This window comes from Lithobates pipiens, unplaced genomic scaffold, assembly GCF_037356315.1.
Source record: "Lithobates pipiens isolate NorthernLeopardFrog02 unplaced genomic scaffold, aLitPip1_a1.2 Scaffold_8, whole genome shotgun sequence".
Lineage (NCBI taxonomy): Eukaryota > Metazoa > Chordata > Amphibia > Anura > Ranidae > Lithobates > Lithobates pipiens.
Window position 1 is genome coordinate 319,787,956 of NW_027507903.1, and position 274,504 is coordinate 320,062,459.

General features: G+C 45.4%; 1 protein-coding gene across 1 annotated transcript; it reads left to right on the top strand.

Moving 5' to 3' along the window:
• Positions 1-128,397: 128,397 nt before the first annotated feature.
• On the top strand, positions 128,398-240,285 carry LOC143961386 (uncharacterized). The gene is made up of 8 exons (XM_077470652.1): positions 128,398-128,677; positions 145,593-145,636; positions 183,314-183,413; positions 202,003-202,082; positions 204,882-204,978; positions 210,260-210,336; positions 220,360-220,462; positions 239,854-240,285. Coding segments are annotated over exons 1-8 (720 nt in total). The 5' UTR covers positions 128,398-128,460; the 3' UTR covers positions 239,856-240,285.
• Positions 240,286-274,504: the final 34,219 nt, after the last annotated feature.

The window sequence follows — 274,504 nt, forward strand, 5'->3', positions numbered from 1 at the left end:
TCAGCTCTACCAAGCCTTAGTCCATAGTCTGACTAGTCCTTTTATAGTAAATGTCCTTCCAAACGCAAACACTGTATCCACAGTTAGGGAGTAATCAGCCAGGTTCCTAGCTGCCTCCTCACACGGAGACACACACTCTCTCTCGGAGAGCTAGGACCAGCTGCCTTAATCAAAACCTGAAAGGAAAACATAAAACTGCGGTCACCGGACTTGGGAGTCTGTCCCACCCAGAGCTCTATCAGACTCCCAATAAAACCAGCCCCGGAACAGATTTTAACAACACAGGGTAAAGAACTATCCTTCTTTACCCTGAAGTCTTTGCTGCTATTATCTTGGTTTGTAAATCTAATGCCGCGTACACACGATCAAACAATCCGGTGGAAAAGTCCGGCAAACTCAAGTCCGCCGAACAATCCGGCACGTGTGTAGCCTCCGGCGGCCTTTTTTTACCCAAAAGTACGGCGGACTTAGAAAGTAGTTTTGCACTCCAATCTTACCGCCGGACTCGCATTTTGGCGGACAATCCGGCCTTGTGTGTGCCAGTCCGCTGTACTTTTGAAATTAACAGACTTTTCCCGCCGGAGAAAAGTCAGCTCATTTTGAGCGTGTCTCCAGGTAGCCACCTGGTATGGACTTAAAGGGGAATCCCTAAGCCGAAAAATCTGCCTGGCACCCCCCCCCCCGAGCCGTGCCAGGCAGCGTGCCCTCAACATGGGGGGTGCCTTGGGGAAGGGGGGCCTCGCACCCCCCCAACCCAAAGCACCTTGTCCCCATGTTGATGAGGACAAGGGCCTCTTCCCAACAACCCTGGCCATTGGTTGTCTGGGTCTGCGGGCGGGGGGCTTATCAGAATCCGGGAGCCCCCTTTAATAAGCCACCCACCCTATGTATCAACATGGGGACAAGGTGCTTTGGGTTGGGGGGGCCGCGTGGCCCCCCTTCCCCAAGGCACCCCCCCATGTTGAGGGCATGCGACCTGGTACGGCTCAGGAGGCGGGGGCGCTCGCTCGTCCCCCCTTTCCTGGCCGGCCAGGTAGCGTGCTCGGACAAGGGTCTGATGTGGACCTGGAGGGGACCCCCACGGCAATTTTTTCAGCGTTGGGGTTCCCCTTTAAGACCATACCAGGTGATGGGGCCAGTGACGCCTTCTTCGCTGGCCCCGGCTACCTGGAGACACGCTCAAAATGAGCGGACTTTCCTCCGCGTGTGTGGGTGAGTCCTTTTATTTCAAAAGTACGGCGGATAGTCCGGCGGACTTAGTATGCCGTATTAGTCCACTGAAAAAGTGCCGTGTGTGGGCAAGTAGCTCGTTCGGAAAGTCCGGCGGACAGTCCGGCGGGAAGTCCGCCAGACTAAGTCTGCCAGATAGTCCACTACGTGTGTACGTGGTATAAGAATCCGTGGAGGAACATATATCCATCAATTACTTTCCTGTCATTTTACCTTGTTTCACAGGCACCTCGTTACATATCTCCTCCCTCTGCTCAAACTTGGGGGTTTGAGCACCTTGGACAAACAGACTGTACTTCTGGAGAGGGCATCAGCGTTAGCTTGTTGACTACCCGGTCTATGTTCTACTAAAAATTTTAAATTCTGTAGAGCCAAGAACCATCTGGCAACTCTTGCATTTTTCTCCTTATTTTGGGCCATCCATTTGAGTGGGGCATGGTCAGTTAGGAGCCTAAACTGTCACCCTAAGAGATAAAATTTTAAACTTTCAAGTGCCCACTTGATGGCTAGACATTCCCCTTCTACAATGGCGTACCTTTTTTCAGCAGGGGTCAATTTTCTGCTTAAGAATTCTATGGGGCATTTACCACTTGGGACAACACTGCACCTAATCCCACTGCTGAAGCATCCGCCTGGACTATAAATTCCTGTGTGAAATCTGGGGTGCTTAAGACAAGGCTATTACACAGAGAAGTCTTTAGGTTCTGGAAAGCTTTCTCAACTTCTGGGGACCAAGTTACTCCTGTGGACTTCCCCCCTTTTCTAAGATCTGTAAGGGAAGCGGCAAATGTAGCAAAATTGGGGACAAACCTTCTATAATAAAAAAGCCCTGACCTGTTTTTTATTCAGGGATCTTGGCCAACTTTGGATTGCTTGGATTTTTGTGACTTGATGTTTTACTATCCCCCTACCAATAATGTACCCTAGATACCGGGCCTCCTCTAATATCACAGCATACTTCTTGGGATTAGCTGTCAGATCCTCACCCTGTAGGGCATTAATAACAGCCTGCACTTTGGGTAAGTGGCTCTCCCAGTCTGCACTAAAAATGACCACGTCATCTAAATATGCAGATGCATAGGCCTGGTGGGGTTTAAGGATGCAATCCATCATCCTCTGAAAAGTGGCTGGGGCCCCATGTAGGCCAAATGGCATCCTCTTGTACTGCCAGTGGCCCTCGGGAGTGGAAAAGGCTGTCTTCTCTTTTGCACGTTCTGTAAGTGGTATTTGCCAATACCCCTTCATAAGGTCCAGGGTGGTGATATATCGAGCATGTCCTAGACGCTCAATAATTCCTCTACACTGGGCATTGGATAAGCGTCAAATTTTGACACCTCAATTAACCTTCGCAAATCATTACAAAATGTGATGCTTCCATCCAGCTTGGGAATAAGTACGATTGGACTACACCACTCACTATGGGGCTCTATTACCTCAAGATCCAACATCCTCCTTATTTCTTCTGAGACTACTTGGCATCGAGCTTCTGGGATGCAATAAGGTTTTAAGTTAACTTTCACCCCTGGCTTGGTCACAATATCATGCTTTATTTCTGAAGTTACCCCTAGAAGATCAGAGAAGAACTCCCTATTTCTTAGCAGAAATTCCTTGGTTTCTTGATTTTGGCTTACGGACAAGGCTTCAGCGATCTCTACCCCAAGTACGGTAGAAGGACCTGTGGTAGTCATCGCCAAGGGTGTTTGGACCATAAGAGATTCTCTGTCTTTAAATAGATTGACATGGTAGATCTGGTAGGGTTTCCTTTTACCAGGCTGATGTACTCTATAGTTAACTTCCCCCACCTGTTCTACGACCTTGTATGGCCCTTGCCATTTTGCCAGAAATTTGCTCTCCACCGTAGGTACTAGAACAAGAACTCTGTCACCGGGGTTAAAGGTTCGGATCCTGGCGGAACGGTTATATACTCTAGCCTGAGCCTGCTGAGCCTGTTGCAAGTGGGACTTAGCAATGGGCATGACTTTTCCAATCCGGTCTTGCATTTGAGCAATGTGTTCCACTACGCTTTTGAGTGGGGTTGCCTCTTGTTCCCAGGTCTCTTTTCCTATATTTAATAGGCCCCTCCCTTCGGGTGTCTGCCATACAGCAACTCGAAAGGGGAAAAGCCAGTGGAAGCTTGGGGTACCTCCCGTATAGTAAACATAAGATAGGGCAACAGGCAGTCCAAGTCCCTACCATCTGTTTCAAAATTCCTTTCAGCGTTTTGTTGAACCATTCCACTAGACCATCCATTTGTGGGTGGTACACAGAAGTGCGTGATTAATTTTAAACAATTTACATAACTCTTTAGTAACCCCCGACATGAAGGGCGTGCTTTGGTCAGTTAGCAGCTCCCGAGGAATACCCACACGTGAAAATATCAGAGACAGCAATACTCTTAGCTGAGGGGTTCCTTAAGGAGATTGCCTCTGTGTACCGGGTGGCATAGTCCAAGACAACCAGGATATACTGGTGTCCCCTAGCAGACTTAACCAAGGGACCTACAATATCCATGGCAATCCTGTAACCTCAATTATGGGTAAAGGTATCAAGGGACTCTGGAAATGTGAGACCGGAGCAGTGAGCTGACAATCTGGACAAGATTCACAGTACACATTTACCTCTTTCTGTAAGCCTAGCCAATAAAACCATTGCAATATTATTTCCTTAGTTTTAGCCACCCCCAGATGCCCCCCAAGAACATGAGAATGTACCAGGTCCAGTACCATGCGTCTATGAGGTTGAGGTACTAGCAATTGTTCAAGTCTCTCTCCTCGAATTTCATTGACTCTGTATACCAGGTCATTTTCCATAGCAAAATGTAGGAATATGGCCTCTTCCCCTGGTTCTTGGGGTACCCCATTTATCACTTTTACCTGTACCCTTGCCCTAGCTAAAGTGGGGTCCCTAAGCTGGGCCATGCCAAAGGTTTCCCGGGTCATGGGCAGGTCCAGCAGGTCTAACTCTAGATGGGGGTTCTCTGTGTCACCTGCAAGGATCTCCAAGGGAAAATGGGCAGACTCTTTCTCTTCGTTCTGCTCCTCCAATGGTTATGGGCAGTAGGAATCCGATCCCACTGAGGGCCTTTGGCGTTATCCCATAAAAAAAAGGAAAGTCTCGTCCAAGGACAGTGTTATACATGAGATTTGGGACTACTCCAACTTCATGGTCCATAGTTTTTATTAAATATATATTTATACTGCCCCTCTGTTCCCATTTCTACACAGAATCCATTGCTTCACTCTAAGGGAGCTGCCTCCAGGTGCTAATCATACAAGATCTCGGATCATTTATGGACATTATGTTTTAAGCAAATGTTTTAATATTATGTGTGCTTATTCACACACACATTTTATGTATACCTATATTCCAGTTGCTATATAATTTTATGTTATCACCATATCTAGCTCCACTGTTAACCCCTGTTTTTCATGGTCCATAGCGCCACAGGGAGATTCGATAGATACAATGGCCGTGGGGTAGCACTTGGTATCCCCATGAATACAAACCACACCCATTAGCTGTCGCTGCAACTTTTGGGGGTTCACGAGACTGGCATGCACTAGAGTTACTACACTGCCAGAATCCAGCAAGGCAGTCATCTGGCAACCATCCTCTTTAATGACGCAAATTTGTTTCTCAGTGCCGCCTGGCTGTTGTGGGGTGTCTCCTGGTATAGCAACAAAGAGCTTTTCTGGGTCATACTGTAATCCATAGATTCCTGGTTTAGCGGACAACTGGCACCCAGATGCCCCAGTTCTTCGCATCGCCAGCACACTATAGGACCCTGGTCCTGGCGGGTCTCCCTTTGGTGATTGAGCCTCTTCACTCCTTGTGCCTCAGGAACCTCCATCGCATTTACTTCCCGTTTCCCCCACTTTAGGTCGGGATTGCTTTTTCCCGGGTACATCTGGGACCTTGCAGGTTGGTCCACCTTAAATTGCCAAGCATGGACACTCTGAGCTCTCACAGCCATTGTTACGCCAAGGTGGGCCAGAATCTGTTTTTAGAGTTTCATATTGCTGGGCCTCAGCAGCATTTAAATCAAAATAGGCCTTCTGTGGGTTCCCAGTCAAAAAGGGGGCAAGGACCTCAGCCCATTGGTCCGGGAGTAGCCCTTCATGCTCTGCAACCCTCTCAAAAGCATTGAGGTAAGCCTCCATATCATCCTCGCCCGTCATTTTCTGTACTTGCTTGCGTAAATCTGCAACATTGTCCACATGTAGGACTTTGTCAGTCAGGGACTGTACCTGACACTGTGTGAGCATATTGAACTCCTTCTGTTCCTGCATGGCTGCTTGGGTAGCAGTTATTAACAAGCAGTTTCTTGTTGATCTATGAGTGCTTGTACCAGCTGTTTGATAGTTCCTCCATTCCCTTATCAGTTTACTGGTACCAGTGAACTAATAAAAAAAATATTTTCTTAAGCCGCGTACACAGGGGCGGACTGTCTGGCCAACTTAGTCCGTCGAAACACATTTCAGCGGACAGTCCGCTCGTGTGTGGGCTTCAGCGGACTTTTTCAGCGTGCAGTCTGGCGGACTAAGTATTTCGGAATTTCCGTAATATTGTCCATCAGACTTTGGTTTCAGCGGACAATCCGCTCGTGAGTAGGCTAGTTCGACGGACTAAGTATGGCGCATGCTCAGAAAGGATTTACACGGCGAAAGGTTGCATTGCTGTGTATTGGACTTCCTATTTCTAGTCCCGTCGTACGTGCTGTACACGTCATCGCGCAAACTTTCGACGGACTGTTTGTGCATCCGTGTGTGGTCAAGTCCGTTCATTCGAAAGTAGGACGGACTGTCCGTCGGATTGTCTGACGGACTAAGTTGGCCATACAGTCCGCCCGTGTGTACGCAGCTTTAGTGTACTAGTACTAATCAAGACCTGAAAGGAAAACATAAAACTACGATCCACGGACTTGCGAGTCTGCCCCACCCAGAGCTCTATCAGACTCCCAATAAAACCAGCCCCGGAACAGACTTTAACAACACAGGGTAAAGAACTATCCTTCTTTACCCTGAATTTTTGCTGGTATTACCTTAGTTTATAAATCTAAGAATCCGTGGAGGAACATATATCCCATCAATTACTTTTCCTGTAATTTTACCTTGTTTCACAGACACCCCGCTACAATATATATATATATATATATATATATATATATATATATATCTCAAATATACTGCCTGTACTGACTGATTATATCAAATACACTGCCTGTACTGACTGAATATACTAGTCTGACTGTATATATATATATATATATATAATACACTGCCACTAACTAACTAACCTGCTTGCCTAATCTAGCTCAATCTCTCTATCTCCATCCACTATAACATACTATACGGGCGCTATGTAAGAAGCCTTATATAGTAAGGAGCGGGCTGTGATTGGCCAAAGCATGCAGGTCAGGTGTATGCTTTGGCCAATAATCATACAGCAATGCACTGTTGTCTATGGGGCGCTCAAATTTGCCGCAAACGCCCCATAAAATTTGCTGTTTGGCGAACGGGCGAACACCCAATGTTCAAATCGAACTTACGTTTGACTCAAACTCAAAGCTCATCCCTAGATGCTATAGTACTTTTGATATACATTTAAGTACTGGCAGAAATGTCTTAAATATCAGTGGGATTTTCAGGTACATATTTTCAGGCAGCACAATCTCATGATGGATGTGACCTACAATGTGGGACATCAATTTAGATTTTTTTTTGTTGTATTTTTGTATTTTGGCTATGCGTTTTTCCATTGTACCCCTCCTGCGACAGCATTAGAAGGGGTCCTCTTCACAAACCACCACATCTCTTTTGGTGGACAGGGTGTGGCGAGGGGTCTCCTCAGCACGGTGAAAAGGTGCCATATGCGGTAAAGGCCTTATATGACCCCCTGCCTAGGTAACCTTTAATGTTGACAGCAAAGGTCAATGCTCCATTTTCCTGACCACCCTGCATATATGCTTGTACAAGTGTGTCATTTAAAATAAAGTAGCAACACAAAAATGTGTTTTTTTTGTCACTTTTGTCAGAGTACATTGTACTACTTGATAAGCGCGTGTGCATTTATAAGGTCTGTTTGACATGGGATTCAGCTTGTAAAAGAGCAGTGTGAACAGTAAGCTTTGACAAAGCATTTTCAGAGCTTTCAAAAAGTGTTGCTGAAGCTCCTCCCCGCCAATCAGGAAGTGGGTCATGAGACCCGTCACCCGATTGACAGGTGATCCTATTTGACGCCTAGGGGGAGGAGGGAGGAGATGCACGGCAGAAGCCACCAAGATGCAGAGAGGAGACGCAATAGAAGCCACTGCCCATAGCCCGCAGCCCATCGCCCGCAGGAGAGCTGCCCTCCAGCAACCAGATGGAGTAACTGTGGGGTGGGATGACTGACCTATATTGATCTGTTATTTCACAGCAGGGCCCATTCCTGTGCCCAACAAGAGTATCTGTGTGGGGTTACAGTGTTGTGGTACCACCCACCACCTAAGGCCAATTTTTTTCTGCCCCTGTTTAACAGGGGCCTGTAAATACAATTCTTGATATAATATTTCACAGCAGAGCCCATTCCTGCGCCAAACTAGAGTAACTGTGGGGGCTTACAGTGTTTTTGTAGCACCAACACCTAAGGCCCAATTTTCTGTAGAGTATATAGGGCAGGCCGTATAGTATATATACTGCTGTTCAAAGTATATAGTGCCTGGGCCCCCCCCCCACGCCATTGTTTTAAAAATTTGGGGTGCGGGGCTCCCCTTAATATCCATGCCAGACCTGAACGGCCTGGTATGGATTTTGGGGGGGGACAGCCACGCCATTTTTTTTGTTGGTATTTTTGGTATTTTTTTCTATATTGCCAGGATCCGACAATAGCCACAAGCAATTTAGAATTAAAATTTTTCCTTTGGGGTGTACGGCTCATCCCTAGCTGACATGACACAAGTTGACAGTTTTTTTTATCCTAATGCATAGAATGCATACAGATAAAAAGTGCTAGAATGAGGATTTTTGGTTAGGATTAGGGGAATTTATGTTTGTTTTTATTTGGTCTAGGCTGGGAGTTGCTCAGAGTACCAGCTAGTGACTAACAGGCAGCATCGCTGAGGCATTTGAGGAAGCTCCTTGGTCCCTCCTCCTGGTTGAGCTCATCCTGTCTATAAAAAAGGGACATCGTTTTAGTTTTTGCTTCATCAATCACACACAATTTTCAGCTCATGACTTGCAAATTGAATGTTAATAAATAGAAAAGACTATCATTCTGACCCTAGCATTTTTCATTCTTGTCCCAAACATTTTTGGCCACTACTGTCAATTGATATGTATCAAAGTGAACAAATATCTGGCTAAACCAAAAAAAACACACACAGCGGCCAGCACAGTTTGCTGATTCATCAAACAATAGTATAAAGTCCAAAAATGCAGCGTTACACAAAAGTTTCAGGCTGACATTAGTGTTTTTGTCTTGTGTATTGTCTTACAGCAAATATGAATCACTTTAAGGACCCAGAATTTATGGCCAGTTTCATTGACAAGTACAGGGAGATGAGTAATTTGTGGGAGGTAGAACACAGCTTATATTATAATAAGCAAGCTAGGAGGTCAACGCTGGAGAAACTTCCAGAATTTGTGAAGACTCGGGTCCCCGATGCAACTATCGTGTTCTTCGAAAAGAAAATTAGGATTATGAGGAACACATATAAGAAGGAGCATAATAAGATACAGAAATCACTCCGATCAGGAGCATCAGCAGCTCATGTGAATGGCTGTGATACTTCAACAAACTGCGGTTTCTGGATAACCAGACTGACTGCAGGGAATCACATTCCACCCTTCCCTGCAGCCTTCCCTCCACCCCAGCAGAGGCTGACGAGGAACAACCTGGGCCTTCCATCCTGGAAGAAGTGGATGTGCCCAGCTGGAGCCAGGTATATTATTTTTAGACATATTTATTGTAATAATATTAATTATGTTAACTAAATGTTATAATTGATAACAAATTAATGATTAAAAAAAAAGTGATGCATACATATCAATTAAAGTCCAAAAGTTCAGTGCTACACAAAAGTTTCAAATGTGATTGATTGTCCATAAAAAACAGATGTGAACTAAAGAAGTTTTAAATGTGATTGTCCATAAAACCAAATGTGAACAAACAAAAAAAAACGTAAACATGATTGTCCATAGACAGGTGACGTAAATCTTCCACCAAAATTCAATGTGCATATATGAAGCACACCACACCCACATGCTCTCAATCTGCTTACCAGAATAAAAAGAAAACAGGCATGTAATCATACGATGCAGATGGTAGATAATAAACCTGGATGGCACACTCCAAACTTGATAGATCATAGGGTTAACCAGGTACATCAGTATCAGATGGAACATCAGAACTCACACCAGGGTATGGAGTTAAACAATCATCGCCAAAACAGAAGAAAAGGAGCAACAATAGTGAAGCCCGTAAAGGGTAAAACACTTTAAAAATGTATTGTAGTCTACTTACAGAGCAACAGCAACATCAGAACATATAAAAATCTGCGGTACATAACATGCTTGCATCAGCCAGCCTGACATGTTTCATCCTATGTGGATATCATCAGAGGCGTGGCCAATGACACAAGCACACCAAATATATAGCAAAATATCTTAAAATGCTGCCCAATGCTGGAGCAGCATGACAAACAAAAGCAGCTGAAAAGGATCATAATGTATACATATTGTGGCCACATTTGCGCAATGCGGACACGTGCATAGATATATACTTATTGCGGCCGCATATGTGCAGGGCGGGCGCGCGATTCAAGCAAGGCAGGAAATGAAACCAAAGCCAGACGTGTTTACTTCTAGTTGGCGGAAAAAACGTCATCGCTGACCGGAAGTATCATAACTAGAACGACTCATGCACACAACATCCTGTGGCTCAAACCAAAGGCATCAGACACTCTCGGTGGGCAGAATGCCAACCACACAAACCAAGGGTGTCAGAGGCAAGACTGATCATCAGTGCGCAATGTCTAGTACTGAAACAACGTATAAAAGGAACAAAGCTGTATTGAAAACAATGTAACAACATTAATATGCATAAAATCGGACTTGGAAATAACCCAAAAATTTAAAATATATATATTAATAAGCAGTATATAGGGGAGGAAAAGGAAGCTCACCCCCCTACAACCAAAACAATGTTAATACAAAATACAAATAAATATATATATATAAAATCAATTTCCCAAAATACAATTCTAATATTGGAATCTTATATATATATATTCCCATGAATTATGTATCAAAATGTATTAACATTTTGCATAAGGAATAAAAAAACTATGAACACTGCCCACTAGTGTCCAGAGAAGAAAATACATGCAAATTTTTTATTTAAAATAAAGAATAAAAAAGAACGCTATTATTAATAAAACAATTTACAACCCATTCAATGTTCATGCCAAAGGGGGTGCAACACTTGAAGTCATATATCCAGCGAGTTTCAAGTTTAGAAATTTCTCGCTTGGGTACACTGCCACGCCAATGAGGATTAAAACGGTCAATAACCACAAAAGTGGTTCCATTGGGATTTTTATTATGGTGCTCCAAATAATGTCGTGAGATAGTGTGTTTTGGAAAGCCCCTCTTTATGTTACATATATGCTTGTTAACCCTCACATGCATGTCACATGTTGTGCGGCCCACGTATTCTAGGCCGCATGGACAAATGAACAAGTATACCACATTAAGGGATGTACAAGTAATGAAAGTGTTAATGTCAAAACTTCGCCAAGTAGCATGAGATTTGAACTGGCAAATTCTCCTACTTTTATCCTTATTGATAACACAAACGTTACAATAACGACATGGATAGTAACCTTTAGATTTTTGAAAAAATGAAACACTATTAGGAGCATCCAAAATGTTTAGTTAAGATTTCCTTAATATCAAAATATTGTTGTGAATAGGTGGTAATCATTGAAAAATTGTGATCCATTTCATTGTTGGGGACCTTCTTTTTATCTTGAAGAATGAGGGCAGGATCCATATTTTCAACCTCACTAATCACTACATTTAAGTCGTCAGAGGTATAACTTTTATCAATGAATCTTTTTTTAAATGTGGCAGCCTGTACCCGAATGTCTTCTTTGAGAGTACGGTTTCACCGTAGCTGAAGAAATTGACTCTTGGGCACAGATTTTAGCCAAGAGGGATGGTGGAAACTCCCTTGCCCAATATACCCGTTCCTGTCAGTACTTTTGAAAAAGGTAGACAGATTGAATACACCATCCTTCACTTGTATATTCAGATATAAAAAGTTGATTTTATTAGTACTACTCTCAAATTGTAATGCAATGCCTAATGAATTATCATTAAGTTTTTACATAAAGCTAGTAAGTGACACCATGTCACCATCCCATAGGAGGAGGATGTCATCTATATACCTACCCCAGAAGATCAATTCCAATCTTCTGTTGGAATAGACGACATCCTCCTCCCATTTGGCCATAAATAAATTGGCCATACTTGGCGCAAATTTCGCGCCCATAGCAACCCCTCTGTTTTGGAGGTAATGAGTCCCTCCAAACCAGAAGTAGTTATGGGTCATCGCGTACCTCAATAGATCAAGAATGAATTCCCGCTGAGAGGGAATCAACTCTACATCCCTCCTCAAAAACATCTCAACAGCTTCCAATCCATCTGAATGAGAAATAATAATGTAGAGGGAGGCCACATCGGCAGTGACCATGATATAGCCCTCCCTCCACTCTAAACCTTCAAACGTGCATATTACTTGGGATCCTTACTTGAATCCTTAATGAAGGATGGGGTACTCGATACAAGGGGTTGCAAGAAATCATCAATATATTTGCCGACTCTGGATGTGATTGAGTCCAACCCACTAATAATGGGTCTCCCCGGCGGGTTAACTAAACTTTTATGCACTTTAGGCAAAAAGTAGATAATGGGTTTTCTCGGGGCTACCTGAATTAGAAAGGCTTTTTCTTTCTTATTAAGTAAATGGTTGCAAAATCCAGCTTTAACAAGTTCTGTAAGAGTTTTTTTATATTTGAAGATAGGATCATGGCTTAGCGGCACATAAGTGTCTGTATCGGACAGAATCCTGTTAATTTCTGTAACATAGGTGTTTTTTATCCATCACCACTATACCGCCCCCTTTATCAGCGGGGCGTATAATGATGTCATTCCTCTTTTTCAAGGACTCAAGGCCTTCTCGGAATCGCAAATCATTATAATTCTTCCTTATTTTTAACTTGTCTATATCTTTTAAGACCAGTTCATAATGTTCATAATTGTTTATAATGATTATATACAGGAACCTCCTCCATACATTTATATGAGGTTTGGTTTACTGTGCATAGTCACCATTACCATAATTGTTAAAATAGGTACCTTTTCTGTAAGGACGTTTGTAAGGGAGTGGCTTTTTATTATTTGCCACTCTCCCCCAGCTCCCTTTAGGTGTATTGGTATTTTTAATCTCTCTATTGGCATTCTGAGTTGCCTGAGCAACAGGGGCTATGGCCAAACTGTACTCTCAAAGAAGACTTTCGGGTACAGGCTGCCATGTTGAAAGAAAGATTTATTGATAAAGGTTATACATACCTCTGACGAATTAAATGTAGTGATTAGTGAGGTTGAAAATATGGATCGTGCCCTCATCCTTCAAGATAAAAAGAAGGTCCCCAACAATTAAATGGATCACAATTTTTCAATGATTACCACGTACTCACGACAATATTTTGATATTAAGAAAATCTTAACTAAACATTGGAGCGTTTTAAGAAATGATAAAGTTCTGGGTCCTGTGTTTCCAGAACGGCCTCAGGTTATTTTCAGAGGAGTTTCTCCACTGAAACTTCAGATAGTACCAAACATTTTGGATGCTCCTAATAGAGTGTACATCCCTTAATGTGGTATGCTTATTAATTTGTCCATGCGGCCTACAATACGTGGGCCGCACAACATGTGCCATGCAAGTGAGGGTTAGCGAGCATATATGTAACATAAAGAGGGGCTTTCCAAAACACACTGTCTCACGGCATTATTTTGTGCACTATAAAAAAAATCCCAATGGAACCACTCTTGTGGCTATTGACCCCTTTAATCCTCATTAGCGTGGCAGTGTATCCAAGCGAAAAAAATTTAAACTTGAAACTCTCTGGATATATGACTTGAAGTATTACACCCCCTTTGGCATGAACGTCGAATGGGATGTAAATAGTTTATTAATAATAGTTAGCATTCTTTTTTATTCTTTATTTTAAATTTAATTTTTGCATGTATTTTCTTCTCTGGACACTAGTGAGCAGTGTTCATAGTTTGTTATTCCTTATACAAAATGTTAATACATTTTGATACATAATTCATGGGAATATATATAAGATTCCAAAATTAGAATTGTATTTTGGGAATTGATTATATATATATTTATATTTATTTTTATATATTGATTTTATATTAATATTGTTTTGGTTGTAGGGGGGTAAGCCTCCTTATCCTCCCCTATATACTGTTTATTAATATCATTTAAAAAAAATGTTGGGTTATTTCCAAGTCCGATTTTATGCATATTAATGTTGTTACATTATATTCAATAAAGCTTTGTTCCTTTTATACGTTGTTTCAGTACTAGACATTTCGCACTGATGATCAGTCTTGCCTCTGACACCCTCGGTTTGTGTGGTTGGCGTTCCCCCCACTGAGAGTGTCTGATGCCTGTATGTGGTTCTCACTCTCTTTGGTTTGAGCCACAGGATGTTGTGCGCATGAGTTGTTCTAGTTATGAGACTTCCGGTCGACGAAGATGTTTTTTGCGCCCACCAGAAGTAAACACGTCTGGCTTTGGTTTAATTTCCTACCTTGCTTGAATTGGCAACTGCACTGCACATATGCGGCCGCAATATGTATATATCTATGCGTGTGTCGGCATTGCGCATATGCGGCTGCAATATGTATACATTTATGCGCAGTTGCATAGTTTTTTCATTTATTTGCTGATGCGGCTGCAATGCGCATGTGCGGCCGGCGATTATGATCCTGTTCAGCTGCTTTTGTTTGTCATGCTGTTCCAGCATTGGGCAGCATTTTAAGATATTTTGCTATATATTTGGTGTGCTTGCGTCATTGGCCATGCCTCTGATGATATCCACATAGGATGAAATGTGTCAGGCTGGCTGTTGCAAGCACGTTATGTACCGCAGATTTTTATATGTTCTGATGTTGCTGTTGCTCTGTAAGTAGACTACAATACATTTTAAAGGTGTTTTACCCTTTACGGGCTTCACTATTGTTGTTCCTTTTCTTCTGTTTTGGCAATGATTAATTAAATCCATACCCTGGTGTGAGTTCTGATGTTCCATCTGATGTACCTGGTTAACCCTATGATCCATCTATCAAGTATGGAGCATGCCATTCAGGTTTATTATCTACCATCTGCAGCGTATGATTAAATGCCTGTTTTCTTTTGATTCTGGTAAGCAGGTTGAGACATTTGGTTTTATGGACAATCACATTTAAAACTTCTTTTGTTCACATCTGTTTTTTATGGACAATCACATTTGAAACTTTTGTGTAGCACTGAACTTTTGGACTTTAATTGATATGTATGCATCACTTTTTTTTAATCATTAATTTGTTATCAATTAAAACATTTAGTTAACATAATTAATATTAGGACAATAAATATGTATAAAAATAATATAACTGGCTCCAGCTGGGCACATCCACTTCTTCCAGGATGGAAGGCCCAGGTTGTTCCTCGTCAGCCTCTGCTGGGGTGGAGGGAAGGCTGCAGGGAAGGGTAGAAAGTGATTCCCTGCCATCAGTCTGGTCACCCAGAAACCGCAGTTTGTTGAAGTATCACAGCCATTCACATGAGCTGCTGATGCTCCTGATCGGAGTGTTTTCTGTATCTTATTATGCTCCTTATTATACGTGTTCCTCATAATCCTAAGAACACGATGGTTGCATCGGGGACTCGAGTCTCACAAATTCTGGAAGTTTCTCCAGCGTTGACCTCCTAGCTTGCTTATTATAATATAAGTTGTGTTCTACCTCCCACAAATTCCTCATCTCCTTGTACTTGTCAATGAAACTGGCCATAAATTCTGTGTCCTTAAAGTGATTCATATTTGCTGTAAGACAATATACAAGACAAAAACACTAATGTCAGCCTAAACTCTCAAATCCCAATATAGGCCTCAATCTTGAAGCAGTATAGGCCACTGATGTACCAAAGTTAAGATTTTACCTTCGTTAGAACGTTTGTCCTCCTTGCTCAGCATACTGAACATACGTTGCCCGCACGCCCGCCCCTGACGTTCTTTCTAGTGTATTCCCCACCCCTTCTCTTAGACAGAGACAGAGCAGGTGTCTGTTATTACTAATTCCATTAACGAGGAGGAGGAAAGCCCAGAGGCAGAAATGTCTCGATCTCGGAGGCCAAGATTTAAGGCCTCTAATGTGTCTGTGGTGAGATGGTGGGGATGGTGGACATCTTGAGGACGACCGACTACGATGGCAAGAATGGACCGTACACCAACCCGAATGTGAGAAAGGCCAAAATCATGATGAAAGTTGTGAAGAGTATACACACAAATTTTGGAGTACACCGATCAAAGGAGCAAATAAGGAAACGCTGGTCAGACCTGAAACTGAGGGAGCTGGATCAGTACAGAAGGATCAAGAAAGTGCTTAGCAAAAGTAAGTAGTTGTCATGTGTTAGGATTATTATTATTACTTGCATGCTGCACCATGTGATTTTATTTACTGTAGGACATTTTAAAATCACAAGTTTCAGGTTAGTGGGCACAGTAATCGGTTGTAGTAAACATTGTTCACTCATTAAATACAATGTTTTCGCAGATACAGGTTAATACCTTTGGTCATGCCTAAATATCTCGGTGCTAAAGTATATCTTTTGTTTCATCCTCATAGGGGACTAAAGACTCGCAGGACACCACTCAACAGAGGACACCAGGAACCCCCCACCTGACAAAAAAGGGAAACTCCGAAAAACACCACACCCCAAGGAGGAAGGAGAGGTGGAGGAAGTGGGCAAAGCTGTCACCACAACAGTTGAGTGTATGATACCCCAGCTTCAGGCAGGTAATATATGTATATATATGCCTGCATATTTATAATACATGTTTTTCCAAAAAAATGTAGGCGATTTGCTGGTTGTGGAAGAGCAAGCTCAAAATTTCACAAGTGCAAGTGCACAACTCCTAATCCAGGACATCATGACATGGAATCGTGAAATCGACATCATAAGAATTGAACTAAATTTTCTTTAACAACAAATAAAGAACATGATTGATGTGTTGAGGAGAATTTAAAAGATCTTCAAAATGCAACCATTTTAAGATTTTTTGCTGTTATAAAAACACTATTTTTTGTAATTAATAAAAGCCAAATTTTGAAGATGCACACAGTGTGTCAACATGTGCTATCTGCCATCACAGGACATCAATGTACGGGTTTTGTGGGTGCAACCCCTTCCTCCCAAATGAAGTAGGTGAGAGAAAGGTGTTGCATCCCCCAAAACATGTCCATTGATCCCCCATGATGGCAGATAGCACATGTTGACATTAGGCATGGGATCAGGCGGGAAATACCCATTTTAACTGCCAAATTGTGTTCATCTTGCTTTTACAGGGGTGACATCACCCCATCTGATAAAGGCAATATCCAGACATTTTGGACATACTATAATGTCTGATATTGCCTTCTGTTTTTCTACGTTGAACGATGTAAGTTCCAGAGTTTTGTATGTTATGCTATTAAACATGTCTATTTACAACAACAAAAAAACTGTAAAAAAAATTGAAAAAAAATTTAAAATGATTTTACCCAAAAATTTTAAAACGCACATGTGAATGTGCACATAGCAAAAACTTTGCTAATCAACAATGTGTGGCTTCTTCTTTCAATGGTAAATACCAGTTATTGATGTAATTTTGTGTTTACAGTGACAATGGGGCTTATTTACTAAAGGAAAATCCACTCGGCACTACAAGTGCACTAGGAGAGCCTAGGAGACAGCCAAAAACAGACACAAGCAATAAAGAAATTTCAAGATTTTATTTTTATTAAAAAAAAAATTTAGACATTGTCTGGCATAGCAATGGCCCCCCTACCCATAAAATAATGTACATATTTCTGCCGAACTTCACGGGCACTTTGGGGGGCCAAGCCAGTACAACCAGTATCCAGGTCCGTCAGGGGATTAACAGGAAGTCCAGCCTCAGGCCCAACTGAGGCAATATAATTTCGGGCATTTTTCCTTAAAAAATTGTGCAATAAGCAGCAGGATAGGAGGATGTGGTTGATTTTGTAGTCTGTTATATGGATTGCTGTCAGAAACAGGCAGAACTGGCTGGCCATTATTCTGAAGGTATTCTCAACAACTCTTCTTGTTCTGGCCAGCCGGTAGTTAAAAACCCTCCTCTCCAGGGTGAGGGTCCTTTGGGGGAATGGCCTCATCAAGTGCTCGCCCAGACCGAATGCTTCATCAGCACCCCACTCCCTCAGTAAGTACCTCTCATTAGTGACCACCTGTGTCATGGTGGAGACCTCATGTTCTCCCATATAGAGGATATGGTTTAGAGAAGCAGGATCTCCCAATCTATGGATAGTGTAGGACCCACTAATCATGGGGTACTTTGTCGCAGTAAGTTGGCTTAAGCACCATATAGCAATATGGTGTGACCAAATCCCCATATTTTTTGATGTTTTTTGAAAATGTCTAGGTGTTTTTAACCACCTCAATACAGTGCAGTTACACCCCCTTCCTGACCAGACCAATTTTCAGCTTTCAGCGCTCTCACACTTTGAATGACAATTACTCAGTCATCCAACACTGTATCCATATGAAACTTGCGTCCTTTTTTTCACACAAATAGAGCTTTCTTTTAGTGGTATTTAATCACTAGTGGGTTTTTTATTTTTTGTGCTATAAATAAAATAAAACGTAAATTTTGTGAAAAAAATGCCTTTTTCTTCGTTTCTGTCATACATTTTTGCTAATTAGTAATTTTTCTTCATAAATTTTGGCCAAAATTTATACTGCTACATATCTTTGGTAAAAATAACCCACATTAGTATATATTATTTGGTCTTTGTGAAAGTTATAGAGTCTACAATCTATGGTGCCAATCACTGAAAATTGATCACTTCTGATCAGGCCTTCAGTACATCAGGTGTACCTAATTTCTTGAGACTCTAACTAGTCAGGAAAGTACAAATACCCCCCAAATGACCCCTTTTTACAAAGTAGACATCCCAAGGTATTAAGTAAGTAGCATGGTGAGTTTTTTTAAGTTGTCATTTTTTCCCACAGTTCTTTGCAAAATGAAGATTTTTTTTTTTATTTTTATTTTTTTTTACTAAATTGTCATATTATCAGGTTATTTCTCACACACAGCATATGCATACAACAAATTACACCCCAAAATACATTCTGCTACTCTTCCCGAGTACGGTGATACCACATGTGTGAGACTTTTACACAGCCTGGCCACATACAGAGCACCAACATTGATGTAGTACCTTCAGACGTTCTACGAGCAAAAATGACGCATCTCATTTCTCAACCACCTATTACACTTTTGAAGGCCCTGGAGTACCAGGACAATGGAATTTCCCACAAAATGACCCCATTTTGGAAAGCAAACACCCCAACGTATAATCTGTGAGGCATAATGAGTCTTTTGAATGGTTAATTTTTTTCCAGAAGTTTTTGGAATATGTGGAAAAAAATTAAAACACATTTTTTTTTACACAAAATTGTCAATTTATAAGATATTTCTAACACATAGCATGTATATAGCAAAAATTACACCCCAAAATACATTCTGCTACTTTTCCCGAGTACGGCGATACCACGTGTGTGAGACTTTTACACAGCCTGGCCACATACAGAGCACTAACATTGATGTAGTACCTTCAGACGTTCTATGAGCAAAAATTACGCATCTCATTTCTCAACCACCTATTAGGCCGCGTACACACGCGGGGACTGTTCGCCCAACTTTGTCCGTCAAACAGTTTCAGCAAACAGTCCGCTCAAAATTAGCATGGACGGACATGGCCACACACGACGAACGAACAGTTTGCTGAAACCGTGCGCGATGACGTGAACGGCACGTACGACGGGACGAAAAATACGACGTCCTATACACTGCATTATAACTTTCGGCGTGTAAATCCTTTCTGAGCATGCGCGGAACTTAGTTTGACGAACAAGCCTACACACGAGGGGACTGTTCGCTGAAACAGAGTTTCAGCGGACAGTTTTTCGGAAATTCCGAAAAACCTTGTTCAGCGGACTGTTCGCTGAAACTGTCCGCTGAAAGCCCACACACGAGCGGACTGTCCCCCGAAACACTGTTCAGCGGACAAAGTTGGGCGAACAGTCCCAGCGTGTGTACGCGGCCTTACACTTTTGAAGGCCCTGGAGTACCAGCACAATGGAATTTCCCATAAAATTACCCCATTTTGGAAAGCAAACACCCCAACGTATAATCTGTGAGGCATAATGAGTCTTTTGAACGGTTCATTTTTTTCCAGACGTTTTTGGAATATGTGGAAAAAAATTAAAACGCATTTTTTTTTACACAAAATTGTCAATTTATAAGATATTTCTAACACATAACATGTATATAGCAAAAATTACACCCCAAAATACATTCTGCTACTCCTCCCGAGTATGGCGATACCACATGTGTAGGACTTTTACACAGCCTGGCCACATAGAGAGGCCGAACATTGAAGTAGTACGTTCAGGCGTTCTAGGAGCATAAATCACACATCTCATTTCATTCCTACCCATCACACTTTTGAAGGTCCTGGAGCACCAGGACAGTGAAATTACCCACAAAATAACCCCATTTTGGAAAGTAAACACCCCAACGTATATTCTATGAGACATGGGCTGCAAATAGGTACTCGGGTACTCTGATGGGCTGGAGATAGGTACTCGGGTACTCTGATGGCCTGGTGACAGGTACTCGGGTACTCTGATGGCCTGGTGACAGGTACTCGGGTACTCTGATGGCCTGGTGACAGGTACTCGGGTACTCTGATGGCCTGGTGACAGGTATTCGGGTACTCTGATGGCCTGGTGACAGGTACTCGGGTACTCTGATGGCCTGGTGACAGGTACTCGGGTACTCTGATGGCCTGGTGACAGGTACTCGGGTACTCTGATGGCCTGATGACAGGTACTCAGGTACTCTGATGGCCTGGTGACAAGTACACAGGTACTCTGATGGCCTGGTGACAAGTACTCAGGTACTCTGATGGCCTGGTGACAAGTACTCAGGTACTCTGATGGCCTGGTGACAGGTACTCTGATGGTTTGGTGACTGGTATTTGGGTACTCTGAAGGGCGGTGACAGGTACTCATATGGACTGTGACAGGTACTCGGGTACTCAGATGAACTGTGACAGGTACTCAGGTACTCAGATGGACTGTGACAGGTACTCGGGTACTCAGATGGACTGGAACAGGTACTCGGGTACTCTGATGGCCTGGTGACAGGTACTCGGGTACTCTGATGGCCTGGTGACAGGTACTCGAGTACTCTGATGGCCTGGTGACAGGTACTCGGGTACTCTGATGGCCTGGTGACAGGTACTCGGGTACTCTGATGGCCTGGTGACAGGTACTCGGGTACTCTGATGGCCTGGTGACAAGTACTCAGGTACTCTGATAGCATGGTGACAGGTACTCTAATGGTTTGGTGACTGGTATTTGGGTACTCTGAAGGGCGGTGACAGGTACTCATATGGACTGTGACAGGTACTCGGGTACTCAGATGAACTGTGACAGGTACTTGGGTACTCAGATGGACTGTGACAGGTACTCAGATGGGCTGTGACAGGTACTCTGTACTCTAATGGACTGTGACAGGTACTCGGTACTCTAATGGACTGTGACAGGTACTTGGTACTCTAATGGACTGTGACAGGTACTCGGGTACCCTGATGGACTGTGACAGGTACTCGGGTACCCTGATGGGCCGTGACAGGTAGTCGGGTACCCTGATGGGCCGTGACAGGTACTCGGGTACCCTGATGTGCCGTGACAGGTACTCGGGTACTCTGATGTGCCGTGACAGGTACTCTGATGTGCCGTGACAGGTACTCGGGTACTCTGATGTGCCGTGACAGGTACCCGGGTACTCTGATGGGCCGGGACAGGTACTCTGGTACTCTGATGGGCTGGGACAGGTACTCGGGTACTCAGATGAACTGTGACAGGTACTCGGGTACTCTGATGGGCTGGGACAGGTACTCGGGTACTCTGATGGGCTGGGACAGGTACTCGGGTACTCTGATGGGCTGGGACAGGTACTCGGGTACTCTGATGGGCTGTGACAGGTACTCAAATACTCTGATGGACTGTGACAGGTGCTCTGATGGACTGTGATTGACAGGTACTATGAGGGGTGGTGACAGGTCCTCTTTATTGGGGGGGGGGGCAATCAGTATGTTTGGTGTACACTGTATGCGGTAACGAGATGTTACCGCAATCTCCTCCTCACACACGATCGGTGTGTGAGGAGGAGAACCCGGTAACATCCCGTTACCGCGGTTTGTTTACATTTTAGTGATCGGCTGTGAAAGGATCACAGCCGATCACGTGGGTAAACAGCCGGCCAATGGCTGTTTACCAGCGTCGGTGACGAGCAGTGTTCCCGGGGAACACGCCGCCACCGACGTGCACGCGGAGCGCGCTCGCGATCGCGCGCATGCGCCGTGCACGTTCGGGGTGTGACCATCTGTGATCGGCTGTGACTTCATCACGGCCGATCACGTGGTAAACAGCCATAACGAATGGCTGTTCACCCCCTTCGGTGGCGAGCGGTGTCTCCGTGACACGCCGCCACAGAAGAAACAGGGATGCGCGCGCACGATCGCGCGCATCCCTGTTTAAACGGGAGGCCGTCATATGACGGCCTCCCACCACAATAGGTGCGCCGCCTGGCCGTCATTTGACGGCCGGCGATCAGCTACTAGTTAAAAAGACTTGCTGGAGGTAAATGTTAGTTTTGCATATGTGCGCTGTAATATTTTTGTTCTGTTGTATGGTCTTATGGCAGCACCATCTTTATGCATTTTTTTTTAGGGTGTGCCCCCAAATATCTTGTTTGTCTATTGTATGGATTCTGACCAAATCCTTTTGAGTGGAGAACCCCACTCCCTCAGTAAGTACCTCTCATTAGTGACCACCTGTGTCATAGTGGAGACCTCATGTTCTCCCATATAGAGGAGTATAGTTCCCATGGTTTAGAGAAGCAGGATCCCCCAATCTATGGATAGTGTAAGACCAACTAATCATGGGGTACTTTGTCGCAGTAAGTGAGCTTAAGCACCATATAGCAATATGGTGTGACCAAATCCCCATATTTTTTTATGTTTTTTGAAAATGTCTAGGTGTTTTGAAAAACTCAGTCTGGGCGAAGTCTCCTCCATCCGACATACAGCCATTCTTCCCCATGTCCACATAGAAGAACTCATATTATGCCGACACCACCGCCATTAACACTATACTATTAAATCCCTTATAGTTATAATAGTAAGACCCTGAATGGGGTGGTGACACGATGTGGACATTCTTCCTATCTATAGCCCCTCCACAGTTGGGAAAGTCCCAACGGTCGGCAAAATGGGATGCCACAGTCTGCCATTCCTGTGGCATTGAAGGGAACTTTGGAGTCAAAACAGAAAAAAAAGCACTTTTGCACACAACATTGCAAGTAGATTAAACAAAAACATGCTTGGCCAACATCAGTATAACAGTATAAGTTCTACTTATCAGATTCCTCGCCCCCTCGGATGGCCCATTGTAAAGATGTTAGGGGGGTGGAGGGTTTGAGATGGCTTTGGGAGCTGAAAAAAAGCCTCTGGCACTCTGCCTGAATTTAAGGACACACATACCATGATGTGTACGCAAGACAGTTTCGGCGGAATTCTGTCGGAAAAACCTTCAGAGTTTATTCCGACGGGAAAAACGCTTGTGTGTGGGCATTAGGGTCTAAAAGGTAGGATCATGTAAACCGATCTGACTGCTCAAGAATACAATTGTACTCTGGAGGAAATATGTAACCCTTCCAATAAAACCAGGTACGTCAAAATTTGTCACCTTGATTTTTTAGGTAAGCTGTGACATCTTCCATGTAGGGATGAGCTCAGGCGTGTTCGCATGGACCACATGCAGAGCCCGCCAGGAAGTCGGCGCAGCGCTGCGCTAATCACAAGCACTGAGACATTGCCTGATCTCTGCAGCCACACATTGGGGCAATGTCTCACTGCCTGTGATTAGCACAGCACTGCGCCGACTTCCTGGCGGGCTCTGCACGTGGTCCATGCGAACACGGCTGAGCTCATCTTACTTCCATGTAACTGATTTTATTTATCTTGAAGAACCACAGAATAGGAGATTAGATTGGGGTAGGGGGTGGGGTATGTCTGCCTCCAGAGGGCAGAAATGCAGGTCCTGTCTACATGCAAAGGTAGATCAAGTGGGATCTTTTGTACTTGTGCCTGGGAAGACTCAAATTGTGAAGGAAGTAAGCTGGCAGGTCATTTCCAAGGTTAACAGTGGTAAGTTGTTCAATTATATCTCTTACTAATGTTCCATAGTTACATAATTGGTAAGGCTGAATAAAGACAACAGTATATTCAGTTCAACCTGTGTGGGTGTATGTGTTTATGTTAACCACTTAAGGACTGGAAGGATATTCCCCCTTAATGACCAGGCCATTTTTTGTAATACAGCACTGCGTCACTTTAATTGACAATTGAGCGGTCGTGCGACGCTGTACACAAACAACATGTAAGCCTTTTTTTCCCCCAAAAGAAGTCTTCATCAGTTTAGGCTGATATGTATCCTTCTACATATTTTTGGTTAAAAAAATTAGCAATAAGCTTATATTGATTGGTTTGCGGAAAAGGTATAGCGTCTACAAAATAGGGGATAGATTTGTGGCCTTTTCATTATAATTTTTACATTTTTTTTTTACTAGTAATGGCGGTGATTAGCGATTTTTAGCGGAACTGAAACATTGCAGCAGACAGATCAGACACTTTTGACACTTTTTTTGGACCATTAACATTTATACAGCGATTAGAGCTAAAAATAGCCACTGATTACTGTATAAATGTCACTGGCGGGGAAAGGGGTTAACACTAGGGGGCAATCAAGGGGTTAAGTGTTTCCTAGGGAGGTGTTTCTAACTGTGGGGGCAGTGTAGTGAATTTTTTTTTAAAGCTGGCCCTTTAAAAAAAAAAAAATACAAAAAAAGTCCTTAAGTGCACTGTGTTCAGACGCTGGACACAGTCTGACGCCGGACACAGTGCACCTATGGGAAGCGCCATGTCTTTGCAATCACAATATTGCAGATGCTGCGCTTTATTTACGGTTGTTTAGCCTGCCTTGCAGTGCTTTCTGAAGCACAGAGTAGCTTCTGCCCATTTTTAGTATATATTACTATGGCTGGGCGGTTTGATTGACATCTGAGTTTGATGTCACTTCCTGTTTGCTCTCTCCAATTGCACCCAGGAGAGAGGAAACATGAAGTATGAGAGGACAGACCTCTCCACAGTAGACACCGCTGGAGAGGAAAAATCCCATCAAAGTAAGTAACGGGGGGGGCTTGATGTGACACAGGCAGGCTGCTGCAATTTGGTGGGACACCTGCTGCTGCCATTTGGTGGGACACATGCTGCTGCAATTTGGTGGTACACATGCTGCTGCAATTTGGTGGTAGCACATGCTGCTGCAATTGATGGTGACACATGCTGCTGCAATTTGGTGGGACGCATGCTGCTGCAATTTGGTGGGACGCATGCTGCTGCAATTTGGTGGTGACACATGCTGCTGAAGTTGATGGCAACACATGCTGCTGCAATTTGGTAGGACACATGCTGCTGCAATTTGGTGGTAACACATGCTGCTGCAATTTGGTGGTGACACATGCTGCTGCAATTTGGTGGTGACACATGCTGCTGCAATTGATGGTGACACATGCTGCTGCAATTGATGGTGACACATGCTGCTGCATTTTGGTGGTGACACATGCTGCTGCAATTTGGTGGTGACACATGCTGCTGCAATTGATGGTGACACATGCCGCTGCAATTGATGGTGACACATGCCGCTGCAATTGATGGTGACACGTGCTGCTGCCATTTGGTGGGACACATGCTGCTGAAATTTGGTGGGACACATGCTGCTGCAATTTGGTGGTAGCACATGCTGCTGCAATTGATGGTGACACATGCTGCTGCAATTTGGTGGGATGCATGCTGCTGCAATTTGGTGGTGACGCATGCTTCTGCAATTTGGTGGGACACATGCTGCTGAAGTTGATGGTGACACATGCTGCTGCAATTGATGGTGACACATGCTGCTGCAATTTGGTGGGACACATGCTGCTGCAATTGATGGTGACACATGCTGCTGCAATTGATGGTGACACATGCTGCTGCAATTTGGTGGGACACATGCTGCTGCAATTTGGTGGGACACATGCTGCTGCAATTTGGTGGTGACACATGCTGCTGCAATTGATGGTGACACATGCTGCTGAAATTGATGGTGACACATGCTGCTGAAATTGATGGTGACACATGCTGCTGCAATTTGGTGGTGACACATGCTGCTGCAATTTGGTGGTGACACATGCTGCTGCAATTTGGTGGTGACACATGCTGCTGCAATTGATGGTGACACATGCTGCTGCAATTTGGTGGGACACATGCTGCTGCGATTTGGTGGTGACACATGCTGCTGCAATTGGTGGTGACACATGCTGCTGCAATTGGTGGTGACACATGCTGCTGCAATTGATGGTGACACGTGCTGCTGCAATTTGGTGGTGACACATGCTGCTGCAATTTGGTGGTGACACATGCTGCTGCAATTGATGGTGACATAGGCTGCTGCAATTTGGTGGTGACACAGGCTGCTGCATTTGGTGGGACACAGGCTGCATATTGTGTGACACAGGCTGCATGTAAGGAGGGACTCCGCTGGGGGCACCTGATGGCATCTGGTGGCAGGCGTCGTGGCTAGCGACACGCTCAGGGCTCCCACTGATTCTGAATTATGGTGAGTTGAATGATTTCATTTTATATTACAATGTTATAAAATAAATAATGTACTTCAATCATCCTGACACCATAACAACCATGGTGCCAGGATGATTGAAGTGCTAACAACAAGTGTTTGGAATATCTTTATCTGCTGATTGTTTAAACTTTCTAGACTACACATATTTCTATTGTTGTGTAGGATCTGGGCCTGCTGTCCCTCCATCCCTCTCTCCCTCTCCCTCCATCCCTCGTTCATCTCGGACACTAAACACACCACCTTAGAGCCAAGCCCACTATTTTGCTGAAACCAGGCCCATTTTCACCAAGTGGGAGGGGTCAAAAAGGAAGGGCGGGGTCTGGCGCCCCCCATCCTAAAACTTCACCATCCCCCACTGGTCTATACCACTCTGACAGTGAAAAACCCCCTACACAGCTTAAAAGAGATGCATGGGATTTTTTCCCCAGAATAATACTTACCTAGGTGGATGCAGCATTGGTCTGATGCTGCATCTGTCCCCCACTGGCTCTTACACTAAGAACCGTGTCATCTAACACGGGCTGTAGAGGGGGTGGGAGCATCCGGCTCAGGCTCTCAGTGGCTCGTTGAGAGGCTGAACTGGGTGCCGGCCCAGGCATGCGATCTTGCCTGAGTCTAGACCGGCTCTGTGATGTTAGCAGACAGCAAACTTCAGCTCACTGTCTGCTGAAAATGGGTCACAGAAGTACAGAACAAACTGAACTCCTGTGGTCCATAGGGGGAGCACATCCAAACAAGCTTTGCCTGTACTTCTCCTTTAAAGTTAAACTTCTTCTTCTCCGATTTCATTGAGTGACCACATGCCTTCTTAATGGAGTTGTAAAGTCAGAAGGTTTTTTATCTTAATGCATTCTGTACATTAACCACTTCCCGACCAGCGCACGACGATGTACGTCGACAGAATGGCACGGGCAGGCATATTGGCGTACAGGTACGTCCAATATTCAATGCCGCCCTGCCATCGGAAGCGCTGGTCGGGACCCCCGTGAGTCCGGTCGCGGGACCCGCGGACTCGATCGCCGCGGGCATCCCCGCGATCGTCTAACGGAGCGGCCGAATGGAGGAAATGCAGAGTAAACACCATTTCTCCATTCTGCCTAGCAACTAGTGACGCTGATCTCTGCTCCATGTGATTGGAGCAGAGATCAGTGTTCACTAAATGAAAGACCAACCCCCCCACAGTTAGTAACACACCCCTAGGAACACTTAACCCCTACACTGCCACCCACTGGTTAACCCCTTCACTGCCAGTGTCATTTACATAGGAATCACTGCATTTATATAGCAGTGATTACTGTATAAATGACAATGGTCCCAAAAATGTGTAAAAAATGTCCGATGGGTCCCCCACAATGTCGCAGTCACAATAAAAAATCGCTGATCGCCGCCATTACTAGTAAAAAAAAAAAAGAATAAAAAATTATTAATAAAAATGCTATAAAACTATCCCTATTTTGTAAACGCTATAACTTTTGCGCAAACCAATCAATAATCGCTTCTTGCAATTTTTTTTTACCAAAAATATGTAGAAGAATACGTATCGGCCTAAACTGAGGGAAAAAAATGTTTTTTTATATATTTTTGGGGGATATTTATTATAACAAAAAGTAAAAAATAATGCGTTTTTTTCAAAATTGTCGCTCTATTTTTGTTTATAGCGCAAAAAATAAAAACTGCAGAGGTGATCAAATACCACCAAAAGAAAGCTCTATTTGTGGGAAAAAAAGGACGTCAATTTTGTTTGGGAGCCACGTCGCACGACTGCGCAATTGTCAGTTAAAGCGACGCAGTGCCGAATCGCAAAAAGTGGTCTGGTCTTTGACCAGCAAAATGGTCCGGTCTGCAAGTGGTTAAGATAAAAAAACTTCTGTGTGTAGCAACCTCCCCAACACCCCCCTAATTACCTACCTGAGCCCCGTCTCTCTCCAGCGATGTCCATGATCCCCTCAGTCATCCAGGACACTCCTCCTGATTGGCTGAGACAGAGCAGCAGCGCCATTGGCTCCTTGCGGCTGTCAATCAAATCAGTCAGCCAATCAGGGGAGAGAGGGAGCTGTTAAGGTCTGCAATCAAAACAGACAGGTGGACCTGAATGGTCCGACAGTGTGAAAGGGGCCTTTAAGATCCCTGAATTTAACCACTTGCTTACTGGGCACTTAAACCCCTCTCCTGCCCAGACCAATTTTCAGCTTTCAGCGCTGATGCACTTTGAATGACAATTGCGCGGCCATACAATACTGTACCCAAATGAAATTTTTTATCATTTTGGGCAAAGATGGGCACAGATAAGATGGCACTGATGGGTGGCACGGATGGGTTAGCACGGATGGGTGGCACAGATGGGCACTGATAGGTACCACTGATAGATGGGACTGATGGGCACTGATAGGTGGCACTGCTGGGCACTGATGGGCGTCACTGATGGGCACTGGTACATGACACTGATGGGCACATATATGTGGCACTGAGGTGCAGCACTGTGTGTGTGAGGCAGATTGTGGGCATTGACAGGTGGCACTGTGGGCACTGATGGGTGGCACTATGGGCACTGATGGGTGGCACTATGGACACTGATGTGTGGCACTTTTTGGCATATTTTTGGTGGCACTGGCAGGGGGCAGGTGGGCACTGATGAGCTGTCCCCCTTTTTTTTTCTCCTCGCGCTGTCAGCGTGAGGAGGAAAAATAGCCGATTACCGGCTGTGTTGTGATCACATGATCAGCTGTCATTGGCTGACAGCTGATCACGTGGTAAGGGGTCGGGATCGACCCCTTGCTCCGATCCATGATCAGGCGAGTCTCATAGATGTACACGGGACGACGTCAATAGACGTAGTTCCGGCAAAGCAGGTCCGCGCTGGTGCTGTCATTCGGCTATAGCGCGGATCTCAAGAGGTTAAATAGTTTTTTCCCTATACTAGAATCACCATTGAGGTGATTGTATGTTGCTATCATATCTCCTCTAAGGCATCTCTTGTCCAAAGTTCAAAAGCCATTAGGTCCTTTTCAAGTGGCTTTTATTACATAAGATACAGTGAATGTTTTGGTATGGAGATTTTTAACCGCTTCAGCCTCAGAAGATTTTACCCCCCTCCTGACCAGAGCACTTTTTACGATTCTGCATCTCTTTAACTTTTTTTTTTGCGCGGTCGTGCAAGGTTGCACCCAAACAAAATTGACATCCTTTTTTTCCCACCAATAGAGCTTTCTTTTGGTGGTATTTGAGCACCTCTGCATTTTTTTTTTTTTTTGCCCTATAACAAAAAAAGAGCAACAACTTTGAAAAAAACACAATGTTTTTTACTTTTTGCTAATTTGCTATAATACTATCCCCCAAAAATATATATAATTTTTTTTTTCTTCAGTTTAGGCTGATATGTATTCTACATATTTTTGGTAAAAAAAAAATCGCAATAAATGTATATTGATTGGTTTGCGCTAAAGTTATAGCGTCTACAAATAGGGGATAGTTTTATGGCATTTTTATTATTCATCGAGTCCACCGGTCCCACGGGCACGGTCACGCTCTACACAGCATTCCTGCTATCCCAGCCTCTTAAAGGGGATGTACACGCCCATTTGCCCACTGCTGCCATTGTGCCGACGTATATTGGTGTGAAGCAGTTGGCAAGTGGTTAAAATGAACAAAAATAAATGGATGTTTTTTAACACAAGACTGCATTTTTGTAGGGAAGAAAAGGTTAAAGTCCTAGGCACTGGGTGTGCTGGGTATATTTGGGCACACCTTAATCATCCCATGTGATGCAGATTTCTCCTGCTGCTTCTCTCTTCTCCCACAGGCTGCTGTTGTGGGCACACAGGGGGATGTTCCTTCTGAATAACCACAGTGATCAATATTAACCATGTGCGTTTGAGCTTTGGGGTGCATCCTAATGCCAAAGGCTGTGCACACCTATGGTTAAAGTTTTATCTAATACAAAAATGTATTATATTGCAATATATATTATAAGTCTTAGCCCCTGTACACACGGTCGGACATTCTGCCAACCAAATCCGTCGGATTTTGTCCGTCAGATTGTGTCCGACGGATTGTGTCCGAAACTGTTGCATACACACGGTCGGACCAAGTTGTCTGATTTAGCGGTTGCCAAGAACGCGGTGACGTAAGCCATGTACGGCGGGACTAGAAAAGGGAAGTTCAGCTCCACGTCCGGCACCCTTTGGGCTCCTTCTGCTGATCTCGTGTCTATCGCGTGTTTTAGTAGAAGTTTGGTGAGAGATGATTCGCGCTTTTCAGATTAGTGATTGAGATCGCTACCGCTCTTCAGTTTGTGCTTGTCTTTGCGTATCTGATAATCAGTGCGTGCAGTCAGTAAGTATTTGTTTCTTATTGTGGACTATATCTTGGTATAGTACACTTTGAAAGGCATTTTTTATTGTCTGCTTGCTTCTGCTATTCAGGTCGTTCTTTCAGGCCTTGCTGTTTATCGGTGCTTTCTGGTGTCCGTTCTGACCAGCCGACCGTTTTTAAACCATGTTTCGTCTACGTACTCGTCGTACAGTTTGTGCTGTGCAGGGGCTTCGTGTTGGGGTTCTTACTTTGACACAAGCCCGATCCATGAACAGGGAGGGGAGGCGTTTGTGGACCAAGAATTGGTTGCGCCAGCGTGACCAGTTCTCGCACATGCCTTTGCTCCGAGAGATCCGCGAGAATAATCCTGATCATTTCTGGATTTTTCTCAGGATGACGGACCCTGGTTTTCACCGTCTGCTGGCTTTGCTGACCCCTTATATCAGTAGGCAGGATACCTGCATGTGGCAAGCCATCACTCCGGAGCAGAGGCTCATTGCCACGTTGCGCTACTTGGCGACAGGGAGAAGTCTTCAGGACCTCAAGTTCTCTACAGGCATCTCCCCCCAGGCTCTGGGGATCATTATTCCAGAGACCTGTTCTGCCATCATTCAGGTCCTGCAGAAGGACTATATTATGCTAAGTTTTATCCTTAAAGATCACATTCTATGTATTTCATGATTGCTAATGTCTTGCATTTCTTTCCTCATTCCCTAATTACCATCATTGCAATATGCTCTAATTCATATGCTCTGCCCCTTTGTCCTCATGCATATTTGCCTCACTAACTTCCCCACCATGCTCTTCTTGGTCCATAAAACTATAGTCTAGTCACTTAAAGCGGGATTCCACCCTAAAGTGGAACCTCCGCTGATCGGATCCCTCCCCCCCTCCGGTGTCACAATTGACACCTTTCAGGGGGGAGGGGGGTGGAGATACCTGTCAAAGACAGGTATTTTCACCCACTTCCGGGCATAGACTCCCGTGGGAGTCTACGCCATTTCCTGCCCTGCCGCACTGTCTGCTGGGACACACACGGGTCCCAGTGACAGTGCAGAGATTTCCTATTGCGCGGCGCGGCTCGCGCATGCACAGTAGGGAACCGGGAAGTGAAGCCGATTCGCTTCACTTCCTGATTCCCTCACCTAGAATGGTGACTGCAGCAGCCGAGAGCCGAGCGATCGATCGGGTCAGGTGAGTGTCCATTTATTAAAAGTCAGCAGCTGTAGTATTTATAGCTGCTGGCTTTTAATATTTTTTTTTTTGGTGGAATCCCTCTTTAACAATGTCTTTTGGCAGCTCCATAGTATTGCTTTCCCCTAAAATCTCTAAAAATGTGATGTGTGTGCTTCAATTCATGTGACCTTTTTTTTATTTTTGGAGTTGTGCCAAACTCATTAGTAACCCCCCTCTCCCCAACTGCTACCTCAGCTGATAGCAATCTTCTATCTGATGACTTGACCCAACCCAATACACACACTATACCTACCTTTTTCATGATCACATTTATGGACGAATTCACCAAAGCATGTAGTGTAAGGGTCTGCCTCAATACTTTCAAATGCTATTTTTATTTTTTTAACACATTCATTTTCTTGCTATGTACTAGCAGAATGTCAAAATGTGCTTCCATTTAGTTATTATGACACTTCTTACCTGTCCGGTGGGCTGCCAATAGTGTAAGTAAGGAGGGGCTTCCCAAAGTATCGCACATTATTTAGGCATTCAGCTCTCAATCAAGTGGAGAGGGTTACCTGTCCTAAACATCCCCCCTCATTTTTTAGCAAGGGCCCATCAGATGGGGGGGGTTATGACTCTAATAAGGGGACCTTATACTTTAGGCTTTAAATACTCAGTTTACAAAATGTTATAAGAATTTTGAATTTTGACCAAAAATGTGGGTGTCCTAATCTGCATGCAATGTTGATTTGTCAAATTACTAGTTTTTGTTCTTGTTTCACTTCACAGTGGCCTTCAACGCCACAGGAATGGCAGACTGTGGCCTCCCACAGTGCCAGTTTTTTTCACGTTGTGCCTTTTTCACCAACAGTGCAAACCCAAGTTCAGAGCGAGATGAGGGGACAGTCTCTTCTTCAGATAATCTTATTATGTTGTGGGTCTGCTACACACACACCTTCTTTTTGTTAACGAATGTATGTAGTGCATTACTGACCCAAATCGTGCTCATTTTCAGCACCATGGCAGGAAAATGGCATGATTGTCCAAATTTACACCTCACTCTGGGTGTTTTTTTACTAAAGGCACATCCACTATGCACTACAAGTGCACTGCAAAAGTACACCTGAAGCTGCACTTGGAGTGCAAAGTGGAGTTGCCTTTAGTAAAGTACACTCCTTCTCAGCACAAACTCAAATTTGACTACAAATACATTTTATGCGCAATGAAAAAGGAAGCCACACATTGTTGAGAATTCAACTTTTTAATACAAGCACATTCACATGTGCGTTTAGAAAAGGTTTTTACAACAAACCAAGAGATTTTGTGTATCCAAAACAGAGTTTTGTGTAAACAGGCATGTATCAAACCGTACAATACAGAACACAGGAACTTACAAAGTTCAACTTGGAAAAGTGAAGATAATATCAGACATGAGTATGTACAAACTGGGCTGGTATTGCCTTCATTACATGGGGTGTCACCCCTGAAAAAAACTAATTTGGAAGATGCACAGAGTGTGTCAACATGTGCTATCTCCCATCATGGGGGATCAATGTACATGCTTTGGGGCTGCAACCCCTTCATCTCAGACACTTTACACAAAATATGTACATTGATCCCCCATGATGGGAGATAGCGCATGTTTACACACTCTGTGCATCTTCCAAATTTTTTATTTCGCAAAATACAACATATTTAAAAATAAAACCCTATCTAGTTTTTTTGGTTTCACACTCTCCCCAAAACATCAATGATGTTCTTCATTTTATTTTTAACATCATTGATGTTTTGTTGGACAATTTCCAAATCCCGATTGCACCCCATTATCTCCCTGATCAAGATCTGGGCACTTTCACTGGTAAAACGGGAATCTTCTTCCACATCACCTACAAAACAAAGCAAACAAACACACCATGTAATCCAAATATGGTGATATACATTGATGAGCTTACCGGAAGCTGTGTTCTCCGACATTCACCTGTTGTGGTGACAATTTGTCCAACCTCCACAATCTCTCCTTCCTCCTCCTCCTCCTGCTCCTGCTCCTCTGTTTCTGCTTTTGGAAGTTGCTCTTCTTTGGGAGGGGTGTGGTCCCTGGTGTCCTCATACTTGCAGAGTCTTCTCTCCCCTATGAGAATGTAAACAAAAATTAATTATCACACAGAGGGCAGAAATAGGAATATGAAACATTGCTTGGAAGTGTTGTACAATTGTGTTTTTAGGCCGAGTTACAAGGTGAGAACATTATTGGGGACACTTTGTTAACCTGGAATACTTCCCTGCAGAACGATGTTTCATACGAACGAACGAAACCATGACCTTGAAAGTGGCCATTTTAAAATGCACAACATGAAATCAAAGCACATGGAGCAGTATGCAAGCAAGAATAATCATATGAACACACAACTACTCAGCGTTTTCTCAGTTGATCCTTGGATCGGTGTACCCCAAAATTCTTCAGAAGACTCTTCACAACTTTATTCATGATCTTGGCCTTTCTGATATTTGGGTTTGGGTAAGGTCCATATTTCCCATCATAGTCGGTCCTGTTCAATATGTTGACCATCTCCAACATCTCTCCAAAAGACATATTTGAGGCCTTAAATCTTGTCTTCCTGGATCAGGACGTTTCAGGCTCCGGGCTTTCCTCACCATCCTCCTCGTTAGTGGAACTATTATTAGTGCGCACCTGCGTTCTCTCCGCCATGTGTTCTCATCACTGCGCAGGAAGCGAAGGGGCGGGGAATAGTCTGGAAAGAACGTCAGGGGTGGGCGGAGTTTCACGCATGCGCACTGTATATAAAACGCAACACGCGTGTATCGTCCGTACGATCTGGGAGGAGAGTGTGAGGTGCGGACGCGACGAACGTGGAAACGAAGGTAACATTTTTTACTTGGTGCTTCACTAGACTAGACTGCTTCTATCTAGGCCGATGTTGGGACAAGATTAGGAGGGTTTTTAATTGCATTATTAGTATTTGAGGGTTTGTCTTGTGTTGTGTCTTGAAGACAATATGGATCCTTTCACAAATGCAAACTTTATGGGGCTATTCATAGAACTGTACATGGAGATGCCCTGCCTGTGGCAGTTCCACAACAAGTTTTATACTGACAGAACAAAGAGGAACGCAGCACTGGAGAAACTGCTTGCTTTGTTGCGGATCATGGTCCCCACGGCAGACATGGCCTATCTGAATGGGGAAATTGGGGACATGAAGCTAACATATCTCAGGGAGAGAAAGAAGCACCTGGAGTCCTTGAGAGCAGGAGATCCAGATGCTGTTTATTACCCCAGGATGGTTCACTTTGACAGGCTTCATTTTCTGGTAGACCAAGGGGTACCCAGGCCACCACTCAGGCCACCACTCTCCAGGCTTCCTTCAAGGCATCCTTCACCCCCAGCTGAGGCTTCTGATGTCCAACCTGGGCCTTCCAGGCAGAAACATGTGGTGGGGCCCAGCTTGAGACAGGTATTGCATTGTTGAACATATTTCTTGTGTTACATTTAATGATGTTAAATAGATGTTCTTATTGATCAGTAAGTTGTGATTTCTCAAAGTGGTTTACATCTCAATAGACAGTAGTGACCAAAAATGATTGGGACGGGAAAGAAAAATGCTGGGCTCAGAATGATAGTCTGTTCTATTTGGTAACATTCAATTTGCAAAAGCCAGGAGCACAAAATGGTGTGATTGATGATCAAAAAACTAAAACTATGTCCCCTTTTCATACACAGGATGACCTCAGTCGGGGGAGGCTGTGGCAAGTGGCAGCCAGGAGGTTGACCAACGCCCTCCTCCTCCTGCCCCAGCTACAGGAGCCCAGCCACAGCCTGGAAGGATGCCTGGTGGGAAGTCCCGAAGGAAGACAAGAGAGTGATGGCCTGGGTTCAGTCTGGTCTGCCAGAAGATGCAGCCTCTTGAAGATCCACATCCAGGGGACAGAAATGGCATCTGAATTTCCTGCTCTCTAGGACTTCGGGACCAGACTTCTCTCCCTGAGATATCTACTCCTCAGGCCACCAATTTTTTCAATTAGAATTTATTCGTGTCTGCCCTGGGGGCCAAAGGCTGCACCAAAGTTAAGAAGTTTCTCCAGTGCTGCGTTCCTATTTTTAGTTTCTAGCGACCAAAATAAAGGTTTTTTTTGTTTGATGAAATACTTGTGTAATGTGTTTTCCTTCCAAAAGTACAGTTTATTTGTGAGCAGGCAGGTACATTTCAAAAATACAAAGTGAAATAAATAACAAGGGGTAACAACACTAAACAACCTCCTGTAGATTAAAAAAGAAAAACAAAATATCAAAAATAGAATAATGTTGTTGTTGTAAGTTTACACACAAAAAAAAAAAAAAGGAGAAATGAGCAAAGTGTCTTTAAAGGAGATTTTTAGGGAATCCCCCAAACAAAACATCCAAAAAAGAAAAAAAGAAATCAAAAATTGTGTAGATGTGAAGCAAACTAAAATTCTATTGCTGAAATGGTTAAAAAAGAGTAATGAAATCCGTTCGGGAGAAGTGTGTGTGACTATGAGCATCAAAAGAAGTTCGTTCTTGCAGCATTGTAAAGAACAAGAGAATGCGCTTGATGAAAGCATTTTTAACATTGTAGCTTGACGAATGTGCTATATCGCTTACGAGCAGTAGTTTTACCTGAACGAGCACTTACGTGTCGGAATTTGAATGTGAGCATGCGTGGCACCTTATCCGTCGGAGTAGGCTACACATGATCGGAGTATGTCCGACTGGCCCAGTTGGTCAGGAAATATTTCCAACATGTTGGAAAATTGGGTCCGACGGATATTCGGACGGAATCAGTCCGATGCATACCACACACAGTCGGATTATCCGACAACACGGTCCAATAGGACACATTCCGACGAATTCTCCGACCGTGTGTACAGGGGCTTAGATGTGTTGACTGCAATAGTTTTAATTGTTTTATGTTTTAAAAAATTTTACGTGTTGAATCGGTCAGTAAATTTGTTCTTATTCGATTACTTTTAACACATCAAGCTGTCCAGCAAAAGTGACAGTGAGAGGGTTGAGAAACATTTAACCCTATCATGTACCTGGTCGGAGGCCGAAGTGCTGAGAGCGCTCCCCATGAGGCTGAGTGTAGAGCATTACTGAAAGTGATAATAAGAGATGCTATGCCCAAAGAAGCATGGGTTGCCAGCTGTGGTAGCCTGAATAGCTGAGATGATGTTCACTAGATGATGGCAGGACGAGCAGGATTAACTGCAGGGCAGGTGTCTCTCAGAAGTTCCAAGTAATACTTGACACTAGGGCGAGACAGGAAGCAGGGTCAGGAGCCAGGCCAGTAGTCATACACAAAGGTCAGTCAGGAGCAGAAGCAGGATCAGGAAAACCTGGGTCATACACAGGTGATCAAGCAGCAACATAATCAGTAGAACAAGCCAAGGGTCAGAGCCAGGAATGGAGACAAGACAGGTCAAAGCCAGGTTGGTAACAGGGAATCCAATAACAGCAAACACAGGAGCACAGGAACACAGGGGTGCTGACGATCATCCAGCAATCAGTAAGCAGGGCTGCTGTCCCTTTAAAGGCCAATGGGAACCAGAATCTATCTTTCCCTGCATGCGCCACTGAGCACAGGCACCCACCGGTTTGCGCTGCACCGCACACATGCGCAAAATTCGACCTTGCCGGGTATTGGCGACACTGCCAGTTCTCCTCTGGCTATTCTCCTAATAAACCCAAAAGAAAAAGAAAAAAACTGTGGCTTGAACTGCTTAAAAAGTATTAGCAGGAACTTTTATTTGTTATGCCACGTACAGACAAATGGAATTTCCGACAACTAAATTGTGGATTTATTTCCGACGGATGTTTCCTCAAACTTGTCTTTTTTTTTCTTTTTTTTTACGTATTATGCTGTGTACACACGACTGGACCTTTCGACAGCAAAGGTCTAACGGAATGAATCAGCTGGACAATTCGATCGTGTGTGGGCTCCATCGGACCTTTGCTGTCCAAAAATCTGACGGACTTTAGAAATAGAAAATGTTTCAAATTTTTCCACCGGAAGTCCGCCGGACCCAGTTCCTATGGAGAAATCCGCTCGTCTATATGCTAGTCCGATGGATGAAAACCGACACTAGGGCAGCTATTGGTTACTGGCTATAAACTTACTTATTTTAGTCCCGTCGTACGTCATCACGTCCGAATCCATCGGACTTTGGTGTGATTGTGTGTGGCCAAGTCCGTTCATTCGGAAAGTCCGTCGGAACTCCACCGAAAGTCCGTCGGGAAGACCGTCGGACCTAGTCTGCCGGGAAGTCCGGTCGTGTGTACGCGGCATAACTCTTTATTCAAAGATTTTGCCAAATATAAACAATCATGTAAAAAAAGAAGACAAACCAAGAAATAAACCTATTACAAAACCAACTTCGCTAAGCCTATACATCTAATAGGCCAACATTGATACTTATTAAATGTATAAACTAGTGATATAAACTAAAGATAGGAGATTATTGCAGAATATAAATTAATACTCCACCTTAATGCAAATTCACATCGATTCAAATAATAATATGCATCAATTACTGCAATTGTTAACCTATATGCTTATACCTTAATTTAACTTTAAAATGAGAAACCTTTCTCCTGACTCCATCAATGGAGGTCCAGAAACAAAATCTACTAAAAAACTGAGAAAAGGAGAAGAAAAAAAAAGAAAAAAAAAGGAAGAGAAAAAAGAAGGATTAAATATAACTAACTCAAACTCAGAACCTTCGCTGCTTCCTCCCTCCCAGAGTTCCCCCATCAGGGTCCAGCTTATCCTTATGAATCCACCCTCCCAATCTATACAAAATGCAATCAACATATTGAGGGGTGCCCGAAAAGGTCGTCCATGGCTACCAGGTATCCCTACACTCCTCCTGTCACGTACCTTGTTGGAGGCTGAAATGCCGAGAGGGCTCCCCTTGCGGCTGAGTGCAGTACACCCCTGAAGTTGGGTACAGAGGGTGTAGTGCCCAGAGAAGCACAGGTTGCCAGATGGATTCCGGAGATAAGAGCTGGTGGGCACCTGAAGGACACCTGGTAATGCAGGAAGCACAGCTGAATTAAAGTCTATAAGAATCCTCGGTAATACTTGGCAAGGTGTGCATAAGAAACAGTAGTGGAAGCCAGGCCAGGGGTCAAACACAGTAGATCCGGCAGGAGGAGGAGGCAGGTTGCAGAAACGGGGACAAGTCAAAGGTCTGGTATCAGGAAGCAGGCAGGAACAGGTAACTGTAGCAAAGTCCGTGATACTAGCCGGGATCAGGTATAGGAGAAGACAGCAAGTCGGTAAAGCAAGCCAGGGGGTCAAACCAGAAGAGCAGATCAGACAGGTCAGGAACAAGCCGGGTCACAACAGGAATCCAAATAGTAATTTCACAGAGGTTCAGGAACACAGGAAGACTGACAAACCAGCAACTGCAGACACTAGCAGACTTCCTTATATAGGCCCATGTGACCTGCTGGTAGAGATACTGGGTCCTAAAGTCCTTCTCCTGCCAGAGATTCTGGGTCCTAGAGCCCTTCTCCTGCTGTTGGTTCCCTGACAACTGGCACTATAGGCAGTTCTCCTACGGCCAATTCCCTGACACCTCCTCTCTACCATAGAGAGACACTGTCAAAAATTCCATTGTTCTAATTTTGTCTATCCTAGAAAAACAGTGTTTCAGAGAAGGTGTAATTGTGGACTTCCACATGTCTGGAATACAAGCCCCAGCAGCATTCAGCATTTGTGCTAACAATGTCTCTCTATAGTGGTGAAGGGGTTGTACATTTAAATGCAAGAGGTAGCCCAAAGGGTCCAAACCAAGGTCATCAAGTATCAATTTTTAAATCATCTCCCCCACATCCTTCCAGAATGCTGTAATTAAAGGGCACTGCCAAAAAATGTGTAGTAATGTCCCAGTCTCTTTATTACATTGCCAGCATAGCTTAGAAATTTGCGGGTAGAATTTGTTCATTAAGGCAGGAACCCTATACCACCTAACCAATAGCTTATAACCCTGTTCTTGAACACGGATTGCTATGGAAGATCTATGAGCCAATAGACTAATCCTGTTAACTTACGATCTGGAGGTACTCTTCACAGCGTCATATATACGCAGGAATCTGGCCTTCTGGAGGCTGAATAATCTGTTTATACAAAACTGTGGTACATGTTTCCCCTCCGCACATAAACACTCAATCGGTGTCAGTGGCCTTACATATAATTCCGCATCTGATATAGACCTTAAAAAGTGTGACATTTGAAAGGCAGACCACAGGCTCAAGGGAGGCTGGGAAAGAGTGGAAATGTCTTGCGTTGACATCCAACCCTGTTGGGTAACAAAATACATGCATCTGGTTCTACCTATTCCTATCAACCCCCAAAGCTGTTTATTATCAAGCCCAGGCATGAAGTCTGGAATCTGAATCACTGGTGTTAGTGGAGATGGGAAGGGAGAGAGACTTTTTGTTGAAAATATGTGAGTGAGAACTGTAATAGTGGCCCCAGTTGTGGGATGCCTCTTTAATCCCTGACAGTATTTATGAGCGATCCATGGAAGTACAGATTGCGCAATCCGTGCAGCATGTTGCTCCACTTGTATCCACAGTTTAGTCTGTGAAGAGGTGCACCATGACACTACTCTGGACAAATGTAAGGCTCGATAGTAAGAGATCAGATCAGGCAGACCAATACCCCCCGTGATTTAGGCAAAACCAGCAGCGAATAGCGAAGTCTACTGACTTTGCTGCTCCAGAGAAATTTAGTTAACAGTGTTCGGCACGAGAGAAAAAAAGCTTGAGGTAGTTTAATTGGAATCGCTTGCATTAAATATAGGATTTGAGGAAGCAGAGTCATCTTAAATGCATTACACCTCCCAAACCACACGAGGGTAAGGGTCTGCCATAGTTGAAAATATGATCGCATTTTCAATAATAATGGGCAGTAGTTTGTCCCGTATAGTAGGGCCGTAATCGGAGTCAGTTTGACCCCCAAGTATTTCAAAAAGGACTGAACCCATTTAAACTGGTATACACATTGTAAGTTAACAATACACTCCTTGAAAACTCATCGCTTCACATTTAGCGTAATTTATTCCCTGAAAACTCATTTATTCAGGGAAGCCTATCCCACACCCACCTAACTGTCCCCGAACCACACCCATCAAATCATTCTCTGCAGCTATTACCTTTTGTACCACCCCCTCCCTTTAGAATGTAAGCTCTACGAGCAGGGCCCTCCTGTACCATTTGTATTGAACTGTACTGTAATTGTGTTGTCCCCCCAATACATTGTAAAGCACTGCGTAAACTGTTGGCGCTATATAAATCGTGTATAATAATAATAATAATAAAAATAATAATTTATAGAAAATTTTTAAAGATCCTCATACTGAGCTAGACATTGAAGTAAACAAGGTAATGAAACCCCTCGATTAGTAAGAAAAAAATAAGAGGTCATCTGCACATCCGGCGATTTTATGCTCTATATTTGAAACCTGAAGACCACTGATCAGGGGTCCAATCTAATTTTGCAGAAAAAGGGTTCTAAGGTTAACAGAAACATTAATGGAGAAAGAGGACAACCCTGTCCAGTCCCATTAGACAAAAAGAAATACTTTGAACGGGCCCCACTGACCAGCACAGCTGCAGAAGGACCAGTATATAATGCCTGAATCCATGACAGCATTCGTTTCCCCAGACAGATATGTCTTGGCCCTTGTACACACGGTCGGACATTCCGACAACAAAATCCGTTTGATTTTTTCCAACGGATTCTGTCCGAAACCGGTGTTGTATACACACGGTCGGACAAAGTTGTCGGAAAATCCGATCGTTCGTAACGTGATGACGTTATTTGTTTACGACGGGACTACGTTCAGGCTAGTAGCCAATAGCTTTTGTCTAGGAATTTGATCTGAGCATGTGTGGCACTTTGTCCGATCGGAATTCTCTACAAACGATCGGACAAAGTCCGATCGGATCATGTTGTCGGAAAATTTTTATATCCAGCTCTCAAACTTTGTTGGTCGGACATTCCGACGGAAAAAGTCAGATGAAGCCCACACATGGTCGGATTATCCGACAACACGGTCTGATCGGACATTTTCCATAAATTGAAGATATTGCCCATCCACCCGATCAAATGCCTTTTCAGCATCTGTTGATAAAAGGAGAAAGGGCCGGTTCTCTGAATGAGTAATATGAATCAAGTCTATCGCCCTTTCAGTGTTGTCCCTGGCCTGGTCTGCGTGAATAGGATGAGGAAAGTGTGGCAATAACCTATTCACTAGGATTTCTAAAAAATACTTTTTTGTCAACATTTATAAGAGCTATAGGCCGATAGTTCCCACATTGAGTAAGATCTTTATCCTGCTTGGGAATCACAATAATATGGGCCCTCAAAGAGTCCTCTGTTAGCTTACCATTAGCTGAGATGGAGTTATAAGCACGTAGGAAGTAAGGAGAGAGAACGTCCTAGAATGTTTTATAGTATATAAGATTTAACCCATCGGAACCGGGTGCCTTCCCTGGTTTAGAGGATTCTATCGCCAAGGCCAGTTTTTTATTTGTTATAAGGGCCTTCATTCCTGTGATTACCTCTAGCGGAAGTCGGGGGATACCTGATGCTGTCAAAAAGGAGGAAATCAAATCTGCCCAGGTAGAGTATTGTTTGGGTATTTTGAAGATTATAAAGCCTCCAATCAAATTTTTGAAATTCCTGAGCTATAGTCGCAGAATCTGACAGCTTAATGCCAGAGTTGGCCATAATTTGGGTGATATGTGATTTAGTTTGTGATCCTTTCAGTTCCCTAGCTAATAGAACACCCAGTTTATTTCCATACTCGTATACAGACTTTTTATATCGACTCAATTTGTCCCTTGCTTCTGAATTCACAATTTGATTTTACTGCTGACGTAGGGAGAATAATTCTTCCTGTCGAATCTCTCAGTAATCTAGACCTTTTTTCTAGGACATTAAGGCCCTTCACATTAAGGGAGGTTAACCTCTCCCAACTAAGCCCAAAGGGACTGGGAGAAACCTATTTGGTGATGTGTCTATGGCCTGCTGTGCTGCCAATGCCCTAAGAAAAAAAAAAGACAAAACCAAGCCAAAGCACTTCCTCCTCCGAGGGTATAATGCTAAATAGTTACCTCTAGGCCTATTGTAGAAAAACTGGGGGTCGAAAAAATGTACAAAACTATCCATTCCATGGGGAGCTAAAATCAACATAATCCACATGGATATACTCTGTAAAGTAATATCAACACAGTAACACAAGCAAGAAAAAGAAAACAAAAAAAAAACAGAAAACCCAGACTTGCTCAGGTAGGGTCCAGCCAATTTGGAACTTGTATTGGATCACACCCTAAAAAACTAAATAGTTCTTGAAGCTGATCCTGTGTGTGAAGAAAAAAGTCTGACTGTCTTTTTTAACCCTCAGATGGAATGGGTGTCCCCAGGAGTATGTAGCCCCTGAAGCTTTAATCTGATCTAAGAGTGGATGCATGCATCCTCTCATGCGTCATGTATCCCTAGATAAATCTGAGAGAACTATTATGCGTACTCCTGCATGTTCAAACTGGCCCAGCTGCCACGTTTGATGCATAATCTCATCCTTTATATAAAAAAAATGAATGCAACAAAGAACATCTTGTGGACCCGACCCCTGGTGACGCCTATATGGAGTGACTCTATGTGCTCTGTCTATTATAAGCTCAAATGATGAGGGGTTGCCCAAGATTTTCTTACAAATAGACTGTATTTTTGGTCTCAGTTCTGTGTCGTTAACATTTTCAGGAATACCTCTAACGGATATTGTTCTTTCGGCTATGGTTTTCCAGCTTGTTTAACTGTAGAAGAATTGAGGTAAACTTTTGCTGCGCTGCAGAATTCGTTAATACAAGTTCATCCATGCGCATATTCACATTATCTACTGCAGATTCTAGGTTAGTAACCCTGGTCTCCACAATACCCAACTGTTCCCGCACCTCAGAAATCCACTGCTTCCAGATCTCCTCAATTTGGTAATAATGCTAGATCTTGTTTGGTGGGGAGTGAAAGCAATATTGCCCTCAACTCCAAATCTTCTTTCCATGGATGACGAATTCTCGGTTGAGCTGAATTTAGAGACGCGGATATTCCTGATTTGTATATTGACTATACTCCCGGTCTCGTCTAGAGATACTGAGGCACATGATTGAGCGAAGGTTGCTGTGTGTTCGGGTGCCTCCATTATTGCTGGTATGGTAGCAGAGGGGGCATTATAGCCAATAGGAGGGGTTGGTAGGATAAATGGCAAGTTCACCAGTCCTCCTGTTCTAACTATGTTACCCGCCGGTACCAGAATCACAGAGAAGTTATCTCCATTGTCGCCGCTGATGGTTCCTGTTTCCGTGGCTACCATAAGTCAAACTTGTCTTGCATAGACACGGTCACACAAATGTTGGCAGAAATTCCAATCGACAAGAACACGCTGACGTACAACACGTACGACAGGGCTAGAAAAAAGAAGTTCAATAGCAAGTACACCAACCTTTGGGCTCCTTCTGCTAATCTAATGTTAGTAGAAGTTTGGTGAGAGATGATTCACACTGTTCAGCCTCATGCTTTTCAGTTTGTTACTGCTCTTCAGTTTGTGCTTGTGGATTCGTTTTCAGTGTAGTCAGTTCGTATTTGTTTTACAGTGCATTCTTGTCTGCTCGTTTCTGATTTTTAGCTCGCTCTTCTCAGGCCTTTCTGATTTTCAGTGCGTTCTGTTAGTTCGTTCTGACCAGCTGACCATTTTGAAGCCATGTTGCGGTTACTTACTCATCATAGAGTTCGTGCTATGCAGGGGCTTGGTGTTGGGGATCTTACTTTGACCCAAGTCCAGTCCATGAACAGGGGGAGGAGGAGTTCATGGACGAAGAATTGGTTGCTCCAGCGTGACCAATTCTCGCACATGCCTTTGTTGTGGGAGATTCAGGAGAATAATCCTGATGATTTCAGGAATTATCTCCGGATGACCATCTGTTGGCTTTGCTGTCCCCTTATATTACCAAGCAGGACACCTGCATGTGGCAAGCCATCACTCCGGAGCAAATGCTCGTTGCCACCTTGCAGTACTTGGCGACGGGGAGAAGTCTGCAGGACATCAAGTTCTCGACTGGCATCTCCCCCCAGGCTCTAGGGATCATTATTCCAGAGACCTGTTCTGCCATCATTCAGGTCCTACAGAAGGACTATATTAAGGTAAGTTTTATCCTTTAACTTCACATTCTATGTATTTAATGCTTGCTAATGTATTGCATTTATTTCATCATTCCATAATTATCATGATTGTAATATGTTGTGAAAATCTTTTTTGTCCTCATGCATGCTGGAAGCTTTTAATGCTCCTTTTTTGTCCTCCGTGCATATTTGCCTTCACTAACTTCCCCAGCATGCTATCCTGGGCCCATACACACCTAGCCTAGTCACTTAACAATGCACTTGTCAGCTCCATAGTAGTGTTTTACCCTAAACACCCCCTAAAATGTTTACAAATGTTATTTGTGTCCTTGCTCCCTGATTGTGGCTTGCATGTGGATTTTCTGAACATAAGTGGATTTTTTTGAACTAAAGTGGAGAGTTAATAACCAGGAGTTGAAAACAGGAGTTAAGACAGGAGTCTCTAACCTCTATCCTACATCCATCCTCCCCTCCATTTTAAAGATCCCACTGCAAGGGGCAACCAGACAGCTTTCCAGAAATGTCAGGCTGACAGCAAGCCAGATTCACCGGATCAGAGTGTTTTAAGGGGACAACCGCAGCCAGGTAAGCTCGCACCTCCACTCCCCCCCCCCCCCCAGTGATTGTTCCAGGGACTCTGTCCGACCGCCTACGGGGATCAGGAAGGAATTTTTGCCCCACTGGTGCATTTGGCTGCTACTGTCAGGGGGTTTTTTGCCTTCCTCTGGAACAACCATAGGTTAGCATACCCCTACCTCCGGCCTCCTTTCCATTTTTTACGCTATCCTAGGATGACTATTCCAGATCACAGCCAGACTTCTTTTCTAAGCGGAGACCTCCACCTTAAGTAAAGGCAGCTGGAACAGCCAGCAACCGAATACAACAACTCCTTCCGCATCCATACAGGCATCCCCTGATCAACTTGCGCGCTAATAGCCTCAAGCACGGCGGCAAGTCTGATACCTAGCCCCACCTCAGGATCAATACCCTGATCAGGATCATCATCTTAGGCCCATAGTACCATCAACAGCATCCACAAACCATGTGCTACTTCAAATACTCAGCTGAAGTTCTGCACAGACTAAGGAACATCAACACCACATTGCCATCTTCCATACAAAAAATACTTCAAAGAGAACAACTATTAAAAACCGGACGACAAGCAGCTCCCAACCACAGGAAGACATCTACTCGACCACTACAATTAGATTGCGCCTTGATTAACGCCAGGTCTGCAGTCAAACATAGACTGGAAGTACACGACTTCATCATCGAGAACAATGTAGATTGTCTCTTCATCACCGAAAGCTGGTTAACCTCTGACTGCAACACCATCCTCACCGAATTGGTGCCGGAAAACTACAGGATCCTAACCGAACACCGGATAGGGAAAAAAGGAGGAGGCCTAGCAGTGATCTTTAAAGGTCACCTGGATCTCACTAAACCATCATCTCAGAACCCAGTGTCTTTTATGGAAACCCTGACGCTACATTTTCAACCAACACCCCATGACACCACTCATATTCTACTGTGCTACAGACCACCGGGACCAAAGTCCAATCTTCTTTCACCCCTCACGGAATCCTTTGCAATGCACACCCTAAAATTCAAAAATTTCCTGGCACTCGGAGATTTCAACCTTTGGGCAAACGAGCCTAAAGACCCCATCGCGACTGCCTGCATCAATCAACTAGAAGAACTGGGTCTACAGCAACTGATAAAGACTCCCACGCATGGGTCAGGACACACCCTGGACCTCATTTTCAAACAGAACATCGACGTCAACATATGCGACAACATAACTCTGCCATGGACGGATCACCACGCCATCAAATTCAAAATCACTACCAACATCACCAACGCAAAACGGAAACCTGTAACAACGCACTGGACCAGATCGCATAAAAAACTGTACTCCGAAGCCTTCAAAACCACTCTGTCCAAAAAAATATCTACAATAACCTTAAACCACTCTACGGAGGAAACACTCAACTCCCTGAACAAGGCATTACTGCAATCAGCAGACTCGGTAGCACCAAAACGCAGGGCTCTCATCAGGAAGAAAAATGCTGGATGGTTTAATAGCTCCCTCTCCGTACTAAAGCAAGAACGCAGAAGAGCGGAAAGAACATGGAGAAGAAATCCCACCGAGGAAAACCTATTTAACTACAAAGGTCTGACAGAGAATTATCGGAAAGCAATCTTCAAAGCCAAAAAGGACCACTTCTCATATACAATCTCAACGGCCGCAAACCAACCACGGGAACTGTTTAAACTGGTTAATCAATCAATGAATCCGGTGTGCCTAGAACCCCCAGAAAGCGAATCCCAGGATTACTGTGACAAACTGTCAGATTTTTTCATCGATAAAGTCAAAACCATCAGGGAAACAATTTGTCAGAAGAAAACATCCGACCTCAGCCAGCAAATACATAAAGAGGATGTCCGCACCAACATACCGCAACCGCCAAAATTTTCACTATCCCCAATTACCGTAGACACCGCAAAAAACATCATTAATAAACTGCGTGACAGTACCTCACCTATTGACATCATCCCCACAAAACTACTGAAAGAATGCTCCGACATCGTGGCTCCAACCATAACCCACCTCATAAACCGATCATTCCACGAAGGGATTGTTCCCAGCATCCTCAAACAAGGCATCGTCAAACCTCTACTCAAGAAACCAAACCTGGACCCTCAGGATCCAAACAACCGTAGGCCAATTACAAGCCTCAACACCATTTCTAAGATCATGGAGAAAGCTGTAGTACATCAGCTACAACTTCACCTGGATACTCACAAATAGTGATGGCCGAACGGTTCGCCCGGCGGTCGTTTCGCGGCGAATTTCCGACATTCGCGGTCCGCACGTTCGAACGCCTTTTTCCGTCGTTCGCCGCGGCGGACTTACGTGTTTAATGTATACAAGAACTTTAACCTTTGGTGACACGTTTATCATGTGATACAGGACAGCCAATTGAGACATGACAGCACATGGACACTTGTACATTCCCCCTAACCTATAAATACACCCGATCCGGTGGCCATTTTACATTCTTTCTTCTGTTACGATAGGGACAGGTTCCTGTGTGGAGTAGGGAGAGATAAACCACTAGCTATTTGGTACACAAAAGTTCTTTTCAGGACTGGTATAGGTGTTAGGTGTTGATAGGTTTGCTGTGCTGCTGATTCTTGCAGCAGCCTGAGTGTCTTTTGTTAGTTTAGAGAAAGGGAAAGGACGGTGTATGCTACAGGGACAGCCAGATTAGTCTTTCATCATCATCATCATCATCATCATCATTAGCTGTTACTATCAAGGTCCACAAAAGAGCTGTTCCAGTAACCACTAATCGTTCTCTTTTTTTGCCAATTTGTATAGGGACAGGAAGGAAGCAGTGTTGTCAGGCAGTGAGGGTAATTTTAAAGACTTGCTGTTATTATTAGTTCCACAAAGGTTCTTTTCAGGACTGGTATCAGTGGTACAGTAATAGGCTTGTACATGTATAATATTCTTTCTTCCAAATATAGAAAGGATATTATACTTGACTGCTGCCCTTCTGCTGCAGTCTGCTAAACATTCACAACTCACTTGTTCCACAAAAGTTCTTATAAGGACTGGTAACTTGGTATAGGGTGCTACGGTACATAGGCTTGAGTGCGGTACAGTCTGCTGTTCTGTAAGGACCGCTATCGGTCCACAATAGATAGGGTTGACGTGCACCACTGCTGACCGCTCACCTATACTGCAGCAGTCCTTCAGCGGTATAGGGACTGACGTACAGTCTGCTAATCACTAACACACAACCTGCTTGTTCCACAAAAGTTCTTATAAGGACTGGTAACTTGGTATAGGGTGCTACGGTACATAGGCTTGAGTGCGGTACAGTCTGCTGTTCTGTAAGGACCGCTATCGGTCCACAATAGATAGGGTTGACGTGCACCACTGCTGACCGCTGCCCTATACTGCAGCAGTCCTTCAGCGGTATAGGGACTGACGTACAGTCTGCTAAACACTAATACACAACCTGCTTGGTCCACAAAAGTTCTTATAAGGACTGGTAACTTGGTATAGGGTGCTACGGTACATAGGCTTGAGTGCGGTACAGTCTGCTGTTCTGTAAGGACCGCTATCGGTCCACAATAGATAGGGTTGACGTGCACCACTGCTGACCGCTGCCCTATACTGCAGCAGTCCTTCAGCGGTATAGGGACTGACGTACAGTCTGCTAAACACTAATACACAACCTGCTTGGTCCACAAAAGTTCTTATAAGGACTGGTAACTTGGTATAGGGTGCTACGGTACATAGGCTTGAGTGCGGTACAGTCTGCTGTTCTGTAAGGACCGCTATCGGTCCACAATAGATAGGGTTGACGTGCACCACTGCTGACCGCTCACCTATACTGCAGCAGTCCTTCAGCGGTATAGGGACTGACGTACAGTCTGCTAATCACTAACACACAACCTGCTTGTTCCACAAAAGTTCTTATAAGGACTGGTAACTTGGTATAGGGTGCTACGGTACATAGGCTTGAGTGCGGTACAGTCTGCTGTTCTGTAAGGACCGCTATCGGTCCACAATAGATAGGGTTGACGTGCACCACTGCTGACCGCTGCCCTATACTGCAGCAGTCCTTCAGCGGTATAGGGACTGACGTACAGTCTGCTAAACACTAATACACAACCTGCTTGTTCCACAAAAGTTCTTATAAGGACTGGTAACTTGGTATAGGGTGCTACGGTACATAGGCTTGAGTGCGGTACAGTCTGCTGTTCTGTAAGGACCGCTATCGGTCCACAATAGATAGGGTTGACGTGCACCACTGCTGACCGCTCACCTATACTGCAGCAGTCCTTCAGCGGTATAGGGACTGACGTACAGTCTGCTAATCACTAACACACAACCTGCTTGTTCCACAAAAGTTCTTATAAGGACTGGTAACTTGGTATAGGGTGCTACGGTACATAGGCTTGAGTGCGGTACAGTCTGCTGTTCTGTAAGGACCGCTATCGGTCCACAATAGATAGGGTTGACGTGCACCACTGCTGACCGCTGCCCTATACTGCAGCAGTCCTTCAGCGGTATAGGGACTGACGTACAGTCTGCTAAACACTAATACACAACCTGCTTGGTCCACAAAAGTTCTTATAAGGACTGGTAACTTGGTATAGGGTGCTACGGTACATAGGCTTGAGTGCGGTACAGTCTGCTGTTCTGTAAGGACCGCTATAGGTCCACAATAGATAGGGTTGACGTGCACCACTGCTGACCGCTCACCTATACTGCAGCAGTCCTTCAGCGGTATAGGGACTGACGTACAGTCTGCTAATCACTAACACACAACCTGCTTGTTCCACAAAAGTTCTTATAAGGACTGGTAACTTGGTATAGGGTGCTACGGTACATAGGCTTGAGTGCGGTACAGTCTGCTGTTCTGTAAGGACCGCTATCGGTCCACAATAGATAGGGTTGACGTGCACCACTGCTGACCGCTGCCCTATACTGCAGCAGTCCTTCAGCGGTATAGGGACTGACGTACAGTCTGCTAAACACTAATACACAACCTGCTTGTTCCACAAAAGTTCTTATAAGGACTGGTAACTTGGTATAGGGTGCTACGGTACATAGGCTTGAGTGCGGTACAGTCTGCTGTTCTGTAAGGACCGCTATCGGTCCACAATAGATAGGGTTGACGTGCACCACTGCTGACCGCTGCCCTATACTGCAGCAGTCCTTCAGCGGTATAGGGACTGACGTACAGTCTGCTAAACACTAATACACAACCTGCTTGGTCCACAAAAGTTCTTATAAGGACTGGTAACTTGGTATAGGGTGCTACGGTACATAGGCTTGAGTGCGGTACAGTCTGCTGTTCTGTAAGGACCGCTATCGGTCCACAATAGATAGGGTTGACGTGCACCACTGCTGACCGCTCACCTATACTGCAGCAGTCCTTCAGCGGTATAGGGACTGACGTACAGTCTGCTAATCACTAACACACAACCTGCTTGTTCCACAAAAGTTCTTATAAGGACTGGTAACTTGGTATAGGGTGCTACGGTACATAGGCTTGAGTGCGGTACAGTCTGCTGTTCTGTAAGGACCGCTATCGGTCCACAATAGATAGGGTTGACGTGCACCACTGCTGACCGCTGCCCTATACTGCAGCAGTCCTTCAGCGGTATAGGGACTGACGTACAGTCTGCTAAACACTAATACACAACCTGCTTGGTCCACAAAAGTTCTTATAAGGACTGGTAACTTGGTATAGGGTGCTACGGTACATAGGCTTGAGTGCGGTACAGTCTGCTGTTCTGTAAGGACCGCTATCGGTCCACAATAGATAGGGTTGACGTGCACCACTGCTGACCGCTGCCCTATACTGCAGCAGTCCTTCAGCGGTATAGGGACTGACGTACAGTCTGCTAAACACTAATACACAACCTGCTTGGTCCACAAAAGTTCTTATAAGGACTGGTAACTTGGTATAGGGTGCTACGGTACATAGGCTTGAGTGCGGTACAGTCTGCTGTTCTGTAAGGACCGCTATCGGTCCACAATAGATAGGGTTGACGTGCACCACTGCTGACCGCTCACCTATACTGCAGCAGTCCTTCAGCGGTATAGGGACTGACGTACAGTCTGCTAATCACTAACACACAACCTGCTTGTTCCACAAAAGTTCTTATAAGGACTGGTAACTTGGTATAGGGTGCTACGGTACATAGGCTTGAGTGCGGTACAGTCTGCTGTTCTGTAAGGACCGCTATCGGTCCACAATAGATAGGGTTGACGTGCACCACTGCTGACCGCTGCCCTATACTGCAGCAGTCCTTCAGCGGTATAGGGACTGACGTACAGTCTGCTAAACACTAATACACAACCTGCTTGTTCCACAAAAGTTCTTATAAGGACTGGTAACTTGGTATAGGGTGCTACGGTACATAGGCTTGAGTGCGGTACAGTCTGCTGTTCTGTAAGGACCGCTATCGGTCCACAATAGATAGGGTTGACGTGCACCACTGCTGACCGCTGCCCTATACTGCAGCAGTCCTTCAGCGGTATAGGGACTGACGTACAGTCTGCTAAACACTAATACACAACCTGCTTGGTCCACAAAAGTTCTTATAAGGACTGGTAACTTGGTATAGGGTGCTACGGTACATAGGCTTGAGTGCGGTACAGTCTGCTGTTCTGTAAGGACCGCTATAGGTCCACAATAGATAGGGTTGACGTGCACCACTGCTGACCGCTCACCTATACTGCAGCAGTCCTTCAGCGGTATAGGGACTGACGTACAGTCTGCTAATCACTAACACACAACCTGCTTGTTCCACAAAAGTTCTTATAAGGACTGGTAACTTGGTATAGGGTGCTACGGTACATAGGCTTGAGTGCGGTACAGTCTGCTGTTCTGTAAGGACCGCTATCGGTCCACAATAGATAGGGTTGACGTGCACCACTGCTGACCGCTGCCCTATACTGCAGCAGTCCTTCAGCGGTATAGGGACTGACGTACAGTCTGCTAAACACTAATACACAACCTGCTTGGTCCACAAAAGTTCTTATAAGGACTGGTAACTTGGTATAGGGTGCTACGGTACATAGGCTTGAGTGCGGTACAGTCTGCTGTTCTGTAAGGACCGCTATAGGTCCACAATAGATAGGGTTGACGTGCACCACTGCTGACCGCTCACCTATACTGCAGCAGTCCTTCAGCGGTATAGGGACTGACGTACAGTCTGCTAATCACTAACACACAACCTGCTTGTTCCACAAAAGTTCTTATAAGGACTGGTAACTTGGTATAGGGTGCTACGGTACATAGGCTTGAGTGCGGTACAGTCTGCTGTTCTGTAAGGACCGCTATCGGTCCACAATAGATAGGGTTGACGTGCACCACTGCTGACCGCTGCCCTATACTGCAGCAGTCCTTCAGCGGTATAGGGACTGACGTACAGTCTGCTAAACACTAATACACAACCTGCTTGGTCCACAAAAGTTCTTATAAGGACTGGTAACTTGGTATAGGGTGCTACGGTACATAGGCTTGAGTGCGGTACAGTCTGCTGTTCTGTAAGGACCGCTATCGGTCCACAATAGATAGGGTTGACGTGCACCACTGCTGACCGCTCACCTATACTGCAGCAGTCCTTCAGCGGTATAGGGACTGACGTACAGTCTGCTAATCACTAACACACAACCTGCTTGTTCCACAAAAGTTCTTATAAGGACTGGTAACTTGGTATAGGGTGCTACGGTACATAGGCTTGAGTGCGGTACAGTCTGCTGTTCTGTAAGGACCGCTATCGGTCCACAATAGATAGGGTTGACGTGCACCACTGCTGACCGCTGCCCTATACTGCAGCAGTCCTTCAGCGGTATAGGGACTGACGTACAGTCTGCTAAACACTAATACTAGTGATGGCCGAACGGTTCGCCCGGCGGTCGTTTCGCGGCGAATTTCCGACTTTCGCCGTCCGCGGGTTCGAACGCCTTTTTCCGTCGTTCGCCCCGGCGGACTTACGTGTTTAATGTATACAAGAACTTTAACCTTTCGTGACACGTTTATCATGTGTTACAGGACAACCAATTGAGACATGACAGCTCATGGACACTTGGACATTCCCCCTAACCTATAAATACACCCGATCCGGTGGCCATTTTACATTCTTTCTTCTGTCACTGTAGGGAAAGGATCCTGTGTGGAGTAGGGACAGAGAAAACGCTAGCTATTTGGTACACAAAAGTTCTTTTCAGGACTGGTATAGGTGTTAGGTCAGCAGCCTGAGTTTCTTTTGTCAGTTTAGATAAAGGGACAGAGCGCTGTATGCTGCTATTTTAGGGACAGCTCAGCCAGATTAGTCTTTCTTCATCATCATCATCATCATCATCATTAGCTGTTACTATCAGGTCCACAAAAGAGCTGTTCCAGCTAATCGTTCCAGCCTACTCTTTTTTGCCAATTTGTATAGGGACAGGCAGGAAGCAGTGTGTCAGGCAGTGAGGATAATTTTAAAGACTTGCTGTTACTATTAGTTCCACAAAGGTTCTTTTCAGGACTGGTATCAGTGGTACGGTAATAGGCTTGTACACGTATAATATTCTTTCTTCCAAATATAGAAAGAATATTATACTTGACTGCTGCCCTTCTGCTGCAGTCTGCTAATCATTCACAACTCACTTGTTCCACAAAGCTCTTTATCAGGACTGGTAACTTGGTCTGTCTAGGGTGCTACGGTACATAGGCTTGGGTGCGGTACAGTCTGCTGTTCTGTAAGGACCGCTATCGGTCCACAATACATAGGGTTGCCGTGCACTACTGCTGACCGCTGCCCTATACTGCAGCAGTCCTTCATTGGTATAGGGACTGACGTACAGTCTGCTAATCACTAACACACAACCTGCTTGGTCCACAAAAGTTCTTATAAGGACTGGTAACTTGGTATAGGGTGCTACGGTACATAGGCCTGAGTGCGTTACAGTCTGCTGTTCTGTAAGGACCGCTATCGGTCCACAATACATAGGGTTGCCGTGCACTACTGCTGACCGCTGCCCTATACTGCAGCAGTCCTTCAGCGGTATAGGGACTGACGCACAGTCTGCTAAACACTAACACACAACCTGCTTGGTCCACAAAAGTTCTTATAAGGACTGGTAACTTGGTATAGGGTGCTACGGTACATAGGCCTGAGTGCAGTACAGTCTGCTGTTCTGTAAGGACCGCTATCGGTCCACAATACATAGGGTTGCCGTGCACTACTGCTGACCGCTGCCCTATACTGCAGCAGTCCTTCATTGGTATAGGGACTGACGTACAGTCTGCTAATCACTAACACACAACCTGCTTGGTCCACAAAAGTTCTTATAAGGACTGGTAACTTGGTATAGGGTGCTACGGTACATAGGCCTGAGTGCGTTACAGTCTGCTGTTCTGTAAGGACCGCTATCGGTCCACAATACATAGGGTTGACGTGCACCACTGCTGACCGCTGCCCTATACTGCAGCAGTCCTTCAGCGGTATAGGGACTGACGTACAGTCTGCTAAACACTAATACACAACCTGCTTGGTCCACAAAAGTTCTTATAAGGACTGGTAACTTGGTATAGGGTGCTACGGTACATAGGCTTGAGTGCGGTACAGTCTGCTGTTCTGTAAGGACCGCTATCGGTCCACAATAGATAGGGTTGACGTGCACCACTGCTGACCGCTGCCCTATACTGCAGCAGTCCTTCAGCGGTATAGGGACTGACGCACAGTCTGCTAAACACTAACACACAACCTGCTTGGTCCACAAAAGTTTTTATAAGGACTGGTAACTTGGTATAGGGTGCTACGGTACATAGGCCTGAGTGCGTTACAGTCTGCTGTTCTGTAAGGACCGCTATCGGTCCACAATACATAGGGTTGCCGTGCACTACTGCTGACCGCTGCCCTATACTGCAGCAGTCCTTCATTGGTATAGGGACTGACGTACAGTCTGCTAATCACTAACACACAACCTGCTTGGTCCACAAAAGTTCTTATAAGGACTGGTAACTTGGTATAGGGTGCTACGGTACATAGGCCTGAGTGCGTTACAGTCTGCTGTTCTGTAAGGACCGCTATCGGTCCACAATACATAGGGTTGACGTGCACCACTGCTGACCGCTGCCCTATACTGCAGCAGTCCTTCATTGGTATAGGGACTGACGTACAGTCTGCTAATCACTAACACACAACCTGCTTGTTCCACAAAAGTTCTTATAAGGACTGGTAACTTGGTATAGGGTGCTACGGTACATAGGCTTGAGTGCGGTACAGTCTGCTGTTCTGTAAGGACCGCTATCGGTCCACAATAGATAGGGTTGACGTGCACCACTGCTGACCGCTGCCCTATACTGCAGCAGTCCTTCAGCGGTATAGGGACTGACGTACAGTCTGCTAAACACTAATACACAACCTGCTTGGTCCACAAAAGTTCTTATAAGGACTGGTAACTTGGTATAGGGTGCTACGGTACATAGGCTTGAGTGCGGTACAGTCTGCTGTTCTGTAAGGACCGCTATCGGTCCACAATAGATAGGGTTGACGTGCACCACTGCTGACCGCTGCCCTATACTGCAGCAGTCCTTCAGCGGTATAGGGACTGACGTACAGTCTGCTAAACACTAATACACAACCTGCTTGGTCCACAAAAGTTCTTATAAGGACTGGTAACTTGGTATAGGGTGCTACGGTACATAGGCTTGAGTGCGGTACAGTCTGCTGTTCTGTAAGGACCGCTATAGGTCCACAATAGATAGGGTTGACGTGCACCACTGCTGACCGCTCACCTATACTGCAGCAGTCCTTCAGCGGTATAGGGACTAAGAGTTTTGTCACAGGGTCATTTAAAAAATGACATGCAGAGGAAGAGGCAGGCCCTTCCGCAGGGGTGGTAGGGGTAGGGCAGGAGCAACAGGCTTGAGCCAAAGTGGGAAGTTGCAGAAGGTGCGTTCAATTACTTTAAAGGATGCACCAGACTTGGTTGAGTGGCTCGCTCAGCCTTACTCTTCTGCACCCTCCTCATCCTCTCGATCTGCACCCTCTTCTTCACTCTCTGCTATGTGCACCCCCAAAGACACTACCACCAACAACACGACCACCACCACCACCACCACATACCTTCCGCTTGAGTCACTGGAATTATTTTCCGATCCATATCAAGAGGACATTTCTGATGCGCAGCCACTCTTGGTATTGGATCAGGAAGAGGAGGTAGCAACAAGCGCTACTCAGCAGTCTGACGCCAGTACCCAGATCAGCCCAAGGAGGAGGTTGGTCCCCGGTGTTGCTGCCTACTCCGAGATCTCTACTTATAGCGGTGGGGAAGGTGACGTTGATGATGACGTGTCTAGTGATGTCACGTGGGTGCCCACAAGAGAGGAAGAGGAGGGGAGTTCAGAGGGAGATATGGACCAGCAGATAGGGAGGAGAAGCAGCAATGACTTACATTGCACAGCAGGGACAAAGCAGACTGCAAATGTATCAGGAGCGAGTCATCGACCATGTACGGTCACATCTGGCGCTCCCAGGACACCGGCACATGGCTCCGCAGTGTGGGCTTTTTTTAACGTGTCCGCTGCTGACAATAGCGTTGCCATCTGCAATCTTTGCAGTCAACGCGTTAGTCGCGGTAAGCCCAATACTCACCTAGGGACGACCGCCTTAAGAAGGCACATGAGCAGCCATCACCGAGCCCAGTGGGAGCAACGGAACACACAAAGCCACACTGCAGGCTCTCACCGTCCAGCCTCGTCTTCTACTTCTCCTTCTCCTCTCTCCTCACAATTGTCCTCCACTCCACCTTCCATCACGCCAAGCTCACATTTTTCTGCAAAAAGGCAGGCTTCCGTGGGCCTAATGTTTGAGCGTAAAAAAATGATGATGCCGGATAACCCTCTTGCCCAACGGTTGGCGGCTGGCTTGTCAGAACTCATAGCCCGCCAACTACTGCCATATAAACTGGTGGACTCGGAGGCCTTTCGCAAATTTGTGGCCATTGGAACACCACAATGGAAGGTCCCAGGAAGGAAGTATTTCTCAGAGAAGGGCATCCCAGAGCTATATGGCCATGTTCAGCGGCAAGTGAATGTATCTCTGGCACACAGTGTCGGTGCCAAGATACATCTGACCACAGACACGTGGTCTAGCAAACACGGGCAGGGAAGGTATATCAGTTTTACTGCCCACTGGGTGAACCTTCTGACGGCCGTCAAGCATGTAACCCGTGGCACCCGTGTAGATTTGGTTTTACCGCCACGGATTGCATGCAGGCCTGACTCTTCTTCTCCTCCTCCTACTCCATCCTCCTCCCTCTCCTCCTCAGCTGCCTCCTCCTTTTCCGCTGCTAGCGTCTCTTCCACTGCACCGCCCAAGCTCCCCAGAACCTATTCCACATGCCAGGTGAGACGTTGCCATGCCGTGCTGCGTCTGTTGTGCCTGGAAGCAAAGAGCCACACTGGCCCGGCACTCCTTTCAGCTTTGCGTTCACAGGCAGATGAGTGGCTAACACCGCTCAATTTGACAGTTGGTAAAGTGGTGTGTGACAACGGTGCCAATCTGCTTAGCGCATTGAAACAGGGCAAAATCACGCACGTGCCGTGCATGGCACACGTCTTAAACTTGGTCGTGCAGCGATTCCTTGTCAAATACCCTGGGGTCCAGGACATCTTGCGGCAGGCAAGGAAAATCTCGGCCCATTTCAGAAGATCTTACACGGCCATGGCTCGCCTTGCTGACATTCAGCGGCGACACCATCTGCCGGTCAGACGTCTTATTTGCGATTGCCCGACGCGATGGAACTCAACCTTCTATATGCTTGATAGGCTGCTCCAGCAGAAACGTGCAGTTAACGTCTACCTGTATGAACTCTGCGAAAGAAACGGTTCTGGGGAGCTGGGTTTTTTTTCACCGCGCCAGTGGCTGCTCATGCGCGACACATGCAGACTTCTGCGGCCATTTGAGGAGATCACCAAACTGGTCAGTCGCAGCCATGGCGCCATCAGTGACATGGTACCTTATGCCTTCTTTCTGGAGCGTGCATTGCGTCGTGTCATTGATCAGGCTGTGGAGGAGCAGGAGCGGGAAGATGAGGAAGTCGCAATGCTGGATGAATTCCCAGGGGGGGCTACTCTATCTGAGACAAGTCAACAACAGGAGTCTGATGAGGAGTCAGAGGAGGATGGTGCCGGGGCGGATGAGCAGGAGCAAGAAGAGCATGCTTTAAACCTTTCTGGGATCCCTGTTGTGCGAGGATGGGGAGAGGAGAATGAAGAGGACGACATTATCCTGGATGATGAGCAGGAGCCAGGCCACCACACCGCTTCCACTTTAGTGCAAATGGGGGCCTTCATGCTCCAGTGTTTTAATAGGGACCCCCGTATAAAAAGCATGAGGGTCAAGGACCAGTACTGGGTGGCAACGTACTTAGACCCCCGGTACAAACACAAAATGGCGGAAATGTTACCGCCGTCGCAGAGGGCTGTCAGAATGCAGCACTTCCAGGCCTTGCTTCGAGAAATGCTGCATTCTGCTTTTGCGTGCGCTGGCAGAGGAGCAATTCCCACTCCCAGAGAAGGATTTGCGGGTACCAATCCAACAGCGCCTGCAAGAAGAGGCCGGTTTGAAGATGTGTTGGTGACTTCGGATATGAGGTCATTCTTTCAGCCGACCCATCGACAGGTGTCATCCGGATCCAGCATCAGGGAACGCCTAGACCGTCAGGTGTCCGACTACATTGGGTTAACGGCCGATGTGGACGCTCTGAGGAGTGATGAACCCCTAGACTACTGGGTGGGCAGGCTTGACCTCTGGCCAGAGCTTGCCCAATTTGCAATCGAACTGTTGGCTTGCCCCTCATCCAGTGTCCTGTCCGAAAGGACGTTCAGCGCAGCAGGGGGGATTGTGACCGATAAGCGTACTCGCCTAGCTCACCACAGTGTTAACTACCTCACATTTCTAAAAATGAATGAGGCATGGATCTCGGAGGAATTCAACACATGTGACCAGTAGACCATGTATATGTCTATAAACTATTTTTTTAATCAAGCACACAGACCTTCTTAATTCATTTGGCTCACTTCCTTGACCCAAAAAAGCACACCGTACTATATGCCCCTACCCTCCTCTTTGAAGAGGTTGAGCGGTGTCATATTTCTACTGGGGCTGCTTATGATATCCCTGTGCTGTGCTGACTTCCTCCTGGGGGTTCTTATTATGAGGGGATCACACCATCCCTGTGCTGTGCTGACTTCCTCCTGGGGCTGCTTACGGTGCTGCTGTCAGTGCTGTATGTCACGGTGCTGCTGTCAGCGCTGTATGTCACGGTGCTGCTGTCAGCGCTGTATGTCACGGTGCTGCTGTCAGCGCTGTATGTCACGGTGCTGCTGTCAGCGCTGTATGTCACGGTGCTGCTGTCAGCGCTGTATGTCACGGTGCTGCTGTCAGCGCTGTATGTCACGGTGCTGCTGTCAGCGCTGTATGTCACGGTGCTGCTGTCAGCGCTGTATGTCACGGTGCTGCTGTCAGCGCTGTATGTCACGGTGCTGCTGTCAGCGCTGTATGTCACGGTGCTGCTGTCAGTGCTCTGTATTACGGTGCTGCTGTCAGATGCCTCTATCACGGTGCATGTGTCATTCCGGTATGTCACGCTGCTGGTGATCATCTCCTGCACCCTCTTCTTTGCCTACCCTGGTCCCTGACCTTCCCTCTCCTCCATTGCCTTCATTAGCTCCATAGTCCTGAATTGTTAGAACAATTTCCCAAATAAAATAAAAATGCTTGTAGTTATCGATCCCAAATTCACCTCATACATGTATTATGTCATTGTCCAGATGGTGGGACTACGTTTTACCCCCTAATAATTACCACGTGGCCGCAAATTCGACATGAAGGTTTGCAAAGTTCGCCTCCCATTGAAGTCAATGGGGCCCGCGGCGAACGTTCGGTTTCGCGAACGTTTGGGTCCGTTCGCATTTCGCGTTCGCGAAACGTCCCGTCGGAAGTTCGTCCATCACTACTCACAAACTCCTGGACCCGCTGCAATCAGGCTTCCGCCCGGGTCATGGAACAGAAACAGCTCTCCTCAAGATTTGGGATGACGCCCTCGAAGCGGCAGATGACGGAGAGCCGTGTCTCCTCGTACTGCTAGACCTAAGTGCAGCGTTTGATACAGTAGATCACAATACTCTACTCGTCCGCCTCACAGAAGTAGCCGGAGTCCAAGACATAGATCTCCATTGGTTCGCGTCCTTCCTAGGAAATCGGTCACAGACAGTGAAACTAGGAAAATTCCTCTCCGAAACTCGGGCAGTCACCTGCGGAGTCCCTCAAGGCTCTCCGTTGTCACCCGTTCTCTTCAACATTTACATTCGCCCACTCCTTCAAATCATCAGATGCTCAGATCTCTGCTTCCACTCTTACGCTGACGACACGCAACTTTATTTCCGGATCAATGGAAAAAAAGATCACCAACAACAACTTGAAAACTGCCTCAAATCAATAGAGGACTGGATGACCACCAACTCCCTCCAGCTGAACCAATCAAAGACAGAGCTTCTTATCTTACACCCAAATCATAAGCCCGCAACCAAAACCTCCTGGTCTCCACCAACCGTCTTTGGGCAGACTATCTCCCCAAAGACCAAAGCCAAGAGTCTCGGGGTTATTTTAGACGCACAAATGTCAATGGATGCGCAAATAGGAGCAGTAGTCAGTCGATCTCACCATCTGCTGCGCATGCTTCGCAGACTCATCCCTTTTATCCCAAAGAATGACAAAGCAGTGGTAGTTGGAACAATCATTAATTCACGACTGGACTACGCAAACTCGCTTTACATAGGATTGCCACAATATCAACTTGCGCGATTACAACTGATCCAAAACACGGCGGCAAGGCTGATAACAGGAAAAAAACCCTGGGAATCCATTTCTCCTTCACTGAGGAGCTTACATTGGCTAACCGTAAAAAATCGGATCACGTTCAAGACCCTTTGCCTCACCCACAAATGCGTGCATAGAGAAGCTCCGCAATACCTAATGGAGAAAATAAATCATTACACACCAAACCGCAGTCTTCGATCAGCCAACAAAAACCTCCTCCTCGTGCCCAAAGCCCGGTATAAATCCAAGGGGGATCGGAGATTCGCTGTCCAAGGGCCTCGGCTATGGAATGCTCTACCAATAAACATCCGCCTGGAAGAAAATCACCTGGCTTTTATGAAAAAACTCAAGACCTTCCTCTTTTAGCAGATGATCAAAGCTCGCCACAGCGCCTAGAGGCGATTCAGTTTGCATTGTGCGCTATATAAGTATTTCATTCATTCATTCATTAAATTCAGGCAGAGTGCAAGAGGCTTTTTTTGGGGGGGCCCAAACTCATTTGGAACCCTCCCTCACCCCCAACCGCTAAGTATACTGATACCAATCCTCTATCTGCTGACTTTGCCAAACCCATACACACTACCTCTTTTGTGTTCATATTTATGGATGAATTAACCAAAGCATGTAGTGCAAGGACCTGCCTGAATACTTTCAAATGGTACTGTTTAAAGTTTTGTTATCCTTTTTATCTTGATAGGTAATTGCAGAATGTAAAAAAGTGCTTCAATTTGTACAGTGTGTATACCTATTTTTGTATTATGACACTTCTTACCTGTCCAGTGGGCTGCCAACAGTGTAAAGGCCCATACACACGATCGGACTTTGTACAAAATTTCCTGTGGATTTTTGTACAAAGGGCGTCAGCCGAGAACTTGTATTGCATACACACGGCAGGACTTTTTCAGCCAACTTTCACCAAATCATGTGCTTTTTCTGCTCTTTACCGCCACCTTTGGTCAACTTCTATATTGTTGTCTAATCTTTTGCATTGGTTCTGAGCATGCATGTTTGTACTTTGTACAAAAGTCCTATGGTTTTCTGTACACACGATCAGACTTTGCTCCATCTGACTTTTGTTGCCAGAAAGTTTGTCCATTCACACAGCCAACAAAAGTCCGGTGAAAACCGAAAAAGTTTGTCCGATGGCGCGTACACATGGTCAGATGTTGCTCCAAACCAGCTCATTTGCATGTTTGTTGTCAAAAAGTCTGATCGTGTGTACGGGCCTTAAGTAAGGAGGGGCTAGCCAAAGTAGCACACATTATTTATGCATTCAGCTCTCAATAAAGTGGAGAGGGTTACCTATCCAAAACATCCCCCCCCCTAAAATTTTTACAATGGGCCATCAGAGGGGGTGAGGAATCTGAAAAGTGGACCTTATACTTTTGTCTTTAAATACTCCTAAAATAAATGTTATACTGATGTTGGCCAAGAATGTTTGTGTCTAGAATCTAGAATCTGCTTGCAATGTTATGTGCAAAAGTACTAAATTTTGTTTTTCTTGTTTGACTCCACAGTTTCCTTCAAACCCACAGGAATGGCAGACTGTGGCATCCCACTTTGCCCAGCAGTGGGACTTTCCTAACTGTGGAGGGGCAATCAACGGGAAAAACGTCCACATTGTCCCACCCCCCAACTTGGGGTCATATTATTATAACTACAAGGAGCTTAAAGTGGTTGTAAACCCTTACAAACCACTTTGACCTACAGGTAAGCCTAGATTAAGGCTTACCTGTAGATCCAAGAAATATCTCCTAAACCTATACGGTTTAGGAGATATTTGCCCGAAGACAGGCACCGCTGTCTACGGCACATGCGCCATAAACAGCAGCGCGCAGGTGCACTGAGCGCGGCATTTCCAACAATGGAGCTGCCGCGCGTGTCGGCTCCCGTGCGCATGCGCGGGAGTGACGTCATCGCGGCTCCGCCGAATGACAGCGGCGGAGCTGCGAGACCCCAACGAAAAGATGGATGCGCCGGACTACAGGGGACAGCGGTGACATCGCTGGCTCCTGTGTCAGGTAAGTGACACATAATGGGCTACTATGCGATGCATAGAAGTCCATTATGCTTTGCCTTTGCAGGGAATGAAAGAGGAAGTAAACTCATCAGGGTTTACTTCCTCTTTAATAATATAGTAATGTTGGCGGTGGTGTCGGCGACATACGAGTTTTTGTATGTGACGTGGGGAAGAATGGCCAGATGTTGGATGGTGGAGTCATCGAGTTCTACAGATGGCTCCAAAATGTCAATTTAGGTGGTCTTCCATTTGTTTTTGTCGCTGATGAAGCGTTTGGGCTAGAAGAACATCTGATGCCTCCATTCCTCATGAGGACCCTCACCCTGGACCAGAGGGTTTTTAACTACCGCCTATTTCTAACACCAATCCACACGGCGGACTATAATCTCAACCATATTGATATGCCTTCTGCATTATGCACAATTTCCTACGTAAAAATGCTACAAACTATGTGGCCTCAGTTGGGACTGAGGCCGGATTTCCTGATCAATCAACCCACTTGAAGCTTGACGGCACTTGAAGCTGGCTATCCTGGCTTGCCCCCCCCCCCTAAAGCGCCCGCAAAGTCAGACAAAAATATCTGGAGTACTTTACGGGTAGGGGGCCATTGATATGCCAGCAAACGTGCAAAACAATTTTTTTTTTTAATGAACTAATATTTCATGGGATTTACTGCTTGTGTTTCTTTTAGCTGTCTCCTAGGTTCTCCAATGGGCTTTTTTTTTGGCTATTTTCTACAATAGTGCAAACGTAATTTTATTTGATACATGAGGTGACAATCTCTTCTTCAGCTAACTATTATGTTGTGGGTCTGCTACACACACATTGTTTTTGTTGTTAATGTATGTAATGCAGTCATGATAAAAATCATCCTTTTCAGCACCATGAATTATTTGTTTAGAGTCCCTAACATGGCCTGATTGGGGCCAATTTTATACCACTGAGGGGGTTATGTTCTAAGGGCACCATTTCACCCAATTCATGTACCTCGGAATCCACATTTTCAGGTTGTGGTGTGGGGATTTCCCCTTCTTTAGGAGGTTGGGGGTCCCTGGTGTCCTCTGATGTCTCGTGTCTTTTATCCCCTATGTGAATAAAAAAAAAGGTATGCTTTAGCACACAGATATTTGAAGTAAGAAATGGGAATATGAGACATTGCTTGGAAGTGTCGTACAATTGTCTGTTTTGACAGCTCCAAGTTGAAGACATGTTTTTCCCTTTCTTCAAGCTGGAATACTTACCTTTTTTGATAAAGTTTCCCACATGGAGACACCACTAGTATCCACTGGAGCAGCTGTGTGGGACACCCTAAAAAGGGTGTTCTGGTGTTCCACATTAGTGCTTCTGCGTTCAGATGTGTAGACAGCTGCTGAGTGTCCTCTCCTTACACTGAATCAAGTTTGCATTTCATTCTAGTTACAAACCCATCTAGACAACAAACTTCTTTTAATACAAATAGGCATGAGCAAATGTAGTTAACCTGCATCTGTCAAAAATATTGTTTAGTGAGCGAATGAACGATGTTTACTAGGAACGATTACTGTGCCCACGAACCTGAAACTTGCCATTTTAAACGCCATTTTAAACTGTACAACAGTAAAGAAAAGCACATGGAGCAGCACGAAAGTAATAATAATAGGAACACACGACAAAATACTTACTTTTTTGCAGCACTCTCTTGATTCTTCTGTACTGATCCGGCTCCCTCAGTTTGAGGTCTGACCATCGTTTCCTCAGTTGATCCTTGGATCGCCTTACCTCAAAATTCTTCTGTAGACTTTTCACAACTTTACTCATGATTTTGGTCTTTTTCACATTTGGGTTTCTGTACAGTCCATATTTCCCATCATAGTTGGCCACCATCTCCACCATCTCAACAAAGGACATATTTGACGCCTTAAATCTCTTGGATCAGGACGTTTGTGGCTCCGGGCTTTCCTCGTCGTTGCTGCTCTCCTCTGAATGCACCTGCTCTGTCTCTGCCATGTGCCCTCCCACTGTGCCGAAATTGAAGGGGCGGGAATATACTAGAAAGAATGTCAGGGGTGGGTGGAGTTTCACGCATGCACAGTGTATATAAAGTGTAACATGCGTGCACCGTAAGTACGATCTGTGAGCAGAGGGCGCTGTCTGTGGCAGGTGAAACACCTATTTTATAATAACTAAAGCCAGTGATTCCCACGGAAACCATCCCCTATTTGAAGTGCAAAATTTGCATTTCTGAGGAGTACATATAATAGGGAGCGCAAAAAGGTCCAGGATTCCATGAGATCAGGAGCAGCAGCAGATGACATTTATGTCCCCAGGCTCTAGTACTACGATAGACTGTGGTTTTTGTCAGACCAGACTGAAATCAGGCCATCACTCTCAACCCTTCCTTCCGCTCTTCCTTCCACATCAGATGATGCTTCCAATGTACAACCTGGGCCTTCCACCCAGGAAGATGTGGAGGAGCACAACTTGAGTCAGGTATAGCATTGTTCAACATATTTATTGCCACAAAATTAATGATGTTAACTAGATGTTATTATTGATCACTAATTTATGATTTAACAAAGTGGTTTACATATCAATAGTAGCCAAAAATTATTGGGACAAGAATGAAAAATGCTGGGGTCAGAATGATAGTCTTTTCTATTTGTTAGCATTCAATTTGCAACAGTCATGAGCTCAAAATTGTGTGTGATTGATGACCAAAAAACTAAAACAATGGCCCATTTTCATGTACAGGAAAGTCTCAGCCAAGAGGAGGCCGTGGAAAGTCTCCTCCAGGAGGAGGTGGGGGAAAGTGGCAGCCAGGAGGAGGTGGCCGTGGAAAGTGGCAGCCAGGAGGTGGCAGTGCCCAGTAGCCTGACCGAATCTCAGGTACCTCCCCTCCGCCTTCCAACAAAAAGGCCCAGGAAGGGGAATAATGTGGAGGAGTCAGTGCTTTCTTTGATTCGACAGGCTACTGCAGCCTTCTGAACCACCCCCAACCTTCAAGAGGCTTATGCCTGCATGGCAGCCAGCAAAATGCAGGAAATGGAGGTGGGCCAATGCCTCATTTGTGAGGAAGTCATCTATCAGGCCCTAAATAAGGGGGTAATGGGCAAACTCACAAAAAAGTCACGTATGTGAGGTGGACCATACTCCTCCTCCACCTCCTGCCTCAACTCCAACACCACAGCCACAGCTTGGAAGGAAGCGTGCAAGGAAGTCTTGAGATTGATGGCCTGGGTTTGGTCTGGTCTGGCAAAAGACGCAGGCTGTTGTAAGACCACAGCCTCAGATATGTGATCTGCTGCTGCTTCCGATCTCTCGGAGTCCTGAACCGGATTGTGCTCCCTATTAAATGCTCCTCGGGCTACCAATTTTGCCTATCAAATAATTGATATCTGCCCTGGGGTACAAAAGCTTTGCCAATTTCAACAGTTTATCCAGCGTTGCCTACCTTTCTATTTTGTTATGACCCCTAATAAATGTCTATTTTTTTCACAAATACTTCAAAAAGGACAGTCCAAGGGACACCAACCAATCTCCTTGAGGTTAAAAAATGTAAGATAATATTGATGTTGTGGTAACTTGACACACAGAACGACAGAAAAAACTATGGAGATCACTAGAAAAAAAAACATTATAAAAAAGAAAAAATCGGGAGATCTTGATAAAAAAAAAGTAGATCACTAGAAAAAATAATTATAAACATTATTCTGGAGATCTGGTGAATTTTTTTTTAAAGATTATTCAGGAGATCACGAGTAATAATAAAGAAATCAGTTTGTCAGAACATCAGCAGCAAAACAACTTCATTTTTCTAGCATTATAAAGAAGAAGAGAATGTGCTGCATTAAAGAATTAAAAAATTTGCAGTGTGAGGAATATCTCCATTACGAACGCTAGTTTTACCAGACTGAGCGCTTCCATCTCGTACTTAATTCAGAGCATTTGTGGCATTTTGTTCGTCGGAATTGTGTACACACGCTCAGAAGTTACAACAATGGATTTTGTTGTCGGAAAATTTGAGATGCAGCGCTCAAACATCTGTTGTCGGAAACAGTTGGAACATTTGTTGTCGGAAATTCCGATCGTCTGTACGTGGCATTAGTCAGTCCATTAAAATCTGCTCCTGCATCTTAGACTACCTCTCCCCCAGACTGACAACGCTGCTGTCCAGGGATGTATCTGCTGCTCCTTTTGTTATGTCAGTATGTACAGTATATTGTGACGGTGCAAGGCTTTGCCATTGTGAGAACGGAAGTAAAACTGACACAGGGTTCTCATTAAAGCAGAGTGCATAAGTCCAGGATAATATTTATGAATAGAGAAAGCTGTGTTTTAAGCTTTTTCCTTGTTTTGTAATCCCAGATCTGAGCCTGTAGTTTGAAGGTTCCAAAGTGTTCTGGGTGGGATGGAACCTTCAGTCCGGTTCTTAATAGAAGCTTACAGGTTGTATGTGTGTCCAGGTGCACATACCTTTTCAAGCCAGTCCTGATGTGCGCTCTAGACATTTGGAAAGTTCTCGCTCATTGTCAGAACACAGCATTGTATATTGTATGCAAATGATGCTAAATACAGTTTATACAACACACAATGCATGTTTTAATAAAATAAATAGTTTGGTCCAAACCACCTATTTACAGTTCACTAAATCCTGGAGTTAGGCTTTCAAGAGGCATACACCTCTTGAGACTACAAATTTTTACACTGTAGATCAAGAACAAAAATTGCACTTGATATCCACGTTAAAGCCCTTCTCCAGCCAAAACCACCACTGAGGGCCACACAGAAGGAGCAAAAGGGTCATATTTGGTCCATAAATCACCAATTTGACATGTCTGCTTTAGTCTCGCAGGCCCAGACACAAGTATCTCACCAAACATGTTAATATATGGACATTCCACCTCACGCTCTGTGCAGACTCCTGGGAAAGGACGTGAGACAGTTACAGAAGTGCAGTTACCATGGCTGCAAGAAGGAGAACATTGATTTTCATAGCAGTGATAGAAAGTCATGGCTGGCTGCCAATTGTAACAAAAAGGTAATCTTTAATAAACTATAGTTACAAAATGACTTGAGTAGCAAATAAAAGCTATTATATAACATTTCTTTTTTATTAAAATAATTTTCTTTTATGTTTACATCCCTCAAACATTAGAATGTTTCAAAAGTTTGTCCTAACTAAACTGTTCTACTTTTGGTGGAAATTAAAATCTTAAATAAAAATACAAAAGCTAACATTTCTGACATGTTTTGAAATGACCAGTTAAATGGTATATAAAGCCCAAATATTTGTTTTTCCGTTGGATAGAGTAGGCAAAGTTTAGAACAAATGTTAGATTTCTACTGCTCTCTCTGTCTCTATTGGGGAGATTCAACCGCTCAGTTTGTTATATAGTTGGTAAGGTTGAATAAAGATACCAGTCCATTTAGTTCAACCTGTGGTGTGTGTGTTTATGCCAGTAGTAAATGCCATGTCTCTGTATGTTGTGATTGTTAAAATACCCATCTAATAGTTTTTTAAATTATCAATGCTCCCTGCTGATACCACTGCTTGTAGAAGAGAATTCCACATCCTTACTGCTCTGACAGTAAAGAACCCTCTACGCCGTTTAACCACTTCAGCCCCGAAAGGATTTACCCCCTTCCTGACCAGAGCATTTTTTGCAATTCAGCACTGCGTTGCTTTAGCTGACAATTGCGCAGTCGTGCAATGTTGTACCCAAACAAAACATCAATTTTTTCCCCACAAATAGAGCTTTTGGTGGTATTTTGGTGGTATTTGAGCACCTTATTTTTTGTGCTTTAAACAAAAAAACAATTTTGAAAAAAAAGCAATATTTTTTACTCTTTGCTATAATAAATATTCCCAAAATATATATATAAAAAAACATTTTTCCCCTCAGTTTAGGCTGAAATGCATTCTTCTACATATTTTTTGTAAAAAAAAAAAATCACAATAAGTGTATATAGATTGGTTTGTGCAAAAGTTATAGCATCTACAAAATAGGGGATAGATTTATGGCATTTTTTTACTAGTAATCGCAGTGATCTGTGATTTATATCGGGACTGCGACACATCGGATACTTTTGACACTATTTTGGGACCATTGTCATTTTTATAGCGATCAGTGCTATAAATAGCCACTGATTACTTTAGAAATGACACTGGCAGGGAAGGGGTTAAACACTAGGGGGTGATCAAGGGGTTAAGTGTGTCCTAGGGAGTGATTCTAACTGTAGGGGGATGGGCTACCACTGACATGACAGCGATCATTTCTCCCGATGACAGGGAGCAGTAGATCTTTGTCCTTTCACTAGGCAGAATATGGAAATGCCTTGTTTACATAGGCATCTCCCCCCCTTCTGCCTCTCTGTCTCACAATCGCAGGCTGCCGGCCCATTTGCCTGTACGAGCCATTCTGCCGAAGTATATGTGCGTGCGGCAGTCGGCAAGTGGTTAAGGTTAAGCTGCTTCTCTTCCAACATCAATGAATTGCTGCGTGTCTTTTTAAACTACTTACCACTGATAAGATTTTCCCATGCTAGGGTCACCAGTAAGGTATTTGTATATTGCTATCATATCTCATAACGTCTCTTCTCCAGAGAAAATAGGTTCAATGCTTGTAACTTTCCTCATAACTGAGGTCCTCTAGTCCCTTTATTAGCTTTGTTGCCCTTCTTTGTACTCTATCTAGTTACAGCGCATCCTTCCATTGGTGCCCAGAACTGGATGACATACTCAAGATGCGGCCGGACCAGAGTTTTGTAGAATGGGAGAATTATCGCTTTATCCCTTGGGTATATCCCCTTTTTAATGCATGCCAATATTCTGTTTTCTTTGTTAGCAGCAGCTTGACATCCAGATCTTTTTCAATTCTGGATTCCCCCAGAGGTTCTCCCCCTAGTGAGTAACTTGTGTTCGTATTGTTAGCCCCCGAATGCATTACTTTACATTTTTCAACATTAACCACTACAGATTCGCGCTATAGCCGAATGACGGCTACAGCGCGGACCTGCTTTGCCGGACGGCCTGCGGACTCGCTGGATCACAGATCGGAGTAGGGGGTCGATCCCGACGCCCTTACCACGTGATCAGCTGTCAGCCAATGACTTGGTCCGGGGACAGTGTCCTCAATCCGGGGACTGTCCCCAGAAACCGGGGATGTCTGGTCACCCTACTATAGAATGTGTTCCATAGGAAATCATGTTAAATGGACTGTAGTGCAAACCTGCAAAATGCAAAAAGAACTAAAAATGCATAGGTGTGAATCCAGCCTTACAGTATTTCTTAAAAAAAAAAAGCCCAAAGAACACTGAGCTGCACATGAGCGGCTAAGCATACATTCTCAACCTTCTTCAGTGCTGTGATGAATTAAGGCCTGGTTCACACCTATGCATTTTTTAGTGTGTTTTTAGTTTTGTAGAAACACACTACAGTCCACTTAGGCTCGATTCACACTAGCGCGTTTTTTGATGCATTTTGCAGAAATGCAAGGACATTTTTTAACATGGGTTCCTATGGAACATGTTCACATCAATGCATTTTTGTGCCTCTGAGTTTTTTTGGAAAGGGTTGGGGACTTTTTTTTCATGCAAAATGCAGCATTTTGCATGTAATAGAAGTCAATGGACCTGCATCAAAAACACAAGTACCGCGTTTTTACCATGTTTTTGCCGCGATTTGCGTTTTTTTTTCCATTGTATATATCTGGTTGCTAAATGTAAAAAAATTAAAAATTTAAAAAAAAAACGCAAAACGCGGCAAAATCGCGGTAAAACCGCGTGTCCAAAAACGCGGCAAGTAACGCAAAAAGCACTGCAAAAACGCTCAAAAGCAACATGCATAGATGTGAATCGAGCCTTAGGCTGGATTCACAACTATGCATTTTTAGTGCTTTTTGCATTTTGCAGATTTGCACTACAGAACGTGTTCCATAGAAAACTATGTTTAATGGACTGTAGTGCAATTTTGAAAAATGCATAAAGCACTAAAACTGCATAGGTGTGAATCCAGCCTTAAAATGGTTTCCTATGGATGTAGTTCACATCTTTGCATTTTATGGAAAGGGCCAGGGACTTTTTCTGTTTTTTTGGCTGGATTCACACCTATGCATTTTTAGTGCTTTTTGCAATTTGCAGATTTGTACTTCAGAACATGTTACATAGGAAACCAAGTTAAATGGACGTAGTGCAAATCTGCAAAATGCAAAAAGCACTACAAATGCATAGGTGTGAATGCAGCCTGAGGCTGGATTCACACCTATTCAGTTTTGGTGTTTTTTGCATTTTGCAGATTTGCACTACAGAACGTGTTCCATAGGAAACCATGTTAAATGGACTGAAGTGCAAATCTTCAAAATGAAAAAAGCACTAAAACTGCATAGGTGTGAATCCAGCCTTAACATGGTTTCCTATGGATGTAGTTCACATCTTTGCATTTTATGGAAAGGGCCAGGGACTTTTTCAGTTTTTTTGCTCTGTGGACTTCAAAGAATCGAAAGCGTGTATTGAAAAACTGAAAATGCAACTGCAATATGAAAACTGCAATCTGCATAGGTGTGAACCAGGCCTAAAGCAGGGCTTGCAGTAAAATGCAAGGTCTACTTACCCTGTCTGCTCCCCCCTTTAAAAATAACTTGATGTTAGTAGTTCCAAAATGCACCTGTAAAAAAAGTTAAGTTATATTCATACCTTAGTCCCATTTTCAACTAGTTAAGGATGACATCATATTCCTTTTGGCTAGATCCTGGAGAATACAGACAAATTGCAATAAGACATTCTTCCAATGAGCTGGACCGTCTGGAGATTTTGCCTGTTTTGCATTCCCCAGGAATCTTTCTGGAAAGATGGTGACATCATGCCCAGTGATGCAGAAAACAAGGGTAATAATAAACTTTTTCTTTGCAGATTCTTTTTGGGAGCTGCTAACATCAGGTAGAGGGGGCACTGACAATAAGTGTATATATATGTATCCTACATGATAGAATGTAAGGACTATTAAGTATTAATGATCTTTTAATGCAGGCTTTTTTTTTTATTCATGGTGACAGGGTAACTTTTTAATTAACATGTGTTTACAGGAGTTTTATACTAGCAGAATGACTTTGCAAAATTACATGATCCCATCTATCTGATATTATTTCAAATGAATGAGTCATCCAAAACAGATCCTGCAAGTCTCACAGACTGAAGCTGGGAAAGCAGGCTTTACATCTCAAGCAGTGAGAAACCTATACATTTATTAACCACTTACAGACTGCCCCCCCCCCCCCATAAAACAGTTTGAAGGAGGATAGCTTGAAGAAGGATATCGTTGTTTTGGCAGCAGCTAGCTGCCATAACCCTGATATCCTCCTTTTCAGGGGCGGTCTGCTACAAGATAAAAGTGGTCTCTGCGACGGATTCGCCGCAAGATCACTTTTATCTGTGGCAGGAGAGGGGCCCCCATCCCGCCGCGATCCGGTGCCCTCTGCCGTCGGCAGCGGCAGAGGCGATCACGTCCTCTTGCTGGCTCAGTATGGAGACTAGTGAGGGGAAGATGGCCCCCACCCCATCTCCATACAATTGCTGGGCGGAAGCAATGTCAAAACGTCACTTTCGCCCATAGCTCTTAACGGGACATTTAAAAAAAAATTTTTTAAGTGGTTCCCGACCAGCGTGTGCCGATGTACGTCGGCAGAATGTGCCATGGCGTGCGCGCGCCAGCCGGGACCTCCATGGGTCGGGTCGTGGGTCCCGCAGACTCGATCGCCGCGGGGATACCCACGATCATCTTACGGGGAGGAAGAATGTGGAGATGCTAATGTAAACAAGCATCTCCCCATTCTGCCTAGTGACAGTGTCACTGATCTCTGCTCCCTGTGATTGGGAGCAGAGATCAGTGACATGTCACATGTAGCCATGCCCCCCACAGTTAGAAACACGCCCCAGGACACACTTAACCCTTACCCTGCCCCCTAGTGGTTAACCCCTTCACTGCCCCTGTCATTTACACAGGAATTAGTGCATTTGTATAGCACTGATTGCTGTATAAATGACAATGGTCCCAAAAATGCGTCAAAAATGTCCGACGTGTCCGCCATAATTTTGCAGTCACGATAAAAATCGCAGATCACTGCCATTACTAGCAAAAAGATTATTAATAAAAATGCCATAAAACTATATCCTATTTTGTAAACGCTATAACTTTTGCGCAAACCAATCCACAAACGTTATTGTGATTTTTTTACCAAAAATATGTAGAAGAATGCGTATCGGCATAAACTGAGGAAAAAAAAAAAATTTTAATATATTTTTGGGGGATATTTATTATAGCAAAATGTAAAAAATAATGCATTTTTTTTTAAAATTGTCACACTTTTTTATTTATAGCGCAAAAAATAAAAACCGCAGGGGTGATCAAATACCACCAAAAGAAAGCTCTATTTGTGGGAAAAAAAGTTTGGTGACCACTGGCATAGAGTACACAAGTAGCAAGTCTCCCATCATTTCTGCATTATTCGGTGGACTCTTTGTTACTAATCTCATCCACCGAAATTGATTATTCCATTAACATCCTCTGCAAAACTTCTTGGCCACTCAACCAAGAACCAGATACATGTAAACGGGTCATAGGAAAAGGCAGGAAGGGTGAAAACACAAAAAACAAACACAGGAATAAATTGAGTCAGGTTTGTGAGAATTTAATACTTTATTTCCATACACAACCTAGCAGTTTTTAAGGTATCATCTGCACTGCCACAGATGCTATACAGCAGTGGTTCTCAACCCTGCCCTCAAGTACCCCCAACAGGACACGTTTTGGGAATTTCTCTTAGATAAAATAGCTGTCCAAAATACCAAGCCATTGACTCAGATTTAAAGCACCTGTGCAAGATAAAGGAAAACCTGCAAACATGGCCTGTTTGTCCTTTTTTTCACACAAATAGAGCTTTCTTTTGGTTGTATTTAATCACCACTGGGTTTTTTATTTTTTGCGCTATAAATCAAAAAAGACTGAAAGTTCACTAAAAAAAAATAAGAAAAAAATTCTTTGTTTCTGTTAAAATTGATTGCAGAGTATTGGCCAAGTATTGGCCAAGTATTGGCAAGTATTGGCCAGTATTGGCCAGTATTGGCAGAGTAATGCAGTGTTGCAGAGTATTGCACAGTATGGGCAGAGTACTGCAGAGTATTGTCACAGAGCTGTGGGCTGGATGTGCAGTGCCCACAGCGCTGCTGCAATCTCTCCCCCTCTCCCCTCACACTGTACCGATCGGTACAGAGAGGGGAGGGAGGAACCGGCGTCATGACATGACACCGGTTTGTTTACAAGTGATCAATCCATCATTTAACCGAATATTGTGTTTGGCTCTTTTAAGATATCAGGAACCACACTTGAGGCTCCTTGAATCTAGTAAAATGACCAATTGTTTTTGTAGAGTGTTGAAGAACTCTGGATCAAGGGGAATGGTTGTAAGTGCAATACAAAAACACTTGCCTTTCCCATGTCTAGTGATTTCTACAAACTAGAATTCTTATTTAAAGCAAGACCCCAATCTAATGTAAATCATGGCACATTTTGAAAGCTGTTAAGATCACTAAATGCGAGCAGTTAACAATTTTACTTTAATTTTATTGAGAGAACTGCTAATATAAGGCCCAATGCCAGATGGCCTGGAACATGTTATGCCTGAGTCTGGGATATCCCTCAAACAAGTATTTACTCTTGGATACCTAAGACTAGATGATCTTAGCAACCTGAAGTGCTTTTTCAATGTTCATACACATGCTTTGATCATCTTTACATGTATAGGTAGTCAATTATTTTATATTGGAACTAAACTAAACTATATTGGACCGGTCAAAGATTCCTTTTGGCAAGTTTCACCATTTTCGTTGTTTGAAATGATATAGATATATATATACTGTATCTATATATATATATATATATATAGATAGATAGATAGATAGATAGATAGATAGATAGATAGATAGATAGAGAGAGAGAGAGATAGATATTATATATATATATATATCTATATATATATAGATAGATAGATATAGATATATATATCCTCGTTTAGTAGCTAAAATAATTTGGCGATGATTCTATATGTGTACATGTGTAACCTTCTCCTTAGTCAATCATTTAGTTTGTTAGATTCGGCCCACAAATATAAATATTTCTTCTAGTCAAATCTCAGCTCCACAGTGGTATTGCATTTTATTCCTAAGATCATCTGTTTGTTTCCATAGGAACCTTGCACTGACTTCAACCATTTTAGCATGATCCTGTCAGGTCCCTTTTAATGTGGCCAAGGCTGCCACCTAGTGTATTGCTGGAAAAGTACCTCAAGACAATTGATTGGAAACAGACCAGCAACAACATATTACAGTTTAGCATTCAAGCTACTGTATATCTTTTTTTTTTGCTAGTAAAAATGCACCACATGTGATTTTTTTTTTCTTTAAATCACTGCTCCACTAAAATGCTGAGTTGTCAATGTGGCCTTTAAAACATGAAAGCAGACCTTGCACTGATACACAGTTACCAAAAAAAAAAAAAAAAAAAAAAAAGCAAAGCAAAAGCTACAAAAGGAAAACATTTGAAGGAAAATGCTAAAAAAAAAAAAAACTTAATTCACACCCTAGCTTTTGGGTTAATGTATATTAGGTGAGGTGCGGTGAGGGTGTTGTCAATGGGTCTTCTTGCAGGATTCTGAGAAAACCGAGGATCTCAAACCCCATGAAAAATGTGTCATGCACAGTGCTTAAACTTTACTCTGGTACTTTACTCTGTATAAAATAAATAAATAAAAACATCTGCTACAAATACAGTAGCTGCTGACTTGTAATAAATAGACACTTTCCATTCCATGAAGTCCAGTCCTCTGAGCCAACTTTTCGGCAGGTTTTGGCTCTCCAGTGACACCATCTTGGATATGTGAACTAGCTGGCTCCTGTGTGCACGTGCGGGGCACTGCATCGCAATGGGACTGGTTCAGCCTTCTGGAGGAGGATTGGGAATATGACGGCACAAAGGGTATCTGCTCCCCCCCAAAAAAAGGTGAAGGTCCGCTTTAAAGTGTCTCATGTGTTTTGGGATCCTGAGTTTCCCAGTATCCCACGGTAAGGTCAAGTAACTCCACCAACCTCTACAGAAAGTGTCTGTTGTTACATTCCTTTGCTATACATATGTTTATATGTATTGGTTTGTTATCCCCCACTATGTCCTATGCTTTGTCTATTAGTACTGACTATTATTAGATAACTATTGTAAAGTATACTGTAGTTTAGTGGGCATTGTGAAGGAATCCCATATACATACCATATGCTGTATTAATTGTATATTTCTTCCTAATCTTAAATTATTAATACAAAATACTTATTTTAAACTGACGCATTTCATGTTCTGATTTATATTTCTACTATTATTGTTATTATGAGACCCTTGTCTGCATCAACATGGGGACAGGGTGCCTCCATGGAGCCCAATGTCGGGGGCATGGCAATGTTATGGTTCAGGAGAGGATGGCACATGCTCACTGGTAATCCATTAGTGGTCAGCCAGACTGTATAAAAGCCAGGTATAGATTTTGAAGGGCACTGTTTTCTTTTTACAAACACAACTAAGCTGGCTGTGTCATTTAGCAGCAAGAGTTTGTTTTCTAAATGTGGCACACACATGCGCAATTTTATATGCAGGTATAAGGCATCCACCAAGTAGGTTAGTTAAAGGAATTGTGTCTTTTAATGTGGTCCCCTAAACTGTGTTAAGACTCCCTGTTAAATGGTATATTTTATTTATATTTTTTGCATTGGTACATGGAGGGCTGCTGATAGAAAACACACATAGAAACACAACATGACTTTACAAAATTCCTGCTTAATTTAATTACACATTTCTGAGTCCTGCACTCCATACCTAGACTCAAGTTTGAAGCCCCTCCCACTGCTAGTGCAATATTGCCACATCATTCACCACCAGCCCCACCCCTGTTCCATTCTCATTACCCACTTGCCGACCAGCTGCAGTACATATACTGCGGCAGGTCAGCTCTACAGCGCATAACGACGTACCTTTACGTCATATCGTGCAATAGACATCGGGAGAGTGCGCACCGCCAGAGACACGTGCACGCTGATTGGCCGGGGGGTGGTCGGGTAGATGGGATGTCTGCTGGCCACCCGCAATCGCTCCACAGAGAGGCTGAATGGGGATCTGCCTATGTAAACAAGGCAGACCTCTGTTCTGACAGGGAAGAACACAGTGATCTTGTGTTCCTGCTAAGTAGGAACACAGATCTCCAGTGAGTCCATCCCTCACACTGTTAGCAAGCACCCCCTAGGGAGACACTTAACCTTTTGATCACCCCTGGTGTTAACCCCTTCCCTGCCAGTGTCATTAGTACAGTAACAGGGCAGATTTTTGGCATTGATCACTGTATTAATGTCACTGGTCCCCAAAAAAAAGTGTAAAAAGTGCCAGTTAGGTGTCCGATTTGTCTGCCGCAAAAATCGCTAAATGCCGCCATTACTAGCAAAATAAATAAAAATACCACAAAAATATCCCATAGTTTGGTTTGTAGACGTGATAACTTTTGCCCAAACCAATCAATATACGCTTATTGGGATTTTTCTTTTACCAAAAATATTTAGCAGAATACATATTGGCCTGAATTGATGAAGAAATTTGAATTTTTTTTTACATTTTTTTAATTGGATACGTTTTCTAGCAGAAAGTAAAAAAAAATTGTTTGCTTTTCAAAATTGTCTGTATTTTTTTGTTTATAACTCACAAAATAAAAACCACAGAGGTGATCAAATACCACCAAAAGAAAGCCCTATTTGTGGGGAAAAAATTACATCAATTTTATAAGGTACAACATCGCATGACCGCGCAATTGTCAGTTAAAATAACGCTGTGCTGTATTGCACAAAATGGCCTGGTCATTAAGGGGGTAAAACCTTCCAGGGCTGAAGTGATTAAAATAATGTTTTTTGGGGGTTTTTTTAAGAAAAGGGACAATTCCTCCAAATCCTAGCTGTCTTTTAGACTCTCCCTGTATCCTGTCCTGACCTCCTCCGCTTTAACCACCTAGAAGTTAGAGCGGAGTGATGATCCTGTCCCCACCCGCACGCCTCCTCTGGATGGCATTCTCTCTCTGGTCCGCTGATTGCATCATGGACACACAGGCGTGGGAAAACTATTGATATGTGTTACCAGGGACAGCGGACATGGGAAACAGATATGGGCAGGACAGGGAAGGAGATTGGTGCAGTGGAGGAACATTTGCAGGAATGATGCCCGATGTGTCTCTACCAGCAGCAGCTGACAGATGGCTGGAGGGAGAGGGGAAGAAACCAGCCTTCAACTGCTGCAGAAAGCCACACAGGGGATAGTTTGTGTGATTGCTGCACTGACCATCCTCCCTGTCCTGCCCACATCCAATTTTCCCTGCTGCTTAGGACCCTCTGTGTGCCCCGTACAGGGCAATCGGTGGTAGCCCCTTATTAGCGGCCCTGGGTACATGTCCCCCATACCAGTGTACCCAGCTACCCATGTCCTTTTTTAACAAAGGTTTACAAATTGGCCTTGAAAATTGACCTTGAAGATTTGGCTCCTGGAATTATTTCACTCATGCCTAATATTTCTGATAGTGACAATGAAAGTGTGCTCTACACCTGCAATCAAGATAACTTATACATAATGACTAAAGGGGGAAGGAAAGGCAAATGTGTAATTATGACATGCCTCTGTTGCCCCTGAAATGTTCAACTTATGCTGGCCATATAGTCATCAAGCGAAATTTGAGCTGGGGCCCCACCCAGCTTAACAAACTTTGAATGAAAAATTAAAGAAGTCAGGAAACTTGTCAAATGAACAGTGACTGCATCCAATCAGATTGTCACGGTTCCATGTACATTGATCCGACACTAGATTTTATCTCCTGTTCAAGCTGCTCGGGTTCCTGACAATCTGCCCTGAACCTAAGTATTGTTAAGCCTTTGCACCTATGGCTTAGTGTTCGAGCAACATGTCTTCATGCTGAAGCTGGACCTGCCTGTTCCCCTGGCATTTGCTATTTATGAGTATTCCTTTTTTCTGTGTGTTGTTTGATCCTGTCTTTGTTCTCAGTGTTTCACTCTGGCTGTGCAGTTATAATCCCTTTGGTTTCTGCCCGTGGATTCCTTCACTCCCTGTTTCTATATGTGTCTCTCTCAGTATAGTGTCTGTGTGTGCCCCGTGTCCTTACAGCGTGCTATTTGGTTGCCCTGTGCCCGCACAGGTGTGATAAAGAACCGCAACCTGGGGGCTGCCTCCCAGCACAACATTCACATTTCCAGGGGCTCTGGTGAAGACTGGGGGGCTCCTTAGGCAAACTTCCGGTTGCATGCTGTCACACTGCTTCCCCTGCTGTGAGGATCCATTCCCAGGCACACCTGGTTAGTTATCCATAGGTCTACTAGATCTTAAGTTACAGTCCCAGGTGGTCTTACCCTCTGATCGTGACACAGATGTAGTTGCTGTTCGGTATTGGTGAGCTGTGAATTTGGACTTCAGCTGAGTTTGGTTCAAATTTTGCCTGTTTGGTGGTGGGCGAACGGAGGCAAACTAAATGGGGTGTTCAAAGGGGTATTACTGCCTTATTTTTAATGGGGACTTTCAGATTCCGATACCCCCCCAAACAAACCCCTACAATCACCAAGGCAGGGTTGTGAGTAAGATGCCCTTGTCATTATCAACATGCGAAAAGTTGCTTTGCCAAGATTTTCCCCCCCATCCTTCCTATGTTGAGGGCATGTGGCCAGGTATGGTTTAGGGTGTGGGTGGGGGAGCCACGTGCCCCTTTACCACCTCTCTAGCCAGCCAGTCTGCATGCTTGGATGAGGGCTTGGTATGGATTTTGAAGCATGTCATCTGTTTATTGTTTTTTGTGTAAGGAACCTCCTTAAAATCTATATTAGACCCACATCAAGTATATAATGTATAATTATTCCTGCGCTACCATGTGTGAAGAAGGGGACTAGAGATGGAACTGCTGCACGTGCCAAATGTGGGTCAGACCATACCCACAAACAATGAGAATGAATGAGGGGGGGGTGGTACTGCTCTGTTCTCAATAAATACAAAAATAGCTTGCTAAAGGTAGTAGTACAAATATAAATTAAATAAATCAATCATAAACGTGAACGTGCAAAAGTGCAAAGAAAATTACTAATAGCACCATTATGTTAATGTTGATACAACCAGATAATAGAGTGATGTCAAAGTGCAGTAGGGTTGCCACCTTTTCTTCAAGCCAAACCCGAACATTTTAGTAGTGCACGGCCCTGCGCTTGCTTAACTCAACCCATTCACCTGAATGGGGCTGCGCTATAACTGTGTGCAATGCACATGGCTACAGCACAATGGCAAGGGTTTTTAGGGATTTAAAACAGGTGATGAGGAGGCAACTTAACTCTTCTTCACCACCTGTCAAATACCTTCAAAACATGATCCACTATGGAGCACTCTTCAGAGTGCTTTGCGACTCCGTTTACACTTGTGGTTGGGGGACAGTAAACAATAAAATTTAGAGGTTGAGCTGTGTTTTAACTGATACCAACCATTCCCATTAAGCTGAAAAGGCAGCAGAGGGGGATGTATACCTGCCACAGCCAAAATGTTTTGCATCAAAGTGCAGCAAAACATGTCTGCACTGTTGGGTTGAGTGAGCAGTATTGCCTGCCAAATGTGGACCATTCAAGTGACTGGGGGCTTCCCGCTTCCATGTGCAATACATTAAATTGCTGATATAACACCTCCTCCCTGCCTGCCAAATGCCACCTGAAGAACAATACAAATGTGGATTGCTCTTCAGAGGGCACCATATATGCAAATGAGCCATAAGGCTGTTCAGCCATTCCAATATATTCTGTGGAATCAGCTGGCAGCCAGGGGAAGGAACAGGACTGTTTAACCCCTGGGCTCAAGCACTTACCTTCTATTTCTCTGCACTGTTCCATGTTTATCAGGCACCAGCGGTCTTATGCTTGTGAAGCGGTTCAGACACCCCAAATTAAAGCTTTTAGCAGTTAATGACAGGGAGGGGGGCAGGCAGAGTGACATGGAGGGGGACAGGCAGAGTGACATGGAGGGGGACAGGCAGAGTGACATGGAGGGGTGCAGGCAGAGTGACATGGAGGGGCGCAGGCAGAGTGACATGGAGGGGGCAGGCAGAGTGACATGGAGGGGGACAGGAAGAGTGACATGGAGGGGGACAGGAAGAGTGACATGGAGGGGGACAGGCAGAGTGACATGGAGGGGGACAGGCAGAGTGACATGGAGGGGGGCAGGCAGAGTGACATGGAGGGGGACAGGCAGAGTGACATGGAGGGGGGCAGGCAGAGTGACATGGAGGGGGGCAAGCAGAGTGACATGGAGGGGGGCAGGCAGAGTGACATGGAGGGGGACAGGCAGAGTGACATGGAGAGGGACAGACATGGAGGGGGCAGGCAGAGTGACATGGAGGGGGGCAGGCAGAGTGACATGGAGGGGGGCAGGCAGAGTGACATGGTGGGGGGCAGGCAGAGTGACATGGAGGGGGCAGGCAGAGTGACATGGAGGGGGCAGGCAGAGTGACATGGAGGGGGACAGGCAGAGTGACATGGAGGGGGACAGGCAGAGTGACATGGAGGGGGACAGGCAGAGTGACATGGAGGGGGACAGGCAGAGTGACACGGAGGGGGACAGGCAGAGTGACACGGAGGGGGACAGGCAGAGTGACACGGAGGGGGACAGGCAGAGTGACACGGAGAGGGACAGGCAGAGTGACACGGAGAGGGACAGGCAGAGTGACATGGAGAGGGCAGGCAGAGTGACATGGAGAGGGCAGGCAGAGTGACATGGAGGGGGGGGGCAGGCAGAGTGACATGGAGGGGGACAGGCAGAGTGACATGGAGGGGGGCAGGCAGAGTGACAGGGAGGGGGGCAGGCAGAGTGACAGGGAGGGGGGCAGGCAGAGTGACATGGAGGGGGAGGGGGGCAGGCAGAGTGACATGGAGGGGGACAGGCAGAGTGACATGGAGGGGGGCAGGCAGAGTGACATGGAGGGGGGCAGGCAGAGTGACATGGAGGGGGGCAGGCAGAGTGACATGGAGAGGGCAGGCAGAGTGACAGGGAGGGGGGCAGGCAGAGTGACAGGGAGGGGGGCAGGCAGAGTGACATGGAGGGGGAGGGGGGCAGGCAGAGTGACATGGAGGGGGACAGGCAGAGTGACATGGAGGGGGGCAGGCAGAGTGACAGGGAGGGGGGCAGGCAGAGTGACATGGAGGGGGGCAGGCAGAGTGACATGGAGAGGGCAGGCAGAGTGACAGGGAGGGGGGCAGGCAGAGTGACAGGGAGGGGGGCAGGCAGAGTGACATGGAGGGGGGCAGGCAGAGTGACATGGAGGGGGGCAGGCAGAGTGACATGGAGGGGGGCAGGCAGAGTGACATGGAGAGGGCAGGCAGAGTGACAGGGAGGGGGGCAGGCAGAGTGACATGGAGGGGGGCAGGCAGAGTGACATGGAGGGGGACAGGCAGAGTGACTTGGAGGGGGACAGGCAGAGTGACATGGAGGGGGACAGGCAGAGTGACATGGAGGGGAAGGGGGCAGGCAGAGTGACATGGAGGGGGGCAGGCAGAGTGACATGGAGGGGGACAGGCAGAGTGACATGGAGGGGGACAGGCAGAGTGACATGGAGGGGGACAGGCAGAGTGACATGGAGGGGAAGGGGGCAGGCAGAGTGACATGGAGGGGGACAGGCAGAGTGACATGGAGGGGGGCAGGCAGAGTGACATGGAGGGGGACAGGCAGAGTGACATGGAGGGGGACAGGCAGAGTGACATGGAGAGGGACAGGCAGAGTGACATGGAGAGGGCAGGCAGAGTGACATGGAGAGGGCAGGCAGAGTGACAGGGAGGGGGGGGCAGGCAGAGTGGCATGGAGGGGGACAGGCAGAGTGACATGGAGGGGGGCAGGCAGAGTGACATGGAGGGGGCAGGCAGAGTGACATGGAGAGGGCAGGCAGAGTGACATGGAGAGGGCAGGCAGAGTGACAGGGAGGGGGGCAGGCAGAGTGACAGGGAGGGGGACAGGCAGAGTGACATGGAGGGGGGCAGGCAGAGTGACATGGAGAGGGCAGGCAGAGTGACATGTAGGGGACAGGCAGAGTGACATGGAGAGGGCAGGCAGAGTGACATGTAGGGGACAGGCAGAGTGACATGGAGGGGGGCAGGCAGAGTGACATGGAGGGGGGCAGGCAGAGTGACATGGAGAGGGCAGGCAGAGTGACATGGAGAGGGCAGGCAGAGTGACATGGAGAGGGCAGGCAGAGTGACATGGAGAGGGCAGGCAGAGTGACATGGAGGGGGGCAGGCAGAGTGACATGGAGGGGGGCAGGCAGAGTGACATGGAGGGGGGCAGGCAGAGTGACATGGAGAGGGCAGGCAGAGTGACATGGAGAGGGCAGGCAGAGTGACATGGAGGGGGGCAGGCAGAGTGACATGGAGGGGGGCAGGCAGAGTGACATGGAGGGGGACAGGCAGAGTGACATGGAGGGGGACAGGCAGAGTGACATGGAGGGGGACAGGCGGAGTGACATGGAGGGGGGCAGGCAGAGTGACATGGAGGGGGGCAGGCAGAGTGACATGGAGGGGGGCAGGCAGAGTGACATGGAGAGGGCAGGCAGAGTGACATGGAGAGGGCAGGCAGAGTGACATGGAGGGTGCAGGCAGAGTGACATGGAGGGGACATACTATTCTGGCTCATATACAGGACACTGTATTGTGATGATCGGGAGTCAGGGCTGGTGCCAGCATAACACAGAGGTGATAGCAAAGAATCCTAAGAATTCCCCCCTCTCACCCCTCCCTCCTCAGATCAGTAGTGTGGATGGAGCTGATTCTGTGGCTGGTCTCCTGCACGGTCTTTTCCCGGTCAGCTGTCTGTGTGATAAACTACATATTGTACCTACTGCTCGGCCGATCATGCAGCTCATATCCCTGATCCAGCGCGCTGTCCTCCAATTCTGCACTGACACCCGAACACTGACAGGGCACTGCTGACCAGACTCTTTCTTCTATAGCGGTCTCCTCCTCTGTAAAGTTGTCCAGGGTTTGAGTGTCATCAGTGTCAGCCGGCCGGACACCTCTTCTGACCTGTTCATTCTCTGACAAAGGCATGTGAGCTGCGGTTCCTGGCAATTACCTTCCCCGGCGGATACTATACAAGTGGGGTCGAGACTGATTAAATTGCCCAAACAGCTGTAGTAGCATAACCACCTGTAGTAATGCTCCTGTCCGGCCCCCAGCTGAACAGATGGAGCTCTGAGCCATAGTGCGGTCTGGATCATGTGTCCGGGTTCCAGGCGGCAGGAGCCCCGGACACGTGATTCAAAATTACTCTAAACCCGTACTGTCCGGGTGAATCCCGGACAGGTGGCATCCCTAAAGTGCAGAGTGCCACAGATTAATGACTAAAAACACTGGCATATATATAATTGGTGTATAATGCAAATGAGCCAATCAGTGCAAATAAACAAATAGCTTGTGCAAAATTGCAAACTAACAAATACAAACGATCACCATGCAAAAAATGCAGGAATGTACAAAATCAGCAAAATAAATATATCTCCGTGCAAAGACACCTGTGTAATCATCCCCCGATGAAGTCACGTAGTTGTGACTTCACGCGTAGGGACAGGACAGGCATTCTAAGCTGACGTAGGCTAACGAGCTTGCTCCTCATGGAGATAAGTTTGTTTACATTTGTGTTTTGTGAGTACCTCCATTGTTTGATTAATAAACACTACATATTTACCTATCCAGCACCCCCTTTCTTTAATTACTCCTGTATCCACTGAGGGACAAAGACTAACATAGAACCCACTTTGGTCCAGGAATACAAGAGAGAAGAAGGAATTATTACCAGGGTTTACTTATATGCGGTTACCTCATTACTGCAAGGTAAAGGCCATTTCTCACTTGTATGTTCTTTACATGAAGAGGAGATACCTATTCCTCCAGCACTTCACTTTACACATTGAAATGTTTATCTACACTGAGGAGAAAAGATTCTAATAGACTTTCTAATAGACTTTCTAATAGACTTTTATTCACAATCTGATTATACTGTGCACATTGTGGATTTGTTTGGATCAACTTTAGTGTACTGGAGCTGGCACTATTGGACTTTTCAGTGTATTTTCTGCACAGACCCTCATCAAGGACATGAATTTTGGGTTAAATCCACAAATTGGGGTCAGGTGCCTAGCTAACAAAATGGAGGAACTGGAGCTGCTGATACATGAGGAGGATTTCCACTTCATGGGAATAAAAAAACTTGGTTTGACAGCTCATCCAGGGTATTCCTTGTATAGGATGGACAGGGTGGGTAGAAGAGGGGGAGGGCTATGCCTATATAGAGTAGCACCCTAGTGTGCTAGAAATTTAAATAGTTTTTTTGTACAGAATATGCAAATTGGCTGACAGCCAAGCCTGTGTTGTTTTAGCTGGGTCAGGGGAGTGATTAGGAAGGCTGGTATGACTCACAGTCAGCATCTCTAAGACTTGCCCCTACTTCTAGAAACTGGTAGAAGATTCTAGAAGAATGGAAGTGGAGGTGGTGCCTGGAGTATTCATTAGGGCCTTGACCAATCCCCAACAGATGGGTCGGCTGGGGGTTAAGCCCCCTCTAATATCCAGGGTCAGTCTAGCTGGGGCAGTAGAGTTTTGGTGGGAGCTGGAGATGGAGTGTTAGCTGTCGGAGGCCTTTGAGAGTAACCTCCTTGTCTGGGGGGGGGGTGAACTCAGACCTGGGCTCAGGTGCAGAAGGGACCACTCTTCAAGACACACAGGGGGAACCTGACTAGGAGGCACAGGAGCAAGGAGAAGAACAGCAGGAGGACACTGCTGGGCAAATCTCCAGGGAGGAAGACAGCCAGGAAGGCTGGTGAGTGAAACAGTTGGGAGGACTGAAAGCAGGTATGGCGCTACTTATAGGCAAGTAAAGCAGTGACAGTGCTTGTTTCCCCTGCTCGGTCCACCAAAGAACTCAGGCCACCAAAGAACTCATGCAGCGGCACTGTGATAGGGCAGGGAGAGGGGAGCTGCGGGCTGTAAGAATTTCCCTGCTCGCCTCCTCCCTTTTTCCTGTCAGCAGTGCAGGAGAAGATAGAACAGCTCACACATCTCACCAGCTTCTAAGAAAACCAATTACTATTCACTCTTTGGCTGAACCTAGAGCTTCTGCTGCCCCTTGTGATTGATTGTTGGATTGATAAGATAAGGCAACGCTTTCAGCTTTCAGCTTCTGAACTTCCAGTTAATGTAACTCAGACTACTTTTCTCTTCTACCACTAGGTGACCGGGTACTTGGTGGTACTAGATACGAGAAGGGCAACACAAGGTCAGGTTATGGGTATATGGGGTATCTCATCAAATGGGCAGGGGTTTTCTTGAATCCCTTGGCCTGCTGGGAGATCCTATATATCCGGGTGGAGTCAGGTGACCTATGTTCTTTGCCACCTGGACGGCTGCTTGGGTGGACGTGTGCCATGTGCCCCAGGCTGCTAGGCCAGAGATTGGGCCTATCCTGGGGGCATCTGGCTGCTAGGCTGTCTGAGGGCCTATCCAGAAGCAAGAGAGTAGTGCAGGGTTGGGATTGCAGCTTGCTGTCAAACCTAACTTGATGGCTTTGCTGGCCGAGGAACCTGTCAGTGATCAGGAGTAGAAGGGAAGCTGTCGCCACTAAGGGACCAGCCACCTTATTACTAGGGAACACGGTGAGTAACTGAAGCAAGTACCGGAGCAGTATTCTCAATGGGCACGGTGGAGAATTGGGAAACTTCAGGTGGTGATCAAGCCAGGGACCCAGCCAGCGGAGGTGACGCTTGCAATGCAGCCTTGTGTGTCAAGCTAGAGACCGAGCAGGCCAGTGGGGTGAAGCTTGAAAAGTATGGGGAGTGCCAAGCTAGTGACCAGCAGAGGCGGGGGTGACGCTTGAAGAAGATACCACCGTGAAGATTGGAGGAGCTCAAGGGATTTAATGACAGTGAATCAGTGGGTCTAGTGAAAGACCAGGAGCTCAGTGGGATGAAGAACTACAAGGAGAAGTTGTAGTGAAGGTGAAAGAACTGTTACAGTTTATGTTAGGAACTGTTAAAGACTGTTACGACAGAAGACAGCATTCCTACACGTGCGGATGTGGCTTCTTGCTGGAGGCCTATCCTTGCATGGCTGTCCTCCTATTGAAATCTCGGAGTCTGCCAATTCAACTTGCAATTACTCAAGGGTGTCCTGGCCCTAACCCTTTTTCCCCCAAAGGTTTTTAAGAGAAATAAACATCTCTTTTGCATTCAAGACGTGTATGGCGCCCGATAATTTTATCCACCTTACACCCCTTATGCCTCACAACCCACCACATACAGAAGAATGTCAGCTATCTCTGGCCCTGGTGTTCGCATTAGACTGTAGGAGGCCGGAGACCTTGCTACATTTGGTGCCCAACGTGGGGCTAAGGCGTTGTTCTTGCAGCAGTCACCCATAGCAATCGAATTTGGCTCCATCAGGACTCCATTTAGCTCCATGGAAAGATGGCAAGTAAAATTTACCCTTTTTATAGACTGTGTTGTTGTGTGTACCACCAATGTGGGGAAGAACCAGCAAGTCTCATTGCTCAGGGGAAAGAGGGTCAATACAGACTCCAAAATGGACTCCATTACAGTTTTGGCGCACTGCAACATGAAGAAGAGCCCCACAGTTCCCAGAGAACATTTGCACCAATCCGGTAGCAGGGGGAGGAGACTCTGCTCTGCAGAGGAGGATAAGGAATTACTGCCATGTGCGTCTGATTGTGGGTTGGAGAAGGAGATGCAGTTTGGAAGCCTATGGTGGATTGGCGGATGAACATTCCAAATATCGGATTTGACCTAAGCCAGTCCAAAAGCATGGTGGTGGACACCGGAGTGTGGTATGCCACAAGGGGTAAGATTGCCCTGTATACCACTGGAGGCGATGAGGCTCTAGGACTGATCTGTGAACAATGTTCCCGCTTGACCAAGCAGTTGAGGCCTTGGGTCGTCTGCGGATGTTGTGGGAAACACTTGTTTGAGGTTATCGCCCCAACCCAATCTCCAAGGATCCTGCAGGCAGATTGGGGAAGAATGTTGTTGTCCCGGCTGGGAGTAATATCAAGAGCCCACCTGCCATCACCTGAGTCGTGGGGGAAGCTGCTCCTCCGGTCTCAAAGGCTGTCCCAGGACCCAGCATACCAATTGCTTCCAGAGGCTGTGGTCAGGCCCAGATGCTTGCTTTAATGTCTACTTCTCCTGTGATGCCTGTAACCAACCCAAAAAATTAGATAGTTGTGCCGGTCAATACGCATGCTAAGCGCAACTACCTCCCGGCTGAAGAGCGCTCCACTATATCCCAGGCAGAGGTTCCCTCAGATAGGCTATCTGAACTGTTCTCAGACACTCTGGACGGGGATATGGACGGATAGTGATGAAGAGCCTATGAGTGAAAGGGTGGATGATGAGGTTCCTCTGGGGCCTAGTACAAAATTAAGCTGCCTGCTAGCACCATTCCGATAGTGTGTGTGACTAAGTCATTTGAAGAGATCCGATGGGAACAGTGGGTCCTTTCAACCATTGCTACTATATCCAAAACGGGCCCCAAGTTTGACTGCAAACCAGACATCATTGCCGGATGTACAGCATGCCACGGATGCACGAGCTATAGCAGGGTAAGTAGATCCCAAAACCCTGTCTAGGCTGTGCAAAATACAGCAAATTATAATAAAGAAGGTAGCATCAGATTACGGATACCTGTTTCCATATATACCAGCTCACTTTGAAGGCGAGATCTTTGACAAAGAGGCCAGTGGATGACGAGGCTGTGTGCAGCTTCCTACAGATCCCTCTTCACCTGAATTTTCATAAACTGTCACCTAAGGTGGTTGAAAAAGACCGTAATGAATACCTGGATCTTTGGCCAAAAGATCAATCTGGACAGCATAGTCATGCGCAGACCGGATAAAAGAGACATTCAACATTTTAGGAGAGCCTTGATCCTGCCCGATCCCGGGTACTATTGGTAACTGTCATGAAGATACCAAGGTAATCTCTATTGTGGATTACAAATGTGTAGTTGTGGAGTCAAAAGACGCTCTGCTGAAACCGCTTCCTTTCCCCTGTGCAAAAGCTCTTTGCTAGCAGTGAACGCTCCAGAAAGCTATACTGTCAGGACTGTGCTGGACTAATTGCTGCCAGCAGTTACATAGAAGTGATCACCTAAGCCATGTTGGCTAAAATTGAAGTTGTTGGGGTGTTCCACCCTGAAGAGCGATCTGAGAACTTCAGCAGATTGTTGTTTGCAAATAATAAAGAAAGTTTTTGTCTTTGACTGTCATGTGGACAGACTGAGGATATCTCTGCAAGGGAACATGTGTCCCCAAGTGTGGTCCCTTGCACCATGGCCTGGCTGCTTGTTGCCTGAGATGCAGTCATGCCCTTTTAAGCCCAGAGTTGCCTTTAAAGAAGAAAGGGAACTGCTGGGAAATGTTGTCCACCTCAAGTGAAATTGATGGACTAAGACACGCCATGGACACTGGGTGTGTAGTTAGTTAGAATAGGCTGTGATAAAGGAGCAATTGCCTATTTTCTTCAAATAATGGACTCATACCAGGACTGTTACTTGATAAAACCACTACTAAAGTTTTATTCTGATTAGGAAAGGGGGTGGCCTCCTCAGCAAGAATAGAATTTTTTATTATCCTTTCATTATGTAAATAAGGCTTTCATCATATAAATAATGTAGTCATTTATAGAGTGTATTTACACTGCCATGCTGTCTTCGGCTGAGGACAATTGAAAACCATTCAATCATATATGTATATATATTGCACCTATCCTATGTTACCATAGGATAGGATGCATTTGCATTGCTGTTTACTCTCTTTGAGGTGTTGCTGAGTTGGCACAGCTTCCTTGGCTAAGGAGATACACCGGATGGCAACCCTAACCCTTTCTATACCTTGTTATTACTGTATATATTAGATATATAGTCAGGAATAGTGGGTATATGTTGCAGGCCCCCTAACCTGAAAAAGAGGAGGAGTTGCATCTCCTATCACAGTTAGAAATGGCAGCGAGGCAAGGGAAGGTCATTATAATAGGGAACTTCAACTATTCAGATATTGGCTGGGCAAAAGGAACAGCTCACTCACTCACTCATTAAAGCGGACCTTCAGTCCCCTCCTGCTGCTTGTAATAACAGTCAAGCGGCTGATTAGCCGCATTGGTTGTTATTACAAGAAAGCCGACTGTTGGCTCTAAAAAACGGTACCAGGGTGATGTGCTCACCTGCAAGAATCACCCCGGTACAACCCCTTCAAGCTGAAGGCTGCATATTTGCAGGAAGGGGTTAAAAAATGTAAAGTAATGCACTTGGGGTATGAAAATATAAACGCAAGTTACTCATTGGGGGAAGAACCTCTGGGGGAATCCAGGATGGAGAAAGATCTGGGGGTGTTAGTTGAAGACAGACTGAGCAATAGTATGCAATGTCAAGCTGCAGCAAGCAGATTATTAGCATGTGTAGCGGTGTAGTTGCCACTATTAACAGACAATCCACCAATTCCCCCCGCTGCCAGACTTCATGCATCACTTGCAGAGACAATGCAGAGCAACAGTCTTTTGCTAAGAAGGGGAGAAGGGGGAATAAGGGCAAACAGTCTTTTGCTGGTTTTGTTTTTGTTGTTTTATTGGGGGGTACAACTTGGTTGGGGGAAAAGGGTATGTGGTATGCCCATAGGACTGATTAATTGCCATCTTATTCCAAGATTTCTCAAACTAGCACATTGTTAGAGCCGGAAGAGTTGATATGCATTTTTACTGTGTATGAATCTCCTCCTGCATCTCCATGCATACTGTTGCTCCTTCTCCGCTTCACTCCTGCAGACTATTTCTTCTAAGAATTCCCCATCCCTCATCGTGTGAAAGATGAAGACTTCACTTTTAACCATGTAAAAGTGATGGTCTCAGAATTTTATTCTCCTCCTGCACAACACTTCTTTCCTCCTACACAAAACTAATACCGAGGTAAATTAATGTCATATTCTCTTCTATGGGCTAGAAGGACCCCCTCTGAATGAGTCCTTAAGCAGGCTCTGGTTGCTCGCTGCTACTGGGCCTGAGGCCTGCAGTACCTTTCCCCAGAGGCCCAGTAGTTTAAAAGCATTTTTGTTTTGGATGGTGGACTACTGTTCCCAGTTAGCCCAGCTTGCAAATCCTGTGCCCTCAGGCCACATAAATTTGACACATACCCCCACAGTCTCTCCTCTGATCCAGGATTCCTCATAATTCACTGTGTAAATGATGAAGCCTTTGCTAATGACTGTGTAGAAGCAAAGTTCCCTCACAGACTTCCTGGCACATCCATCCCTCCACTGTGGTAACACTCACCGACCTTCCACTGCCCTGAGTCCTTGATGAGGAACTTGAACAGACCATACATTCCGACAGCTTCACCTGCCCCTCTGCTCCAGGAGATCATTACCACCGACCGTGTGGTGACAAAGATGTTGGTAATGACCGTGTAGAGGCAAAGTTCCCTCACAGCTCTCCCTGGGCCTCCTTCTGCGATCGGTACACCCCCCCCCCCCCACAGATGGGGGTGCTCTCCTGCTGCTATTCCTCACTTCATTCAGCCAACATCTCCCCCCAGTGGCATGTTGCCTCAGCTTATATAGGAGGTCCGCCGTCTGCCAATACCAGAAGGGGATTGGTCAGGGCTCCCACATGAGCTGCCTGCCACTCCAGTTCTAGGCCCAGCCCCTCTTCCAGAATATTCTCCCTGGAAGCAGAGGAGGTGCCTCATACCTGGAGCACAGGTGTTCACACCCACTGCTACACCTGCCATTATTTAAAGTGCCTCTGACTAACCGCAAAGAAACTTCAGCATTAATAAAGGTGGAAAAAACATTTCTGAGGGTTTAGTTTGGTTTAATTAGTTATTTACCTAAATTCATTTATTTAAATTCGCTAATTTTTTTTATTTTTTCTACAGAGTTAGTGGAGTTCTGCTTTAGAATTATTTTATTCCCTTAAAATTGGGCCAAATTCCCTTAAAATAGGGACAGTTCTGCCAAATTTGTGTAGAATTCTTCAGAGAAAATTGAGTACTGTCCGTGATACTTTTTTTATTTGCACTAACATACAATTTTTCAGGACAAGCTTTCGGGTATGCCCCCTTCTTCAAGGTCCAAGCAGTACTGATTTACAAATTTTTAAGCAGAATGTAAAAAAAAATAAAAATAAAAAAAATAAAATAAAAAAACACATCTGAGGGAAAGAAGAGAAAAAAAACAACAAAAAAAACATACAAATCAATGGCAATAAAGATAACAGAAGAGTTAGTGAGATAAGACAGAGGGGGAGCTATGGAATGGAGGGGGGTTGCTAGTCACAGAGGGGGTTGTAAAACTTTAGTATAATGACTAAGGAAACCTATATCTAAATTCAGGCCATTATTTTTTGTGTCAAAAAGAATTATCATTCTTAGTTCAAAGGTTTTCCTTTCCTGGATAGCTCTGAAATTCCCTTTAAGAACTAAAACATTGAGGTCTTCTATAGTGTGGTCCGGTTGTGAGAAGTGATGTCCCACAGGTGTACATAAACTGTCTTCTTTATGTTCCTTAAAGGTATGTCTGTGTAAATTCATCCTCGTTTGCAACTTCTGTCCTGTTTCACCAACATAAGATCCTTTGTTGCACCTTTTGCATTGGATGAGGTACACAACATTGCTGGAGGTACAGTTGTAAGATCCCATGATATTGAAGGTCCCGTTTGTGTGTGTGACACTTTTGGATAGATTGATCTGGTTGCATAGTTTGCAGCGCTTTTTATTGCAGGGTTTGCTTCCATTATTTGTGACCTCATAATCAGAGTGAAGTTTCCTGCTGATTAGTTTGTGTCTGAGGTTGGGTGGTTGTCTGAAAGCCAATAATGGGGGTTGTTGGAATATTCCTTTCAGAGTGTCATCCTCTGTTATAATGGGTTGTAAATCTTTGATTATCTTTTTGATCCCTTCTAGTGCTGGGTTTAGATATAGGTTTCCTTACTCATTATACTAAAGTTTTACAACCCTCTCTGTGACTAGCACCCCCCCCCCCCCCTCCATTCCATAGCTCTCCCTCTGTCTTATCTCACTAACTCTTCTGTTATCTTTATTGCCATTGATTTGTATGTTTTTTTTTTTTTGTTTTTTTTCTCTTCTTTCCCTCAGAGGTGTTTTTTTTTTTTTTTTTTTTACATTCTGCTTAAAAATTTGTAAATCAGTACTGCTTGGACCTTGAAGAAGGGGACATACCCGAAAGCTTGTCCTGAAAAATTGTATGTTAGTGCAAATAAAAAAAGTATCACGGACAGTACTCAATTTTCTCTGTCACAATTGCACTAATACGGCTACAATCACATTAAGTATGTAGAATTCTTCAGAATTTGTGTTAAATTCTGCCAAATTTGTGTAGAATTCTTCAGAATTTGTGTAGAATTCTGACGAATTTTGTATAATTATGCAGAATTTCCTAAAACTCAGCAGAATTTATAACAAATTAAAATAGAAAAGAATATAAAAAGAATTAATAGAGAATAGAAGAAAATAGAATATATAATTCATACACATTTGACAAACTGCACATGTCTAGTCACTATCCAGTAATTGTAGCCTCAACGTGTAGGAGATTAAAATGTCTCTTTGTTTCTAAAGTTAATAGACCTTTGCATAATGTGTTCAGCCTGTGGCCCTGCTGGTTCTATCATGCCTCGACCTTTGCCAGTAATACTGTCAGCCTTGCAATGCTTCATGGGACTTGTATTTCCTTAACAGCTGTATTGCTCTGTTTGAGACTAATGTTCCTTTTTTCAAAAAAATTGTACAAATTAGGCTATTTGGTTTTAATACTATCTTAATGTCAGATACACATTTTTCAATGCAGACAAAAAAAGTAGAGCAGAGCTCGAACAATTGAACAAACATAAGCTTAAGAAAAAAAAAAACACATTCACAATGTTTAGAAGATCTGTTAAATTTGCTCTATCTAGGCTATTGCATCTAGCTGCCATGGCAGCTGACCTTCTGGAGACATGAAATATGAGCAGAAAGTATCTCGGAAAGCAGCACCACTCCTGCTGCCCCCCAGTGGATCTCATTTCATCTCTTGTCATGGCCCGATTGCCAAGGGTGTCCTCAATTTGGAACCCGTCATGCTGGATAAATGTTGGATAAAATTACGGAGAGCACAAGTAGCTTTCACAGCTTGTATAGCGTGTTGCATCTTAAGATATTGGTGTGTGCAACAAACGCCATTTGTTGGCCAGTATGCCGAAAGCACATTCAACAACTCTCCTGGCCCAAGTGAGTCACTAATTGAAAACACTTTTTTCGGGGCTCAAAGAGTGGCTTGAATAGTTATGAGAAGGTTTTGCCCTAGTACAGATGATTTATCAGCCACAAAGACATACGACATTGCAGGCCCACTAGTTCCAGGGAGTGGCCTATTGGCTGGTAGTCCTAGCCTATTTTCTTGCAGGAGATGCCCTAAGGTGGAGTAGGTAAATATACTAGATTCTGAACTTCTCCCATAGGACCCTATATATCGACATATACAAAACGGTAATTGGCATCTGCCATTGCAAAAAGCACAAATGAAAAATATTTTTTTATAGTTATAAAAGCTGCTGACACTGCTTACTGGCTTCTGGATGCATACTGTACTGTATATGCTTTCCTTCAATAGCACCAAGATTAGGTAGCTAGCAGTTGATTTCCCAATCAAGAACTGAAAATGCAGACTAGAAATTGAATGTCCAGTTGGCAGGTAGCTGAAATTATAACAACAATATGTTTTCATTGTTTTGCAGTAAAAACTTTGCAAACAAGATGGTATAGCACCAAGGATAGCTTTAAGAGTAATTTAAAAAAGGAACGAGTATGAGAAGTGGTTTGGCTGCAAAGTCCTTCACACCATACTCTTATGTCAAAGACCCAGAATTTTTGAGACCCATTCTGGAGATGCAAAGGTAATTTTTATAAAAATAGTATTATGAATCCGTTTCTGTCCAATTATTACCTGCCCCTCCTAAAAACAATGGTCTGATTTGTTTTGTGATTTGCAGCACAGACACCTGCTGGGACGATGAACCTGAAGAAGACTCATCAGCACCAACCCAGGAGCCCCCAAACACATGATCTCCAAATCAGCAAATGGCTGAGATAGCTGGAGAAGAGGAATGGGGGGGGGGGGCTGCTGCACCAGTGCCCGATTGGCTTACAAATAAGGGGGGGTGCCACCAAATGGGCAAATGAAAAAGAGTCTGAGAAAATGTACACTTTATTAAAGGATCTGTCTGATCGTTTTACCGGGCATTTGTCTCTTTCCCAACAATTTACGAATACCCCTGTGCCCTATATTGACCAGGTACCCGATGCCCTGAAAATGGAGATGAAAATTTAAGTGATGCAATGCATCAAATCATATCTCCCCAGTCCCTAAAACAGGTACCAGACAGACAGAAATCTTCCACTGCAGCCAACGTTGGCAGCCACTTATGCTTCTTTCCCAAACCCTCCATTATATTACCAGATGCCTATGCAACAAACTTACACACCAGGAAATCAATACCCATCTAGACCACCACTTAGACAGCTTGATCACCAACAACCTCCTCTACCATCTTCACTTGAGCCACCAGGATCCTGTTTTGGGGCACCAGATGTGGGCAATAAGGGGCCACCTTACCATTTCACAAATGCTCCAAGTATTGCTCAGGACCAACACTATGGAGAAAGTGCTCCTTCTTTGTCCTCCCAGCAACCTGAAGCATCTCAAGACCTCCTCTACCATCTTCACTTGAGCCACCAGGATCCTGTTTTGGAGCACCAGATGTGGGCAATAGGGGGCCACCTTACCATTTCACAAATGCTCCAAGTATTGCTCAGGACCAACACTATGGAGAAAGTGCTCCTTCTTTGTCCTCCCAGCAACCTGAAGCATCTCAAGACCCATTTACTTACCATACTTTATAATTAAAAATCCTAGTTCTGTCTCTACACTCAAGTTGGATTTCTCTCCAGCACAATACTTGTTACATTTGTCTGCACTCCCCAAGAAACACTACTATAAATCAGTGGTGATGCACATGGTCAATGCGGCCAGGATGTGCGTACCAGTGCATTGGAGGTCGACACGACCCCCTTCGATAGCGGAGTGGTTTCAGAGGATCAACCGTATAGCGGAAATGGAGGAGCTAATTTATATCTCCTCGGACAGAGTTGACAGGTTTGCACATATCTGGGAACCTTGGCTATCCATTAAAAACTCCCAGCAGTATAGATAAAATACTCAGGAAACAGGTTTGAGTACTTCGGGCTCCTGGAAACGGGTTTGAGTACTTGAGTGACCTGCAGATCAAACCTAATGACACTTCATTAAGCTAGTCTCCCAAACTTAGAGGAGGGTAGTTGGGGATGATCTCACCCCCTCCCCTCTGCTGCCGGTTTTTGGCGCAATCAGTGCACATTCCTCCCACCCCTTCAACCCCAAGCCCCCCAATACCCCCCCTTTTTTTTTCTTCTTTTTTTTTTCTCTCCTCTCACCCTCTCTTCTTTTCTCGCTCTTCCCCTGTCCTGACAGCCGGAGAGATGCCCGAAGCGAGTCACCATCAAGTCTGAGTTGCACTACCAGAATGTAGGCCTCTCGGGCGCAAAAAGATTTTATCAGCAGTGAGATGCTAATAGTTTCTCGAGTCTGATAGCACTCTTAATGTTCTCCCTGGGAACCTAGGATACTTTGTATAGTTAACCTATCGCATACTCCCTACGCTGGAAGGGTTTGTCTTTCGTTGTTATGTTTTATATGTTTGCTGTTGTGTGTTTTTACCCTTTTTTCTTTAGGGGACTGTGTCAAGATTACAATATGATATGCTTAAACTTGTACAAGATGTAATTGTGCTTCCCCCATCCCTTACTTTATACTCTGTATCCCAAAAACTTCCAATAAAACGTTTATGCAAAATAAAAATCCTAGTTCTGTGTTGTATTTTTTTAATACTTAAAATACATATGGTGGAAACCTTAAAAAATATATTTTTTATATTGAAATAGGGATGAGCCTACGACTTAGTTACTTATTTTGTGATCTGAACAATTTTGTTTTTGAAAGAATAAAGCAGTTCTAAACATTATATATTTGTGGCAAAATTTTAAATAAACCTCAAAAATAAACATATTTTGTGAAATACACACTTATGCCCCTTATACGATCGGACATTGATTAGACATTCCGACAACAAAGCCCATGGATTTTTTTCCGATGGATGTTGGTTCAATCTTGTCTTGCATACACACAGTCACACAAAGTTGGTCGGAAATTTGCAAACGTCAAGAATGCGGTGACGTACAACACATACGACCAGGGCAGGACTTAGGGTGGTGGGGGCCCCTGGGCTTGAGTCACTTTCGGGCCCTACCTTCCAGACATTACCATTTATTTATTGGCGTATAACACGCATTGCAAGTTTAGGAGGGAATTTTAAGGAAAAAAACTTTTAGGAGGGAAGTTTAAGGAAAAATTTACATTTAAATGCCCATCAATGCAGCCTTATCAGTGTCCATCTGCAGCCTTGTCCAGTGTCATTGCAGCCTTGTCAGTGTAGCCTTGCCATTTGCAGCCTTGCCCCAGTGTCATTTGAGTCCTCTGTAGCTCGGCGGCTCTCGGGTCCTCTCGGCGGTGTAATGACATATTCGGCAACCCATTGCAGTTTTCTACGGAAATAAAATGCAAAACTCCGGTGGGTGTAACAACATGTCTGCTTTACCCCTTCTTAGTGTATCCTTACTGTGGACGAGTGTGGGGTGTAGCAAGATGGCGGTGACGGAATGTCAAATTCCATAGCAAATCCATTCTGCGATGGGTTGCCGAATATGTCGCTCATGGGTCCTCTTGCAGTCCCGAGTGGCAAATGTACTCGGCTTGGCTCACAGTCATGCCCAGTCCCTGTGTTGTGTCCATCATTGGGCGGGACTGGACCGGAATTTCCGACAAAGGAATTCGTTGTCAGAAAATTTGTGATCCAGATCTCAAATTTTGTGTGACGGAAATTCCGAAGGGACCCCCAGATCCCGGCCTCCCCCCAGTGTGAACTGGTAACAGGGTACCATTCCACCAAAAAAGTGTCAAAATGTTAAAATCGACAAGACAAAGCTTGGGGACTAGTCCTTTATTAAAAAATAAAAAAATAAAAATGTCCCACGATGTCCATTCATGCTGGACAAAAAAATAAAAAATACGCCACTGATCCGCCTCTATGGGAGGCTCCCGCTGTGTGACACTTCAGCACCTTTGACAGTTCTTATATAACTGAGGGCGGGGCCACCTGATTACATCCCTGGCTGACCCTGCCCCCTCTGACGCCATGAGGGCTTTCCCATATCTTTAGTGTGGTGTCAGAGGGGGCGGGCCACCCGGTTACATAAACGGGTGACCCCCACCCCCTCTGATGCCACGGGGAAGCCGTGGGAAAGTCCCTGTGGCATCAGAGGGGGCAGGGTCACCTGGGTATGTCACTGGGTGGCCCCACTCTCAGTTATATAAGAACTGTCAAAGGCGCTGAAGCGCCACACGGCAGGAGCCTCCCATGGAGGCAGTTCGGTGACAGTTTTTTTTTTCAGTCCATTGTGGCGTGAAAAAGAAGAAGAAGATGAATGGACATCGTGGGCCATTTTGATTTTTTGATTTTTTTTTTTAATAAAGGACTTGTCCCCAAGCTGTGTCTTGTCGTTTTTAACATTTTGACACTTTTTTGTAAAATGGTAGGGGTACATTTGTATCCCGTTACCATTTCACACAGGGGGAGGCCGGGATCTGGGGGTCCCCTTGTTAAAGGGGGCTTCCAGATTTTGATAAGCCCCCAACTGCATACCCCCACAACCACCAGGCAAGGGTTGTGGGGATGAGGCCCTTGTCCCCATCAACATGGGGACAAAGTGCTTTGGGGGCTACCCCAAAGCACCCTCCCCATGTTGAGGACATGGGGAGGGTGGCCTGGTATGGTTCAGGAGGGGGGCGCCCCCCTTTTTTTCTGCAGCCTGCCAGGTTGCGTGCTTGGATAAGGGTCTGATATGGATTTTAGGGTGGCCCCTACGGCATTTAAAAAAAAAAATTAGTGCAGGGTTCCCCTTAATTTCCATATCAGACACGAAGGGCCTGGTATGGATTTTAGGGGGACTCCCATGCAATTTTTTAAAAAAATTTGGTTCGGGGTTCCCCTTAATATTCATACCAGAATACCCAAAGGGCCTGGTAATGGACTGAGGGGGGATCCCATGCTGTTTTTTTTCAATGAGTTTTATCTATATTGCTGAGACCTGACAATTCATTACAGCTGCAATCAGTTTTAAATTAAAATTTTTCCTTCAGTATTTAAAGGAATATTTATTTTTTATTGTTTCACTTTAAGAATTAAAAAAAAAAAAAAATCTGTGCTCCTGGAAAAAAGGCAGTTTTAAAAAAAAAATGTTGCATTGATACATGCCCCCTGGGGCAGGACCCGGGTCCCCAAATACTTTTTATGAAAATAACTTGCATATAAGCCTTTAAAATTAGCACTTTTGATTATTCATGTTCGTGTGCCATAAACTTTAACAGTGTTTGTGTGTTCTGCCAAATTTTTTGCCTGTTCCGTATGTTCTGGTGCGAACCAAAACCCTGATAATAAGAAATAAAAAAAAGTGGTGATAAAATGCCACCAATGATATACATTTAATTTGTGTACCGTGTTGCATGACCGCACAGTTAGGCTTGATTCACACTAATGCGCTTTTGATGCATTTTGCATTTTGCAGAAAAGCAGGGAAATTTTTTAACATGGGTTGCTATGGAACATGTTCACATCAATAAATTTTTGTGCCTCTGTGTTTTTGGAAAGGGTCTGGAACTTTTTTTTTTTCCTGCAAAATGCAGCAATTTGCATGTAATAGACTTCAACGGACACACATCCAAAACGCAGGTACCATGTTTTTACCACGATTTAGCTGCGATTTGCTTCTTTTTTTTTAGCTGTACACTCACTCTATATAACTGGTTGCTAAGGAGGAGGATCGGGAAGCCGGTCTGCGTGTCCTTAACAATCGATGAGTCATCAGCTGCCAGCGGGCTTCCCCACTGAACGTAAAATAAAAAGAATTGCCAGCTAGAAAAAAAAAATCTAGTAAAAGAAAAAACAGAGTGCCCCCCGAGGTCCATACCAGGCCCATACCAGGCCCTTGGGTCTAGTATGGATTCAGATGGGACCCCCCACACCAAAAAAAAAAAAAAAAAGGTGTGGGGTCCCCCCCAAAATCCATACCAGACCCTTATGCAGCCCAGCAGGTCAGGAAAGGGAGAGTATGAGCAAGCCCCCCCCCCCTGAACCATACCAGGTCTCATGCCCTCAACATGGGGGGGGTGGATGCTTTCCCACCCCAAAGCACCTTGCATTCATGTTGATGCGGACAAGGGTCTCTTCCCGGTAACCCTTGCTCGGCTGTTGTCTGCGGGAGGGGCCCCCAGATCCCGACCTCCCTCCCTATGTGAATGAGTATGTGGTACATTGTACCCCTACCCATTCACCAAAAAAAAGCAGTGTAGTGTAAAAAAGAATACAGTAGACAGCAGAGCCCCCCCCCCCCCTGCCCCAAAGCACCCACCCCCCCATGTTGAGGGCATGAGGCCTGGTATGGTTCAGGAGGGGGGCGCTCGCTCGTCCCCTCCCTTTCCTGCATTACAGACACAGGGGTAGTGCCAACTTTATATTGACCTATGTATACACCTGTAGTATAATTTGACATTTACTTGTATAAGAAATAGTCATACACTGGTACAGCTTTATAGCTGCACCTTGAAAGCTTTTAAAGAGGAGCTTGAATCATAATGCCTTTTTTTTCAGTACATGAAATTCTAGTTAAATGGCATTGCTGCTTGTCTCCACATGTACCCTAAATTCCCGCAGTAATTAAATTGATCCTGTCATGGCCTAAAAAGTACTAACAATGCTGTTGAAACACATGCACTCTGTAGTTCCTGACTGCACCTGCTGTTTAATTGTCAGAAGCTTGATGATGATTTGAAGATCAATGGTATTTTCACTCATTGCATGGTACCTCCGCTTCAGCATTAATAATAGTGTAAGTACTTTTAGGAACGACAAGTTCAATTCAATTTCTAGATTTATTCATCAGTATCTATTGAGATTTTGTTGTATGCTTTATGTTTGTGAACAATATCATTCCTGCTATATTTCCTTAAATTAATTGTCTTTCACCCAAAATTTGCCCTAGTGTCTTTTAGGACCTATTTTTACGCATGTCCAGTGTTTTTATTTTTTATTTTTTTTAATTTAATTTTTTATTACAGGGATTGTATTGTAAAGCCTTCAACACAGGCAAACAGGAGGAAGGAAAACAGATGCACGTCTGTTTTGCTGCATGAATGCATGTCAAGTAAAATTACTATATATATATATATATATATATATATATATATATATATATATATATATATATATATATATATATATATATATATAATTAATTTATTTTTATCATTATTATTAATTTTTTTTTTTTTTTTAATCTACATGGCTTGCTCACAACAATGCACTGCATGGTCTTTCTGTGAAAGTCTTAGGCTGGATTCACACCTATGCATTTTTAGTGCATTTTGCAGATTTGCACTACAGAACGTGTTCCATAGGAAACCATGATAAATGGACTGTAGTGCAAAATGCAAAAAGCACTAAAAATGCATAGGATTGAATCCAGCCTTATATCTATGAAAAACAAAAAGAAAAACATGTGAGCTGCATGGACACAAAAATTAGATTGTAAGCTCTTTCAGGTTTAGAACACACCTCCAAACTCTGTGATAGGTTAAAGCTACAAGATGTATGCGTGCATCATGACTTGTCTGTCATTTTTATATAAAAGACAACAAATTGTTTATGAAAAAATGACACATTTTATAAATTTAAAGACATTTACAATGTTCAACCTTTTTGTGAAAATAAAAGATCCCACAAACACACACTCATCCCCTAAAATGGAACTTTACTCTCAATCAGCCGTTTCTAATCCTTATGCTTGTAGCCTTCACAAGTTAATAGGAGGAAGTTTTTTTTTAACTAATCGCAAACAAATTTTCCAGCATACTTTCAGTCTGCAAAAAAAAGAAAAAATACATTGGCTAACTATACTATAAAAACAGAGGGTTTAGTTGCACGGATTTGAAAATATGTGTAAGCCACACTGCCTTGCCAAAGCTCATCTGTATAGTGTTTGTCCTATTTTATATTTTTGAGCGTTTCCAAGTTGGAGCATGTAAAGCAGTGAATTAAAGGAAATGGTCAGGGTCTGCATCTCTTTAGACATGATTTCCCTTTAGGAGTATTCCACCCAAAAAAAAAAAAAATTGTTGCAGGTGATGCCCAAAACTTGTATCTTAGCGCAGGCTTCTAGTAAAATCAGTAAGCCAATCAAACAAGCAGAAAAGGACATTTCTGTGGGCATTCTTTTCACCATCTGTGGTGATAATGACAATACCAGCTGTTAAAAATTGGCTCCAATGGGACACCTTTTACCCTTAGAACATCTGAGACAGCTATACGGGGGTTCCCAATTAATTCTTGGCATCATAGGCAAATACATGATTTTCTGTGCAGACTCTCTCGTAAACTATGTGCCTTTAACTCCCTTGCTTCAAACACCTTCTGTCGCAACTGTATAAATTCTTCATTCTTCACAATCTGTCCACCATAAGCACTAGAATCCAAGAATCCTGCTATAAATGTCTTGGGGTAATACCGCGCATAGCGAGAATGTTTCTGGGGGCAGATGCCGGAGAGGATATCCCCAGGAGGGCACATTTTTGCATCTCTGGTGGTATTGCGGTATGAGCCAAGAATTTTGGAAAGAGATCTCACTTTGCATCCATAAAACCACATTGAGACTCCTACTACTTCCCTAAAATTGTATAAATATAGTGTTACTCCATATATTTTACATGCAAAAAAGAGTTTTAAACAGTCGATGCCCAACTCTATAGGATTGGCAAAGGTAAGTAGAGAGGATTATGGAAGAAGAGATGGATCCACATTGCTAATGAGAGAGGAACATCTGGTCTGGTTGAATGTAAAATTCACTAGAAATTTACAAACCTTTCAAACAGTAAAACTTTTTTTATGCACCCCCACTGGCTAGAACCATATAAGGAAGGAGTCTTTGTAAGAGGACTGTCTCCTTGCAAGTGTCTACCCACTGTCCTTTGACAACTTATCCCTCATTGTAACCCAAAAAAATGAAAGGATTATTGCTAGACCTCTGCTTCTCATGTAGGTCATTGGTTTTTGAAGTTTTATTATTATTGTTTCCTATTTGTTCTTTTCTTGACATTTACAGTTAGGCATCTTCTTATTTGTACCTGTTGTTACATAGAGCAATACAATGACACAATGTCAAACTTTTTTTTTTTTTCACCTTGTGATTCAGTAAGTAACACACGTCATAACTTAGGGCATCTCCACAATGGATTGAGGATCAGTAGCACCACCCTTGGAGAGCAACATCGTCAACCTGTGGAGGGGTCAGTGTTAGGCTGGATTTACACCTATGCAGTTTTAGTGCTTTTTGCATATTTGCACTACAGAACGTGTTCCATAGGAAACCAATGTTAAATGGACTGTAGTGCAAAATGCAAAAAGCACTAAAACTGCATAGGTGTGAATCCAGCCTTAGACCAGCAGATTTATGTTGAATCTGATGGGGATATGGGGAGTGGGAGGGTAGAGTAAGATCAGGTAAGACACTAAAGCCCCATACACACTATCAGTTTTTCTGCTGAGTTTTTTCCTTCAGATTTACCAAAAATAATATAATATGAGGTCAAACCTTAGGAGTTTCAATTTGTATGCAATCAGGCACGCCCTTGCATTACATGGTTTTGGTAAACCTGAAGGAAAAAAAAATCAGCAGACATTCTGATAGTGTTTATGGGGCATTACACCTGAGAGGTCTTGGGAATATCTGCAGGATTGAGCAATTTGGAAATGAAAGGCGCAAAGCCAGGGGAGTTTTGACAATACAGCAAACCAGTCCATAGAATGAAGTGGGATTCAGATTTATTTTTATCCCAGGCTATCATATGTTCCAAATGTTCAATCCTGTGTATTTCACAAGCCCAATCTGCTAAGGACAGAGTGTGAGCTTGTCTCCAATGTCTGGCGATAACTGAACAAGCTGCTGTGAGGAAGTGCCTTATTAAACTTTTTTGACCAGTTTATAGGAGCCTGGCAACATGGATAACGCAGTAATGTGAGGTTCATTGGGATATTTAGTACCCATCATATAAAATGAAATATCTTATCCCAGAATGCTATAATCCTAGGACAGGTACCCCAAATATGAATCATGGTGCCAGGAGCCCGTAAACACCTCCCAACAAGTATCTGAGATGGAAGGATCTATTGTATGTATGGTGGTAGGACATGGATACCATCTAGTCATGAGCCTGTAGTTGAGTTCTTGAGAGTGGGATGATCTAGATAGCTTGAATGAAAATATCAGTATTTTGTCCATGTCCTGCCACTTCCTTCTCTCATTTTGCCATAAACTGAGGAGGATTCAAATAAGATTCCCTATGAAAGAATTTATTAAATCTGGGTTTGGAGAGTAACGCCTCAAAAGTCAGAATGAAGTCTAGTCAGACCACTAATACAATGCCACTTGTCTAGGAAATGTTTTAGTTGAGTGTATTCGAGCCATGCCCTCGAAGGGCTGTGACAGAAAGGGAGAATGCGTGAAAAGGGAACAAGTTTCTCCTCTGAGCGGGCATGGCATAGTAAGGGCACGTCCCCCTCTTGCCATAATTGGAACTTAGAACAGTAGAAAGTTGGAGGGAAGGAGCCGTTCCCAAACAGCGGGGGCAAAGGGCTAGGTCTTGAAGTGAGTAGGCCTCTGCTTAAAGTGCAAGTTCATCTTTACAGAAAAATCTGTAAGGTGAAGTTACACAGGTCCCCCTCCTCGTGCCCCCCCCCCCAGGTCCTGCTGTACTGGACCGCGTCAATCTCCGTTTCTAAGTCATGGTATATCCACGTCAGGAGTCCATGGCTGACAGGACGGGCTATGCGGCTGCTGATTGGTTGGTGCCACCCATGTGACGGCACTGACCAATTACAATGCGCCAAAAGTCCCTCCTGACGAGGGATGTTTTGGACATTCAAATTAGGGGATTTTTAAGCCCCGGACTCCTGGCGTGGACATACTGGGGCTTAGAATGGGAGATTTTCATGGTTGGGGGGGGCGAGGAGGGGTCCTGTGTAAGTTCATCTTACCGATTTTTCTGTAAAGGTGAACTTTCCCTTTAAGTAACTGCCCCATACCTGTAAAGCAGTGGCAGAAGGTCTCCTGAGGGTCTATGAGTAGGATCTGTCCATGGTAGGGAGGAGAGCTCCTGAGAAATCGGGTTCTTTCCATGGATGGTCCATAATTTAGTGTAGTAGACTTACCATGGTACCAATCTAAAGCCTCGTACACACGCTTAGTTTTTTTTGACGACCGAACGTCCTTTTGTTTGTGGCATGCTAGTCTCATGTCGAAAGTGAAGAGCTTACTCACAATACGAATATTTTCTTATGACAGAATACAACGTCAGAAGGGACGTAATACGTTGAATAGTTTTGTAAGTCTTCTTTTGTTTCTGAGCATGCGTAGTCTTGCTCTTATGATTTTTTTTCATACGAAGACCATACTAATGAAACGTAAATCAGACATTGAATTCACATCCAAAAATATTTTATAGTCTGCACATCCAGCTTTTGTCTGACGAAATCAGCTGTCAAAAGCACCGTACTAACAATCCAAAAATCTGCAGACAGCTTGTTGTACAAATTTTTCCATCCAATCTTCGGATCGTGTGTACAGGACTTAACACTGGTAGCAGTGATGCCACTTGGAAATACAAGGATAGGTGGCAGGTAGAGGACCGGTAGTCTAATTCTAGATCTGCGTCACTAGATATAATTATGAAGAGACTTATTGAAAGAAGAATAGCAGATTTAGATGGACTTGACTAACAAATTAAAGTCAAACATGTAAGAACCTTTGTAATTCCCAGGTTTTTGTCCTATTGAAGAAGATTACTTTATGTTGCACAATTGTACTCTGGATATATATTAAGAAATGTTTCAAATGAGCAATAACTGCTGTACTTACTTTTGGAGGAGATACATTAAAAGCAGTAGGTTTCATACATGTACTTAGTTGAATGAAACAGAAAATAGGTCTTCGTCATCATCTCTTTTTAGTTGTACAACTAGATGTTGCCATGAATGCTGACTTGTACTACCTTCCAGGCAAAACTAAAAATGATTCATTTTTTCACATTTGGTTTTTTTTTCTCTCTCTCTCTCTCAACATCTTTACTGCTGCAATGGCTTGCCCAATATTATTAAAGATAATTATGATTCATTACAAAAATTACCACCAGGCTTGTGGGTTGGAAATGCTACCTAGGTCTGTTAATATATAAAAGAGAAATGAATTAGTTATAATTTAAGTGTCTGCTTTCAAGTCTCCGTCTTTTTTTTTCTCTCAAAGTCATACTACAACTTAACTAGGAAAATGCTCTCTCTATTGCATGGTTTCTGAGCAAGCCTAGACTTGAACTAGTTAAAATGGAACTTGACTCTCTCAATCAACATTGATTATTTTAAATCCTTAGTGTCGGTTCACACTAGGACGACTTGTCAGGCGACTTAGCCGCCTGACAAGTAGCGTCCCGCTCTGTACAATGGAACCGTTCTAATCGGAGCGACACAAAGGTTCCTGTACGACTTTGGGGGCAACTTGCATTGACTTCTATACAGAAGTCATTTTGCAAGTCGCCACAGCGGTCGCGTCCAGGTCGCCTGAGGCAGACGCGCTGTAAGTCGTGCTGCCTCAGTGTGAACGGACCCTTAGGGTCCGTTCACACAGGGGCAACTCCGATCCGCCTTCAGGTCGCCCCTAGTCGCCTCAGGTCGGACAACATTTAAAAAGCAATGTAAGTGAATGAGAGCCGTCTTAATGCACACTACTGAAGTCGCTCCGACTTCAGAAAAGGTTCCTGTACTACTTGAATCCGACTTGTAGGCGACCGGTACCCATTGATTTCAATGGAGGTCGCCTCCAAGTTGGATCTCCGTCTATACAGAGGCGACTCTGACAGAATTATCAGCTCTCAAGAGGGCACTCCAAGCCAAATTTATGAATAAAAATTTGGCGTGGGTTCCCCCTCCGAGAGCATACCAGGCCCTAAGGTCTGGTATGAATATTAAGGGGAACCCCCTACGCCGAAAAAACGGCGTGGGGGTCCCCCCCAGATCCATATCAGACCCTTATCCGAGCACGCTACCCGGCCGGCCAGGAAAGGGGGTGGGGACGAGCGTGCGGCCCCCCCTCCTGAGCCGTAGCAGGCCGCGTGCCCTGAACATAGGAGGTGCCTTGGGGAAGGGGGGGCCGTGCGGCCCCCCCCACCCCAAAGCACCTTGTCCCCATGTTGATGAGGACAAGGGCCTCTTCCCGACAACCCTGGCCGTTGGTTGTCGGGGTCTGCAGGCGGGGGGCTTATCGGAATCCGGGAGCCCCCTTTAATAAGGGGGCCCCCGGATACCGGCCCCCCACCCTATGTGTACCCCTACCCATTCACCTGTGAACATTAAAAAAAAAAAACACAACACAGGGTTAAAATAGTTTATTGCACAGCTCCGGGGGTCTTCCGTCTTCGGGGGTCTTCTCGCCGGACTCCTTCGCTATCTTCTGCTAGCTCTTTTGCTAGCGGAGGAGCCCGGCTTTCTTCTTCATCACCGCCCTCTTCTTCCGACTTCGGGGGTCTTGTCCCCCTCTTCGGTTCTTCTGCCGGGCCACCGCACCTTCTTAACCTCCCTGGCGGTATGATTCAGTCTGGAATTAGGTGCTGAAAGCGGTACAATTATTTTGCACGGAAATTTGCCTTTTATTTTGTAGTCCTGTAATTCTTAGGAATAACGCTCTTAAATCTGTTCAAACCAGAGTCTAGCAGACATCCCGGGTATGATAAAGTTTATAATATAATAAAGAATAATAAAAATTATTCAATAATGTAATCAAATCCTAAAACACAGAAAAATGTACACTTTTTGGTTGCTATGGACAATCTCCAAATTCCAGGCAGTAAAAAACAGTATTTATAATATAAAAGTGCATGCAGGGCATTGCACAGACCACTAGGGACAAAGGGGGTGTGTACTTTTTAATACAGCACTGTAATCTGTAAGATTACAGTGCTGTGTGTGTTTTGTGTGTTTTTACTTTTTTGAATTTGCCGCCGTTTTCCGCTCCCGTGTGTTGTAATGCCGCAGGGAACGGAGCTCGGCGGCATTCGGCACTGTGAATCGAGCAGAGGACAACTCGATCACACAGCGCGGCGGACATCGCTGGATCCAGGGGACAAGGTAAGTAACTCTCCCTGTGTCTTCCCCTGCATCGAGCGAAGCCATCCAGAGTCTGGCTCGGGGTTACCGCTCCTATCAGTATATTCCTACCCCGAGCCAGACTCGGGATTACCGCTAGGAGGGTTAAAGCTCTTTTACATGCGGTGGCCCGGTCTTCTGTCACCGCCGCCACCGCCGCCTTCCGTTCTTCTTCTTCTTCTCCTGGAGATGTTGACTCGATGCTGTCTCCGGCCGCAATGCCAGAGATGCGGTGCGCGGTGACTTATATAGGGACAAGGGGCGGGGTCGCCGGTTGATGTCACATGGTGACCCCGCCCCCTTACGATGTCACAGTCCCAGCATCCTCCGGGACTGTGACATCGTGGCACCATGTGACATCAACCGGCGACCCCGCCCCTTGTCCCTATATAAGTCGCCGTGCACCACGTCCCTGGCATTGCGGCTGGAGAGAGCGTCGAGTCAACATCCCCAGGAGAAGGAGAAGAAGAAGAACGGAAGGCGGCGGTGGCAGCGGCGACAACAGAAGACCGGGCCACCGCCTGTAAAAGAGCTATAAGAAGGCACGGTGGCCCGGCAGAAGAACCGAAGAGGGGGACAAGACCCCCGAAGTCGGAAGAAGAGGGCGGCGGCGAGGAAAAAAGCTGGGCGAGAAGACCCCCGAAGACGGAAGACCCCCGGAGCTGTGCAATAAACTATTTTTACCCTGTGTTGTGTTTTTTTTTTACATTTTTTTCACAGGTGAATGGGTAGGGGTACATTGTACCCCATACTCATTCACATAGGGTGGGGGGCCGGTATCCGGGGGCCCTCTTATTAAATGGGGCTCCCGGATTCCGATAAGCCCCCCGCCCGCAGGCCCCGACAACCAACGGCCAGGGTTGTCGGGAAGAGGCCCTTGTCCTCATCAACATGGAGACAAGGTGCTTTGGGGTGGGGGGGCCGCGCGGCCCCCCCTTCCCCAATGCACCCCCCATGTTGAGGGCACGCGGCCTGCTATGGCTCAGGAGGGGGGGACCGCACACGCTCGTCCCCACCCCCTTTCCTGGCCGGCCGGGTAGCGTGCTCGGATAAGGGTCTGGTATGGATCTGGGGGGACCCCCGCGCCGTTTTTTTGGTGTAGGGGGTTCCCCTTAATATTCATACCAGACCTAAGGGCCTGGTATGCTCTCGGAGGGGGAACCCACGCCAATTTTTTTTCATAAATTTGGTGTGGAGTTCCCTCTTGAGAGCTCATTCTCTGATTGGCCGCAGCAAAAGGCGCCTGGCCTGGGGCGACTTAAAGTCGTGTTGTAAGTCGCCCCCAAGTCGTGTTCAGGTCGTGTCCAAGTTGCCTCCAAAAGTCGTGTTGAAAGTCGTGTTGCCCCTGTGTGAACGGACCCTTACACTGCTAGCATTAGTAAGTAGGTTCATTAACTCTTTGGTCGGCAAAGTTATTTAAGGCCCCCATCCACATCTGCATGTTCTGGGAATGGGCACAGAAATACATGTTGCGCTTGCTTTGCAATTTTTAATGGCAAACCAAACGTGACTAGCAAAGATGCGTCTTGTCACGTGACAAAATGCGCTGTTAAAAGAAAAAAAAAAACACGCACAAAGCTCACTGCCTTAAAAGGTGCAAGAGCTTCTTTTGTCTTATTTGTTGTGCGTAGGGCAGCTGATTCAAGTGACGGAGTCTTTCTATGCTTTTTGTGCGAAAAAATGCACCAAAAAAGTGTGTTGTACAACATCCGTACCCTAGGGTTTGACTGTCCTTAGGAAGGGTTTGTACAGAAAGGAGAAAAACACATATAAATATCAATGTATTAATTCTACTTACATTTAAAGAGGAAGTAAACCCTGATGAGTTTACTTCCTCTTTCATTCCCTGCAAAAGTAAAGCATAATGGACTACTATGCATCGCATAGTAGTCCATTATGTGTCACTTACCTGACACAGGAGCTAGCGATGTCACTGCTGTCCCCTGTAGTCCGGCACATCCATCTTCTCGGTGGGTCTCGCTGCTCCGCCGCTGTCATTCGGCGAAGCCGCAATGACGTCACTCCCGCGCATGCGCACGGGAGCTGCTACGTGCGCCATATCGCAATGACGTCACTCCCGCGCATGCGCACGGGAGCCGCCACGTGCGCCATATGCCGCGCTCAGTGCACCTGCGCACCGCAGTCTACGGCGTATGCCCCGTAGACAGCGGTGCCTGTCTTTCGGCAAATATCTCCTAAACCGTGTAGGTTTAGGAGGGTATACAGGTATCTGCACCCCCCTCCCCCCTGAAAGGTGCCAATTGTGGTGCCGGAGGGGGGGAGGGTTCCAATGAGTGGAAGCTCCACTTTAGGGTGGAGCTCCGCTTTAAACTGCAAGCATATACCTGTGTGTGTTCATACATGTGGAGGGCAGCCTAGTGAAAAATTGTCGGATATCCCCAGCGTGACAAGCCGACAGCTGATCCTCATCTCAGCTGATCGGCTTAAATAGGGTGGAGGCAACACAGCACCGCACAAAACATCCACAAGGGGGCGCACACAAAAAAAACTAAGGAAACAGAGCATCACAGCGCAACCAGAAACACCCCACAGCCCTGAGTTGCCGCGCTTCTCTGTGCGGGGGGTTCCTGAAGTCCATTCCTCTCGCCATTCAACTCTTTCCCTTTCCTTCAATCTATGTAAAAGGTATGTGTTAGTGGTCTGGATTCATGTCAAGACCTTGATTTTTATACATGTGGGGCTTTTTAAGCAAAGAAGAGATTTGGTGGCATTTGGCGTATATTTGTACGCGTTATTGGCTATGGTGGTTTGGCGCGCATGTCTGGGGGCTTTTTTTGTGCCCGGCGCACGGTGTAGTGTTGAGCAGAGGGTGTTTATATATGTATGCGCGTTCCTGCTTCCCGCAGCTGTGGGGTGTTTCTGGTTGCACTGTGATGCGATCTGTTTCCTTTTTTTTTTTTTTTTTTTTTTTCAGAACATCTATTTGGCCTTTTCTGGCAGGTTGAGGTGGACCATTTGTGTGACCCTTGTTGGGGTTCATTGGCGTTCAGGGTCATAGGAATACCAGCTTGTCTGGGTCTCAAATCATCACATGTCACGTGGAATATCAGACAGATTCAAATTTTATTGGTAATGTAAAAAAACTTGTATATGTCTCTCCATGCTTCTGACTATGATATATTTTGTTAAATGTAAGTAGTAAGTGAATTAATACATTAATATTTACCGTATGTATGTTTTTTTATTAGTGGGCTCTGTATAAGGTCTAGAAATCCCCTGGAAGAAGGGCAGGATTTGCCTGAAACGATCGTCGGGTCGGACGTGTGCTTGAGCCATTTTATGTATCATATTGTGATGATGCATTTTTCTAAATGCTTTATATGCATATTTAAAGATAATTTTTGTATTTAATAAAATATTGTAATAATATCCGTTACTTGTGTTTTTTATTGGGGGTTTTTCTCCTTTCTGTACAATCTATTTGGGATATGGTGACTAGTGATGGCCAAACGGTTCGCCCGGCGGTCGTTTCGCGGCGAATTTCGGCTGTTCGCGGTCCGCCCGTTCGGCGGACTATTGGCGCCGTTCGCCCGGCAGACTTCCGTGTTTACTGTGTAAAAGAACTTTGACCTATGATGACACATCCATCATGGGGTACAGGACAGCCAATTGAGAAATTACAGCACATGGACACTTGGACATTCCCCCTAACTTATAAATACACCCGATCCGGCAGCCATTTTACATTCTTTCTTCTGTCACTATAGGGAGAGGTTGCTGTGTGGAGCAGGGAGAGATTACAGTGACCCAAATCGCTAGCTATTTGGTACACAAAAGTTCTTTTCAGGACTGGTATAGGTGTTAGGTGTAGTTCAGGATAGGCAGTGCTGTGCTAGTGATTGTTGCAGCAGCCTGAGTGTCTTTTGTCAGTTTAGAGAAAGGGACAGGACGGTGTGTTCTGCAGGGACAGCCAGTTTAGTCATTAGCTGTTACTATCAGGTCCACAAAAGTGCTATTTCAATTATTGTTCCAGTAGCCTCTGTTTTGTCAGTTTATATAGGGACAGGCAGGAAGCAGTGTGTGAGGCAGTGAGGGTCAGTTTAATCAGTAGCTGTTACTATTAGTTCCACAAAGGTTCTTTTCAGGACTGGTATCAGTGGTATGGTAATAGGCTTGTACACGTATAATATTCTTTCTTCCAAATATAGAAAGAATATTATACTTGACTGCTGCCCTTCTGCAGCAGTCTGCTAATCATTCACAACCCACTTGTTCCACAAAGCTCCTTATAAGGACTAGTAACTTGGTCTGTCTAATGCCGCGTACACACGAGCGGACTGTATGGCGTACTTAGTCCGTCATACAATCCGACGGACAGTCCGTCATACTTTCGACTGAACGGACTTGACCACACACAGATGCACAAACAGTCCGTCGAAAGCTTGCGCGATGACGTGTACAGCACGTACGACGGGACTAGAAATAGGAAGTCCAATACACAGCAAAGCACCCTTCCGCCGTGTAAATCCTTTCTGGACATGCGCCATTCTTAGTCCGTCGAACTAGCCTACTGACGAGCGGATTGTCCGCTGAAACCAAAGTACGACGGACAGAATTTCGAAAAATCCAAAATACTTAGTACGCCAGACTGCACGCTGAAAAAGTCAGCTGAAGCCCACACACGAGCGGACTCTCCGCTGAAATGTGTTTCGACGGACTAAGTACGCCATACAGTCCGCCCGTGTGTACGCGGCATAAGGTGCTACAGTACATAGGGTTGAGTGAGGTACAGTCTGCCATTCTATAAGAACTGGTATAGGTCCACAGTACATAGGGTTGAGGTGCACTACTACTGACCGCTGCCCTATACTGCAGCAGTCCTTCATCGGTTTGGGACTGACGTACAGTCTGCTAATCACTCACACACAACCTACTTGGTCCACAAAAGTCCTTATAAGGACTGGTAACTTGGTCTGTCTAGGGTGCTACAGTACATAGGGTTGAGTGAGGTACAGTCTGCCATTCTATAAGGACTGGTATAGGTACACAGTACATAGGGTTGAGGTGCACTACTGCTGACCACTGCCCTATACTGCAGCAGTCCTTCATCGGTATAGGGACTGACGTACAGTCTACTAATCACTCACACACAACCTACTTGGTCCACAAAAGTCCTTATAAGGACTGGTAACTTGGTCTGTCTAGGGTGCTACAGTACATAGGGTGGAGTGAGGTACAGTCTGCCATTCTATAAGGACTGGTATAGGTCCACAATACATAGGGCTGAGGTGCACTACTGCTGACCACTGCCCTATACTGCAGCAGTCCTTCATCGGTATAGGGACTGACGTACAGTCTGCTAATCACTTACACACAACCTACTTGGTCTACAAAGGTCCTTATAAGGACTGGTAAGGTATAGGGTACTACAGTACATAGGGTTGAGTGAGGTACAGTCTGCCATTCTATAAGGACTGGTAGAGGTCCACAGTATATAGGGTTGAGGTGCACTACTGCTGACCGCTGACCTATACTGCAGCAGTCCTTCATCGGTATTGGGACTGACGTACAGTCTGCTAATCACTCACACACAACCTACTTGGTCCACAAAAGTCCTTATAAGGACTGGTAACTTGGTCTGTCTAGGGTGCTACAGTACATAGGGTTGAGTGAGGTACAGTCTGCCATTCTATAAGGACTGGTATAGGTCCACAATACATAGGGTTGAGGTGCACTACTGCTGACCGCTGCCCTATACTGCAGCAGTCCTTCATCGGTATAGGGACTGACGTACAGTCTGCTAATCACTCACACACAACCTACTTGGTCCACAAAGGTCCTTATAAGGACTGGTAAGGTATAGGGTACTACAGTACATAGGGTTGAGTGAGGTACAGTCTGCCATTCTATAAGGACTGGTATCGGTCCACAATACATAGGGTTGAGGTGTACTACTGCTGACCACTGCCCTATACTGCAGCAGTCCTTCATCGGTATAGGGACTGAGAGTTTTGTCACAGGGTCATTTAAAAAATGACAGGCAGAGGAAGAGGCAGGCCCTTCCGCAGGGGTGGTAGGAGTAGGGCAGGAGCAACAGGTTTGAGCCAAAGTGGGAAGTTGCAGAAGGTGCGTTCAATTACTTTAAAGGACGCACCAGACTTGGTTGAGTGGCTCGCTCAGCCTTACTCTTCTGCACCCTCCTCATCCTCTCGATCTGCACCCTCTTCTTCACTCTCTGCTATGTGCACCCCCAAAGACACTACCACCAACAACACCACCACCACCACATACCTTCCGCTTGAGTCACAGGAATTATTTTCCGATCCATATCAAGACATTTCTGATGCGCAGCTACTCTTGGTATTGGATCAGGAAGAGGAGGCAGCAACAACCGCTACTCAGCAGTCTGACGACAGTACCCAGATCAGCCCAAGGAGGAGGTTGGTCCCCGGTGTTGCTGCCTACTCCAAGATCTCTACTTATAGCGGTGGGGAAGGTGACGTTGATGATGACGTGTCTAGTGATGTCACGTGGGTGCCCACAAGAGAGGAAGAGGAGGGGAGTTCAGAGGGAGATATGGACCAGCAGATAGGGAGGAGAAGCAGGAATAACTTACATTGCACAGGAGGAACAAAGCAGACTGCAAATGTATCAGGAGCGAGTCATCGACCATGTACGCTCCCAGGACACCGACACATGGCTCCGCAGTGTGGGCTTTTTTTAACGTGTCCGCTGCTGACAATAGCGTTGCCATCTGCAATCTTTGCAGTCAACGCATTAGCCGCGGTAAGCCCAACACTCACCTAGGGACGACCTCCTTAAGAAGGCACATGAGCAGCCATCACCGAGCCGAGTGGGAGCAACGGAACACACAAAGCCACACTGCAGGCTCTCACCGTCCAGCCTCGTCTTCTACTTCTCCTTCTCCTCTCTCCTCACAATTGTCCTCCACTCCACCTTCCATCACACCAAGCTCACGTTTTTCTGCAAAAAGGTAGGCTTCCGTGGGCCATGTTCGAGCGTAAAAAAATTATGATGCCGGATAACCCTCTTGCCCAACGGTTGACGGCTGGCTTGTCAGAACTCATAGCCCGCCAACTACTGCCATATAAACTGGTGGACTCGGAGGCCTTTCGCAAATTTGTGGCCATTGGAACGCCACAATGGAAGGTCCCAGGAAGGAAGTATTTCTCAGAGAAGGGCATCCCAGAGCTATATGGCCATGTTCAGCAGCAAGTGAATGTATCTCTGGCACACAGTGTCGGTGCCAAGATACATCTGACCACAGACACGTGGTCTAGCAAACACGGGCAGGGAAGGTATATCACTTTTACTGTCCACTGGGTGAACCTTCTGACGGCCGTCAAGCATGTAACCCGTGGCACCCGTGTAGATTTGGTTTTACCGCCACGGATTGCATGCAGGGCTGACTCTTCTTCTCCTCCTCCTCCTACTCCATCCTCCTCCCTCTCCTCCTCAGCTGACTCCTCTTTTTCCGCTGCTAGCGTCTCTTCCGCTGCGCCGCCCAAGCTCCCCAGAACCTATTCGACATGCCAGGTGAGACGTTGCCATGCTGTGCTGCGTCTGTTGTGCCTGGAAGCCAAGAGTCACACTGGCCCGGCACTCCTTTCAGCTTTGTGTTCACAGGCAGATCAGTGGCTAACACCGCTCAATTTGACAGTTGGTAAAGTGGTGTGTGACAACGGTGCCAATCTGCTTAGCGCATTGAAACAGGGCAAAATCACGCACATGCCATGCATGGCACACATCTTAAACTTGGTCGTGCAGCGATTCCTTGTCAAATACCCTGGGGTCCAGGACATCTTGCGGCAGGCAAGGAAAATCTCGGCCCATTTCAGAAGATCTTACACGGCCATGGCTCGCCTTGCTGACATTCAGTGGTGACACAATCTGCCAGTCAGACGTCTTATTTGCGATTGCCCGATGCGATGGAACTCAACCTTCTATATGCTTGATAGGCTGCTCCAGCAGAAACGTGCAGTTAACGTCTGTATGAACTCTGCGGCAGAACCGGTTCTGGGGAGCTGGGGTTTTTTTTCACCATGCCAGTGGCTGCTCATGCGCGATGCATGCAGACTTCTGTGCCCATTTGAGGAGATCACCAAACTGGTCAATCGCAGCCATGGCGCCATCAGTGACATGGTACTTTATGCCTTCTTTATGGAGCGTGCATTGCGTTGTGTCATTGATCAAGCTGTGGAGGAGCAGGAGCGGGAAGATGAGGAAGTCGCAATGCTGGATGAATTCCCAGGGGGGGCTACTCTATCTGAGACAAGTCAACAACAGGAGTCTGAAGAGGAGTCCGAGGAGGATGGTGCCGGGGCGGATGAGGAGGAGCAAGAAGAGCATGCTTTAAACCTTTCTGGGATCCCTGTTGTGCGTGGATGGGGAGAGGAGAATGAAGAGGATGACATTATCCTGGATGATGAGCAGGAGCCAGGCCACCACACCGCTTCCACTTTAGTGCAAATGGGGGCCTTCATGCTCCAGTGTTTTAATAGGGACCCCCGTATAAAAAAAGCATAAGGGTCAAGGACCAGTACTGGTTGGCAACGTACTTAGACCCCCGGTACAAACACAAAATGGCGGAAATGTTACCGCCGTAACAGAGGGCTGTCAGAATGCAGCACTTCCAGGCCTTGCTTCGAGAAATGCTGCATTCTGCTTTTGCGTGCGCTGGCAGAGGAGCAATTCCCACTCCCAGAGAAGGAGTTGTGGGTACCAATCCAACAGCGCCTGCAAGAAGAGGCCGGTTTGAAGATGTGTTGGTGACTTCGGATATGAGGTCATTCTTTCAGCCGACCCATCGACAGGTGTCATCCGGATCCAGCATCAGGGAGCGCCTAGACCGTCAGGTGTCCGACTACATCAGGTTAATGGCCGATGTGGACGCTCTGAGGAGTGATGAACCCCTGGACTACTGGGTGGGCAGGCTTGACCTCTGGCCAGAGCTTGCCCAATTTGCAATCGAACTGTTGGCTTGCCCCTCATCCAGTGTCCTGTCCGAATGGACGTTCAGCGCAGCAGGGGGGATCGTGACCGATAAGCGTACTCGCCTAGCTCACATTTCTAAAAATGAATGAGGCATGGATCTCGGAGGAATTCAACACATGTGACCAGTAGACCATGTATATGTCTATAAAGAATTTTTTAAATCGAGCACAGAGACCTTCTTTCTTCATTTGGCTCACTTCCTTGTCCAAAAAAAGCACACCGTACTATATGCCCGTACCCTCCTCTTTGAAGAGGTTGAGTGGTGTCATATTTCTACTGGGGCTGCTTATTATGAGGGGCTCCCACCATCCCTGTGCTGTGCTGACATTCTCCTGGGGCTGTACCTCTGCTGTGCATATTATGAGGGGCTCCCACCATCCCTGTGCTGTGCTGAGTTCCTCCTGGGGCTGTACCTCTGCTGTGCATATTTTGAGGTGCTCCCACCATCCCTGTGCTATGCTCATTATGAGGGGCTCCCACCATCCCTGTGCTGTGCTCACTCACTCCTGGGGCTGCTTATTATGAGGGGCTCCCACCATCCCTGTGCTATGCTGACATCCTCCTGGGGCTGCTTATTATGAGGGGCTCCCACCATCCCTGTGCTATACTGACATCCTCCTGGGGCTGCTTATTATGAGGGGCTCCCACCATCCCTGTGCTATGCTGACATCCTCCTGGAGCTGCTTATTATGAGGGGCTCCCACCATCCCTGTGCTATGCTCATTATGAGGGGCTCCCACCATCCCTGTGCTATGCTGACTTCCTCCTGGGGCTGCTTACGGTGCAGGTGTCAGTGCTGTATATCACGGTGCTGATGTCAGTGCTCTCTGTCACGGTGCTGCTGTCAGTGCTGTATATCACGGTGCTGGTGTGAGTGCTTTATGTCATGCTGCTGATGTCAGTGCTCTCTATCACGGTGCTGCTGTCAGTGCTGTATATCACGGTGCTGGTGTGAGTGCTTTATGTCACGCTGCTGATGTCAGTGCTCTCTATCACGGTGCTGCTGTCAGTGCTGTATATCACGTTGCTGGTGTGAGTGCTTTATGTCACGCTGCTGATGTCAGTGCTCTCTATCACGGTGCTGCTGTCAGTGCTGTATATCACGTTGCTGGTGTGAGTGCTTTATGTCACACTGCTGATGTCAGTGCTCTCTATCACAGTGCTGCTGTCAGTGCTGTATATCACGTTGCTGGTGTGAGTGCTTTATGTCACGCTGCTGATGTCAGTGCTCTCTATCACGGTGCTGTTGTCAGATCACTCTATCACGGTGCAGGTGTCATTGCTGTATGTCACGCTGCTGATGTCAGTGCTCTCTATCACGGTGCTGCTGTCAGATGACTCTATCACGGTGCAGGTGTCATTGCTGTATGTCACGCTGCTGGTGATCATCTCCTGCACCCTCTCCTTTGCCTACCCTGGTCCCTGACCTTCCCTCTCCTCCATTGCCTTCATGCGCTCCACAGTCCTGAATTGTCACAACAATTTCCCATATAAAAAAAGAATGCTTGTAGTTGTCGATCCCAGATTCACCTCATACATGTGTTATGTCATTAGCCATGTGGTGGGACTATGTTTGCACAGCTATTAATTATTTTGTGGCTGCAAATTTGACCTGTAGGTTTGCAAAGTTCGCCTCCCATTGAAGTCAATAGGGCCCGCCGCGAACGTTCCGGTTCGCGAACTATGGGCCGCGTTCGCGGTCCGCGTTTGCGAAACGTCCCGTCGGAAGTTCGTCCATCACTAGTGGTGACTGAGAATTTTCTGCGATTATTGGGATTCTTTTTTCCTAGGAAGGGTTTGCCACACCCCTGGGTTTCTTTGGAGATTCTTTTGTGTGTGTGTGTGTGTGTGTGTGTCCAGTCATTATCACAGAAGGTAATCACTAGCTGTGTAAACTGTTACAAAATGCTGCATCTGACAGCCTGTCGTTGCAGTGTACAGGTTTAAAGGTCAGCTATCCACTTATAGCTATCAATTCCAGCTGCAAGAATTGCTAGATTCCTGCAGCTGGGATTCGCAGCATGGGTAATTGTCAAATGCAGACTCAGGCTCCAATCACATCTATGTATGTTGCTTTTGAGCGTTTTTGCAATGCTTGCCGCATTTTTGGACACGTGTTTTACAGAGATTTGTGTTTATTTATTTTTTTACACTGTATATAACTTGTTGCTAAGGAGGGGGCTGGGAACCCGGCTGCTGTGTCCTAAACAATCGATGAGTCATCAGCTGTCAGGGGGCCTCCCTGCTGACAGCTGAATGTAAAAAAGAATTTCTGGTTAAAAAAAAAACAAAAAACAAGCATGCAGGTCAGGTAAGGGAGGGGCCAAAACACCTTGCCCCCATGTTGATGGGGACAAGGGCTTCTTCCTGACAACCCTAGCTGGTGGTTGTCGGGGTCTGCGGGCAGGAGGCTGATTGGCATCTGGAAGCCCCCTTTAACAAGGGGCCCCCAGATCCCGGTCTCCCCCCTATGTGAATGAGTATGGGGTACATTGTACCCCTGCCCATTCACCAGAAAAAGTAGTGTAGTGTGTAAAAATGCAGTAGACAGTTTCTGACATGTCTTTTATTAAAAATAATTGTATTCTTCCTGCATCTTCCTCTTTCAGGCTTCTCCTTCTCCCGTTTCTTCCACTTTTCTTTCTCCTGTCTTCTTTGTCTGGTGTGCTTCTTCCTCTGTCGCTACTCCCGCTGACGACCCTCCTCTGATGCTGTGTCCCGCTGATATCAAGCATTTCTTAGATAATGATGGGGGCGTGGCCATAGGGCAATGTCACTTGGAGGCCTCACTTGTGACATCACTACTTGGGGCATGATCAGTCCGTGATTTCACAAGGGAGCGAGGCCTCTGGATGATGTCACCCAATGGCCACGACCCATCGTTATCTAAGAAATGCTATACATTGGCGTGGACAGATCAGCTCGTCCCCTCCCTTTCCTGACCTGCCGGGCTGCATGCTCGGATATGGGTCTGGTATGGGTTTTGGGGGGATGCCACACTATAGATATATATTAATATAATGAATTATTATTATTTTTTTTTAGTTTACATTTTGGCATGGGTGGTCCCCCTCCGAATCCGTACTAGACCCGAATGGCCTGGTATGGACCTGGGGGGGGGGGGGGGGGTGTCACGCTGTTTTTTTGTTTGTTTTGTTTTTCCGGCATTTTTTTAATTGTTACATTTAGCTGTCAGTGGGGAAGTCCGCTTACAGCTGATGACTTACTAATGGTATTACTACTGCTGCTAAATTTGACAGCTCTTGCTTGGCTGACAGATGAATTTAAACAAAAGGGGTGGTAAAAAACCTGCATGGGGTCCCCCCAAGATTTATGTAAGTGTTTGTTATTTAAAAAGAAAAAGAAAAATCTGAACCTTCACAAACATATCATACACCCCTGCTCTGTACAATGGTTTTGCACAGTGCAGCCCCGGTCCTTCTCTTCTAGGGTCCCTTGCCAGTGATCCAGGCCCCTCCTCCTTGCTGAGTGCCCCCAGTCCCACTCCCTCCTCACTGTCTGGGATTAACAATGGGGAGGCCGAGACCTGGGACCCCTCCCCCCCCCCCCCCCCCAAAAAAAAATTAAAAAAAAATATTCTTATGTGAACATCTAGCCTGGCTGCACAGCAAAGGTCTATTGTGGATTTTAGGGTGGATCCTAGGTTTGCCACCTTTTCTTCAAGCCAAACACGAACACTTTAGCGGTGGACGGCAAATTTGTTTTGTAGTATACACTATAGGATTGTAAAAGATCTGGGACACCTTTGGGTGTCCCAAGGAGCGCGCCGTGGCGGACCATATTGCATTACCAGTGGGAGGGGCCTAAAGGGGCATTATTAAATAAAATAAAAGTATTCTTGTACCCATAAAATATGCTTGCATTGTTGTGCCACAAGCATTGTTTAAACCTCAGCACTATCATAAAAAATGAATAAATAAACTCTTCCATTATTAAAGAGTTAAGTGCAGAGGAAACAGGGGCGTTAGTTCACCTTTTCAATTTCAGTACAGAGGATATTACGGTATGTGCAGGAAAGGAGTGTGGAATTTACAGCAGCATTTGCAGGATTGTGGAGTGTATGATGATGTGTAGGAAAGGAGTGCAAAGTGTATGACGTTATGTGCAGGAAATTGGTGCAGAGGATTCGGTAGTATTTGTAGGTGAGGAGGGAGTAACTGTGGCCAGTATATGCAGCAGAGGCGTAATGAGGGTATGACAGCAGTTGTGTGGGAGAGGAGTGTAGAGGGTATGGCAATGGGTAGTGAGCACAATAGAGGTGTATTTGCGGACGTTACTAAGCTAAGCAGGGCAATAACTTCTCCGCAGGATGTGGAAACCTTGTGAAAAGATCTGAACAAATTAATGAGGTGGGCAACTACATGGCAAATGAGGTTCAATGTAAAATAATGCATTTGGGTGGCAAAAATATGAATGCAATCTATACATTCAGGGCCGCTGATAGGCCAGTACAACTGGCCCTGTTGTACCGGGCCCAGCCAGCAGGGGGTCCTGGGCAAACAAAGCAGATAAATAATTAACATTGAAAAAAAATCCTCCAGCCATGGCCAATCAGAGTCCGTCCGACTCAACTACCAACCAAATAGCCCCCACCACCCCCTGGTTATTTTTAAGTTTTTTTTTTTTTTTGTGCAGATAGCTATCTGCAGACTAGGTGGCAGCAGGGGAGGGACTATTTCCTCTATTTTGGGTGCGGAAGAATGCCTCTTACGCACCCACTCCTCATGCTGGCTGTGGCTCAAGTCCCAGCCAGTGCGTTCTCTATCATGCCGCCCCCCCTGGCGCCATGGAGTGATTCCTCCCCCTCCTCATGAGAGCAGTGTCAGTGAGGTGAGCGGCGGTGGCAGAGCACAAAAAAGAAGTAGCTGGCATCATTGACATTGCATCTGAATGGAATCATTTGTGGACACTCCAGTCCAGGCAGCAGCAGGATCAGGGAAGAAGTGCCTCATGGGGCCCGGCTAAAAATTACACAGGTGTGTGCTTGCTTGGGGGGGGGGATTCAAGATCGACTACTACTGATGCAGCAGCATTTATACATTATGGTATTAGCGGCATGGGTGGCACTGTCTGCAGCAGAATATGGCATTGGTGGCATGGGTCTGCAGGTAGCACATGCGTTATGGCCCATAAGACATGTGCTGCCTTCAGACAGTGCCACCCATGCCACCAATGCCATATTGTGCTGCAGACAGTGCCACCCATGACGCTACTGTCATAACGCATGTGATGCCTGCAGAGACAGTGCCACCCATGCTGCCAATGGCATTATGCCATTGGCGGCATGGGTGGAACTGTCTGCAGCACAATATGGCATTGGCAGCATGGGTGGCGCTGTCAGCAAGTAGCACATGCGTTATGCCATTAGTGTCACGGCTGACACTGTTTGCAGCACGTTATGGCATTGGCGGCACTGTCTGCCGGTAGCACATGCATTATGGCCCATAACGCATGTGCTGCCTGCAGAGACAGTGCCACCCGTGCCGCCAATGCCGTAATGGAGCGAGTACAAAGAAGGGCAGCAAAGCTAATAAAGGGTCTGGAGGATATTAGTTATGTGGAAAGGTTGTGAGCACTGAACTTATTCTCTCTGGAGAAGAGATGCTTGAGAGGGGATACGATTTCAATATACAAATACCGTACTGGTGACCTCACAACAGGGATAAAACTTTTTCGCAAAAGGGAGTTTAACAAGACTCTTGGCCACTCATTAAAATTAGAAGAAAAGCGCTTTAACCTTAAACTATGTAGCAGGTTCTTTACTGTAAGAGCGGCATGGATGTGGAATTCCCACAGGCGGTGGTCTCAGCGGGGGGCATTGAGAGTTTCAAGAAACTATTAGATAACCACCTGAACGACCACAACATACAGGATATACAATGTAATACTGACATATAATCACACACATAGGTTGGACTTGATGGACCTGTGTCTTTTTTTTCAACCTCACCTACTATGTAACTATGTAAGGTGGGCATGACAATGAGCAGTATGTACAGGAGAGAAGTGTGGAGGGTATGATAGTTGGCAGTATGTACACAAGAAGAGTGTGGAGGGTACAACAGTGGGAATTATGTGCGGGAAAGAAGTGTGGAGGGTATGATGACAGTTGAGGGGCAGTAAAACACTACAGTTGAGCCACAATTTTGCCCCCCCTTTAGCTGCAAAGGCTATGCTTGTGCGATGGTAAAGCAGGCAGAGGTGGTGATACAATGCCTCCTCACAGCCTGTAAAAATGCTCTCAGAAAAGATATTCAAACTCAAATCGCTCTGTAGAGAGCACCACTAGTGTGAAAGAGCCCTCAGAGGGGGAAAGCACTGCCATCTGTCTTAAAAGGCTTATTCACATTGATGTTGGTGTCTGCAGAGCAATCTACATTTGGATCTCTCTTCTGAGAGCATTTGACAGGTGGTGAGGAGGTATTGTAGTATCTCCTCACCACCTGCTTTATCCCCTTGATCCCTACGGTTGCATACAGCATTCAATTGACAGGGGCTAGAACTCCTATTATGGCTGCGAAAAACAAAGCATCGTGGCCCCATCAAGTGTACACCCCCTGGCTGCTGACTTTGCAGCCAAAAGGGTACCAGTTAAGGGTGGGGGGCAGTAAAAATGTGAATCAAGCACAGGGTTTTACATTCTGTCTGCAGCCAGTTATGGAGCACGCTGAGCAGATGGACGGGCCGAGAGTGCATGGGAGGGAGAATCTTGACTCGGTGGTGCATTCATTATGTGGGCGGGCTGAATCCCAGTCACATGATTTAAAACCCAGCCTGTCCGGGTGAATCCTTGACAAGTGGCAACCCTAGTGGATCCCACAAAATCTCTCCATTTCTTACTGACACCCTGAACTAACAGTCTTTCTTAGGGCTCTTTCACATGGACTTTCCAATCAGATATGCCTGCCTGTTTTCTTAGGTGGACCCAATCGACTCCATGTGGGTCTAAGGGCAGGCTAATGTAAATGGACTTCTGTTTGTTTATACTTGGCTACCTCACAGTTGCCAGCCTGCTGATTGGTTGCCGGCACCCGTCGATCAACTCCGGAGATTACCGAAGAGAGCCCTGTGTAGGTAAACAAACATAGGGCTCTTTTCTGACAGCAGCAATGTGCTTTCTTTACTTCTTCCTGCAAAGCAAGAAGAAAAAAAACACATTGCTTGTTAACCACTTGACTACTGGGCACTTAAACCCCCTTAATAACCAGACCAATTTTCAGCTTTCAGTGCTCTCACATTTTGAATGACAATTACTCAGTCATGCAACACTGTACTCATAAGAAATTTTTGTCCTTTTTTTCACACAAATAGAGCTTTCTTTTGGTGGTATTTAATCACCGCTCGGTTTTTATTTTTTGTGCTAAAAAAGACTGAAAATTCTGTAAAAAAAATAAAATAAAAAATAAAATTTAGCAAATTAGTAATTTTTCTTCATACATTTTGGCCAAAGTTTTGCTACTACATATCTTTGGTAAAAATAAGTACAAATTGGTGGATATTATTTGGTCTTTGTGAAAGTTATAGAGTCCACAAGCTATGGTGCCAATATCTGAAAATTGATCACATATGAAGTACTGATGGCCTATCTAATTTCTTGAGACCCTAACATGCCAGAAAAGTACAAATACCCCTCAAATGACCCCTTTTTGGAAAGAAGACATTCCAAGGCATTTAACAGGCATGATGAGCTTTTTGAAGTTGTCATTTTTTCGCACAATTCTTTGCAAAATCAAGATATATATATATATTTATTTTTTTTACAAAATTTTCATATTATCAGGTTATTTCTCACACACAGCATATGCATACCACAAATTACACCCCAAAACACATTCTGCTATTACTCCCGAGTACGGCGATACCACACGTGTGAGACTTTTACACAGCGTGCCACATACAGAGGCCCAACATGCAGGGAGCGCCATCAGGCGTTCTGGAGCACCCAGGCCAATTCTGACATTTCTCTCCTACATGTAAAAATCATCATTTATTTGCTAGAAAATTACATAGAATCCCAAAACATTATATATGTTTTTTTTTTTTAGCAAAGACCCTAGAGAATACAATGGCGGTCGTTGAAACTTTTTATCTTGCATGGTATTTGCGTAGCAATTTTTCGAACGCTTTTTTTGGGGGGAAAAGCCCAATGTTTTTACACAATGTGAAAGATGAAGTTAGGCCGAGTAAATAGATACCTAACATGTCACCCTTCAAAATTGCACACGCTCGTGGAATGGCGCCAAATGTCGCTACTTAAAAATCCCCATAGGCAACGCTTTAAATTTTTTTACTGGTTACATGTTTTGAGATACAGAGGAGGTCTAGGGCCATAATTATTGCTCTTGCTCCAACGTTCGCCGCGATCCCTCACATATGTGGTTTTAACACCGTTTTCATATGTGGGCAGGACTTGCGTATGCGTTCGCTTCTGCATGCGAGCACACAAGGACAGGGGTGCTTTAAAAAAAATATATATATTTTTTTTTTTATTGTTCATTTTACTTTACTTTAGTTTGACACTTTTTTCCCCAAAAATACATTTTTTGATCACTTTTATTCCTATTACAATGAATGTAAACATCCCTTGTAATAGGAATATGGCATGACATGTCCTCTTTACAGTGAGATATGGGGTCAATAAGACCCCACATATCACCTCTAGGCTGGGAAGCCTGAAATAAAAAAAAAAAAGATTCTGGTTTCGATTCCATAAATATATCCCATAGTTTTTGGACTCTATAACTTTTGCGCGAATCAATCAAAAAACACTTATTGGTTTTTTTTTGTTTTGTTTTTACCAAAATTATGTAGCAGAATACATATTGGCCTAAACTGATAAAGAAATTCAAATTTATTTATTTATTTATTTTGACGGTCTTATTTTGTTTATAGCACAAAAATCAAAACTGCAGAGGTGATCAAATTCCACCAAAAGGAAAGCTCTATTTGTGGGGGGGGGGGGGGGGGGGACACATACATTTTATTTGGGTATAATGCCGCTTGACCACGCAATTGTGAGTTAACCACATGTCGCAAATTAACATGCATGTACATCATTTTGAGGAAGTGGTTGTAACAGGGTGATGCCTGCAGCTAGAGTTTTTTTTAGAGTGGATGGTTGGCTTTCATGTGATGACAACTGATGCGGCTAAAGCCCCATACACACTATCAGATTGTCTGCTGAGTTTTTCCTTCAGATTTACCAAAACCATGTAATGGAAGGGCCTGCCTGATTGCATACACATTGAAACTCCTAAGGTTTGACCTCATATTATATGGTTTTGGTAAATCTGAAGGAAAAACTCAGCAGACAATCTGATAGTGTGTATGGGGCTTAAGCAGTCGCTTGGACCTTCTCACAAGCAGCCCCCCCCCCCCCCCCCTTCTTTTTTATTTTTTTTAGGGACAGTGCAAAATGGAAAAAAAATTAAGAATTTTATTTTTTAAAGCGCCCCCATCCCCGCGTACACACATGCCAAATACAGTCGTGGCCGCAAATGTAAACAGAGTTCAAATCACACATGTGAGATATGCCCACGACCGTCAGCGAGAGAGCGCAATAATTCTTGTGCAGGACCTCTTTTACGCTAAAGAGGCAAACCTTTAAAAATGTTTAAAGCATCGCTTATGGAGATTTTTAAGTATCGTAGTTAGGCGCCATTCCACAAGTGCATGCAATTTTAATTTTCTTCGTAAAATCACCTTTCGCAATATACAGCAAAAAATTGGGCTAACTTTACTGTTTATTTTTTTTATTTTATTTAGTGAAGTGTATTTTTTTTTCCCCCAAAAAAATGTGTTAGACCACTGCGCAAATACCATGTGTCATAGAATATTGCAACAGCATTTTATTCTCCAGAGTCTTTGCTAAAAATATATATATATATATATATATATATATATATATATATATATATATATATATATATATATATATATATATATAATGTATAAAAAAAATTGGTGGGGGGGGGGGTGTAAGTAATTAGCTAGCAAAAAATACAGATTTAAAAATCAACAAATGTTATAAATATACTTGATCTTGCAGTGCCATGGCGCAAAAAGTGGCCTGGTCATGAAGTGGGGAGGGTAAGCCTTTCGGAGCTGAAGTAGGTAAGAAGTAACCAGAGCCAAAGTAGTCTCTCCACCCCAATGGGCCCCAGTGCGGTGCTGTACTCATTTCGACACGTTGCCGTTAGGTGGCGCTGTTCTCCCTCAGTCACATAGTAGGAAGGCGGCGCTGTTTTTGCTCAGCTCTATAGGAGGAGGGTAGCGTTGTTCTGCAGTCATTTGGCCTCAGGGTGGCGCTGTTTTGTCTCTCACAGACGGTGGGCGGCAGCGGGAAGAGCGGAGTGTGGTCGGTGAGGTAATTCGCAGGATGAAGAGGAACTCCAGTAAGAAGAAGGACTCCCGCTCTTCATGGGTGGAGGTGACGGGAGAACGGGAAATTGAGAGAGCCGGGCACAGAATGTCGCCCAGGATGAAGGGAAGAGAAGACACACGAGCTCCAGTGGTGACTGACACGTCGCCTGTGATTCCTGTCCTATGTCTGCCTAAAGTCCTGCTGGAGGAGGGTGGCAGAGCAGCCAAGCGCGGTGGGTGGTGTGCTCCTCACAGTCCATTATATGACATGTACAGGGCGGGGGTGGTGAAGAGTGCCATCACTTGGTAAGGTGAGCAGACATCCCAACCTGCAAAAACGCATGGGGCACAGATCAGGACGTGGGACTCGCAGCAAGGCACTGGGCACACCACGGGACACGCAGGAAGGCACTGGGCACACCATGGGACATGCAGCAAGGCATGGGACAGGCAGCAAGGCACTGGGCACACCATGGGACACGCAGCAAGGCATGGGACAGGCAGAAAGACACTGGGCACACCATGGGACACGCAGCAAGGCACTGGGCACATCATGGGACACGCAGCAAGGCACTGGGCACACCATGGGACACGCAGCAAGGCACTGGGCACACCATGGGACACGCAGCAAGGCACTGGGCACACCATGGGACACGCAGCAAGGCACTGGGCACACCGTGGGACACGCAGCAAGGCACTGGGCACATTGTGGGACACGCAGCAAGGCACTGGGCACAACGTGGGACACGCAGCAAGGCACAGGGCACATCGTGGGACACGCAGCAAGGCACAGGGCACACCGTGGGACACGCAGCAAGGCACAGGGCACACCGTGGGACACGCAGCAAGGCACAGGGCACACCGTGGGACACGCGGCAAGGCACATGGCACACCGTGGGACACGCGGCAAGGCACAGGGCACACCGTGGGACACGCGGCAAGGCACTGGGCACACCGTGGGACACGCGGCAAGGCACTGGGCACACCGTGGGACACGCGGCAAGGCACTGGGCACACCGTGGGACACGCAGCAAGGCACTGGGCACACCGTGGGACACGCAGCAAGGCACTGGGCACACCGTGGGACACGCAGCAAGGCACTGGGCACACCATGGGACACGCAGCAAGGCATGGGACACGCAGCAAGGCACTGGGCACACCATGGGACACGCAGCAAGGCACTGGGCACACCATGGGACACGCAGCAAGGCACTGGGCACACCATGGGACATGCAGCAAGGCATGGGACAGGCAGCAAGGCACTGGGCACACCATGGGACACGCAGCAAGGCATGGGACAGGAAGCAAGGCACTGGGCACACCATGGGACACGCAGCAAGGCACTGGGCACACCGTGGGACACGCAGCAAGGCACTGGGCACACCGTGGGACACGCAGCAAGGCACTGGGCACACCGTGGGACACGCAGCAAGGCACTGGGCACATCGTGGGACACGCAGCAAGGCACTGGGCACACCATGGGACACGCAGCAAGGCACTGGGCACACCATGGGACATGCAGCAAGGCATGGGACAGGCAGCAAGGCACTGGGCACACCATGGGACACGCAGCAAGGCATGGGACAGGAAGCAAGGCACTGGGCACACCATGGGACACGCAGCAAGGCACTGGGCACACCGTGGGACACGCAGCAAGGCACTGGGCACACCGTGGGACACGCAGCAAGGCACTGGGCACACCGTGGGACACGCAGCAAGGCACTGGGCACATCGTGGGACACGCAGCAAGGCACTGGGCACATCGTGGGACACGCAGCAAGGCACTGGGCACACTGTGGGACACGCAGCAAGGCACTGGGCACACCATGGGACACGCAGCAAGGCACTGGGCACACCATGGGACATGCAGCAAGGCACTGGGCACATCATGGGACATGCAGCAAGGCACTGGGCACATCATGGGACACGCAGCAAGGCACTGGGCACACCATGGGACACGCAGCAAGGCATGGGACACGCAGCAAGGCACTGGCCACACCATGGGACACGCAGCAAGGCACTGGGCACACCATGGGACACGCAGCAAGGCATGGGACACGCAGCAAGGCACTGGGCACATCATGGGACACGCAGCAAGGCATGGGACACGCAGCAAGGCACTGGGCACATCATGGGACACGCAGCAAGGCACTGGGCACATCATGGGACACGCAGCAAGGCACTGGGCACATCATGGGACACGCAGCAAGGCACTGGGCACACCATGGGACAGGCAGCAAGGCACTGGGCACACCATGGGACACGCAGCAAGGCATGGGACACGCAGCAAGGCACTGGGCACACCATGGGACACGCAGCAAGGCACTGGGCACACCATGGGACAGGCAGCAAGGCACTGGGCACACCATGGGACACGCAGCAAGGCATGGGACACGCAGCAAGGCACTGGGCACATTATGGGACACGCAGCAAGGCACAGGGCACACCGCGGGACACGCAGCAAGGCACTGGGCACACCGCGGGACACGCAGCAAGGCACTGGGCACACCGTGGGACACGCAGCAAGGCACTGGGCACACCGTGGGACACGCAGCAAGGCACTGGGCACACCGTGGGACACGCAGCAAGGCACTGGGCACACCGTGGGACACACAGCAAGGCACTGGGCACACCATGGGACACGCAGCAAGGCATGGGACACGCAGCAAGGCAATGGGCACACCATGGGACACGCAGCAAGGCACTGGGCACACCATGGGACACGCAGCAAGGCACTGGGCACACCATGGGACATGTAGCAAGGCATGGGACAGGCAGCAAGGCACTGGGCACACCATGGGACACGCAGCAAGGCATGGGACAGGAAGCAAGGCACTGGGCACACCATGGGACACGCAGCAAGGCACTGGGCACACCGTGGGACACGCAGCAAGGCACTGGGCACACCGTGGGACACGCAGCAAGGCACTGGGCACATCGTGGGACACACAGCAAGGCACTGGGCACATCGTGGGACACGCAGCAAGGCACTAGGCACATCGTGGGACACGCAGCAAGGCACTGGGCACACCGTGGGACACGCAGCAAGGCACTGGGCACACCATGGGACACGCAGCAAGGCACTGGGCACACCATGGGACATGCAGCAAGGCACTGGGCACATCATGGGACATGCAGCAAGGCACTGGGCACACCATGGGACACGCAGCAAGGCATGGGACACGCAGCAAGGCACTGGCCACACCATGGGACACGCAGCAAGGCACTGGGCACACCATGGGACACGCAGCAAGGCATGGGACACGCAGCTAGGCACTGGGCACATCATGGGACACGCAGCAAGGCATGGGACACGCAGCAAGGCACTGGGCACATCATGGGACACGCAGCAAGGCACTGGGCACATCATGGGACACGCAGCAAGGCACTGGGCACATCATGGGACACGCAGCAAGGCACTGGGCACATCATGGGACACGCAGCAAGGCACTGGGCACACCATGGGACAGGCAGCAAGGCACTGGGCACACCATGGGACACGCAGCAAGGCACTGGGCACATCATGGGACACGCAGCAAGGCACTGGGCACACCATGGGACAGGCAGCAAGGCACTGGGCACACCATGGGACACGCAGCAAGGCATGGGACACGCAGCAAGGCACTGGGCACATTATGGGACACGCAGCAAGGCACTGGGCACACCGTGGGACACGCAGCAAGGCACAGGGCACACCGTGGGACACGCAGCAAGGCATGGGACACGCAGCAAGGCCCTGGGCACATTATGGGACACGCAGCAAGGCACAGGGCACACTGCGGGACACGCAGCAAGGCACTGGGCACACCGCGGGACACGCAGCAAGGCACTGGGCACACCGTGGGACACGCAGCAAGGCACTGGGCACACCGTGGGACACGCAGCAAGGCACTGGGCACACCGTGGGACACGCAGCAAGGCACTGGGCACACCGTGGGACACACAGCAAGGCACTGGGCACACCATGGGACACGCAGCAAGGCATGGGACACGTAGCAAGGCACTGGGCACATCATGGGACACGCAGCAAGGCACTGGGCACACCATGGGACACGCAGCAAGGCACTGGGCACATCATGGGACACGCTGCAAGGCACTGGGCACATCATGGGACACGCAGCAAGGCACTGGGCACACCATGATATACGCAGCAAGGCACTGGGCACACCATTGGACACGCAGCAAGGCACTGGGCACACCATTGGACACGCAGCAAGGCACTGGGCACACCATTGGACACGCAGCAAGGCACTGGGCACACCATTGGACACGCAGCAAGGCACTGGGCACACCATGAGACACGCAGCAAGGCACTGGGCACATCATGGGACACGCAGCAAGGCATGGGACAGGCAGCAAGGCACTGGGCACACCATGGGGCACGCAGCAAGGCACTGGGCACACCATGGGACACGCAGCAAGGCACTGGGCACACCATGGGACACGCTGCAAGGCACTGGGCACATCATGGGACACGCTGCAAGGCACTGGGCACATCATGGGACACGCTGCAAGGCACTGGGCACATCATGGGACACGCTGCAAGGCACTGGGCACATCATGGGACACGCTGCAAGGCACTGGGCACACCATGGGACATGCAGCAAGGCACTGGGCACACCATTGGACACGCAGCAAGGCACTGGGCACACCATTGGACACGCAGCAAGGCACTGGGCACATCATGGGACACGCTGCAAGGCACTGGGCACATCATGGGACACGCAGCAAGGCACTGGGCACACCATTGGACACGCAGCAAGGCACTGGGCACACCATTGGACACGCAGCAAGGCACTGGGCACATCATGGGACACGCAGCAAGGCACTGGGCACACCATGACACACGCAGCAAGGCACTGGGCACACCATGGGACACGCAGCGAGGCACAGGGCACACCATGGGACACGTAGCAAGGCACTGGGCACACCGTGGGACACGTAGCAAGGCACTGGGCACACCGTGGGACACGTAGCAAGGCACTGGGCACACCGTGGGACCCGCAGCAAGGCACTGGGCACACCATGGGACACGCAGCAAAGCATGGGACAGGCAATAAGGCACTGGGCACACCATGTGACGCGCAGCAAGGCATGGGTCAGGCAATGAGGCACTGGGCACACCATGGGATACGCAGCAAGGCATGGGACAGGGAGCAAGGCACTGGGCACACCATGGGACACGCAATGGGGGAAACATCAGCAAGATCCAAGCAGCTGCTGTTATCATTACTTGCAGAGTAGTGTGGGAAGCGGCAGTCATTAGACCTCCTGTGGCACGCTCCTCCCCACCGGTGACTCATTCCCTCCCGTCCACCCCAGGTGCTTCTAGGGTGGACAGGAGGGAAGGAGGGTCCAGCAGGGAGGAGAGTGCCACAAGAGGTCTAATGACAGCTACATTGCAAGGACCTGATCTACCTGTCTAGCTGTGATTGACGGGTGGATCGCAGTCATGGGGACCCCTATTGGCAACATGCCAACTCATCGGTGCCTACCAGCTCAGCCTCAGTGTCCACCAGCTCTTGGCTCTGTCCCGCCCCCTCCCCTAGCCACAGATAGAAGACAGCAGCCCGAACGGCCGCCACAGCCATACTCCATTTAGCTGCTCTGTCTGAGTGGCAGGCCCAGCTGGGAGGTCGTGGGTGTCCGGGAGACTGGGGATGTCTGGGTGAGGCAGTGCAGGGTTATTCTGTCATTGTGTTAGCAGCTCATCATTATGAGAACACTTCCACAGGTGACAGACAGAGGGCGGCCGTGTGTGTGTGATTGCCAATGGTTTTTACCCTCCTCCATTGCAGGCTATGCGTTTTGCATAAATGCAAGCCAGGAGGGTGTGGTGTTTTATTTTTATTTTTTTTTGTGTTCTTGTTCTGCACAATATGTAAACGGGCATTTGTTTGCATGATGCATAAATTACTGACCAAAAAGAGGCTTGTTCTATATATTTTTTTTTTTCTCACTGAAGAATGCATGGTGCTTGTTTACATGCCTGTGTGCGCATAGGCACATTACAATTAATGGGCTGTATTTTAGCTTGGTAAGGTAAAAAAAAAAAAAAGCTTTTTTAATTGTGCAAGAGGCCTAACGAGGGGGTGATGCTAAGCCACCCTGTCTGTGTTAATAGATGCAGACAGCACGGCTTGGGAGCAAAACCTCATGAGTGCCCCCATAGAAAGCGGCTTTCTATGGCAGACAATCGCTGAAGAGGAGCTAGGAGGGCCAGCAGGGATCCTAGAAGAGGATTGAGGCTGCTCTGTGCAATATCAGTGCTCAGAGCAGGTATGTATGATGTGTTTATTCGTTTATTAAAAATTAAGCTTTACTTTATCAGTTACTTTGGGTCCGTTCACATCTATGCATTTTTTTGGAAAGATGCCGGCACTTTTTTTTTTCTTTTTTACGCACAGCATGATGTTTTTTGGCTCAATGTGCATGCATTTTTGGTGCATTTTCCTGCAAGACAACAAACACTTCCTCCTAGCAACATTAAAGCAGTAGTGAAGCCCGCTTTGTGATTTTTTTTTTTTTACCTACAGGTAAGCCTATAATAAGGCTTAGCTGTATGTAAAATTAATATCTCCTAAATGGGCACCATTTAGGAGATATTCACCCTGGATGCAGATGACGTCATCGGTGCATGCATTCTGAAGGTCTTGCATTTTTTCCGGACCATCAGAGCTTTGTGCCGGAACTGAGGACTCCTGTGTGCATGTACGGGAGTGACTTCATCATGGCTCCAGCCAATCGCCTATCTGGAAAGACCAGGGGAAGATGTTGGCGCTGAAAGGCTTTGTTCCAAGAGAAATATTTCATAATCTGCTAGTATGCAATGCATACTAGCAGATTGTGCAATTGCCTTACAGATGTTTTTTTCTCAAATCGCCTTTTGGGACAACCCCGGAGAGAGTGTAGCTTCACCTTCTTCTCAGGAAACACATGCCAGCTTTAAAAACTCCTCCTCTTCCACCATGGCTTCAGTTATTGTTTCCTCCATGGTGGAAGCATGTGCCTGGAACCAGGGAAGCTACACACTCTCCGGGGTGGTGGAGCAGGCTTACCGGTGGTTGTTGTTTGTTTCGGTGGCCAGTCAGCAGCCCCCCAGGGTGGGGGGTGGTCTGGTGTCCCCAGTCCCGCCATCTCAGGGGAGTGAGGACCTTCAGAGGGTCAGCGTCGTGTGTCTGGAGTCTGCTGTGTGAGGAAGCAGAGAGAGCTCTGTTGCAGGCGGGTCAGTGGCATGTCCCCGTTTTCGACTCCAGGTCCCGGCCGGCAAGTGCGTCATTTCCAGCGACACAGGGCGCTCTGAGGGGGCGTGGCACTGTGGTTCCAAGCACCTGGACTGGAACGCAGGGACCAAGGGGCGGGTCAGGTGACCGGTGCTTCTGTTTCAGACCAGCGCTGATGACGTGGCGGCCGGGACAATTCAACAAATGGCTGAATTCAGCACAGAGAAGCTGTTCTACTCGGTGGAATGGACGAGGGCAAGACTGCAATGGCAGAGGCAGGCGCCCCTAGCACTGGTCCAGTCCAGGTAGGTGGGGTGCAGTGGTGCCTTTCTACACTACCTTATGGGTGGTTGTTACCTCCCTGTCGGGGGCCTGTTGCTGCGGGGTCAGAGGTGATGTCACTCGGACCCTGCAGCATGGTTCAGGGGTCTCGCATGTGCCTGTGGTCTCTGCACTGGCTTGGTGGTGGTTAGCAGTTTGGACGCTAGGTAGTGTAAATTGTATTTAGTTTCAGGAAAAATCGTTAGGAAAGCCTAAACCAAGCCAGAGGAAATGTCCTTGCAAGAACCCCCTTAGAGATTCGTGGCAGAAGGCGATGTGCAGAGTTTATATCAAGGAGCTGGTGGAGGAAGAAATGTCCCAGCAGTACATAGTGTTTTCCTTGGTTAAAAAACTAACAAGCCTGATACAAAGCCCATCAGTCCTACCACCTAGTCCTAAGGTGTCTTCATCTAAACCAGTAGAGACTGAGGACTCAGGTGATGAAGGGGGGAGTACTCTTTTCTCCCTCAGAGATTCAGAGGAGGAGGAAGGGGATAGCAGGACCTTCTTGGTACAAGCTATCACTGGAGGAGGTAGATGATATATTGAGAGCAATCTACACTGCTCTGGAAATTCAGGAGGAAAAGGTGCAGTTGTCAATTCATGACAAGATGTACCAGGTTATGGACGAAACAAAACGTAGAGTTTTTCCAGTCCATAGGGTCCTGTCGAATTCAGTCAAGGAAGAATGGAAGGATCCAGAAAGGGCCCCTTTTTTTCTCAAAGTCCCTCAGGAGGAGGTTCCCCTTTGAGGACAAGGACTCTGAGGTATGGAACAAGAAGCCTTGAATAGATGCGGCGTTCTCTCAAGTCCCTAGGCGCACGGATTTGGCCTTTGAGGATATAAGAGTTTTGAAAGATCCAATGGACAAAAAAGCCGACTCAATCCTCCAAAAAAGCATGGGATGAAACATCAATTAGTCTTAAACCGGCCATGGCCGCCACAGTTGTGGCCAAGAACCTAAAAAAAAAAGAAAAACTAAAAAGCCATGTGGAACCGCGTACTTCCTGCAAAGATCTCTATTTTGAATGTGATTAAGTATATGGCTGATGCTTCAGCTGAGTCAGTTAAGTTAGCTACAAGATCGTCGGCTTTGGTAAATTCAGCTAGGCGGGCAACCTGGTCAGAGGACACAGCGTCTAAGGTTAAGCTATGTAGCTTGCCTTTTTCGGGAGATCTTCTTCTCTTTGGGCCTGACCTGGAGTGAGTTCTTGACAGGACAACCGACAAAAAAAAGACATTTCCGGGTTAAGAAAAAGCAAACTGTCAAGAAAAATTTTCGTGTTCTTCAGCAGCCCCATAAGAGTAAGGGCCAGTGGGGCTCCCAGAGGGGTAGAGGTAGGGGTGGAGTTCTCTTTAGATCTCCCCCAGAACAGGCCTCTAAAAGTAAGTGACAATCTCCCCCCCAGTGGGGGCAGAGATTGTCAGCTTTTGACGTGCAGTGGGACTCTATCCCCAAGTCTGTTTGTGAAAAGCGTTATTGCTCAGGGTTTCAGGCTGGAATTTTCAGAACCACTCCCAAGCAGGTTTTATGTAACAGCCCTACCAAGGCATCGGGAGAAGGCTTCGGGAATGAGGTGCCTATTATGGGAGTTGATCCAGCAAGACGTAATGATCCAGGTCCAAGAAAATCAGGAGGGCAGAGGTTTCTATTTCCATATTTCTCCTATATTCACTGACCGATACAGCTCCTCTCTTAGCCATTGGGTTGTATACCTTACCTCTAGGAGAAATACTAGGCAAAGTTGTAATACAACACTCAGAACTTTAAGTTCCGCCCATGGGGGCGGTCCCTTAGGTATCAACCATCCTGACTGCTAGCACACCTCAGTTTTATTTTGCCTAGTGAAGGAGAAAGACCTAGGAACCCTGCGGGCCCATAGGTCCATGTTTTTTTTTATGCAGAAGCTTTGCTTTCTGCGCAAGATGAATGATCCTGTGATCTTCTATCAACAGCTGGCTGGGTGACAGGCTGGTTCACTTATCCTTGTAGTCTCCCCAGTCTAGCCATTGAGCGTGTGCAGGTCGCAGCTACGGCTCGGCAGGCCACGACATACCTCAGCTCCAGAGGTGGTCGGTGAGCTTTATGCTCCGGGGCGTACATATGACCGGGCTACTGATGTCTGCGTCACAGTATGCCGAGGCCAGTAGCCTTCCCTGTACTGATCAGGAGTAGGTCTACAGTGGAATGTCTCCCAGCTCTTCATGACTGGTAAGTACAGCTCTCCCTGTTCTGAAGGGCCTGAGCAGCTGGGCATTCCCTAGGAGGTCTATTCGGGGGCCCCCTCACCTCCCTATCTTCTTTCCCCTGTCCCTATCTTCTCTCCCTCCCCCCATCGGGGGGGGGGGAATGCTGCATGTGGCTGCTGAGTGGTGTGTGTGCCTATATAGGGGCTCTCTGACATGGGGGGACTGGCTGAATGGCGGTGATGCTGGGGCCTGTATGGTATGCCCCTGAAAGGTGCCTGTGAGGGTCTGCCGGGTATGGTGCAGTGTTGTGGCTTTGCAGGTTTTTTTGTTTTATTTCTACCTCATGTCGATGTTTGGTGGCCATTTTAGGTGTGGGCAGTGCAGGCTGACTGTCATTTTCTATGTGATTCCTATTCAAGGCACTGGTGGCCATTTTCTGGAAGCCTGAACATATTTCAGTGTTCCCTGACAGCAGCATGGCTCATGTGCTCTCGCAGACTTTTTCCCTCTGTTTCCTGTCTGTGTACTGGACGCTGAGCGGCCATTTTTATTGAAGCCTGAGCATTTTTTTTCTGATCGTTTTAGCGATCGTTCCAGCGGTTATCACCAACTCTGTTTTTGGTTTCCACTGCACCTGGGCGCGCTCAGGGACTACAGGCACTACTTGTGGACAGCGCAGAACTCCCCAGGGTGGTGAGTCCGGCGGGAATGAGCCCCTCAGTCAGCGGCAGCAGGGAGGGTGGGACTGTCACTGTCCTAAGTCCCTTTCGGGTGACAGACAGGATAGGGTCAGCATGGCTCAGAAACTAGTGTTTCTTCCTCCAAAGTCCAGGCAATGGCAACCGGGTCACCTGCAGACTGCGCAGTGCCCATGGACACCCTGAGGGCGGTTCTCAACTCATTCATTGGTAGATGGAGGCGGTGCGTGGGAAGATGGGTGCAGTAAGGTGGCCCTGTTCCCCTCGTCCTCTGGGGAGAGCTCTGGCACAGACTCGGGCCCTGATGAAGCTGGTGACCCCTGCTCTGTCTTGTCAGATGACGCTGACCAGGACCGTTCGGACAGTAAGGATGAGTCCCCATCCGGGCGCAAAAAAGCGCTTGTTGGAGCACTTATCACAGCTGTGCGTGATACCCCGAAGATTCAGGAGCCAGCAGGTCCCCCTGCTGAGGTACCGGTCCTTTTTGGGTCCCGCAAGCCAGCATGTTCACCTATGGTGTTCCTGTATCTGACTTAATTGACAAGTTCACTTACAGGGAATGGGGTCACGCGCAACGGACCTTTTTGGTCCCCAGACACAGGGCGGTGCGTTACCCCTTTGAGGAAAGCCTTCTCACGAAGTGGACGGCTCCTCCGGTCGTGGACCCTCCAGTATCCAGGTTAAATAAGTAACCAGGATTCCGGTAGTGGGAACTCCTGCATTTAAGGATCTCGCTGACAGGAAGGCAGAGGCAGTGGCTCGTTCCTTGTTTACGGTTGTGGGGTCCGCTGTGCGACCAGTACTGGCATCTGCACTTGTGTCGCAGACACTGACTGAGTGGGCAAAACTTTTGTACCACGGAGCGTCAGGCTTTTCCTGTCTGCGTGAAACTGGCAGACCAACTAGTGCAAGGCCTTAAGTACATTTGTGACGCGCCCCTGGATACCTCCCTCTGTATCTAGGGCTTCAGTGTCCTGACATAAGGGGGCGGGGTCACCATGTGGCATCACCCGGTGATCCTGCCCATTGTCCCAAATAAGTCGCCGCACAACGCGTCCCTGTCATTGCGGCCAGAGAGAGCATCGAGTCAACTTCTCAAGGAAGAAGAGAAGGTGACAGAAGAACAGGCCGCTGCTAGTAAAAGAGCTGGAAGAAGAAAGCGGAGGCCCGGCAAGAAGAACCGAAGAGGGGGACAAGACCCCCCGAAGTCGGAAGAAGAGGCGGCGGAGACAGAAGTCGGAAGAAGACCCCCGTACGGCAGCGACGACAAAGAGGAAAGCCGAGCTCCTCCGCTAGTAAAAGAGCTAGCAGATGATAGCGGAGGAGTCCGGCCAGAAGACCCCCCAAGACGGAAGACCACCAGAGCTGTGCAATAAATCATTTTAAAAACGCGTTGTGTTTTATTTCTTTACACTTTTTTTCACCAGGTGAATGGGTAGGGGTACATGGTACCCCAATACTCATTCACAAAGGGTGGGGGGCTGGTATCTGGGGGCCCCCTTATTAAAGGGAGCTCCCGGATTCCGATAAGCCCCCCACGCCCCCGCAGACCCCGACAACCAACGGCTAGGGTTGTTGGGAAGAGGCCCTTGTCCTCATCAACATGGGGACAAGGTGCTTTGGGGTGGGGCAGCTGCAGGGCTCCCCCTTCCCCAAAGCACCCCCTAATGTTGAGGGCACGTGGCCTGGTACGGCTCAGGAGGGGGGTTGGGGTGCTCGCTCGTCCCCACCCCCTTTCCTGACCGGCCAGGCTGCATGCTCGGATAAGGGTCTGATATGGACTTTGGTGGGGACCCCCACGCCGTTTTTTCGGCGTAGGGCTTCCCCTTTAAGTTTATACCAGGTGACAGGGCCAGCAACGTGTCAATCTCGCCGATGGAGGCGGCGACATTGACTTCCTTCGCTAGTCTCGTCTACCTGGAGCCGCGTTCAAAATGAACGGACTTTTCTCCGTGTGTGGGCAAGTCTGTTCATTTCAAAAGTCCGGCGGACTCCCGCCATAGTCCGGTGGTTTGTCCGCCGGAAAAGTCTGGTCGTGTGTGGGCAGGTCCGCTCGCTCGGAAAGTCCGGCGGACCTCCGCTGCAAAGTCCGGCGGTTTGTCTGCCGGACAGTCCGATCGTGTGTACGCGGCATAAGTTAGACTTACCAGTGACGGTATTTCTAAGAGCCTTTCAGGACAACCCCGGAGAGAGTGTAGCTCCACCATACTTCCCTCCCTAAGGTTAAAGTGTCTATCATGGTGGTGTGGTTTTCTGTGCTTTGTTTTCCAGTTGTCGGAAGACCACAATAACTGAAGGCATGGTGGAAGAGGAGGAGTTTTTACAGCTGGCATGTGTTTCCTGAGAAGAAGGTGGAGCTACACTCTTTCCGGGGTTGTCCTGAAAGGTTCTTATGCCGCGTACACACGGGCGGACTGTATGGCCTACTTAGTCCGCCGAAACACATTTCAGCGAAAAGTCCGCTCGTGTGTGGGCTTCAGCGGACTTTTTCAGCGTGCAGTACGGCGTACTAAGTATTTCGGATTTTTCGAAATTCTGTCCGTCGTACTCACATTTCGGTGGACAGTATGGCCGTGTGTGTGCCAGTCCGCCGTACTTTTGAAATGAACAGACTTTTCCCGCCCGGAGAAAAGTCCGCTCATTTCGAGCGGGTCTCCAGGTAGGTGGGGCCCGCGAAGGAGACGTCGCTGGCCCCGCCGCCTGGTATGGACTTAAAGGGGAACACCAACGCCGAAAAAAAACGGCGTGGGGGTCCCCCCCAAGTCCACAACAGACCCTTGTCCGAGCACGCTACCCGGCCGGCCCCTACCCCAACCCCCCTCCTGAGCCGTACCAGGCCACGTGCCCTCAACATTAGGGGGTGCTTTGGGGAAGGGGGAGCCCTGCAGCTGCCCCACCCCAAAGCACCTTGTCCCCATGTTGATGAGGACAAGGGCCTCTTCCCGACAACCCTGGCCGTTGGTTGTCGGGGTCTGCGGGCGGGGGCTTATCGGAATCCGGGAGCCCCCTTTAATAAGGGGGCCCCCGGATACCGGCCCCCCACCCTATGTGAATGAGTATGGGGTACAATGTACCCCTACCCATTCACCTGTAAAATAAAAGTACAAAAAAAAACACAACACACGAGATAAAATACTTTATTGCACAGCTCCGGGGGTCTTCCGTCTTCGGGGGTCTTCTCGCCTAACTCCTCCGCTATCTTCTTGTAGCTCTTTTGCTAGCGGAGGAGTCCGGCTTTCTTCCTCACCGCCGGCCTCTTCTCCCGACTTCGGGGGTCTTGTCCCCCTCTTCGGTTCTTCTGCCGGGCCACCGCGCCTTCTTATAGCTCTTTTACAGGCGGTGGCCGGGTCTGAGTACCCCATACTCTTTCACATAGGGTGGGGGGCCGGTATCCAGGGGCCCCCTTATTAAAGGGGGCTCCCGGATTCCGATAAGCCCCCCGCCCGCAGACCCCGACAACCAACGGCCAGGGTTGTCGGTAGGAGGCCCTTGTCCTCATCAACATGGGGACAAGGTGCTTTTGAGGGGGGCACGCGGCCTGGTAGAGGCTCAGGAGGGGGGGCGCTCGCTTGCCCCCCTTTCCTGGCCGGCCGGGTAGCGTGCTCGGACAAGGGTCTGTTGTGGACTTGGGGGGGACCCCCACGCCGTTTTTTTTTCGGCGTTGGGGTTCCCCTTTAAGTCCATACCAGGCGGTGGGGTCAGCGACGTCTCCTTCGCGGGCCCCGCCTACCTGGAGACGCGCTTGAAATGAGCGGACTTTCCTCCGCGTGTGTGGGCGAGTCCGTTCATTTCAAAAGTAGGGCGGATAGTATGGCGGACTTAGTACGCCGTATTAGTCCGCTCAAAAAGTGGTGTGTGTGTGTGTGGGCAAGTAGCCTGTTCGGAAAGTCTGACGGACAGTCTGGCGTACTTTTCCACCAGACTAAGTACGTCATACAGTCTGCTCGTGTGTACGCGGCATTAGAAATACCGTCACCGGTACGTCCTTTTTTTTTTTATTATTTATTTTTTATTTTTTCAACCAGCCGTGTTTTACAGCCACTTTAACCACATCCATACTGGGCCTATTCTGGCACTTCTCTCCTACGTTTTTTTTTTGCTAGAAAATTACTCAGAACCCCCAAACATTATATATGTTTTTTTAGCAGACACCCTAGGGAATAAAATGGCGGTTATTGCATCTTTTTAGTTTGCACGGTATTTGCGCAGTAATGTTTCATGAATTAAAGAATAATAAAACAATAAAGTTAGCACAATTTTTTTTTGTATAATGTGAAAGATGATGTTACGCTTAGTAAATAGATACCCAACATGTTAAAATTGTGCACACTCATGGAATGGTTCCAAACTTGGGTACTTAAAAATCTCCATAGGCGTCGCTTTGAAAATATTTACAGGGTACCAGTTTAGCGTTACAGAGTGCTAGAATTGTTGCACACGCTCTAACGCACGCGGCATTACCTCACATGTGTGGCTTGAATGGCGTTTACATATGTGGGCCGGACTTGCATGTGCGGTCGCTTCTAAATACGAGCTACCGGGGACAGGGCTGTTTTTAAATTTTGTTTTAAATTTTACTTAATTTTTTTATTTTTACATTTTTCTTTTTTTTTTTTTTTGATCACTTTATTTCCTATTACAGGGAATGTATACATCCCTTGTAATAGGAATCTATTGTGACAGGTCCTCTTTATGGAGATACTGACCCCGCATCTCTCCAGGCTGGAAAGCAAGCATGAGATTGGGGAATTTTTTTTTCACAATCTCATGCTGACAGCTGCGATCGCGGCTTTGTTTACTTCCGGGAACCCGTGCGTGACGTCATAACATCACGCCTGGGCATCCGACGGTCATAGAGATGACTGGTACATCTGGCACCGGCTGATTCTTTCTCCGGGCCCCCAATGGCACGGGAGAGCCTGGAGAAGCACCGGATGGCAGAGGGAGGGGGGGGGATGTCCCCTCCCGTCGCCTATAAGAACGATCAAGTGGCAAAACTTCCGCTATGATTGTTCTTATCGTGCACAGAATCACCGGCTGGAAAGAATGATATCTGAATGATGCCTGTAGCTACAGGCATCATTCGGATATCCCCTCACAAACCCAAGGATGTCATATGACGCCCTAAGGTATTGAAGTGATTAACATATCCCAAAAACGCATTAGAAATGCATTAAAATGCATCAAAAACATTAATGGAAAACTCGCTGGAAAACAGGCCTCAAAAAGGCATCAACCGCACATGCATAGATGTGAACCTCGCCTAAGGCTCCATAAACACAAATGCATTTTTTTCATGCTTTTTGCAGAAACGCAGGATGTGTCTTTTAATATGGGTTCCTATGGAATACATTCACATGAGTGCATTTTTGTGCATTCAATTCACCCGCATCTAAAATGCAAGAACTGCGTTTTTTGTTTTACTGCGATTTTGCCACGGTTTGTGTGTGTGTGTGTGTGTGTGTGTGTGTGGGGGGGGGGGGGTTGGGCTTTACTTTCACTTTATATATCTGGTTGCTAAAGAGCTAAGATTGGCAGCTCAAAAAATTCAGGAAACCAAAAAAAAAAGCAGCGTGCCAATAAGCCCCCCCCCCCCACCAAACCGTACCAGACGCTTTTTCAAGCACGCATCCTTATGGATTTTGTGGGGAGACACCACGACAAAAAAAATAGCGGTGTGGGATCCCCCTAAGATCAACACCATACCCTTTTTCAAGCATGCAGCCTGGTAGGCCAGGAAAGGGGGGGTGGAACCCCCCCTGAATGATATTAAGCACACACCCTCAACATGGGGGGGGGGTGGTCCCCATGTTGATGGGGACAGGGATCTCTTCACAAGACCTTCACAAGAATCTGGAAGTTCCCTTCACCAAGGGGGCCCCCAGATTCCACCCCCATGTGAATGCGTATGGAGTATTCACAAAGTAAAGGATTGTAGTGTGACAAGACTAGATGGTTTTTGACAAGCCTTTTAGTAAAACTGTCTTCTTCCTCACCTTCTTTTCACCTTTTAGAAATATATTTACCTAGAAAACTGGTGAAGTGTTCAATATTATTTTTAACTGTTATATATACCATAGTTTGTAGATGCTATAACTTTCACACAGATCAATTAATATACGCTTATTAGGATTTTATTTTATCAAAGACATGTATCAGAATACATTTTGCCCTAAAATTATGAAGAAATTTGATTTTATTGGATATGGATTATGTTTTAGGAAGGCTACTTTCACACCGAGGTGCTTTACAGGCACTACAACTCTAAAATAGCACCTGTAAAGAATATCTCTCGTCTCTCCAGTGCGCTTGCAGGATGGTAAAAAAAAAAGTCCTGCAAGCAGTATCTTTGCAGCGCTGTAGGAGCGGTGTATACACCGCTTCTAATGCTCCCCTGCCCATTGAAATCAATGGGGCAGCACCGGCAAACTATGAGGGGAAGTTGTGGCACCAGAAGGCACTTTCTATGCATCTGGGGGGGTTACTTTCCATTTCTTAGCAATAAGACAGGTGTGTTTTAATGTCCTATAATCACTTCATGCCAATCCTTAGATCCAGAGAGTGCCCAACAGGTGAGTTTAGGATCAATACTACAGAGGTGATGTGAACCTGAGTTCTTCTCTGGTCCCCCTTAGTGAATTATGACCTCTCTGAGTGTAAACGGGATATTTGAACTGCAGTCACTATATATAAAGTGTTTGTTTATTTTTTTCAGGCAACCCAAAAGATGATATGGTGGCAGTGAAGAGTAGAAAGAAGGTATGGAGATAATGTTGATATTTCTTATTGGGGTTTCTTCTGAAGTACAGCAACAAAAGATCAAGCACATCATTTGTAATATGAAGGCAGTTACAGAGATTTGGCTAATTTTTCATGACTTTAGCTGGACAATTTGTTTGCAAACTAATATTAAGCACTGAAGAGGTGCAATTGTCAATTTAACTGTAATTGGTGTTGGCATGTGTAAGTTGCTGCACTTTTTAAAATGATGCTTTGCCTTTTAACCACTTCAGCCCCGGACCAATTTTCAGCCTAAGGACCAGAGGTCTTTTTACAATTTTGCACTGCACTGCTTTAACTGGTAATTGCGCGGTCATGCAATGTTGTACCCAAACGAAATTTGCGTCCTTTTCTTCCCACAAATAGAGTTTTCTTTTGATGGTATTTGATTGTCTCTGCGATTTTTTATTTTTTGCGATATAAATGGGAAAAAATTTTGAGAAAAAAAGATATTTTCTACTTTTTGTTATAAGAAAAATCGAATAAACTCAATTTTAGTCATACATTTAGGGCAAAATTTATTCAGCCACATGTCTTTAGTAAAAAAAAAAAAAATGTCAATAAGCGTATATTTATTGGTTTGCGCAAAAGTTATAGCGTCTACAAACTAGAGTACATTTTCTGGAATTTACACAGCTTTTAATTTCTTGAGGTGCTAAAATGGCAGGGCAGTACAAACCCCCCCCCCCCAAATGACCCCATTTTGGAAAGTAGACACCCCAAGGAAATTGCTGAAGGGCATGTTGAGCCCATTGAATATTTTTTTTGTCCCAAGTGATTGAATAATGACACAAAAAAAAAAAAAGTTTACAAAAAGTTGTCACTAAATGATATATTGCTCACACATGCCATAGTTATATGTGGAATTGCACCCCAAAATATATTCTGCTGCTTCTCCTGAGTACGGGGATACCACATATGTGGGACTTTTTGGGAGTCTAGCCGCGTACGGCACCCCGAAAACCAATCACTGCCTTCAGGGTTTCTAAGGGTGCAAATTTTTGATTTCACTCCTCACTACCTATCACAGTTTCGAAGGCCATAAAATGCCAAAATAGCACAGAACCCCCCCAAATTACTCCATTTTGGAAAGTAGACACCCCAAGCTATTTACTGAGAGGCATGTTGAGTCCATGAAATATTTTATATTTTGCCACAAGTTGCAGGAATATTAAAATTTTTTTTTTTTTTTTTTGCACAAAGTTGTCACTAAATGATATATTGCTCACACATGCTATGGGCATAAGTCAAATTACACCCCAAAATAAATTCTGCTGCTTCTCCCGAGTACAGGGATACCACATGTGGGGGACTTTTTGGGAGCCTAGCTGCGTACGGGACCCCGAAAACCAAGCACTGCCTTCCGGATTTAAATATAAAACGCTTCCAAAAAAAACTGTTAGCAATCGCAGGGATCAGGCCTGTCTCTGCGATCGCTGTAGTTTAGTATTTTGTAAATGACAGTGATCGATCGATACTGCACTTGGGTGGGCTGGGTGGAGGGGCAAAACGCAGGTGCTAGCAGGTATCTGGGCTGATCCTGCTAACAATGCGTTTTTTTGGAACCCTAAACTGCTGGGGACGCTAGTATAGATCAGATCAGATATTGATCTGTTCAGATTCTATACCACTATGGGAGGTTTATGCTTTGCGCGTGGGTGTTAGCGGTACTGGCACTAACCTAGCGCTGCCTGGGGCGACGCAGACCCTGACCCTAAAACCTAATTGATATCAACCGCCGGGTGATCAGGGGGTAAACCTTTATTGGGTAATAAATGGCGGGTGCCCTGATGCTATAAAAAGCAAACTAACCAGAGTCACCCGTAACACATACGGTGATCACTGGTGAAAGGGTTAACTAGGGGCAATCGGGGGGTTCAAACTTTTATTAGGTAGTATATGGGGGTCCCTGGCGCTATATAAAAACCTGACGGGGAACCTAAATAACTAACTGGCTAACCAGCGTCACCAGTGGCACTTATACGGTGATCGCTGGTGAAAGGGTTAACTAGGGGCAATCAGGGGGTTAAAACCATTATTGGGTAGTATATCAGGGTACCTAGCGCTATAAAAATCTGATGGTGAACCTAAAAAAATAACTAGCTAACTAGCGGCACCAGTGACACTAATGCAGCGATCAGAAAAATGATCGCTTAGTGACACTGGCAAAAGGGGGTGAAAGTGTTAACTAGGGGCAATCAGGGGGTTAAAATCATTATTGGGTAGTATATTGGGGTACGTAGTGCTATAACAACCTGGCGGTGAACCTAAAAAAATAACTAGCTACCTAGCGACACTAATGCAGCCACCAGAAAAATGATCGCTTAGTGACACTGGCAAAAGGAGGTGAAAGGGTTAACTCTAGGGGCAATCAGGGGGTTAAACCTTTATTGGGGGGTGGTAGGGGGCTACCCTGGACCTAACACTAACTGCCCTGACACTTTTTCAATCAGTGACACTGTGACGGGGGGGGGGGGGGGGGTTTGTGTACCTATGTGTGCCTATGTGTTAGTGTAGTGTTGGTGCACTTACTTTCACTTCTCCTCGTAGTTCGGTCAATAAGACCGCCCTGAGGAGAATGACATCACTTCCTCCCTGCCTGTGTTTACTATACACAGAGGGAGGAAGCTTCTCATTCGCCAGGAGCGATCGAGAGGGGATGGCCAGAAACCAACGGCCATCCCCTCATCCCGGATCGCTCCTGCAGGGAAACGGACCGCCGCATCCAGCAGGAGGGGGTCCGATCAGACCCCCCACCCGCTGGAAGGCGAGCACGTACATGTACGTGCTTGTGCCTGTCAGTGCCATTGCACCCACGTACATTGCCATGCGGCGGTCCTTAAGTGGTTAATCAATCCACCCTTATCATAATAAGTGAGACTCCTTATCCTTTTCTTGAGTAGATCATTAACGGTATAGGATTTTACTTCTGCCAGTTTTTTCTGCACATCATATTTTTTACATTTTAGTTAAAGGAGAAGTACATCCAAAGCTTGTTTGGCTGTACTCCTATGGATCACAGGAGAGCAATTCATTTGGCACTCCTGTGACCCGTTTTCAGCAGAGAGCGGACTGAAGTCTGCTCTTTGCTAATGTCAGTTCAGACACGTGTCATCTCAACAATGAGAGTCTGGATCTGCCAGGATTGATCAGATTGTATGGCTCAGAGCAGTGGGAAACAGTCTTACTTTAGAAGTTTTGCAGTCAGGGTGTCCAAGCTGAGGTATCTTCCCACACACCAATAGACAAACGGTCATCGAATAAAAGCAGCCGACAGCTCCATACCATCAAGCGTATTTATTTTTAAGCCTTCATAGTGAGTACAGTCAGCAGCAGACTAGTTTTGGCGATAAGCCTTGTTCACAGCACTCATGTTAAAGCATCAACATTTATACATAAGACTGTCACATGACTACTACGCCTCTCCAACCAACAGTGTGTTCAGTTCAAGTCAGGTGATTAGTTACAAATTGTCAGCAGACAATAGCTAGACTATTTGCTTCTCATTTGTCATCTACACATCTGGATCCACCAGGTGCCTGGACTGACACCCGTCTCGGCCTCTCAGCGAGCTGCTAGGAGGCTGAGACAGCTACTCTGCCCCCTCCACAGCCCAGCTCTCCAATGAACGAGGAGGGAGAAGAGCAGAAAGCTGATAGTCTGCAGCTCTCTGCTCACAGAGCTCTGAAAACCAAGGAATACACCAGACAGGTCAGGGATAAATTTGTAGAGACTTTTAAAGCAGTGTTAGGTTATAAAAATATCCCAAGCTTTGAACATCTCATGAAGTAACTGTTCAATCCATCATTTGAAAATGGAAAGGGTATGGCAAAACTGCAAACCTACCAAGACATGGCAGTCTACCTAAACTGACAGGCCAGGCATTATTCACAAAAGCAGCCAAGAGGCCCGTGGTAACTCTGAAGGAGCTCAGAGATCCACAGCTCAGGTGGGAGAATCTGTCCACAGGACAACTTTTAGTCGTGCACTCCACAAATCTGGCCTGTATGGAAGAGTGGCAAGAAGAAAGCCATTGTTGAAAGAGCCATTAGAAGTCCCGTTTGCAGTTTGCGAGAAGCCATGTGGGAGACACAGCAAACATGTGGAAGAAGGTGCTCTGGTCAGATGAGACCAAAATTTAACTTTTTGTCCTAAAAGCAAAATGCTATGTGTGGCAAGAAAACTAACATTGCACATCACCCTGAACACACCATCCCCACCATGAAACACAGTGGCGGCAGCATCATGTTGTGGTGATGCTTTTTTTCAGCAGGGACAGGGAAGCTGGTCGGCGTTGATGGGAAGGTTGGAGCCAAATACAGGGCAATCTTAGAGGAAAATCTGTTAGAGTTTGCAAAAGACGCGAGAAGGGGCGGAGGTTCACCTTTCAGCAGGACAACAACCCTAAACATACTGCCAGAGCTACAATGGAATGGTTTAGATCAAAGCATATTTATGTGCTAGATTGGCTCCGTCAAAGTCCAGACCTAAATCCAGACGCTCTCCATCCAATCTGACAGAGCTTGAGCTATTTTGCAAAGAGTAATGGGCAAAAATTTTACTCTAGATGTGCAAAAATGGTAGAGACATCCCCAAAAAGTCTTTCTGCTGTAATTGCAGTGAAAGGTGGTTCTACAAAGTATTGACTCAGGGGGGTTAAATACAAATGCACGCCACACTTTCCAGATATTTATTTGTAAAAATAAAATTCAAAACCATTTATTTTCTTTCCACTTCACAATTATATAGTTACTCGGGTTGAAAAAAGGCACAAGTCCATCCAGTTCAACCCCAAAAACAATAAATAAAATAAAAAATATCGTACAATCCAATATACCCAATTTAATACCCACAGTTGTTCCAGAGGAAGGCAAAAAAACTCCAGCAGAGCATGTTCCAATTTGCTACAGCAGGGGAAAATATTCCTTCCTGATCCCCCAAGAGGCAATCGGATTTTCCCTGGATCAACTTTACCTATAAATGTTAGTACCCAGTTATATTATGTACATTCAGGAAAGTATCCAGGCCTTTCTTAAAGCAATCTACTGAGCTGGCCAGAAGCACCACTGGAGGGAGTCTATTCCACATTTTCACAGCTCTTACTGTGACGAAACCTTTCCGTGATTTGAAGATGGAATCTCTTTTCATCTAGACGTAAAGAGTGCCCCCGTGTCCTCTGGGTTGACCGTAAAGAGAATAACTCAACACCAAGTTCACTATATGGACCCCTTATATATTTGAACATGTTGGTCATATCCCCCCTTATTCTCCTCTTCTCAAGAGAGAATAAATTCACTTCCTCTAATCTTTCCTCATAGCTGAGCTCCTCCATACCTCTTATCAGTTTGGTTGCCCTTCTCTGCTCTTTCTCCAGTTCCCCAATATCCTTTTTGAGAACTGGTGCCCGAAACTTAACTGCATATTCCAGGTGAGGTCTTACTAATGATTTAAAGGGGGTAAAATTATATCTCTCTTGAGTCCATACTTCTCAATACAAGAAAGGACTTTGCTCGCTTTGGAAACAGCAGCTTGGCATTGCATGCTATTATTGAGCTTATGATCTACCAAAACCCCCAGATCCTTCTCCACCATGGATCCCCCCAGTTGTACTCCCCCTAGCATGCATGATGCATGTATATTCTTAGCCCCCAAGTGCATAACTTTACATTTCTCAACATTAAAACTCATCTGCCATATAGTCGCCCAATGAGACGTAAATTGGAGACATCCTGTAAGGACGTTATTCCACTGCTTTGCTTGGTGTCATCTGCAAAGACAGAAATGTTACTTTTGATCCCAGACCCAATATCATTTATAAAGATATTAAAATGTAAGGGTCACAGCACTGAACCTTGGTACACCACTGATAACCTTAGACCATTCAGAGTAGGAATCATTAACCACTACTCTCTGAATTCTGTCTTTTAGACAGTTTTCTATCCATTTACAAACTGATATTTCCAGGCCTTTAGACTTTACCTATGTGGCACTTTGTTGGTATATCACATAAAATCCCCAAAAAATAAATTTACGTTTTTGGTTGTAACATGACAAAATGTGGAAAATTTCAAGGGTTAAGAATACTTTGTCAAGGCACTGTAAGTCTGTGCTAGTAGGTGGAGCACTTCCTAGGTTCATATGTGTGGCTCGCCATACTCTTGTTTCTGCCATTTAGCCTAAAGTATGCATCATCCCACTGCTGTTGTGGTTTATGAAGCACAACTAGAATGTTCGTTCGATTTTTACTGCCTTTCTGAAGGGACTTGGTCACCTCCAGCCACATAAAACCCACATCAGCACATGCTGCCCAGGTTTGTGAGTATTGAGGCTTTGCCTCACTTATAAAATATATTAGAAAATAAACTGTGGACACCGCTTAGATATTGCCTGAAATGAAAATGTAAATGCCTTAAAGGGTAATTCCACTTTTTTGGAAAATAAAAAAATTGCAAATAAATAATATAGCATATACATTTGCCTCACAAGTCCTATTGTAATTGAGTGCCGGTTCACACTGTAGTGATGTCAGAAATTGCATATGATTTGCATCGCAGTGCTGTGCAGATCACATGCGATGCCTGTGATGCAAATTCAGCCATACAAATTGTATGGCTGAATTTGCATCCCATTTGAACCAAAGTCGTGCAGGACCCTTTTTTTTTCCTGCACCAGAATCCGATCGCATGGGTGTTCACACCCATAAAATCCAATTCCTGTCCGAATTCACAATTCGCACTGCGATATGCGACCCAATCTGGGAGTGTCAACTTTTCTATTGTCCCCTCGCAGCAGTTTTAATAGGGCAGTTTGAACTGCCTGCGAGTTCTATGTGAAGCCGACACCGGCACTGGAATCACGCTTGTTCCCGCATCATGCTGGTGTGAATCGGCACTGAATGTTATTAAAAAATGACCTTTCCTTTTCAATCTGCAGCTCTGTAATTTTCTGTGAAATGCAATGCAATATGACTACCTGGAGGTAGGGCTTAAAAAATCGAGTTGAGAGGTCAAATCGATTCAAATTTTCAGCAAATCGTTTTTTTTCTCCACCAGGACCGGAGCGGACACCACGCCGGTCCTGAGGAGCTGCGAGCAGGAGTTTTAGGTGAGGCCGGACGCAGCGGACTAGGCCGAAGCCGCGCCTAAAAACTCCAGGCCGCAGCTCCGTACAGAAATCCCCTGTTCGTGTGATTGGTTCATTAATTTCCCCAGAAGCCTGCACTAAGGTACAAGTCACATTTTTTGCATCCCCTGCAACAAAAATAAAATTTTTGGCAAGATGCCCCCAATAAGAAATCACATCTAAAAGTATGCAGGCCCTGCAATTTTCCTTATTAGAGCTTTGCAGTTTCAGCAGCTGACTGATGATTAACCACTTGCCGACCGCCCACCGTTGTTACACATCGGCTGTTTGAAGTGAAATATCGTGATTATGGCAGGAGGTGCCATAACCCCGATATTCCACTTCTTCAGCGGGCAGGTGACTTTCAGATAAGTGGTCTCTGCGGCGGAACTCTCCGCAAGATCGCTTTTATCTGCCGGGACAGGGGCCATCCTCCTGCTATGCTCCGGTGCCCTCGGCTGCTTACTGGAGCTGCCGGCAGTGATCGGATCCTTCTCCCTGTGTGGAGTTGAGTAAGGGGAAGATCCCCCCCCCCGGTGTAAAAAATAAAGAAAAATGCGGGCGCATACGTGAGTTTAAACCACACATGTGAGGTATCACCGCGATCGGTAGAGCGAGAGTAATAATTCTAGCCCTAGACCTCCTCTAACTGAAAACATGCAACCTGTAGAATTTAAAAACATTTTTTTTTTTTTTTTAAACCTCTCCTATGCAGATTTTTAAGGGTAAAAGTTTGTCTTCATTCCACGAGCAGGAGCAATTTTGAAAGTGACATGACCAATTTAAAGCCTGCGATGGCCACAACAATAGTGGCTCGCAATCTGAAGGTCTGGCTGGAACAATTGCAAGGGCATTTAGAAAGTGGGACCTCTAGGAAGGAGATTTTGGATTCCCTTCCTATGCTGCACAAAGCAGCAGGCTACATGGCAAACGCTTCTGCAGTGTCAGTCAAGCTTTCAGCAAAGACCGTTGCCCTCGTAAATTCATCTTGCAGGGCACTATGGCTAAAATTCTGGTTAGGGGACCCAGCCTCGAAGGTGAGGCTATGTGGTATCCCCTTTGAGGGAGACCTCTTGTTTGGGCAGAATCTAGAGAAGGTTCTGGATCGCACTGCTGACAAGAAGGCAGCCTTCCCTACTAAGACTAAAAAGGCAACAGGGAACCGCTTTTTTCGTCCCCAAAGGCAGGGACAGTCGCAAGGACAGACCTCTAAAGGGTCAGCTCCTAAAAAAACTGGGAAGGAGGAAAACGGAAAGAAAGGTGTTCTGTTTTCCTCTCCTAAGAAAACTAAGTCCGAGTGACTTGGTTCCCGTGGGGGGAAGACTGGGGCAGTTCCTCCCACACTGGGAAAAGACTACCCCAAATACTTTTACACTGAGGATAATTACCGAATACATTTTGAGCACACTCCGCCTATGAGGATGTGTGGGACTAAACCTCCCAGAGATCCTCAGAAGGCGATGGCCTTACTGTCACAAATTGGCGATCTGGTAGACCAAAGGGTTCTTGTTCCAGTGCCATGACAGGTGTGTTTGGTTTTTTTAGCATGTTTTTGTAGTGAAGGAACCGTCGGGCAAATTCCGGCTAATTTTGAGTTTAAAGTTACTATACAAAAAATTCCAGATGGAAACAATCTTTACAGTAAGATCAATCCTTCCCCCAGACTGTTTCATGGCCTCATCCGATCTGAGGGATGCCTACCTACACGTCCCCATTCACGAGGAAAAATATCTGAGGATAGCGATTCAGGGGGGAAGGCAGACCCGACATTTTCAGTTCAGGGCCCTGCCATTCGGCCTATCCTCCTCCCCCAGGATATTTACAAAAGTCCTGGCTCCCCTAAGACTGAAGGGGATAGAGGTCATACCATATTTGGGTGACCTTTTATTCTTTGCTCCCGCCAAACTCCAACTACAGGGAGATCTGTGGGCAGCCATTTCCTTTCTAAAAGGACTGGGTTGGTTGGTAAACGAAGAAAAGTCGCACTTGATCCCAACGCAGGCCTTGCAGTACCCGGGTTTCTTGGTGGACTCAGTGACGCAAAAAATCTTCCTCACGGAGGAGAAAGTAGAAAGGGTGAAGGCGACTGTTTTGCAACGAAGTTGCAATCGGCAAGTTCCCTCCGCTCAGCTATGTCGGGACTGGGTCTGCTGGTGGCAACAATCCATGTGGTTCCTTGGGCAAGGGCCCAATTCAGGTGCCTTCCGGCCGATATCCTGAACAGCTGGGACAGGGCACAAGAATCCCTAGACACGGCTATCCACCTATCTTCAAGGACCAGGAGGTCTCTGTGGTGGTGGAGAAAAGAGGAGAACCTAGTACAGGGTCTATGGTGGTCTCTTCCAGTGTCTGTTTGCATCACTACGGATGCCAGCGCTTGGGGCTGGGGGGCCCGTTTGGGGTCAAAAATAGCCCAAGGACGCTGGGAGAAAGCACAGAAAACACAATTGCAAGATGGATTAAACAGGCTATTGTGGAAGCTTACAAATTTATGAAAATGGAATGTCCCCCCCCCCCCCCCCCCCATGGCTCACTCCACACGGGCACTATCGGCCTGCTGGCCAGAGCGAGCTGGAGTGACACCAGAACAAATCTGTCGAGCAGCAAACTACTCGACTTTCATGAAGCATTATAGATTGGACCTTATCTCAGTGCAAGACCAGGCTGGTCTTGCGCTGGTAATTCTAATTCTAATCTGGTAAGTTCTCGTTGATCCTCTAGTGCTGTCCTGGACAGACGACTAGAGAAAACCAGAGTTAGACTTAACGGTAATTCTGTTTCTAGGAATCATTCAGGACAGCAGGGATTCCCTCCCTATATGCTTTTATAATTTTGGACGAGTGTTTGCGTTTCAGAAGCCATTCCCGGGAAGTTCTTGGTTAAAGACTGAGGGAGAAGGGACAGGTGCCCTTTAAAGGTCTGATGATGTGTTTCCTGCCTCTGGAGGTGGAGCCTAATCTCTCTAGTGCTGTCCTGGACGACTCCTAGAAACAGTTACCGGTAAGTATAACTGGTTTTCTAGCAAAAAAAAAAAAAACCTTTAAACACCAAATCTCAAAACTAGGCTCTATCCTTAAGTGGTTATGAAACCACTCCCATTAGACTAATTTCTGTAAAGGAGACAGACATACACATAAGGATTTCTTCAGAATAACAAAATGTAGGAATTTGCAACAAAGTTTGTCAAAATCCTTGTAATGTACTTGGATCACCCAGAGGGGAATGTTTTTTGCTTAAAAAAAGTGGAGTTACACTTTACCAATACAGTTATTTTTTATATACAAAATAATAAAAAATTAGGCATGAATCACCTTCCACATTAAAAACAGGCATGGCTGTCCAATAGCTGCAACTCCCAGTCAATTATAATAGAGGCAGCAGAAACGACTGGTAAATAAACAATGCTGTAATTCATATGCCTAGAGTCAAAAAAAGATAATGAATAACATGATCTACTATGGCAATATATGCATATAAATATCTATTAATATCCTCCAGTTGACTATTAATCTGGTCATGCCTTAAATACTTGCAATTATGGATAAATATTAATGGCACTGCTGGATGGTGAACAGCCCCCCTTTAACATCTGGAGGGAGATAGGTTGCGCTATGGAGCACTCAGCTTAAAAAGTAACAAATATATAATATATAAAAATTAGGTAAGAGCAGCCTCTATTTATTTCCACCCAATTGGGTGGAAAGATGCTAAAGGGGAAAAAAGGAATAGACCTGGCGCTATACCGTTTACTACTAGAAACCTGTAGATGAGAACTCTGTTACATATAATTCTCAGCGTGCTGGCAATTAAATGAAAATGGTGGGATAAAAACCATAAAGTGAAAAATACTTATCCATACACCATAAATAGCTATAACAATATGCTGCTATTGATAGTGCAAGTGCCAGTGAATCTACATGTGCCAATATCTGTATGCTATAATAAATAAGCCATAAATATAAATAGGAAGGGAATTTTGTGAAATAAATAAAAAATAAAAAATATAAAAATAAATATAAATAGAATAAGGCAAAATGTGATATCTTTGAACTGCCGGTGAATATGGTGACTGTGGTTAGTCTATTGAGTGTTTACAAAAACTTCGTGCAGAGTATAATCAAAGTTGGTATCGTAATAAATAGCACAGTGCAAGTAAATAAAGGTGGGGACGTGTACAATAAAAATTAAAAAATATAAAAAAATATACAAAATTAAAAGTGAACCATATGCGTTTAATATATTATTCACATTTTTTAAACGCATATGGTTCACTTTTAATTTTGTATATTTTTTTAAATATTTTTTAATTTTTATTGTACACGTCCCCACCTTTATTTACTTGCATTGTGCTATTTATTACGATACCAACTTTGATTATACTCTGCACAAAGTTTTTGTAAACACTCAATAGACTAATCACAGTCACCATATTCACCGGCAGTTCAAAGATATCACATTTTGCCTTATTCTATTTATATTTATTTTTATATTTTTTATTTATTTCACAAAATTCCCTTCCTATTTATATTTATGGCTTATTTATTATAGCATACAGATATTGGCACATGTAGATTCACTGGCACTTGCCCTTTATCAATAGCAGCATATTGTTATAGCTATTTATGGTGTATGGATAAGTATTTTTCACTTTATGGTTTTTATCCCACCATTTTCATTTAATTGCCAGCACGCTGAGAATTATATGTAACAGAGTTCTCATCTACAGGTTTCTAGTAGTAAACGGTATAGCGCCAGGTCTATTCCTTTTTTCCCCTTTAACATCTGACCCAAATAATATCTCGGAGTGTTGCAAAAAGGTAAGCAAAGCCCCATGCATACTGACAGTCACAAGTCATTGGGCAAAAGTGCTTCACATGGATGCAAACCACTCTTTATACTTAGGCAGTCAGCCATAAGCGACAGTAAAAGCAACAGAGCATAATATGCAGCAGAAAATGGATTGCAATTGGCTCTTTAACCACTTGCCGACCGCCGCACGACGATGTACGTCGACAGAATGGCACGGGCAGGCATATGGGCGTACATGTACGTCCCTGCCTTCCCGCGGGAGGGGGGCCCGATCGCCCCCCCCCCCCCCCCCCCCCCATGCCAGCGATCCGGGATGAGGGGGTGGCCATTCGTTCATGACCACCCCCTCGCGATCGCTCCTGACGAATGGAAGTGAAGCGGGACATCACTTCCTCTCCTGTAATGTAAACACAGGCAGAGGAAGTGATGTAATCTCTCCTCCGTGTCGGTATTTTTCGTTCCGGCACAAAGGAGAGAGGATCGGTGAGTTGCACCAACACTACACAATACAGTAGAACATGCCAGGCACACTCTCACCCCCCGATCACCCCCCCAATCACCCCTGCACCCCCAGTCACAGTGACACCAATTGCATTTTTTTTTTTGCATTGGTGTCATTTGTGACTGTAATAACTGTTAGGGCAGTTAGGGTTAGCCCCCTTTAGTTCTAGGGTACCCCCCTAACCCCCCCAATAAAGGTTTAACCCCGTGATCACCCCCCGTCGCCAGTGTCACTAATGCTGAGTTTACATTGCAGCGGTTTGAGAACGGATGTGATTTTGCACCGCACTGCAGTGCAAATCACATCCGATCTCTGTGCGATTCGAGTTCAGCCATACAGATAGTATGGCTGAATTCGCATCGCACCCGCCGCAGCCGCCGCAAACTCGCACGGGAACCTTTTTTTGGTCCGCAGCAGAATTGGATCGCATGGGTGTTCACACCATGCGATCCGATTCCTGTCCGAGTTTGCAGATTGCACTGCGATATGCGAACTGATCTGGGGGTGTCATTAACATTTCACTGACACTCCCAGCAGTTCGCATAGGGCAGTATGATGCGGGAACCCGCCGCGGATTCGTGGCGTTCCTGCATCGCTCCAGTGTGAACCCAGCCTAATAAGCGATCGTTTTTCTGATCGCTGTATTAGTGTCACAGGTGACGCTAGTTAGGCAGGTAGGTATTTAGGTTCGCCGCAGCTTTTTATAGCGCCAGGGACCCCCATATACTACCGCATAAAGCCCCCTGATTGCCCCCTAGTTAACCCTTTCACCAGTGATCACCATATAACTGTTACAGGTGACGCTGGTTGGTTAGTTGTTTTTTTATAGTTTCAGGGCACCCGCCATTTATTACCTAATAAAGGTTTAACCCCCTGATCACCCGGCGGGGGATATAAGTTTGAGGGTCAGATAAGGTCTGCGTCGCCCCAGGCAGCGTCAGGTTAGTGCCAGTACCGCTAACACCCACGCGCAAAGCATACACCTCCCTTAGTAATATAGTATCTGATCAGATCTATATTAGCGTCGCCAGCAGTTTAGGTTTCCCAAAACGCATTGTTAGCGGGATCAGCCCAGATACCTGCTAGCACCTGCGTTTAGCCCCTCCGCCAAGCCCAGCCCAGCCCACCCAAGTACAGTATCGATCGATCGATCGATCACTGTCACTTACAAAACACAACACACATAACTGCAGCGTTCGCAGAGTCAGGCCTGATCCCTGCGATCGCTAACAGTTTTTTTTTGTAGCGTTTTGATACAGTCGCTGACAACCTAGGTGCTTTTTTACCTGTGAGTCTCACTAGTGTACCCCTAAATTTAGGGGTGTCTACTTTCCAAAATGGGGTCATTTGGGGGGGGTTTGTGCCATCTTGGCATTTTATGGCCTTCAAAACTGTAATAGGTAGTAAGGAGTGAAGTCAAAAATTTACGCCCTTAGAAATCCTGAAGGCGGTGCTTGGTTTTCGGGGCCCCGTACGCAGCTAGGCTCCCAAAAAGTCCCACATATGTGGTATCCCCGTACTCAGGAGAAGCAGCAGAATTTATTTTGGGGTGTCATTTCACATATGCCCATGGCATGTGTGAGCAATATATCATTTAGTGACAACTTTGTGAAAAAAAAAAAAAAGCTTGTAATATTCCCGCAACTTGTGGCAAAATATAAAATATTCCATGGACTCAACATGCCTCTCAGCAAATAGCTTGGGGTGTCTACTTTCTAAAATGGGGTCATTTGTGGGGGTTTTGTGCCATCTTGGCATTTTATGGCCTTCAAAACTGTGATAGGTAGTGAGGAGTGAAATTACAAATGTATGCCCTTAGAAATCCTGAAGGCGGTGCTTGGTTTTCGTACGCGGCTAGGCTTCCAAAAAGTCGACCACATGTGGTATCCCCGTACTCAGGAGAAGCAGCAGAATGTATTTTGGGGTACAATTCCACATATAACCATGGCATGTGTGAGCAATATATCATTTAGTGACAACTTTGTGTAAAAAAAAAATAAAAATTTTTTTTGTCATTATTCAATCGCTTGAGGCAAAAAAATAAAATATTCAATGGGCTCAACATGCCTCTTATTTCCTTAGGGTGTCTACTTTCCAAAATGGGGTCATTTGGGGGGGTTTTGTACTGCCCTGCCATTTTAGCACCTCAAGAAATGAGATAGGCAGTCATAAACTAAAAGCTGCGTAAATTCCAGAAAACGTACCTTAGTTTGTAGATGTGACAACTTTTGCGCAAACCAATAAATATACAGTTATTGACTTTTTTTTCACCAAAGACATGTGGCTGAATACATTTTGGCCTAAATGTATGACTAAAATTGAGTTTATTGGATTTTTCTAATAACAAAAAGTAGAAAATATCATTTTTTTTCCAAATTTGCGGTCTTTTTACGTTTATATCGCAAAAAAAAAAAAAATCGCAGAGTCAGTCAAATACCTTTAAAAGAAAGCTCTATTTGTGGGAAAAAAAGGACGCAAATTTTGTTTGGGTACAACATTGCATGACTGCGCAATTGCCAGTTAAAGCAGCGCAGTGCCAAATTGTAAAAAGACCTCTGGTCATTGACCAGCAAAATGGTCCGGTCTGAAAGTGGTTAACATTTTCAGCTTAAAGTGGTACTTTAGTTGGAAAATCAAGTCTTCCTAGATTACTTCAGGTTGGCCCCTTTTGCAGGTATAGCTTTGTAACATTTAAAACTAGTGTCTTTACTTTTTAAAGAGTAACTCCACTTTTGTTGGGGGGGGGGGGGGGGGAATCACCTCTGGGTGATCTATGTACATTGCATGGATTGTAACAAACTTTATTTTTTGCTAATTTTTTATTTTTTTTTCCCATGAAAGTGCAGCTACACTTTAAAATCTAGTAATACACCCTGTTCTGCACATACTCCGTTGATCTCTATTTTGAGGCACTGCCAAATTTTTTAGAGGCTGATCTAACAGCCTAAAGTTTAACTGCTGCTTAGGGGCACTTGACATCAGCAAAATGGCAGCCCCCTGGCAAGAAGAAACAAGAGCAATGCTAGACAATTTAAAGCACACTCTATTTGGTAGCATAATTGTTATTGTGGAATGTATGTAATATGTTTCTTGCTAAAGAACTCCAAAGTTTGTATGGGTAAAGTAGTACTTTAACCACTTGCCATCCAGCTTACTTCAATATACTTTGGCAAAGTGGCATGGGTGCACAAAACAACGTACCCGTGCGTCATCGGCGGCCATCATGCCTGTGGACCCGCTGTCCGCCGGTGGCCCGCGACCGTGACACGGAGAGACAGAACAAGGAGATGCCTATAACAAGGCATTTCCCTGTTCTGCCTAGCAACATGAGAGGCATCTACTGCTCCCAGTGATCGGGAGCAGTGATCTGTCCTGTTCTACTGAGCCCATCCTCCTACAGTTAGAACACGCTCAGGGAATACACTTAACCCCTTGATCGCCCCCTAGTGTTTAACCCCTTCCCTGCCAGTGACATTTACACAATAATCGGTGCATTTTTATAGCACTGATTGCTGTATAAATGCCAATGGTCCCAAAATAGTGTCAAGTATCTGTCGCAGTCACGATAAAAAATTGCAGATTGCCACCGTTATCTATATATGCATTATGGTGGCCTGTAATGAACGATATAACACTACTTGCCGTATGATGGCTGTTATACCATCCGATGCTGCCAGCGGTGTCAGGATTTCACACCGTTGTTTAAACATACCTTGCTGACACTCCTAATATGGCCAAAGTGTACATTCTACATTAGCCCCAGACCACAATTATATGGCCACAGCTGGACCATATTGGTACCAATGCTTTTATCAGCGGAAAAATCTACAACAAAATGGCTGCGATCGTAGCTCAGGCGACGATCCCTAGGAAAATGACCGCTCCATTGGTTTGATCATGGGCTTTAAGAAAATGGCCGATCAATATTAAAATTACCTGGACCTATTTAAAGACACTCTATTGCCCACAAGCCTCATCCCAGTGGAAGTCACGTGTGTTGTGACATAACGCGTAGGACACCTAGAGGCATACAGACATCGGAAAAGACGGTCAGGTACGAGCTCGGTGCTAGTTTTTACATTGTGCGATCTACACATTGAAATGTGAGTTTTTTTACTACTTCATTAATAAACTTCAGCTTTTATTGAAAATATACTACACCATGATAGGCTCTTTATCCCCTTTCTATACCCTGATACATTGAACATTTGAGCGATCAAAGACACCTATTCAGTGGAAGGAAAGGAAAGGGTCCCCTCTGGCTCTGCTCCATACACAGTAGGAACGCGTAAGGAATATACCAATCCGAAGGGATTCAACTCCCCCTACCTCCTCTACATGTTGTTTACCTTACAGCAGTAAGGTAATAATTTAATACAGCCACGGGTGTCAGTGACACTGAAGACACATTCTGCAATTAAAGTCACAGTGACACTTTATATTACTGCATTACCACCCAGTGTTCCTGTGAAACACTTCTACACTTGCACATTGGGCCCTGAAGAGCATCCAACATCTCACTTTGGACTTTATATATCCATGTCATTTTCGGCGATATATTTTGCATATTTGCACATTTATTTTTGCACTCAGTAGCATTTATATATTTTGCCTATTTGCATATTTACTTTTTGCACTCAGTAACATTGTTGATTACGTCTGCTTTTATTTGCACATTGTGTATTAGGTCTGTTTCTATTTTGCACATTGATTTTGCACAATAGCACTTTACTGCGAGAGACATAACTGGATATTGCATATTTTATATGTATTTATTCTCACTTGGATGTATGACAATTGTGTATATCGATTTTAAACATTAATTTTAGGAGCACAACACCACTTACTGCTTTAATCTTTCATATATTTGGGTAAAAGTTTGACCCTCACGGTGTACGCAGCACCTATACATTATATTCACATTTCCTTTTAGCGCAGGAGTACCCACTTCACACTTCAAAAAAATAAAACGCAGGGGTGGTCAAATACCACCAAAAAGCTTTGTGGGGGAAAAAAGGACATCAATTTTGTTAGGGTACAATGACACATGATCGCGCAATTGTCAGTTAAAGCGACGCAGTGCCGTATTACAAAAAAAGGACTTGGTCAGGAAGGGAGTAAATCCTTCCAGGGCTGAAGTAGTTAACAACGCAATTGCAACTTCAGTGGTCCAATATGTCATTCATGCTATACAATGCTGTTTATTTGTATATGTTTGTCCTTTAACCACTACAGCCCTGGACCAATAAACACCTTAAGGACCAGAGGTCTTTTTCCAATTTCGCACTGCGCTGCTTTAACTGGTAATTGCGCGGTCATGCAATATTGCACCCAAACGAAATTTGCGTCCTTTTCTTCCCACAAATAGAGCTTTCTTTTGATGGTATTTGATTGCCTCTGCGATTTTTATTTTTTGCGATATAAATGGAAAAAGAGCGAAAATTTTGAAAAAAAATGATATTTTCTTCTTTTTGTTATAAGAAAAGTCGAATAAACTAAATTTTAGTCATACATTGAGGGCAAAATGTATTCAGCCACATGTCTTTAGTAAAAAAAATGTCAATAAGCGTATATTTTTTGGTTTGCGCAAAAGTTATAGCGTCTACAAACTAGAGTACATTTTCTGGAATTTACACAGCTTTTAATTTATGACTGCCTATCTCATTTCTTGAGGTGCTAAAATGGCAGGGCAGTACAAACCCCCCCCCAAATGACCCCATTTTGGAAAGTAGACACCCCAAGGAAATTGCTGATGGGTATGTTGAGCCCATTGAATATTTTTTTTTTGTCCTAAGGGATTGAATAATGACAAAAAAAAAAAAATTTACAAAAAGTTGTCACTAAATTATATATTGCTCACACATGCCATGGTTATATGTGGAATTGCACCCCAAAATATATTCCGCTACTTCTCCCGAGTATGGGGATACCGCATGTGTGGGACTTTTTGGGAGTCTAGTCACGCACGGCACCCCGAAAACCAATCACCACCTTCAGGATTTCTAAGGGTGCAAATTTTTGATTTCACTCCTCACTACCTATCACAGTTTCGAAGGCCATAAAATGCCAAAATAGCACAAAACCCCCCAAAATGACCCCCTTTTGGAAAGTAGACACCCCAAGCTATTTACTGAGAGGCATGTTGAGTCCATGGAATATTTTATATTTTGCCACAAGTTGCGGGAATATTACAAACTTTTTTTTTTTTTTGCACAAAGTTGTCACTAAATGATATATTGCTCACACATGCTATGGGCATAAGTCAAATTACACCCCAAAATAAATTCTGCTGCTTCTCCCGAGTACGGGGATACCACATGTGGGGGACTTTTTGGGAGCCTAGCCACGTACGGGACCCCGAAAACCAATCAGGCCTGACTGCGATCGCTGCAGTTATGTGTTTAGTAAGTGACAGTGATTGATCGATACTGCAGTAGGGTGGGCTGGGCAGAGGGGCAAAACGCAGGTGCTAGCAGGTATCTGGGCTGATCCCGCTAACAATGCGTTTTTTTGGAACCCTGAACTGCTGGGGACGCTAGTATAGATCTGATCAGATCAGATATTGATCTGTTCAGATTCTATACCACTACGGGAGGTTTATGCTTTGCGTGTGGGTGTTAGCGGTACTGGCACTAACCTAGCGCTGCCTGGGGCGACGCAGACCCTGACCCTAAAACCTAATTGGTATCACCCGCCGGGTGATCAGGGGGTTAAACCTTTATTGGGTAATAAATGGTGGGTGCCCTGATGCTATAAAAAGCAAACTAACCAGAGTCACCCGTAACACTTATACGGTGATCACTGGTGAAAGGGTTAACTAGGGGCAATCGGGGTTCAAATTTTTATTAGGTAGTATATGGGGGTCCCTGGCGCTATATAAAAACCTGACGGGGAACCTAAATAACTAACTGGCTAACCAGCATCACCAGTGACACTTATACTGTGATCGCTGGTGAAAGGGTTAACTAGGGGCAATCAGGGGGTTAAAACCATTATTGGGTAGTATATCGGGGTACCTAGCGCTATAAAAACCTGGCGGTGAACCTAAAAAAATAACTAGCTACCTAGCGACACTAATGCAGCGATCAGAAAAATGATCGCTTAGTGACACTGGCAAAAGGGGGGGTGAAAGGGTTAACTAGGAGCAATCAGGGGGTTAAAACCATTATTGGGTAGTATATCGGGGTACCTAGCGCTATAAAAACCAGGCGGTGAACCTAAAAAAATAACTAGCTACCTAGCGACAGTAGCGACACTAATGCAGCGATCAGAAAAATGATCGCTTAGTGACACTGGCAAAAGGGGGTGAAAGGGTTAACTCTAGGGGCAATCAGGGGGTTAAATCTTTATTGGGGGGTGATAGGGGGCTACCCTGGACCTAACACTAACTGCCCTGACAGTTTTAACTGTTACAACTGACACTGAATGCAGTGATCAGTAAAGAAATGATTAATGCAATCAGTGACACTGTGACTGGGGGGGGATCGGGGGGGGGGGGGGTTGTGTGCCTGTGTGTACCTACATGTCAGTGTAGTGTTGGTGCACACTTACTTTTAGTCTTCTCCTCGTAGTCCGGTCAAAAAGACCGCCCCGAGGAGAATGATATCACTTCCTCCTTCCTGTGTAAACAATACACAGTGGGAGGAAGCTTCTCATTGGCTAGGAGCGATCCAGAGGGGATGGCCAGAAACCAACGGCCATCCCCTCATCACGGATCGCTCCTGGAGCGAACCGGACCGCCGTATCCAGCGGGAGGGGGTCCGATCGGACCCCCCACCCGCTGGAAGGCAGGCACGTACATGTACGTGCTTGTGCCTGCCTGTGCCATTGTGATGACGTACAATGGCAATACGGCGGTCCTTAAGTGGTTAAACCTAGATGTAGTGGTACCATTGTTCCAGCCTTAGGCCCCATTCACACATAATGTCAAAGGCAGAGACGGACCTGTCGGATTCCTGCTTTCTGCTATGGGGGATCGGATGAAAACTGATCCCGCTGTCCCTTTTCATCCCATCCGATCCGCCAGACAGATGGAAAATAGGGTTTCAACCCGTCTGAATTTAGCGGATCGGAGCAGATGTCAGTGGACATGTATGAAGCGTCCATTCAGGTCCGCCTACAAAACTGACAGATGGACCTGGTCGGTTCACATATGTGAAAGGGGCCTAACTCTAAGGGATCATACTGACTAATCATCTACTGCAGGGTTACTTCTGCTAGGCACAGTGCATGTCAAGTCTTGCACTGTGTTGCTGTTTGCAGACTCTGCTGCTTCTCTGTACTGTAGGCTGCTGGGGGTTTCCTGCTATGATGTATCCCGTGTGTGTGTGTGATGCTATCCTCATCTGCCTGTACAGTGTGGTTCATGAGATGAGGAGGACAGAAGGAGATAGGAGAGCTGCAGATAGCATACACTGACAATGGTGTCAGGGCTCAGCAGCCCTGATATATCAGAGTTGGCATACAGAGGGGAGGGTAGAAACTGGCAGGATCAGCCAGTTTTTTTCAGGTGATACAGGGGGCCAGAATACACATAACATAACATACATAACATACAAAGTATAACATACTTTAAATTAACAGGATCTTTATTTAAATTTTTTGGGTTAACAGACTTCTTGCATGCTTACATTTGCACAAAGTTAGGGATTTTGTATGATTAGAGTCTGTTGTATGATTAACCATTTATACCAAGCAGATGCTAATGATCATCAATTTCAAATGTAGTTGAAACAGTTATTAACTGAAACAGCTGTGTAGGAAACTTAAAACTGGGTGAGAAACAGCCAAACTCTTTTACTAAGGTGAAGTTGTGTCAGACAGTGTCATGTGACGGGGTCATACACCATGGCAACACTGAGTGCTGCAACAAGACAGTTATACTTTCTGTGTATTTGTTCCTATTATAAATAATTGAAACACGTGGCGCTAAACCAAGTGACTATTACACCACTAAATATTATAATATAAAGTGCATCAAATGTAGCTCAAATGTTTTTTTGTATACATAAATAAAAAATAGAAAAATTATTAATAGTAAATAAACATTAACCACTTCAATACAGGGCACTTTCGCCCCCTTCCTTCCCAGCCCAATTTTCAGCTTTCATCGCTCTAGCGCTTTCAGTGACAATTGCGCGGTCATGCTACACTGTACCCAAATGAAATTTTTATCATTTTGTTTGCACAAATAGAGCTTTATTTTGGTGGTATTTATTCACGACTCCGTTTTTTATTTTTTGCGATATAAGCGCAAAAAAGCTGAAATTTGGAAAAAAAAACAATATTTTCTTTTTTCTATTTTAAAAGAAATCCAATAAAATCAAATTTTGTCATAAATTTAAGCCAAAATGTATTCTGCTACATGTTTTGGTAAAAAAAATTCTGTTAAGTGTATAATAATTGGTTTGTGTGATCACGGACATATGTACGCAAATGATCATGTACATATGTGTGCAGGTGATCACATACATATGTGTGCAGATAATCATTGGGACATGTGATTTTTAGTGGGACATATGTGGGGGACATGTTTTTATTATTAGGGACATGTGTTTTTATTATTTGGGGACATGTATGTTTTGGGGACATGTGTGGGGACATTGTGTTTATACTGTGTGGTGTGTTTACTGTGTGGTGATTTGTGTTTACACTAGACTGGTGATCAGTGAGTAAAAAGCTGTAAAAAACAGCTCATACTCACTGATCATCAGCCGGCTGCAGCGATCTGCTCTCCTCTCCTCAGCGATGACTTCTGTGTGAGGAGAGGAGGAGCCGATTGCCTAGCAACCGGCTGTTTGTTTACATCACATGACGGCCGTGATTGGACACGGCCATCATGTGATCAGGAGGGCCAATCACAGAGCCCTCCTGCCGATCTGAGATGCGCCGTGTCCGGGTGACACAGGCGCATCGGGATCGCGCCGCTGCGCGGGCGCGCTTCTGATGGACGTTCCTGAACGTCCTATCAGGAGTAGACGGCTCCCACCCGGCCGTATATGTGCATTGGCCGGGTGGGAAGTGGTTAAATAAAAATAACCTAGTGAATAAGTGATAGTTCACACTATACATTTAAACACTCCTCAGTGAGTATTGCAGAGCATATGCAGTGTTCATACAATGTTGCAAAAGTCTGTGAGTCTCCACAACATATATTTCACTTTAACAAGCAATATTGATCAGTGTTTGTTTTTTTTTTTTTTCTCTCTCTCAAACCGCCTTTCCTTCACCACACCGCTGTGAAATGTGATTCCTCTCCCCCTTATGTGAATTAACTCACCGACTAAATCAGCCTCACACTCAACGTGTTTGGCAGAAAAGCGCTTTCCAAACCCTTTTTGCAGGGATGTGGGTGACGGGCATACAATCCTTCACTTCAGCGGGAGAAAAGCTGACCCAATTGACAGTTTCATAGACAGTGCTCTCATGAAATAGAAAAAAGGAAATGCTCCCATAGTGTGATACCGTAAAAAAAAACTTTTAATCACACATAAGAAGATCCTCTTAAGTTACAGTCACATTTAAAAACTTGTAACCATGCCAAATAAGTCAAGCCACAGCACACTTTAACACAGCTGATTGACAAAGCATTGGTGATTTTTAGCGGACCCAGGGCATGCGAGACACACTCTTTAAATCTCTCACCACTCCTTGACCTCGCCAGCACCTTGGTGAAGATAGACGTGAGCCGTCCGATGGTTCCTCTCACTCTGTTACCTAGTAGCCACGCCCCGACATGTTTCGTCATTCACTTGACTTAATCATGGGGTTGGCTACTAGGCAGGGCGTCAGACTTTTGATTCCCACCACAGCCAGATCGCTTAGTGAGAAATGCCTGTGCGCTTGCGCACTAACTGTGTCTATCACATCAATGCCTCAGCTTACACTGATTACTATTCACAGTTCTTCTAACAATAAAACAATGATATCCTATATTCAAGCAGCATACAATGAGCAACAGAGGCAGCACCACCCCTTTATTATATTACTGCACAGACCCCGCTGTCAGATAATTTTAATTTTAAACTCTGTGAGCGGGAGAAACAACCCATACACCTGCCGATCTCCATCGGTTGTCATAGGAGTACAATATATCATTGTAGCTTCTCACACTCACAGATCAACATAATACTGCATCAAAGGATATGCACATTTTTAAATAACATAAATAAAAGCAGTAATTTCTTATAAAACCTCTCTTTCCTTACAAAAATATATGAACAAGCAGATTAGAGCCACAAATGATTCACCAGTTCTATAAATCATTGGATGATCAAGGAACATTATTTTAACCCATCCTAGTCAAATCATTATCATAATATGAACTAGTGAGTCTGACCACTCCCCCAATGAATATATAATATATCCATATGCAAAAAAGTGTGTGTGTGTGTGTGTGTATATGTATGTATGTATGTATGTATGTATGTATATATATATATATATATATATATATATATATATATATATATACAGTGGTGTGAAAAAGTGTTTGCCCCTTCCTCATTTCCTGTTCCTTTGCATGTTTGTCACACTTAAGTGTTTCGGAACATCAAACCAATTTAAACAATAGTCAAGGACAACACAAGTAAACACAAAATGCAATTTGTAAATGAAGGTGTTTATTATTAAAGGTGAAAAAAAATCCAAACCATCATGGCCCTGTGTGAAAAAGTGATTGCCCCCCTTGTTAAAACATACTATAACTGTGGTTGTCCACACCTGAGTTCAATTTCTCTAGCCAGACCCAGGCCTGATTATTGCCATAACTGTTCACAATCAAGGCATCACTTAAATAGGAGCTGCTTGACACAGTAAGGTCCACCAGAAGATCCTTAAAAGCTACACATCATGCCGAGACCCAAAGAAATTCAGGAACAATTGAGAGAGAAAGTAATTGAGATCTATCAGTCTGGAAAGGGTTATAAAGCCATTTCCAAAGCTTTGGGAATCCACCGAACCACAGTGAGAGCCATTATCTACAAATGGCAAAGACATGGAACAGTGGTGAACCTTCCCAGGAGTGGCCGGCCGCCCAAAATTACCCCAAGAGCGCAGCGACGACTCATCCAAGAGGTCACAAAAGACCCCACAACAACGTCCAAGGAACTGCAGGCCTCACTTGCCTCAGTTAAGGCCAGCGTTCATGCCTCCACCATCAGGAAAAGACTGGGCAAAAATGGCCTGCGTGGCAGAGTTCCAAGGAGAAAACCACTGCTGAGCAAAAAGAACATCAAAGCTCATCTCAATTTCTCCACAACACATCTTGATGATCCCCAAGACTTTTGGGACAACATTCTGTGGACCGATGAGACAAAAGTGGAACTCTTTGGAAGGTGTGTGTCCAAGTATATCTGGCGTAGAAGGAACACTGCATTTCATAAAAAGAACATTATACCAACAGTAAAATATGGTGGTGGTAGTGTGATGGTCTGGGGCTGTTTTGCTGCTTCAGGACCTGATAAAAGGAACTATGAATTCTGCTGTCTACCAAGAGATCCTGAAGGAGAATGTCCGACCATCTGTTCGTGTATTCAAGCTGAAACGAACTTGGGTTCTGCAGCAGGACAATGATCCTAAACACACCAGCAAGTCCACCACCGAATGGCTGAAGAAAAACAAAATGAAGACTTTGGAGTGACCTAGCCAAAGTCCTGACCTGAATCCTATTGAGATGTTGTGGTATGACCTTAAAAAGGCCGTTCATGCTCGAAAACCCTCTAATGTAACTGAATTAGGACAATTCTGCAAAGATGAGTGGGCCAAAATTCCTCCAGGACGCTGTAAAAGCCTCCTTGCACGTTATCGCAAACGCTTGGTTGCAGTTGTTGCTGCTAAGGGTGGCCCAACCAGTTATTAGGTTTAGGGGGCAATCACTTTTTCACACAGGGCCATGATGGTTTGGATTTTTTTTCACCTTTAATAATAAACACCTTCATTTACAAATTGCATTTTGTGTTTACTTGTGTTGTCCTTGACTATTGTTTAAATTGGTTTGATGTTCCGAAACACTTAAGTGTGACAAACATGCAAAGGAACAGGAAATGAGGGAGGGGGGCAAACACTTTTTCACACCACTGTGTGTGTGTGTGTGTGTATATATATATATATATATATATATATATATATATATATATATATATATATATATATATATATATATATATATATATATATATTAAATCTATGAAGAAGAATATATATTTAATACGACAAAATATGAAATGTGTGTAGTGATAAATAAAGAAATAAATAAAAAAAAATTAAAATAGAAATAAAAAGTGAAAATAAAACTGAAAATGAAAAAAATAATTAAATTGAAGAATCATAAAAATGAATATAAGTAAAAATATGTGAATAAAATTAATATTAATAAAAATCCAAAAATATGTGCAATTATAGACCAGAAATATATCCCTAATCTCAAAACATATGTGCCAACATCAAGTGTGCAAAAAAAATTATACAATAATTGTCAATACTCAAAAACACGCTTTTGTACATTTGCACAAAGTTAGCGATTTTGTATGATTAGAGTCTGTTGTATGATTAACCATTTATACCAAGCAGATGCGAATGATCATCAATTTCATATGTAGCTGAAACAGTCATTAACTGAAACAGCTGTGTAGGAAGCTTAAAACTGGGTGAGAAACAGCCAAACTCTGTTACTAAGGTGAAGTTGTGGAAGACAGTGTCATGCGACAGGTCATACACCATGGCAACACTGAGCGCTGCAACAAGACAGTTATACTACATCAACAAGGTCTCTCCCAGGCAAAGATTTCAAAGCCAATGTGCTGTTCAAGCTTTTTTGAAGAAACGCAAAGAAACCGACAACGTTGAGGACTGTAGACGCAGTGGTCGGCAAAGGAAGCTTAATGCAGCAGATGAAAAACACATCATGCTTACATCCCTTCAACATTGACAGATGTCCAGCAGTGCCATTGGCACAAATCTGGTGGAAACCTGTGAGACTCAGGTCTACCCATCTACTGACTGGTGAAGTCTGGCCAGAAGTGGTCTTCATGGTATTTGGCGCAAACGCCATACCTCCAATATGGAAACAACAAAGCATCTCATGCACGAAAACATAAGAACTGGGGTGCAGAAAAATGGCAGCAGGTGCTCTTGCTTGATGAGTCTGAATTTTTAATATTTGGTTGTAGCAGGAGGCAGTTTGTTTGCAGAGGGGCTGGAGAGTGGTACAATAATGAATGTCTTAAGGCAACAGTGAAGCATGATTGAGGTTCCTTGGAAATTTCGGACTGTATTTCTGCAAATGGATTTGAAGATTTGGTAAGAATGATGTCCTCCGTGCTGAGAAACACAGGCAGATACTTATCTATCATGCCATATCATCAGGGAGGTGTGTGATTTGGCCCCACATGTATTCTTCAGGGCAACAGCCCCAAATACATCTAATGTCATTAAGAACTATCTTCAGCATAAAGAAGAACAGAGTCCTGGAAGTGATGGTTTGGCCCCACAAATCCCTAATCGCAACATCGTCAAGTCTGTCTGGGATTATGTAAAGAGACAGAAGGATTTTCAGGCAGCCTACATCCACAGAAGATCTGTGGTTCTCCAATATGTTTGGAGCAACCTACCTGCCAAATTCCTTTACAAACTGTATAAAAGTGTACCTAGAGGAATTGATGCAGCTTTGAAGGCAAAGGGTGGTCACACCAAATATTGATTTGATTTGGATTTCTCTTCTGTCCATGTATAGTATCAAAAAAGTGTTGTGCTGCTTATAAAGACATAACCGCGTGTATTAAATTGCTCTTGGATACATAATCATAAAAATCTAATATATGATTGCTTGTGATAACATATAAACATCCACTGTGACAATGTTCTCAATATTCCTCATATAAATAAATGTTAACATCAGTGCTCCACTGCAAACTGAAATACTCCACCAACCATGTATCAATAAATTATAATGACAAATGTCCACTGTGACATGTTTTCTTCCCAGTAGCCTTGTGTGAATAAATATTGAAATTGGTGCTCCATCACAAACTGAAGTGCTCCACCACCCATAGAAATACTCGCTCCCCTGGCTTGTGGATCTATATACATACAGTATACAGGTCAGAAAACGCCCTTTACTCCACATTTATCGATGAATCCATCCTTCCACGGTTCTCACAGGAAATTGTGAGACAGGTCCTCTTAGAAGTGACAGTGAGCCCCATTCAGACCCCTACGCTGACTTCAGGCGTCAAAGCCAGTCCCTCCGATAACCCTTCTGCATGAATGAATGAATGTGCACTTCCAGTTCATCAAGTGGGGGCTGTATATTCATTCAGCTAGGTCCCCGAGTGTGCCTCCCCAGCATTTGGGTGCTCAGGTCACCCTCTAGCTGCCAGACTAAGCCCTAAGAATTGATTCTTTGCTTAGTTGCCCCTCTGGACCTCGTACCTCTCCTTTCAGGGACGTTTTCTATCTTTGGGAACTGTTAAGCCCTTTGTGGTATTTACCACCATCAGTCCTATTTCTCTTCTAAAGGAATCCCTTACCTACATGGTCAACAAGACTCAGCTAAGCCTTACTCTTATGCTAAGGTTCTGCCCATTCAACATTCCACAGAAGTACCCATTCTAAACAATCGTCCTTTCATCCATCCAATCACCCTTTTCTGGTATCTTTATTGTAGAAAACGTAGGAAACTCCTTTTGAAGTGAATCCTATTCTGGACTCTTATAGTCTGAGTCCTTTTGGACTTAACTTTCTTGGAGATGGTTTCTCCTGAACATCACTCCGGTACCTTTGGTTCACCAATCTTTTCCCTACATCTGAAGGAAGTTGCCATTCCCTTCTTTAAGGCTGAAGGGGTGTCTAGGGATTTCCCTTATACCATGGTCTACCTTTCTCTTGAGGGCTCTTAATCACCTTCAGCCTTTGGTGTCTGGATGTATGGTATCAGGGAGAGACGTGCAAATGTTCCTTTTATATAAAGAAGTCCTGGCTGCCACTTTGGAGTTACATAGTTAGTCAGGTTGAAAAAAGACACAAGTCCATCCAGTTCAACTTCTTGACTAGGAACAGGGTGGTGTCTGCCCTAATAATGTTTCTTTGTCTGATGTGCCTTCATATCTGGGTCTTTCCATTTTATACACTGGAACAGACTTTCCCTGCCTCGTTGGTGGATCCTCCTGTGAGTCAGTGCACCGGGTGAGCCTTCGTTGCACTTTTCTTGAGGGTTACAGAACCATCTTCTCATGGAAGTTTTTTGAATTCTCCTGTGGAAGACAATGCATGTATCTCTGTTGACCACACTAGTACTTCTGCTGAAAAGGTGTCATGGTTATGCAATAGTTTGTCTGCTTACCTGTTCCCATGTGTTCATCTAGAGACCAGCCGACCCTCACCTGTCTGCTTTTGTAATCCATCCTCTGGCATGGCTCCACCCTAGCTCCTATCAGGGAGCTCTATATTAACCTGTGCACTGCAGGCCAACCCTGCTGATCAACCTTTGTGTGTTAGCTTCCTGTTACCTGCCGTGTGCTCTTCTGTTGTTCCGTTACCGACTTTGGCGTGTCCTTGACTATCCCTGTTTGCCTGTGATCCTGACCTCTTGGCGTGTCCCTGACTATTCCTGTCTGCTTGTGGCCCCGACCTTGGCTTTGTCCCTCACTTTCCCTATCCTCCTGTTGCCTACTGTGGGTGTTAGCTGGGGGACCCTGGGGGTCACGACCTGGAGCCAGTTGCAGCCAAGTTCATCCTCACCACTAGAGGCGCTGGTGAACACCTGCTGGCTCTTAGACTCTGCGTCCCAGGGAATCTTACGCTCTAACCCCGGTGGGATCCATCTTGGTGTTCTGACGGCCCAGCCTTCCTATCACCTTGATCCCCGTCCGCAGCAGTCAGCCGTAGGGTCCACAACCTTGCGGTGCACTCCTGATCCTTACGGTGTGCATCTGTCACCTGGCCTCAAGGTGACCTGACAAAAGGCTTTGCCTTCTGGATCTCCTGAGTTGGTGACTTTCTTATCTAGGTGTAAGGATTTCATATCTTTGTGCCCCAGTATACTCCTGTGTGTAGGATAATATAATTCTATAAGCATCCATGGGACTTGTCAGGAGTTCGATCCTCTGTTACTGTTTTGCAGCCTTCTGAGAAAGTTTATTCCAGGTTTCTTCTACGATTCTGCTCCAAATCAGGCAATTGCTCTCAGCTGAGCTATCTAGCCCTTGCTTCTAGGTAAAGATTGTGGCAACGGTCTGGGTGTAGGTGGTTGATTCTTAGAAATGTGCTGCAGAAATAGTTGGGCAGGTTTGTGGTGTTACCTGTCTACTTTTGGGTACACTTTAGCTACTGGGTGGTGGGATTTCTGCTCATCCTTCTGGCAGCGTGTTTAGGGTTCTGCTCGCTCTACTTTCCACTTCAGGATGTCTTCAGAGCTAGGTTTCCTGGGGGTTTCTGTTGTGAGGGCTCACACCTATGCTCTCTTGCTAAAAGATTGGCCACTTGGCCAGGAAGCCCTTTTTTCCTTGTGGAATTTTATTCCTGCTTCTACAATTAAGAAGGCTCAGGCCTTGTCTCTCATTTTGACTGGGTGCACGTTTTCCAAACTTCCCTGAAGCAATTTGTTTTTTTCCTGGGCGCAACAACTTGTCTACTGTTGAACTCGTCATTGCTCTGTTTTTAATCTCGTGTTTGGTAGTTGTCAAGAAAGACGTTCTGATCACCCGGCTGTTTCCAGAAGTCTTACCCGCAGAATCCCCAGCAGAAGAGCCAACCGGCGCACACGTGTGCACGTTGGTAGTGACAGTAGTGTGTTTTTTCTGTCTGCTATTTTGGTGGATTGCTGATTAACTCTCCAGTTCTCACTGGCAGGGGCCCATTTCTGATTCCATCAGGAGTTCCCCTTAGTAGTGGTTTTCTTCCTGCTCCGAACATCAAGTTGATCCTCTGTGGTCCCATTGGTCATGGCAGTTCCTCTGTTTTTCAAGGGATTTTTTCCCATCTATCTTTGATTCTGGAATCTGTCCTTTTTAAAATAGTTCTGACGTGATAGTCGTCTAAATGTTATGCTCCTATCGGTGGCTTTTGCCCGGCCCTCAGACTGCTTTCGGCTGTCCTGACTCCATTTGAATTCATGTATCCCTCAATGATCAATAAACAAACAAATTAAGATTTTTGTACTTGCTGTAAAATGTTTTTTAAGTAGTCCAATAATGGCCACAGGTCCCACCCCTGTGTGTTACTTCTGGCTCTGTGTATTACCTTCCCACAAAACTGAGGTAGATTAGGGATTAAATAGGAGGGGCTTACTGATTTTTCTTAGGCATCCCAATCATCTGTAGGAGACGAAGTAACCTGTTATAGGAAGCAAGCATAACATTTTTTTAAAGCAAGCATAAAAATCTTATTATCTGGGGTATTCAGTACACCAGTGAAGTTCAGAATGTCACTAGGCTGCCTTAATGCATTTGTTACTGGGAAGCTTAGCAAATACAGGAAAGCCCTATGTTTCTATGAGCCCCACAGGGAGTCTTGATATAGCTCCCCTAACTGAAGTGTCCAAAAGTCAGACAGGCTGCTTCTGACTGTACATACATTCATGGCCAAAAATATTGGCATCCCCGCATTTCTCTCAGATAATACACAACTTCTACTGTTGGAGTTGTTTTTATATTCTCCAATGTCCATGCGGCCAACAATATGTGGGCCGGACTAAGCGACCTTTTGCAGTTCCTCTTAATGAACATATAAACAACATACACAGGGGCTTCACTAAACACTGTGTCGAAGCATTATCTTACTGTGCATAACAGAGACCCTTCTAATACAATCTTTTTAGGCATTGATAAATGCAAACCCCAATGGAGGGGCAGTTGCTTAGTTAGAAGTATCTCCAAATTGGAGATGGCTTGGGTACATAAATTTAAAGTTATACCCCTTTGGCTTGAACATAGATGTAGATGTTAACTCTTTCATTGATTCCTAGTGACAATCTCCATTGTGTGTTAATACATTATGCATTATGTTTGTTTTTATTTTTGTGTATTTATGGTTTTATTTGAGCTGATTCTGACGGTTAAGTTTGGTTCCTGGTGAGCTATTGAGCGCTGTTTTGGTAGGGAGGCATTTTGCTTTGCCGTTTTATTTACAAACCATTTGGGACTCATTCTGCATATTTTCATTAATTTTCTAGAAAGTCCCTTTGCCCATTTTCAGTCCTTCCATTTACCCTCACTATCATGTCAACGGAATGGTGTTGCTGGTAAAATTCTGTTTATGATTTACCTTAATTTTTATATTTACATTTTTGGCTTTATGATTCTGCTAGTCCTTTTTTTTCCTTTAAGTGTTGTTTGGCAGGTTTGTTCAATTGAGATTTTTGATCGGCTGTGCAGTGCTGTCTGTGTGGTGTGACTCATTTGCCGTTCATTAATCCCTTCAGTTTGCAAATAATTTTATTATGTCAGATGTCATTTGGGCTTCTAAGTTAGCTAGCTGGTTATAAGTGACATCTTCACCATACGTCTTTCAAATATGTTTGGTGTTTTTAGCTTTCATATCCAATTTTCGCATTAAGTTGGCAGTTTATGTGCCTTCTATTGTGTTTTTCCCTTAACCAAGATGGCGCTTTTGGGCTCTATTTCCGGGAATCAGACCAAGGCTTGGTTAGCTAATTGGTATATAAGCAGTGCGTCAGGAGGCCGCCTGTGCTCCGTGACGACTTCCTTCTTGTGACGAAATGTGCAGGGAGGAGGAGCGTCGCACTGAAATCACTGCTACACGCTGTAGTCCCGGAAGTATCAGTATTTTTCAAGGCCGGCTGGCTTGCTTTTTTTTTTTTTTTTATATATGCTGTTTTCCTTTCATCTCAATGTAAGTGCGCATTTGTCTTTTGTTCAACATAATAAACGCTAAGGTTTTATACGATTGCGAGCTTTTATCATTTTATGGTGATGCTGTTGCCGCTGCTGTGCATGGTTTGATCTGTGAGGGGACCATCTCCGTGGAGTTTGGGGGAATCTTTTTCAGTGTTTTCTGTGGTCAAGGCGCTTTCACTTTTGACACACATTTGTGGGATATTTCCATTATTCTTCACTTTGGAAGAAATCGCCCCCTTTTTTTTTTTTTTTGGACTTTAACCCTGTTTTGGGTTATCACTTTTCTATTGGACTCAAGACACTTAATCTTTATATGTATATATTTGTAGTGTGACTATATAGTTATCAATGTGTGTGAATTTTTATCAATATTCATTCAGTTTCTAAGTACTGTTTAGTATTTCATAAGTACACATTACATATTTTGTTTGCACATTTTTTCATTGAGTGCACTTTATTGGGTGAGCCGTGTATCCTTTTTTTTATTTCACGGTTTCACATGTCGCAATACACTGTTGCCTTTAGCAGTGATCATTCTGCTCATCACTCACTAGTCAATCTTGTAGCACAGGCCTTTCTTTTTAGTACTCTTCAGTGCTTTGTCTTAAACCATTTCTGGGTGCTTTTTGATATGTGCTTTGGGTCATTGTCCTGTGGTAAGACCTATAACCTCTGGCGGAGACCCAACTTTCTGACACTGGGGCCGACATTGCACCCCAGAATTCTTTGGTAGTCTTCAAATTTCATAAGGCTATGTACACAGTCAAGACATCCAGTGTCTGAAGCAGAAAAACAAATCCAAAACATCACTGAACCTACACCATGTTTGACTTTAGGGACTGTATTCTTTCCTTTTTTAAAGGCCTTTTTTTTTTTTTTCTGAAAACAGTAGAATGATGGGCTTTACTAAAAAGCTATACGTTTCTTTCATCTGTCCACAGCACCGTCTCCCAAAAGGATTTTGGCTTCCTCTGGTTTTGGCAAACTCTTTGACCAATTTTACTCTTTCATCCACCTCCAGGGAGATTAGCCACAGTGCCATGGGCTACTTCCTTGACAGTGTTGTGCACAGTGGACACAGGAACATTAAGATCTGTAGAGATGGACTTGTAACCTTGGGATTGTCCATGATTTTTCAAAATTTTTGTTCTCAAATCCTCAGAAAATTCTTTGCTGCTCCTTTTCTTTGTGCTCCATGTGGCATACAGAGACGCACAACAGAAAGGTCGAGTACATTTTTCACCATTTGAATTGGTGTGATTTCTATATTGTCAGAACCTGTTGATACAGGTGAGTTTAATTACAAATTATAGGAGCATCACAAACTTGGAATGCAATTATCTCTTACAATTTATGAGAAGGTGACAATTTTTGTCCAGTCCATTCTTGGAGTTTTGCGTAGAATGTGCCAGATTTGGCTTTTTGTTTCTCCACTTTTTTGTATCGTACCAATACAAACAAAAGAAATAAACATGAGATTGCTTAAACATTGGTAATTGCAACTTTTTGGCGCATTATCTGACAGATATGCAGGGGTGCCAACTTTTTTTTTTTTTTTATAGCAACTGCTGTGCAGTACTTCTGCAAGGGCAACTCATACGTTGGTTCCTGATCTTTCTAAGTTTTGGTCTTTGATTTGTCTCAAATGAGAAATATAGGGGATTATTTACTAAAGGAAAATCCTCTTTGCACTGCAAGTGCACTTGGAAGTGCAGTCGCTGTAGATCCGAGGGGGATGTGCAAAGAAAATAAAAAACATTTTAGCTTGCATACGATTGGATGATAAAATCAGCAGAGCTTCCACTCATTTCAGATCTACCCCTTAGATTTAGAGCGACTGCGTGGATTTGCCTTTTTGTAAATAACCCCCATGTGGCTAGTTTGCCAGTTAAAGTGGATGTAAGCCCTTACATACAGTGGCAAAAATAATTGATCCCCTGTAGATTTTGTAAGTTTACGAAGAAATTAAGTCTATAATTCTCATAGGTGTATTTTAAATGATGGAGACAGAATATCAACCATCAAAAAAACTACAAATGTTATAAATTGAGTTGCAGTTCAGTGAGTAAAATAAGTATTTATTTGATCCCCTACCAACCAACAATAGTTCTGGCTGCCACAGACTGGCTACAGTATGTGCTCCTGTGGTACACAGATTAGTCCTGTCAATTTAAGGTGCTCCTAACGACAACTCGTTCTATGTATAAAAGACACCTGCCCACAGAATCTTTCTTTTATTCAAACCTCACCATCGTGGTCAAAAACTAAGAACTGCCAAAGAACGTTGGGCACAAGATTGTAGACCTGTACAAGACTGGAATGGGCTACACGACCATCAACAAAAAGCTTGGTGAGGAGACAACTGTTGGAGTGATTAATCACAAATGGAAGCAAAATAACCATCAATCACCCTCAGTCTGGAGCTCCATACAAGATTTCGCCTCATGTGGTAAGGATGATCATGAGAAAGGTGAGGGATCAGCCAAGAACTTCACGGGAGGAGCTTGCGAATGATCTCAAGGCAGTTGGGATCACAGTCACCAAACAAACCATTGGTAACACAATACGCCGCCATGGATTCAAATAATGCAGTGTCCGCAAGGTCCCCCTCCTCAAGAAGGCACATGTACAGACCCATCTGAAGTTTGCCAATGAACATCTAAATGATTCAGAGAAGGATTGGAAGAAAGTGCTGTGGTCAGGTGAGACCAAAATCTTTTTGGCATCAACTCGACTCCCGTGTTTTAAGGAAGAAAAATGCTGACAATGACACTAAGAACACCATCCCTACAGTCAAGCCCTGCGTTGGAAACATTATGCTCTGGGGCTGTTTCTCTGTTTACAGGTACAGGCTGACTTTATCACATTGAGTGGCCTATGGACGGGGCCATGTATTGTAAAATCTTGGATGAGAACCTTCTTCCCTCAGCCAAAACACTGAAGAATGGTTTGTGGATGGGTCTTCCAGCATGACAATGACCCAAAACATACCACCAAGGCAACAAAGGAGTGGCTTAAGAAGAAGCATATTGGGGTCATGGAGTAGCCTAGCCAGTCTCCAGACCTTAATTCTATAGAAATGTATGGAGGGAGTTGAAACTTCGAGTTGCCAAGCGACAGCCAAGAAATCTTAAGGATTTAGAGAAGATCTGTAAAGAAGTGGACCAAAATCCCTCCTAAGATGTGTGCAAACCTAGTAACCAACTACAGGAAACGTCTTACCACTGTGCTTGCCAACAAGGGTTTCTCCACTAAGTACTAAGGCTGGATACACACTATATACCATTTTTCTGTAGCTTTTTTTCCATCAGATTTACCAAAACCATATACTTTATTTATCGGTGTATAATACACACTTTCCCACCATGAAAATCGGGGAGAAATTGTGTGTGCGTGTTATACGCCAATCTCTGCTGTTTCTGAGGGAAGGAGAGTGCTGCTGAATTACACAAAGCCGCAATCTCCTGTGTACCCAGAGCTCCGTCACGCACAGCCATGCCTCCTGGCCCCGCATTGGGCCACTGTTTTGTCTGTTATATGAGCAGGGCCAGGAGGCATGGCTGTGAGTGACAGAGCTCCGGGTACACAGGAGATTGCGGCTTTGTGTAATTCGGTGCCGCTCGCTCCTCCACTTTCCTCTGAGACAGTAGGGATAATCCAACACTGGTGAGGCTGCAATTAGTGGAAAGGTGAGGCTGCAGATGGGCACTGGACAGGCTGCATTGTTGGGCAATTTAATGGCTGCAGACCGGCACTGAGCAGGGTGCATTGTTGGGCAATTTAGAGGCTGCAAATGGCACTGGTGAGGCTGCATCGATGAGCTGTGACCCTAATTCTGCTTCAAAGTTATTTATTTAAAATGTACGTTTTTTTTTGTTTGTTTTTTCTTGAAACTTCCCTCTTAAAATGAAGGTGCGTGTTATACACCGATTAAATACAGTTAGAGGTCAAACCTTCAAGTTGTATGCAATCAGGCAGGCCCTTGCACTACATGGTTTTGGTAAATCTAAAGCCCCATACACACGATCAGAAATTCTGCCAGCAAAATTGGATGTGAGCTTTTGGTCAGAAATTCCGGCCGTGTGTATGCTCCATCAGACTTTTGCTGGCAGAATTCCAGCCAGCAAAAGATTGAGAGCAGGTTCTCTATTTTTCGGTCGGAAAAGATCTGAACGGAATTTCCGATCGTCTGTACAAATTCCGATGCGCAAAATTCCTACGCATGCTCGGAAACATTGAATGTCATTTGCTCAGCTCGTCGTAGTGTTGTACGTCACCGCGTTCTTGGCGGTCGAAAGTTCAGAGAACTTTTGTGTGACTGCATGTATGCAAGCTAAGCTTGAGCAGAATTCCATTGGAAAAACCATCCCCCGACGGAAAATCCGCTCGTGTGTATGGGCATTAAGGAAATCAAAAGTTGTATAGTGTTGTATGGGTCTAAGTCATGGCTTGCTTGGGGATTGAATACTTATTTTACTCACTGCACTGCTACTCAATTTATAACATTTGTATCTTTTTTTTTTTTTCTGGATTTTTGGTTGATATTCTGTCTCTATCATTTTAAAATACTTTTTTTTTTACACACAATTATGATAAAAATTATAGACCCTTCATTTCATTTTTCAAGTGGGAAAACTTACAAAATCTGTAGGGGATCCAATAATTATTTCTCCCACTGTATAACCAGTGAAATGACTGGCCTTAGGTGATACACAGAGCTGAAACGATTCATCCTACATAAGTTGCACCTGTACCTGGACAGGTAAGTGCCCGTTTATTAAAAGTCTGCAGCTACATTATTTGAAGCTGCTGACTTTTTTTTCTTTCTAGGGTGAAGATCCTATTAAGCCTCCTTTATTAACACAACCATTTCATAGTTTTGCATTCTATTAGGATCAACTTCTATTTTAGTTGTCTGCATTCAGTCGTATAACACCTCAGCTGCTAGTTGCTGGCAGGTTTAAACGGAAAAGATAGAGCTACTGACACCGGGCGTCTGTCACTGCGAATCCCACACTGAGGTCTGAATAGGGTAGTAGTATATACAGTGCTCAGGGCCACCAGTTCAACATACAGTATATTTGTACTGGCACTGGGAGAAGATGCTCACCCTTTGCCCTCCCTGACCCGCTCCTCTGACGCAGGAAAGGCATCTGCATAGCAGAGCAAGGAAAAAACCTTTTACAAACAAACCTTATGGTTCCTTCTAGACGTTTGTGAGTGATGGCTACACACGAAAAAATTACCCTTCAATTCAAAATATACTTGGTGTTTTAAATGAGGATTCAAAGACATTTTTTATATTTTTGACCTGTTCTGTACTTTATAGAGTTGGTGATAACCAGTGTATTTTAATTTTTATCTGCCTAGAAAAATACAAAGCTACTGGCTAAACAAGATGTGAAAAGAAATGCCCAGATGTCCCAGCGTATTGAGAGAAGTATTAATGATTTATATCCAGTTGAGTCAGGTAAAACACTATTTCTTAAAATGTCAGCCATAGCTGTGGCTTCAAAGACTGACTTGTATACCATGTGTGTGGCATGCAGGGTACTCTGATGTTACATGCTGTAGCTACTGAAAAGGTGATCAGAATTCATAGGGGTGAACATTAGCTGCATTACTCATTTCTCCCTTCGCCTTTCAGGACAGCACCTTGGAGAGAGCGTAGCTCCACCTCTTCACAGGAAACACTGCATGACAACGCCCCTTTTAAAAGCAGCTGATTCCACCATGCCGTCCGTTTTAGTGTTTCCTCCGCCATGGTGGAAGCACTGCTGGGGAACCAGAGGGGCTGCGCTCTCTCCAAGGAGAGGGTTTTGGCAGTACCTTCAGATTTCATGCTCAAGACCAGCCCAGCACCTTCCTGCACGTGAAGGGGGTGTTCCGGTGTCCCTTCCTTCGCCGGCTCACAGGAGTAATGGACTGCTGGAGGTTGTCCACCCATGGTGTTCGGGGGGCCACAGGTGTGCTCAGAACGAGCGTTCCATGCCAGGCCTCGGCATGGCGGCGTCTAATCCCGGACGGCGAGTGACACCAGTTCCGGTGGGCGGAGACTTCCGGCGGGGCATAGCAGTGATTGGTTCCAGCTGCTAGAATGCAGGAGGAAGGGGCGGGTCCTCTGGCCAGGACGGGCCAGAACTGGAGGCTATGCTTGACAGGATTGCAGACAAAAAGAAAGCTTTCCCACAGAAAAAGAAAGTGGCTTCAGTCTTTCATCATACACAGGAGATCATTCTCCCTACATTTTGCCCTTTACCTTGGGGGCCAGGGGAAGAAGCATTCCATACTCTTGATGTCGTCTTAACTATTTGGAGATAACAAAGGACTTTAGAAAATCATCTTCACTCTTTGTTTTAATGGAAGGTACTCACAAGGGATGTAAAGCTTCCAAAAGCACCCTCAGAAGATGGTTAAAACAAGCCATTAAAGAGGCATACACCTCTTTGGGTCTGGAACCTCCAGCAGGGATTTTGCCTCATTGGACTCGAGCAGTAGCGGCATCATGGGCAGAAAGGGCCAGGGAATCTCCTGAGCAAATTTGCTAGGCTGCCACATGGTCCAGTTTTTCAACCTTTATAAGGCACTACCGCTTGGATCTGCTTTCAGCCTCGGACCAATCCTTTGGTCCCACCATTAGTCCCACCCTGAAGTAAGTTTCTCGGTTATACTCTCCAAGGTGCTGTCCTGAAAAGCGAAGGAAGAAAACCTTAGTTAGACTTACCGGTGATGGTATTTCGACGAGCCTTTCAGGACAGCAGCCTACTTCCCTCCCTAGGTTATTATGTATAATGTATAATTATAGGGCTTGGTAACTGCCTGCTTATATTTTCCAGCATGTCTGAGGATTTCTCGGTAACAACTGACGGCATGGTGGAAGCAGCTGCTTTTAAAAGGGGCGTTGTCACGCAGTGTTTCCTGTGAAGAGGTGGGGCTCTCTCCAAGGTGCTGTCCTGAAAGGCTCGTAGAAATACCATCATCGGTAAGTCTAAGGTTTTCTCAAGTATGAAGACAATCAAGGCTGCCTAGATTGACTGACTGAAGTACATTTGTGTATTTTTATATTTTCATTAACCAATTTTTTTTTATTTATTTTTTTTATTGCTGCCTTCCTCCTACATCAGCTTATTTTTGCTTTTCATCTGAAAATCCCAAAATAACCTTTAAGTTAATTGAGCTAATTACTGTACATAAGCTTGCACCCCCACCACAACACCCTTTCCCCTTGTGACATCACAGGAAAATGAGGATCTACATCAGCACACCTTGATATAGTCATAACCCTGCCTTTGCAAGTCATCATTCTGCCTTTTAAAAAGGGCACCTGTGAGGTCTTGAAATGTTGGCCTGTGATCCATGTTGCTGTATGTGGATAAAGTACTAGATCAGGGATCCATGATGGGAGATAGCGCATGTTAACACACTCTGTGCATCTTCCAAATTTGGCTTTTTGTAAAAAAGTTGTTGTTTCAAAACAAAAAAAGAAAACCCTAGCTAGTTTGGGGTGTTTCACACTCTCCCCAAAACATCAATGATGTTCTTCATTTTATTTTGAACATCATTGATGTTTTGCTGTATATTTTCTAAATCCCGATTGCACCCCATTATCTCCCCAATCAGGATCTGGGCACTTTCACTAGTAAAATGTGATTCTTCTTCCACATCACCTACAAAAAAAAGCAAAAAAACACACCATGTATTATAAATATGCCGACATACATTGATGAGCTTACTGGAAGCTGTTGTCTCCGACACTCACCTGTTGTGGTGACAATTTGTCCAACTTCAACGATCTCTCCTTCCTCCTCCTCCTCCTGCTCCTCTGCTTCTGGTGTTGGAATTTCGCCTTCTTTGGGAGGGGTGGGGTCCCTGGTGTCCTCAGACTTCCCGAGTCTTCTCTCCCCTATGAGAATGTAAAAAAGGAATACTTAGCATACAGAGGGCAGAAATAGGAATATGAAATGAAACATTGCTTGGAAGTGTGGTACAATTGTGTTTTTTGGCCGAGTTCAAAGGTGAGAACATTATTGTGGACACTTTAAGCTGGAATACTTACCTGCAGAACGATGTTTCTTACGAACGATTGAACCCATGAACTTGAAAGTGGCCATTTTAAACTGTACAACATGAAGTCAAAGCACATGGAGCAGTATGCAAGCAAGAATAATCATATGAACACACGACAACTACTTACTTTTTTGAAGAACACGCTTGATCCTTCTGTACTGATCGTGCTCCCTCAGTTTCAGGTCTGACCAGCCTTTTCTCAGTTGATCCTTGGATCGTCGTACCCCAAAATTCTTCTGAAGACTCTTCACAACTTTAGTCATGATCTTGGGTTTGGGTTTGGGTAAGGTCCATACTTCCCATCATAGTCGGTCCTCTTCAATATGTCGACCATCTCCAACATCTCTCCAGAAGACATATTTGAAGCCTTAAATCTTCTCTTCCAGGATCGGTACGTTTCAGGCTCTGGGCTTTCCTCGCCCTCCTCCTCGTTAGTGGAACTCCAATTGCGCACCTGCGTTGTCTCTGCCATGTGCTCTCCCCACTTCGCCGAAAGCGAAGGGGCGGGGAATAGCCTAGAAAGAACGTCAGGGGCGGGCGGAGTTTCACGCATACGCGCTGTATATAAAATGCAACATGCATGTGTCCTAAGTACGATCTGTGAACAGAGGGAGAAGCTGACGTGACGATCGTGCAAACGAAGGTAAAATTTTGAACTTGGTACATCACTAGCCTATAATGCTTCTAGATTGAGGCCTGCATTAGTGGAGTTTAGCCTGACATTAGGGTTTGTCTTGTGTTGTGTCTTGCAGAGATTATGGACGGTTTCAACAATCACAGTTCCCTCCCTCTGTTCATCGATCAATACAGGGAGCTTCCCTGCCTGTGGCAATCGACGCACCCTCATTACAAAAACAAACTAAAGAGGCAGGCAGCGATGGAGAAACTGGTTAAGTTTGTGAAGCCAGTGGTCCCTAGGGCAAACATCAACTATTTAAAAGTGAAAATCGGTGGTCTGAGGAGTACATATCTGAAGGAGCGGAAGAAGGTGCTGAAGTCCATGCAATCTGGAGCTGCAGCAGATGACGTTTATGTCCCCAGGCTGTGGTATTATGACAGGATGCATTTTCTGTCAGACCAGGCTGAGGTCAGAGAATCCCTCTCTACTCTTCCTTCCGAGCATCCTATGCTACATTCCACACCCGCTGAGTCTTCCGACACCCAACCAGGGCCTTCCACTCAGGAAGAACTGGGGGAACCCAGCTTGAGCCAGGTATAGTATTGTTGTACAAATTTTGGGAGTAAAAAGGAATGATGTTAAATTGATTTGTGCTCACTAATTGCTGATTTTAGAAAGTGTTTCACATATCGTTAGACAGTATTGGCCAAAACCTTTGGGACAAGAAAGAAAAATGCTGGGCTCAGAATGATAGTCTTTTCTATTGGTTAACAGTTTGCAACAGTCTTGATGTGAAAATTGTGTGTGTTTGATGAACCAAAAACTAAAACTATGTCCCTTTTTCATACACAGGAAGACCTCAGCCAGGAAGAGGAGGGTGTGGAATGCCGCAGCCAGGAGGTGGCTGTGGAAAGTGGCAGCCAGGAGGAGGCGGGGGTAAGCGGCAGCCAGGTGGTGGGCGGGCGGAGGAGCTTGACAGAATGCCAGGTCCCTCCCCTCCGCCTTCCACGCAAAAGGGGGGGGATGTGGAGGAGTCGGCTCTGAGGCTGATCGGGGAGGCTTCTGCGGCCCTCCAAGCCACCCCCACCTATCAAGAGGCCTTTGCCGCCTTGGCTGCGTGCAAACTCGAGCAAATGGAGGAGGGACAAAAGCTCTTGTGTGAGGAGCTAATTATACACACCCTCCTCCTTCTGCCACACCTCCAGCACCACAGCCTGAAAGGAAGCGTGGAAGGAAGACCAGAGTGTGATTACCTGGGTTAAGTCTGGTCTGACAGAAGATGCAGCCTCTTGTAATACCACAGCCTGGGAACATAGATGTCATCTGCTGCTGTTCCGGGTTTCTTGGACTTCAGGACCAGACTTCTTTCCCTCAGACATGTACTCCTCAGGCCACCAATTTTTGTGTTTAAATAGTTGATGTGTGCCCTAGGGGCCAAAGGCTTCGCTAATCTCCCCAGTTTCTCCATCGCTGCCTCCCTCTTTATTTGTTAATGACACCTAAATAAAGGTTTTTTTTGTTTGAAGAAATACGTGTTTTACTTCAAAAAGGCCAGTTTATTTGTGAGCAGGCAGGTACATTTCAAAAATACAAAGTGAAATGAATAACAAGGGGCACCAACACTAAACAACCTCCTGTAGATTAAAAACAAAATACAAAAAAGATAATAATGGTGTTGTGGTAAGTTGACACACAAAACACACCCCAAAAAATGCAAAGATGAGCAAACTGTCAAAAAAGAGATGTTGATGAAAAAAATCCAACCACAAAATTCCCCCCAAAAAAAACAAACACTAAAAAACCAAATGTGTAGATGTGACGATTTAAAATATTGTATTGCTGAAATGAGTAAAAAAGACTGAAGAAATACATTCAGGAGAAGTGTGTGTGTGTGACTATGAGCATCAAAAGAAGTTCATTCTTGCAGCATTGTAAAGAACAAGGGAATGCGCTTCATGAAAGAATTTTTAACATTGCAGCGTGACGAGTGTGCTATATCGATTACGAGCAGTAGTTTTACCTGAGCGAGCGCTTCCGTGTCCGAATTTGATTGTGAGCATGCGTGGCACCTTGTCCGTCGGAGTAGGCTACACATGATCGGAGTATGTCCGATCGGAGCATTTTGTCGGAAAATGTTACCGACAAGTTGGAAAAGTTGGTCCGTCGGATATTCCGACGGAAACAGTCCGATGCAGACCACACACAGTTGGAATATCCAACAAAACGGTCCGATAGGAAATATTCCGTCGCAATCTCCGACCGTGTGTACAAGGGCTTAGGTGTGTGACGGATATATTACAACTTCTATGTGACATCACAGGTTCTCTTCCTCCTCTGGATGTGGTGCCACTGTCTGCAGCACTGTCCTGTGAGCCCAGGCTGCCATCACGATGCACCTGAAGTCTATTACAACATAAGACCAAAGGGAGTGAATTTAATGCTGCTATCTGCCAATCATTGTATTTATTTAAAGTGTTACTAAATCCACAAAATCTGTCTGTATATGCAGCATAGCATGCTACTGTGAAACTTAAGGGGTTAATCCTGTGCATTGTGTAAAAAGGCTGTATGCATAGATCCTTCCCTCCTGCACTGTCTGGGGAATGACAGCTAACATAGGCATGGCAGCCAACCTGCTCAGTTGTGTCTTTTATGCTGGAAAGAACATTTACTTGTTCTCAGAGATAGCCAGGTCACATGATCTTGGCATCGCATGTGGGCATGTATACAGGCTGCAGTGGAAATCTGTGCATGGATGGGACTTTGTTGTTCTGGAAGTTGAATACAGAAGGTCAACCCATAGCGTCTTCACTCGGGTTTCACCCAAACAGATAATGTCAGGTCAGGCGAGTCTCAGCAGACTTCTGTATTCAAAGTTTTAATTTGTGCTGATAATATCTGAGTGCATAAATCGTTATTATTAGATTTATTATTAGATTGTAAGTTCTTCTGAGCTTGGCCCTCTTTATCCTCTGTATAATAACTGTATTGTCTCCCTTTTATATTGTAAAGCGCTGCGTAAACTGTTGGCGCTATATAAATCCTGTATTATAATAATAAAAAAAATCCTACCTGAACTCTCAGCACTGGAGAAACTATTATTACTGACCGTGGTATACAGATCAGCCAAAAAGGTATATAGTGGCAATATTTTAATGTAAAAAGATTTATAAGCTGTGGGCTTACTGGTTTTAGTAACACTTTAACTGCTTTACGACCATGTAACACATATATGCAGCATAAACAAATATAAGTAGTGCAGTACTAGTATTATATCATGCAGGCCTATTGACATCCAATTGCTTCATATGTGTCTTGTGCTTTTGATTTGCCTTGATAATGTGCTTCACCTTTCTGTGCTCTTTTAAAAATAAATACATTTTTAAGGGAGGATCTCCATGCCCTCCAGCCTGATATGCCTAATAACTTGACAGACTTATTCTCCAGATTCTCAGACATGCTGAGCATTGGATTTTCTCAAACGACTGCCAAAATTACAGGGGACATTAAAGCGGAACTCCAGACTTTAGGATCCCACATAGAAACAACCGAATCACACCTGGACACCACAATCGCCAGAACGAATCAAAACACTGATCGTATACAGGACCTTCAAGACCAGCTCGAGACGGCCATGTCTAAAATGGACGACCTCGAGAATAGATCTCGCAGATATAACTTCAGGATCAGAGGTCTTCCGGAAAAAGTCACAGATGTGCATGCAGCGGTTCGCTCTCATTCAGAGCCTTATCCCCGATATTCACCCCCGCAAATTGGAGTTGGACAGGGCTCATAGAGCTCTGGGACCCCCCGTTCAGATGGACTGCCAAGAGATATTGTGGTGAAACCACATTTATTATGAGATTAAGGAAGAAGTTGTGCAGCGAGCACGCTTCATCACAAATCTCAAGATCCAGGATCATTCTATTCAAATCTTTGCGGATTTATCCCCATCTACCATCCAAAAAAAGAGATCGCTTAAACCACTCCTCTCTGCTCACTCAGAAGGACATAAAATATTGGTGGCTATTTCCATTCAATCTCAAGTTTTCCTATAAGAACAAGTCGTATACCTTCTCCAAGCTTCAGGATAGAGAAAAACTTCTCCTTCATCTGGGACTCATTACTCAGACCCCATCTTCTCCTCCACCCGGACCTGCCGCTGGATCCTCTAAACGACATGCCCATGAGCCTGATCACTCCCATGTGGCACAAACCAAAAACCAAGAGATGCAAGGAATCCGCACCTACCTGAATTACCGAACTATATGTGACTATCTAAGCTCGATGAGCTCAAACTGTTTTTTTGCTCTGGGTCCTTCCCATTTGAATGGCCCCAGCTGGGTCTCTTCGGAGCACTTGTTGCACCCCTTCTTCTCTTTTTAAATTTTTCCCACTTTTTGAGGGTAGGGAGGGATTTTGGGGAAAGGTTGATTTTGGTTCTACACTGGTTCTATTTTAAAACCCAATATTTTAAATTTAGTAGTTCCCCCCCCCCCCCCTTTTTTTTTTTTTTTTCTTTTTCTCTTTAATTTATTATTATTTTAATTGTGGGGCATGTCCTAGCTGATTTCAGCAGGAGGGTCCACACTATTGAAACTACACTGGTAACAAGATTAATGGGACCCCATGTCTGAATTATACCACTACACCTTCTTTCCATAGCACCGCTGATCCACTTCTGACCACCCACATGTTAGCCTTTCCTCCCTTTATCCCATATGACTCCATATGGGTCCGAACAGGTTACACACCTTGATAGGCAGTTTCAATTAAGCTGGTTGCGTTACTATCATAAATTGCTATTGTTTAGTTATTACATTTCATATATGTTGTAATTCAAAGGCGCTGCTGTCAGAGCAGCCTATTGGTGCCTCTGCCTGAACAGGAGATATGGATTACCACTCTCCCCTGGACAGGGTTGCTTCTTCTCTGGCAGAAGAAGACTCTTTAATTTTGTTTAAGGGAGCATTGGGGCTTTGCCCCACCTCCCTTCTGAAGTTAGCTATATCATCTCACCACTGTTGCATACTTTTCTCCTCTCTTTCTGTTGCTCATGCTGGTCTTTCTTCCAGATGTCCTTCCGGAAAATATTGCATCCTTTCCTTACCTGACTTGAATTACAGACACCAGGACAAATCCTATATACCTCTTCCACGAGGTTCACGGGTAAGTGGTGTGTGTCGCTTGAGCTCCCCCTTCATCTGCTCCATGGCTGAAGCTGATAAACTGACCTCACCCCTCCGAATAGTATCCCATAATACACAGGGTTTAAACTCCCAGATTAAAAGATGAAAAATATTTCAATAGTACCATAACCAAAAGATTGATGTGATCTTGTTACAGGAAACACACTTCCCTAGATCATATTGCCCCAAGTTCATACATCCTAAATTCCCAAATTTTTACCTCGCTAATGCGGATAATAAGACTAAGGGTGTAGCAATTCCTTTCTCACACAAATCGAAAATTCACACTCCAGCTGGAACATAAAGATCTGGATGGAAGATTCATCCTAATTAAGGGAGTGTTGGATGACCGACTTTACTCCTTCGTTTCTTATTATGCACCCAATCAAGGCCAAGCAAAATTCTTTGAACAAATGTTTCAGAAACTGGGACCCATGCTGGAAGGCACAATTGTGATGGGAGGAGATACCAACATAGCTTTTGACTCGGGGCTTGACAAAAAGCGCCCACCGGGTATTCAAACTACCCACCCACCCAAACAAAGCTTACGGATAGCTAGACTCGTTCAACAATATAACTTAATTCACATTTGGAGAGAACTCAATTCTCAAACTCCGGGATTGTACCCATTTTTCGCACCCACACCAATCCTTTTCCAGAATTGACCATATCTTCCTGTCTACCACACATATACCCCTAGCACACAAAATCATTCCTAATGCCGCGTACACACGATCAAACAATCCGGTGGAAAACTCTGGCGGACTCAAGTCCGCCGGACAATCCACCCGTATGTAGGCTCCAGCGGACTTCTTTTTACCCAAAAGTCCGGCGGACTAAGATTGGAGTTTTGCACATCAATCTGTCCGCCGGACTCGCATTTCGGCGGACAGTACGGCCGTGTGTGTCAGTCTGTCGTACTTTTGAAATGAACGGACTTTTCCCGCCCGGAGAAAAGTCCGCTCATTTTGAGCGCGGCTCCAGGTAGCCGGGACCAGTGAAGGAAGCGTTGCTGGCCCCGCCACCTGGTATAGACTTAAAGGGGAATCCCTACGCCGAAAAAATGGCATGGGGGTCCCCCCTAGGTCCATATCAGACCCTTATCCGAACACGCTACCCGGCCGGCCAGGAAAGGGGGTGGGGACGAGCGAGCGCCCCCCCCCCCCCCCCTCCTGAGCCGTACCAGGCCATGTGCCCTCAACATGGGGGGGTGCCTTGGGGAAGGGGGGGCCGCGCTGCCCCCCACCCCAAAGCACCTTGTCCCCATGTTGATGAGGACAAGGGCCTCTTCCTGACAACCCTGGCCATTGGTTGTCGTGGTCTGTGGGCGGGGGGCTTATCGGAATCCGTGAGCCCCCTTTAATAAGGGGGCCCCCACCCTATGTGAATGAGTATGGGGTACCCATTCACCTGTAAAAAAAAAACACACACAAGGGTTAAAATAGTTTATTGCACAGCTCCGGGGTCTTCTTCCGTCTTCGGGGGTCTTCTCGCCGGACTCCTCCACTATCTTCTGCTAGCTCTTTTACTAGCGGAGGAGCCCGGCTTTCTTCTTCACCACCCTCTTCTTCCGACTTCGGGGGTCTTGTCCCCCTCTTCGGGGTATTGCCCCTCTCTTCGGTTCTTCTTGCCAGGCCACCGCGCCTTCTAGCTCTTTTATAAGTGGTGGCTTGGTCTTCTCTTCTGGAGATATTGCCTCGTCGCTGTCTCCGGTCACTATGACAGGACACGTGGCGTGTGGCGACTTATATAGGGACATCACCGGATGATGTCCCCGCCCATTATGATGTCACAGTCCCAGCATCCTCTGGATGAATTGAAAAAGCCATCAATGACTACTTCTCCCTAAAGGACAAGGAAGCTTTAAACCCTGAAACTCTGGGCAGCCCATAAAGCCACCATCAGAGGGAAACTTATCCAGATTTCTTCCCAAATCAAAAGAGCAAATAAAGCAGACATAGATAAACTAGAAAAGGAATTCTTAACTATTAGCAAGCAATATAAAAGAGACCCTAAATCTATTCTGGCAGCCAAACTCGATGAGGCCAGACTGGCTTTAAACCTTGCTCTTACATCAAGAGCAGAGAATAATTTACGATGGAGTCGGTCCTGGTTTTACCAAATGAGAGATAAAATGGATTCAATGCTAGCAGCTGGTCTAACTCCCAAACTTCGCTCTACTACCCTACCAAAAATACATATCCCAAATGGATCTGGGACACACAACCCTCAGAAAATAATGAGCGCCTTCCATGATTTTTATAAAACTTTATATAGCGGAGGTGCACAGGAGGCTCAGGCTGGTATTGACTCCTTTTTAGACTCTTTACCTATTCCCAAACTGGAAGATCGCCATATTGATAGATTGGAATCTCCAATAACGGTGGAAGAAGTGCTCTTGGTAATCAAAAACTTGAAACGGAGGTTGGCTCTCGGACCAGATGGGTTCTCCAACCCCTATTATAAAAAGTTTGCACCCATTCTGTCCCCATATCTAGCACGATTCTTTAACACCCTGAGAAAGGGAACAACCCTGGAACGCTCACTTAACTACAGACCCATATCATTAATTAACAATGACCTAAAGATCCTAACCAAATTGTTAGCGGACCGGGTGTCCTCCTTCATATGCTTATACATACATAAAGATCAGGTGGCGTTCATCCCTGGTAGGCAAGACCCTGATCAAATTAGACGGGCAGTTGACATTATCTCACTGTTGAGATCGGGCTGGGATGGGGGGAAATCTCAAGAAGGACTTTTACTATCTATAGATTTACACAAGGTCTTCGATACTGTCTCATGGCCTTATCTTTTCAAAATATTACAGTATTGGGGGTTTGGCCGACACTTCACTAACATTCTAAGAGCACTATATTCAATTCCCGAAGAGCGAGTACGTCTTCAGGGATACTAATCGGAGCCATTTACAATCTCTAAAGGCACACGACAGGGTTGCCCCCTATCCCCCCTAATCTTCGCAATAGCGATTGAAACTTTAGCCATAGCGATCAGAACTCATCCGGATATTCGTGGCGTTCAATGTGGCCCATAATCACACAAATGTGCTCTTTTTGCAGACGATCTGCTCCTCTTCCTCACCTCACCACTAATCTCTCTACCAAATGTTTGCCCCTACTGGACGATTTCGTAAAAATTTCAGGACTACATGTCAATATGTCAAAGTTGCAGGTCCTTAACATAAATCTACCAGACTCCTTCATTTCCTGGCTAAAAAGCCACTTCGCCTTTACATGGCATGATTCTCACATTCCTTACCTAGGGGTGCATTTACCATCTAGGATAGAACTGCTATATGCAACCAATTATCCAACAATATTTCGCAAATTGGAATCAGATTTGTGTGAATGGTCTTGACTACCTATATCATGGCTAGGGAGGGTTCACGCTATAAAGATGACACTACTTCCAAGTATTCTCTATTTCTTGCAGTGCCTACCCATACCTATTAAAGTGGACCTTTTGAAACTACTTTCAGGCAAAAATTTATAGCCTTTGTTTGGGGATCAAAGGGGCACAGGCTAGCTAAGGGGGTTCTCTTTAGATGCCTACACAAAGGAGGGATGGGATTACCTAACCTACACAGGTATTACCAAGCAGCACAATTGGCCCAAATATCAGTGATCTACTCCCGGATTGCAAAACCTGATTGGGTGCATATGGAAAGGGAAGCAGTACCACAATTCACACTAGATTTCTTACTGTGGAGTCACCCTGGTAAACGAAAAAAAGCAATTCTCGCCCCCAACATTATCTCATTTGATGTCAGTATGGGACAAACTGAAAATGAATCCGGAGTTAATATCCCCGTTTAAGCCGCTGTCTCATTTATTCCACAATCCCCAATTCTCCCCAGGCATGAACACTAGAGCCTTTCAATTGTGGCTGAACAAGGGGCTATACAGAATAGGCCATTATTTTAACTCATCGGGTCCACTCACCCTCAACCACTATCAATATCCTTGAAATGCCCCCAACTGAAACTTGTGCCGCGTACACACGATCAAACAAGCGGGTGGAAAAGTCCGGCAAACTCAAGTCCGCCGGACAATCCCCCCCCCCGTGTGTAGCCTCCGGCATACTTTTTTGACCCGAAAGTACGGCGGACTTAGAAGGCAGTGTTGCACTCCAATCTTCCCGCCGGACTCGCATTTCGGCGGACAATCCGTCCGTGTGTGCGCCAGTCCGCCGTACTTTTGAAATGAATGTACTTTTCCCGCCGGAGAAAAGTCCGCTCATTTCGAGCAGGTCTGCAGGTAGGTGGGGCCCACGAAGGAGACGCCGCTGGCCCCGCCACCTTGTATGGACCCCCAAAGTCCACAACAGACCCTTGTCCGAGCACGCTACCCGGCCGGCCAGGAAAGGAGGGGCGAGCGAGCGCCCCCACCCCCCTCCTGAGCCGTACCAGGCCGCGTGCCCTCAACATGGGGGGTGCCTTGGGAAAGGGGGGGGCCCGCGGCCCCCCCCACCCCAAAGCACCTTGTCCCCATGTTGATGAGGACAAGGGCCTCTTCCCGACAACCCTGGCCAGAACACACAAGATAAAATAGTTTATTGCACAGCTTCGGGGGTCTTCTCGCCGGACTCCTCCGCTATCTTCTTGTAGCTCTTTTACTAGCGGAGGAGCCCGGCATTCTTCTTCGTCGCCGCGGCCTCTTCTTCCGACTTCGGGGGTCTTGTCCCCCTCTTCGGTTCTTCTGCCGGGCCACCGCGCCTTCTTCTAGCTCTTTTACAGGCGGTGGCCCGGTCTTCTGTCGCTGCCGCCTTCCGTTCTTCTCTTCTTCTTCTTCAGATGTTGCCTCGCCGAGTCCTCCGCTCACAATGACGGGGACCGGGCACGCGGCGACTTATATAGGGACAAGGGGTGGGGTCTTCGGTGGATGTCACATGGGTTCATGTCACATGGCGACAGTCCCAGCATCCTCCGGGACTGTGACATCGTAAGGGGGCGGGGTCACCATGTGACATGAACCCATGTGACATCCACCTGAAGACCCCGCCCCTTGTCTCTATATAAGTCGCTGCGTGCCCGGTCCCTGTCATTGTGAGCGGAGGACTCGGCGAGGCAACATCTGAAGAACGGAATGCCGCGGCGGCGACAGAAGAACACCGTCTGTAAAAGAGCTAGAAGAAGGCGTGGTGGCCTGGAAGAAGAACCGAAGAGGGGGACAAGACCCCCGAGGTCGGAAGAAGAGGCCGGCGGCGAGGAAGAAAGCCGGACTCCTCCGCTAGCAAAAGAGCTACAAGAAGATAGCGGAGGAGTCCGGCGAGAAGACCCCCGAAGACAGAAGACCCCCGGAGCTGTGCAATAAAGTATTTTATCTCGTGTGTTGTGTTTTTTTTGTACTTTTATTTTACAGGTGAATGGGTAGGGGTACATTGTACCCCATACTCATTCACATAGGGTGGGGGGCCGGTATCCGGGGGCCCCCTTATTAAAGGGGGCTTCCGGATTCCGATAAGCCCGCAGACCCCGACAACCAACGGCCAGGGTTGTCGGGAAGAGGCCCTTGTCCTCATCAACATGGGGACAAGGTGCTTTGGGGTGGGGGGGCCACGCTGCCCCCCCTTCCCCAAGGCACCCCCCATGTTGAGGGCACGCGGCCTGGTACGGCTCGGGAGGGGGGGAGCTCGCTCGCCCCCCCTTTCCTGGCCGGCCGGGTAGCGTGCTCAGACAAGGGTCTGTTGTGGACTTGGGGGGGACCCCACGCCGATTTTTTCCGTAGTTGGGGTTCCCCTTTAAGTCCATACCAGGTGGCGGGGCCAGCGATGTCTCCTTTGCGGGCCCCGCCTACCTGGAGACGCGCTCGAAATGAGCGGACTTTCCTCCGCGTGTGTGGGCGAGTCCGTTCATTTCAAAAGTAGGGCGGATAGTACGGCGGACTTAGTACGCCGTATTAGTCCGCTCAAAAAGTGCTGTGTGTGGGCAAGTAGCCCGTTCGGAAAGTCCGACAGACAGTCTGGCGGGAAGTCCGCCAGACTAAGTACGTCGGACAGACGGCTACGTGTGTACGCGGCTTTACAGACACCAACAAATCCCACTTCCTACACTCCATTTGGGAATCCAAACCCTTACCACCTAGCATAACGCCATATGAAGATTGGTGTGGCCAGCTTACAGAGCAGGAAGGGGGGAGGGGATCTCGTTGATATACGAGTCACTATCTGTAGAGCCCTCTAAAACAACCTGTATGTTGGTTTGGGAAAGTGAGCTCAAACAGGAATGGGAGCTGGACGAATGGCACAGAGTGATCACATGGTCAAATCGAGGTATACTCAACGTATCTCTGATGGAGGCAGACCTAAAAATTCTAACTAGATGGTACTTGGTTCCCGCTAGACTGGCAAAATTTATATCCTTCAACTTCCCCCCTTTGTTTTAGAGGTTGCAATCACACGGGCACCATGATTCATATTTGGTGGGAATGTCCAAAACTAAGAGGGTTCTGGAATAGGATCTTTGCAATCATCAGAAAGACAATGGATTTGTCTGTCCCTATGTCCCCCCACATAACACTGCTGAACTTCCCAATAGAAAAAGCCTATAAAAGTAAAAGGAGCCTTGTTCACTTTATCCTTCTAGGAGCTAAAATTACGATAGCAAAAGCATGGAAGAAGTCCACGGTTTCCAGTGACCAGGCCAAATGAAAAATATCTTGGATCATGGCTCAGGAAAAAATGATTAGTATCCTACAAGATACTGTTCAAAAATTTGAGGCCATTTGGGAACCTTGGGCAGATTACATGCACATACCCTTAACATCTACGTAGGAATTGGATAAAGCAATCTTGGTAGAACATTCCGGAAGGACATCTCATTCCTCCTTCTATGCATCTTCTTTCTTTTCTATCCCCTTTTTCCTTTCTCTCTCCCTTTATTTTTTATTCCTTAATACCACCTTTACTAAAATATTACCTGGTTAGGTGAGTAGCAGGCTTTAGAAGGTAACATCCCCGCTAGTTTAAATAGCATTTGATCTGTGGGTTGGATGTGCCGCTCCCCTTTCCATGACACAGCTTGTACCCATTTGGGGTGTGCGGAGAGGGGTATCAATGACTCTGTATTTTGTCTGAAAAACTTTAATAAAAAACGATTGAAACTAAAAAAAATATATATATATTTAACGTGCATCATGCCACCACCAGATGTACTCACATTATATTACACTTTTTGTCCCTTACATGGACCAGGAAATATTACTTGGTCTAAACGATCTTATCCTCCACAGCCTGGGTAGAACCGCCTCTTCTCCTACTACTACTACTACCTACTGTACTTCCGCCTGTAAGGTGTTAAAGTGAGTGCATGATTGTTTAATAAAAGTAATAAACTGTATAAAGCACTATTTTGTCTGCATGGTTTGGGGTGGAGGTGACAGAGGCAGCAATTTCACCCAGGCTGTGGAGGATAATATCGTTTGTACTGAGGAATATGCCATGGTCCATCTAATGCCGCGTACACACGAGCGGAATGTCCGACAGAAAAAGTCAGACGGAAGATTTTCATCATATATTCTGATCGGGTGTATGCCTCATCTGACTTTTTTTTTTTTTTTTTCGAACATTCTGACGGACGGAGAAATAGAACAAGTTTTAAGTATTTCCGACGGAACCAATTCCTAGCAGGAAAACCGCTCATCTGTATGCTGTTCCGATGAACCAAAAACGACGCATGCTCTGAAGCAAGTACGAGATGGAGGCTATTGAACTTCCTCTTTCTAGTCCTGTTGTACGTCACTGCGTTCTTGACAATCGGACTTTGGTGTGATTGTGTGTATGCAAGACTGTTTCAGTGGAACTTCTTCGGGAAAACCTTCAGAGTTTATTCCGACGGAATTAGGGACAAAAGGTGTTTTTTGGCCACACGTGAGGTCAAGAATCTAAGGTGAGAGTACATCTGGTGGTGGCTTGATGCATGTTATCATAAGAAAGCAGGGAAGGTGGAGCACATTATCAAGGCAAATGGCAAGATACATATGAATAAATTTGGATTTCAATAGGACTGCATGATTTAAGACTAGTGCTGCACTAATTATATTTATTTTATGTATTTGTTGACAAGTATGGTAGTCATATAGAGTGTTTAGCGTTTGGCATTATGAAAACATATTTTTTCTTTTTGTCTGTGTTGTACTACTTTAGATTTAATTTCTATTGGTTCACATTTTTCCCTCTATAGCAGCTCGCAAAGGGATATTTTGTATTTTTATATGCAACATCCAGGAAGTGGGCTTAAATCTGGGGGCCGTATATGTGTTCATGTGTTTGGCCTGGGAGCGTGCTCGGTGACAGTCCAGGTTTTTACTAACAATCAAGACTCGAGGGAACTGGATCCTGATCACATGATCGCTGTGATAGCCTCTGATTGGCTGTCAAAGTGATTATTTACTCTGTAGCCTGCCCCTGTGTTGAAGAGGGTAAACAACACAACCTCTAGAGTACGTTTATCAAACAAAAGGCCCGCAGGCCGAATCTGACCCGCAAGACTATTTAATGTGGCTGTTGCACCCAGAGGGGAGGGGGGGGGTGTCAGATGTGAACAGCCTGCGAAGGAGATGACACAGTGCATTGCACACACCTAAACTAAGGCTCTTTCACACCATACGTGCATGAAAACGGATGAGTACTGAAGAGAAAACCGCACAGATTTTACTTGCAGAGACATCAGTTTCACATCAGTTTTCATGCATGTTGACATCAATTTTGAGGCGCGTCAGTTATGTGCCCTATTCACACCATTGTTGATGTCTTGTCAGTTTTCCCGTGCAGAAAACTGCATAGACGTTGTAGATCTGCATGTTGTGGTGTGAACAGGGCACATAGAGAGCTTTTTCTTTTGTCCCCTTGCAGAGCGCAGCAGAAAAACTGACTTCTCTACACCATGGTGTGAATGAGACCTTACTTTTAGTGGCATTATATATATCAGTAAGTGGCAGTTTGTGTCAGTGTCCCTGTCAATTAGTGGCATTGTAAGTGGTCGTTTGTTTTAGGCAAGAAAAAAGTTTTATATTGAGTGTCAGTACAAATGTTAGTGTCAGTGCCTTTGAAGCCGATCTCTACTCACATCGGCTCCAACGATGCAGCATTCCCCAGCCCGCCCTGGCCACTAACATCTTCAGGCAGCCGGCTGGATCTCAATCGCCGGCTGCTGTCATTGGCAGGGTAAGGATGATGTCACACATGCGTGGGAGTTCCATCAGATCCAGCATTGTTGAATTTGTACAGTGAGCTCCACGGCTCATTCTACAGGCAGGTAAATAACTTTATTGCTGAAGAGACAAAGCATGTCTCTTTTGCATTAAAATTCCTGTCTGTTCACCCATCTTTAATTCTGGCCTTATAGTGGAAGTAAACCCACTTTTTTAACTTTTACCTACAGGAAAGCCTATAATAAGGCTTACCTGTAGGTAAAAAAAATATCTCCTAAACCTGTACGGTTTAGGAGATATTCCCCTCGGTATGCGCCGCTGACTGCAGCGGCGCATGCGCACAAGGGGGTTCTCTCCGCGAAAATCCGGCAGCGCTCGTCCGGCCGGATTTAAATCTCCCGCGCGCATGCGCGGGAGTGACGATATCGCGGCTCCGGCCACTCACAGCGCCGGAGCCGCGATACCCGGAAGAGACGCCGAGGGAGCATGTCGGCTTCCTCGGCGTGGATCGGGCGAGATGTCGGGGCCTCGTTCTAAGGTAAGTATTTCATAATGAGCTAGTATGCGGTGCATACTAGCTCATTATGCCTTTTGCTTTGCAGGTTTTTAAAAAAAAAAAAATGCGGGTTTACTACCGCTTTAAGTTCCACTTTTTTTCCTTGACCCTACTACAGGCAGAAAGGACTAATCACACACATACGTGGTATTTCCATGATTTTCAGGAGTAGGATAAGTTTATTTTGCAGGTTTTTGGTGGTCGTACATGGTAAAGGCATAAAAATATACAGCTAAGTTAAAAAAAATAAGTTTCTTGACAAAGAAGGAATAAATTCATTAATTGAATTTGACGGTCCAAGTTTTAATACTTAATAAATCTGGAACTGAGAAACACTAGCAGTTTTGTAATTTTTAGTTTAGTGTGAGGTCTTTGATTTTAGAATATTCTTCCCAAAGTAATTATATAAGACAAATATATGTATATTGTTTCATAATGATATGGAATTTCATTTTCAGGTAGCCTGAATTCTAATAATCCTGTCCAACCTGACAAAGTTTCTGTAAAGAAAAGATTGTTTTTACCTGCATCAAAGAAGGTAGTTGGAATATTTAGAAAAGCTGTGTTTTCCCCTTGTTTATACAAATATTCTGTTTTTTGTTAATTACAGTATATGATAACATTCAGTCAGTTAGGAAAGTTTAATTAGCTAGCATTATTCATTTAACACTGTGGAACACACATTCACGCCAGCTCCACATTTATGTGTTTGCTGACGTGCATTTTGCAGTTGCACCACATTGTACAAATGGGAGACATCTACAAATGAATTGGCTGTCCTAACACAACACGTTAACGTGTAAAATGCTAAATATGGCCTGTTTTAAAGGGAGTCAGTTATTTTTTAGGAATAACTTTTATTGCTCTTTCGTTGAGAAGCACATCACTTCTCTTCAGGAGAAACTGCTAAATTGCCTTCTACAGCATTCACACACAAATCCTCGATGCTCAGGAGAAAAACTTCAAAATATTATCCAGATGGTACCGTGACCCAGTCACACTGAGTCGGATCTTCCCTAATTATTTGGATCTTTGCTGGCGCTGTCATGGAGCAAGGGACACATAGCTACATATCTGGGAGTGGGACCGTATCCGTCCTTTTTGGAAACGGGTCTACCAAGTATATAACGAAATATATAATGAGTCTCTCACCCCCTCTCCTAAGATAGCACTCCTATCTATTCTACTAGGCTTGATTAGGTCCCAAAAATCAAATCTTCTCAGATTTTTTTCCTATCAGCTGCCCAGCAACTCATTCCCCGATGTTGAAAGGCTCCTGTTTCCCCTTCTGTAAATGCTTGGGTGGTCCTCATGAAAGACTTCATGCTTAAGGAGGAAAGGCAAGCCAAAGAAATGGACACTTGGGACAAACTTAATAAATTGTGGTACATATGATAGGTTGTGCTTCTACATGAAGCCTTCCCTCTTGCTCCCTTTTTTGACTTCTTTGTTCCCCTCTATTCAGAATTGCTATCTAGAAATAATATGCTTTCTGCAATTTACACCATACCAACTTGGTCTTGATTTAATTTGTACTTGGTTTAATCTGTTTTTCACAGTTTTTTTTTTTTTTTCCTCTTCCTCCTTCTCTTTTTTACTTTGGTTCACTTTATTTGGACTTCATTGTTGTATTTGTGAAACCATTTTGTACTATGATGAAAATCCTTACCCCCCCCCCCCCCCCCTATTTTTTTTCTGTCTCTGTACCCCAAATTGTTCTGATTTATTATTTTTATTTTTTGATGAAAATAAATAAAATGCATATTTAACCTAAATTTCCTTTTACAGGAAGATTGGGCGCTAGGCATAAAGATCTCATTCCTGGAGGTCTCTTCAGTCAGTGACCCAGTGCCGGTTTGCCAATTCTGTGAGACTGGTGATTTCACTGTCCTGTCTATAAGCAGATCTTTAGGAGATACCTCATAGAATAGCATGCATTAGATCTTTGGCGTATTTAGGAAGGTCCGCTGGCGGGATATTGTCAGGGACCCCCCTAAGCTTAACATTATTCCGTTGCGAGCGTTCTTCCAAATCTGATAACTTGGTCCGGACCCATTCCTGTTCTACCTTGACATCCTCATATGCATCAATCAGCTCATTCACCGTGTCAGTACATTCTGCCATGCCTTGCTCAATATAGGTGACCCTATGGTCCATAGATTGCATGTCTGAGGTGAATTTATGAAACAGTGAGGATAGGTCTGTGACCAGGGATGTCTGCAGGGAGAGGAGCATCTCTTTTAGAGTAGTGTCCATAACTGGCTGTCCTGTAGTGGGAAAGGATGCCATTGAGGAATGCAGGGCCTGGTTTGATTGCAGCGGGTTAAAGGCCTGGGTCTCAATTATCTGCTGAGGTGGCTGCTGAAGCGGAGCATCCATCCCCATTCTAGCTTTGGCGGGGCTGCTAGTAAGGGGGTCAACACCCAGATCTTGTGTGGGGGATGTGGGATGAGCAGTGGTGTCCATTGCCCCCTGGTTCTCACCTGGTGGATCTGTGGTATTTGAGCGGTGCATCACATTACCGCCGCCATCTTGGAATCCCCTCAGCTGTGTCTCCGGCGGGAACATGAAAGAAGTCAGCGTTTGTGTTCTCCCAGCCGCTTGCATGACATGTTCGGTAGAGGGTCTGCTTGTCCCCAGTGGTATGTGGAGTCTAAGTTACCGTCCGTGGTGGGCTGTAATCGCTTTAAATGTCTCCCTCGCTGAGGAGCTGTCTCTCTCTAAGCGTCCATCAGCCTTGGTGGTTAGCCACGCCCCCCTCTAACATGCATTTTGACTTTCACTTATATTGATTTCCTCAAAGACCCTGTGAAAAGTGACCCACATGGTAAAGGGTGTAACTTCCTGTTCAAGCCTTCCACTCTTTTTGGGCCTAGATATGAGCTGAGCTTTTCAAACTTCTCTGCCTCAGATAACACATTGTTGCTTTTGATCTTCTAAGAGACTGCATCTCACCATCTGTTGTGGTAGTTGTCATCCAGCTGACTGCCCCTGCAGCCCAAAATTGTGAGCATGGTCTTCTATCTTGATCATTAAGTACCTCATATGTAATATGTTGTAGCAATTGGTGCCATACCTGTGAATTTTCCTTTCCCCAATATTATAGTGTGCAGAACCTTTTTGCCCCTATTATTGTGTTGCACAAGCCCATTATACTGCTTTCTTGTCTGTGTGTACTGAGCGATGGCCACATATAGAAATTACCTGTTTAATCCAAAATATATTTGGTGTTAAAAATATGGTAAGTAAAAGCAACAGTTCCAAAGACACGTTTAAATCTGCTCTTTATATGGGATTGGTGATAATCCAGTGTTTTACTTTTTATTTGTATACCTAGAAAGAATCACAACTACTGGTTAAACTAGATGTGAAAAGAAATAACCGAATGCATCAGCTTATTGAGAAAAATAATGATAAATGTCCAGCTGCATCAGGTAAAACAATCTTTAAAATGTGCTGTTTTGAGCTTCTGTGTATCTGTTTTGTTGAAAAAAAAAAAAAAAAAGCTGTTATCACAAGCGTTATAAATTGTGCATTTAAAGAGGAGCTTCAGTTTGATTTTATTTTCAAGTCCGCAGCTACAAGTACCACAGCTGCTGACTTTTAAAAATCGGGTACTAACAAGTGCCTGGAGTCCAGCGCTCTCTTCCCATAGCTGATTTTTCTTATGCTGCGGGTTGCCAACACCATCATTTTGGATATAGGAATATGCTGTGGCTTCCTGAGGAACTACAGCTGACTTCCCACTGTGCATGCGCAAGCTCACGCAGCTCTTTGTGAATGACATGTCCCAAGAGGCTGCGGGAGGGGAAGGGGCAGAACAAGGGATGCCATCCTTGCTTAGGTGAGGATTGCCGAAAAATCAGTACACGCAACCCCCTCCCAAAAAAAAAGAAAAGCTGTAAAAGGGATCGAACCAATGGGATATAACTTTTGGTGTTTTTAGCTTTGCTTTAAGTTGTAGTCACAATTATGCATATCATAACAGAGCACCTTGGGTTTTGGGTTTTGGGGCTTTCCAGGAAACTAGTAATGAACTAAATAGGAGCCTCTATGGCTAATGAGACAGTTTTACCATCGTGCAAGAAGCTACGGGTCAGGGGCGGGCTGAGCTGGGGGGCAGGGATGCAATTGTCCCCTGGGCTGCTCTGATATGCTGTGGCAAAGGCTGCTGTGCCGTCAAGAGCACACATGCGCAGATCTTGAGCTGGCCGAGTCCAGTACTGTGATCCAGCGATGTCTTCATGTCAGGGCTGACAGTCTGTATTACACAGCACAGCCTCGTCCAGCCCCTCCCTCCTCCACACCATTGGCTGGCAGAGGCTGGACCTGCTTCTTTCCCCGCCCACACTCTGGGGCAGCCCCTGTGCGGTCTGTGAAGAGGATGTGCGGGGTGGGAAAGTTCAATCTGAGCAGTCGGCTGGAATCCAGTGAGGCTCCTGGGAGGCTGGGACCATCCAAGTAAGTGAGCTCCTCCCCCTCTCTCTGCAGCCAAAGAGTTTTTTTTCTAGCAGCCTGAGCAGTACCTCCTAGGTGGTATGATGTGGGCTCACACTGGCATTCTGCGGTTTGGCTGCAGTGCTGGTGTCCTGGCAGTCTTCCTGCGTGTTGTCCCTGGTCCCATAGAGGCTGCACATTTTTACTGCATGTTCTGAAAGTGCACAAAACGTCCTGCATGCTGCATCTTTGGTGCAATTCCAGAAAATGCAGCAAATATGTGCACCCTAAAAGAAGTCAGAGGGAAGTCTGGGGGACTGTGAAAGCCGCCAGTACACCCGCACTGCAGCAACTAAAGGCTTGTATTCACTTGCAGTCACTCCTCTAAAAAGTGATCCATGCTCAGGTCAATTTTCAGAGGCATTTGACAGGCAGTGAGGAGTTGATATTACATTTCATCCCTGCATGTTTTAACCCTCTAAATGCTAATCCCTACAGGTAATGATACGGTTCACTTTGAACTCTACCTCATAGCCATTACTCTCTGTAGGCATTAGATGTGCTCTCAACTTATTGTCTGCACATCTAATATCGAAGGGTACTTTCACACTGGGACGGTGTGAGTAGTAGTGGTAAAGCGCTGCTCGTTTTAGCGGCGCTAGCGGAGCACTTTTAACCCCCACTAGCAGCTCAAGAAAGGGTTAAAACCGCCTGTGTTGCTCATTTCAGTGGGCAGGGCACCTCTCCCAAACCGCCCCAATAATGCTGCTTGCAGGACTATTCAGAATGTCCTACAAGCGCACCGCCACAGTGTGAGAGCACTCAGGGGCTTTCACACTGGGGTGGCATGAGAGGCAGTTTACAGGCGCTATTTTTAGCACTAAAACGCCTGTAAATTGCCTTCAGTGTGAAAGGAGCCTAAAAAGAGTTCTGGAAATAAGGTGGAGTTGAAAGTGAATTTCTACACCTAAGTGGCGCCCCCCTTTCAGAAGATTTGAGGATATTATTAAACAGAGACTGGTGGACTTAGGCCACCATACACAGATTGAAATTCTGCCTGTTCAGCAGAAATTTCAATCAATCTATGTGCAGACTGGTTGCACAGAATTCAATCTATTAACTGACAATACAACCAGCTTGTCTTTATTTATTTTTTTGCGATCACTGCTGGCTGCTAAGCTGCCGGCAGCGATCACTGTATTCTGATGGCTTGAAAACTTTTACCTCAGAGCACACACCCACGCACGGCTCTTATGGATGCTTAGTAAATCAAGTGCCAGGCTTCCCTAGCATTACACCTGTGTGACTGCGACCAAGTCTGGGCACAAGCTAGCACAGGCTCCTGGAAACACAGGAGGGTGGCCAGTAAGAGGAGAGCTGGAATATGACATTACTTGCCTCATATTCCTGCCACTCCTAAACCTGCTCCACTGCAGCACCAGGCCCACGATGCCCTGTATCTGGCTGGTGCTCCGGTGTGCACCTGCATGTGCTTTTTTCACTACCCACAATTGACACAGGAGGAGCCTGCACCCTGGTGAATCTGGTGGTCATGCCAGGGAGAAAGCAGGATTTGCGTCTTTAGCCTACTGAACTCGCTGAGACTCTCGGCTACTCTGCTTGCTTGGCTTGCCCAGTGGTGTGGTGCTCACTCACCAGAGAAGCTCCAGACTCCACAGGTAGCACTTAGTGTGGCGGCAGTGACAGCACAGTCTTTAGTCTTCATCTTCCTGAAGTCTTATTGGTCTTTGTACAGGGTGTGGGGAAGGGGCAAGCTCTTTTTCTCAGTCTCTCTGGCGGCAATCATGCAGTCTCTCTCTGAGAGACTGCTCCAAAATGATTGCCCCCACAGGGAGTGACCGCTTCACACTGCCTGCACAGAGCGTGACCGCTTCACACTGCCTGCACAGAGCGTGACCGCTTCACACTGCCTGCACAGAGAGTGACCGCTTCACACTGCCTGCACAGAGCGTGACCGCTTCACACTGCCTGCACAGAGAGTGACCGCTTCACACTGCCTGCACAGAGAGTGACCGCTTCACACTGCCTGCACAGAGAGTGACCGCTTCACACTGCCTGCACAGAGAGTGACCGCTTCACACTGCCCGCACAGAGAGTGACCGCTTCACACTGCCCGCACAGAGAGTGACCGCTTCACACTGCCCGCACAGAGAGTGACCGCTTCACACTGCCCGCACAGAGAGTGACCGCTTCACACTGCCCGCACAGAGAGTGACCGCTTCACACTGCCCGCACAGAGAGTGACCGCTTCACACTGCCCGCACAGAGAGTGACCGCTTCACACTGCCCGCACAGAGAGTGACCGCTTCACACTGCCCGCACAGAGAGTGTCAAGCAGTCACTCTGGCTGTGCAGGCAGTGTCAAGCAGTCACTCTGGCTGTGCAGGCAGTGTCAAGCAGTCTCTCTGGCTGTGCAGGCAGTGTCAAGCAGTCTCTCTGGCTGTGCAGGCAGTGTCAAGCAGTCTCTCTGGCTGTGCAGGCAGTGTCAAGCAGTCTCTCTGGCTGTGCAGGCAGTGTCAAGCAGTCTCTCTGGCTGTGCAGGCAGTGTCAAGCAGTCTCTCTGGCTGTGCAGGCAGTGTCAAGCAGTCTCTCTGGCTGTGCAGGCAGTGTCAAGCAGTCTCTCTGGCTGTGCAGGCAGTGTCAAGCAGTCTCTCTGGCTGTGCAGGCAGTGTCAAGCAGTCTCTTTGGCTGTGCAGGCAGTGTCAAGCAGTCTCTCTGGCTGTGCAGGCAGTGTCAAGCAGTCTCTCTGGCTGTGCAGGCAGTGTCGAGCAGTCTCTCTCTCTCTCTGGGGCAGTGTCGAGCAGTCTCTCTCTCTCTCTGGGGCAATGTGGAGCAGTCTCTCTCTCTCTCTGGGGCAATGTGGAGCAGTCTCTCTCTCTCTCTGGGGCAATGTGGAGCAGTCTCTCTCTCTCTCTGGGGCAATGTGGAGCAGTCTCTCTCTCTCTCTGGGGCAATGTGGAGCAGTCTCTCTCTCTCTCTCTCTGGGGCAATGTGGAGCAGTCTCTCTCTCTCTCTCTCTCTCTCTCTCTCTCTCTCTGGGGCAATGTGGAGCAGTCTCTCTCTCTCTCTCTCTCTCTCTCTCTCTCTCTGGGGCAATGTGGAGCAGTCTCTCTCTCTCTCTCTCTCTCTCTCTGGGGCAATGTGGAGCAGTCTCTCTCTCTCTCTCTCTCTCTGGGGCAATGTGGAGCAGTCTCTCTCTCTCTCTCTCTCTCTGGGGCAATGTGGAGCAGTCTCTCTCTCTGGGGCAATGTGGAGCAGTCTCCCTCCCTCTCTGTATGGGGAATGTGGTGTAGATGGATGGTGAGCTGATTCGGGGGTTCAATGGACCACTTGACTGGACTTGCCCCCCCAGGCCTAAGGCTGCCAGCCCTCCCCTGCTACGAGTACACCACTCATTCAAAATACTCCTGAACAATGCAATAAATATTTACTAAGCTGCCAGATTCCAGCTGTCATTTTAGGGTATAACCATTTGCGTTAAAAGTCTAGAGTCTGACATGCTGTATATTGCTCATTCTGTCTAATAACTGTAATGGGAATGTAGCTATTTCCACTTTGGTTTCCTGTCTCTGCAGGATTCCTTTAACATGCCTTCCGTAGTACTGTGGGTTACGAACAAAGTATTGACAATTCTGACACTGCTAGTGGGCATTATTAGTTGTGGAGTAACTTTGTTACCCATTCAGTAATGTCCACATAGAATAACTGACTGGCTATGTGGGCTGTGGTAATACAACAGAGATCTCAACCGTCACTGTCCACTGGGCTGCTCATCAAATCATTAGCATCCCATGTAACCATGGACATTTAGTTCAGTGAGCCACATATCAATCTGGAAAAAATCAAATGGGTCTAATGGGACACTTCTCCCGGGATCCAGCCATAGCAAGAATCCCAGCTGCTTCCCTATGACATTGCAGGTGGTGTAATATACGATTTCTGCACTTTGATTTGTAAGTAACTCTGAGTGTCTACTGTTCGTGGGGAGAGAAACAAGTTTATGTAATAGAGCATTGATGCTGGAGTCCTACTTTAAGCCAGTTTGATGACTATGTGAGAAATGACACCGGTTCTGCATCCAGAGACGTTGATACATGAAGCACACTAGTAAATAAAGGGGAACTCTCCTCTCCCATGTCAAAGCCCTCTTCTTTTCTCTAACTTTCACACTGATTGAATCTGATTATGTTCAGAATATTCTGCTAACAATAATTAAATATACATGAGTGTATCATTTCATAAAGATATTTTTTTCAGGTAGCCTGAAGTTTGCTATTCGTGACAAACATGACAAAGTTCTTAAAAAGAGGAGATTGACATCTACATCAAAGAAGGTAGCTGGAATATTTAGTCTGTGGTTTCTTATACAAAGTTCAGTTTATAGTTAGAGGAGGTCCAGCCTAGATGAAACAAATTAAAAGTCAGCAGCTACAATTACTGTAGCTGCTAACTTTTAATTTGGGGCACTTACCTGTCCAGGGAGCCCTAGATGTCAGCATCCCAGCCGATCTTCGTTTTCCCTCCCGTGTGCTGCTGCTGCCATTCCTGTTAAGGAAACCAGGCAGTGAAGACTTTTGGCTTCACTCCTGGTTCCCTACTGCGCATGCACAAAGCGCTGCATTTTCCAATTGGCCTGGCGGCAGAGGGAAAGAGGAGGGAGGCCGAACTTCCGGGAGATCGGGCCGCAGCCCATCTACAAAAGTGGGGAAAGGGACCTGTCAAAAAACAGGTCCCCTGTTCCCCCCTCTCCCCCCAGAAAGGTGCCAAATTTGTCCCTGGAGGAGGGGAGGAAGCATACAAGCGAGAGTTCCCCTTTTGGGTGGAATTTCGCTTTAATTATGTCAGAAAATCCAAACAGCTAGGAAATTTAAATGAGGATTTTGTATTCTTAACGAACTGACACTAATAGGTTTTTTTGTACTCCGCTGTAAAATACCTTTTCTCTTACCTTCACCTACTGACACAGCTCCTCTCTTAGACCATTGGGTTGTTGCGCCACCTTCAGGAGAGGACTAGGCATAACATGTAATAATAAAACTAGAATTTTCTAGTTCCGCCCAAGGGGCGGTCCCTTAGGTAACAACCCCACAGCCTGCATTGCAGCTTCAGTTTTTTTCTGCTAGTGAAGGACCTAGGAACCCTGTGGGCCCATCGGTCTGTGTTTTTTTTTTTTTTTTTTCTGCAGAAGCTTTGCTTTTTGAGCAAGATTAAAGATCCTGTGATCTGCTATCAACAGCCGGCTGGGTGACAGGCTGGATACTCTTATCCTTGTAGTCTTTCCAGCCTGGCCAGCTATCGTGTGCAGGCCAGAGCTCCACGCTGGGTCGGCCACGGCATGCCTCAGCTCCAGAGGTGGTCGGTGAACGTAATTGCTCCGGGGCACACACATGACCGGGCTACTGATGTCTACATCACAGTGTGCCGGCCCAGCAGCCACCCAGTACTGATAGGAGAGTGGGTCTGTGATGGAATGTCTCTCCCAGCTCTGAAGGACTGGTAAGTACAGCTCTCCCTGCCTCGGTGGGGCTGAGCACCTGGGCATAACCTGGGAGGTCGATTCGAAGGTCCCTTACCTCCCTCTCTTCTCTCCTTATCTTTCTTCCCCCCTTCCCTGTGGGGGATGCTGCATGGCTGCTGAGCAGTGTGTGTTCCATAGACAGGGGCTCTCCGGGGGGCTCTCACCTTGGGGGGGGGGCTGCGCTGGCTGGCTGTGTCCTGGATGTGTATAGGTGTCTCCACGAAGGTGTCTGGAGGGTTTGTCTGTTGATCGCTGCAGTGCTGTTTCACTACCATTTCTCTGCTTGTTTTTCACTGTCCCTCATGGTATACAGTGCTTGGCGCCCATTTTTGGTGTGACCAAGGAGCAGCTTGCTCTGTGACCATTTTCCTGTAGTTCGGCGGCCATTTTTCCAGTGATTATGTCCTTTATACTGGACGCTCTGCGGCCATTTTCTTGAAGCCTGAACACGTTTTTGGTCAGTTTCAGCACCATTCAGAGCAGCTCTGCACAGCGCGGTGTGGTCTCCTATGCACCTGGGAGCTGACACAGGACACAGCGCAGAACCAGTCAGGGTGGTGAGTCCTGTGGGAAAGAGCCCCTCAGCCAGCAGCAGTTAGGAGGGTGGGACCATCACTGTGCTAAGTGCCCAATAGGTTGCAGACAGGGTAGGGTCAACATGGCTTCAGAAACTGGTGTTTCTTCCCCCGAAATCCAGGCAATTGCAACCGGTTCACCTGCAGACAGTGCAGTGCCTCTGGACGCTTTGTCGGTGGTCCTTAATTCGTCCATTGCCAAGAAGGAGGCGGTGCGTGGGTGCAAAGGTGGTATAAAAACTGCACCTCCCCCCGTGCTCTGGGGAGAGCTCTGACGCATGACTCGGGCCCTGCTGAGGCTGGTGACCCCTGTTCTGTTGTTTCAGATGACGCTGACCAGGACGAATCGGACAGTGACAAAGCGCTTGTTGGAGCACTTATCACAGCTATGCGTGATACCCTGAAAATTCAGGAGCCAGCATATCCCTCTGCTGATGTAGCGGTCCCTTTTGGGTCCGGTAAGCCAGCCCGTTCACCCGTATCTGACTTATTTCGATAAGTTAATTTACATGGAATGGGGTCAACCGCAACTGACATTTTCAGTCCCCAAATACATGGCGGTGCGTTACCCCTTTGGGGAGAGCCTTCTCAAAAAGTGGTCGGCTCCTCCGGTCGTGGACCCCCCAGTATCCAGGTTAAACAAAGTAACCGTGATCCCGGTAGAGGGGACTCCTGCCTTTAAGGACCCCACGGACAGGAAGGCCGAGGCAGTGGCTCGTTCCTTGTTTACGGTTGTGGGGTCGACTATGCGACCAGTACTGACATCCGCACTTGTGTGACAGACACTCACTGAGTGGGCAAAACTTTTGCACCGCAAATAGGGAGAGCAACAGGCCTCCCCTATCTGCATGGAACTAGCAGACCAATTAGTGCAAGGCCTTAAGTACATTTGTGACATGGCCCTGGATACTCTCTCTCTGTTGTCCAGGGCTTCAGTGTCAGTGGTGCTGAGGCACCTGATTTGGCTAAAATGCTGGTCTGCTGACCAGGCATCTAAGAAAGCCCTGATGGAGCTTCCCTTCCTTGGCTCCTCTTTGGAGCCTCATTGGATGACATTATAAAAAATGCTACAGGTGGTAAGAGTACACTACTCCCACAGGCCAGGAAGGCTAAGGAGCCACGCCGTAGGCAAGTGCCCTCATTTTCCGCTAACAAACTGCTTTTTTGTCCGCCCGGGGCTTCGGCGAAGCACCCCTAGCCCAGCAGGGTGGGGGGTTGCCTTGGGGAGTTTGCAGCCCGGTGGGCCTCTCGGTTGTCTGACCAATGGGTCTGCGATCAGATTTCCTCAGGCTACAAGATAGAGTTCCTCTCTTGGCCTCAAAACAGATTCTTCCCCTCCAGCATGCTCGTACTCCCGGATCGCCGGGAAGCCCGATTGGGGGCAGTAAGGGACCTGCTGAGTCGCGGTGTGATAGTACCTGTCGGAACGTTTCCAGGGGTTCTACTCAAAACTGTTTGTGGTCCCCAAAAAGGAAGGGGTAGTCCAATATTGGACCTAAAAGCCCTCAATTACTCTGTAAAAGTAGAGGTTCAGAATGAAATCAGTCCGCTTAGTAGTCGCTGCACTCCATCAAGGGGACACCCTGGCGTCTTTGGACATCCAGGATGTGTACCTGCCCATACCTATATGCCTTCGGCATCAGAGGTTTCTGCGATTTGCAGTTGGGGAAGCCCACCACCAGTTTGTGGCTCTCCCTTTTTGGTTTGGCTTCAGCCCCCCGAGTCTTTACCAAGGTATTGGCTCCTGTTCTGGCATTGCTGTGGTAACGCGGGGTCGCGATCGTGGGTTACCTAGACAATCTCCTCCTGAGAGCTTCTTCCACCCCAGAGTTAGAGGAGGGTGTGGCGATCACCATGCAGACCCTGCAGGAATTTGGGTGGCTGTTAAACCTAAAGTCGGTAATTGTACCGATTCAGTGCTTGGAGTACCTAGGCTTACTGCTGGACTCCATGGAAGTGAGGGTTTCTCCCTTCAGACAAGCTGCAGACTCTCAGAGCTGCGGTAAAACTGCTGATGAACTGCGGGTGGTCGTCACTGCGCTTCTGCATGCGAGTCCTGGGACTTATGGTGGCTTGGTCCGAGGCAATACCATACGCCCAGTTTCACACCAGAGTCCTGCAGAAGGAGATTTTGACAAAATGGGACAAATCTCCGTTGTCCCTGGATCGGCAGATTCAGGTGAGCCAGTTAGTCCCGGATTCTCTGATCTGGTGGCTGAGGTCCCCGGCACTTCGGTCTGGGAAGTCGTTCCTACCTCTGAAATGGACAGTGATCACAACGGACGCCAACATAACCGGCTGGGGTGGAGTAATGGGAGTTCAGTCGACCCAGGGCCTCTGGTCGGTGGAGGAATCCAAGTTGTCGATCAATCTGCTCGAGCTGAGAGTGATCAGGCTATGCCTCTCCACATGATTGATAAGACTTCGGGGGCATCTGCTCAGGATCCAGTCAGACAATGCCATGGTGGTGGCATACGTCAATCGTCAAGGAGGAACAAGAAGCTCCGCCGCCGCACGGGAGGTCGCTCACATCCTTCAGTGGGCAGAGCGACATGTATCGGCCCTGTCAGCCATTTACATCCTGGGAGTGGAGAACTGGCAGGTGGACTATCTAAGTCACCAGTTGCTGGACCCAGGAGAATGGGAGTTGCATCCGGAGGTGTCCAGGCTACTGTGCCTGCGATGGGGCACACCAGATGTGGATCTTCTGGCCTCCCGTCTCAGTCGGAAGGTGTCGAGATTCCTGTCCAGGACAAGAGATCCTTGGGCAGACGCATCAGACGCGCTGGTGGCTCCTTGGGATCAGTACCAGCTGATCTATGCCTTTCCTCCGCTGAAACTGTTACCACGTCTGCTCCGCAGAGTGGAGGCCGAGGGGATTCCAGTAATACTGATTGCCCCAGATTGGCCCCAGCATCCCTGGTACTCAGACCTAGGGCACCTGGTGTCAGACGCCCCTTGGCGACTGCTGTTACGAGAAGACCTTCTGTCTCAAGGTCCGATTCTCCATCCTGCTTTACCATCACTGGTTTTAACGGCATGGCTATTGAGAGCCAGGTGTTGAGGAACCGGGGTCTTTCGGACTCGTTGATCCCAACTATGCTGAGAGCATGGAAATCTTCTTCCCGGAAGATATATCATCGTACCTGGAAGGCCTACATCTCCATGTGCGAGGAGAAAGGATGGCGTCCGCTCTCCTTTTCTATATCCAGGATCCTGCTATTTCTACAGCAAGGTGTAGACCAGAAATTGGCTATAAGCACCATTAAAGGACAAATATCAGATTTGGCTGCCTTTTTTTTCAGCGACCCCTGGTGTCTCACTCTCTAGTGAGCACTTTTGTTCAAGGGGTCAGACATGTAGTTCCTCTGGTCCACCGTTACCCCCGTGGGATTTGAACCTGGTGTTACCAGCACTTCAAAAACCGCCATTTGAAAATATCGGAGAGATCCCTCTGTTGACTCTTTCCCAGAAAGTGGTCTTTCTAGTGGCCACTACTTTGGCCAGGAGGGTTTCCGAACTGGCGGCCTTGTCTTGCAAGTTGCCCTATCTGGTTATCCACAAGGATAAGTTGGTGTTGCATCTGCAACCTTGTTTTCTGCCGAAGGTGGTTTCAGCATTTCACATCAATGAAGACATTGTGTTACCATCTGTGTCCTAAGCCGACACATCCTAAGGAGGTGGCCCTTCATGCCCTGGATGTGGTTCGGGCTCTGAGGGTGTATTTGTCTGCTACGGCTCCCTTTTGGAAGTCAGTCTCGTTTTGTTTCGGTGGCTGGTCCAAAAAAAGGCATGGCGGTCTCGTCGGCCACCATTTCCAGGTGGATCAGACAGATTGTAGTACAGGCCTACGCCTTGAAGGGGCAGGTGCCCCCCTTTCCGGTCACGGCCCACTCCACAAGGGCAATCGGAACGTCTTGGGCCTTCCAACATCAAACGTCTGTCGCTCAAGTGTGTAAAGCGGCAACTTGGTTGTCCACACTTTTACAAAATTCTACAAGGTAGATGTCAGTGCATCGGCTGATGCCTGTTTTGGCCGCAAAGTTTTGCAGGTGACTGTATAATTGCAATTGCACTTACATTTTTCCTGTTTTTTTGGTAAAAATGCAGTAACTTTAAGTAATGCACTGTTACCGCAGTTCTGGTGCGGTTTGGAGGTAGTGCCTCTCAGTTGAGGAGCACCCTGTTTTTTTGTGGGTAAAAAGTTTTTGTTATTCCCACATACTTTCGTTTTTGTGTGTAAAGTTTATACTAGTTCCCACATGCCATTGTGGGTAAAGTTTTATGCTGTTTTCCCACCCCTCGTTTTGGCAGTGCTTGGGGATGTCCCAATGGTCTGAGAGGAGCTGTGTCAGTCGGTGAACGTAAGAGAAAATAGGATTTTTTGTACTCACCGTAAAATCCTTTTCTCTGTAGTTCCCGCCTGAAACGGCACCCGCCCCTCCTATTTTTTCTTTGCGTTATACTGCTTGTTGACATACTGAAGTTGCAATGCAGGCTGTGGGGTTGTTACCTAAGGGACCGCCCCTTGGGCGGAACTAGAAAGTTCTAGTTTTATTATTACATTTTAACATGTTATGCCTAGTCCTCTCCTGAAGGTGGCGTAACAACCCAATGATCTAAGAGAGGAGCTGTGCCAGTCGGGAAACTACAGAGAAAAAGGATTTTATGGTGAGTACAAAAAATCCTATTTTTTCAAATACATTGAGGGACACGGTCTTTTACTTTTGGGTATACTGCTGCAAACAGTAGGATTGGACATGGGCAAACGAAAAATCAGCAGGTCAACCCAGTATGAAGCCTCCCACTACCAGCATGCCTCAGTTATGTAGCAATCAGTACTGAGTACATGATCAAAAAAGTGTGGCGAGTCCTGTGTCCCTCAGTGGACTCAAAAATGCCCAAGAAACAACTAAACATTTTGGGACTGACTGAAGCTCAAAGAACCACCAAATAGACCTTAAGCCCGAAGCTGGCATCAGATGAGGCTGCAACCTTTACCTGGTTGAACAAAACATGAGAACAGAAGACCAGATGGCAACCCTGCTTCACAAACCAAATCTTGATGCCAGAAGAATAAAAGACTCATAACCAGCAACGTATGCCTTAACAATGAAGGGAGCCAATTGACCCCATGACTAAGCGCTGGGAGAGCGCAGTCAAACACGTTGGAACCGTGGCCTGGTCAGAGTCCAGGCTGAGGTTGCCACTCCATCCATTCAATGCAGCAGGACACCATAGATGTGCGACTTCCAGGGGTTACCCTCCCTTCCTTGCAGGTATAGACTCTCCAGTGGAAGGCTCGCAGGCGTGCTTAAAACTCTAAGGCCAGAGCCAGTCAAAAACTAGTGAATTGGTCCACAAAGTCTTGCCTGTAGTAGACCCCAGCTGGCAAACCAGGGAACTTGGGCCCAACCTCCACGACTAAGAAGGACTCTTAGGACCAGATACATCATATAATAATATAATAACAGAGTTCTGCCACTTTTCAAAGAACATGGAACAAACATTCCCAGATTCATTAGTGCAGTGGAATAGGGTTACCCACCACAGCAGGACTGTCCTCTCTGTCTAGATAAAGACATGATGTGGTCCCATAGTATAGTAAGCAAATTTAAGCTCAGGGTATAAGGCAAGAACATGAACATGAGCTCTGGGTGATCAATCTAATCGGCCTAATTACATAGTGAGCCATCAGGGACATGGCAAACACTGAAGCCATACTCTGACTCTAGACCTGAAATGCCCTCGGCAGCTAACTTGTTACAAGCTCTTTGTGCAGAACTCAGTGCCCATAGGTCACTTCCAGGCTCGGCCTGCAACTTCGGGCCCAATGAGCTCTAGAGACTTTTGCACTGCAAAAGCTAGATTAGGGAAGGAATAGCTGCAATCATTCCGATCAACTGTAGAGAAGACTTCTGACTCAAGAAAAATTAAGAAAAAATGCTAGCAAAAAAAAAAATTGCCTAGTGTTTAACAGCAAAGCCAAAAAAAATACTCTTCCTCCAAGGACACCAACAGTCATGCTGGTAGTAGGATGGGTTATCCTGGGCTGACCTTAAGCTTTTTTTGTTTGCCAGTATCCAGCTCCTGTAAGAGAAAGTATGCAAATGCAAGGATGCTGATTTTGTTTTACAAAAGATAATGGTGGTTATTTATGAAAGGCAAATCCACTTTGCACTACAAGTGCAAAGTGCACTTGGAAGTGCAGTCGCTGTAAATCTGAGAGGTCGATCTGAAATGAGGGGAAGCTCTGCTGATTTTATCGTCCAATCATGTGCAAGCTAAAATGCTGTTTTTTTTTGTTTTTTTTTTTCCTTGCATGTCCCCCCGGATCTACAGCAACTGCAGTTTCAAGTGCAGTTTGCACTTGTAGTGCAAAGTGGATTTTCCTTTCGTAAATAACTTCCAATGTGGCCAATCAGAATTATTATTATTTTAAGACAAAAATTGAAAACTGTAACCTACATACAGTGTACTATAGGAAAATTAAAAGACTTGCCAGGTTTTATACTATTGTCTATTAGTTATGTCAGCATTTGTACCAACTCGTTCTGCATTCCCACAATGCGTAAACATGCAAGGGTTATAACCATTTAAAATACGCAGATGAAGTTAAGTGGACCTTAACCCAATTTATTACCTGTTTCTCAAAACCGTTACCGTCAAGGCATGCAGTGAATAACTGTCACAAATGCTTGTGCTCTCAATCAAACTGTCAAGCCATCAAATGGTTGATGTCATAACTGATCACATGGGCAGCTCCATAGCAACTGAAAATCAAACATAGGCTAACAATGTGCATCCTTGCCTGTAAGGGAAGGGGAGGATTTAGTTCTGTTTTAAACACAAGCTTGTGCAGTGTGAAAAGGTACCGTATTTAATGGCGTATAATATGCACTTTTTTGCCCTGGAAATGGGAGGAAATCGTGGGTGCGTGTTATACGCCGACAACGTACCTCAGAGAGGAAGGAGGGGGACGAGTCCTGCCAGAAATCACTGAGCTGTCATCTCCTCTTTGCTTGGCTATCACTCAGCTCAAACTAGTCGCCTCCACCACCAGCATTGGACCAGTGTTCTGTCTATCACAGGAGCTGGTCCATTGCCAATGGCAGAGGCGGGACTGTGTATGTGACTGCCGACTGAGATCTGAGTAAACAGATGACTGCTCGTGGTTTCTTATGAGAGATGGTGAGCTGCATTGATGGGGCAGATGGGCACAGAACAAGCTGCAGATGGGCACTAATCAGGCTGAACTGATTCTCATTGACCATTATTTAACTTGAAAGTAGTTTTTTTTTTGTTTTTGTTTTGTTTTTTAGTTTTTTTTTCCCCTGAAACTTCCCTCTTAAATTGGAGTGCTTGTTATATGCCAGTGTGTATTATACGCCGATTAAATACGATAATTCTAACTTACAAGTAACATTTTCAAGACTTATTTAGTTTGCAATAGAAAAAAGCAATGGTTAAATGCCCAGTCTTCTTTTTTTTTTTTTTTTTTTTGGCATCTGTGACCCATTGTCACAGAATACCCGATCAGTAGGTACAACACGAAGTGAGAGGAAATATTTTCAATGTGAGAGAAATGCCTGCTTAGAGAGTTGCCACTTAAAAAATAACCTCATTGGAAGATTTCCTCTTCATTTCTGGTTTGGTGACTTTCCAAAATGTTGGATTTTTCCCTATATATCCTGGTGAAAAGTGACCATCAGAACACATAAAGGGTGTGCATATCACCAACAGTGACACAGACAGCAATAAAAACCCTCTTCTTTTTTTTTTTTTTTTTTTTTTCATAAACATGGTGATGTAAAGTGTCAAAACTAGTTTTTGAGGTATATAGTATGCATTAGTAGCAACATTATCATATTTCAGTGCCATTGCACAGGGCAAGCAAGTATGACATGTTTATAATGTTAAGAGAAAAACATTTGAGGGCTTATAATCACTTTAAAGATGACTGAGCAGTCTCCTTTGCAACTTTCTAATACACACTACACTGCAGGGTTCATCCATTTTGGCTTCAGAGGTTGCAGCATGAGAATAATCAAACGCAATTGCAAGGGAAATATTTTCTATAGGTTCTACTTATGTATAATTTATATATATAATTTGACTAAACAGCCTAATTGAATTATTCTGCCATCATTGTACAGATGGCAAGAATAAACCACTGTTTCCAAAGACACTTCTGTTTTTCACCTGTTTGCTCTTCAGTGTGGTTGATGATAGCAGTGCACTCAATTTACTATCTTTGTATCCAGCAAAAGAACCAAGACATTGTAATGGACCTTATTAAACAGAATGTGCTGGAAAATGAACGGCTTAGATTGAAGTTTCAACAGCACTGCAAGAAAAATAGTGAATGTAAGTGTTAAGGTACCTCAACTGTTACATTGTTTGTTTTTAGAACATTAAGTTAATGAGCCTAAATTGACAGTGAATCCATGAAATGCCTACAGTAAAGGCTGGTCAGTGCTTTGGTTTAAAACCTTTTATTTTTATGTAATCTAAAATTGCAGGTTAAAAATAGTGCATATATGCACACTTGCAAAGCTGTGTCTTTGTATATTTTCTAGAAGGTCTCAGGTTGCAGTGCAGACATGTCAGCAGGATGTGAAATTTTCTATAACTTTTCTATAGCTCCTTTTGCTGCTCAGCTCAAAGGCCATATGCTTTCCACCTTTTTAGTATGTCATTATGATCCCACATTTATGTAAAGGGCAGAGACCCTCACTGCATAGAACAGTGTCACTTGGGGGGTGGCTGGATGCTGAGCAGACTGGCTGTGTGAGCTTATCGCTCCTCCAGACCCGGTGTGAATTCCGCTCCAACTGGGGGACATCTTTGCCATTAATGGGTAAGCCGCACTCCACACGGTCCCAGAAGCAGGGGGTTCGGCTTCACAGCCTCCCCCCTTGGTACAGCCGATCTACGCCTTCCTTGAGCCACTCTTGGGCCTGCTGCTCTAGGAGGTGGCAAAGATGGCGCCATCACGATCCCTGCAGCAGCCTCCGCTTAATAGGGTTCCCGACTCAGACATGGAGTACCTGCAGCGGCATCAAGTGTCCAGACCCACCAGCCCTCAGTCAAGAAACCCTGGAACACCCTCTGCTCCTCTCACCCAGCTTCCAGCCTCTGGAGCCGCACTCACCAGCTTGCGTGGAGCCTGGTCAACCATATTAGGCAGACCCAAGGGATGACAAGGCCGAGACTCTCTCCAGGTGAGCCCTCTATCATTATCAAGGGCCTCTGCAGGGACTCCGACAGATCACAGCTCTCCCCTGAGCACCCCACTATTGTTTTGGGACCCGGCTACTCCTCCGTGCCACCTTTCTTACCGCTGCCACGGATGGGATCTCTACTGCCTAGGCTGGCCAGCGCCTCAAGCTCGCCCAAGAGCCCAGCGTTCTTGGGAAGCAAGTATCTCTCGCCATATCAAGTCCCACCTCTCCCTCTCTGTGGCCTGGCAGTCCCTCAGAGGAGGCTCCTGCTAGACCTTTGACCCTGCTGCAGTTAGCTCAACCACAGGAGTTGTGTGAACGGTAGGACTCTTTCTCCATCCTACTACTGGGTCTGCTTGGCACCCCGCACAGACTTCCCCTGTTCTCTCTGCAGAGGAACTTTCTTTATGGCGGGAACAGTTACTTGCTGCCCACTAAAGAGGACTTTAAGCAACTGATTATGGATGTTAAAGAAGCTTGTCGGTGTGAGATCAAGTCCCTTCAAAATAATTTTCCAAAACGACTTTCAGGACAGCCACCCGAGAGATTATTGCTCCACCTCCCAAAAGGAAACACCTCCTCCATCAGTGCTTTTAAAAGGAAACCCTCCACGCAGCCTCAATTTTTTGTGTTTCCTCCAACTGGGAGGAACACCTCCGGTGGGAACAATGATCTCTTAGGCTGGTCCTTAGAGTGGGTAGGCTCTCACCTGTTTTTTTCTTTGGGGCTGGTCCTCCCATCTGCTTCCCATTGGGGACGGTGCCATGGGCTCTCTTCAGTGCTCTGGGAGAGTCAGTATGCCGGTTGTCCTCTCCCCTATTTTTTCTTGAAGAGCTGGCGGCCGCATGGTTTGCATCGCGGGAGTAGGCGGCCGCCATCGTTCTGGTGGCCAGGAGAGCCTTCGGCCACATCCTCCGGGGAAGAGGAGGTAGAGAGGAGGGCCAACTTATTTCCGGGTCGGCACAGCAGCGATTTTGAATCCCAGGACCGGCGGTGACTGATACCACTCGTCTGCTGAGCCAGCGATGGATAGCGATGCAGACAAGGGGGCAAGCCAATGCACCAGCAAGGTGAAGGTAGGAGCAGTGTCTCTCAATGGTCTAGATCCTTTTTGCTCCTGTGGGGGGGGGGAGTGATCACCCCCCCCCTCCCAGGGGTCAGTTTGCCTTGTAGGCTTGGTTATTGTGTGGGGTGTAGGGGGCGTTGGCTTGCTTGGGCACTGGGAATCATGTGGTTTTCCCTTGTTGCACCTGGGTGTCATCTGTATTAGTATCTGGAGTTTAAATGGTGTGGTTTGTTTTTTCTTGTCTCTTTTCTGTTTGTTTAGGCAGAGTGCTGCCCAACCAGTTAAAGCGGGAGTCCACCGGGACTCCGCGTTTTTTTTTTTTTTTTTAAAAGCCAGCAGCTACAAATACTGCAGCTGCTGACTTTTAAATAGTGACACTTACCTGTCCAGCGCGCCCGCGATGTCGGCACCCGAAGCCGATCGCTCGCTCGGCTGCCGGGTCCCGCCGCCATCTTGGGTATGGGAATCAGGAAATGGAGCCTTTCGGCTTCATTTCCTGGTTCCCTACTGCGCATGCGCGAGCCGCGCGGCGCAATCCGGACGGTCCCCGCTGCCTCTGGGAGCTGTGTGCTTCCCAGCAGGCAGCGGGGCACTTGCTGAAGGGGGCGGGAGCTTGCGGAACGGGGCGTAACGTACGCCCCGTTCCGCAGAGAGCTAGCCCGGAAGTGGGTGCAGTTACCTGGATTATCCAGGTAACTGCAACCCCCTCCCCCCTGAAAGGTGCCGATTGTGGCGCCGGAGGGGGGGGGGGGATTCCGATGAGCGGAGGTCCATTTTAGGGTGGACCTCCGCTTTAAGAGGAGATGCCCTGTCTGCAAGGAAAAACTAAGTGAATCCTGGATCAAGACACTCTGTGTCTTGTATCTCAAGCCTGGTTAGGGAAGAATCCCCATCCATTTCTGGTGATTTATTAGCAACCATTAAGGATGAGCTCAAGGCTACTTTTTCAGGCGTTCAGATGTAACTTGGCGGAAGGTCCTGGAACATCATGAGAGCCTAGAACCCCGCAGTCATCGTTGGAGCCCCAGGGGTGTTCTCAATTGATGGGAGGGGTGATGTCCCCTCTCAGGATTCTGTCTCTTTGGCCTTAGATGAATCTGATTCAGAGGAAGAAGAGGATGGTTCAGGGGCAGCCTCTAAGTATAAATTATCCTTAGAAGAAGTGGGAGGTCTCCTCAAGGTGATCTATGTGACCTTATGAATTGAAGAAAAGAAAGAGCTCTCCCTACATGATCGCATGTATGCAGGGCTAGGGGATTCCAGGAGTCGCACCTTCCCGGTCCATTCCCTGGTTTCTGATATGATCAAGAAGGAATGGTTAGAGCCCGAGAAGAAGCCATTTTTTTCTAGGGCGCACAAGAGAAGGTTCCCTTTTGAAGACCGTCCGGATTTTATTTGGAACAAGGTCCCCAAAGCAGGAGATTTTAGACTCCTTTTCTAAGCTATCGGCAGCAATTGCGTATATTGCAGATGCGGTCCGCATGACAGCCAGGTCAGCCGCCCTGACTAATTCTGTAAGAAGGGCCTTGTGGCTGAAAACTTGGCCAGGAGATGTGGCAGCAAAATAAAGACTTTTGCAAGGGATCTGTTATTCGGCTCAACATTAGAATCTATTTTTGACCGGATGGCGGACAAAAAGAAGTCATTCCCGGTCAAGAAAAAGCTAGTGCAGATGCGTAGACGTTTTTTTTGGGCCCCAAAGGGGCAACCGGAAGATGGGTCGCAGAACAAGAGGAAGCCCTGGGATGCACAAAAAACCCAGGGGTAGGGGTGGAGTGCTCCTCAATCCTCCTGCGTCCGCCACCAAGCCACAATGGCCTCACCCCTCAAGGTGGGCTCCAGGAGTTCCTCTCTGTGGGGGGCCATTACTAAATTTGTTCATTTTGAGAATGATTTCCCAGGGTTACCTGATAGAATTCACTGAGGCCCCTCCGCAAACCGCTGTTGTTCACAAACATCCCAAGGGATCCGGTCAAGGCTTTCGCCATGAAGTCCCTCATTCAGGATCTGATGTATCAAAGTCATTGTGCTGGTCCCGACAGAGGAACTGGGTCAGGGTTTATATTCACATGTATTCCTGGTCCGGAAGCCTTCAGGAAAGTTCCGTCTCATTTTAAACCTCAAAGTGCTGAACAGGTCGTGCAGTACAAGAGGTTTCGGATGGATTCCATCTTTTCTGTAAGGAACCTCCTGAATCACGAATGCTATATGGCATCTATAGATTTACAGGATGCCTATCTCCATGTTCTGATTTCCATCAGGTCACAGAGATATCTGAGATTGGCACTAAGGGAGGGAAGCAAGGTAGTTCAACTCCAGTTCAGAGCCCTCCCGTTCGGGACTGTCCTCGTCCCCGAGGGGGTTCACCAAGATTATGGCCGAGGTACTAGAGCCCAGACCAGGGATGGCCTGCAAAAAGATCTGGACAGAGCCTGCGCCCACCTGAAAGAGTTAGGTTGGATTGTAAATCTACAGAAATCAAATTTGGTCCCTGATCAGAAAGTGATCTTCCTGGGGTTTCGTATCAGCTCTGTGGATCAAAATATCTTTCTGCCGGAGGAGAAACAGGAGAAGTTGATGCAATTAGTGGCTCACCTACAGTCCAATCAGTCCCTGTCCATCAGGAAGATTATGTCAGTGTTGGGAACCTTGACTTCTTCCATTCCAGCGGTCCAATGGGCGAAGCACCATTTCAGGCCGCTGCAAACCTTTTTATTGAAGGTTTGGGACCACCAACAGAGTTTGTTGGATTCTCTGGTAAGGATCCCCTTCACAGTAAAGAGAATCTATAGTGGTGGAGGAACCAGGAGGTTCTTTCAGAGAGGCCGTTGAAGGTCCTTCCCAGTCCAGGTTTGGTTGACGACCAATGCCAGCTCCTGGGGTTGGGGGGCTCACATGGCCAGTCAGTGGATTCAGGACTCATGGTCCGCAGAGGAGGCAGGGAGGTCCTCAAACTGGAGGAAGCTGAAGTTAGTGGAAAGAGCGATGTTGGCCTTTTCAGATTTTGTCCAGGGACAACACGTCCAGGTCCTTTCGGACAACACCACTGCAGTGGCATACATAAACCGACAAGGGGGAACCAGAAGCAGGGCACTACAGGATCTGGAAAGGGGTATTCTGGCTTGGGCAGAGCAGCATACTCTATCATTGTCAGCGATCCACCTAAAAGGATCTCTAAACGAAATAGCAGATTTCCTCAGCAGGAACCAGGTCTTAGAGGCAGAATGGCAGTTGAATCCAGAGGTCTTCAGGTTGATTATAGAAAAATGGGGACAACCAAATGTAGATCTCTTTGCCACCCAGGGAAATGCCCAGGTCCCTCTCCTTCTTAAACAGGTACGAGCAGTCACTAGGAGTAGATACCTTGGCACACAGATGGAATTTTCACCTATGTTACGTCTTTCCCCCGTTTCAGTCGATACCTCGAGTAAGAAGCAAGATCAGGAGAGAAGATGCAAAGATAATTCTGATCACTCCATTTTGGCCCAAAAGACTCTGGTTCTTGGCCCTGCTACAGATGCAACTAAAACCTTACTGGCATCTTCCTCTAAGCCCTTGTACACAGGGTCAGAGAATCAGTCGGAATGTGTCCTATCGGACCGTGTCGTCGGATAATCCGACTGTGTGTGGTATGCATCGGACTGATTCCGTCGGAATATCCGTCGGACCCAATTTTCCAACATGTTGGAAATATTTCCCGACCAACTGGGCCGGTCGGACATACTCCGATCATGTGTAGCGAATTTTGATCGGACCAAGTGCCACGCATGCTCAGATCAAATTCCTACATCAAAGCTATTGGCTACTAGCCTGAATGTAGTCCCATCGTAACAAAATTACGTCATGTTCTGAAAGATCGGATTTTTCGACAACTTAGTCCGCCGGGGGTATGCAACAGTTTCGGACAAGATCCGACGGACAAAATCCGATGGAGAAAATCCGACGGATTTGGTTGTCGAAATCTCTGACCGTGTGTACAGGGGCTAAGACAGGATCTCCTCTTGCAGGGCCCTCTGGTTCATCAAGATCGAGCAAAGCTAAGACTCATGGCTTGGTTTCTGAGGAGCAGCTCTCTCAGACAAGTTGGTGGCTACCCTGATGTCCAGTAGGAAAAAGGTCACAAGGGCAATATACTTCAAATATTGGTAAGCGTTCAATTCCTGGTGCAAAACTTCTGCAAGATTGCCAAGACAAATTGCATCAGTATTGGAGTTTCTGCAAGAAGGGGTGGACAATAACCTAGCAATCAGCACCCTGGTTTTCTTGGAGAAACGTATTGCTTCAGACTCTTTAGTGACCAGATTTTTCAAAGCACTTTCTTGGTCTAGATCAGTCGTGACTAAGAATTGGCCAGTATGGGACTTGCCCTAACCAGGGATCCCTTTGAACCTATTAATTTGGCCTCCCTGAAATTGATTGTTAAACATATATTTTTTTTTTTTTTTTTTTTTTTTTAGTGGCCTTTACATCAGCTCGCAGAGTCAGTGAGTTGCAGGCCTTGTCAATCGGAGCCTTTTTTTCTGTTTTTCCAGATAGGATAGTCCTAAAAACGGATCCTAATTTTTTGCCCAAAGTGGCGCCAGTTCAGAACCGATCTCAGGAAATTATTCTTCCTACATTCTGCTGTAATCCATCGGGTAAGAATGAAAACAAGAATTCCATACCTTGGATCTTAAGAGAGCAGTCCTAAGTTATTTGGAAGCCACTAAGGACTTGTGGATGCACTATTTATTTTATTTTCAGGCAATAAAAAGGGAAAGCAAGCTTCCAGAGGACCCATAGCAAGATGGTTAAGGATGGGTATTGCGGAAGCCTATTCCTGTACTGGCCAGAGGAGTCCAGTGAGTAGGCTCATTCCACAAGGGCTACAACGGTGAGTTGGGCAGAGAAAGCTGGCGCCACCCCCGAACAGATATGTAAGGCAGCTACCTGGTCAAGTCTGATGACCTTTGCCTGCCATTATAGATTAGATCTCATGGCTGGGGATCAGGCTTTTGGAAGGAAAGTCTTACAGGCTGTTTTCCCGTCCTGAATGGAGTAAGTCTCGGTAATCCTCTCGGGTGGCTGTCCTGAAAGTCGTTTTGGAAAATTTCAAGTTAGACTTACCAGAAACTTGTTTTCCAATAGACTTTCAGGACAGCAGTAACCCGCCCTGTTTTATGTTATGGCTGTAATACTATGATTTAACTGTCACTTATGTGTTGCAGCCAGGGTCGGAGAGTCTCTACAAACAACTGAGGAGGCTGCGTGGAGGCTTTCCTTTTTAAAAGCTCTGATGGAGGAGGTGTTTCCTTTTGGGAGGTGGAGCCACAATCTCTTGGGTGGCTGTCCTGAAAGTCTATTGGAAAACAAGTTACCAGTAAGTCTAACTTGAAATTTTCACCATCCAGCCACCAGAGTGGAGGATGTTGAGAAAGATTTGCAAACCCAGAAACTCGCGGCCCCCCGGGTGCAATCTCAACAAGTAGACTGCTATATTTTAATATGGAGTCTACCTCTATGCTTTATTGGCACAGATTGGCTTATCGTGAGCGTTCCATTAGCTCTGCTTTTGACACTACCCCTCTTTGGTTATTTGTGTTCTTGACTTCCTAATAAATTCATGTTCTACCCCCCCCACACCTGGGGGTATGGTTTGTGTGTGTGTGTGGGGGGGGGGGGGGGTAAGTTTACGGAACGTTCTGATTAATATGTATGCCAATGTTGTACATTCAGTTTTCATTTTCCCCCAGGTCGCGGTGCGTACATTGCTAATTCTTAATCTTCTTGTCTCTTTCTTTGTCTTAATCTGCTATCTATGTTCTCTTGCCTTTCCACTCCAGGAACTTTTGGGATGCTGTGACTTGAAGAGGGTCCCTCCTGTTGTTTTTGGCTCGTCACCTGGCAACCAGGGTTGGATAAAAATTTGGATTCTCCATTCTTTTATTTTCAGCCCCCCAGTTATTGCCATGACACACATTCCCTAAATGTCAATGGTCTTAATTCAAATTTTAAGAGGCATCTGGCACTGAAGTAATTCCGGTCCTCAGGGGCAAATGCGATTTTTGTACAAGAGACGCACTTTGATAGGAGGGGCACATTAGAGTTTGCAGATAGACACTATTCTCCTACCTATCTAGCCTCCAGTTAATGGAAGAAGGCTGGAGTAGCAATTTTTGATAAAAAGAAGTTCCCTATTTTTGCATACCTACACGTACGCTGACACTCAAGGCCAGTATCTCATTCTTAGCCCCTGTACACACGGTCGGACATTCGGCCAACCAAATCCGACGGATTGTGTCCGAAACTGTTGCATACACATGGTCGGACCAAGTTGTCGGAAAATCCGATCATTCAGAACGTGATTTCATTACGACGGGACTACGTTCAGGCTAGTAGCCAATAGCTTTGGTGTAGGAATTTGATCTGAGCATGCGTGGCACTTTGTCCGATCGGAATTCTCTACACATGATCGGAGTATGTCCGATCGGACCAGTTTGTTGGAAAATTGGGTCCGACGGATATTCCGACGGAATCGGTCCGATGCATACCACACACAGTCGGATTATCCGACAACACGGTCCGATAGGACACATTCCGACGGATTCTCCGACCGTGTGTACAAGGGCTTAGAGGCAAATGGCAACATGTAGACGTCACGTTTTGTAATATACAGTATATGCACCCAATGTTAGTCAATCAGCCTTCCTCGCCCACGTCTATAACCGTCTATTTAGTTCAGATTACACATATCTCATACGTTGCCATCAGCTTAATGAATCCCTGCTTAAGCATGAACCCACAAGGAAGGAATTGGAATCTGCTCTTAGACTTTATTTTGTAGAGAATTGTAAACCAGAGATGTCCTCTGACACCCTCTGGGAGGTCCATAAGATAGTGGTGAAGGGGCAGTGTATTGCCCTCTCAAGGGCCTAGAAAAAGAACACCAAACTTTAGTAACAGCAAGTTGAAACTAGACTCCGTGCCTTTGAATACCTGACTGTATTACTTACTTATGTGAAATGGTTCAATTATACATTTCAAAGAACCTTGCCTTGGGCAAGATAGAAATAACTTGTGTGCAACTGTGACAGGCCTTCTACGATAAGGACAATAAGGACCTCTCTGTTAGCCCGTAAATGGCAAAAGCAAACCCGATTGGGGCCCCTCAGAAGGTGTGGGATGAGTGAATCGTTTTTCACTATCACCCTGAACACATTGCTCAGATTTTTCATAACTTCTATTCCCATCTTTATAATAATCCAACTATCACACTTTCCACCTACGGAAGGCTTTTGCGTGCGTCTACATGACTATCTTTCACGTAGTGGTATCCCTAAACTGAATAACTACCCTAGTCACTTAACGCCTCAATCACAGAGGTAGAGGAAACCCTTAATTCTTTTTCCACCCATAAGGCTCCTGGCTCTGTCGGCCTCCTATATGAATATTATAAGGCCTTTTTAACCTATTTTTCTGCCACATATGACCAGACTTTTTTAATGTGTGTGTGTGGGGGTTTTTTTTTTTTTTAAATAAAGAAGTGATCCCAAGGGACATACAATCTTCTTTTCTCGCTCTAATAAGATAAGGATCACGCATCTTTCATCATGGATACATAAAGGTCAGGTGGGTTTTGTCCCCTGGAAACAAGCAGGGGACAACACCAGAAGGGTAATTTTAACCTTTTTAAATGTTATTAATAGGAAAAAAAAGGGAATTCTGCTTAGCTTAGATGCTGAGAAAGCCTTTGATAGGCTAAGCTGGCCCTTTTTATTTACTACTCTTGAACACTTGAGGTTTAGGAGCGCTATACACAGAGCGATTAGACACTTATACACGGCGCCACCTGCCAAAGTTAAACACCTTCCTACTGGGTACTTTTACTCCCTTTCTGTCCAGGCCAATTTTCAGCTTTCAGTGCGTTCACACTTTGAATGGCAATTGCTCAGTCATGCAACACTGTAGATGAGACTTTTTTTTTTTTTGCATTTGTTTCACACAAATCGTTTTTTTTTTTTTTTTTTTTTTATTCACCACTGTTTTATTTAGCAAAAAAAATGAAAAAAGACTGAACATTATGAGAAAAAAACGAAATATTTTCATAGTTTTTTTATAAAAAATTTCAAACAGGTAATTTTTCTCCTTCACTGATGTGCACTGATGAGGCTGCACTAATGGGCAATAATAGACTGCACTGATGGGAATTAATAGGCACTGATGGGTGATACTGATGAGGAGGCAATGATAGGCACTGAATGGCAGCACTGGTGGATACTGATTGACAGCACCTTTGGGACTGTACTGATACCCATGCCCTGATTATTAGTGTACATGTCCCTTTTACACAAGCCAGTTATCGGCTCACCTCTTCTCGTGCTGTCAGTGTAAGGAAAAGCATGCCGATAACTGTCTTCTGTTTACATCATGATCAGCTGTGATTGGACACAGCTGATGAGGATGGTAAAGAGCCACCGATTGGATCTTTACCTCAATCTGTGATCAGCAGTGCCTGGAGGATACTGCAATCACAGAGTGCACCGCCCGTGTGCCACAGCGGGCGCACGGCAGGTGCAAAAATGGGAGGAGCTCATATGACACCCTTCCAGAACTGGCTGGCCATGCTGTAGCTCTCATTCGGCTATAGTGCAGTCAGCAAGTGGTTAGAACCCCATTTGCCGACTCCCCCCTCTTTTACCATCTCCAATGGGATGAAACAAGGCTGCCCTCTTCCCCCCTTGCTTTTTTCTCTGTACATTGAGCCCCTGGCAGTCCAAATATGCCATGATCCGGCTATACATGGAGTTCAGGTTAGGGGATGGGAATTTAAAATGTAACTGTTCGCTGATGACATCCTGCTTACCCTAAAGCAGCCCCGGGTAAACTTTCCTAACCCGCACCAACTTCTTGATGAATTTGGTGCTTTGTCAGACTATAAAGTGAATATTTCTAAATCAAGGGATTTACTAATTTATATCCCTCCCTCCATGGTTCAGCTACTGTCAGGCTGTTTTTCATACACTTGAAAGCCTGCTGCCATTAAATACCTTGCCGTTCAAATAACTTCCCAATATGAATCCCTTTGTGGTGCTAACTTTAAACTGTTGTTCGCCTTAATAAGAACCCTGCTAGCTTGTTGTAAACGCCATCGGATTTCCTGGTTGGGCCGCATTGCTTTTGGGAAAAATTACTGTACTGCCCAAACTCTTGTAATGTTTTGCTACGGCACCTGTCCCTGTACCTACTGTACATCTGAGGCACCTACAGACTGGTCTTCTAAACTTTGGGGTTACAAGCAGCATAAAGTAGCTAACTGTTTTTTTTTTTGCCTCCAGGAATGATGGGGGTTTGGCTTTCCCTAATCTCTTATATCTGTATTTTAATGCATCCCAACTGAAAGCAATTGCCCCTGGGCTACCCTACCTGCATACAACCATTGGACTGAAATTAATAAATTATGGTTAGCCTCAGTCCATCCAAATAATGTGCTGTGGAGCGTGGACACTGACGTTCCCTTTTCGTCTCTCTTGCATACCACGACATATCTTCGGAAACCATTAAAACAGAAACGTTCTCTCATGTCTGATACTTCTTTACTGACATCTTTCTTGTTCAACCCCAATATGCCAGATAGTCTTCCCAAATTACCTCCCCTTGGATCTCGGCTAACTTTTTTTAATTTTGGCCACCTAGTCGATCCTATAACCCGAAAGCAAATCTACTTCATTCAAAGCTATTTGGGTGGGGGGGGGGGGGGGATTTTTGGTTACCTCCAGATACGCCACTATGCGCTCTCCTTTTTTTCCCACATTGCAGTTCTCTAAACTGTCTTTTTGACCACTAGTCCTAGTGGGCCTGTCGCAAAAAGTCTTAATTTCCAGTATTGGGAAATGTAGCTATATGCTTAAGTGGGAACAGGCGATTAGGGAGGAGTTGCGGCGGGTGATGTGGTCTCAAGCTCTATTTTCACCATTTATAAGTAGAACGCTTCTAAAATACTATATTTTTGGTACTTGACTCCCTCATGCCACTATGCCATTTACCCTAAGTTGCAGTTCACTGAGTAAAATAAGTATTTGATCCCCAAGCAAAACATGACTTAGTACTTGGTGGAGAATCCCTTGTTGGCAAGCAAGAGGTAAGGTGGTCCTTGTAGTTAGTGACCACACATCTCAGGAGGGATTTTTTACAGATCTTCTCTAAATATTTAAGTTTTTTTTGGCTGTCTCTCAAATTTTCAGCCCCCCTAATACATTTTCAATAGGATTAAATCATTTGTTACCCTGAAAAACAAAAATAAAAGATCCTGTTACTTTAAAGCAAGTTATGCAACACAGTGCTTGTGCTGTTTAATTTGGCCCCCTCTATCACCTGAAATACCTGGTTGATCCTGCCTGGTTCATGCCCACACCCCCCCCCCCCCCTGTAAACTGACCACGGTTTTTCATGGCTGCTTAGCCCTGACACCATGGTCAAGTTACATGCCTCCATCATCCACAGCTCTCCTGTCCTCCTCCTCCCCCCGCCTGTAAATTAGTGACAGTGCCTGCCCCGCCCCTCCTGCTGCTGAAATTACATTTACATTTTTCATACAATCGTCTGTGTTTAATAATGTAAGGTGCCTCAATGCGGCAAAGTTGGCCTGTACCTTTAGCAGAAAAATAGCCCCAGAACATCATGTTTTCACCTCTGTGTTTGACTGTAGGGATGGTGTTCTTGGGGTCAAAGTCAGTATTTTTCTTCCTCCAAACACGGCAAGTCGAGTTAAGGCCAAAGTGCTAAATTGTGGTCTCATGTAACCACAGTACTTTCTCCCAATCCTCCTCTGAATCATTTATCGTGTTCATTAGCATGACTGTACATGTGCCTTCTTGAGGAGGGGGACTCAGTGTTTGGAGAAAGAAAAATGCTGACTATGACCCTAAGAACACCATCACTCCAGTCAAGCACAGAGGTGTAAATATTATTATGCTTTGGGGTTGTTTCTCTGCTTAAGGTACATGCTGACTTTGCCACATTGAGGGGCCAATGGACGGGCCATGCATTGTATTCTTGGATGAGAACCTTCTACCCTCAGCCAGAACACTGAAAATGGGTCATGAATAGGTTTTCAGCATAACAATGACCAAAAACATTCCACCAAGGCAACAAAGGAATGGAGAAGCACATTAAGGTCATGGAGTGGCCCAGCCAGTCTCCAGACCTTAATCCTATAGAAAATTTATAGAGGGGGCTTTGAGCTGCCAAGCGACAGCCAACTGACCTTAAGGATTTGGAGAATAAATGTAAAGAAGAGTGGACCAAAATCCCTTCTGAGATGTGTGCAAACCTGGTCACTAACTACAAGAAATGTTTTACCTCTGTGCTTGCCAACAAGGGTCTCTCCACCAAGTACTAAGTCATGTTTTGCTTGGGGTCATATACTTATTTTACTCACCGAACTGCAACTCAATTTGTAACATTTGTATCATGTTTTTTTTTTCTGGATTTTGGGTTGATATTCTGTCTCCATCATTTAATATACACCTATGATAAAAAAAATTGTAGACTCTTCATTTCTTTGTAAGTGTGCAAACCCCCCCACTGTATATTCCTGAGAAGGATTGCCTCAGGATTGTTTTATGCCACTTTACATATGTCGATTTATATTTACTATTTATTTACTTATTAGTATCTGATGGTTTTTCTTTATTCTTCTGGTTCCAGTTTGCTTTAAATTGGATTTATGTCTTACTTTTTAACCAGATGTATTTCCTGCCTTAAAGTGGTTGTAAACTCTTACAAACCACTTTGACCTACAGGTAAGCCTAGATTAAGTCTTACCTGTAGGTCCAATAAATATCTCCTAAACCTACACAGTTTAGGAGATATTTACTAAAAGACAGGCACCTCTGCTAACGGCTATATGCAGTGGCGGCTCCCATACGCATGTGCGGGAGTGACGTCATCGCTGCTCCGGCGCTGTGCGTGGCTGGAGCAGCGATACCCGGAAGAAGATGGACGCTCCGTACTACAGGGGACAGCAGTAACATCGCTGGCTCCTGTCAGGTAAGTGACACATAATGGGCTACTATGCGATGCCCATTATGCTTTACCTTTGCAGGGAGACAAAGAAGAAGTAAACCAATCAGGGTTTACTTCTTCTTTAAGAAGAGCAGATAGCCCAAAACTGTTATTATACTATGGAAATAATCCTGTTATTTTTCTTTATTTCTTAATAAATCTTTAAAGCAGAATAACATCTAAGCACCACAAACAAAACATGCTACTTGGTTAATTTGTAATATTCAAAGCAAACTCCCCCATCCATCCACGTGCCCATGCTTTAAAGAAACGTCACTTTGAAAAACACCTCCTAGTATTTCTTGCTGTGGCCATCTTGAGTGAGGGCAGACGATTCATGTTGCATTTTTTTCCATGAAATTCATCAGCCCTTAGGCTGAATTCATACCTATGCATTTTTAGTGCTTTTTGCATTTTGCAGATTTGCACTACAGTCCATTTAACATAATTTCCTATGGAACACGTTCTGTAGTGCAAATATGCAAAAATCTAGTCTTAAGCCTAGTACACATCATTCGTTTTTTTTTTTTTGAACCCAGCGGGTTGATCGAAAAAAAAAAAACGTACAGCTCAGGTTGGAGCCGGTGTACTAGCAAGTCAATGTTAGTACAGTGATCTCTCCTCCCCTGCCCTGGGGCGGTGCGCTTGCAGGACAGGAAAAAGTCCTGCAAGCAGCATCTTTGAGGCGGTGCAGGAGTGGTATATACACTGCTCCTCCACTGCCATTGAAATCCGTGGGCAGTGCTGCCGAAGCACCTGCAAAGGGCTTCGGCGCGGCGCTTTGCGGGCACTTTTAACCCTTTATTCGGCCACTAGCGGGGTTTTAAAAGCGCCCCGCTAGTGGCCGAAAAGCGCCGCCTAAACTAGCAGTGCCTTACTGCTAGTGCCCCCCTGCCCCAGTGTGAAAGTAGCCTTAGTGCTGCAACCCCTGGAACATTCTTTCTATATTGGAGGCCTTTGGGACACCTAGGATGACCACTCTTTATACCTAGCCCGGGTGTGACTCGCTTTCAATTTGAACTATATGAGCGTGTGTTTGTGTGTGTGTGCATGAAAAACTTCTGACACTGACCAGCCCCTCAGCCCCCCCGTTTTACTCACCTGAGCCCATTTGTTCCCTCTGTGGATGTGCGCTCACCTTCTCTGCCCAGGGTTCTTGGCTCTTGATTAGATAGATTGATGGCAGCACAGCCATTGACGCCCGCTTAACCACCTCGCGCCCGCCCTATAGCCGAATGACGGCCGTAGAACAGGCGCGTTCGTCCGGGAGGCCGTCCCTGGACGTCCTAATGTTTACTTCCGCAATGCGCGCCGCCGCGGGCGCGCATCGCGGAAGTTCTGTGTTCGCCGTGTCCCCCGGGGACAGGCAAACACAGATCGCTGTAAACGGCCAATCACAGCGGCCGTTTTCAGCGTGATCGGCGTGTCCAATGGGAGATGATCTCATATGTAAACATATGAGATTATCTCTCAGCGCCGCTCTCCCTCCTCACACAGACAGTGTGAGAGGGGAGAGATGAACGGCTGCAGCGGCAGCTGTTCTGCCTTGAGTTGATAAAAAAAAAAGTAAAAAAAAAAAGTGCCATCCTCCCCCAGCAGTGCCATCCTCCCCCAGCAGTGCCATCCTCCCCCAGCAGTGCCATCCTCCCCAGTGCTACCTGCCCCCAGTGCCATTTGTCCCCAGTGCCATCTGTCATCAGTGCCACGTATAAGTGCCATCTGTCATCAGTGCCACGTGTCATCAGTGCCACATAGTGCCATCTGTCATCAGTGCCATCTGTCATCAGTGCCACGTATCAGTGCCATTTGTCATCAGTGCCACGTGTCAATGCCACTTATCAGTGCCATCTGTCATCAGTGTCACGCGTCATCGGTGCCATGTATTAGTGCCATCTGTCATCGGTGGCACGTGTCTTCAGTGCCACATATTAGTGCCACGTGTCATCAGTGCCACATATTAGTGCCATCTGTCATCAGTGCCACGTATAAGTGTCATCATTGCCACGTATCAGTGCCATCTGTCATCAGTGTCACGTGTCATTGTCCTGGTGCTTCAAAAGTGTAATAAATAGTCAACAAGTTAGATGTGTAATTTATGTTCCTAGAACACATGATGGCGCTACCTGCATGTTGGGCCTCTCTATGTGACCAGGCTGTGAAAAAGTCCCACACACGTGGTATTGTAATACTCAGGAGGAGTAGCAGAATTTTTTGGGGGGTGTCATTTGTGGTATACACATGCCATGTGAGAGAAATAACCTATTACAATGACAATTTTGTGGAGAAAAAAAAAATGAAAAATCTTAATTTTGCAAAGAATTGTGGGAAAAAAATGACAACATCAAAAAGCTCACTATGCCTCTTACTAAATACCTTGGAATGTCTACTTTCCAAAAAGGGGTCATTTGGGGGGTATTTGTACTTTCCTGACTTGTTCGGGTCACAAGAAGCGAGATAGGCCACCAGTACATCAGATGTGATCAATTTTGTGCGATTCGCACCACAGCTTGTAGACTCTCTAACTTTCACAAAGACCAAATAATATCCACTAATTTGGGTTATTGTTACCAAAGATATGTAGCAGTATAAATTGTGGCCAAAATTTATGAAGAAAAATTAATAATTTGCATAATTCTGTGACAGAAACAAAGAAATATGCGTTTTTTTTCAAAATTTTCGGTCTTTTTTCATTTATAGCGCAAAAAATAAAAACCCCAGAGGTGATCAAATACCACCAAAAGAAAGCTCTATTTGTGTGACAAAAAGGACAAAAAATTCATTTGGGTACAGTGTTGCATGACTGAGTAATTGTCATTCAAAGTGTGAGAGCACCAAAAGCTGAAAATTGGTCTGGGCAGGAAGGGTGTTTAAGTGCCCAGTAAGCAAGTGGTTAAAGAGGGATTTCACTGTAAAAAAAAAAAAAATATTAAAAGCCAACAGCTACAAATACTCCAACTGCTGACTTTTAATAAATGGACACTCACCTGTCCCAGGATCCAGCGATGCCGGCAGCCGAGGCCGATCGATCCGGCTTCACTTCCCGGTTCCCTACCGCACATGCGCGAGTTGCGCAGCGCAATAGGAATGGTCCGCGCTGTCTCTGGGACCCATGTGTGTCCCAGCAGACAGTGCACTGGGACAGGAAGAGGCATAGACTCCCACTCTTAGACACCCCCCTCCCCCCTGAAAGGTGCCAACCGTGACACCGGAGGGGGGGAGGGTTCCGATGACCGGAAGTTCCACTTTAGGGTGGAACCCCGCTTTAAACAATAAATTGTTGACTGCGCTAACCCTTATATTATATTATATCCTTAATGATACACCACTAAAGTTATCCAAACAAATCCCACAAAAAACAGCTTCTATGCGTTTCACAAATACAATTGCGTCATCAGGAAGCTTCCTGATGACGTAATTGTATTTGCGAAACTCGTAGAGGCTGCTGGGAAATAACACTACGTCACTTCCTGCCAAACCACGAGGCTTAAGACATGCCGCAATAGGAGCACTGTGATAATAGGAATAAACTGATATCTCCATCTAAACTGCTGGAAAAGTTGGGTGCCGACATATAGGCACACTATAATGTGAGTGAAACAGCCTTCTTTTTAACTTTTTCTTATAATAAGTGATATATATATTGCGCAATGATTTTTTGTCCATTTTTTTTGAGGACGAATATTCCCTATATTCAACTACTGGGAGCAGCATAGACCTAAGTGGAGTGGTTATCCCTGTTAATGAACCAAAGGCAATTTATATACTAATATCTGGTGAGTGGCCAATACCTTTGGTGGTGGTGTAGTCACTATACTGGTGGATAAAGCACATGGAATCACGGATGCAAGAGATATATGCATAGGAGTAATTTCACACACAGTGGAGAGTTTTGCAGTTGCACTAACTGCTGGCATATTTAAACCAGCAGTAACATTGGACACTTATATCTAATTTAAAAAGTATTTTGTGCTATTTATTGTTCTATCTTTCTATAAATTTGGAGGATTGTTAGAATTTTTGTGCACTACTTAATAATTCACCTAAGTAATATAGGCACTGGTATACTGTATATAATGAAGGTTTATTGCACTATAATATTTATATGATTTGTTTTGGAAAATCTTTTTGGGATTTGTTTGGATAACTTTAGTGGTGTATCATTAAGGATATTATATAAGGTTTAGCGCAGTCAACACTTTGTTTCACATTTGTTTTCCACCTCTAAGTGGAATACAGTATATATTTGACCGCAGCAAACAAATAAAAAAAATTTCATAGTAGTGGGGTCACATTACACTATAAGGAATTTTAGTAATAATTTAGCAATATTCTATTTTGCCAGTGACCACATATTTAAATTCATTGGCTCCCGCTGCTGTCAATTAAATCCAATGACCAGGGGGACGGGGTCGAGTCCAGCATTCTGTGTCTATGTGTGCAAATGCTGGACTTGGGAGCGCGCCCGCAAGGTAACCCTCAGGGAGAGCGATTCTCCCAGGGGGTTAACCGATGCGAGGAGAAGCTGTGAGCGCCACCAGGGGACCCCAGAAGATGAGGTTCGGGGCCGCACTGTGCAGTTTGTTTTAATTGTTATTTTAAAACAAAAGAAAAAGAAAGTTTATAATCACTTTAAGCTTAGACAAAAAAAAAAATGGAATCTAGTTTCTATACAGAACTGCACAAGATTTTGCACACTCTAATGTTACTAAATCAACTCCTGTGAGTTCAAGTTGCCATAGTAATGTCCTGCATTAACAGTGTGTCCCTGTCTGCCAGATTAAAGTGGTTGTATAGGTAAATCTGTAACTTTGACCTACAGGTAAGCCTATAATAAGGCTTACCTGTAGGTAAAAAGAATATCTCTTAAACCTCTAAAGTTTAGGATATTCTCCTCGCAATGCGCTGCTGACTTCAGTGGCGCATGCACAATGGGGATTCTCGGCTGAAAGTCCAGCAGACGCCAGACCCTGCCGGTAAGAAAACTCCCACGCCCATGTGCGGGAGTGACCACATCACAGCGCCGGAACCACGATACCTGGAAGACACGCCGAGGAAACCTGTCAGCTCAATCGGCATGGACCAAGTGAGATGCCGGCGCCTCGTTCTAAGGTAAGTATTTCATAATGAGCTAGTATGTGGTGCGTACTAGCTCATTATGCCTTTTCCCTTACAGGTGTAAAAAAAAAAAAAAGTCAGCGGGTTTACTCCCGCTTTAAATAACCCTTGGCATAGTCTAGACTCTAGAGGTATCTGGTGGCAGAAATAAATTAGTGTGGAGGACAGCATCAGAAAGTAGATGGGTATTGCAACCAAAGTTGTTTTTTTTTTTTTTTTTTTAATACTATACATGTCAAGTTTGTTTTTTAATGCTAAGCCCACTTTAAGTTTTACAAATAAATGCTAATGCATTTCTCTTTTTATCCTAGAGTGCTGCTGGCTGACAAAAGAAGATTCTGGAAAAGAAAGTGTTATTTTGGTAGTTTTGGTTAGTTCTGGAGGAGGTTTTTTTTACAACTACATTTTTTTTTTCCATTTCGTTTGCTTTTTCTGGATTAGAAGTTAGAGCTTTCTTTAGTCAAAAATAAAATGTTATATATAATTTAATCACTCCATTGTCAACATATAGCGTACCATTGTCTTCTCTGTCAATTGTGCAACACCTTTGAGGAATGCCATGAAAAGGACTAATTAGATTATTATTAGTTATATTTCTTTTGTGCTTTATAGCAGAACTATATTTCTTTCTAGCTGTATCTTTATTAAAAGTAAAATTGCAGCTTCTACTGCTGTTTTCTGTTTCAATGTTCACTGAATTTTGAAGGTATCATAATAAACGTGAAAGCTTCTCTCATCTATTACTCAGTGGCAACAAGTGTGTTTGTTTTTTTGTTTCATTTTTCTCATTATGTAAATATTAAAAGACATTTTTTGCAGCCTAGCATCTGTTCACACACACCTTTATTCTGAGTCGGTGACTCTGAAAGTAGAAAAGCCAGAGACGGCAAGGCAACTGGCCTTTTCAGAAGCAGGTCTGGAATGTCAGCCTCTGTATTTCCCAGTATGGTTTGCTTTAGGTGATAAGTTTCAGTAGAAAGCCATTTTAAGCTAATCTCAGATGATTTGGTCTTGTTGCACTAGTAGCACAGTAGACCTATTTTTATGTAAAAAAATAAAAAATTCAAAGCAGTGGATAAGGCCTCTTTCACACGGGTGGCTGTTCTGCTGCTGTTAAAATCAGGTTTTTTTATTTTGAAATTCCAAGACTCCAGGCACAGCGATCACTTGCAGTTGTACATTGAGATTAGCAGCGTTTCCATGTGTTTACATGCGGCTGTGTTTAGCTGCGGTGGAACATGTACAGATATCTGCACTAAATCGGCCCTGGACGCAATCAAATTAATTTTTTCCCACCGCACAAAACCCCATGTAACAAAACCGTTACTACATGCAGTGTGTGAATTAAGCCATAGGAAAGCTTTGTATGAGCTTAGGTGCGGTAGATAGATGAATTTATCTGCAGCTAAAAGCTAAATTTTATCCATCCGTGTGAAAGGGGCGTTATACTGGAAGGTATGCACATGTAAACTTAAAGCGGGAGTCCGCCGGGACTCCGTGTTTTTTTTTTTTTTTTTTTTTTTAAAGCCAGCAGCTACAAATACTGCAGCTGCTGACTTTTAAAATAGTGACACTTGCCTGTTCAGCGTGCCCGCGATGTCGGCACCCGAAGCCGATCTCTCGATCGTCTCTCGGGTGCTGCTGCCGCCATCTTGGGTATGGGAATCAGGAAGTGGAGCCTTTCGGCTTCATTTCCCGGTTCCCTACTGCGCATGCGCTAGTCGCGCTGCGCAATAAGGATGGACCCGCTGCCTCTGGGATCTGTGTGTTTCCCAGCAGGCAGCGGGGGGACTTTCGGAAAGGGGCGTAATCTACGCCCCTTTCCGCAGAGAGCTATCCCGGAAGTGGGTGCAGATACCTGTACTGTACAGGTACCTGCACCCCCCTCCCCCCTGAAAGGTGGCAATTGTGGCACCGGAGGGGAGGAGGGTTCCGATGAGCGGAAGGTCCACTTTAGGGTGGACCTCCGCTTTAGTTCCTAGAAAACTATTTGAGATAAGACTGCAGTCTGTGTCCAGTGTAATAGATGAGATTGCAGTAGCTAATGTATCAATGCTAAATTGTAAAAAATATACTTCAGTAGGAACTGATGATGTACAAAATGGGCTATGAGCCAGTCACATTTTACTTTAATATAAGGTTATGTTGATTTAAAAAAAAATGCATTTTATTCGACTAACTACAACAACTTAAATACAGTGGTAAGTGATTCATTTTACACAGGTACAGTATAGAGGTAGGTAAAAATGCTCAGTAAACTTTAACATCCTTGATTAAACACCAGTAATGTTTAAAGCATAACCTCACTTTTGGGAATATGTTACATGTTCTGACTGTTTTTAGGGTGGAACATGTAATATATGCGTGATTATTCTCCCCCTCCCTGTGATAGCAGTATATATTAGAATCAGGCAGGACCCCTTTGTCAGATATGACATCCACACATGCCTGACAAAGGGGTCCTGCGCATCTCTGAAATATTGCACCATGTCTTCTGTGAGGTGATCATTCTTCAATAAAGATTTGGACGTATTTGACGAACTGTGGCGGGCTGGCGAATATGTGATCTGTGATGTCTCCAGTTCCAGCCGGTTGTTGCTGTAGCACCTGTTACTCTTAAAGCCTTATTCAGGAATATGTGCAATGGGAGGAGTATCGATATTACAGAAGGAATAGTGTACCATTGTTGGCATCAATGGGAATAAAAACAAATTGTTGGTGTTAGTGGAAAAAACCGTGCCACATTCTTGGTTTTAGTGAGAGGAAAAGTTCCCCAAGGGCCAGATAAAGGCAAGCAAAGTGCTGCTACTGGCCCTCGGCCACAGCTTGGACACCACTGCAGTAGACGAAGGGGCTGCATCGCTATGTACAGGAAGCCTGAGGCTCCATTCACACCTGAGCATATCGATATACCAGCTTTTTTCAGGATTTCAATTTTTTTTTTTTTTTTTTAGCAGCTTTTAAAAAAAATATTTTTTAGAAGTGTATTACAAGCGTTTTACAGCTTTAGGCATTTTTGTTTAGCAAAGAGAAAGCACTAGGGGGAGGAGAGGGAGAGGAAATTAGGGGGGGAGAGCTGCTATTTAAGCATTTTACGAGCATTTTTCTTCTCAAGTCAGGCCTTTCTGTTGAAGACTATGGGGCCAAAAACGCTTGTAATCTGTCAAAAAAGAAGTTCATGTACTTTTTTGAGATTCAGGCATTTTGCTTCAGGTGACAGAATGCTCCTATTTGAACATGGGCCATTGAAATGAATGGAATTTTACTCGCTGGGTGTTTTGGAGCTTCAGAGCTGAGCAAGGTACAGTATGTGCCCATGACTGCTTTTTCTTGCAGGATCATCAAGTATGAAATCTGACAAGAGAGGGATGTCATGAATGGGAATGGTTTATACAATAAAAAGTGTAGCACTCCACTTCTTCTTGTGAATATATAATCAAAATAAAACAAATACTAATAAATCTCTCAACTAAAAACATTTACATCAAATAGATTGCTATAACATTCGTGATTTAAAACTTGGCACTCCACTCAAAAGTGTCGCTAACGTGATTATGGGCTATTAAAAGGCTATTAAATGTTCATTAAAGTGTCCGCAGAAATCAAAGCTTTTATAAAAATTCATCCAAAGTGCTCTTCATTTAGTGCCACCCTGTGATCATGAATGGGATTGGGCTCATTATAGCCCAAAGGATTTTTTTTTTGAACTTACATTTTAATAAAGGTATTTATTACCACTGGCATTGTAAGCAGTCCTTTAGTCAAAAGTTTATTTTTGAATAAACTTTTATTACAGGTATGTATGTATAACACTGACAATATATACAGTACTTTACATATCATCCATGAATTTCAGCATGATGTGGAGCCTTGGGAACAATGGCCCATATATAGTGAGAATGTCCAATTATAAAAAAAAATTTGGATAGAGGTTTTACAATTAATAAAGATAATCACCCATAAAGAAATTCCAGAAGACCCGTGGACATGTTTGTTCCACAGAACAGATAGCCCTGTAAGACAATATAAAGCATCTATAAGCCCTACCCTGTTTAATGTAGCAAAAAGTCTAATTCTGAAAAAATGTCAGGAAACAGAGAACCCTAAAGAGATTGGATATTGAGTGTAAGCGCTCTACAAAAATTGGAGAGTCTAGACGATAACTATGAGGAACAGGTTGAAGAATAAGAAAACATGACAATATGTAATCGAGATTACTCAATACGTTTACCACAGAAGTTGAGAGAAGTATGATAATTGGATGAAAAGATCAGTGAATTTTACATCTTTAAGAGGCTGAAGCAAGGAGGGGAGGGGAAAGTGAATTGTATAAATATGAAGAATGTGCAACTATATGCTTTCCTTTTTTTGTATGCCGTAACATTTATAAAATAAAATAAAGAAAAAAAAATACATGAATTTCAGCCCCTGTCCTCAAGGAGCTTACAATCTAAGGTCCCTAGTATAGGAATGCATACAGGGCTAATTTAGGCTTGGTTCGCACCTGTGTGTGGGTGCTGGAATCGCACCTGCAATTAAAACACTCTGCAGGGAGAAAACATGCAGGGGTGCCCTTCATTGTGAAAGGTACCCCACATGTAAAATTGCATGGCGGGAACCGCAGGGAAAAATGCATAGTTACCTTTTACTGTGGTAAAGGCAACCACGGTAGCTCATTGAAATGAATGGGCTGCAGTGCCCATGCAAACGCAGCCCATAGAAATGCATAGATTCGAACCTAGGGTTACATAGATCTAATTAACCTACCAGCATGTCTGTGGGTGGGAGGAAAAACATGCAAACTCTATGCAGATAGTGCCCTGACCAGGATTTGAATTGGGGACCCCAGTGCTGTAAAGCAGATGCATTATCTATTAAGCCACTGTGCTGAAGCTCAGCAGTTTCTGGCAGTACTCTGGGCAGAGAGTGTTGTTTATGGGTTGGTCACTCAGCCCAGCCGATAGCTGAAGCAACCTGTTGTACAAAGGTGTACAACAGTGACTTCACTGTCCATCAAATGCATTCTAAAGAACGTTGCAGTCCTTGTAATGGAATACAGATGCAAGAGGTCACAGAGTTACAGGATTTGTAGAAGAGATGTGTAGTTAAAACCCAGTGTCTTTAAATAAACCCTTTTTGTAGCCATAGTAACCATTTGGATTCTGTTTTTCGTTAGTCCATACTTCAGTCTGGCCTTCTTTAAATCTCCCAAGCAAAATCAGGAACTGCCATTGCTGACCTTCTGGCTAAAATTCTTACCATCTGCCTCATACTTTGAGTCACTGACCTGGACCAATAAGGCCCCTTTCACTCTGGGGCGTCAGTGGTAAAGTGCCGCTATTTTTAGTGGCGCTTTACTGTTGTTTTTGCAGGGTTTTTCGGCTGCTAGTGGTGGTTCGGTAGCGGTGCCCATTCATTGCAGAAGAGGTTTAGGAGTGGTGTATTCACCGTTCCAATGATGCTGCTTGCAGGTGTTTTTTTAACCACATATACTGGGCACTTAAACACCTTCCCGGCCAGACCAATTTTCAGCTTTCAGTACTCTCACACTTTGAATGACAATTACTCTGTCATGCTACACTGCTTCCAAACAAAAATTTTTTCTCACAATTAGAGCTTTCTTTTGGTAGTATTTAATCACTGCTGGGTTTTTTCTTTTTTGCAATATGAGCGGAAAAAGAGCAACAATTTTGAAAAAAAAAAACACTTTTTTTAGTTTCTATTGTAAAATTTTGCAAATAAGTAATTTTTCTTCATAAATTTGGGCCAAAATTTATACTGCTACATATCTTTGGTAAAAATAACCCAAATTAGTGGATATTATTTAGTCTGTGTGAAAGTTATAGAGTCTAAAAGTTAGGGTGCAAATCACTGAAAATGTATCACATCTGATCACACCTGAATTACTGAAGGCCTATCTCATTTCTTGAGACCCTAACAATCAAGGAAAGTACAAATACCCCCCAAATGACCCCTTTTTGGAAAGTAGACATTCCAAGGTATTTAGTAAGAGGCATGGTGAGTTTTTTGAAGTTGTAATTTTTTCCCACAATTCTTGGGAAAATTAAGACTTTTTAAAAAAAAAATAATAATTTTTTACACAAACTTATTGTATTGACAGGTTATTTCTTGAACACAGCATGTGCATACTTGCAACAACACCCAAAAATACATTCAGCGATACCATATGTGTGAGACTTTTATAGAGCCTGGCCACATACATACATACTTTTGAATGGTTCATTTTTTTTCCAGAAGTTTTTGGAAAACGTGGGAAAAAAATGAAAACGCTTTTTTTTTTTTTACACAAAGTTGTCCATTTATAAGATATTTCCAACACATAGCATGTACATAGCAAAAATGACACCCCAAAATACATTCTGCTACTCCTCCTGAGTATGGCGATACAACATGTGTGAGACTTTTACATAACCTGGCCACATACAGCGGCCTAACATCCAAGTAGCACATCCAGGCATTCTAGGAGCAAAATTACACATATAATTTCATGATGACCTAGCTAACTTTTGAAGGCCCTGGAGCACCAGGACAATGGAAACACCCAAAAAATGACCCCATTTTGGAAAGCAAACACCCCAACATATAATCTATGAGGCATAATGAGTCTTTTGAACGGTTCGTTTTTTTCCAGAAGTTTTTGGAAAACGTGGGAAAAAAATTAAAACGCATTTTTTTGTACAAAGTTGTCCATTTATAAGATATTTCCAACACATAGCATGTACATAGCAAAAATTACACCCCAAAATACATTCTGCTACTCCTCCTGGGTTTAAAAATACCACATGTGTGATACTTTTACACAGTCTGGCCTAACATCCAAATAGCACCTCCAGTCGTTCTTGGAGCTTAAATTACACGTATCATTTCCTGACTATCGATCACATTTTTGAAGGCCCTTCATATTTCTAACACATAACATGTACATACCAAATAACAAAAGATTACCTGTGGTCTTAGTAGTGTAGGGGTCCACAGAAGAGAGCATCGGTCCAGGCAGCAGGCAGGGATATGGTCAGCGACAGCAAAAGCAATCGTCCAGGCAGCAGGCAGGAATACTGTCCATAGTTAGTTCAGGCAGAGATACTGTTAGCACAGCCAAAGCATTGGTCCAGGTAGCAGGCAGAGATGTCCAGACAGAAATACTGTCTATAGTCAGTAGAGGCAGCAGGCCGAGATATGGGCAACACAGCCAAATTTTTGGTCCGGGGGGTGCATGCGCGGCACGAATCAGACCAGTCGCATCTGAGCGGAGCTCCGTCACAGCGGGGACTCGATCACTACCCCCGGGGCCGTTACACACCTCGAACCAGCCTACAAAGTGCCAGCACCCCCGGGGGAAAGTCCGGTACATACCATCCGCCAGGTCCCGTCGTGGGAAGCCGGCGCAAAGGTCTCTCGCGAACTACCTTCTCAGGGCCCCAAGAGATGGCAGGGAAATCCCAAGATGGCGCTGACCCCCAGCACACTCCAACCCATGCAGGCAACCCAGCGGCCTCTCCTGCCTATTCATCTGGCGAAAGTGAGTACCCCCTGGTGCTTACTAAGGCAGACTTAGGCCGCGTACACACGGGCGGACTGTTCGCCCAACTTTGTCCGCTGAACAGTGTTTGGGCGGACAGTCCGCTCGTGTGTGGGCTTTCAGCGGACAGTTTGACGGACAAGGTTTTTCGGAATTTCCGAAAAACTGTCCGCTGAAACCTTGTTTCAGCGAACAGTCCGCTCGTGTGTAGGCTTGTTCGTCAAACAAAGTTCCGCGCATGCTCAGAAAGGATTTTCACGCCGAAAGTTATAATGCAGTGTATAGGACGTCGTATTTTTCGTCCCGTCGTACGTGCCGTTCACGTCATCGCGCACGGTTTCAGCAAACTGTTCGTCCGTCGTGTGTGGCCATGTCCGTCCATGCTAATTTTGAGCGAAACTGTTTGACGGACAAAGTTGGGCGAACAGTCCGCGCGTGTGTACGCGGCCTTAGATGACAGCCTCACTGCTATGTATGTAAAAATAGCAGAGGAGTTTCAGACAGAACTTCACAAATCTACCAGCACTCTGCAACAGGAGATATCTGTATTAGGGGGCAGAACGGACTTGCTTGAGACTAAGCATGATGAGCTGCAGCTCGCATACACAGATCTCCGCAGGGACCATGAGGCACTTACAGACTCTGTATCCCAGCTCCATGACCGTTTGGAAGACTTGGACAACATAAACAGACGGAATAATCTGCGCATCAGAGGGGTCCCCGAGGTGGTTACTGATTTAACCCCAGCCATATACAAGTTATTCCAGTCCCTGCTACCAGCTTCCTCGGAGGCGGAGTTTGCCTGTGATAGGCTCCATAGGGCCCTTCGCCCCAAGCCCCCTGAAGACAAACCTCCCAGGACATTATTCTTTGTCTTAAGGACTACCTGATAAAGGAGGAAATTCTTAGGGCCTTCCGCAACACACCCAACATCACCCTGGATGGAGTGAGAATCCAGATTTACCCGGATATCTCCCCGGCCACCCTGGATAAAAGACGCAAATTAAAAGAGATCACCATGCCACTTCAGGAGGCCAGAATAAGGCCTTTAAGCTTCAGGTTATCCACAATGGCTCTACGTTCACGGTGTTGAACCTACAAGAGGGTAGGGAGCTCCTGGTTAAGCTGGGTCTGATCTCGAAGGAAGATCTACCGAGAATACCTTCCACCCCCGCACCTCTGCTATCTGGGCTACCCCTTCTCCGCAAAGGGACCGTAGAAGGCAGAGGCAGGAACTCAGGGGCTGCCAACATTGATCCCCTGCTTGACTTCCCCTATTTTGATCCTGCCTGACCGAGTCCGCTGCAGGCCCTGGACTACCACCTGAAGGCCAAGGACTCTCCTAGTCAAGTATGGGGGCCCCCCTTGTGAGTCGGACCCCCACGGTAGCCTGGCCCCTGGCCCCCAAGACTGCCACGCCTTGAAGCACCTTTTCAACACCTTGCAGTTCCACGCTGTGCTGTAGCACAGTAGCTCCCCGTTTGATTGTCCCCCCGCTCAAACTGAAAGTTAACCCAGAGGACGGTGAGAGGCAAGGAGAGCTCTGGACTTGGGAGCCCCAAGGGACGGACATCTATTTTTCTATTTTTTTGTTGATTTTTTCAGCTTTTTTTTTTTTACTTTTATTTGTTGCCTCCTCTCTCACCCTGTAACGGGTCCTCAAGAGCGTTGGACATTAGTGTCCTTCTAATCAGGTGGTGTTACCCCTGTTGGATCTCAGGTTACCCTTAGTCGAGAGGGTCTTTCCCTCCCGACCCCAATGTTTGATTTTTGCTACTTGTTTGTTTTTATTAAGTTCCTTTTTCAGTGCTACGGGTTTATTTTTAATTGTTGGATCACATTTGAGGTGCTTCCTATGATGGGGTTGTGTACACAGCATACATTGTTTGGTTTTGTGGGTGGGAGCCCGCTCCCCTTCATGTTTACCTTGACTTCCCCACCCCATCGGGGTCGGGAATTCAGGGGATGCACTTCCCGAGACCGCCCCCCTGATCTGGTTTGCCCTAATCCCTACCCCCCACTTAAATGGGTATTAGGATAATATCCCACAATGTTAGGGGGTTCAATTCACCCCAGAAACGTAAAAAAGCTTTTCATAACTAAAAATGCCTGCGGGCGGATATCATATTTTTACAAGAGACCCATTTCTCTGAAAAAAATCACCCTAATTACTTTGATAGGGCCTTTGGCTCTGGGCACTTTACCACTTTTGGGTCCATGTCTCGGGGAGTGGCGATTTTTGTGAAAAACTTTTATCACTTGATATCCAGAATATCTACAAAGACCCAGCTAGTAGGTTTATCATTCTCCAAGGTTCTTTACAAGGTAAACTAATTACTTTTGCTAATGTCTATGCCCCCAACGATTCTCAGGCATCCTTCTTCAGAACCTTCTTTCAAACCTTAGACAAATACAGCTCTCCTCATGTTATCATTGCTGGAGACTTTAATTTAGTGGCGCACTCGTCCCTAGATAGGAGCAAGCCGGGTGCGACCACTAATGCCTTCCCCAAATCTCTAAAATCCATCCTACATTTGTATAACTTGGTTGACACATGGAGGACCCATAACACTGGTGCAAGGGAATATACGTTTTATTCCCACCCCCACGACAGTTACTCTAGACTGGATTGCCTATTTTGCTCCCCTATTCTCTTAGCTAACTCTGCGAACTGCTAACTGCTGCGATTCATTCCTGTCCCTGGTCTGACCACCAGATGGTCTCCCATATAAGCTTAAAGCCCTCTGTGGCCGGTTGGAGACTAAACGAGCCCCTCCTATCAGACCCAGTGGTAATCCCCATAATCACTAAACACATAGAAGAATATTTCACCATCAATAAAACAAATGACATCTCCCCGGCCACGCTTTGGGCGGCCCACAAAGTGGTGGTGCGAGGGCACCTTATTCAACTAGCTACCGAAAGAAAGAAACAACGACTAATAGACATAACCAGACTTACTACTGACCTGGCCAAACTATATATTCTCCACTCTCAGACTCACTCCCCGGACTTACTCAAACAAATTAATACCCTTAGGCTTGACCTTGACAAGATCCTATCAGACCGGACAGAAGGCACTACGGTGGTCCAAGGCCAAGTTCCTTCTCCACAGCAACTCTGCCTCAGCGATGTTCGCGAGAAAGCTCAACCATTCCCTCCAACCCTCTCACTCATATAAACGTAGGAACCATGATGGAAATGTAGTCTCTCACCCCCCGGAAGTCCTTAAAATCTTCACTAAATTCTATTCGGATTTACTCTCCCCCCTGAACCCAGCCCTTGGTACCTGGCTGAGTGATCTACCCCTTCCCACTCTCACTTTAGAACAAATCCAGGAACTGAATACCCCATGCTGGGACCTTGAAATAATTAAAGTTATCAAGTCCCTGAAACCCTCCAAGACCCCTGGGCAGGATGGTTATTCCGCTCCCTATTTAAAAAAATTCCTGGGCACCCTGATTCCGCACTTACAATCACTATTCAACTATGTCCTCAAGGGTAATACATTCCCAGATGACATGCTTTTGGCAAACATGTCCCTGATCCCGAAACCTAATAAAGACCACTCCCTTCCCCAGAACTACAGACCAATCTCTGTCATTAATACAGACTTGAAGATCTTCGGCCGCATTTTAGCAGACCGACTGTCAAACATTATCACCTCCCTAATTTCCCCTGACTAGACAGGATTTATCCCCTCCAGACAAATCACTGACAACATTAGACTCACATCCAACATAATCCAAGACGCTGACCTATACTCCCGCAAGGTCCTTCTCCTGAGTCTGGACATTCACAAGGCCTTTGGTAGTATCCTTTGGCCCTTCTTGGAACAGATCCTAGCAAAATTTGGTTTCTCAGGGGCCTTTGTCCACGGGTTTCAGGCATTATACCATCACCCCCGCACTCGAATTAGGCTTCCGGGATGTAACTCGGACTACTTCACCCTAGGTAGAGGTACGAGACAGGGTTGTCCCTTGTCACCTCTCTTGTTTGCACTTGCCATCGAACCTCTCGCCCAAGCTATCCGTCTAGATAATAATATCAAGGGATATACTAAGGGAGAACACGAATTTAAATTGAGCCTATATGCTGACAATGTCCTTATGTTCTTGCCAGACCCTATTATCTCTATCCCTAACCTTATAACCACCCTTCATAGGTTCCAAGATATCTCCAGTCTAGAAGTTAACCTTTCAAAATGTTCAGCCCTCTCAATGAATTTCTCCCTTAACACTAAGACCCTGATCCAAACCAACTTCGGTTTCCCCACGGATGGCCTGACGCTACCCTATCTTGGAATTAAACTGGCCCCATCCCTCCACAAACTTTACTATGCCAATTACCTCCCTGCATTCACTCGCATCAGAAAGCTCTTACAGTCCGAGTGCTCTTTCCACATCACGTTCTTGGGCAGGATACAGGTGGTAAAAATGTCCATACTTCCCAAACTTTTATTCTTTTTTAGAGCCCTTCCTAATTATGTACCCAAACAGACGATTGAACAGCTACAGCGTGACGTGAACAAATTTATCTGGTGTCACAAAAAACCTCGCTTGGGCAGACAGATGCTATATAGATAGCGACCCTTGGGGGGCGTGGGCCTACCTAACCTTTGACTGTACTATGTTTCAGCTAGACTCCTGCAATTAGCCCAATGGCATACCTCCCCACACAGTATACCCTGGCTCCGCTTTGAGTGGGCCTCTATTGCCCCTTTCTATCTCCCGCGCCTTTTATGGGCTAAATCTGTCCGCCCCAGGGATGCTGTGGTTGGTCAGTCTCTACACTTGTGGTCCTTTTATAAACATAGATTCTCTCTTCTCCCTTCCCACCCCAAATTGGCATCATTCTTAGGTGACCCCTCCTTTCCAGCAGCGTTTTCGAACCCAAATACCTTCTACTTGTGGGTGGCGGGAGGGTTGGTCACTCTGGACTCTTTATTGGGGGACGGGGCGATCCACTCCTTCCTATCCTTAGAATCTTCCCACTCCCTTTTTATAAATATAGTATTATAAATACCTGCAAATCAGACATTTCTACAACACACACCACTCCAGGTACAGGGCCAACCCCCTCTCTACATTTGAAGACCTGTGTGGCCCCTCCTCCAGGAATAGGGGTACAATCTCCCTGCTGTATAGCTATCTGGGTGGCCTGGGCCTACCTGCCAAATCCTCAGCAACACTTCAATGGGAGGCAGAGACAGGCGAGGAGGCCTCCCCCGAGGATTGGTCGCTACGAATCTCAAATATGCATAAATGCACAAAGTCTGTAGCGGTGAAAGAAACCATAATGAAACTCCATACGAGATGGTACTATACCCTGGCTAAACTCCATACATTTTTCCCCTTGGTCACGGAGAACTGCTTCAGAGGTTGCCATGATAGAGGTACCCATTTGTATATTTTTTTAGACCTACTCCTTGTTAAGGGTCCTGTGGCAGCGGGTGACGGAAAGGGGGGGCGATATCACTGGGATTTCAACCACCCTCTCTTACCAGATGTGCCTATTCTTTGCGGAGATCCCTGGGGCCACTCCCCTTGATCAAAAACTTGCCCATACTTTATTTAACGTGGTACATTGGGCTATCGCTCTGTTTTGGTGCACCCCAGGGGTCCCATGGGACCAAATCCTTAAACGCATGGCTGCCACCCAACTAATGGAAAAGGTGTTTCACGCTATAATGGACACAATACCCACTTGTGAGTTGAAATGGAAATCCTGGCCCCCCGGCCCATGACCACCCCCCTTCCTCTTCCATGTGTGGATTCCTCCATTGTGTCATGATCCTCCATTACATGTAACTCCTTCCTGATTTACCCATAGCTCCTTTGTTTTGTTTTTTTGTTTCTGTGTTTTAGTTATTTTTGTTATGTTCACTGTACTACTGTACTAGCCTATGGACTGCCGGTATTTGAGATCTTTACGGGTGGGCGTCGAATGGCGGGATACCTTGCTCCTTAAGATAGGGAGAGACTTCCCTATTCCTGCACTCTCCTCACTGGACCCCCACCCAGCTGCCATCACGTATTATATTCTGTACTTGTGTAGATCCTACCGGTATGTGTATCCCCTGATATACTATTTCTGATGTATCTCTTTTATTGTACTGGCTGAATTTCTTCAATAAAACGTTTGAATAAAAAAAAAAATTATTGGTCCAGGCAGCAGAAAGAAACACAGTCCATAAAGTCCTGGGTCATTACAGGCAGCGATATGGTCAGCACAGCCAAATTATTGGTCCAGGCAGCAGGAAGGGCCATCAAGCTTAGGGCCAGGGGGCCAGGGGTAGAGGCTTCTCCCACCCAAATCTCTTTGAAGGCTCTGGGCTACCAGACCGTTCTGGGAACACAGAAAACCAAAAACTGATTTTCTCTACTCAGAACGCTATTCTGAAGCCCCTCACATGTGTGAGACCCCTGTGTACTGAAGTAGAAGGGCAAAAGATCAGTCCAAGTGGCAGGCAAAAACATGGTCGATTTAACAGGCCGAGGTCAGTGCACGTGGAAGTCAGAAACGTGGTTAAAAAACGTCAGGCAAAGGCATCATCGGTAAACAGGCTGAGGTTGGTGCACGTGGAAGTCAGAAACGTGGTTAAAACGTCAGGCAAAGACATTGTCGGTAAACAGGCTGAGGTTGGTGCACGTGGAAGTCAGAAACATGGTTAAAACGGCAGGCAAAGACATCGTCGGTAAACAGGCCAGGGTCAGTTAACATGGAAGGTAGAAACATGGTGGCAGGCAAATGATGCACACAGGTAATTGAAATAGGGAAATTGCAGTCTGTTACTAATAAGGGGAACTAATGTCTGATAGATGTGTGAGAATTTTTGAAGCAATCACCAATACATAGGCCAGGTTGGGAGGGACAATCGGGAAAATAATAACAATATCTCTTCTAGCTCCTCTACTTGCGCATACACAACATTTCTTTTTGTCTTCTTCCGGATTCTGTTAGGGGAAGCTTAAAGGGAAAATGTTGCTCATGAAGTCGACTCACACTATCAGAGCGAATGCTTCCTGGGGCAGGTCCTTGCTGGTAAATAAGGGCAGTGATAATGTTTTCAATATATTTGAGGTAGGTGATGGGTTGGTTTTTGGGTGATTTTTGAGAGCAGACAAATTAATTGAACAGGGCCATATGAAACAGATAAAACACAACTTTTTTATACCAATAATAGGACTTGCGGGTTGACAAATATGGTTGCAGCATCTGATCATTTAAATCCATCCCCCCATATAAACATTGTAGTCATGGACACATTCGGGCTTTACTACGGGGCCACGTCTTCTCTGAATCTCCTCCAATTGTGAATGGTAGTCATCATGTGAACATCCTTCTTGTCCCGCCACTTCATGGCCAACACCTCCTCATTCCTCATGAATGCAGCTTCCGCAGCTTCCCCCTTTTGTAGCCATTTTGAAAATAAATTTTGTAGGAAGCCCTTCCTATTTTTTCGGAAGGTACCGCAGGCCAGGATTTTTTCATGATACAGGTGACGGAAAAGGGGCAAGCTGCTGTAGTAATTATCTACATATAAGTGGTAACCTTTTTTGAACAGGGGGTATGCAAGGTCCCACACAATTTTACCACTGGTTCCTATATATGTGGGACACTCACGGGGCTGGAGCTATGAGTCTTTGCCCTCATAAATACGAAATGAGTACACGTATCCCGTGGCTCAGTCACATAATTTATTAAATTTCACACCGTACCTGGCTCTCTTAAATGGGATATACTGCATGCTTCATATGCAGCCGGCCAGTAAAGTGGATAAGGGATTCGTCTACACAAATATTTTGGTCAGGGATAAAGACTTCAGAAAATCGTTTGGTAAAATAATTTATTAGGGGGCGAAGCTTATATAATTTGTCATGGTTGGGATGATCTTGGGGAGGGCACTGCGAGTTGTCATTGAAATGTAGGAAACGTGTAATCGTATCGTAGCGTGTCCTGGACATAACAGAAGAATATAAGGGCATGGGGTGGGTGGATCAGTAGGCATGCTGTTCATTTTTCTTTGTAAGCCCCATATTAAAAGTAAGGCCCAAAAACAATTTGAATTTGTCTAGTGTGAGACGTTGCCAATTGAACATACGGGCGTAGGACGAACTGGGGTTGGCAGCAATAATTTGCTCTGCATAGAGATTCGTTTGGTCCACCAGGTACTGCAAAAAATCTTCAGGGAAAAACAAATAGAAATAGTCCAATTGTGCAAAATTTCAAGTGTTGGGCTGCACACCTGGCTGTGCAGTGAAAGTTGGCAGGCAAGCATAAGGGGTTTGCCAGGGCATCGGGAAGGTAGGACTGGGCCCGGATTCTTTGGGCTGGATGTGCAATTCCAGTACTTGTACTGGCTGGTCTCCTCTTCTTGGGGTCTGGCGCTGCTGGCAGTAGGCAAGTGTTCTGATCTTGGTCCTGATCTAGGTCCTGATCGCCTTACTCTTTTAGGGAGGGGGGGGGTTCCTCCGCTGACTCGGACGCCGATCCACTACCCTCCAATGGCTCGTATTCCGAACCAGAATCGGATAATGAGAGCTCCCCACTGCTCTCATCATCCGACATTGTAAGGATGTTATATGCTTCCTCAGCTGTGTAAACTCTTTCATGATGGTGGTACTTTTGGCAAGCCTGTGTGACGGGAACTGGTGGTGATACTGACAGCTCACTGATGGCGGACCTGTGTGATGGGACTGACAGGTTACTGATGCCCTGTGTGATGGCGGGACTGTGCGGCGGTAGTGATGTCGGGCATGTGTGACAGATGGGCTGTCAGATCCAGATGGTACCAATGGCGGTACTGATAGCAGTACCGTTGGTGGTACTGATGGTGGTGGCTGTGCTGATTGCGGTACCGATGGCGAGCTGTGACAGATCCAGATCGGCTCTGATGGGTCCTGCTGGGCTGCGACGGGTCCTGCTGGGCTGCGTCAGGTCCTGCTGGGCTGCGACGGATCCTGATGGGCTGCGACAGATCCTAATGGGCTGCGACGGATCCTGATGGGCTGCGACGGATCCTGATGGGCTGCGATGGATCCTGATGGGCTGTGGCAGGTCCTGATGGGCAGCGACAGATCCCGATGGACAGCGACAGATCCTGATGGGCTGCGACAGATTCTGATGGGCTGCAACAGATTCTGATGGGCTGCGACGGATCCTGATGGGCTGCGACGGATCCTGATGGGCTTTGACAGGTCCTGATGGGCTGTGACAGGTTCTCTTTATTGGTAAGGGGGGGGGGGGGGTTCGTGTTGTGCACACAGTAAATGTATGAAAAAAGTGTTTGACTCACTGATCAGATCTCTCCTTCTCTCTCCTCACGATCGGTGTGAGGAGAGAGAAGGAGAGATCCCTGGAAACCACCACAATGTTTATACTTGTGACCGGCTGTGATCGGGCACAGCTGATCACGTGGGTAAACAACCAATTTCATTGGTTGTTTACCCTGATCGGGGATGCGCTGTGTCCGGGGGACACGTACCATCTCCGATCGGCGCGCTGCGGGCCTGCGTAAGTTTTGATGTGACCGGCTGTTATTGGACACAGCCGATCACATGGTAAACAGCCAATTTAATTGGCTGTTTACCCTGATTGGGGATGTGCTGTGTTCGAGGGACAAGCGTCATCTCCGATCGCCGTGGTGTGCGCCCCCGGGGGCGCGCAATAGGGGTGAATCCTGAAGGACGTCATATGATACCCAGTCAGGATTTTAAAACCACTTTGCAGCCGTCATTTTACAATAGGCGGGCGGTAAGTGGTTAAACATCCTGCCAGTGCATCGCCTCAGCGTGAAAGCCCTCCGGCTTTCATACTGAGACTGCAGGGGAGACATTTTACAAGTGCTATTTTTAGCCCAAAAGCGCCACACCTCAGTGTGAAAGGGGTATACGTAATGTATTAGGTTCCTTTCACATGAGTGGACAAATCGGGTCTGCCTGTCAGTTTTTCAGGCAGACACAATCGGACCCTCCATTCTCTATGGAGCAATGGGTGTAAACGGATATGCGTCCATTTACACCCACTGACATCCAATCTGATCCGATCCAATAAAAAGATGGATGGGGATCCGTTCCCATTCCATCTAGCACAGTGGACTCCAAACCACAGGCCGGGGGCCAGATGCAGCCCCTTGCTTGCTTTTATACAGCCCTTTGGACACTGTTTTTATTCACTGATACCAACAGTGGGGCATAATGTTCCCCAGTAACATCAATGAAGGGACACAATTCCTCTCAATTACACCAACAATGGGGCACTCTTCCTCCCAATGGCACCAACGATGGGGCACTAGTCCTCCCACTGATACCAAGGATGGGGCGCAATTCCTCCCAGTGTTGCCAACGATGGGGCACAATTCCTCCCAATGACACCAGTGATGGGGCACAATTTCTCCCAATGACACCAACAATGGGGCACAATAACACCATTGATGGGGCACAATTCCTCCCAATGACACCAGTGATGGGGCACAATTTCTCACAATGATACCAACAATGGGGCCCAATAACACCAATGATGGGACACCATTCTTCCTAGTGACACAAACGCTGGGGCATAATTCCTCCCACTGACACCATTAATATGGCACAATTACTCCCACTGACACCATTAATATGGCACAATTACTCCTGTGCAAACAAACGATAGTGCATTCTTTTTTCCCACTGATGTCAGGACAGTCTGCCCCCCGTAAAGTCTGAAGGACTGTAAAATGTCCTTTCTTTTTTATAAATCCCAGGTCTTGTGGATCGGATCAGATGGCAGGCGGGTATAAATGGACAGGTGGTTAGTTTACATCTGACCACCCATAAAGGAGAGTGGGCTGTGTCTTTGTCCGCTCTGCATAAGTGGAGCAGACACGGACCTGTCATCCGTCTGTTCAGCAGGGATCAGTAGACCGATTCCCCGCTGAGCAGGCAGAGGGGGCCTTAGAAAGGTATTAGTCCTTATCTGCAAATCAGTTCTTGGTTAAGAAACGCAACACAACAACCAGGCAACTAGCATTTGCAGAATTTATTTTATTCTGCCCTGTGTATGGAGTAGTTACATAGTAGGTGAGGCTGAAAAAAGACACAAGTCCATCAAGTCCAACCTATGTGTGTGATTATACCGTGTTTCCCCGAAAATAAGCCTGGGTCTTATACTAATTTTGGCAACAAAAGACACAGTTGGGCTTATTTTCGAGGTAGGTCTTACCATGTAATGGGTTGTCTTCTCTCTCCCTCCCTGCCTGCCTGACAGGAATCCCTAGTGTGAACCAAGTTTAAATGCTTGTAAAATCTTAGAATCCATTACAGTAGTATATAATGTACAATGTGTGTGTTTCTGTAATATAATTGCGACAAATACCTTTGTTATAGCACCGCTCAGCGCTTCCGTTAACCCCCCTGAGCTCTCTTCCCCGCACCGAGCACTGCAGAGGGAGGAGGGCCGAGATCCCCCTCTGACAGCTGGGAGAAGAGAGCAGCGGGAGGCCAGCTGAGCTCTGCGCAGCACTGTACCGAAAGTATTTGGCACAATTATATTACAGAAACACATACATTTCACTTCAAAAAACTGCCATTGCTCTTATTAAATACCTCAGACTATCTTCTTTCTAAATAGGAGTAATTTGGGGGATATTTGTACTGTCTTGTCATTTTTGGGCCTCAAGAAATGAGCACAACAGGATTGATTAATTTTCAGATAGTGTCAGTGTCTTGAAAAAGTATTCATACCCCTAGAAAGTTTCCACATTTTGTCATGTTACAGCCAAAAACATAAATGTATTCTATTGGGATTTTATGTGATAGATCACCACAAAGTGGCACATAATTGTGAAGTGGAAGGAAAATTATAAATGGTTTTCAAAATGTTCTACAGATAAATATCTGAAAAGTGTGATGTGCATTTGTATTCTGTCCCCTTTACTCTAATCTGATACCGCTAACTAAAGTTTAGTGTAGGGGTAGGCAACCTGGGGCCCTCCAGCTGTTGCAGAACTACAAGTCCCATCATGCCTCTGGGAGTAATTGTAACTGCCAGCCGTGCAATGCCTCACTGGAAATGTAGAGCTGAAGGGCTACTGGTTGCTTACCACTGGTCTAGTGGAACCAATTGCCTTTAGAAGTCACCTAATTGGTAAATAGAATCCAACTGTGTCCAATTTAATCTTAGTATAAATACAGCTGTTCTGTCAAGCCCTCAGAGGCTTGTTAGAAAACCTTAGTGCACAAACAGCATCATGAAGGCCAAGGAACACACCAGCCAGGTCAAGTATAAAGTTGTAGAGAAGTTTAAAGCAGGGTTAGGTTATAAAAAAAATATCCCAGCATGGAGCATTGTTCAATTCATCATCTGAAAATGGAAAGCGTATGGTACAACTGCAAACCTACCAAAACATGGCCGTCCACCTAAACTGACAGGCAGGGCAAGGAGAGAATTAATTAGAGAAGCAGCCAAGAGACCCATGGTAACTCTGGAGGAACTGCAGCGATCCACAGCTCAGGTGGGAGAATCTGTCCACGGGACAACTATTAGTCATGCACGCCACAAATCTGGCCTTAAGGCCAGGTTCACACTGCTGCGGGGGGAGATCCGGATGTGATTCGCACCCGCACTGCAGTGCAAATCACATCCGATCTCCGTAGCGATGCGAGTTCAGCCATACAGATAGTATGGCTGAATTCGCATCGCTCCCGCAGCAAACTCGCACGGGACCCTTTTTTTGGTCCGCAACAGAATCGGATCGCATGGGGGTTCACACCATGCGATCCGATTCCTGTGCGAGTCGGCAGATCGCACTGCGATATGCGGACGGATCTGGGGGTGTCATTAACATATCATTGACACTCCCAGCCGTCCGCATAGGGCAGTGTGAACTGCCGGCGGGAGTCATGCGATGCGGGAAAACGCAGCGGATTCGCGGTGTTCCCGCATCGCAGCGGTGTGAACCCGGCCTTATGGAAGAGTGGCAAGAAGAAAGCCATGGTTAAAAGTAGAGTTTCACCGATGCCGATTCTAGTATCGGTATTGGTGCATTTTTGTTGTAACATGACAAAATGTGGAAAATTTTAACCGGTATGAATACTTTTTCAAGGCACTGTATACCATAGTTTGTAGACGCTATAACTTTCCTACAGACTGAATAATATACACAATTTTGGTTATTTTTACCAAAGAAATGTACAGTAGCAGAATACATTTTGGCCTAAATTTATAAAGAAAGATTATTTAGTAAATTTTGTAATGTGTTTTTTTTTTCCAGTCTTTTTTTGTTTATTTAGCAAAAACTAAAAAACCCAGTGGAGATTAAATAACACCAATTGATTTTTTTTTATGCACTATGATTGCTTACAACAGTGAATTTCACTGTTATAAGCAGCCATTTTTTCTGAATTAAATACATCCATTCAGTATTTACTATTGTGATCAACCACAGCTAATCACATTATAGAGATGGGCTGTGATTGGCCCTGTCTGTACATTGTGATCATTCTGACCAATCACAGAGATCACCACAATAGTACACAACTAATGGCATTAATCAAAGCCATTCATTGTGTACAAATTGTCATGTGATCTGCTGTGATTAGCCCACAGCGATTAAATGGTACAAAGACAAGTATTTCTTGCCTAAAGTCAAGCATGGTGGTGGGAGTGTCATGGTCTGGGGCTGAATGAGTGCTGCCCGCACTGGGGAACTAGAATTCACTGAGGGAACCATGAATACCAACATGTACTGTAACATACTGAAGCAGAGCATGATGCCCCAAACACACCTCCAAGATGACCACTAGCTTGCTAAAGAAGCTGAGGGTAAAGGTGATGTACTGGCCAAGCATGTCTCCAGACCTAAACCCTATTATGCATCTGTGGGGCATCCTCAAATGGAAGGTGAAGAAGTGCAAGGTCTCTAACATCCAACAGCTCTGTGATGTCATCATGGAGGAGTGAAAGATGACTCCAGTGGCAACCTGTGAAGCTCTGGTGAACTCCCTGCCCAAGAGGGTTAAGGAAGTGCTGGAAAATAATGGTGGCCACACAAAATATTGACAGTTTGGGCCCAATTTGGACATTCTCACCGTTGCCAACGGTTTAGACATTAATGGCTGTGCATTGAGTTATTTTGAGGGGACAGCAAATTTACACTGTTAGCCCTTGTACACACGGTCGGAAATTCCGACGGAAAATGTCCGATCGGACCATGTTGTCAGATAATCCGACCGTGTGTGGGCTCCATCGGACTGTTTCCGTCTGAATATCCGACCAACAAAGTTTGAGAGCTGGATATAAAATTTTCCAACAACATGATCCCAATGCGTGTCAGTTCCGATCTCGTGTAGCCTAGTCCGATTGACAAAGTGCCACGCATGCTCAGAATAAATTCTGAGACGGAAGCGCTCGGACAGGTAAAACTACCGTTCGTAATCGATATAGCACATTCGTCACGCTGCAATGTTAAAAATTCTTTAATGCAGCGCATTCTCTTTTTCTTTATAATGCTTCAAGAATGAAGTTATTTTGCTGCTCATATTCACACACACTTTTCTCCCAAACTTATTTCTTTATTCTTTTTCCTCATTTCATGAATACAATATTTGAATTCGTCACATCTACCCAATCATTTTTTTTTGGTTTAAATTTTGTGGTTGGTTTTTTTAATCAAGATCTCCTTTTTAGACATTTTGCTCATCTTCTGGATTTTTTTAGTGTGTTTTGTGCATCAACTTACCACAACACCATTATTATCTTTTTATTTTATTGTTTTATTTTTTAATCTCTAGGAGGTTGTTTGGTGTTGGTGCCCCTTGTTATTAATTTGACTTTGTATTTTTGAAGTGAACCTCCCTACTCACAAATAAACTGTCCTTTTTGAAGTAAAACACATAGGTAAGTATTTCTTGAACCAAAAAAAAAAAAACGTTATTTAGGTGTCAAACAAATAAACAGGAAGGCAACGCTGGAGCAATTGGTCAATTTGGCGAAGCCTTTGGCCCCCAGGGCAGACATCAATTATTTTGTAAATGCAAAATTGGGGGCCTGAGTACATTTATAAAGGGAGAACAGTCTGGTCCAGAAGTCCAAGAGATCAGGAAGAGCAGATGACATCTATGTCCCCAGGCTGTGGTCATACAAGAGCCTGCATCTTCTGTCAGACCAGACTGAACCCAGGCCATCACTCTCTGGTCTTCCTTAGACTCTTCCCTCCAGGCTTCCTTCCAGGCTGTGGCTCTGCTCTTGTAGTTGTGGCAGGAGGAGGGCGATGGTCGACCTCCCGGCTGCCACTTGCCACAGCCTCCTCCCGGCTGCCACTTGCCACAGCCTCCTCCCAGCTGAGGTCTTCCTCTGTAAGAAAATGGGACATAGTTTTAGTTTTTTGGTCATCAATAACACAATTTTGTGCTCATGATTGTTGCAAATTGAATGTTACTGAATAGAACAGACTATCATTCTGTGCCCAGCATTTTTCATTCTTGTCCCAATCATTTTTGGTCACTATTGTCTATTGATATGTACAGTAAACCACTTTGTTAAATCACAACTTACTGATCAATAATAACATCTAGTTAACATAATTAAATGTACAACAAGAAATATGTTGAACAATGCTATACCTGTCTCAAGCTGGGCCCCTCCACATGTTGCTGCCTGGAAGGCCCAGGTTGGACATTGGAAGCCTCAGCTGGGGGTGAAGGAAGCCTTGAAGGAAGATGGTAGAGTGGTGGCCTGGGTTCCCTCTGGTCTTCCAGAAAATGCAGCATCTCGTAGTACAACATCCTGGGGACATAAATGTCATCTGGATCTCCTGATCTCAGGGAATCCTGGAACTTATTGTGCTCCTTCAGATATGTACTCCTCAGGGCACCAATTTTGGTCATCACATAGGTCATGTCTGCCGGGGGAGCATGATCTTCACTAAACCAAGCAGTTTCTCCAGCGCTGCCTTCCCGTTTTTTATTAGGTCCTTAGAAAGGGGGTTGTTCATCTGCCACAGGCGGGGCAGCTCCCTGAGCATATCAATAATTAGCTCCAGAAAATGTGGTTCCTTGAAGGGATCCATCTTCTCTGCAAGACACAACACAAGACAAACCCTAATAATGTCAGGCTAAACTCTCCTAATCTTGTCCCAATATAGGCCTCAATCTAGAAGCAGTATAGGCTAGTGATGTACCAAGTTAAAATTGTACCTTCGTTTGAACGATCGTCACGTTAGCTCCTCACTCTGCTCACAGATCGTACGTACAACACACGCGTGTTGCATTTTATATACAGTGAGCATGCGTGAAACTCCGCCCGCCCCTGATGTTCTTTCTAGTCTATTCCCCACCCCTTCTCTTTCAGCGCAGTGGGGAGAGCACATGGCAGAGACATAGCAGGGGCATGATAATTCTACTAACAAGGAGGACGAGGAAAGCCCAGAGCCTGAAACCCGGAGGAGAAGATTTAAGGTCTCAAATATGTCTTTTGGAGAGATGTTGGAGATGGTGGACATATTGAAGAGGAACGACTATGATGGGAAGTATGGACCTTACGCAAACCCAAATGTCAGAAAGGCCAAGATCATGACTAAAGTTGTGAAGAGTCTTCAGAAGAATTTTGGGGTACAACGATCCAAGGACCAACTAAGAAAACGCTGGTCAGACCTGAAACTGAGGGAGCACGATCAGTACAGAAAGTTCAAGCGAGTTCTTCAAAAAATTAAGTAGTTGTCGTGTGTTCATATTATTATTATTGCTTGCATACTGCTCCATGTGATTTGATTTAATGTTTTACAGTTTAAAATGGCCACTTTCATGTTCATGGGTTCAATCGTTCGTAACAAACATTGTTCGTTAGCCCACTCCAAATACGAGGTTTTGCCAAGTTGCACTTGACTACATTTGTTCACACAACAGGTAAGTATTCCAGCTTTAGAAAGTGTCAAAAATAATGTTTCCAAGCAATGTTTCATTTTCCTATTTCTGCCCTCAAATATCTGTGTGCTAAGTATTCCTTTTTTACATTCTCATAGGGGAGAGAAGACTTGGCATGTCTGAGGACACCAGGGACCCCACACCTCCCAAAGAAGGGGAAATACCAACACCAGAAACAGAGGAGGAGGAGGAAGGAGAGATTGTAGAGATTGGCGAAATTGGCACCACAACAGGTGAGTGTCTGAGACCACAGCTTCTGGTAAGCTAATCAGTGTATGCCTGCATATTTATAATACACTGTGTTTTTTTTTTGGGTCTATTTTTAGGTGATGTGAATGTTGTGGAAGAAGAATAGCATTTTACCAGTGAAAGTGCCCAGATCTTCTTTGGGGAGATAATGGGGTGCAATCGCGATTTAGAGAATATCCAGAAAAACATCAATGATGTTCAGCAAAAAATTAAGAACATCATTGATGTTTTAGGGAGAGTCTGAAACACCTAAAACTAGCTAGCATCCATTTTAATTTTTCAAAAACATTTTTAAATTTTTTAGAATATTTTTAAGATGCACACAGTGTGTCAACATTTACTATCTCCCATCATGGGGGATCAATGTACGCGTTTTGTGGGTGCAACCCCTTCCTTGCTACTAAAGTGGCTGAGATGAAAGGGTTGCACCCCCAAAACACGTACATTCAATGAGGGAGATAGCACATGTTGACATTAGGCATGGGATCAGGAGGAAACTGGACACTTTTTGATTCACAATTTGTGTGCATCTTCCAAATTTGGCTTTTCCAGGGGTGACACCCCATCTGATGAAGGCAATATCAGCACAGTTTTATATACTCATGTCTGATATTGTCTTCACTTTTCAAAGTTGAACTTTGTAAGTTCCTGTGTTCTGTATGTTATGCTTTGATACATGTCTGTTTACACAAAAACACCAAGTTAGAAAAATGTTACCAAAAATAATGTTTTACATACACCAAATATGTTGGTTTGTTGTAAAACCCTTTTCTAAATGCACATGTGAATGTGCTTGGCGTAAAAAGTTAAATTATCAACAATGTGTGGCTTCCTTTTTCAATGCGCAAAAGCAGTATTTGTAGTAAAGTTGTTGTTTTCTGTGGTAATGGGTGTTATTTACTAAAGGCAAATCCACTTTGCACTCCAAGTGCAGTTTCAGGTGCACTTTTGCAGTGCACTTGTAGTGCATAGTGGATTTGCCTTTAGTAAATAACACCCACAGTGATGTTTAAATTTCACCAATCATGCCATTTTCATGACCCCACATATTTCTGCCATGGTGCTGAAAATGAGCAATATTTTTGTCAGTAATGCACTACATACTTTAACAACAAAACAAGGTGTGTGTAGCAGACCCACAACACAATAAGGTTATCTGAAGAAGAGACTGTCACCTCATCTCGCTCTGAATTTGGGTTTGCACTGTTGTAGAAAAAGGCCAAAAAAAACACAAAAAAAACCTAGGAGACACCTAAAACAAAGCCAAGCAGTAAATGAAAACAAAGATTATTGGAGTTTGAAAGAAAAATGTATTAAAAAATGCCTCTCAGACATTGTCTGGCATATCAATGGCCCCCCCTACCCACAAAGTACTCCACATATCTGGTTCTGACCTCGCAAGCGCTTTGGGGGGGGGGGGCAAGCCAGGGTGACCAGCTTCAAGGGCCATCAGGTTGGCATTTTCAGTTAAGTCTGCATCAGGCCCAACTGAGGCCACATAGTTTGATGAGTGTTTTTTCAAAAAATTTTGCAGAATGCAGCACAAAAGCACAATATGATTGAGTTTATATTCCGCCATGTGGATTGGAGTCAAAAATAGGCGGAACCGGCTGGCCATTATCCCAAAAGTGTTCTCCACTACTCTTCTGGCTCTGGCTAGCCACAAATTAAAGATCCTCTGGTCCGGGGTGAGGGTCCTCATCGCGGAAAGGCCGCATCAGATGGTTTGCCAGAGCAAACACCTCACCCACGATGAAAACAAAGGGGAGTCCTTCCACATTCTCCTCTGGAGGTGGCAAGCCCAGACTGCCACTCTGGAGATGCCAGTAGAACTCCGTCCGCACGAACACACCACCATCCGACATCCGGCCATTTTTCCCCACGTCCACATACAGGAAGTCATATGTCGCTGACACCACCGCCAAGATCACAATGCTATTATACCCCTTGTCATTATAATAGTAGGACCCCGAGTTGGTGGGTGGGACGATGCGGACATGTTTTCCATCAATTGCACCTCCACAATTGGGAAAGTCCCAACGGCTGGCAAAGTGGGAGGCCACAGTCTGCCATTCCTGTGGCGTTGAAGGAAACTGTGGAGTCAAACAAGAAAAAAAAAAATAGTAATTTTGCACATCAACATTGCAAGCAGATTAGACACAAACATTTTTGGCCAAGATCAGTATAACATTTTTGGAAATGAGTATTTAAAGCCAAAAGTATAAGGTCCCCTTATCAGATCCCTCACTCCACATCTGATGGCCCATTGCAAAAAATTAGGGGGGGGGGTGTTTTGGACAGGTAACCCTCTCCACTTCTTTGAGAGCAGAATGCAGAAATAATGTGTGATACTTTGGCCAACCCCTCCTTACTTACACTATTGGCAGCCCACCGGACAGGTAAGAAGTGTCATAATACAAAAAAAGGAACAAATAGAAGCACATTTTGACATTCTGCTATTACCTATCAAGATAATAATATGAGAAAACAAACTTTAAACTGTAGCATTTGAAAGTATTGAGGCTGGCCCTTACACTACATGCTTAGGTGAATTCATCCATAAATCTGACCAGAAAAGAGGTAGGTATAGTGTGTATTGGGTTTGGCAAAGTCAGCAGATAGAGGATTGCTATCAGCTGACCTAGCAGTTGGGGGGAGGGGGGTTCCTAATGAGTTTGGCCAATAAAAAAAAACCTCTGGCATTCTGCATGAATTTAAGCACACACATAACATTTGTACACATTTTAGGGGGTGTTTAGGGGAAAGCAATACTATGGAGCTGAGAAAATACATTGCTAAGTGACTAGGCTATAGGCTTATGGGCCCAGAAGAGCATGCTGGGGAAGTTAGTGAAGGCAAATATGCATGAAGGACAAAAAAGGAATGTTAAAAGCTTCCAGCATGCATGAGGACAAAGGGGCACAGCATATCAATTACAGCATATTGCAATCATGGTAATTAGGGACATTAGAATACATAGAATGTGATGTTAAAGGAGAAAACTTACCTTAATATAGTCCTTTTGCAGGACCTGTATGATGGCAGAACAGGTCTCTTTAATAATGATTCCCAGAGCCTGGGGGGAGATGCCTGTCGAGAACTTGAGGTCCTGAAGACTTCTCCCTGTCGTCAAGTACCGCAACGTGGCGATGAGCCTCTGCTCCAGAGTGATGGCTTGCCGCATGCAGGTATCCTGCCTGCTGATATAAGCGGACAGCAAAGCCAGCAGACGGTGAAAAACGGGGTCCATCATCCGGAGATAATTACTGAAATCATTAGGATTATTCTCCCAGATCTCACGAAGCAAAGGCATGTGGGAGAACTGGTCAATACTGGAGCAACCGATTCTTGGTCCACATACACCTCCTCACCCTGTTCATAGACTGGGTTTGTGTCAAAGCTAAAATCCCAACACCAAGCGCCTGCACAGCAGGAACTCTACGACAAGTATGTACACGAAACATGGCTTAAAACGGTCGGCTGGTCAGAATGGACTAACAGAAAGCACCGATAAACAGCAAGGCCTGAAAGAACGAACTGAAAACCAGAAACTAGCGGACAATAAGCACTGCAAATCAAAGCGTACTATACCAAGATACAGTCCGCAATGACCAACAAATGCGAATTGACTACACGCACTGATAATCAGATATGCACCGACAAGCACAAACTGAAGAGCAGTAACGATCTGAAGCACAAATCTGAAAAGCACGAATCGTCTCTTACCAAACTTCTACTAACACGCGATAAATATGAGATCAGCAGAAGGAGCCCAAAGGGTGCCGCACGTGGTGCTGAACTTCCCTTTTCTAGTCCCGTCGTACGCGGTTTACGTCACCACGTTCCCGTCGACCGGAAACTCCGATACCTTTGTCCGACTTTGTGTATGCAACACCACTTCCAGACTAAACCCGTCGGAATTTATCCAATGGATTTTGTGGTCGGAATGTCCGACTGTGTGTACAAGGGCTTATACAAGCTGTACACTCATTACTTTACATTTTAGCAAAGTGCAATTTCTTCAATGTTGTCACATGAAAAGATATAATCAAATATTTACAAAAATGTGAGGTCTGTACTCACTTTTGTGAGATACTGTATATCTTGGGCACACTGGTTGAATGTGCGGCCCTGGAAGCACCCAGTGTTTTGAAAGTGGCCAAAAGTTTGAAAAATCTGTAAATGAGATGTCCCCCCCCCCCCCCACAATTTATATATGACCCTTCAGGCTCGACATTGAAGGATTTCCCTGCCAACCTGGGCTTACATATGCAAAATCATAGGAAAATCCTGAATGTTTATCGTTTTTACAAGATTGTATTGCAGCCAAATGTCTTTTAGATTTTCAACATAGATATTATACACAGGTACAAAAAAAAGCTGAAAACCAGATGAATTACTCTAATATAAAATGTATTCTCAGGGAAAAAATAGATGTTAAAGATTGCTTATAAGAGGATCAGTTTTTAGTGTGAAAGATGAATTCCAACCTCTCACTGGCCAGCTCTGACTCACTGCTAATGTCCCTGAAACAGTAATGGGAGCTGTTCTCAGGAATTGGGCCTCATGTACTAAAGGTGTATATAATGAGGATCTGGGATCACTTCAAACACCCATTTATTGACTCCTGCTGATGTCAGTCAAATCCTGTGACGAGGGAGCAGGTGGGCATGGCTGAGCTGCACTGTGTATGCCTTCACAAGTACCCCAATAGCAAGCGGTTTGCAGGCAGTTTCCTATGTGGGCACTTGTAAAAGAGAGGGAGTCGGGAGAGCACAAGGTGGGCAAAAGAAGAGGAGCTGGTAAGCATAATATGTAGAAAAAATAACATAAAACTTTACAATCACGCAAATTACATACAGGCATATCCCACTTTTAAGTACACAATGGGGTTTATTTACTAAAGCTGGAAAGTGCAAAATCAGGCTCACTTCTGCAAATCAATCAATGAGCTTCCAGGTTTTATTACCAAAGCTTAATTAAACAAGCTGTGGTTAGAAGGGCTTTGGTTTCTATGCAGAACTGAGCCTGATTTTGAACTTTCCAGCTTTGGTAAATAAACCCTATTGTGTACTTAAAGAGGAAGTAAACCCTGATGAGTTTACTTCCTCTTTCATTCCCTGCAAAGGCAGTCCGCTGTCCCCTGTAGTCTGGCGCATCCATCTTCTTGGTGGGGTCTCGCTGCTCCGCTGCTGCCATTCGGGGTGGGGAGCCGACACGTGCGGCATCTTCTTCGTTGACTGTGCCTCGCTCAGTGCGCCTGCGTGCCGCTGTCTACGGTCCCTGTCTTTCGGCAAATATCTCCTAAACCGTGTAGGTTTAGGAGATATTTCTTGGACCTACAGGTAAGCCTTAATATAGGCTTACCTGTAGGTCAAAGTGTGTTGTAAGGGTTTACAACCACTTTAAAAGTGGGGTATTCCTGTACAACACTGAGTGTAAATTCAAAGTGTAAATGAAGAGGTCTATAATAAAAGATTTTGAATATTATACACCGCTCTAGAGTAGGTGGGTCTACCACAATCATTCAGCTCCAAAAGATCAGGTGCTTATCCAGCTTGCAAATTAAGATAATATGTCCAATAAAATCTAAAGGTCTTTTTCAAGGTGCAAGAAATGTCCATACAAAAATAAACCACAGTGTTGATGCCTTTCATGCCAGTGGGCGCTTAATCATAACACATTACACACAGGACTTCTGCCATTTAAATACTTTGTCAAACAATTAATCTGCCCCCCTACAACAAGACTTGAGCTCCGGAAGATTTTACCCACTTCATGACCAGGCCATTTTTTGCTATTTAGCACTGTGCTACTTTAACTGGTAATTGCGTGGTTTGTACGCAAACAAAATGTATATAATTTTTCCACATAAATAGAGCTTTTTTGGTGGTATTTGATCACCACTGGGTTTTTTATTTTTTTGCAATATAAATAAAAATTTGAAGAAAAAAGCCCTTTCTACTTTCTGCTATAAAACATATTTTGACAGACTCCAGACACCCTGTTGGGTATTTCTGCCAAGAAGCTGCTTCCCAAATTCTGGAACACGAGACCAATGGATCTGGCTATAGTAACCCCAAGAACCAGGCAACACCATTCTTGAAGTACACCAGAATAAGAACTGCTTTATTTTAGAAACACACTAAACTTACAGAAAACTATCGGATAAGGGCTACTCCCTCAGACAATAGTCACCTTGGACAGTAGAGCTAATCCTATTATCATGACATTAGCCACCTTAGACAGTCCGGTTCTTTCATAGTAATACCCTATGCATAAGAAGCCAACTGCAATTAGTGACCAGCTCTGTCTGGATAACTTACTAAAACACAGAGTTCTCCAGGGGCCCAAAGTCCGTGACACATATCCAATCAAAAAATAAATCGCATTTCTTTATAAATTACAGGCAAAATGTCTGCGGTAAAAAAAATAGCAATAAGTGTATATTGATTGGTTTATGTGAAAGTTATAGTATCTACAAACAAATGGCATGAATAATGACATTTTTATTTATTTATTTTTAATACTAGTAATGGCGGTGATCAGCGACTTATAGTGGAACTACGATAGTGCGGCGAGTAATCTGACACTAACTGATGCTGGGGGGGACTGACTAACTGCCAGTGACATTATTACATTGATTAGTGCTAAAAGTTTACACTGTCACTGTACTAATGACTAGGTTTGTGCAATTCGTTTCGTAACGAATCGAAATTCGGCCGAATTTTGCATCTTTCGGACATTCGGATGCATCCGAATGTCCGAATAAAAAAATAACAAATTACATAAGAAAGAAATACGAAACAATACGAAAGAAATATAACGAATGAATTCAAATTAATTCGACATGATTCGAAATTATTTCAACCGCATTCGAAGTTATTTCAACTGCATTCGAAATTATTTCAACTGCATTCGACATTATTTCAACCACATTCGAAAATATTTTGTGACCCGACTTTAGGGCCATGTATCTCGGGGTCACTTGGTGCTAGACACTTCAAATTTGGATATGTTGTAGTGCTAGTATTATTGTGTTTTCATACCAAATTTGGGGTTTCTAGCTATAAGTGACCCCGAGATATGTGGCCCCAAAATCGGGTCGCAAAATGTTATTAGTTATTAGAGCAGAGAATGAAATTTTGCGACCCGATTTTGGGGCCACATATCTCGGGGTCACTTATAGCTAGAAACCCCAAATTTGGTATGAAAACACAATAATACTAGCACTACAACATATCCAAATTTGAAGTGTCTAGCACCAAGTGACCCCGAGATACATGGCCCTAAAGTCGGGTCACAAAATATTTTCGAATGTGGTTGAAATAATGTTGAAATAATTTCGAATGCATTCAAAATTATTTCAACATGATTCGACATTATTTCAACTGCATTCGAAATGATTTCAACATGATTCAACATTATTTCAACCGCATTCGAAAATATTTTGTGACCCGACTTTAGGGCCATGTATCTCGGGGTCACTTGCTGATAGAAACTCCAAATTTGGATATTTTGTAGTGCTAGTACTATTGTGTTTGCATGCCAAATTTGGGGTTTCTAGCTATAAGTAACCCCGAGATATGTGGCCCCAAAATCGGGTCGCAAAATGTTATTAGTTATTACAGCAGAGAATAACATTTTGCGACCCGATTTTGGGGCCACATATCTCGGGGTCACTTATAGCTAGAAATCCCAAATTTGGTATGCAAACACAATAGTACTAGCACTACAAAATATCCAAATTTGGAGTTTCTAGCACCAAGTGACCCCGAGATACATGGCCCTAAAGTCGGGTCACAAAATATTTTCGAATGTGGTTGAAATAATGTCGAATCATGTTGAAATCATTTCGAATCCGGTAGAAATATTTTCGAATTTGGTTGAAATATTTTCGAATGTGGCCGATTTTTCGAATTCGGTAGAAAACTAAACGAAATCCGAAAACGAATTTAAGGAAGTTAACGAATATAACTAAACGAAATTAATGAATTAACGAATTAAAACGAAACGAAACTAAACAAATTTTTTCCTTTTGCACATGTCTACTAATGACACTGCCTGGAAAGGGGTTAAATGTGTGCCCAACAATGTTTAGTGTGTGTAATATGTGCTGTTTTACTAAGAAATGTGCAGGTTTTTCTTTGCAGGGAGGAAAAAAGCACCACATCGCTGCTGTCTGAAGAGAGCCCCATGTTGTTTACCAACATGGGGCTCTCTTCTGTCAGTCGTTCAGCTGTTCAGCGGGTCCTGGCCATAAGTCATGTCTATATATAGGTATGCCTATATTTTCCTTAAGCAATGCTTTAAAAGGCCCTACAGGTCATCAGTTTAGAGTTAACCATAAATAATGGGCCCAGAAATACTGCTCTCACGCCAGCGTTGGCAACAATATTTATCATGTGTAGTTCAATCTATGTTTTTGAACATAGGCATACATGCATGTATGTGGGGGTAGGGGGCTCAAAATGTTTGGGGGGGGGGGTTTAAAGTGCTTAGGAGTAACTTTCTTTTTTTTTACTAAACTTTTTTCATTATGTATTCTTCACTATTCTTTTTTGGTGATAGGTTCTCTTTAACCACTTGCCGACCGGCTCCTGTACATATACGTCGGCAGTTTGAAGATGGATATCTCAGTAATGGCAGCAGCACAACTGAGATATCCATCTTTTCAGGAGCCGGTCCTCTTTCGCCGCAAGATCACCGTTATCGGAGGCAGGAGAGGTGCCACCCCACTCCCGCCGCTCTCCCGCTCCCTCTGCCGTTTACCGGAGCCATTAGTAGTGGCGGAGGCAATCGGGGCCTTTCACGTCCTTGGTATGGAGACGAGTGAGACTAAGATGGCCCCCACCCGTCTCCATACCATAGCAGGGTAGAACCAACGTAAAACATTACTTCTGCCCATAGCTCTTAAAGGCACATTGTGACAGACCTAGCCAGGACAGAGGCTTTTGGAGGGGACTGAATGCCAGGTTCTTGCCGACCAATTATGGGCCCTGGATTTTAAAGGAACAATACTCTTTGCAAGGTGAATGAAAAATCCACTCTGATCTGTACTAATCGGACTCAATTTTGTATATATCTATATATTATATATTGTATCATGCTGTTGTGTACTATTTGCTGTACTATTTACTGTGATCGTTTGGGGTGGGGTGGTATTCCAATGTTCTATTGTGTCTGTCTGCTCTGGATATTATGAGATGTTTATCTCTATGGAGGGAGGGGGGATTCCTCCAGCAGCCCCCCTGCTAAGACTGTTTACTGATAAGAAATTAAACACACCTGACCTGTGTGTCCATTGTCATTGGACAGTTTAACCTGCCCTGTTTTCCAGTGGTGGGGGGGAGTATTTTGAAGTGGGATCTGTATAACATGTGCTTGAATAAAGATTCATTCCTGCTTGACCCTCAACACAGAGCCTCATCTCGTCTTGGGAGAGAAATATTTGTATGGCTTTCTTGTTCGGCTGATTGGAGTGTTTAGTCGCTGCCTTGGTGATCGGGAAGGGAATGTCCTAAATGACTTTAACCCCTTTCCTACACGGGGTGTTGTTTCTTGTCCCGACGAGCTTGCGCACAGAAGCGAACACATACGTGAGTAGCGCCTGCATATGAAAATAGTGGTCAAACCACACATGTGAGGTATCGCTGCGATCAGTAGAGCGAGAGCAATAATTCTAGCCCTAGACCTCCTCTGTAACGCAAAACATGCAACCTGTAGAATTTTTAAAACGTCGCCTATGGAGATTTTTGAGGGTAAAAGTTTGACGCCATTCCACGAGCGGGTGCAATTTTGAAGCATATGTTGGGTATTAATTTACTCGGCGTAACATTATCTTTCACAATATAAAAAAATTGGACTAGCTTTACCGTTGTCTTATTTTTTTTATTAAAAAAAGTTAATTTTTTCCAAAAAAAGTGTGCATGTAAGACCGCTGCGCAAATACGGTGTGAAAAAAAGTATTGCAATTACCGCCATTTTATTCTCTAGGGTGTTAGAAAAAAAAAACCAATAATGTTTGGGGGTTCTAAGTAATTTTCTAGCAAAAAAAACCTGTTTTAAAACATGTAAACACCTACATTCCAAAACAAGGCTAGTCCTTAAGTGGTTAATAAAACATCTAAAAGAACCCTGATGTCTCACTTGTCCCCCAGGTTCTCCACTAACTTCTTCCTCATCTAGATAGACACCAGAATTTGGAAATTACGTTTTATACATCGCTTCCAGGTAATTAGCAGGAAGGGGAGATCAGAGAACAGACATTTG

Bases quoted from the DNA above. Each gene is read 5' to 3' on its own strand.
- LOC143961386 (XM_077470652.1), top strand. From the start codon at position 128,461: ATGAAGAGGAACTCCAGTAAGAAGAAGGACTCCCGCTCTTCATGGGTG. The intron at 202,083-204,881 runs GTAGTTGGAATA...TTGTATACCTAG, and splicing joins TTTTACCTGCATCAAAGAAG to AAAGAATCACAACTACTGGT. The intron at 204,979-210,259 runs GTAAAACAATCT...TATTTTTTTCAG, and splicing joins TAAATGTCCAGCTGCATCAG to GTAGCCTGAAGTTTGCTATT.